We start from the raw sequence: 243,793 nt of genomic DNA, 5'->3' as shown, positions 1-243,793 counted from the left end.
GTAGTGTCAAGAGAATGAGGAGACAAGCCACAGACTGGGAGAAAAAGTATTTGCAAAAGACACATCTCATAAAGGATTGTTATCCAAAATATACAAAGAACTCTTAAAACTCAATAAGAAAACAAACAAAACAATTAAAAAATAGGCCAAAGATCTTCACAGACAGCTCGCCAAAGAAGTTATATAGTGATAAATAGGCATGTGAAAAGATGCTCTACATCACATGTCATCAGGGAAGCGCAAATTAAAACAACAATGAGACACCACTGTATACCTATGAGAATGGCCAAAATCTGGAACACTGAGAACACCAAACGTTAGTGAGGATACGGAGCAATAGGAACTCTCATTCACTGATGGTGGGAAGGCAAAATGGTATAGGCACTTTGGAACATAGTTTGGCAGTTTCTTATAAAGCTAAACATAGTTTTACAATACGATCCAGTAATCCCATTCTTCCCAAAGAAGTTAAAAACTCATGTCCACACAAAAACCTGCACACGGATGTTTATAACAGCTTTATTCATAATTGCCAAGAGTTAGAAGCACCAAGATGTCCTTCAGTAGGTGAATAAATAAATAAACTGTGTTACATCCAGACACTAGAATATTATTCAGTGCTAAAAAGAAATGAGCCATCAAGCCATGAAAACATGGAGGAAACTTAAATACATGTTACTAAGTGAAAGAAGCCAATTTGAAAAAGCTACATATTGTATGATCCAACTATATGACATTCTGGAAAAGGCAAACTATGAAGGCAGTATAAAGATCAGGGGTTGCCAGGGGTTGGGGGAGGAGGAGAGATGAATAGGCAGAACACTGTTGTTGGGGCAGTGAAAAGACTCTGGATGACACTGTAATAAAGGATACACATCAAACATTTGTCCAAACCCATAGAATGTCCAACACCAAGAGTGAACCCTAAGGTAAACTATGGACATTGAGTGATGATGATGTGTCAATGTACATTCATCAATTGTAACAAAGAGACCACTCTGGTTAGTGATGTTGATAACAGGCTATGCATGCGTGGAGGCAGGGGGCATATGGGAAATCTCTGTACCTTCCTCTCAATTTTGCTGTGAACCTAAAACTGCTCTTTAAAAAAGTCTTTTATTCAAAATGGAGGAAAAAAATGTCAGGAAAGAGATTAGATTAAGATGGCAGATGAAGTACCTATTTTCTCTCCCAACCCAAGTCCTGAAAATAGAGGCTCAGGAATGTTGAGGAGTTCTTGAGGATAGAAAGGAGGTGCGATTTTACTCATGGAAAGGAAACTAAGCAAATGAAACTGCCATTTAAAACATACACAGGAGAAAGTGTTATCAAGAGTATGAGCCATTTCCCCCTACATGGCTCCAGAGAAACTCCCCACCAAAATGAAAACATAAAGGGGCAGCGCTGACAACGCTCACGAATCCAAACAGCCGGGTAGGACGAAGGCAGGCAGTTGTGGCACGTGCCCCTAGGGTTAAATGCTAGAATGCTTGCTAACCAAAGGGATTAACCTGCCTGGGAAGAGCTGTATTTGTTTGCGATGGTGAGGGGAGCAGAACTAGGATGAGATAACTCTGGGCCCCCTCAACCCAGTAGAGGTGAAGAAGAAAAAGGAAAGATGCAGCTGATTCTGGCACACGGTGATTATTTCCCGAAGGGGAAGTCATGACACAAGAGACCCTCCAAGTGGGCCAGGGAGAGACCCCACACACAGAAGGCAGTCTATCCACACACCCCACCCAACTATAATTCCCCTCAATGAAATGAGTCAGGATACTGACTAAAACATAAATTAGCAGTGATGAGTATGAACAGATAGACTACAAGATTCACCGAGCATTTAAGCAAAACCAACACTACGAATGAAGCTATTAAACACAGAAGTCAGCGGTACTACAATCTGAGGAAAAAGAGTAAATTAATGAACATAAGACTTTAAAATAAGGTATGATTAATATTTTCAGAGGATTGTATAAAACAAGAACAGGTTACTCAGTCACTGGATCCAGCCTTCAGCTCTGGGACTCAACTCTAAATATCAGCTCTCATAACTGGGTCTAGGTCCTTGAAACAGATGGTGACTGCATCCCAATATCACGAAAGTTTGGTGTTGTGTCACTGCTGATGTCAGCACGTAGATGCTTCGGTGTAGAGGGAAGATTTGCATGGCAGAAGTACTTCAGTAAGAGAAAAAATACATTAACTCGTCAAGTCCTTCTTCTCAGGTACCAGGAATGCAGTCAGTTCTTGAATTACAAAATACCTTTTTCCCAGGAGTGGCAAGCCCCCATTTGTGTTCCAATTCATGGTTCTGAAGATACTCACAAATTAGTATGATATTCATAACAGTTGCACTTGGTGAATAAAGAATATTTTCAATGTTAAGCAATTCATAATATTCAAAGGTGTATGCATAGTGGTCTAGATTTAACATGAATGAAATATGGTACAACTTGTTAAATTGACAACCAGATAAACTTTGTACATTAAACTTGCAAACACTATATTTTTTATTAAAAAATTTAAATTTTCAGAAAATTAAATAAAAATTCAACTCTCTTTTAATAATGATTTATTGTTTCATAGCCATTGATTATCATTTATTTTGCCTTTTAAATTTTAATAGATAAGTTTGAATATTTTAGAATAACCATACTGTGAATGTATGTAAAAACAATTTTAATTTTTCAATTCTTTACATTGACTTCAATTTACATTTTTTATGAATGCATATTCAAATTTTGTGTACTTTGAATACAGCTACATTTACTTTTTAATTCTTTTAGATCTGTACACAAATTATGTGAAAATCTTTATTTAGCATCATAATTTTGCTGAAATGAAGCCAAGAAAAATGCATTTTGTAGAATAAATATATACTTTTGTATAAATTATTTAATTAATCAAATATTGTGGGTCCATTGCTATGGTCTGAATGTATCCATCTAAAATTCGTATGTTGAAATTCTAACCCCTTCGGACGTGGGGCCTTTGGGAGGCGATTAGGTTCTGAGGGTGGAGCCCTCATGAATGGGATTCGTCAGTTCTCTTATAACAGAGATCCCACAGGTGGCAATACAAGGAGCAGTCTATTACCCCGAAGGGAACCCTCATCTGACCACGCTGGCACCCTGATCTCGGACTGCCAGCCTCCATAATGGCAAGAGAAAATTTTTATAGTTTAGAAGCTACCCAGTCTGTGCTATCTTGTTACAGCAGCACGCATAGACTAAGACATCCATCAATATGACACCCAGTATGGAATAATTTAATTCAGCTGTCTTTGACATTTTGGCAACTTGTAGTCATACAAAGATCATACTTATAAACATACTTTTAAATGTCGCCATTACAAAGGTACATTTATCGGGATAAAGAATGGAACCTATTAATTTTAGCTTGATTCGTAACTTTCAAATACTAAGTCTATGGAACATGGGCTCCCATTTGCTCCAGATTACTAGAAAGAGGCTTGGATAGCCTGGAATAATTTGAAACATATTTGTAATCCTTGTAAATGAAAATAGGTTACAATCACCCATTTAAAAACAAAGATTCTCAGATAAGATTTTTTAAATGTCACTATACGCTGTATATAATAGGTAAAACTAAAATGAAACGACAGAAAAAAAGGTTGAAAATAAAAGACTGAGAAAAGATATACTGAAGAAATGCTACAAAAAAGAAAGTAGATGAGGTCATACTAATACCAGATAATATAATAAAATTCAAGGCCAGAAATATTAAGTGAGTAAATAGGGACTTTATATTGATGGAATATATAATCCTAACAAATAGCTGTGAGCTATTCTAACTGTTAGAAATATAAAAAGAGAAACAAATACATAATTTTAGTGACATATTTAATATGCCTCTCTCAGTAATCAACAAATAATAACAACAACAACAACAAATGTATGGGTTTTGAGTGAATAAGACAAGCTTAGCTGTATAGATGGATGGATGGATATGGAGAGACAGATACATAGATACATAGATATAGTAGATGGATTGATTTACCCAGCAGAGACTATAAATATTACAAACATCCATGGATTAATTTGACATCTTAAATCAATGGGGAAAGAATGGAATATTCAAAATTGGTATTGAGATCATCAAAGGAGGTGGGAGCAGGTTTCCATTTAAATAGGGACATTTGGGTAGACCTAGGTGAGCAATGACTTGGAGGAGGAGAGGTGGTTGGGGGAAAACATTGCAGGCAGAGGGGCCCCAGGGACCAGCAAGTACAAAGGCTCTAAAGTGGGGAAGTGCTTAGTGAGTTTGAAGAGCAGTAAGGCAACCTATATGTCCCCGTGACAGTACCACGTCCCTTTGTGCACGTGGGTCTCTGAAATGCCTCCTTTCCCATCATATTTGGGAAACGTCCTCTCATCCTTTAAGGTGAGCTCAAAGTTCACTTCCTCAGGGAAGGTCCCTGGCTCCCCCAGGAAGAATGTGTTACTCTGTCTTCTACGTTCATAGCGCTTGGCCCATAGCTCAGTATTAATATATGCTACATTGTGGCTTTTGGTTTTCATGTCTGACTCCCCTCACCAGATCATGCACAAATCTAAGGCAAGGACTGGGTTTCACTTAGCTCTGCTTTCCACTACTTCAGGCTTGGTACCTAAGACACTCTGCAAGTGTTTGCAGATCAAATGAGAGAGATTCTGTATTAAGTAAAGCAATTCCGTTTCAACATGTGTTTCCTGTCTTTCATGCAGGTGTTTCCTAAGTGTCTTCCACATGCAGTTATAAGGTAGTCTGTATTAATAATTATCAACCCCCTGCCCTACATAGAGTTGAGGGGACCAAACGTACAGATGTGAAATAAATGGACAGGGTTAATTACAAGCATGTTTTACCGCCTACAAATACAAAAGCTGTTAGGCAAGGACAAAATGAACGTGGCCTCCTGTCACCGAAGTCTTCTGGAAGGATATTGGTGGGCTAAGTCTGGCAGGGTGTATGAGTTTGGCTGCTGAGCAGGGAGAAGGGCATCAAGGCAACGCAGAGATAAGAACTAGTATAGATGTGGGAATGAGTGGGTGGACACGTGGGTCAGGAGGGGACCTGACTGAGAGAGCAGGGAGGAATCAGCATGGTCAGGAAAGGCTGGAGTCAGATTACGGAGACCCCAGAGAGCAAGACTGAGAAATCAAATAGCTGTTCATTGTTGTTCTTGAGGAACGGGGAACATGATGAAAGCAGCACTTGCGAAGGCTTCGTCTGCCCGTGTAGGGCAGGATGGATGGGAGGGAAAGGACCTGGAACTTGGACGACACAGAATCCATCATACATGGCCTGAGGGAGTGGGGGGCTTGGCAACAACTTCAGGCCGGGACTCTGTCTGGATCACCATAGTGGCCCCATACCGGTGGTAGGGACTGAATAGATGTCTGTTAAACATGTGAATGAAAGGGTCAGAATTTAGAAGAAAAGAGTTAAGCGCTGTTTTCAATCCAGGAACAGTAGGCTCCAGTGACAGAGGCCTACGATCCCCTCCGCCCCAGACCCCCATCCCATAGCCTATGTTTCAACCATAGTCAGTCATTTACAGTTTATAAGAGACTTGCTCTGCCCCAACTCTGGATATTTGTATTACTGTTTGCTCTGTCCAGAAGGTTCTTCCCTCCCATAGGGTACAGTTTAGAGAGCATAACCCTTTGTTAAGATCTGACTTGGAGTTTCCACTCTGCCCCACACTTAATGTGTGTCTTAGACAACTTAAACTCTCGAAACCTGTCATCTCTAACTGTGCTGTCCAATATGGTCGCTGTTAGCCACATGTGGCCACTGAGCACTTGAAATGTGTTAGTCCAAACTAAGATGTGTTTTAAGTTAAAATACACACTGGATTTAGAAGACTTAGTATGGAAAAAAAAGAAATATTAATATTTTAGGTTGATTACAGGATGAAATGATAATATTTTAAATATATTGGGTTAAAGGAAATATATTATTACAATTAATTTCACCTGTTTCTATTTTACTTTTTTTAAATGTAGTTACTAGAAAATTTAAAACTACGTATGTGGCTTACCTTATATTTCTATTGGATAATGCAGCTCTGTAAAATGGGAATAATAGGGTGCTTACCTCAATGGGTTGTTCTAAAGAGTAAATGAGATCGTAGGTATAAAATGTTTAGCCCAGTGCCTGACAAAGAGCAAATACTCAGAAAAGGAAAATAGTGTGGTTATTACTGCAGTATTTCATTGACTCTAACACCTCCATTTTTGTTCCCACATTTTCACATGTGAGACACTAGGATGGTGTCTAACAGTCGTGTTGCCCAGAAGCTAACCACAACATAGTTATCACTGCCTGTGTGTGCTTACACATCAAAAGGACAAGCATCCAAACTTGCAGAGTGTCAGCTGCCTAGACGAAAATCTAGGAGATCAGAAGGGGGCACTCTTAACCTCTTGGAATCAAAGCAGTAAGGGAAGGGCTGGAGGAGAGGGTAAGCGTGTTTAGCAACGTGCCTGGAATACAGATGCTTACCTAATTGCAAAGTTGGCTGAACTGCTCAGCACCAATGGCTTTTAGCTCTTCTGCGCATCCTAAAAGACAAGACAAGAGGAGGGGAGGAGGGGAGAAGATAAGAAGACTGGCTCAAAGTGCTTAATGGCATAGATGATAAGATTGATGGAAAAAGACATTGGTGACTGAATCCTAAGACTAGAACTCCAAATATAAGAAGTTTTAGGCATACTTTAATCAATTTCTGCTTTTATTTTCCTTCTTATGTATGTATAAGTGTGACATGATTTAAAAAATTTCATGCCTAAATATGTCTAAATAGGTTTTAATAAGTTTAAGATAGGAATCCTGGGTAATAAAAAAGCATTGTGCTATAGTTTAATTGGCAGTGCTTTTTCCTTTCCTACTGGTACATAAAATAAAGGTGAAAATTATAATTACTGCATCTTAGATTTGATGAAACATAGTATTATTCTCTTTAAAGAATTTCTCTCCCTTTAAGTCCAAGATCAAGTGATCTCTAAAATATAGTAGTATTAATAACTAGCACTTATCTTGTTCTTTTTCCTATAACACTTATCTAATCTACTATACATAGAAGTTATTTTTTTATGTTTGTGGCTATTGTCTCCCTGCTAGAATGCACGTTCCATGAGGGCAGGAATGTTCACCTACATACACTGTTCTCTAACGTCTCCCAAGTCCTTAAAACAGTGCCTGGCACATAGTAAGTTCTCAATAAATATTTGTTGAATGAATGAAATCTTTCTGTATGCTAGGCACTGGTCTAAGTGCTTTGCATGGATTATTTCGTTTAACTTGCACAAGAAACCTGATGTAGATATTACTCTCCTCCACATTCTCAGTTGAGGAAACCAATGTGCGCAAAGGTTTAGTAAGCTGCCCAAGGTCACACAGCTTGACCCTGGAGGAGGTAGGATTCCAGCCCAGTCTGGTTCCAGAACGTATACACTGCTGTCTCTAATGCTGCCTGTGTTTCCCTTCCTGATTTCTCTGGGCAAGCTCCCCTCCGAGTTCCCACTGTGCTGGTGCACACCTCTGTCATGCTCCGACTACCCTTTATTAGAGCATAATATGGCCTACATCCCCTGCTAGACTGAGCTTCTCAAGGGCCGAGACCTATCCCTATTTGTCTTTCTATCCCTAAGGCCTAGAGCAGGGCCTGGCCCTGGGCAGGTGCTTGATGTCTATGAAGTAGATTGGCTGTGTAAGCACACAGCAAGAAGCACGGAAGAGGATTCAAGGGTTCCTAACTGGCAGACAAAGGAGTTGTAGAACCGATGAAAAGAAACAGCTTAGAGAGAGGAGCTTCCTGGAGAGAATGCTATGAGATTTTGATGGAAGGACAGACGAGTAGAGACGTCCATTAGGGAGCTGCAAAGAGAAAACTGGCACAAAGGTTCTTTTAGGACTAAAATACAGACCTGCAAGTCTTTCTGATGGAAGTGATAACTGAAGCTATGCAAGTGAATCAGCTCACCGAGGAAAACAGAACGCAGAGAAAAGAGGGAAAAAAAAAAGGACAGCATCTTGGAGCATAAAGACAGGAGCCAGGGCAGAGCTCGAAAAGTAATTCAGAAGGATCTCTGCAGCAACACTGAAGTCACAGGACTTGCGCCTGTTTGTGTCCCTGAGTAGGTGTCTGTGATAACTGCTATGTAAAACAGTACAGATTATAAATAAAAGTCTGTGGGCAGCAACAGAAAAACAACACATACGTTTTCAGTGCTACTGGGTCTGTCTGGCCCTGCCTACCAGTGGTTTGGGGTTCTACTTAGATCAGACTAGAGAACACCCACAGGAAATTTCTTCTGGATGGAACAGCCAGCACATGTCTTCCACCTCTTCACACTGACTTCTCTTCGCCTCCTCTCTCCTCCAAACATAGGCTGGGAGATTTCACTCCCTTTGTGTCAAAACAGCACATCTGAAATCATCTTATGGCACCTACATTCTTTTATTTGTCCATAGTCAATATTTTATAAGGTGAATTTGGTTTTTGAAACTTTTATCCTGCATTAATTTTTTTCTTTTTTTTTCTTTTTTTTTGCCTTATCAACATCTCAAAAGTTCTTTTCTAGATGTTTTTACTCTGTTGGCTAAACCAGTGTTTCTCAAGTGGAGAACCACAGACCTCCTTGGGGGTAAGGGTTGGACCATTATTACAGTTCATTGAATCCCTTTGGTAATACTTCCTCTGTCTGTGCCTTAGGCCCACCACTGCCCAGTAGGAATTGCCCAGCTGCACAGGTGGCAGTTAGCGTTAAGACTACCAACTTTGGACCTAGAAGAGCACATAAGACGTTAAATCCATTAACAATTTAGTAATCACACTATAAATGTTCTATATGACCATTATTTTTACCTTTCTGTGTACTAAAGATAACCTTTCTCAGGCCAAACAATTACTCTATTTTCTTTCTTTGTTTAAAAATTGTGACATATATCATTCATCCAGAAGAGTGACTAAGACATACTTGTACAGTTTATTTAAAGAATAATTATAAAACAAACATGCAGGTCCAGAAATAGAATATTGTCAGCATCTCAGAATCCCCCCGTGTATCCCTCCCTGATCATAACCCATTTCTCTTTTCCTAATGGTTTTACTACTTATGTATATATCCTAAAGTGTAGTTGAATTTTACCAGTTTTTGAACCTTATGTAAGTGGAAACACACAGTGTCTATTCTTTGTTCGACTTGCTTCCTTCACTCAATATTGAGATTCATCATGTTATTGTAAATGGTTGGCTACAATTTGCTCCTTTTCATTGCTGCATCATATTTCACAGTGTGACTATGCCGTAATTTATTCATTCTGTTGTTGACCTAAGTTTGGGTTGTATGCTGTTTTTAGCTATTACAAAGATGCACATACAAGAGATTCTGTAGAACAGAATTGCTGAGTCATAGTGACTGTGTATCTTCAATTTTAGTAGATAATGCCACACAGTTTTCAAAGGATTGTATCCATAATACTACCTTCAGTGTACGAGGATTCTTTTCGCTTCATCCTTGTTAAAATTTGTTAATGTCAGACTTTTTAATTATTATTTGGACGGGTGGGTGTCTACGTGGGTTTTTAATAGTATTGCATTGTGATTTTCATGTTCATTTCTGTGGTTACTAATAAGGACGTGCATATTTTCTTACACTGGTCATTTCTATTTCATCTTTGGTACTGTGCCTATTTAAGCCTTTTACCTATTTAAAAAATTATGTTGTCTATTGATTTGTAGTTGTTCTTTATATATTCTAGGTACTAATTCTTTGTTATAAGTCTTGCAAACTTCTCTCACATTGTGGCTTTGTCTTTTCCACTCCCTTTATAGCGTTGTTTGGTAAATAAAAGTCCTTAATTTTAATGTAGTTGAATTTATTGATCTTTTCCTTTACAGCTAAAACAAATTCTTCTCAATCTTAAATTCATAAAAACGTTACTCCATACAGGTTCACATAATTTATCTGAAATCCTTGGAGCCATATGTGTTTTGAAATGCAGACTTTTTTGGATATTGGAAAGCTATTATGGAACATACAACATATACTATGTAATACTCTCAGCAAGAACTCTGACAACATCTATAATCAAACATATTGGTATTTTTACAGCAAAACATATATATAGTCACCTAAGTGATATATAAATAATAAGTGATATATATAATGACAAATAAATAATGAATAAAGAGCCTCATGTCACATTTTTCACCAAATGAGTTCTAAAGAGTCTGGTGTTTCAGAGGTTTGGGGATTTTGTAATTAGTACAAAAGTTATGGCAGCCTCATACAATAAGAACGGAATTATTTCAACGTTTGGAGGGATTTACTGGTGGAGCCATGCACCTGGAATTTGCATGTGAAGACTCTTGACTACTGACTCAAATTATTTAATGGTTTAGGATTATTCATATTTTTTACGTCTTGAGTCAGCTAGTTGTGTTTTTCTTGAAATTTGTACATTCATCTAAATTTTATTTGCATTAAATTGTTTATAGGTTGTTCTAACTTTGATGTCCAAAGTATGGTTTTCTTTACTGATATTGGTTGTGTACATTTCTCCTTTCATTGCTCCATACTATCAGATATTTGTCAATTTTATTAGTCTTTTCCAAAAAAATCAACTTCTGGATTTTTTGAATCTACTATATGCAGTGGGGTGATAATGAATTGGCTCTGAACACAACAAAACACTAGCTTATTTGCTGATTTCCAGTCTGTGAATACGCCTATCATGGGCAATTTCAAGCTACCAATTTGATGTTATTGACCATGGAGTTAGAAAGAGGTGTGCACAATTGGCTCTCTTGAGCCAGTACAGGTTGTCTCTGGTACACCACTACTTTTGTTTCCCATTTCACTAGTTTCTGCTCTTAACATTATTTCCCTCTTTCTACTTCCTTTAATTTTTCTCTCCTTTTTCTAACTTCTTGAAAAGGGATGTTTAGCTAAAGACTTTTCAGCCTCTTTTCTAATATACTTACTTAAGGCTATCAATTTCCCTCCAAATATTGCTTTAGCTTCATTCCACAGGTCTTGCTATTGTATTTTATTCAGCTCAAAATATTTTCTCATTACCATTACGACTCTGACTAAGGGTTATATGGACTTGTTTTTATAGTTCTTTATTGAGTTCTAGCTTAATTGCATTTTGGTAAAAAAAACGTGCTGGGTGATTTCAATCTTAAAAATTTGTTGAGAGTTGCGTTACAGCTAAGGATGTGGTCAGTTTTGGTAATGCGTCATGTTTGCTTTCAAAAAAACGTACATTCTGATTTTGGTTGTGTTATTCCATGTACATTCATTAGGTCAAGTTTGTAAATCATGTTATTCAAACTTTCTGTATCCTCATTGATTTTTCTTTTGCTCATCTTAACAATCACTGAGAAAGGCTTGTTAAAAATCACCCAACATGACCATCTGTTTTTTTCTTTGTAATTCTGTCAGGTTTCACTTTATATACTTATCATTAAATACATATAAACTTAAATTTAAAAAGTATTCCTTTTTTTGACTCAGAAGTAATCCAAGACTCCTTTCCTCTGTTTTATATCTCATCAGTCATATTTAAAAAATACTATCTTTCTATAAGCCGCCCTTGATAGACACAGTGTAAAAGAAATGAGCGGCTCTGGTAAAGCTAAAGCAGTCCACTATTAGAATGCCTTAACTATTACAGAAATACTTCCCATACTGTAGAACATATGTTTGGTGGGAGTTAGCTTCACAAGGCCACCTTGAAAACCCGCCTTTGTTGAATGTGGACAAGATCAAACACCGGCATTGAGTGCAGAGCTGTAAACTGCTTATGAGGTTTATAAGCACTGAGAACTTCAACAGGATGAGATGCTGGAGCAGATGGAATCCGTGACGGGAACCAGACGCCAGACAACTGACTCAACTTTATCGTAAACGTGCTTTTAAATAAAGATTCTGCTGAGAGATACTAACTCACTTATGTATTAAAAATAGCATCCTTTCGAAACCTCTGCAGCAGCTCTTTTCACTCTTTTAAAAATGCCTTGGCGTTGGGGAGTAAAGAAGCCACAAGTGAGATTAAAACAATAACACGAATATTTATTTTCCCCGCTCTCCTGACCAACTGCACTGCCCTCCGCCAATTTCAATGCACGTCCACAGATCCGAGCTGTGAACTCGCATCGGGCTCACATTTTCACGCCAGCTACCACCTCTCACCGACGGGAACTCTGCTCTCCTATTCTTTCACTAGGCGTCTCCGAACGGCAATAAGAGGACCTTCTCCATCCACAGCTGACAGCCGCCCAGGCTGAAGAGAAGGGGCTGACGCTGGGCGCTGCACCAGATGAAGTCTCAGCCAGGGGAGGGGGCTCAGGGCCCTGGGGTCTCAGCTCGGTCACTCACTTGCCACGTCCCGGGGGCGCCCCCTGCCTCTTCGTGGGGCCGTTCCGTTCTTTTCTTTTAATCTCAGAGCGAGGAGTTAGACCCTCACCGCTCTCCCGCGTCGCCCGCCCCATCCCTCAGGCGCAGACTCCCACAAGGCGCCTCCTCGACCCGAAGGGCTCGCACCTTGAGCCTTCCGGGCGGCGCCGGGCGAGACATACATAGAAATGTCCACTCACGCAAGGGGCACCGCTGGTCAAAGCTGTGAAAAAGGGCGGGTAAACAGGCACCAGAACGTTAGCAATTAGCAAGCTCCAGGCCGCTCTAAGGAGGGACCAGATCCTACTCGAATTGCACCTGCACAGCCCCAGGCACCGCCTCCTTCGCCGCGAGGGCCCGGAAGTTACCCCGACCGGCGGAGAGCGAAGCCGGAAGTCCCGCCCCCCAGAACAGTAACCGGAGGCCGGACAGGTCATTGCAAGGCCAGGGAGCTCGCCGCGTGAGTTGTGTTCTCCGAGTCTGGCGTTCTCCGCCTCTTAAGCCCGCGCCCGTGCACGAGCACTCTCACCGCGCCCTTCTCCCCCGGTCGTAGGGCTGCGTGACCGTTTCCTCCCGCCAGCGCCGAAGGGACCGGCCTCTGGGCGCGCGGAGAGGTCGGCTTGCCGGTGGGTCCTGGCGGTGCCCGCAAACCTCGGGTTCTTCTTCTGCAAAATGGGGAGCGCTCCTCGTCCTACTTGGCAGCTTTGCTCCCGTGCGTTTATTTGTACCGCAGTTTCGTTCGAACAGCAGCCTTATAAAATGGGCACTGCCACGGCCGTTTTAGCGATGGGGAAACGGGCTCGAGAGAATAAATGAGCTGCCCTGAGTGACAGACTACGTGCAAGAGTCGTAACTCTAACGCGGGCTTCCTGAGACTACGCTGCCGCCCCAGCGACGGATCAGATTACATAGTATGGGAGATAAGCTTCAAAAGCGAGTGCTCCTATGGCATCGTTAATTTAGAACTGATTAGTTTCAGTTGCATCACTAACTTTAAAAAGAGGGGGTTGGAGGGAAAGAGTGTTTTCCTTGCTTTGCTTTCTCTAAAATTACAAGTTCCTTGTTAATGTCCAATGTTATCTTGGCCAACAGCTTGAGCCCACTGGGAATGGCAGCCCCATCTATGAAGGAAAGGCAGGCTTGCTGGGGAGCCCGGGACGAGTACTGGAAGTGTTTAGATGAGAACACAGAGGACGTTTCTAAATGCAAGAAGTTACGGAGCTCATTTGAATCAAGTTGTCCCCAACAGTGGGTAAGTCACATTTGGACGTGTTTCTGTTCACTGTTAAAATACACAGCTTACAGTGAAGTGAAGAGCTGTCTAAGGCATGTCACATCAACAGTTCTGTGAGCAGCAGAGAAAACCTTGTCTGGTGATCCAGGCTTGTTTTATGTACTTATATCCGGCAGACCTTTGGAAAATGTCACCTGACACTTTAAAGATCATTGAAAATCAAAACAAACATATGAACAATAATCCAAAAATTCCAACCTACTGAATCGGTAGACTTCTCTGGGATCTTCTGAAGGGATAAATTTAATCTTGGGCAAGAGTTGGCAAATTCAGTGGCCTAGAGCTACTAACAGAAATAAAGGTGCCCACCCAAAATCATATAGTCACATATACCCAAAATATAAAGAAAGGAGTTTAGGAAGTGGAAGAAAATGTTCATATGGTGGATTCTGCCACCAGCTGCCCCAAATGCCTCCCTGACAGTTCGTGCTCCGTATTGCCTGTCCTTAGTGTGGGAGGGGGTTGGGAAAGGGAGCTAGCATCATTGAGCTTAGTCAGTGGTCCTGCGTACTTAAGTGCTCCACGCTCCTTCATCAGTACCCGTTGAGATGAGTGGTGGTGGTCTCAATTTCCAGAGGAGGCAGCTGAAGCTGAGTATTGGAATAATTTGCTCAGTATTGGTAAGTGGCAGAACTGTAATTCGAAGTCAGGCCCAGCTGGCTGATGGGAGATTTCAACCTGGATTTATCTGTGCTTTTTCACTGTTTCATGCTGCTCCAAAGTATGACAAGTAGTGTGAGAACAGATCCTTTTAGAAATGACATGGATTTAGGGTCTTCAGCCTCTCAAACCTCAAATTTTAGATGAGCCTGTGGCTTGAAGGAGGTCACAAGAAAGGTGTAGGCCATATTGAAGGAGTGAGCTGGGAATGAATGCAGTGAATAGAAACTGCTGTCGATGAACTCTTCGTCTGTAAAACTGGCATGATGCAACCATCTCACGGGATTACTATGAAGATCAAATGTCTAACTTGACCTCTAAACTGAAAACTGATAAACGTGGGGCTTTATGATTGGATTAGATAATGATTTAGGCAAAAAATGTTATGCATCCCTGGTTTTCCCATTAGATAGACGCATTGAGAGTAATTCCTGGTTTAAGAAGATAGAAAACATGGGAGTCTGGGCTGACATCATGCCTGATTCCCTTAAGGCCTTGATAACTGCTACTGCCTCTGCCGTCCCCTTCTCCCCCTCTGCTCTCTGGCCCATGTCACTGAGAGCAAGGTGGGGCTGAGAACAGGGAAGGACTTGGGACTCTGAGGGTGGCAGAGGGTGATGAAGACGAAGAGCCACACCTTTGAGGTAAGTCACGGCCAGAGTGTTGGCGGGTTCCACTCCTACATTTTCCCAGGAGAACTCTGCCACTATGAGACCTTGTCTTTTGACAGCTTAGCCATGATTTTTCACTCAGGCTGCACGTCAGAATCATATGAAGAGTGGCTGGCTCCATGGCTGAGAGTGGTTAAGTTTGCGCGCTCCTCTGCGGCTGCCCAGGGTTCGGATGCTGGGCGCGGACATGGCACTGCTCGTCAGGCCGCATTGAGGCGGCATCCCACGTCCCACAACTACAAGGACCTGCAACTAAGATATACAACTGTGTACGGGGGGGTTTGGGGAGAGAAAAAAGCAGGAAAAAAAAAAAAAGATTGACAACAGTTGTTAGCCCAGGTGCCAATCTTTAAAAAAAAAAAAAAAACCATATGAAGAGTTTTTAAAAAATAGCTATGTCCTAGACCTCACCTCAGATCTGCTGAATTTCTGGAAATGGAACCCAAGCTTCTTTTAAAGGGCTCTGGCTCTACAGGTGATCCTGGGGATAACCACAGTTGGGAGTCACTGTCTTAGCCCCTTTGGTAAGTCACACTTCAGTCCTATTTTTTATCCTCTCTCTTTCCCCAAAACCCCTGCTGCTTTTTATCCAACCTAGTGGCTAATAGACCTTCCCACTCCGCTAACTTCAGGGCAACTTCTGTTGTCTGCATCATAAAGGGTTTTTTACAGCCAGCCAGTTGCTGGTTTATTGTACATCTCTTCTATTCCTACACAGGCTGAGTGCCATGCCATGAGGACTCACCCTCTCTCCAGGTCACTGTGTCCTAATCACAGCTAACATTTATTGACATGTTCCAAGCACTTCAAATGCATCATCTACCTCATCTCTTCCTCACAATAACTTTGTTACCCAGTTTTACAGACGAGGACACACGCACATTGACGTGAAGTCACCCGTAAGTGCAGAGCCTGGATTTGAGCTCAGTGGTCTGAGTCCAGACCCATGCTCTTCCCTGCTCCACGATCCATGAAAACAGCCTGCATGTTTCATGTTGTTTTAGAAGCTTAGTCATGATTCGAGTCTATTTCAGTACAAAAGCCCTATCTCCTTGGGTCCCTTTACAATTCACTCCCCTAATTTTCCTCCTCCATCTCAGCAGCTGCTGCTTTCTTGGAATGCTTTCCTGCATGTCTCTTAAGCCAATGCTCTTTAGAGTTCCCTTCTCTGCTACTCACTCTCCCGAGGCAATCTTGTCTATAGCCATGGCTTAAAGTATCATTTATGTGTTGATGCCCAAATTTGCATCTCCAGCCTGGCTTTCTCTCCAACTCCAGAAGCACCCCTCAGGCTTTCTAGTTAGCTGTTCACAAGGACCAACCTTGACCTCTGCATCTACAAGACTGAACTATTCCCCATCCTGTACCCAGCAGGCCTCTCCTCTGTGCTCCCAACCTCAGTGAAAGACACCAACACTCCGAGGCCAGGGCCCCAACCTTCACTGCAGGAATTACTGAAGGAGTGTTCTCAGGAGGGAAGCGGGATAACACAAACAGCAGCCCTGCAGTGGGGACAGGCCCAGTGTGTTTAACAAACAGCAAGGGGAGAATAGCAGAAGTTAGGGTCAGAGAGGTGATAGGAGGCCAGGGACGGTGACTTTTACTCTGAGTGATAGAGGAAGCCATTGGAGAGCTTTGAGTTCAGGAGTAAGGAGATGAGTGAGGATATGAGAAGAATGACTGTCAATGCAAACGTGGTGGGATCAATGGGTTGTTGGCATCAGCATCCTACACGGCAAGTGAAGAGGTGGTATTTGGAGAATGGGATGCTTAGAATTGGGATTATGGAAGGGCTGTATTTGTTGGTAAGGACAAGGTCTAGGTTTTCCTCCTGGGAGTAGGACAGTTTGGAAGACAAGATCATTGGAGAGGTCAAGGAACTGAGAGTCCAGGTTATTAGAGGGTCAACCACATGGATACTAAAATCACCCAAGAGTTATGAGTGCTGTTGGAGAAAATGAGAGCGACCTGCAGTTATAGATGACTCCAACAAAGAAGGGAAGTCCGTAGTATAGCCAAATATTCTAATTGACTTCTGGAGCATTTGGCAGTGATAGCCACTGTCCCGTGTAAAACTGTTTTCTTCTGCAGTACTCTGCTAAGTTGGTAATTGAGTTCCGTTTCTTAGCCTGCTCCCTCAGTCCTTTGCTGCCTGTTCACCTGTGCTCTCTACTCAAGTATTACCTTTTTGAAGTCTTACCCAATAGCCATAGACTAAAAATTTAAAGATTTTTCCAGAGATATGTGTGAGAAGGTAGGGAGGTAGAGAGGAGGGGAGAGAATGGAAATATCATTTGAATGCATCGAATGTGAGATGTTTTGTTCATTAGCTTTAATTTTCATTCACTCTTGTGAGGTACTGTTGTATCTGTTTTACACAGTAGGAACTAAGGCTCACAAAGGTGAAATAATTTGTTCGAGATCAGCTAACCAGTAAAGCAGTAGAGAGGGAATTTGAATGTAGGTCTCTGTGATCTGAAAGTTTGTGTTCTTTTACTTAGCTGAAGTCACAGCCAAAGAATAAAGATAAAAATAAACCCATCAGATGGAAATTTACAATGATACTTCTATCATAAAACACTAAAAATACAATTTGTTACATAATAAATATGCCATACAACTAATATGCTAGCTGTCACAAAAACAAATTACTCTTCTCTAGCATCTTGCTTATCTTTTATAGCACTCATCAATCTAACTTGTATAATGGTCCTATTTAAAGTCTCTTGTTGTTTCATAACTTAGGAAGCAGGGATCAGGTCTAACATTCTAGCATCATCCAGAAGTCTTCCACAAATAGAGCAACCAGACATCTAAGATATTTGATCCCAATATCAATTTCAGATATTGTCTTTTTCCTATAAACCTTTGAAATGTTTCAGAAATTCCAGTATTTTGGCCTTCACACTACTATCTTGAATCCCCTTTAATGGCTTAGGGGACACTCATGTTATATGTACACAATGCTTCTCAATAAACCTTTGTTGATTCATTAGCTTTTTAGACATTCATTAGACTTTTAGAGAGTGCACCATATGAGGATCCTCTACTGTTCATTGAATGAGGAGGTGAAGGCTGAGGAGGAGAGCTTTTCAGGCAGAGTATGGTATATGCAAAGGCATGGAGGCAGGATGCACATGAAATAAGCACATTCAGGAAATGGAGGAGCTCTGTACAGCTAGCATTTTAGAAACGTGGTAAATTCAGAGAGGAGAGACATGGGCAGAGATTAAGCCATGACTGGCCTTGTTTGTCTTACCGAGGAGTTTAGATGTTGACCTTGAAGCAAGAAAGATCTTTAAACAAGCAAGTGACTTGATCAGATTTGGGTTTCAAAAAGGTTATACTTGGCAGCAGTGTGAGAGATGGATTAAGAATGGTAGAGAAACCAGTTAAAGACCTATTACAGCAGTCCGAGCGAGAAATGATGAGGGCCTGTTCTGTAGTGAGGAAGAGGGTGAAAGAGATCTAAGTGTTTGGGTGGATAGTGATGCACTCATTGAAACAGGCACTAGACGAGGAGAAACAAGTTTGGAGAAGAGCTAAGTTCTGGACAAACTGGGGCTGAAGTGTCAAGAGGATTTCTAAATAGAATTGTCCGTTAGGCAGTTGGAGACATGGCAGCAGATGCAAAGATCTGTTAATTTGCCACAAAAATGTAAAGGACATTGTCTACTTCTTCATCTGATATCCTTTATAAATAACACCTGCCCCAGCCCAGTCAGCTAAGACAACCAGGAGGAAGTCTGTAGTCTGACAGTCAGATTTATGAATGTGCTGTAACCAGGGACACCGCACTCCAGAGGAACTGTGGGCATCTCACCAACCAAAAGAAAGGAGTTGTCCGAGGATTTGGGGGAAGGGTGGAGTTTAGGTAAAATTGAAGGGAAGTGGTGCTTTGATAGGCTCAGAGCAAAGCAGGGCTGCGTCTAAACAGGTCATCATCAGCTCCGGCCTGAGAAGTGGGTCCAGGGTCCTATTCTCTACAGAGATAAATGCTGAATGTCATGTTGAGAAATCCCTCATTTGAAGTCCTGCACCTGGGTTGGAAATCCTGGCTGCTTCTCTGTGTCCAAGTGCCTTAGATCCTCCAGGCAAAAGGAGGGTGTTTCATTCTTACTGACCTAACTTCAAAGAGCAAATTTCTGATAGTCTGTGATTCCAGAGAATAAGGTTTCTTGGTTCATAAGGAAGCAGTAGGCACTCAGAGGGGTCTGGTAGGACACCCCGTGGCTGTGGTGTGTCCTCAGGAGAGGTGTTCCCTATGCAGCTGGCCTTGTCTGTGTCTCACTCCAGCTTGAGACCCGGCAGGGCAGGTTTTCATATTCTCGGTCTACTCTAATTTTCACTTACTCAGGCTCCTCTGAATAATTTAAGAATTAAATCCTAAGAAAAGCTTTTCACAAGAGAACTAGTGTTTTCTATTCTGACAGTGAACGTGTGTGGTGTTCTGCCTTTGCCTTGTCTGCAGAGCAGCTCAGATACAGATACTGTGACAGTTTTGCGTTGACCTTGATTTTCTGCTGTGATTTTACTGTTTCAGAGTATGGGGCTTTAAGATACTTCAGATTTTCTATGGCAAGAGGAGGACATAAATAGAAATAATAAAATGAAGTCTTTAATTTACTGAAGTTTTACCATCAATTTACTTCCTGATAGTTCATAAATATAATTTTTAACTATGTGTCTATCTCCTTAAATGTATGTTTCTGGATGAGATAAACTTGATAAAAATATCACAGCTAATGAATTACAAAATTTAATAAACTTTCATTTGATAAGAAGAACTTGTATAGTGTCTTTAAATCATGAAGTCTTAGGACCTGGGAGCTCTAGAACTGTCTGAACTTGCAAGGCAAGTTTCACACGTCTGAGAACATGTACGTTTCCTAAGGAGAAGACTCATGGGTTACTCCAGTTCTCAACAGGAGCTGTAACCCAAAGAGGATTAGGACTCACTGGTCTGCACCCTCTTTAGAGACTCTTATACATCAAATGCATTGATTCAAAGTGGTTCTAGAATATAAATCACTTATGCCACTTATACAACTTATATTGAAGCATTTGTTACATTTAAATCTGTGCTTTTGTTTATGTAAGCTGCATAACTTGCCCTTATTTCAAACCCTTTTCTCTCCACAGATAAAATATTTTGATAAAAGAAGAGACTACTTAAAATTCAAAGAAAAATTTGAAGCAGGAGAATTCCAGCCTTCAAAAACAAGTGCAGAGTCCTAAGCTGTCCTGAACTTTTCAGGAAGGTTGAATCTGTTCTTTGTGGACATTCACAAATGCTCCGTTGACTAGGGGCCAACAGCGGTTTGAATCATGGTGAACATCAATACTTACTCCATATGTACAACTCTCAGTAATTAAAGTGATCAAGAAACGGAAGATCCCATCATTCAAACTGAAGAATTGAAATAAAATGGGATGAAATATGCTTAGTTTTCATTTTGTAAGAATTCTATATTTTAAGAAAAAGCCCATTAAAAAACACATTTTTTTCTTTTAGTGGAGGATGGGTGGTAGGCAAATATTATTATCGAACTAGATACTGAAAAAAGTAGGTTGTCATTGTGTGTCCTGGGACTTAGCATTTTTATACAGGCACAAAAAAGGAGGACTGGAAGAAGCTTGAACTTAAAATATACAGGTAAAATAATAAAGACCATCTACAAAAAACCTACAGTTAATATCATACTTAATAATGAGACAATGAATGCTTTTTCCCTAAATCAGTAACACAGTAAAGATGTTGTCTCTCACTTCTCCTATTCAACATTGTGCTGGGTTCCTAGCTACTTCATTAAGACAAAACAGAAACAGAAAGCAGAAGATTGAGAAGGATGAAATAAAACTAGCTCTGTTCACAGATAATATTACTATTCCATGTAGAAAATCCCAAAGAATTGACAAAAAAGCTCCTAGAACCAATAAGTGAATCTTACGTGGCAGGAAACAAATCAATATACAAAGGAAAATCATATTCCTGTATACTAGCAATGAATAATTGGAATTTAAAATGAAATTTTTAAATATACCATTTACAATAGCACTAAAAAAATAAAAAATAAAGGGAATACTTAGGTATAAATCTAACAATACGTGCAATTGGCTATATGCTGAGAACTACAAAACACTTGAAATCAGAGAAGATCTAATTAATTGGAGAGATATACTGTATTCATGGATTGGACTACTAAATATTGTTAAGGTATTGTTAAAAGTCTCCCCAGTTTGTTCTATGGGTTCAACACAATCCCAATCAAAATTCCAACAAGATTTTTTGTAGATAGTCACTATTGACAAGCTGATTCTAAAATTTGTAGGGAAAGACAAAGGACCTAAAAGCTAAAACAATTCTGAAAAGAATAAAGTTGGAGGATTCATATTACGTGATTTCAAGGCTTACTATAAAGCTACAGTAATCAAAACAGTATAGTATTGGCAGAAGGACAGACACACAGTTCAGTGGAACAGAAGAGAGAGTCCACAAATATACTGACACTAATAGAGTCAAGTGAGTTTGGACACAGGTGCAAAGGCAATTCAATGGAGAAAGAATAATCTGCAACAAATGGTGCTGGAAAAATTGTGCACCCACACACACAAAATGAACATGGATGTATACATCATACCTTATTAAAAACCCAACTCAAAATGCATCCTAGACCTAAATGTAAAATATAAAACTATAAAACTTCTACAAGAAAATGAGAAATTCTGCATGATTTGGGGTTTGGAAATGAATTTTTAGATAACATCAAAAGCACAATCCATAAAAGGAAAAAATATGCTAAGTTGGACTTTATCAAAATTAAAATTTTTTGCTCTGTAAAAGCTACAATAAGAGACTGAAAAGATAAATTACAGACTGGGAGACAGTATTTGCAAATTACATATCTCATAAAGAACTTGTATCCAGAATAAAGAACTTACAACTTAAAAATCACCCAAGTTTAAAAAGTAGGCAAATTATGTGAATAGATATTTTCTCATATCTACTTATAGTGTTATGAATAATATTATAAAAAGAAGCTCCATCTTAGTAGAATAATGCAAATTAAAACCATGATGATCTATCACTACATATCTATTAGAATGGCTTAAAAAAAAGTTGACAGTACCAAGTGCTGATGAGGATGCAGAGCAACAGAAACTCACAGCCACTGCTGGTGGGAATGCAAAATGGTAAAACCCCTTTGGAAAACAGTTTGGAGTTTCTTATAAACATGCTTACCTTATGACCCAACAACCCCATTCCTACATAGTTCACCAAATAAACTGAAAACAAAACCTATATGAATGTTTATAGCAGCTTCATTCATAATTGCCAAAAACTGGAAAACACCCAGATGCCTGAAATAAAGGAATGCATAAACAAGCTGTGGTCTGTCTATACACTGGAATACCGCTCAGCAATAGGAAGAAGTGAACTTCTGACTCAGGCAACAACTTGGATGAACCTTATACACATTGTGCTACATGAAAGAAACTGGACCCAAAAGGCTATAAATTATATGCTGCTATTTATTTGATTGTGGAAAAGGCAAAATTAGTATAGAGAACAGATCAGTGGTTGGGAATGGAGAAGTGGTTGACTGTGAAGGAGTTACACAAAGGAATTTTTAGGTACTGAAGCTGTTTTCTGTGGTACTGCAGGGGTGGATCTGTGAGTATGTACTTGTCAAAACCCACAAAACTGTACACTGCAAAGAGTGACTCTGATGGTATGCACATTAAAATCAGGTCAGCCAAAATTTTGGAGGGATTCCAGTTTGGAATGCAGATTGTCATAAATGAGTCTAACCATATTATAAATATATGACATAAACTCACTTTTCAGTGGGGTAGGTAAGACGGGGGCTAACCTCAATAAATGAAAAATGCTCTTCTGACTGGATACTGTAAGGCTAAAGAGGAAAAGAGTTATACAAATTGCTGAGTTTCACAGGGGTATGGTTTAGCAATTCTGAAACCACAATAATGAGCACGAGGTTTATGTCAGAAAAAAGCAGGTAAAAATAAGCAAGAGGTCAATGTTAGAATGAATCCTGTGGTGTTCGATTGGTGTCAGAGATGTTTATGTTAACAGCTAGACATTCTATTTATATACATACACGTGGGTTGGAAGACACCTAGATTCCCTAGCTCTGCCTCCTGACAGGGCCTGCAGTGATACCCCACTAGCAACAAGCACATCTAGCACCCAGATCTTGGTTTCTAATGCCATTCTCCAATAAACGGAACCAATGCTCCTTGGAGAAATGTCTGATTCTAGAACTGGGGTAGAGAAAACCAAAGAGCCTGGAGCATTCTGTAGTGCTAGAAAGTAAGGAAGTGCTCAGAAAAAAAAGCATGTCAAAAGGACATGAGAGCCAACCATCCACACTGATATAAACAGATGACTAAATAAGGGACAAGTCTTCCTCACAGAAGAATTCCAAGTAATGAATGTAGAAGAAACGAGGGAAATACAGAATATCACCACTAGAACACTACAGTAAGGGCCGGCACAGTGGTGCAGTGGTTAAATTCACACGTTCTGCTTCGGCGGCCCGGGGTTTGCCGGTTTGGATCCCGGGTGCCGACATTGCACTGCTAGGCAAGCCATGCTGTGGTAGGCATCCCATATATAAAGTAAAGGAAGATGGGCACGGATGTTAGCTCAGGGCCAGTCTTCCTCAGAAAAAAGAGGAGGATTGGCAGCATTTAGCTCAGGGCTAATCTTCCTAAAAAAAAAAAAGGAACACTACAATAATAACTGGTACAGGCAATGTCCACTGATGAATGCTAAAATCAGTGGGCAAAACGTTCAGGAGAAACAGTATATTGGCACAGCCTCCAAGCATCTCTCCCAAAATATTTATTAATTACTGTAGTAGTTTTAACAGTTGCCCCCAAATTCTTTGATACTCCTCCCCCCAAGAGATGAAGCTTATTTTCCCACCCTTGATTGTAGGCGGGGCTTAGTGACTCACTCCTAACACACAGACTGTGGAAGCTGAAAAATAGCAACTTTACAGAGAAGAACATAGCAAACGTTGCCTTCAACAAATGGTTGAGGCAGTAAGTCATGCTGAGACGTGATGACAAGGGCACTCCACTGCAGTATCCTTCCTTAAGACCCATAACCTCAGTCTGATCATGAGAAAAGACCAGACAAACCACAACTGGACATAGTTATGACTAGTACTCTTCAAAAGTGTCAAGGTCATGAAAGACAAGGAAAGACTGAGGATCTATCAGGGATTGGAGGAGACTAAGGAGACGTGATAACTAAATGCAATGTAGTGGCCTGGACTGGCTCCTGGAACAGAAAAGAGATTAGTGGGATAACAGGAAATATGACTATAGACCAGATCTGTAGTTTAGTGAACAGCACCATTATCAATGTTGGTTTCTTAGTTTGGTAAATGTCCATAGTTATGTAAGATCCTATTAGAGGCATCTGGGTGCAGTGCATGGAAACTACTATCTTTGCAACTCTTCTGCAAAACAAAAATTATTTTAATAAAGCTACAGAAGAAAAAAATACAGGTAATGGACCCTGAAATTTAAATGTTATTAAAAAGGACTCAGACGTAATTGAAGTTCATTGCCAGACGGTGATAAATGGTTACCGCTAGGTAATGAAGTGGCCCAGTCAAACAAACAAACAAGAAACCTCAGAACAACAGAAACAGTAAATCAACCTTCGGGGTCCCCTTCTCACTTTTGGTAGTGATGTGCAAGAGTAATTCACCTCCTTTGGGTCCATGTGACAGTTTTCAAAATATAGACTATTTCTGATCACTATTTGAACTCTGAGCAAAGGTATTATATGAAAAACTTCCTAAAAGCTTCACAGGAATGATTATGGCCTAGCTCATGGCTTTAAAAATAAACTAAAACCTATTACCTGAGCATTATGAACTTTATAGGGAAGCTGGCTCAGCATCTTGCAAGCCTGTTTCCTCGGGAATAAGCAGATACAAAGCACAAAAAGAGGCTAACGGCTCCTCTTCTTTGTGCAGAACCTTTGCTTCCTCCCCACGTGGCTCCTTATGACTTAGCGGGTGGTATTCATAGATACTAGCTGCCTTCATTCTGCCTTATTCCAATCATAGTGCACATTTCTGACAATACTAGTTTCTAGAAAAGAAAGTATCTTTTTAAAATACATTGTTTTATTTCCACAATTGCTTAACATATTTTATTAAAAGAGCCATACAATTTAGCTAAAAAATTTATTAAAGGGAACAACATATAGTAAAATACTTAAGGCACGTGAAGTAGTTTTGGCATTAATTGCAAGAAAAAGAAATACAAATTACCCCAGTAAATTTCAGAATCTATTAGTCCAAATAGTTTTTAAAAATGTTTCCATAGCACCGACAACTCATCTCAGATAAGGCACAAACGTCATGACTCGGTGTCCCCATGCTTAAGCAGCTGCTGTCTGGTATATTCCCAAATCAGCAGGGCTCCACTCACATGGACGTTAAGTGAGCGGATGATACCCTGCTGAGGAATTTCCACACAAACATCCAATTGCTGGATCAGATTTGCTGGAATTCCTTCACGTTCATTTCTGATGAAGAAAAACGGGAGAAGAAAGGTGAGTTTTCCTGTACCAAACAATATTTTTCTCAAATACTCTGAATGTTACTGGAAGAGACAGAGTAACAAAATGAAACAAGTCTCTGGTACTAGGAAAATAAATAAGTGTAACAAAAAGATTTATGAGTCAATTCTGTGTTCACCTGACCATCCCAAACAAGTGAAATTAAATGAAAACTAGGGGGGCTTTCCACAAACATTACAAATCAGAGGTCAAATGCAGGTGTAATATCAGGAGTCCAGGGAAACTGTGAAATTTCTGAAACATTTTCTAGACTGAGACTCAAGAGAATTTTCTTACCCCAACAGGAGGAGAGATTTCTCAGGAAAGCAGTACTGGGTTAGGTCTAAACTTTTGGCAGTTTGTTCCACACCAATGATGGTATAACCTTCTGCTTTTTTCTGTTGCAGATAATCGATTAACTGAGGTGGTTTTACCTTAATATGAGTTTAAAAAGAGCAGAATATTAAATCATTCACTTATAGCCCTGCTTGGAGTAAAATCAGAGTTTTAAAAATTTTTTATGAAACTCAGCTTGTTAAAAGTCTTTTTAAAAGGACAGAATTATATGCTATAAAAAAGAACTCCCCTAACATCATATAAATTTATAAAAAGTATTCCTAAATCAAGAGTGAGTTGCAACAGGATACACTTTACTGAAAAGAATTCTACATTATTGATGATTTCTAAAAAGACAACAATGTGAAAGATAACAAAAGGAAGAGAAGTGGGCTGTATTTTACTTTAAATATTATTTTCAACTATTAAATGCTGGAGTACTATAAATTACTGCGAAGGACTAATACAGAAAATAGAGTACTGCAAAGGATTTCAGTAAATAAAAATTTTAACAATAAATAACTTTCCACCCACCTCCACCAAAGGAAGCCATTGTTCTGCGGAAACACTGAGGTGCTGAAACTGTTTGTCTTTGACACAGTGAAGACTGCCAACAACGAGCACCAAGGCCCCAAATACCTCACAGGTCCGGCACAGTCCTATACAGAACAAGCTGAAATTACTGTTTGCAGCAGAATACTAAGCTCATCATGTCCCATATGTTCCTCTGAAGCTCCCCAAGAGGGTTACATGTGGAAAGGACAGCCAAAAATGGTATTGGATTGATTAAACATCTTCAGGATCAAAAGATTTTAAGCAATTCTCTAGAAAACTGCAATATTACCTCCTAAGTTGGTTGGTTTATCAATGAGTGAGGCCACTACAATCAGTCTACTAATTGACTTTCCAAGTTTGGCAGCACGATCCTGAAATGCGAGCTCCAGGTCCAAATCTGGAACATTGTTTTTCCATGGGATGATCTTCTTCTGAACATCAGTCCACTCAGACTGGTCGTCTGCCTCACCTGAATTAAAACCTGGGAAGGAAAAAGAAAATATTCCCACATGTATAAATTTCCCTATTTATTTAATTGCACACACACACATATTTTTAAGAGTTTAAAATGATAGTTTAGAATGAGTTTCATTAAAGAACTTTACTTCAATTCAGACACAATTGCCATTTTCAAGAGTAATTTTAAATTTTCAAATTCAACTCTACTATCCAGTATACCTTTCATGAAAATATAAGATGCATATTTTTTTACATTTTAGCACGTCCAAAATTGGGAAGCATCTTAGAATCCATAGGGTATCATAGTTTGGTAGCATTTTTTCTTAGTGGTTCATAAAATAACACTGTGTCTTACAAACTATTGTTAGTATTGGATTGGAATTATCTGTAGAAATATTATTTTCCTGAAAAAATAGAAATAGTCTTTATTTTAAATTATTTTACAAGTACTTGGGAGAACTTCTCTAAAATGAAGGATACTCTCTGAAGCAACTGTCTTCTAACTACCCTGATGGGCACACAGAATGGTATTGACCAGTCTCCCTGCAGTGTTTTGATCTCTAGTACAGGACTGAGACTCTCCTTCCAGGCTCTTCCTCAGCTCTGCCCCGCTCCAAACTTGACTGAGCAATCAAGGAGCACTTAGCTTCCTGGGGATGGAGGAGACATGCAAATAACCCTAATGCAGTACTCTAGTGAGGGGATGCTCCCACAGAAAGGAGTTATTAACGTCTGGGGACGGAGGGCAAAGAGTAAGACCCAGAAGGCTCAAGGGAAGGGAAGTAACAGTTTGCAAAGCAGAGTGTGTGGGAAGGGCAGTGCAGACTGTAGACACAGCATGTGCACATGCACGGGATGTGGAAGGAAATGGCTCGGGCAGCAGCAGGACTGGCGTTGTGCACAGCATGCAATGGATGGAGGGTGATGGCTCAGATAAGATCACAAGGACTTTGTATATAATGATAAAGAATTATTCTAGAGATGGGAGCCATTAAAGGGTTTTAAGAATGGGGATAACAGTACTGGTTTTGTGTTTTAGAAAAATCCCTCCTAAAAGTGACATGGGGATTAAGTTGGGGCTGGAAAACCATGTAGAGGCTTTTGCACTAGTCCAGGCAAAGATAAAGACAGTCTAAATTAAGTCAGTGCAAGAGGGGCTAACCAGGAGAAGCCAGATTTGGGAGGCAGAATCACCAAGATCTGGTATTGGATGGGTGTGGCAAGAGACAGAACAGGGAAAGGATGACTTCTATGATGACGGAGTGACGCCATTAATAGAAAGGGTACATCGAGGAGCCTAGTTTGGACAGACAGGCAAATTCAATTTGGATATGTTGAGTTTAAAGAATGTCCAGTACTCTCAGGAAAGAGGCTAGGCAGAGACAAAGATTCGAAAGTTACAGTTCTATAGGTGGTTGTCTCAAGTTGTGGAAATTAATAAAAAGGTTCAGGGAGAGCTTGCAGCACAGAAAACCAGGCCAATGAAAACATTTGGAGGATACTAACATTTAAGTCTCAGCACAAAACCCTATTGCAATATCCCTCTCTTTACCAAAAATAAACAAACTAAATAGACCTCTCCAGCTTTGTCCCCATCCAGGTAACACCTCATTCCTCTGCTCTACTCTGCGGCAGAACTCCAATCAGTTGTCTCTACACCTTTCCTCCCTCCCAGTCTCTGCTCAGCCCACCCCCGTCAGGCTGTTTCCACAACACTGATGAAACAGCTCTGTCCCCATCTTTTGTCCCCAAATCTTCACATTTGCTGTTCTCTGTTTTGGGAAAGCTCTTCCCCCAGATCACTGCTTGCCTTGCTCTCACTTCACTTAGGTCTCTGCTCAATGTCAACTCCTTAGAAAGCTCTTTTTAAGCCTTTGTCTCTCTCTTCACTCTGTTTTTTTTTTTTTTGCACAGTACTTTTTACTAACTGACATTATATTACATATCTGCTTAGGGCTGTCTCCCCTGTAGGAATGTAAGCGCCATGAGGACAGGGACTTTGTCTTATATCTACTGCATAAGATGCAGTCAATAAATCTCTTGTTGAATGAATAAATAAATTTAAGGTGATATGTCTTAAAATGCATTAGTGAACCACCTAGAGTGTTTGATAAAAATGTTCTTTTTCAGAACTCTCTTCCAGACATACTGAATTAAAATCTCAGGGCAGAACCCGAGTTGTCCAAGGAATTCTTGAAAACATTAAAATTTTGGAGAACTACAAATATAAAGGACAAGTAGGGGAGCTCATAAAGGAGAGTGAGGAGTCGGATTGAGGAGGAAAATCAGGACAGCAAGAAACTAGCAAATAAAGGCTACACAAAGGTCAGGGATGATAAGAGAAGAGCTTCTATTTAGGTTTTGTAATGAAGGAGACAAAGAAAATTTCTGATTTTCTGCAAGAAGTTTCAATGGTAGTTATGGGTTAGCAAAGAGTCAGAACGAGGACAAAATGTGAGTGACAGAAATGATGAGACTGTAGACTACTAATACACAACTATTAACATTAGTTGTGATTTCTAAAATGGGTGGGAGACTTGATGCTTGGCTTCCTTAGGGCAGCAGGACTGTGAAGGGAGGGAGGAGGAGCGGGGAAGAGGAGTGAGCAACAGAAGGAAATGCGCGTCCTAAAGAAACCCAAAGGGAAGAAGTAGATGTAAAAAAAGGTGAAGGCACAGGAGAAAGATGGTAACAGATGACATGATGTCCAACCAGACAGAGAAGGGACTAGAATCAAGAGCTCTGTTTTATCCCTAAATGAGACAAGAAATTTCATAATTTAGCCCTTTTTGAAAGCTATATTTTTACAGAAATATATTGTGGAAGAGCAGTGAATATTAATTAACAATAGTATTTCAAAGAAAAGAGAAGCCACTAGCTTTATATAATAAAGTATATCAGGCTGTTTTTGGCTTTCTATAGCAAAGCTAACTTTCAGCTGAAAGTACTAGTCAAAGTTTTACCACCTTTTTTCACTGGCTTTTCTCTAAGTGGAGGAGCAGAGCTCACCACGTCAATGAAAAGTCAACTACCTGTCCTAAGTAACTTAAATCAATAAGCCTAACCGAGTCAACAAGGGAACCAGAGCGATTCTCTTTACCTCTGTCCTGCTGAGCCCAGTCCCCTGGTTCTAGGTCACAAAGTTGAGTGGAAGAAAGGTACCACTGAAATCCTGCATCTAAAGGAATGTCAGTGAAGCTGGTAAATTTACCAATGGCAATCCACTCATCTTCAACAAGGCCTGAAAGGCGTGGAAGGATGTAAAATATGGTCTGAAAAGAAAATTGCAAAGTCTTAATTTTTTGCCCTTAAAGATAACAAAGCAATACATGATAACATGTTTAAAGTACAACTTATTGTTACTAATGTATTCTCCCAAACTATCATATCTGATCAAATTACACACTTTCATTTACGTCTTGTAGCAATTTTCTAGATGTATTTCTCATTTTCTAAGAAATGAGGGGATTAATTTAGGAAATCCTGGAGATCAGGCAGATCTTCTACTTTGGTATTCGTAACTGCATGTAATAAACCTCCGTGCTCTTAACAAAAGCAGAAAGTGTTTTGGAATTAATCAGCATTAATGTTGGAGAACATTTGGATAAATGCCATTTATTGATAACCACTACCTTCATAAGCAATCAAGTTCAAGCTCTTCTGATGCCAAATCTCTACTCCCACTAACATTAGACAAATGTAGAATCTAAATTTGGCCTTGACTATATATTAGCTGTGCGATGTTAGACAAGCCATTTAGCCTTTCTTGGCTTCAACTTCCTCATTTTTAAAATGTGGATAAAATCAGGTTACAACAGCATAGGAAAGTGTTTTGTAAATGGCACAGCGTGACACAACTGTAAATTGTAATTATTTAGTTATTACATCAACAATCCTCATTTCTTTTTCTTACCTACTAAAAGAAAACTGAGAACCAGACTATCATCAAAGGTGAAAAGGCACATAAGAAGCAGAAGCACAAGCAACAGGCAACTTAAAAATGAAATAAATTTACAACAATGTGCAAGTCTTCATAAAAGTTTTTAGAATAAATATGATTTTCTTCATGCTAGCAACATTTGTGGAACTTTAAACTGCATAATGATTGCAACTAAATATTTATTAAGGAGGTACTAAATACAGCTTCAAATACATAGAGAGACAGGGTTCTTGCAAGCCATTATTTTATTTACACTGATGGTTATGACTCCTATCATTAATGGAGAGTAAGATATATAAATACGTGAGAGTGAGGCAGTCGCAGGCAGGATGAGGGAAAGAGGGAAGCAAGGGACTTACTCCTGCTGGAGACTGAATAGAAAGGCTGGTTAGCACTAGAGAGTTATTAAAGGTCCTTCAGAAAGATGGCAAACAAAGCATTCTGGGCACTAAAGAACACAGAACAGAGCATGTTAAAATCCTAAATAATATTTGCAACGAAGCAACAGAAAGCACACATTATTGTTCTATGATGAATATCTCACAATATATATATATTTTTTAAAAAGTTAGCTTATTAGTAATCAAAAAAAACTGCTTATGCACAGTAGCTAAATTTACTGATACTTCCAAGTTCTCTAGAGGAAAAGTCCTGGGTCAAAGGTTTTAAATTCAAAGCCAAAACATTATAATTATAGTTGAAAAAGGGAAAAAGTAATATGATCTATACAAATTTTAATTTACATATTAAGTTAATTAACTTACATGCTAATTGTAATAAATATGTTTATGGTTCTTAAAATTATGTAAACACAGTTACAATCATGAGGTGGTGTGTCATTTGCTATACAATTTTAGTCACCCAGAACCTAAAAAATGCAATTAACGAAAGAGATCTTTTTTTTTTTTCATTAACAATTGGCTTCATTACGACAAAATCTCACCTGCACCAATGTTCTCACTCATTTCCTTTTACTGTCAGAACAGATTTCTGTTTAGAGTTAAATACTCCCCCTTCCAGTGTTTACAAGCAGACACTGCCTGAGAAACAGAAAGTGAAAATGACTAGCCAATTTTCACTGCCTAAGAGGGACATGCAAGCAAGTCATCTGCATACGGGACAACATTAAACTCAGAACTTTACAATGTTAAGGTGAAGTTCGCAAGCAAGGGGAAAAAATTAACCTAATCATAACCCTTCCACAACTATGGCAGAAAGGAAGCATGAGGGTGAAAGACACAGTACAGAATTTACAAACGATGTTCTCTGCTCACCTCCAGACAATAATCCTTAAGAGGGTGAAATGTTGCAAAAAAGAAATGCTCTTGGATGCGTTGCCAATTCTTCTTGGCATTCCTAAGGATTAAAGATACAGCATGAGGTACAAACAAGTGCAACAATTCTGGTAAGGGGGGGAAATCAATTAGATATCTTAAAGAGGTGCTGCAGAATTTAGAATGAATGAACATTCTGTGAATTTTATCCTAAGATTTATACACCCATATCTCCAAGATCAACATACTTTAAACACTGGCTGTAAATCCGACCTTTTCAAATGAAACTCAAAGACAGACACAGAAATTAAATAACTCTCTCAAAGTCATACAACAATGATCAACAAGAATGAAACCCAGCTCTCCGCACTTAAAGGATGGGATCAATCTAGCGGAGCGTGCAGAGCCTGAGCTCCATCAAACGTGACGGGAGGCAGAGATGGTCGTCAACTGGCAGTGATGGGAAGACCTCATAGGAACAGCCTGCCAGAGACACAGCTTGAACCCTTGGGGGAAAAGAATCTAAAAGAGAACTACATAAGTCTCTGGCAGCAAATGCTTTTTTTTTTTTTTCCAGGAGAGAAAACCATTACATAAATCACTTTTTCTACTCTCAAGATTCACAACACATAGCCAAACTGTTCCAACTTCCATAACCAAACAAATTTAATATGAGCAGGCTTTAAATTCTTAACACATTTGTCAAGTTTAAAAAGACAAAAGAGGTAGGGATAAAAATCATACAATGTGACCAGCAGGTTTCAGTTTAAATTCATGACCCACAACCCAAAAGCTGAGTAGCAATTTCAAGCTATTTTCCTGGCAAGATGGCTCTCCTGTTATGGCCAGTGTATCCTCTTCACACCCCAAACTTCCCAGCTGTCTTCTCACCTCTCTCACCATCAGCAGATGGCCGTGCCTCACACGTCACTGGGGTGAGAAACAGAAGACTCAGATGACAGATCTTCCATCTCCTGCCACCTCCTTATGCACCTGTCCTCTTTCCCTTCCCTTTCAAGAGATTCTCTTCCAAGGACAATACCCCACTATGTGCTCAAGATCCCAGTCCCTTGGATTTTCCTCCACCTCCCCCCTTCTGAGTCTTCCCCTCTTCTCTCTTCTGGCCTTTCCTTCAGCCTATTCAAAACTGCTTTATGTCTAATCTTAAAAAACAAAAACCTTACTAAAGTCTCCATGAGCAGGGGACTCAGCAACTCAATGGAACAGAAGGTAGCTGTTAAAAGATCACCCATTTAGGAGATATCACCTTTGGTAGAGACGAGAGGAAAGAAGAGAGGAGAGGAGACTGTCTTGTTTTTATTGGATACCTTTCTGCACTGTTCAGTTTCCTAACCACGAATTCCTATTTAAAAACAACTAATGTGGGGGCTGGCCCGGTGGCCAAGTGGTTAAGTTCGCGCGCTCCACTTTGATGGCCTGGAGTTCGCCAGTTCGGATCCTAAGCGCAGACCTACACACCACTCGTCAAGCCAAGCTGTCGCGGCGCCCCACAAAGAAGAACTGGAAAGATTTACAACTAGGATTTATACCTATGTACTGGGGCTTTGGGGGGAAAAAAAAAACTGATGTTACCAAAAATACTATAAAAGCCCTCTTTGACAGCACATCCACCATTAACTATTCTTCCCACCCCACTTTACAGAGAAGTCTTTAGAGAGAATTATTTGCACAACTTGGCTGTGTTTTATCTTCCTCATTGCCCATTTTTTAATAATTAAAGATATGAAATATTTTAAATATTCAAGTAAAGAAAATAACAGACACCAATGAACTTATCACCTGGATTTCACAAACATAAATATACTGTCCCATCCACTCTTCAACCCATTTTAATGGGTTTCTACTCCACCAACTATGGCACTGAAATTGCTCTTGCTAAATCCAGTGGGTGCTTTTAGGCTCTTGCTTTCCTTACCTCAAATCTGTACATTTCTCTATCCCTCTACTAATCTCAAGAGAATCTGACTCACCATTTTCCTCCCATTCGCTCTTACGGGCCTCTGATCTGCTCTTCACACTTTTAAAAATGCAAAAGCAAACAGGTGATGACATTCTGGAGTCTAAACTCTTCACTGGCTTCACAATTCTTGAAATAGAAACTGGCTTCCGCCCGGCTCGGCCTGGCCGTCGCGTCTCAGCCGCTGCTGCGCGCCGTCCTCATGCGCTGCTCCTCTGTCAGACCTGCCTTCTGCAGCGCTCTGAGCATATCAGCACATCTCCCCCTCTGCGCTTTTCCAAACACGGTCTCTTTTGCCCAGAAATCATTTTCCTCCACTCTTCATTTGCCTGATTCCTATTCATTCTTTAAATTGTAATTTAGACACTACATTACTCACAAAAGCCTTCTCTAAACCACCCGGACTAAACAGTCTGTTTCTCTCATCACACTCTTCACTCTTCCACTAGAGTACTCACCGTGATTTAAATCTCTTTTTATTCATATGGTTATTTATTTGATGTCCATCTGCACCTGACAGTGAGCTCCACGATGCTGGAAACTTCCTCTATCTGGCCTGCAGCTGGTCCCCAGCACTAGCCTTACCTGCCACAAAGCTGACTCTTAGTAGGTGTGCATTCAAAGCAGAGATGGCTTACCACCCAGGGGTCCTTATTTTTCTTAGTTATATCTCCTAGCTGCTACTAGGACTTTTAAAAGAATAAGTTATTTCTTAAAAGGGTGTTTTATTGCTTAGTGAAAAATATGAGCTGAGCCAATTGTTTTTAGAAATCAAAATACAGCTACCAAGAATCTTGAATAGCATCACCAACCAACTAAAACATGTCAACACCAAACAATAAATCATGATTTGCTCATAGAGAACACAATAAACTGACCCACAAATGCCTGTCTGCATGTTAAAAATTAGGTCAATTTCCTCAGACTTCCTTCTGCTACGGACAGGCTAAAAGTCCTGGGATTAACTGTAAGCTATGGCCCCTGGTTACTTATCTCCAGCTGTCAAACACAAGGAGCACACTGCACAGAGGCAGGAGTGCGTTCTGTTAATATGGTTTCATTAAATTGTACATTCAAGTATGATTAGGAAAAACTTCTGCAGTTTGAGTTGGCTTTCTACATGATAACACAAGTGTTATCCTGAAAAATATTTACGTCCACATCTACTCACGTAAATAAACTCAGCCAAATATTCACCAAATACAAGAAACGATAAATATACGCATACCCACACACCATGAAGAAACGAGACTTTCATGATCACTTGAAAAAGATCAAAGATTCTAGTTGCTGGGATACACCTGGAAAGTCAGGAATTCTAGACAACGCTGTGGTGAATTACTAATTGTAGTGACTAGGCTCTTGGCACCAGCATCTGAGGCAGTTTTCCAGGACACAGCACTGTGTACGACATGCCAGAGGCATTCACCAGCTCGCTCTGCTCCCTTGTCCCTCATCTATGACCCATCCTATCTCCCCACCTAACTCTTGCCTCCTTCTATTCTCTCTTCCCTTTTCTCTCTCATGTAACTATATTTTAGTATTTACATTTGCTGAATTAAATATCTTTCTCCTGAGCCCCCAAAACCTCCTTTACCTACTTAGTCACACAAATTCCTCTTTTAACAAAGGTATCAAAAGTTAAGGTAGGGAGCAGGGTCATAAGGCAGTTTTTGGCCACAGAAGTAGCTCAGGCCCAGCACCACATCAAGCTTCGTAACGGCTCATAAACAGTCTTATCTGTACCATGTGCTAACTTGATGGTCAAGGCAAAGACCCTACATGTTATTGGTTTTCCACACACTGTTTCATATGCCTAATATGCTGCTTCCAACCTTTATCTGTTTGTTTATGTAAATTAGTGAGTGTTTTTGAGCCTCTGAAGAAAAGCTTTTTATGTTGATATTGCCTGGGTCTCTGAAATTTATAAAACTCCCAGCCTTCCAGGATGGTGACAATCTATGATGATAATGACAAAGTAAAACAACAACAACTTAGGGATGAGGCAGTACATTCGGATACCAGGAGGTGCTGAGGATACTTCTGCTGCTTTTGTGGGTCACCTTCAACCAGCGATGGGTGTGGGAGAAAGGGGGCCTCACAAAATCTGGGCCATGCCCCACTCCCCACCTCTATCCACAGCAGCAGTGTTCTATCTGTTTGATATTGAGCTTCTGTATAGGATTTTGTTTGAGGAATAGAGTTCTCTTAGGAAAGAAAAAGAAAAAAGCTTCCAGCTTTAACTAGTACAACTGAGGCATTAGGAGTATGTCTTTAAAGTCAGATCATGCTGTTTCTCACCAGCTCCTTGACAACAAGGGTGACGGCATTTGGCTATACCGAAGAGAAACATCTAACAGGATGGAAAAGATTATTTATAAAATAAATATTTTTTATAATCAAGGATGAAAAAGCAGTGAAAGGTCAAGATGGAGCTGGCTACAATGAGAAGTGTATTAAACTGTACATCAAACAGTGAACTGCTTAAACTTGGCCTTCCGGGCTCTATGGGCTCCAGCATGACGGAAGATGAGATGCTAATAAAACTGGGGCGCCTTCGACATCTTCTCTGTGCGCTCTAGTGGAAGTACAGTGGAGGGTCCAAGGTTTACTCACCCTGCGCCGTGCATGTTTTCCACTTGATTCAGACTGGATTCAATAACAGAAGTGAGAGCATCAAATTCTTCAACATGCATCGTTTTACACATGTTCCAGATTTTCTTAAGAGCAACTAATGCATACAGTCGAATACTAAAATTGTGATTGAAACACCACTGCAGTACGATAATAAGGGCTTGCTTCAGAATTAGTTTCTGAAAAGAAAAGGGAAAATTCTTCAAATGTAAACATGGACCATTTTACCCTTGACTGTATAAACAAAAACAGGGTATACAAATGATAAAAAGACTACACAGTAAATCTTATTTCACTGGTTTTGCATTAGCACAGTGGCTTCTCATTTATCCTTCTCAGATAAATCAGGTACACTGGCATTAGAAATTTCCTTAAGGGCCAGCCCGGTGGCGCAGTGGTTAAGTGCGCATGTTCCACTTCTTGGCGGCCCAGGGTTCGACGGTTCGGATCTCGGGTGAGGACATGGCAGCGCTTGGCACGCCATGCTGTGGTAGGTGTCCCACATAGAAAGCAGAGGAAGATGGGCACGGATATTAGCTCAGGGCCAGTCTTCCTCAGCAAAAAGAGGAGGATTGGCAGCAGTTAGGTCAGGGTTAATCTTCCTCAAAAAAAAAAAGAAAGAAAAGAAATTTCCTCAAGAAAGAAAATATTCTCCCAGCTCTTTGGCTTCATTTCTAATGCTGCAGTACATTTTTTCCCCATGCTCCAGTGCCTAGGTTAACTTGGACAGAGTGCTTTCATGCTCACCAATATACAACCAGAATGTTTTGGAAACAGCCTCCATCACTTATCACGTTACCTTCGGTTGAAAAAGTTAGAAATATTCTTTAAGAGCCCCACTTTTGGTGAACTTGGAAGTGCTTCTAAAGCAAAGCACCTCATAAAGTGCTGTCTTTGATTCTGAACTACTGTTTTCCCTAATGGTGATCTTGGACCCACATAGCAGTGAGTGGTGGCAGGAAAATTAAGAAATGGGGAGAAAAGTAGTAAAACAGTTTAAACTTCCCTGTAGTCTTTTCCTGTGAACTCACAGACTGTTCCATCTTCATAGCCTGGAGATTTCATGCAATGATCGTCCCTGTTTTTTAAAACCACACAGTCTAACAACTGTTGAAAGGCAAAGGAAGTGACATATATCAACGTGGAAACCAGATAGACTCAAACTTTTAATAAAACATCAGGAGCTACCTTGATGCTCCCACAAAATGGGTCATCTGTAAATAAATGTTCACTGGGCTGCCAAGAGTCCTACTGTTGGTTTCTCTGACTGATTAAAAACAACCTTATTTACAGAAGTGTTTACCAATACGTCAGTATGGTTAACAGCTCACTTCAATTTCCCAAAGCTTCTCTGAGAAGGACAAAATATAAATAACTCTCTTTATCTCATTCCTTTATTCAACATGTCATCGACATTTATCAAAGGTCACTGTATGGCCAGCTGTACAAGGATGCTATTGGGAGATAAATAAATATATACACACACACAAATGTATAACATACATACTACCAGCCTACATGATGAACGTTAACAAATACTGTCCGTTACTGGGGCACGGTAAAGTGAAGTGACTAGTCAGGGAAGGCCCAGCTAAAAAGGTGACATGGGGGAAGAGCAGTTTTTAAGAAGAGGCACAAAGAAGGCTGATAGCATATTAGATGTATATCTAAGAAAAATCAGTAAATGAAATGTATGGAAGAGCAAATATATTTACTTGGCTACAAGGAAGATCAAAGAGAAATGTCATAGGTAGCACAGGAAAATGGCAACCTCTGAATGATACACGATTAAGTATTTAGTTCTAATCTGGAAGTTGAAAACCAGGCAGGTTAACCAAGGCAACCAAAATATCATTGGAAAGTAATTTAAAAATTTTTAAAAAGAGAATGTGAATAATTAACTACCAATATTCTATAGTCCTTTATGACCTTATGAAGCACATGTGATAATATCTAAACATATACTACCTACACCATTAATTATGTACTACAGTGCTATGCATAGCATTTTATGTATGTTGTTTTTAATGTGTACACCTCAACAAGGTAGGTTTTATCATCCCCCATTTACATATTAGATAACTAACGTGAAGAAGAGGCAAACCTGAATAGTATTAGTGAAAGGATGGTCACCCCAAACATGACCTGCCCCAAACACGACTCTTGATTTTTCCCCAAAACCTACGTGGGGCCTGACTGCCCCTGTGCCCCATCCCTTACTCTGTGCCAATCGCTCTGACCTCCTTTGGAACGACAAGGCCGTTCTCACCTAGGCCTGCATTGCTGATCCCTCCGCCTGGAAAGTCCCCTGACCCTCACGTGGCTTGCTCACCCACTTCTTTCAGGTACTTGTTAGAACCAGCTCCTTGGAAAGGTCTCCCCTGAACCCACTTTCTGAAATAGCTGTCCCACCCCAGGCACCCAACCTCTAGCCCCTTATCCTGCTTTCTTTTTCTTCAAAGCCTGTGTCAATAATCTTTATTTATTGTCTCTCTCCCCCACCAGAATGAAGGTACTTTGTTCTGTTCACTGCAGAATCCACAGGGCCTAGAATAACATATGCAGAGACATAAGATGCACAGAACAGATGTTAAAGTGAGGGAGAACGAGGGAGGGAGGCAAAAACTCAAAATGACTTCTTCCAAAATACCTTAGCCAACAGATGGCTTGTGGCCAACTAAATTCACTGCACATCCCATCTCTATGGTCTTTGCTCATTATCCAAACGTAAACTCCACCGGTTCTCTCCTTTCTCTTCTAGCCTTCTCCGGAAAGAATATCTGCTTCCTCTCGTCTGACCTGATGTCACGCTGCTCTCCCTTCCCTTCTAAATCTTTCCAACTGTACCTTTCAGAGCTCTCATCGCACGGGAAGTTCTTTAACCTCTCCCTAAGCTTTCGTTCCCAGCTTCCTAAGCCAGCAGAGGGTCTGGAGCCTTTTCAGTAGTCGGTGTGACTTCCAGACCATTACATCCCCACCATCACGTAAAAAACCATGACCTGCCTTTCTGTGCCCTAGTCATACCCTAGACCTTGTCATAAAACCTCTGTTCTTTTTTCTAAAATCTTAAAATCAGGTATTCCAATTTCTGACCCAAAGCATTTATCTACAGTCTATCTTCTGGTTACCCCACCTCCTTCCCTTGTGTACCCCTCATGTATCACTGCAGTGGAATTCATCAGTCACAACCTCCGTGTTGCTAAACACTATGGATTAAGCCCTTATCTTTCCCGACCTCTCCAGGGCACTCGACTCTCTTGGCAAAGGTCTCTTCCTACGACGTGAGAACACCACGTAAGGTTGTCCTCCCACCCTCTTGCTGTTCCTTCTTGATCTCTTCTTCTCCTATCCCTTACCTGCCGGTGTTCCCCTGGGTTCTGTCCTTGGCTTCCTTATTTTATTAGGCTGCATACACTCTGTGAGTGACCTCATTCATTCCCATGGCTTCCATCCATTCAAAGTTCCCAAGCTTGTGGACCACAGCTGCTTTTCTTCTTTTTTTTTTTTTTGGTGAGGATGATTGGCCCTGAGCTAACTTCTGTGCCAAACTTCCTCTATTTTGTATGTGGGACACTGCCACAGCACAGCTTGACAAGTAGTGTGTAGGTCTGTGCCTGGGACGTGAACCCATGAACCCTGGGCCGCCAAAGAGGAGCACACTAACTTAACCACTATGCCACTGGGCCGGCTCCTGCTTTTCTTCTTTTAACTGAAATTGTTACTGAGATAACTGTAGACTCATGTGCAGCTTTAAGAAATAATACAGAGATCCCTGTGCCCCTTGTACACTTTGTCCAGTTTCCCCAAAGGCAACATCTGGCAAATTTTAGCACAATATTAAACCAGGATGTTGACACTGATTCAATCCACTGATATAATCCTGATTCCCCACTTTTACTTGTACTTGTGTGTGTGTGTGTGTGGGGGGGGGTTGTATTAAGTCTTATACAATTTTATCACACTTGTAGGTTCACAGATCTATCCACCATCACAGTCAAGACACTGAACAGTCCCAAGGCCTAAGGATCCTTCCTGTTGTCCTTCCATGACCACACCCACCTCCTTCCTATGCTCCTCTCCCCCATGGCCAGTTTTTGTATTACTGGCACAGTATTTTGAAAAATATCTGAATTTTAGTCTGTCAGAGTTTAGCTGCAGAAACAGAACCTGGGTAGTCAGGCAGAAATGGATCTTCATTACAGAATCACTGGAAATGCTAAAGGAACAGACTCTCAGCTCTCAGTTGAGCTGTCAGGAGCTACACCACTGAACCAGGCTACCCTGCCTCTCTTCTATGACCAAGCAACCTCAATCAGGAAGCTTCAGCTGCTGCCGCAAGATCCTGCACCATGTCAGGCCTACCATAATTCATAGCAGCAAAGCGACACGTTGCATCCTGCTTCTGAGTGTTCACGAAGCTAAACACTGGGACCTCGGCTAACAGCACCTCAGAAAAAACAAGCACCTCCATGACTTGACTTGTCAGCAGAGGCTCACTTCTGCCTTCCAAATCCTGTGCAAATGCACTTTACCTGAAGCCCTAGGTGCAAGAATGCTTTAAAAATAGAGGTTTTAGTTTGCTGGGCTTTGCAGCCCAAGGCTCACTAGAGAGAGGGTGTGATGAAGGCTGAACACAGCTCCAGCGTATCTTCCCAGCAGTACTAGAGCTCCCCAGGTCACCTCCCTCCCACCACGCCCTCTGGGGTACACCAACTGGCAGCACTCACTGATGCCATGAGCCTGGCCCCTTAAGACACTGAGTTGTGATTCCTAAAATGAGGACAACTCCTGAATCGTATTTCCTATCAGACCTCCTTCCTGAGCTCCAGACCTCTATACCCAACTGCTCCCTCACAAGTCCATGTGGATATCACACAGGTAACAAATTCAAAATTCTATCCTTAGTCATCATCACCTCCCCCAGTCTGTTCCTTTTCCTATGTTCCCTAATTCAGTGCCCCAAGGCACCCCAACCCTGGCGGCCCAAGTCACTTTCCTGTTTTGCATCTGTCCCATCTAATCCATCACCAAGTCCTGGTGTTTCTCTCTACCGCGTACCTGTCATATCTCCCTGCCACCGCACAGGGCAGGTCACCATGAAAGCACTCGCAAATCACCACAACAGGTTCCTAACTGGTCTACCCATTTCCAGTTTTGCTCCTAGATGACCAGTTCTACACACTGCATTCACAATACACAGATCTGATTGTGTCACGTTTCCGCTTAAAGTTCCACAGCATCATCCCAATGCCCCTTGGATAAAGTCCAAATTCCTCATACACTGAGCACTTACTGTATGTCACACACCATCGTTGAGCGTGGAAAAGTGGAGTTTTAAAAATATTAAATCACTTGACCAAGTTTATGCACGAAGTAAGAGGTAAAGCCAAGATTTGAACCCAGGTCTGTTTGGCTCTAAGGCTCATTCTCCCAAGCACTGTGCGAACCTCCTTGACATGCTTTACAAAGACCCGTCATGAGATGGACCCCGCTCTCGCTCCAGACTCACACTCTGTTCTCCACCTCCAACCAAACTAATGTCTTCTGCATCCGTGATGGTGCCAAGCATCCTTCCACTCAGCCTGCTAACTCTTCCCCATTGTGTAGGTCTTTGTACTGAACTGGAAGTCTTCCCTGCAGACCCAAGACTGAGAGGTCTCTGCTAGGTGCTCCCACAACCTCTGCACTTCCCCCACCAGAGCACACATCACGTTTGTCAGCACGCTCCTCTAGACAGATCTGTGTCTTGCTTTCCCCTGTATCTCCATAGCCTAGTGTAATGCTTAGTAACAGTAAGCACTAAAAAATATTTTGAATGAATGAAATGGAAGCCTTGATCCCAAACTCTGACAGGTATAAAGAAGGACCAAAGATGATTCAGAGAGGAGAGAAACTAACATTCCATGAGTACCTGATACTTCGGTGTTATTTAATCCTTACAATAATCTTTTGAAGTAGGCAGTGTTATGTCCACTTTATATAACGGGAAAACTGAAGGAATAAAGTCCAATGCCCTGCCCTGGGCTACAGGGCCCAAGCTTCCCCTTTGAATTTCTCACCACACCTCTACAGCCTTAATCCTTAGTGCATGCTTTATTTAGATGTCCTTAGTTTCTGCTAACGCCCTTTTCCTGTTCTGGGATCCCACTCAGGATACCACGTTACATTTAGGTGTCGGTCCCCCTAGCCTCCTCTGGGCTGGGACAGTTTCTCAAACTTTGTGTTTGATGACCTGGACAGCTTTGAGGAGCAGTGGTCAGGTATTTTGTAGAATGTCCCTCAGCTGGGATTCGGGTGATGTTTTTCTCATGATTAGACTGGGGTTGTGGTGTTCTGGGAGGAGACTGCAGAAGTAAAGAGTCATTTCCATCACATCAGGTCAAGGGTACATAGTATCAATATGACATCGCTATCACCACTTTCCCCACTGTAAAGTTACTCTTTCCCCCTTTCGAAACTCTACTCTTTGGAAGGATGTCCCACACTTAAGGAGTGAGGGGTTATGCTCCCTCTCCTTGAGGGTGGAGTATCTATACAAATCATTTGCAATTCTTCCCAGGAGATTTGTCATCTCTCCCATTTATTTATTCAATCATGTGTTTATATCATTATGGACACATGGATATTTATTTTATACTTTGGGTTGCAATTCACTATTACTTTATTTATTTCGTTGCTCAAATTGTTTCAGCTTTAGCCATTGGGAGCTCTTTCAGTTGGCGCTTGTGTCCCTTTGCATACCCATCCCACATCAGAGTGTGTGTGTGTGTAGAGCATTTCCTTACTTTCTGATATTACAAGATGCTCCAGACTTAGCTTGTATATTTTCTGCCCCAGTCCTAGAATGATCCATTTCTCCACAGAGCCCTGGTTCTTTGCATTAGAGAATGATATTAGAGATCTGGGAGCTAGGTATATAGTACTTGTAAGTGAAAAAAAAAATCCATTATAATTTTCAACAAGAAATACAATTCTTCTGTGAATTGTACATGAAATCTGTGGTATTACCTGTGATCATCTGCCTGGCCAAGATTGGGGTACAGCACCTGTTAGTTCTTGAACAACGCTGACACTTACATCAGTGTAACAAGTTCTGCTGCTGAATAATAGGAATACTACTGCACTGTATTTGCTGACAAGGTTTGTATACACTCACAAGCTGACAGGGCAATACATGACTGAGCACAGTTCAGAAAGGGATTTTTCCCCGTTTCCTTTTAATTTCCATAGAACATTTAGTGCTCTCACCTCTGTCCTGTTTGACAGTTTTGAATCTTATCTATTTAACACATCTCATATACAGGTTAAGTACCAAAGCACAGTAATCCTCGCTTAATCCGGCGTTTCACTTCCCACAGTCCAAAAATATTAAATGGAAAATTCCAGAAATAAACAATTCCTAAGTTTTAAATTGCACACCATTCTGAATAGCATGATAAAATCTTGCTGTGTCCTGCCCAGGACGTGAATCATCCCTTTGTCCAGCAGATCCCGCAGTATATGCTCCCCGCCCATGAGTCACTTCGTCGCTGTCTCAGTGATCAGATCGACTGTCGTGGTATCGCAGTGCTTGTGTTCAAGCCACTCTTATTTCACCTAATAACGACGCCAAAGTGTAAGAATAGTGACGCTGGCAATTTGGATATGCCAAAGAGAAGCCACAAAGTGCTTCCTTTAAGTGAAAATGTGAAAATTCTCAGCTTAATAAGGAAAGAAAAAAAATTGTATGCTGACGTTGCTAAGATTTATGGTAACTTTTGTTATAATTGTTCTATTTTATTATTAGTTGTTGTTAATCTCTTACTGTGCCTAATTTATAAATTAAACTTTGTCATGAGTATGTATGTATAGGAAAAAAACATAATACATACAGGGTTTGGTATGATCCCGGTTTCAGGGATCCATGGGAGGTCTCGGAACATGTCTCCCAAGGTAGGGAAGAGGGGTGACTACTATAACACACTTTGATGAGAAAGAGAAGTCTTAAAGGACTGTTTCCAAGAAGTCTCTGAACAAAAACACATTTATCAAGTAACAATGGAGTTTACAAATTGGAAATGAAGAGAGTAACAAAGTAAACCAGTTTGGTCTTTACTTAGGTAACTCAGTTTACATTTTTTTCCCCCAGAAGATGCTGAAATTGAGATTATTCTATCCCACTAATCAGCATTCCTTTATCTGGATGTTTTGAAAATAAAAAACAAACCTAAATTGTGTAATAAACAGCAAGTACAATACAGGCTTAATGAAAAAAACATGTTATTTATACCAGCTCTAACAAGAACATCTTCTAAGACGAATTCATTTTCAAAATTTGTCTAAACTGTTGAGCCGTTTCGTCCACTTTGCAATGGTACAGTTTCCTGTCTATCTTACCTTTGTGGAGAGATTGTAGGCAAATCTCTTGCCTGCACACATTTAAAATAGAAAGATAACATTTGCTGTTATCTGATGCTAGAGCTTTCTTGATCTTACCAGAGGGTGTTAGCACAAGTTTTCACATAACTTTAACTAACACACTGCCATCTGGCTGACAGACACTGGAAGGCACCATCAATTTTAAGATACTGTCGTGATTTTAGAGGTTAAATGTGGTGGGGAGAAAGGTCTATCTAAGGACTGATGCAATAGGTTAACTACCAAATTTGATTGTTACCACTATTTAAAGACAAAAACACAGAAAATTTCTAGGAAAACTTTTTTCCTCCTATATTTTTATTTCACTCTCAACACTAAACAACACTTCTTATTTCCTATATTAGGTCTTCTCCTAGAGTTTACAACATATCAGTACGTTCTTCTCTGCAGATTCAATAAGACAGAAGCTTGCTCTAAATCTTACTGACAGGTTTTCCTAAATGCTTCACAGTTGCCATAGTGAGTAACCAGAATTAGCTAAGATCTCTACTTATCTGTGTGGTAAACCACCAGCGAAATTTCTCTAAACCTGAGAAAGAACTGCCCTTCACAGTCCAGATGATGACAGTCATTTCATATCAACCTTCAATCACCCATAGCTTTTAATACTTCAACCATAAGTTTCTTCGCACGAGCATTTGTTGAATAACTATGGCAGTCAAGGAAGAGTTAAATGCAATCAGGGAAGTCCTATTTAAATAATCTTATGGAAATGCTTGTATAAAATCAAGAATCATATCACTAAACATTGCTCATTAATTAGTCTACAGATTCAGCACGTACTCAGCCACACCCCAGTGTGTCCATGTGCAAGTGGGTAATATCCTACAGTGTACTTGTGTCTGAGTAGGTGTGCACATTGCGGGGGCAGTGGAAGAAAATGTAAAAAAATACAAGGGGTACTCTACATCTTAAAAAAATTAGTACAAATATCTAAAATTCTATCTTGACAGTCAAGTTCAAACTCTTCTTTTTTTTTGTTTTTGAAGAAGATTAGCCCTGAGCTAACCACTGCCAATCTTCCTCTTTTTGCCGAGGAAGACTGGCCCTGAGCTAACATCCATGCCCATCTTCCTCCACTTTATACACGGGATGCCTACCACAGCATGGCTTTTGCCGAGCAGGGCCATGTCCGCACCCAGGATCCGAACCGGTGAACCCCGGGCCGCCGAGAAGCAGAATGCGTGAACTTAACCACTGTGCAACCAGGCCGGCCCCTAAACTCTTCTTACAGACGATCTAAACTCACCTTTTCTGGAATATTTTGAGTAATAATGTCCAAATGAGACAAAACTGATAAAAATGTACAAATGCTAGTTTTAAGGTTTTCTTCACCCTGAAAAAAAATCAGATAAAACAGTCACTCAGGGCTTACTGTGAGCCTGGGTACGTGCAAGGCACAGTGCTGGACACTGTGGGGCCCAGAATGTGAAGTAGACATGGCCTGGGTGGGGATATGGGATTAAAAGCAAAGAAAGGAAAGGAAATTTCCTAGAGCCAAATGCCAACATGCACTACAGTCAGCAGACACTTACAAAGTACTAAGTTAATTGTAAAGCAAGTGGCAGAGCCAAGGGCACACCCGCTCCAAAAAAGGTGAGGGCTCTAGGATGGAGATGACTGGAGTAGAGAAGGGGAGAGCACAGGGGAAAAATGAGTAAGACAAACAAAGACACAGAGGCAAAGGCAGTAAGACATGAAGAGACCGGCATGGCAGGGGAGTGGCAGAGACAAGGCTCAAAATTTCAGTGGGACCGTGTGGACCACTTTAAAAAGCCATGACTAGCCATGTAAGAGTGTTAAACTGGAATTTAGAAACCTTCCTACTAATAGTGATTTGGAATAACACGTTATTTTTGTGATAATAAACTGATGGGTGCTAGATAGAATGGAAAGAGACAACAGACACTACAGTTCAGTAACTGCTCCAAAAGGCAAATCAGATGATTAGTTCCTTATATAACCAGTAGTTGCTGAGTCTCCTATTTGCCAGGTACTGGGCTGGAAACAGGGCTAATAGAAACAGATAAGGTCCTGCCTTCATGGAGCTTAGAGTCTAGTGGGGAGCAAAGACATAATCAAATCAGACAATAAATTAAAATTCCAATTATAACAAGTACTATTTATGTGCTATGAAAATCCATAAGGGGATCCAAACTACTCAGGGAGGTAACTTCCTTTAAGAAATGACACAAATGACAAGTGAACTGAGATCTGAAGAAAGAGAAGCAGTTACGTAGATGAAGAGGAGAAAGAAGACCATTTCAGGTGGAGGGCACGGCTTGTGCAATAGCCTGAGAGCAAAAGGACTTGTGATGAGCACAAAAGGTCAGAAAAGGTCAGGTGGTATGCAGTCACACCAGTGGTACCCAACAAACCAAGCTTCCCGGGATCCAGGCCCTAATGCAGGCCCCTCCCACACTGGGAGGCTTGGTCGTGCCATCTACTTTGGCCAGTAGGTAAAAGAGGCTGGGTAAGCACATACACATGGAGACGTATCCTCCTGGAATGCTCACTCTTGGAACCCTGAGCCACCAAGGAAAGACATCCAGCTACCCTGCTGGAGACATGCAGAGAGAACAATGCCCGGCCACCACAGCTGTTCCCACTGCTGCAGCTGAGTGACGAATGTGAGTGAAGAAGCCATTTGAAGTCCCACCCCCAGTGGACCCACATGAACTGCCCAGCCAGGCCCAGTCAACCCAGAATCATGAAAACTAATAAAACGTAGTTCACATCACTGGGCTCTGGAGTGTTCTAGCATTAGAAAACTGAGACAATCAGTATGACTAAAGTGCAGAAGTGGGAATGTGGTACACAGGGACTGGAGAGGGAAGAAGGCATAAGATCACATGAGACCTGCAGGCCACTCTGAAGACTTCTGGTCTTCATTCTGACAGCAACGTTTCAAGCAAGTGGATAACCTGATCAAATTTTTTATTTTGAAAGACCTGCTCTGGCTTCAGTGTGGGGAAGAGACTGAAAGGGAGGCAAGGAACAATGTAGGTGGCTCAGTAAGGGAAGCACTGCAATGGCTGACAGTAGCTTGGACCAAGATATAACAGTAGGGATAGAAGGCAGATAACTGAGAAATAGTTAGGAGGTAAGATCAACAGGATCTGGTCACGAATCAGACATGGAACACGAAAAGTGTTAAGATTTCTGGTGTGTGCAACTGTATAGATGGCGGTGCTGTCCACAATAGGAAGGAGATCAAGTCTGGGGAAAAGATAAGGCACTTGGTGTTAGACATCCAAGTTTTAGATGATTTACAAACATTCAAGGAGAATATCTAGAGTGGCGGTTAGCAAACTCTGTAAAGGACCAAATAATAAATAATAATACGTCTGCTGCCACATAGTCTCTGCTGCTCAACTCTGTCATTTCAGCACGCACCCATAGACAGACAATACGTAGATAAATGGGCGTGGCCGTGTCCCAGTAAAACTTTGCCAGGCTGAATTTGGCTGTAGTTTACCAACCCCTGATTTAGCACTTAGGAGAAGATGTCTGGAATACAAACATAAATTACTGAGTCATTCACATCAGACAACAAGTGAATACATGACTTAGGACAAAACTGACTATAAAACAAGGAGAAATTAAGGAAAAAAGTCCTAGCCTTGGGAAGCACTGACATGCTTCTCAAGAAAAGAAAGCTGGGTAGAGAGGGAAAAGCCTGGAAAGGACACAGACAAGAGGGAACAGAGGGGCAGGAAGACCAGGAAAGCGTGTCACTGAACCAAGAACTAAGTCGTCGTCAGCAGCATGGATGGAGCTGGGAGAAGAAGAGGAGGCTGACAACTGACTCTGGAAATAGTGTCTTCTGAGAAGTGACTGAGCTGGAGCTGGTCTACTGAATTGAAGGGTGGGCGGGGAGGATGTGGAAAAAAAATGGAACAATGGAACACAGACGCCTCTTTCAGGAAGTCTGACTATGACAAAGTAGTGAGATAGGGTGATTATAGGAGAGGGATGAGAAGTTCAGTATAAACATCCATAAACGATGAGACTTGAGCACATTTAAAAGCCAATGGAAACCATTTGGTTAAGAAGAAGAGATTGAGTATAGGAGAAAGACTGATAGCAAAAGGTGCCTAGGAAGGCAGAAAGGAGGAACCCAAGGGCACACAGAAGAATTATCTTGAACAGAAGATTCAGGTCCTTTACGGTAAAAGGAAGGAAGAAGTCTGGGATGGATAGGGAGGTAAGTAGATTTGTACGACCGCTGGTGAGAAGATAAAGGTATTCCTTTTATTTTCTCTAAAAAGTAAAAGTTAAGGTCATCTGTTTCCAATAAAGGAAAAAAAGAGTGTAGTGGATATTTGCCTTTTTTTGGATATCTATCCTGAATCCTCTTCCAAGTTTAGGGAATGCTCCCACCTCACAGGTCTTGTGGGAAGCTGAAAATGTCAGATATTCATTTTCCCCGCCTCCTTGCAGCTAAAGAGAAGGCACCTGACCTGGGTTGAGAACTCGTATCCCACAGAGGTGGAGCGCATCACCACGCAGGTGGCAGAAGCAGCTGGCGGACAGCCGCCTCCAGCTACAGCGCTGCTGCGACGGCCCCACACGTCCAGTGGAGTGAAGCAAGGGCCCCAGTGGACCAGGCCTCTGGCTGCGGTTCTGGAAACCGTGGAGCCCCCCTTGTTCCTGCCTCTTTTCCAAGCGGGATTCTGTGGTTTTCTGGGCATTCTGTAAGCTAGCGAACTCCCTCCTCTCCACTGCCTGTTTTAAGTCCCTTTTTCACTCAACCGGCAAAAGTTATTTTATTTGATTACAATAAAAAACCCTGATTGGTGTCCACAGGAAAAGATTTGAAGAGAATATACCAAATCTGAAAGCTCTTTATGAAAAGTGAGAGACTGAGCTAAGTAGAAAACCTTAACAGACCTGCCAGCATTCCAGAGGATACTTGAGTCAGGAAGTCTCCGAAGACACCAGAGCCAACCTGTCTTCTGTGAGAACTTCTCAGGCAGTGCTGACCCACGAGAGAGCAGACAAAATGAACCAGGCTAATGGAGCCACAGATCTGAGAAGCAATTCAAGGAAAAATGACGGAATTTTTTCTTAATTACATGGACATGAAGAGGAGAACGAAGAGGCAGAAGAGGAACCTTGGAATAGTGAGAAAAAGAAAGTGGCTTTTGAAATTAAACAGACATCTGAATTAAAGCTTTGTCATTTCTTAGTCGTGTGATGAGTTCCCTAAGCTCTCTGAACTTCAGTTTCTTCAGAAGTAAAGTGCAAGAACTCCAACCTATCTTTCAGGATGATTGTGAGGATGACATTGCTACCGCTTATTGTGACGGCCAGGTTTCCAGCTAGGAGACTGGAGAATGAAGGACAACAGAAAGGGGAGCCAATTTTAGGGACAGGTACTACCATCGACTTAGTTTTATACAGGATGAAATTTGAAGTGATCATGTGAGCATACCTAGGAGGTGGCCGGAGAGGCAGTGAACCAGCAGAAACAGGGTTTACAAAGCAAAGAGGCATAGAAAGAGAAGCAGAAGGGTTAAATAAGGATTCTTAAGACAAAACCAAGCATAAGGGTTGGGAGAAAGAAAGGAAAGACAAGAAAGAAACAGAGATGTAATCGGCTTAAGAGGAAGGGAGCTATGACGTACACGGCAGCATACTAACAGCTGTAGAGAGCAACAACCACTGTGAAGGAGAAGGAAGACGAAGACAAGGAAAACGAAGACAGGCTGTCTGTAGCTGCAGATGGAGTCCTCAATGTGTGATTTCTGAAAATGCGGTGGGCCACAGCGGTTTAATAGAACAAGAGAGGAAGGCAAGGATCACTCATGCTCAAAGTTTAACAGTAAAGATGACACTAGGACGATGGCCAGATGGAGGAAAAGTGAAGAGAATAAGACTGAAGAATTCAGAGTCAAGTCCCAGAAGGAAATACAAACAAGGACACAGGAATAGATGTGAAAAAGAGAACAGATATTTCTTCCCCTGAAATAGAAAGGAAGAAACAGAAAGATACTTTGAGGAAGGCATCCTCATTTCACACAAGGTAGACGGCAAGGTCATTCATTAAGAAAGGGAAGGGAGAATTTGGGAACCAACAGAGCTGATGTTTACAAACAATCTGTCATTTGTCAAGAAGCCTGCAACTGTAAACTCTACCACTAATCTCAGTATCAATTCCTTAAAAATTATTTTTAAGATGTAAAAAAGGTTGGGGAGGGGCAGTGAGGGGTATGCACGAGGGTACAGAGGAAATAAGAACAGAAATGAATTGATATTTGTTTTCAGCTGGGTAATAAGGGTTCCCTTCTAGTCTCTCTACTTTGGTTATGTTTGAAATGTCCCCACTAAAAAATTCTTTAACATGTGAGGAATGCATTTAATTCCTCATTCTTATTTCTAAGATCAAACAAAGATATCGCCTGGTAAATAAGAATATAGAAGGCACCTATTTCTCTTACTTCTTAATAACAAAAGCCTTTTCCACCTTTATTTTGTTGGAATAGAAGAGCTCTCAAATAAAAACTTTGATATACTCAAGATAAATGCCAGGGATTTCTGTCTCCTAAATTAATTCAAATCTTGCAAAACACAACTTAGGATGTCAATACATTGTGGAGAGGGCAATTGACAGTCAAAAAACAACTATTCTAGTGAAACAAATCTCCCAGCATAGCCAAAATCTTTTCTTAATTTAAAAAAATATTAAAAAAATCTTCTTTACTTACATAAGAAAAACAATCCCAGAACTTCGGAAGAAACTGAGGGAATTTATGAAGAATCAATATAATAATCCATTCTATAAAATATTTTATGGACGCTTGATTATTGATGAAACCAGCCTGGAAAATCTTGTCAATAATTCTATTCAAGAAATTCTGAGAAAAATAAAGTTCACAAATTAAACTGTTATGTTACGGTTATTAGTTTAAAATTTATTTTTATTAAGATATAATTGACATATAACATTGTATAAATTTAAGGTGTACAACATGTCAATTTGACACATTTATATATCGCAGTATGATGACCACCACAGTATCAGCTACCCCCTCTATCACTGCACATAATTATCATTTCTTTTTTGTGGTGGGAACAATTAAGATGTAGTTTCTAATGCAAACGGTTATTAATTTTAATTAAAAAAATATAGTCACCATTAAAAAAAAAGCTTAAAATTTTATTGTAAGTAATTATTGCATCCATAACTTTCCAACCAACAATCCTAAAAACTGTTGACTGAAAGATAATGACGAGGTACTTTTACTGAGTACTTTACATTTTACTTGGACATCAATTCTGTGAGGAAGGTTATTATTCTCTGTATTTTTAGAGGGAAAGGAAAAGATTCAGAAAGTTAACTAACTTCCTCAAAGCCACTTATCTGGTAAGTGGCAGAATTCAGATTCAAATCAAGACCTACCAAGATGCCATGGGCTTAAAATTTGGACCCAGGACAACAGATGCCAAAGTCAGCGGAGGTAAACAAAACCCAGGAGAGCAGGCCTGGGGGCCCTCGCCTTCTCTTCCGGGACTGCTCATCCTGCCTCTACAGCCTCCCCAGTCCTTCTTGCCAAGACCCTGAACTCCAAAATCATCCTCCCTTGCCCCACCCTTCTCTCCAAAATCACACTTTTATCTGGGTAACCGGGCATACTCAAGCAGCAGGTAAAAAACATCTCCTCATATAAGCATATAAAAAATTAGATTTATTGTGCATATTGCTTTATTTTAAAGATCTATTTTAAGAGAACTGCTAATTGGTAGAAGGGGAGCAGAAAAGCTCATTTTAAGCCCCCAAGACAGTGTTGTAAAGTAGAGCACGAATTTAAGTCAGACTTGGTTTTGAATTCCAGCTCCACCTTTCGCTAGCTGTGTTACCTTACAGGCAGGTCACCCTCCTCTCTGAACTGCAGTGCCCCTATGTAAAATGGGAATATTTATGGCCTGCCTTGAAAGACTGTTACGAAGGTTAAATAAAACTGTAAGATAGAATAATTTAACATCTTAGCAGTGACTGTTCCATAACAAATATGCTAAGTTTTCTTCTTCGTTACAGACCCTGCCCACTCTGACACTTCCCCCCACCCTCCAACATTATCCATCTCTCTGGGGAGCCTTCCCATTCCTAAAAAAAAAAAAAATAATGCATTTTTCTGCTTAGTGAAGTATAATATACACAGTATTTTAAAAGGCCTATGATGAAAATCAGCAGCCCCCGTTACAAAGCCACTACTACTACTCCCCAAAAGGAACTCTTTTAGCTATTTCCTCTTACAATTATCCAGTTTATTTGGATATACTTAGAGTTATTGAAATATTTATCTCTCACAGATATAACGCTTCATAAAATGGTATTTTTTAAAAAGAGTTTTGATATGTTTTAAAAATTCTCTCAAACATTTAAAAGAGTGAGGACAACAGTAGGAAACTAAAGTCTGAGGGAAATTTTGCATTCAAAAATGCTTTAAAAAAATTCATGAGATATACCATCACTTTCTCATGATGATGATCCATTTTCTTAACAGGAATATTAAGCAAAGATGATTAGAGAAATCGGCTCTCCAGGCCACTCACCTGCTTCTTGCCTCCTCAGGGAAGAGAACAGGTAACTTTGGACAGAGAGGTTTAACAGAGAGAGGTCTCGGCCTTTGCTTAGCTGGTTTGTATGGCTACACTATTCATGAAATTAGGGGCAAGAAAATCAACCCTGAGAAATGACAATCCCATCCTAAATGATGCAATTTGCCTGGTTTCTAGAGTACACAGATAATCCAAACAATAACACTGCAAAATAACTCAGCTGTGGGAAATTCGGAGTTAACCTATTTTCTAATCAAATGGCATATAAAACTTTAAATAGTTAAAATATTACATTTATAGAAGAAAAAATATTCAATAGGGCCATGTAAACCAATTTCCAATTTATTTCTACAATAGCTAATGGCCTTGGTATTCTTTCTGTTAAAAAAACTTCTGAATTAACTTCAATTTTAAGAACCGAAGCACAAATTTTAAGCAGATTACTTTCTCAATTTTAAAATAGCACATGACAGTTTCTACTAAATAGTTTATTCATATGAAAACATTATGCTAAAATATATGTACAATATGTGTCATACCTGATCAAATCTGGGGAAAAGTACAAGCAGAGTCTGCCATATTCGGTTTTTCACTCTGTGTTGTTGAGAATTCACATAATATCGAGTTCTGGACTTGGACACCACTTCATCCTGCAGAGGTGGGGGGATTGATATTAAATTATCAACTGAACTTGTGATTAATAAAAATAAAATCAATGACAACTTCAAATTTAAAAGGTTTAAACTGGGCATAGGAGCCCATTATCCTCCACAAGGCAAAAAGAGGATAAGACAGACACTTTCTTATTACAGTTTTTTTGGTTTCCTTTTAAAACAATGAGTTCAGTTGCTCTTGTTTAACTTATGTGCTTTTAAAACTAGAAAAGGAACCATACAACTGTATTCAGTATAAAAAGTATTTGGAAATATCCTTTTATCTCTTTGTGGCCAGTGAAGGGGGAGACAGGGAGTCACGGGGGTGAGTAGAGACTGAGGTATTTGACATGTATTACCATGCACCAATATAGGCACTGCTCATTTTATGGCCCTTTGTCTTGTGTGAATATGGAACAACGGTATCTGCAATTTGATATAAACACCTAAGACAGGAGCACCACAGTACAATGCCAGCACTAGACACAGGAAAATGACAGCACCAAGCCTTTCTCCATTAGCAGAGCTCAACCCTGCTTGTCATGGTCGTGCTGTCTAAATTGAGCCAACTGCCGGGATGACTTCTGTTACATAACTACTTGGGCTTCAGCTGCTAAGATGGCACTAAAAAGCGTATTTACATTTTCAAATATCTTAAAGTCAGAAAAGTTATCCACCACCTCTGAAACCATTTTTTCATCTAATGTAGACAACTCTCATCTATTTTGTAAATTCTGAGATCTTTATTCTTCCATAATCCCATATTATGCATTTCAGTGTGTACAAAATTTTATGACAGCCAAGTTAACATAGATTTTAATGACACCTAACAATGATTAAAATCTCATAACCTCCTCTATTATCATTATTTCTTTTGGGAAGTTTTCTTTTGATATAGGCATGTTTCGGGTTTCATGTAGTGCTCAGCCTCAATGCAGCTAAAAATGGAATCATCGCTAGGGCAGATCACACATGAGTTCAGGAGATGCGTCCTCGCTCCAAGAAACCTGACAGCAGGGCCTCACTCGAGTCACTGTCCTCACTCACAAGTGCTCAAATGCCCTTTTCAGCTCAAAATCTGTCCTTTTACTCATTTCACTCAATGAGCTCTTTATTCAGAAAGATCTTTCTTTTCTCTACTAGTCTATCAACTCTCTCTAGTTTCATGTGCCTCCTGACCCAACCTGGACCCCAAGAATAATCTCTACAGTATCTTCAAGAGCACATCCAATTCTTTTCACTATGACCTCAAACCCATTTGCAAATTCCCTACTTCTGAATCAACCCAGGGGTCTTACATTCTCTGATCCTACTTTCAAGCCGCCAGGCACTGCTAAAGAAAAGAAAAATCGCCTGTCCCAACTGACTTCATTAAAAATATGTATTCTAGCTCCAGCTAGGGCCAGGGCCCTAGCTGCTGCTAGAGCAGTGGTTCTCAAACCTGGTAGTGCTTCAGAACCACCTTGAGGGCTCCTTAAAACACAGATTGCTGGGCCCCACCCCAGAGCTTCTGACTCAGTAGACTGGAGATGGGGCCTAGGAATTTGCATTTCTAACAAGTTCCTGGTGATGCTGATGCTGCTGCTGGTCCAGAGAAGACACTTTAAGAATTACTGTGCTGGATAATCATTTTGCTTTTTTCAAGTCTCTTCCCATTCCTATTTCCACAAGGAGAATTAAAAATCTTTACTACTTCCCTCAAGGCTTTAACCCAACCCTTTGTTCTACTTGGACCATATGATCTTTCTTCCTACTTCAACAAGGCCCTACACCAACACGCTTCTGAAAACACCCAGAAATTCCCAACAGCTTCTTCTCCATTGACTTCCTCCTACTTGCTCTCTTCAACACCACTGAGAAGTCTCCTGCCAATGGCCACCTGAGAGGCAGCCTGTGGTGGAAAATAGGCTCTGAGTTTGAATTTGCATTCTGAGATTAAAATTTATAATCCTGGACAATTAACAGAGGTCTGTATGACAAATTTTCTATAGACAAGATTATTCAATGAAACAAATTAAGGCAACTACCAACACCAGACATTTCTTCTCTATTCACATCTAATTTTGGTTCTACCCTACTTCTCTGACCTCTCTTTTCCACGGCCTTTTTCTGGTTCTTTTTCCTACCAATATACTTCAAATGTTGGTGATTCCTAAATTCCCATTCTTGGCCTCCTCCTAGAGTCTTGTCTACATTTGTAGTTTCAACCATCACTGGGTATGGTGGCTTCTGTTTCTTCCTGAATACCATATTCCTAACTGTGGGTAATTTAACATGGATGCCTGAAAGCAACTCAAATTTAATACATCCAAAGCTAAATTATGGTCTCAAATTTTCTCTTTCACCTGGCCAAAATTGGGGCAACTTGAGCATTAATAATGATAACTACAATGGATTGAAACACATTAATTATGTTAAGATAAAAGATAAAAAACAAAAAAAACCTCACTGATCACTTTTAGAAGATACTATGAAGCCAATGAATTATTTTGAATACTGACAAATAATAGGAAAAAATCAAGCATTTATCCTGCCTTTCCTATAGGAAATACACCTCAGGGTATCTAAATATTTTATATTTGGATACAGAAGTATTTCAGCTGATAAATGAAAAAGCAATAATAGGATTAGAGTATCACCATTTTGCAAGTCCTAAATAATTAATGGAGCTAGGCAATCCATCAATGATTAACACCACAAAAGGAGACAACCAAATATTATATACCTCCTAATGGATGTACACTCTTCCCCATTCCCTCCCCCATATCAAACCTAAATCTGATCAAGGCTCTAGATCTAAATACCATCTTACAGAAAATATGGGGTCAGAGGAACATATTAAAGGACACTGTGAAAATTCAAACAGCAAAATCCAGACTGTGGAAGTCTTTATAAGATAAAAACAACCTGCTTTCTTCAAAATATACGTTTCAAGTTAAAAAAAACAAAAGAAGAGGAGGGGAATCTATAGATTAAGAGACGTTAGAGAGATCTCAACCAACTGCAGTATATGGACCTTATCTGAGTCATATTTCAAACAAAAAAACTACAAAAAAAACGTAAAACTATCAGGTAAATTTAAACATTGATTGGGTATTTGATAATACTAAGGAATTATGGATTTAGGTATGAAAATGGTATTGTACTTATGGCTAAAAAGAATTCTTTTTGAGACATACTGAAATAGTTACAGGTGAAACCGATGTCTGAGATATGCTTCAAAATAATGTGTGTTGGGGGCAATGTCAAGGATAGACAATGAGAGTGTCCGTTAGTTGATAACTGTGGAGGCTGGGCCATGAATTGACAAGTTTTAAATCTACTTTTATAAAATGTTTGAAACTTTTCAATAAAAAGTAAACAAAAAAACTCCCCGCATGGACCTCAATAAAGCCTAAAGAACTGGAAGAAAAATGAAAAGAAGAAAACAAAGGGCAAGTGCTCAGGTAGCTGCTCACCCACTAGGCGACCAGGCCACCACAAACCCTTAGCCAGGCACTGGTGGCCCTACACATTCACAGTATCTCTTTCCAAAGCAGAACTTCCACAGTGCCAGGCAATCCTTTAAGATCTCCCCAATTAGCAACCTCTTCACTTCCTCTAGGTTCACTGTGTATTCATCCATACATCCAAAGCTGAGTATCTAACATGGGCACTGGTGACACACCAGTGAGTAACTCCCACCCTCTGTGGTTTCTGCACTTGAGTGGGAAAGATCAAGTTTAAACATTACCATATATTAATTCTAACTGAGATAATTGCTGTAAATTTAACCTTTACCTCGGTTTTCAAACCCCAACCACATTTCTGCCTCTTTACTCTCTAGAAATGACCGTGCTTCCTGGCTCAGAAAAAATACAGTGTCTCAGGCAAGAACTTCAGGCATGCCCTCCTTTTATACAAACTCACCACCACCCTCCCTCCCTCCTTCTTTTCTCCATATCAGAAGACGAGGGGTCACTCCTAACTATTGTTATCCTACCCACTCTGCTCTGGATATGATCCTTTTCCACTTTCTCTAGGATTATTCTTTCATTTTTCTTTATTTTAAAATTCCCTTTTTTAATTTATTACTTACCCTGCTCAAATTTTCCACACCAAAAAACAAATCCTTGGCCTAAGCAAGTTTCTACTATGTAACTTGTCTGTCTGCTTTCTCATCTGTTAAATAAAGCTTATCCTTCTAATGGACATTAGAACCAATCTAGCCTATTCAGGGATTTAAAAAAAATACAATTCAAGTACCATAAAAATCACCATTTTAAACTGTCCAATTCAGTGGGTTTTGGTATACTTACAGAGTCATGCAACTAATACCATTACATAATTCCAGAACATTTTTATAAGCCCAAAAAGACACCCTGTGCTCATTAGCTTGCCAATCTCTTTTACCCCCAACCCCCAGCAACCACTAATCTATTTCTGTCTCTGTAGATTGACCTATTCCAGACATTCCATATAAATGAGATCTTACAATATGTGGTCCTTTCTGACTGGCTTCTTTCACTTAGCCTAATGTGTTCAAGTTTCGCCAATACTTGCTATTTTCAGCTTGTTTTCAATAGCTATACTAGTGGATCTGAGGTGGCTATTCAAGGATTTTGCCTGTGTGACTACTGCTGGCCTCTCCATAGTTAACATTTTCTCCTCTCTATTAGATAATTTCCTTCGGCACATAAACAAGCTCTAATTATCCCCCACCTTTAAAAAGCTTCTGGCCCGTGCCCCCTCCAGGCACCATCCCATGTTTTCCTTCTCTTTCAGAGCAAACTCCTTAAGAGTGCCTATACTCACTGTCTCCACTACCTCAACAACAGTCTTCTTCCCAGCTCCTTCTATTTAGGTTCTCATTCTCACCATTCCACTTCTGCAGAGGTGAGTAACGACAGACTTCTTGCTGAATCTAATGGCCAGTTGGCAGCCTTCTTTTCCTCCACACCTGCAGGAAGCACTTGCCTCATTTGGCATCTAAACACCATCCTCTCCTGGTAGCCCGCCACCATACTGATGGTTCACCCAGAGTTCAGCCCAGTGTCACCTACTGGGGAGGTCCTCTCTGACCCTCTATCTAAACAGCTACCCCTCCTCCTTATTCTGCTTTATTTTTCTTCTAAACACCCATATATTTATACGTCAGTATACATCATAATACGTTATTTGTGTCCTATCTGATGGAGTATCCTGCTACTTAAAATTCTACTCATCCTTAAGGAAGCCAGTAAAACACTATTTCCTCTGACACATCTCCCCTGACTCCCACAGTGCAAAGGAGGGAATTTTTGCATAACAAATACTTCCTAGGTTTTATAGGGCTAAGGTTGATCTGCTACCTTCAGAAAACAAACGTATGATGAAGACTGCAATTTCAGTACAAGCGACTGAAGTGGGTTCTGTGGTCATCGGTTACATCCCAGAGTACAAGCCAGTTGGTGGAAGCAGCCCAAGCACTCCATCTATCTCAGCTTCAAATGCAGAGTGAGCACTATGTTTGACTCTACGTCCTCCTGTCTTCTCCCCAGATGTTAGCCCATTCTGCAGACAGTGTGATGTTCATTTATAAATGATTTTGCAGACTCAAAAAAATCAGTTCTTCACATTATGCCACTTTCTAAATTTTCACCTTTTTATTCCATTTCTTACATAAAACAATGTATGGATCTATCACTCTAAACATAACTGGTTTTGAGTAGTACTGGGGAAAACACAGAGTGAAGTTTAGATAGTACAGGGAAAACATTATTATTCTCTAAAACCAAATTTGAATTGGACAATTACTAACCAAGATTTAACTAAAAATATGGACCATAAATCTCATGTTTCTTTCTTGATAAAGAATATTTAAAAATACTGATTCTATCAACATAAAGAGCAAATGTTGGATTTTGACTTGTTAATATACAAAACCAAAGATAATTTAAAGTAAAATAAAGCATATTTACTTTATCTAATAACTTGATTGCAAGATCTTCCATAAACAACTTATGAGACATATTTGAGCCATCTAATAAACACAGGAATTTGACAGCACAAATTCTCACATAATGGTCCTCTCTTTTAGTACTAAAAAATATAAAATGATACACCATGTTAACACATTTTCAAGACAGAAACATGTCAAATATTAGTTCCAAAATATCAAAACCATCAACGTTTTCTAAAATTAGGTACCATTCATACTTAATGATGATGCTTTTTAATTCAGGATAGACAGAAGATAAGAAACGAATATTTCAAAAGGAGAGCGTGTACAGAAAGTCTGAATGAGCACAAATTCACGCAGACTTCCGGAAAAACAATGCACACACTACTGAGGCTGGATCAATAATATCTTATCTGTAGACAAAACAGATCACAGCTCAAGAAACTATTCCTGAAAGAGGACCACAGGCCTCTCTGTGCACGAAGGTGAGACCACGCATCAAACACCTCAGCGGCTCGTCTTTACCACGTGTGTAAGAGCACTGTTTCTAAGCGACAGGCAAACTCAGCAAGCATCACATGCTCTAAGCACCCCAGCGTTTTCAGTGTCCACACATGGAAAGATAAATTAAGTGAAACTGTTAATTAGTATTTCCAAAGTTCATTAAAACTGTTATAATGTGATAAAAGGCGTTTTAATTTAACATTTGTCTAGTAGAAATTAAAGTATTTTGGAATTATCAACTAAAAAATTTTACTTTCATTGCTACACTAAACCAGCTAAGAAACAAAAAAATCAATGAAAATAATTAACAATGAAAAATGTATGTATTTAATGAAAAGTGACAGATGATTCAAAACATAGCTGTGACTCACAGAATAATAAAATAACTACACATTATTATTTGTTGTCCTAAACTCTAAAGTGAATAATACAGCACTATTTATTATCTTCTTTAAACACACAAGCACATACAAATTTTTGAAAACTATGTGAAAAAATAAAACTAAAAAAAGCTATTTGACAAGCTCCCAAAAAACTAATTCAGAGGTTAGATAAGAATAGTCTTATCCCAGATATCAAAATGTTAGGGCCTGTTCTAAGAATGATTTTATTTTTGTGTATAGCAGACTGACATGCTAAATGGTCAATTTTAGCCAAAAAGGGAGTGAAATGTATGTGCCGGTGATCACCTCTTCTGCCTAAAAAAAGAAGAGGGAGAGGGCTTTTATGTTCCCTGTGGTCATTTCCTTATTTATGCTGGATTAGACACCAAAATTTTTTTAAAGTTTATCAAATTTTAGTAAATAGTGACAGATCTGAAGAAAATATTTTAGCAAGGGAATATAATTTCCAACATACTTTTGAAGACATTCAATATCTTATAAAATGTTAGATATCACTAGTAAACATTTATTAAATTTAACCAATACAGAATGACTCTCATATGATGTTAAATTTCGAATATTCCACTGACATCAAGACATGGAAACCCCACCATACTCACTTTTCAATAACAACATTTGCTGCACAGTCACGTCCAAGATTTTCTACGAAGGTCTGCACATCCTGAATAAGTCTTTCCATAAAAACATTTGATAAAAAAAACCGGTTTTAGACAGAAAAAAATTAAAGCCCCAAATTTAAAGTTAACTAATCCTTTATATTCTTCTAATTGAAAGCCTCAAAATAAAGACATAATTCTTCCCACATAGGTACTTAATACTGTAAGTTATGACAGGTTGAAGTAATGGCATCTTTTACCTTTGATCACGCCTAAATACAGTTCCAAATATGCAAGCCTCAAGGACAAGCTCGCTATAATTTTTAGCACTTGATAAAGATTCTTGGGACACATTTGAAGGAGAAACTATCCAAGATTGGCAGCAATAACTTATCAGCGTATTGAAGACTCCAGTTTTTAAAGCAGACATTTCAATTATCTTGTACATAATCTGAAATGAAATACAATGATAATTTAATCTTTGACCAATTTAATTAAAAAAAATTAATGTTTTTAAAAACTGTTCCTTGAATGGTTTCAAATGAGTTTCAACATAGTCATGAGTCTAAAAAATTAAAAATTCATTATTGTTAGAATTTTGCAAGATGATCAAGAATCACAGAAAGCTAATTTTTCATTTCTTTATAAAAATAAATCCAATTTTACTGATAGTGATATTCACCCAAAACTCTCCAAGAGAAACAAGTGCCCAAAGTAATTGAGTGAAAGGGAAAAAACACCTCTCCCTTTACACTTTCAGTTTTCTTTCACCAACGTCCTCCCTTTCCCCAAGGCAGCAGAGACCACTGTCTAAGCATGTGCTGTGGGCAGAAGAGGACTGGGAGGCAGTGCCGGACAGCAGGGTAATAAAGGACTGGACTTCCACTTTCCCCTCCGGATGAGGAGGCGCACGGGAACTGCTAGGCATGACCTCATTCCATCGTGTCACATTCCCTACTGTGCATCAGTGGTTGTAAACGCAATGCCTCCAGAAACCAGAGAGACCTTTTGACAGGTTATATTCAAGGAAAAGTAACAGCATAAGTGCAACGACAGATGGCGCCTGATGTTTGCCTGCAGTATCCAGAAGAAAGCGAGGAATGGTTGTGCAGGGGAGAATGGGAAGGGGCACGCCCTATCTGGACAGGCCAGGCGACTGCTGTCCTGGAGGAATGACCAGTGTTGCCAAATCATCCAGTTTCCCAAGATTCCAAGAGAAGAGGAAATACAGATTTTCATGCCAATCTCCCACTTCTTAAAAGTTGGCAACTAATTCAAAATTTTAAACATTATATGAACCAAATAAAACATGTTTGTGAGGCAGAAGTGGTTCATGGGCTACCGTATTGCACATACTCTTTCAATCTAAGATTTTCTTGTTCTTACTCATGACACTGAAGAAGGTTCAAAATACTCATTGACTGAATGAATAAATAACAACAAATCTAATATGTGGTTACCAATAGGACTCTCTTCTTTCTCACGTGCTACAGGTCACACAAGTTAAAAAGAAAACAAAAAGTTATCCCATTTTTATCTAAAGGAGTCAAATTCATAGAAACAGAGAGTAGAATGGTGGTTAGCTGGGGCCGAGAGGGAGGGAGAGAAAGGGAGTTGTTTCATGGGTATAGTTTCAGTCCCCCAAGATAAAAGAAGTTCTGGAGATCTGTCACAACAATGTGAATACACTTAACACTACTGAACCGTATGCTTAAAAGTAGTTAAGAAGGTAAATTCTATGTTATATCTGTTTTATTTCAATTCAAAAAAAATTACCTCTTTTATTTTGAAATATGCTTGGCCCTTTATTTTTGCGGCAATGGTAAGAACTTTGGTATCAAAAACAAACTGAACAAAAGCTTTCAAATTAGACCAGAATATCAACTGAGTGTTGCTTAAAGAAGATATAATTTTCCAAGCCATGTCAAAAGACTCTATGCAGAGTGATTCAGAAGAGGTCAGAAGCTGGTAGAAAAAAAAAGAAAGAAATATGTAATTATTATTTAATTTCAGAAACTGATTTCCGTTTCTATATTCTTTAATTCATCTCTCACTATATCTTACCTTGGGAACCAAAATTTTCATGCACTGGAACACAGGTAAGACCTGGTCAGAAGGAAGAACTGTGAGGGCTTCTAGTGCAGACTGCAAAGTCCTTATTGGCATTTGAACAGCAGGAAGAACGGGTTCCAGAACTTCACCCTCTGAGGGTGGTATCAGGCTGTGATACTTTTTCAACAGGAAAGAGAGGCAGACCCACTGATCATGAATATATTGTGCAACTATTTTCCCCCATCCTTGGGAAGATGATGATTCTTCAAAAAAACTGAAACAAAAAATAAAGTCACTACTCCATCCTTCCTTAAGTCTGTCTCAATCTCTTTTGCGTGTAGTACACTATCCTTCTAAAGAGAGACATTAAACATCATTATTAAATTTCCTCCCTACCAAAAGACAAGGAAACTACATAAACCTCAACTTTCTAACTTGCCTGAAAGTAAACATTTTCACCCATTTTAAATGATTCACTGAAAACTAAATGCAGAAAAGTTAATGGGTTTCCAGTAATAGAGATGAATAATGTGATAATGCATTATTATTCTGAATGAGCTCTTATCTCCAAATTTCCAAAACCCTGTAAGTAATGTTGAGTAATCACTAATCATCTCAATGACTGAAACAAAAGTGGATTTTTAAACATCAGCAATAAAGATGCCTTTCATGTACACGCTGCACTCCGAGGGGGAACACACCTGCTTGGCTCCTCTGTGTGGGGCTTCTGTAGTGTCTGATTGGGCTGAAGAGAGGAAAGGAACCTCTCCGTGGGTCCAGCATCCAGCGAGTCCAGCTGTAGTTCCGGCTTCTGGTCAATGGCCTCACACACCATGGCCAAAGCAGCCATACTAACGACTCTCTGAACTTGTCTACCAAGTGTTGGCTCCTAAGGAGAAAACAAACAATCTTTACTTACCATAAGCAAGTCTTAACGAGGACCTGAGTTGCCAGTCTATGGAAACCTCATGCCTCCTTTCCCTCTTCCTGTCTGCTACTAAACATCAGAGGGAATCAATACACGCCATTCAGTTTTACCACTTCTGTACAGATTGGAGGAAACAAAGTTAAAGTGGCAACAAAAATTCAGCACTTCAGAAATAAGACATTTGATCTCTTCATTTGACAGGTGGGATCCCAGAAGTAGTATATGACAGACTAGATATATACAGAACCCAAAACAGTATGTGAATTAGTACTTCTCAAACTTTTTCATACTTGAATATACATTTGGATACAACACTTCCATGGTGAGTTTTATTTTAACTGTTTGGCTGAAGAATATTAAAAAGAAAACAAAGGCTCCAGGCATATATATAAAAACTCCTTAGATCAGCTGTATACTGCTTTTGGAGAGGTGGCACAGCATAGCAGTGAAGAGCTGGACTCATGAACCACACGGCCTGGGCCTGAATCCTGGCTCTGCACTCAGGAGCAGTCTGACTGTGAACATACTGCACCTTAGTTTTCTCATCTGTAAAATGGGGACAGTAATAAAATCTACTTCACAGGGTTATTGTGAAGATTAAATAAATGGGTTATTTCATGTAAAGCATGAGCTTAGAACTCTATTATGTAGAAGCACAAAGGAAGGAAATCAAGACAGCCTGGTTTCATACTCAGAGAGAGACAATCAACCATCTCTAACCAAGAAGCCAGGAGCGCAGACGAGAACCTAGTCATAGAAAATAGCTGCACCCCAAGACCAACGCAGTTCCAATGCTGCCAACCAGTAACCTCTCTACCAGAAAGGAACTTCCTACCACTTATTCCACACCTTCCCTCACCCCCAAAAATAAGTCAAGTATCTCTACAGATAAATTTTACACGGCAACACTGCCAACATATGAAATAAAATGCAGTGTTACTTTCGAGCCAGTACAATCCCTGCTAACCTTAATGTAATCAGTGAGTTACTAAAGAAAGCAAGCCAATCTTTAAGAACTACTGCAGGACGGTTCACGATTTTGTCTACACTCAAAACTCACAATGTCCTTTCATGACACTAATGTACTAATATGACTAGATGTGATGCTGGAATATTAATCAATCCGCCTTATCATTTTCTTTTAGGACAGTTCTTGAGAACTATTTTAAAAATTAGATTATTAAAGCAATCAAGTAGTTTGTTTCAATTAGCAGCCCACACTAGACTATGATTCAGCTCAACTTTACTAAACATTTACCATGTGTTAAGGGAAAATAGCTAACATTTATTGAGGACTTTCTATGTGTGAGGGACTGTTCTAAAGTTTTAACGTGTATGAGCTTAACTTTTATTCTCACACCAATCCTATAGCCTTCATTTTGCAGGGGCAATAAAAGAGGCACAGAGAGGTTAAGTAATTTCTCCAAGGTCATATGCCTAGCAAGGATAAAGCCAGGATTCACACCCAGGAAGTCTAACTCCAAAGCCTGTGTTCTTACCCACTACACTTCATTGTGTCATGTTTAAGAAATGCCTCCTCCACAACCACAAGGACCCACAACCAAAATATACAACTGTGCACTGGGGGGATTTGGGGAGAAAAAGCAGGAAAAGAAAAAAAAAAAGAAAAGAAATGCCTCCAGGTGCTAAAATCTAGTGGAGAAGACATAAACTACTCCAAAAACAAGTAAGATGAAAATAAATTCTATAATGGAGGCATAAAGAGCCACAGGGAAATGAAGGAAAGAATGAGACACTGATCCGAGAAGGTCTCTAAGAGAAAATGCGATTTGAATTGGGCCATGAAGCACAGGTGGATACTGACAAGGGTACACTGGAAGGGAGGGCATTCTTAGCGGAAGGACCAGACAGAATGAAAGCCTAGGGAGGAAGGTGATGACATGTGGTTGTGATCTGTGAAACGCTATACGGTAGCCTCGAGTGACTGCAGCATCGGGGGCACTGTGGGCAGGAAGAGAAAAGGCAGTGGACGACCAGGCTAGAAAACGAAACAGAAATGATGAAACTGAACACATTAAAGAGTCCCTTACTAGCATAAGGCAAGAGGGCAAGTCCACCTTCTGTATCTAAACGATGTGAAGACTGAGGTCACCACACCTTTGTTACATACCTAATATTATGATAGGAGTCCCAATCTTCATCAAATATTATGAACAAAGGATACTATCTTAAAAATTAAATTTCAGCAGATGCTTTTTATGAAATCAAAATATTGTATACTAATCAACTATGCATTCCACGTATGCCTTACTCAACATAACCACAAACCTTGAATCAAAGAGGATTACCTGTCCACTGTCCATCTCTTGAAGATGCCGAATGGAAGCATTTTTCAGAGGAGAAATAACTCTCCAAATGGGGTTACCTCTTTTCCATCCCACCTTCACATGCAGATTTATAAGCTCAGTTAACACCATCAGGTATAAATGGCAACGATCCAGATCTGAAACCTGAGACAAACAATAAAACACTTAAGCAGGGTCCATGATTTTCATAAAACTATGAGTTCAGACAGGAAATAAGTTTATTTAGAAGCAGTAAAACAAGACATTGATGAGGAAAAAAAACACTTCCTCCAAGAAGCCTTCCATGATCTTCCATACAGAGCTAAGGACTCTCTTCTCTGTGCCGACACAGTGACTCTGCCTTCAGCACAATTATAGGACTTTTCACAATTTACTCATCTGTCTCCCCACCTTAATAATGAGACCCTGGAAGGCAGAAACTATGTTCTACCAATTCTTGCATCCCAGGGCTAATACTACATCATAAATAGTAATAACAATCACCACTTCCTTTGTTTCGGGCAGTTTACAATACGCCATTCTCACAAGCAAGACTACGCCCCACTTTCCTAAGACTCAGTCTCAGAGGTTAAACAGCTTCCCCAGCGTCCTAGAGCCAGTAACGGAGGGACAGGACTGAATGCAGGTCTTTCAGACCAGGCTCAGTCCAGTTCTGCCAGCCACCAGCTCTGTGACCCTCGGCAAGTGACCTCACCTCTTCCGACCTCAGACTCCTTAGTCAGAAAATTGGGAGGGTAATAGCTATCCACCACAGAGTTTGTGAAAGACTTAAGTGAGACAAAGTATGCTAAGTGGACTGGCGGCCTTAATTTTTATTACTATACCAATTACTACACCCTCAGAGGCCTCCTGTGGCACACAGGAAGCACATACTTCATTAATGTAAGCAGTTTTTACTGAGTGACCACTACATGCAGGCACCTTGCCAAGTGCTAGGATTCAGTGCAGACAGAAGGTAACGATTACAGGACCTGGTGCTAGACTGATCATAGCGGGGAAGAGTGAGGGATAAAGGTGCCAGGGAGGAGTCCTAAGTTTGGGGCTTGAGAAACTGGTTGGATGGTGGTACATTCACTGCGAAGGGACCCTGGAGGGGAATCTGGAGAATCTCTGGGAGGAATGATAAGGGATTCAGTTTTGAAAAGCCTAAGTGTGAGAATTTCAACTTGAGTTGTCAAATAGCAGTTGGTTGAATGGGCGTTAAGCTCAGAAGAGCAGTCTGAGGTAGAGACAGATGTGAGGGTGTCTGGCACAATGGAAGCTGGGGATGTGGGTGAGAGCATCGAGACAGAGGAGAGAACAAGGAAAGAAGGGGCCAGGGCCAGCCTATGGAGAGCGCTGATGTCCAAGGCTATGGTAGAGAATGGATATTCAAAGGGAAGTGGGAGTGATGGCCAGGGAGATGGGGGACAACCAGGAGACAATGATTGTCACAGAAGCTATGGAGGGCTAGTGTTTCATGGGGGAAGTGGTCAAGAGTGTCCAACGGGGCCGAGGAGTCAAGAAAAATGTGGTTTGAAAAGTGTCCATTAGGTTGATGACAAAGGAGTCACTGACAACTTTCCAGAGAGCACTTTCCATTACATGAAAAGAGGTAGAAACCAGATTAGAATGGAGTCAAGGAGTCTGTTCATAGAACAGCTTACAAAGAGAAGGAAAGAGGGTGCCAGGGGAACATGGAATTGAGAGGGTTCTTTTAAGGTGAGGGACTCTTAAAGCTTGTTTCAATCTCATGAAAAGAACCCAGGAGAAAAGGAGAGGTTGAAATACAAGAGAGAGAGAGGACAATCTCTCCCTGCAGAGGGCAGGCAGGGAGCATGGACTCAGTGTGGGTGGGTGTCGAGACATCTGACAGAATGAAAGTGAGGCGATTCCAGTCTCACGGCTACTGTCTCCTCTGGGAAGCAGAGGTGAGGCAGCGGCGAGCTGCAGCCAGCCTGTGCTGCAAGTTCATCTCTCTCTCAGATTCAGCAGCCTGAAATCAGCCATGGAAGTTGATAAATACTACAATTCGGGGCTTTTCCTCCCTGAAATCCAGTTGTTAAACATGGACCCTCACACTGCTGAGGTGGGAAAGTAGGGGAAGAGATTTTTATTCAGCTGTAAGCTACCAAACAAATGTACTTACTTGGGAATTCTAATACCTAATTTATTAAAGGGTGAATTTTTCCAAATAATTTTAAACTATCACATACTGAGTTTACTTCTTAAAATCTTTGCACCTAAAAGATAAAAATCACATTACCCTTTCCAATTTTAAAGTTATTTTCAACTTCAAATTCCAAACAAACAAAAACTTTTACGTTATATAATAGGGTACACAAAGGCTCATTATAGTTCTTTTGTAGAGCTATGAAAATTTCCACAATAAAAAGGTAAAATAATACTCATGATAATTAAGTGATATTGGAGCTAGACAAACAAAGTTACTTCTTTATCAAATGCCTTCTTGGAAATTTATGCGTAACAAAACTACTATTAACAATTGCTTAATACAAAGAAAGCTAAAGATAAACACTTCCCTTTTTTCTTTATATACATTTTTAATAGAGTTTTTTATTTATATTTTTGCCTTCCTATCATAACATCTCAAGTCTTTCAGTATAAAATTTGTCTTTTTATATTTTCACACCTGCGGACCAGCTATCAAACAAAAGTACTTAATTAAGGATTGTTAAAATAAGTGTATGTTCTCAATTTATTGACAATCTAATAATTCTAATTGCTTCAATATTTTCCCTAGAGATTTCAACCACAAAAAAATTGACTGAGAGGCATTTTTGTAAGAATTAGTATTTTATAAATATTCTTGAAGAAAGTGGAAAATATGAATTTTTGTCAGAAGTCCCAGAAAGAACAAGTTATGTGGAGAGCAGAGACAGAGAGGACAGCTACATTCACAGAGCATCCCTTTTACCTCAGACCTATTGTTCTCAACTCTAACTGCATTTCAGAGCTTTAAAAATACACAAGTACTGATACCTGGTCCCATCCCAAACCTGCCAAATCGCTGGATTCTGGGACAAAATATGCATTAAAATGCTAAGTACTTCAAATGTTATACCGTCTGAAACTCTCTAAACCCTAGGAAGTAGACGTATTATCTCCATCTTGCAGATGAGGAAATTGAGGCTCAGAGAATCTACAGAACTTTCCCAAGGTCACAGGTATCACACAGATGGAACCAGAAGTAGGAGACTCCAAATCTTAAATCTATTCTGCTTCCTAAGGTTGCTTCTCAAGAAACTATCATGATAAAGTAATATTCTTTTCAATTTAATACAGTGCCTGCCAGTCAGTAATCACTCAAATTTCATGAAAACAATGAAAAGTTACTCCAATGAATACTTACACTGCTTAGTTCATTCATAGTTAGTCTTCTGAGAATAAATTCAGATATGCTCTCTGTGGTCGACATGACAAAGTTCTGAAGAAGAGTACATACCTCATCTGTATGGGAAAAAAGTGCACAACTAAAATGATAGAAATAAGTTATTTGGTAAAAAATACTCTAGATACTCTAGTAAAAGTACAACTATGTTAAGCATATGGGTGAACTGCCAAAAATGAATTTCAGTAAAATAATAGTCATCTGTACATGGGGAAATCTGTACTTCAATCTAAAAAATCATTTAGAAGCTCTCGTTCTGGCTAAGACGGAACAGGGACACACCACCCGCTGCCGCTGAATGCAGCTATCAAACCCGGACGGCATTTTTGAAGCAGCTATTGGGAGACTCTGAAAGGTAAAACATAGCAGACGGATTCCGGAGGAAGTCCTACTGAACAGTGGTGGGTTTACGGTGGCCCTCCTGCAGACCAGAACCAGAGGCAGGAGCAGTCAAGAAGGGGAGCAGCAGAATGCACCCCAACTTTCTGGTCAGAGAAGGAAAGAAGGAAACCCCAGGAAAGCAGCCAGTGAGTCCACAGGAGATTCCAGAGAGGGAGGCACTCAGGAGAAGGCCCCCAGAAAGTGGTTTATGAACTTGGCTCCCCAGCGAGCTGCTACACCTGGATCTGATACCAATCAGAAGACCACAGACTTTGAGAACTGAACTAACAGAGAGACAACTGCCCAGGCCCCAGACTGATGGAACACAGGGGCACAGGTCGAGAGAGAAGTGAAAAGGATTTGAAAAAACAACTGACAGTGGAACCAACATCCACAGAAACCGGTCAGAGTTAAGGCCTGAACTTAACCAGGCTGACTGACTGCTCTACAAAAATACTAACATTCTCCACAGGATTTAAACAAGATCCAGAGTCTCACAATATTTAAAGTATCTAGGGTACAATCCAAAATAATTGGGCAACGAAGCATCAGGAAATTCCTAGGAAAAGACAATCTACAAACGACAATACTGAGATGATGTTGATGTTAGAATAACCTCACCAAGACTTTAAAGCAGCTACTATAAAAATGCTTCAACAATCAATCAAGAACACTCTTGAAACAAGTAAAAACACAGAAAGTCTCAGCAAAGAAACAGAAGATATATACAAAAGCCAAATCGAAATTTTATAACTGAAAAGTACGATAACTGAAATAAAAAAACCCTCACTGGATGGGATCAGTAAGAGAAAGGAGATGCAAGAGAAAAGAGTCAGTGAACTTGAAAATAGATCAATAAAATATACAATCTGAACAACAAAGGGAAAAAAGTGATTAAAAAAATAAATAGAGGGGCCAGCCCAGTGGCACAGTGGTTAAGTTCACATGTTCCGCTTCTTGGCGGCCCAGGGTTCACCAGTTTGGATCCCAGGTGCAGACATGGCACTGCTTGGCAAACCATGCTGTGGTAGGCATCCCACATATAAAGTAGAGGAAGATGGGCACGGATGTTAGCTCAGGGCCAGTCTTCCTCAGCAAAAAGAGAAGGATTGGCAGCAGATGTTAGCTCAGGGCTAACCTTCCTCAAAAAAAAAAAAAGACTGTTAGAATGGACAAAAAAATCATGAACCAACTATATGCTGTCTATAAGAAATTCAATATATAATATCTCCAAATAAATCTTCAAGTATAATGAGCTAAACAGAATAAAAGTAAAAGGCCAGGAAAAAATATACTATGCAAATTATAATCAAAAGAAAGTAGGAGTAGTTATATTACTATCAGACAAACTAGACTCCAGAGTAAAGAAAATAAGCAGGAATAAAAAGAGACATTATATAATGATAAAAGAGCCAACTTACTGGAAAAACACACAATCTTAAACACATATGCATCTAACAAGAGCACTTCATGAAGAAAAATTGACATAACTAAAAGGAGAAAGAGATAAATCCAAAATTATATTTGATGTCAACATTCCTCTATCAGTAATAGGAAGAGTAAACAGAGAATTAGCAACGATATAAAACTGAAAAATGCCGTGAAGCTCTTAGAAATAAATGACATTTATAGAACACTCAACAAAAGCAGAACACACATTCTTTCACGTTTACATGGCACATTCACCACAACCTAGACCATAAACCAAACCTTAACAAACTGTAAAAAAAACTGAAATTGTACAAACTATACCCTCTGACCATAATGGAATTAAATTAAAAAGCAATAACAGAAAGATAACTGGAAAATCTCCAGATACGTTTCTAAATGAGACTTTCAAAGAGAAAGTCTCAAGAAAAGCTAGAACATATTTTGAACGGAAAATACAACAGACCAAAAAGTATGGGATGCAATTAAAGCAAAATGGAAGGGGAAAATTTACAGCATTAGATGTCATTTTAAAAAAGAAGATGTAAAATCAATAATCTAGGCTTCCATTTTAATTTTAAAAAGGCAAAATAAACCAAAACAAGCAGAGAGACACAAACAAAAAATAGAAATAATGAAATTGATAAAAGAAAAAATAGGGAACATCAATGAAACCAAAATCTGGTTCTTTGAAAAGGTCAATAAAATTGATAAAGCACTTAGACAGACAGGAGGAGGACACAGATTACCACCATCCCTATCAGGAATAAAAGAGGATACTACTACAGACCCCAGACCCTGTAGGCATTAAAAGTATAAAGGAATACCACAAGCAATTCTAGAAATACAACTGTCCCCATTCACAAATGGCATGATCGTCTACAAAGAAAATCCCAAGGAATCTATTAAAAAAACTCCAACTAATAAATGCTTTGGCAAGGTCACAGGATACAAGGTCAACAAACAAAAATTAATCATTTTTCTGTATACTAGCAATGTACAACTGAAAACCAAAAATTTTAAAAACGTATCCTTTACAATAGCTTCCCCCCAAAAGAAATACTTAGGTATAAACCTAACAAACCCTGTGCAGGATCTATATGCTGAAAACCATAAAACTCTGATGAAAGAAATCAAAGACAATCTAAATAAGCCAAGAGACATACTGTATTCATAGATTAAAAAGTCAATATAATAAAGAAGGCAATTCTCCACAAATTGATCTGTAGACTTAATGCAGTTCCAATCAACATTCTAGCAGGATTGTTCTGTAAATACATACCAACTGATTATAAAGTTTATACAGAAAGGCAAAGGAACTAGAACGGCTAGAAATATTTTTGACAAAGCAGAAGAAATCTGAAAGAATCACACCATCTATTTTAGGACTTACTGTAAATCTATAGTAACCAAAAGAGTATGGCACTGGCAAAGGATAAACATACAGATCAATAAAACAGAACAGAGTCTAGAAACAGATCCTCACAAATATGGCCAATTAATTGTTTTTAAACCACTTTATTGAGATACAGTTTCCATAACATACAATTCACCCATTAAAAGTGTATAATTCAATGATGTCTAGTATAGTCACAGAATTGTGAAACCATCACCATAGTCAATTTTAGAACATTTTCATCCCCACAAAGAGAAACTTCATATCCTTTAGTCATCAACCCCATAATGCCCGTCCCCTCCCAGGCCTAAGCAACCACTAATCTACTTTCTGTCTCTATAGATTTACCTATTCTGGACATTTCTTATAAATGGAATCATATAATATGTAGTTTTCTGTGACTGGTTTCTTTCACTTAACATAATGTTTTCAAAGTTCATCCACGTGGTAGCATATATTAGTACTTCATTCCTTTTTAAGGTCAAATATGGATATACCACATATTGTTTACCCATTCATTCATCTATCTACTTTGGATTGTTTCCACCATGACCAATTAATTTTTGACAAAAGTACAAAACACTTGAACAAGGAAAGGATAGTCTTGTCAACAAATGCTGCTGGAGCAACTGGATATCCATAGGCAAAAGAATGCACCTCAACCGAAACCTTACACCTTAAAAAATGAACTCAAAATGTATCATAGATGTAAAAATAAAAACCAATAAAATATTTAGGAGAAAATCCTGTGTAACCTGGGGTTAAGGCAAGGATTTCTTAAGCACGATGCCTAATGCACAATCCATAAAACAAAACAAAAAAATAAATAAAATGCAATTCATCAAAATTAAAACTTTTGCTCTGCAAAAGACACCGTTACAATGAAAATACAAGCTAGAAGAGAGGGAGAAAATATCTGTAAATCACATACCCAACAGGGGACTTGTATCCAGAACGTATAATGAAATCTCATTACATACATTTTATACAAGAATATGAAAACAAATAACCCAATTCAAAAATAGGCAAAAGATTTGAACCAACACTTCACAAAATGCTGTACCTATCACTCTTAGAAATGTTCACTTTTTAAAAGATTACCTACTGCATTAAAAATCACAGCATGAATTTTAAAGTTTCGAGTTACCTATTATAAAGGAGAGTACCATATGGCTTCTGAAGTGTCTCACGAGTCACTTGCCAGGTCAAGAAGCCACCAGCAAATGGTTGGAGAGTAAAGCTGTTTACTAAAAAAGTAAAAAACTATAACCAATGAATATGGTAAGAACAGAATACCCCTCTCTTCCATATTCTCTGCCTTTTCTTTCTCCTATAATATACTCAACTCCTTAAATCTCAAACTTACATTAATAGCACAAAGAAATATTTACTTTTCTCAGATACATTTAAACCCAACAGATTAAAATAAATTTAATTTTCCAGGATTACAAGGGAAAGTTTAGGGCTTGAAGAACAAAGTGATTTGAAAAAAAAGTAGCTACTGTTAATGTTTCCAAGATTATTATCACTACCATGGTGGTTCCTATTAATTACCACAATACAGAAGAACCTCTCTTTCACTCTCAAGTCAAACCCCCAGTCACCGCCACATCTCTAAATTTAACACTCCATCACAACAATATACAAACTGTGTGCAAAGTTCAACCAGGATGGTGTTTACAGTTTTGTTGCCTAGTCTGTGCCTCATATAATTGAGAGTGGTCAACTGAATCCCAAAAGAAGTGGTAGCAGAATTGGTGAAAAAGCTATCTCGGTCAAAATCATGATGAGATACCACTTCATAGTCATTAGGATGGTCGTTATCAAAAAAATACAAAAAAGAACAAGTGTTAGTGAGGATATGGAGAAATTGGAACCCTTGTACACTACTGATTGGAATGTAAAATTGTGCAGGGACTATGGCAAACAGAATGGCAGTTTCTCAAAAACTAAACATAGAATTACCATATGATCTAGCAATTCCACTTCTAGGTATATACCCAAAAGAAATGAAGGCAGGGACTCAAACAGATGTTTGTACACCAATGTTCACAGCAGCATTATCTGCATAACCAAAAGGTGGAAAAACCCACATGTCCATCAACAGATGAATGGATAAACAAAATGTAGCATATATATTCACTGGAGTATTATTCAGCCTTAAAAAGAAATGAAATGCTGACACACACCACAACATGGATGAACCTTGAAGACATCACGCTAAGTGAAATAAGCCCAACACAAAAGGACAAATACTTATGATTCCACTTATATGAGGTACATAGAGTAGTCACATCCACAGAGACAGAAAGCAGAATAGTGGTTCACAGGGGCTAGGGAGGGAGAGGAATGGAGGGTTATTGTCCAGTAGTACAGAGATTCGGTTTGGCATGATGAAAAAGTTCTGGAGATGGATGGTGGTGATGGTTGCACAACAATGTGAATGTACTTCACGTCACTGCACTGTACACTTAAAAATGGTTAAAGCGTAAATTTTATGTTACATACATGTTACCACAATTTAAAAAAATAAAAGATATCTCAGGAAGAAAAGTACAAATAGACACAAGAGACTAATCAAGGCCAGAAAATAGAAGCAACCCAGGAAAAAGGTGAGACTCAGCAAAAAGCATCAAATCCATTATTGTGACAAATTCAGCAAGTAGTTGGGACAGAAGTGTGTCTGCTTAAGGCCAGTTACTTTGGCCCATATAATCCAATGTAACTAAAGGGAGAGCTATAATGTAACTAAAAGTATATTTCCTCAAATATAAAAATAAACATTGTATAGGTATTCTGAATTTAAAAAAAATAACCACTGGAACATCATTTAAAAAAAATTCTTCATTTATGTATATATGGATGCACAATCCATGAACTGATCTCATTAGATGCAGTCTAAGACGGTGTTTCATATCACAGACTGCATTGTATTTACAGATTGAAGTCTTCACTTCAAATGCACGATCACTAGCAGCAATGCACGCCCGGAGCTTCCCAGCAAGCCTACGACATTTCCCTAGTCCATTACTAACCTCTTTCCTAAATACTCAAATCTCCTCAAACTTCCAACACTTCTCCTCCACCCTCATCCTGTTTCCTCTTTCACTCAGAAAACAGAACAAATCAGAAAAGAACTCCTACAACACAATGTCCTACAGCTCCCCGCCTACCTGCACTTGCCTCCCTAGCGGTGCTCCCGTCTAAGACCAGCCTCTCCACTTGCAACCTGCATCCTGTGCACTTTCACCTCCTCCTGGACACCAATAAGCAAATAGCCCCTCCTCACATCTGCAAAATTTCCCTCTGCTGAATCACTTCCATCTGCACACAAACATTTTTTCCTTCTTTAGGGAATAAAACTTCTCTTATTCCACCAGCAGCAACTGCCCCATTTCTCTGCTCCTCTATACACAAACCCCTTGAAAGAGCTCTCTGTCCTCAGTATCCCCATTCCTCTCCATGAGCTGTCCCTACCACCGCCCCAAAATTGCTTCTGTCAAGGTCACCTAAAACCCATGGTCAACTGTCGGTCCTTATTTTAGTTGATCAGCAGCGTATGATGCAGTTATCAGTCCTTCCTCCTGGAAACACTTTCTTCACTGGCTTCCAGGATTTCACATTCTCCTGGTTTTTCTCTTCTCTTGCAGCAGTAAATTTATCCTAAGTATCTTTGCTGTTTCCTCTTTGTCTCCCCAACCTCTAGACAATTAATTCCTAGACTATTTACTCATTTATAAAACAGAAATAACTATTTTCCTCTTCCCTAATCAAAGAAATCCTGTCAGGATTAAGATCTATTTACAGCTAATTAAACTTGATATGGTTTACCAGTTGTATTGGAAGTCAACTACTATCTATATTAAACAGATTTCTTTTGATCTCACTTGGTAATATTAAAAGAGATATGCATGAGGAGCAATGGGAACGCCTACATTCTGCTGGAAGGACATAAAATGTGTACGCAACTACTTGGAAAAACAATTTCTCTTTATCTTTTAAAGCTGAATATGCACAGATCCTAAGAACCAGTACACACCCTGGAGAGACTCACACAGGCCCAGAAGACATGCAGACAGTGTTCATGGCAGCACTGTACATAACAGTAATAAACTAAATACAATCCAATGTCCAGCAACAGGAAAATGCAGAAAGTGTGGTGGCACCATACAATGAAGATTATACAAAAGAATGAAGAAAGGACACGGATGAATCCTAGAAATGTGTTAAGTGAAAAAAGTTACAGCAGACTTCTTACAGTAAAGTAACATTTCTATAAAGCTCAAAAGCAGGAAAACTAGACAATATATTGTTGAGGGATATCTACATATGTGGCAAAACCATTTTTTAAAGTGCATAACAGTGATAAAGATAAGTCAAAATAAGAAGGCAAAAGGAGAGGACGGAGGAGTAACAGGTAAATGAGTTCTCAGGTTGGGTGATGAGTGCATAGGTGCTTAATTAGTTTGCATCATAACTCTATGCATCATACACATCATAACTCCACCACACACTCTATGTTTGTATCAAATATCACGACAATTTCCCAAAGGCATCCATGACCCAGTCCTGCACCTGAAAGCACCGAGTCTAGTAAAAACAGTCAAGACATGTCAAATGAACCCAAATTTATACTCTTAAGGAGTTGAAAATTTTATAAAGTTACTGTTATGTGTACAGCATTTGGTTCTGCTACCATTATCAAAAATATCAGAACTTGAAACCTAGCTTTAATATTTTTTTTAAAATTTTTTGGAGGAAGATTAGCCCTGAGCTAACTACTGCCAGTCCTCCTCTTTTTTGCTGAGGAAGACTGGCCCTGAGCTAACATCCATGCCCATCTTCCTCTACTTTATACGTGGGATGCCTACCACAGCATGGCTTTTGCCAAGCGGTGCCATGTCCGCACACAGGATCCGAACCGGCAAAAACCAGAGCTGCCGAGAAGCGGAACGTGCGAACTTAACCGCTGTGCCACCAGGCCGGCTCAAGCTTTAATATTTTATAAGCATATATTAAAATCTAACCTATCAATGTTATCCTCAGGTTTAACCTAATACCAGCAACTCTCTAGAATTTTTAAATAGCAAATTTCTAAAATTCCAAGTGAAATTGATCAGAAAGGATTGGGAATCAAGGTTTACCCATCAATATTGTCATCTGTAATGTCCACGGGTTTTCAAATACTGTTTTACATAGATCTTAGCTTAAGGGGAGAAGAAAGAGCTTAATGTTTCTATCTACTACCACTATACTTTTTACATGAAGTATACATAAAAGGTGCTCAGAGATGAATATATTTCAAAACAAGTAATTATAAAATTACTGCCATTCTCATCGGTTAGGTTACTTTCTTCATACTGGCAATTAGAAATGGATCTGGCTTAAACATATACGAAATAGTGATCATTTCTGATGGTCTGGAAATCAATGATCAAGCATACATTAAAAAAAAAAAAGCAAATGACATCACATTCTAAAATCAACAGTAACCAAGAATGTAAACACTAGGAAGTCAGCTCCATGAGGGCAGACACTCAGTGCTGGTCCTTCACGGCTGCATCCCCGGCATCACCAGGAGACCCTCAGTAAATATCTGTTGAATGCATGAAGTGGTCCTGTTATTTTAAAAGGTCAGGAATTTCCTCTCATTCTCAATACCAACAATAGACCAAGCAAGACACCAACAGAAACTAGTTATCCTCACCATCTTGGGTACTGGAACCTTTCAACAAGCAAGTGTGCAATAACTTCAACAGCAACTGGAGGCATCTGTCAGTTTTCAGCAAGGGCATGTAGGCATTTGTACCAAACTTCATAAGGGCATCCAGAAGAGGATCTAAGAATATCCTTAATACATTCTGTGTTCTCCGCTTTTCACTAGGTATTAAAAGACATGCCCAAATCAAGCATTTCAAAAGCATATAGAAATTATTTCCCATCTATAATTTATGGAATTGGTTAGCTAACGGATTCAATTAGACAGAATTAATCTTACGGATGATCCAAACATCCAGCCCCTATTAGGACCGATCTTTCCACCTGCGCCTTCTCACTGAGGGCAGCGATTCACCAGGGAGGAAAGCACAGGGAAGAACATACTGCACCAGCTCTAGGCACAGCATGAAGGAAATCCTATATCCACCTGATTTCCAAACTAAAACGCAGAGACTCTGCTTCAATAATTCAAAAAAAACCAGACGCTAGTCAAGGAAACAAGGCATGTTAAAAAAAAAAAAATACAAGGAATTAAGGATATATGAAAAACTACTGTAACCAACTTTAGTACTAAAACTTTGTCTAGACAAGAAATTTGATGTTAATCAAATTAACTGCATGTCATGCAAATACACAACCTAATGAGGCTGCTTTTGTAACAACTGTAATCTAGCGAGAACTGATCTGCTCACTTTCTCAAAATACAAATGAGATTGTTTTATCTTTATCTTATTTATAATTACACATTTTACAAAGAGGCCAAATCCAGCAAATTACCTAATCTTATGCTAGGACCTTACAACCTGTTCTTGTAACATTCTCATATAAAACCAGTGATTACTGCATGCAGTTTTTTTGACCTTCTCTAACAGTTTGACTTACTAACCTAAAAGGACTAATAAGCCCCTATTCCTATTAATTTATTGTTTTGGGGGGTTTTTTAGGGGTTATTGTGTGAGGAAGATTGGCCCTGAGCTAACATCTGTTGCCAATCTTCCTCTTTTTGTCTGAGGAAGATGGGCCCTGAGCCAACATCTGTGCCAATCTTCCTCTACTTTGTATATGGGACACCTCCACAGCCTGGCTTGATGATCGGTGTGTAGGTTCACAACCAGGATCCAAACCTGGGAATCCTGGGCCACTGAAGTGGAGCATGTGAACTTAACCACTGCCCCACTGGGCTGGCCCCAATTTATTGTTAATTCTAAACATTTCTTTAGTATATTACCAATGTTCTAGTTCCTTCCTTTAATACACTGTAATTAATCCCATACTAAGCATGGAAAAGTCTGAATAGGCACCATAAACCTGATTAGCCCTTTTTTTTAAGCTTTCTTTTCAAGATTAGAAACACTTACCTATATTGAATCTTCATTCCTTCCACATCTACAGCCAGCAAGACCATCATAGCAACAAGCCTGGCCTCAAACCAATCAGGCATAAAGCAGTTTTCCCCTGCTTAAATAACAAAAGGTTTGCAAAGCATTAACAAAATCCTTCAAAGATGATGTTTCAAAAACAAAACAGCTAAATGATTATACCTTATCAATATTAAACTATTAGAGAAATAGAGCTGAGATGAAATACAATGGGACACCCTACATAGCTCATTGTTATACACAATTAAATATGAATTAAAAACAAATCTTTGCACACTTACTAGACCCCATTCACTGACCTAGGTGTTGCAGACACAATAGTTCCTATGCTCATGAAATTTACAGGGCAGTAGAGGAGAAAAGCATTCATCAAAGAATATACAAAGAAATGTAAAATGACAATTGTGGTGAGGGCTACCAATGGTGCTAGCAGAGTACACTAGGAGGATAGGCCCTCATCTGGGGAGAAACAGGAAGTTGCTCTGAAGAAACGACAATTGGGCTGAGTGTGAAGGCTGAGAAAGAAAGAGAAGGTGAAGGGAGACAAGACCTTTCCAGACAGAAGGAAGAGTACGTCAAAGGTGCTCTGGCAGAGAGAGCACGGCACACTCCAGGAGATGGCAGGAGGCCCATGTGGCTGGGGTACACAAGTGTGAGGGGGTACCAAAGATGAGGTTACAGAAACAGGAAGGGTAGAGAGGGGGACTCTGTTGGCCATGTAAAGGATTTCTGTCTTTATCCTAAAGGCAAGAGGAAGCCACTGAACGTTAAGCCGAATATATACAAAGAGGAAGAAAAATTTGTAGAATGAAATTTGTATTTTAAAAAGATTTCTCTAGGTACTATGTAGAAAAGAGACTGTGGGAGAAGCAAGAGTAGATGCAAGGTGACTGGTTAAGAGACAATTCCAGTATTTCAGCTGAGAGAAGAGAGTTCCCTAAAATGTAACCAGAAGGTGGATGGAATGGATACAGACACAAAGGCTTTGGGGTCTCAGACCTGCGTTTGAACCCCAGTCCTATGGCTTATTAGCTGTGGGACCTTGGGACAGTGGTTACCCTCTCAGAAAGCTTACGTCATCTTCCATGAAGTCTAATAAAACCTATGACTTTTCTTAGGTCCATTATAAAAATTAAATAATATATGCAAATTTCCTAGAACATGTTTTGGAAGAGACAATTTGGTTACAGATAAAATTAATATTTTCCTCCCTCTGAAAGCCAGTTAAATTAAAATAAGTCATGGATAGAAGATTTCTTTTTCATTCATGATATACTACTCTAGTAAGATTATACTTTTCAACTCAACTCCTAAGAAAAATTTAGGTAAGAGATCTGATTTTCCAGCCCAATGGTTCAAATACTTAAAATCATTAAGAATGTTTTTTCAAACATTCTAATATATTTTGGGGGTAATTTAATATATTTTGATACAAATTTATTAGAATAGTACAGAAGATAGACAATACTAAAAACATACTTGCATGTAGGACAACTCAGTTTAGAAATACAACAGAAGAATAAACTTTACTATATATTATTTTTAAAAATGCTATAAATGCCATTTAGTTATCAATAAAAAATCTAAATCTATATAGAAAAACTTAGGTTACATTCATAAATTTTACAAAGGTGAATTAAAATTTTTTCTCTGAAACATTTTTACTCACATTAATACTTTACATCCTACATTTACATTAAAAATTCATTCATAAATGAAGACTGAATGAAATCAAATGCCAATACACTATTCAGTTCCCTATATTTTCATTAGCAATCATATAATCAGATACCTTCTGATCTCATAGGAGGTGGGTGGGTGGGGATGGTGGGGGTGCTTTTTTGAGAATGAAATATTTCCAATCACAGTGGCACTTAAGCATGTGAGCTGGAAGCCTTTGGGTGTAAACACCACACATTTTAGTATGGACAGCACACATGTTGGGAGTCTTCAACGTGGCTAACCAGATAGTTCTCACTTGCCTCCAGTGAAATACCAATAGCAGAGTTCTAGAAACACAGATCCTTTTTGAAATCCTAAGGAATTTTTCACCTTGGATACAGACAGAGAAGGTTAAAAATCAGAAACTCAGGGGGGCCAGCCCCATGGCCTAGTGATTAAGCTCAGCACACCCTGCTTCAGTGGCCCAGGTTCGGTTCCCAGGCACAGACCTGCACCACTCATAGTCAGCCATGCTGTGGCAGTGACCCACATACAAAATAGAGAAAGACTGGCACAGATGTTAGCTCAGGACAAATCTTCCTCAGCAAAAAAATCCAAAATCCAAAATCAGAAATGTAGTGGACTTTTAAGGATTTCTGATTTCAAGGAGTGCCACCGAACCAGGCCAATAACAATAGAGCGTCTGACCCCTCCAAAGAGGACACACTCTCGCACGCTGCTTCCTGAGAACTTCACCACCATACTAAACAAGTCCACGCTACAGAGCAGTGGGTCTCAAACTTCCGCTTGTGTCAGAATCAGCTGGAGGGCTTGTTAAAACACAGAGGGTGAGCCCCACACCCAGAGTTCCTGATTCAATAGGTTTGGGATAAAGCTCAAGAATTCACATTTCTAAAAAGTTTCCAGGTGATGCTGATGTTACTGGTTTGGAAACCACACACTGAATCACTGGCAGAGAATTCCTTACTTACTCTCCCTTTTCTCTCATTGAAGCTAGAAAAGTAGAGGCAACAATGGTTTTAAAGAAACAAAAGAATCACGGCTATCTTTAATCATCTTAATGCAATTTGACCCTGAATCATCAGTCAAATCTTGCTAGCACAAATTTTAAAAATTTAGCGTAACTCTTTAAAATGCAAACTGATCTACAGTGTCAGAAAGTGTATCAGGACTTGTCTGGGGATGGAGGAGAGGCAGGTAGAAATGGGAGACGGGGATCACAAAGAGGCAGAAACACACTTTTGAGGGTGATGGCTATGTTCCTTATTTTGTTACGCTGACAGTTTCACGAGCGTACACATAGGTCAAAACCCATCACATTGTACAGTTTAAATATGTGCAGTTTAATATACGTCAATTAGACTTCAATAAAGCTGTCTTTAAAATCTGTTGTACAGCTGCAATATATTACTTTGGGATCATTCCAAATTTCCAAATTTCTTGGTTACACTTTAAGCAGGCACATCATTTAACTACAAAATCTATATACAACAACACCCTTTATGATGGATTGTCCGACTTAAGTATAAATTTCTCCAAATATATTTTACTCTATGGTTGATCTTGGCACTTCTAAGCTTTGACAAGCCTTTTCTGCTGTTTCCAAATGATGTCTCACTTTCTCCATTTCAGAAAGCCTGCTCTGAAAGCTCTTCAACATTTTTGTTTGTTGATGATGTTGGTTTTGTGTGGTTTTTGTTATTGCTTTGTTTTGTTGTTTCACATACCATACACATGATATATACACGCACATATATACACACACATCCAGTGCTACATCATGCTCTCTCTGAGGGCAGACGTCTACCTTTTATCTCTGTAACTCCGATACCTGGCACTCAGAAAATATTTGATATATGTTTGCTTAATAAATAGTGTAAAAACTATCTGTTCCATGTCAAAACCCAAAGAAAAAGCTACTTTAGATGCAGAATCTGATTGAAAATAGTGTTTTGGCTGATGAGTCTTTATATAAAAACAAATTTGAATATTTTATGTATTTTATGCTCAAAAACTCACGCTAAATAATGCTTGGTTTGGAATTTATTAACTTGTTCTGAAAACTGACCAGTAATTTTATAAAGGCACTTAGTCAAGGGCATTAAAAGTCAAAACAAAAATCTTAAGTGCGCACACACAAATGTCTCCTTTGTACTTGAAATCAGTTTTTTAAAAACTTAAAATAGCATATTACATTAAATTGTATATTTTAAGTCCTAGAAGTGTTAAAGGAGAAACTCCAAAAATCTTGTTTCAACCAATTTCGAGTAATTTAATCAGATCTGATGCTGTTACATACTCTGAATTATACAACAAGTTCTATGATATTTTAGGGAGTCTAATCTATGTTTACTCTAGTAATGACTACATTTTATTTACTTCTATAGGCCTAACAAAACAATCTCCCAAGTAACAGCACATAAAACTCACTAGACAGCAGAGGGAATAAAATACAAAAGAGAAATGCTCGAAGAAGGAAGAACAGAGAAACTCAAGTCTTCTGGAAGGATAATTATCTGATCATTTAAGACTTATTCCATGATCAGACTAGAGAAATCAGTCACGGGAAATGACTTGGTCTGAGACAAAGCCAGGAGATTTAAGGCACATTAAATTCAAAGATGCAATTTACCCAAATTATCACTAATGCCTGTAATGAAGAGGAAGCATTAGAAATGTAAAAAGAATCCTAATTAATGAATCTGCTGATAGTTCTTCCCTCACGCAGTCTTACATAGTTCCCCAAAGAAGGCGCAAAATTGCTCTTTGCTAAGTATCTGGTAAAAAGAAAAAACTAACAAAATCATCCTTACAAATATAATTTTTCTCTAAAATTCCTTTTCAAAATCAGTTCACACTAAATGCAATGCTTTGAAAACAAAAGATAAACACATTTATTTATCAATATTTCCACTACAGAGGCTCCAAAACCACACCTGCAACATCCAGCCCACAAAGACTCAGTAACTGTGGAATAATCAATTTATGTGTCTAATTCCTACTCCGGCAACTTGCGAGTTTCTTAAAACATGTAAAATAGTTTAAAATTTCAAGTCCTGGAACAGATAAAGTACAAATTAGGAAACACTATTTTTACATTCCGTTATTCACATCATTCACATTCACAGCAAATAGGCACACATTTGGTTAAACCTATATCTTGATCTGAAAAACTAGCCAAAAGTTCTTTGAAAATATTTTGGTTATATCAATCTATAAGAATGATTTCAGACTTACTTTCCCAAGCAGGCGACTTAACATACTCTTGAACGAGGTTCCTGACGTAAGCATTTAAAGAGGCTGTTTCACTGAGTCCAGTGGAGCTACAAGTTGAGAGTCGCCTAAAACAGCCTTCATTAACACGCAACCAATCACAGAGCTAGAAAAGAAAGTAGTTATTACTTTATTTTAAAAACCTAACTGAACAAAGGGTTTCTAATTTCTCTAACCTAATATTCTTTCTTCCACAATAAACTGAATTTAAATGATTGAATACAACAAAGTGATAAAACATTTATTGTCATGACTGAGTTCCACAGACAGCGCAGACAGAAAAAAATATGTGTATGTAATACATATATGTCTACGTGTGTCTATGTACGTATGTATACATGAGTGTCTTCTAATCTCCCTCAAGGAATTTGTAAACTTCATTAACAGGCAAGAATTTTTAAAGTAGGTAATATAAAATGCACATTTTTTTTTCTTCTTAAAGATTGGCCCCCGAGCTAACAATTGTTGCCAATCTTCTTTTCTTTTTTGATTTTTCTCCCCAAATACCCTGGGTACATAGTTGTATTATTTTAGTTGTGGGTCCTTCCAGTTGTGTCATGTGGGACGCCGCCTCAGCGTGGCCTGATGAGTGATGCCACCAAAGCAGAGCTCGAGAACTTAACTACTCAGCCATGGGGCTGGCCCCTAAAATGCACATTTTTGATAAGGTATTCTAAAGAACATCTCTATGAAAAATAACATTATGCAAAACAAATTACTATCTTAAGTTAAAATTCATTCCAGTTTCATATACTAAAACAAGGATATATTTATTTTGAAGATAATTTGAAATAGGTTATAATTAAAGTTCCTATCCTCCTCACAAGTTTATTTCCTATTATATATGCATTTTAAAATATATTAATTTAAAAGAGAAATACTGTCCTCGTCCTTCTTCACTACATCTTATAGAAGATTTACAAAACTAAAAGCCACAGACTTTTACAGAATTGATCTTTGATCACATGCAACTGTAAATTTTGTTTGGAAATCTAACTATGTTCTCAAATTGTTTTTACAATATATCTCTTAATGTGTAAATTCAATACATAAATTTAAATATGAAGTTATTATGAAGTGAGTCTTTCTAAAAAGTAAGAATTTTTTCAAAAATATTTTTTACATCCATTAACATCATCCAAAATTACATATAAGGAACAAAATAATAATATATCGCTTGACCAAAGACAGAATTGATGAATGGATGATGAATGAATGAATGAGTCAGGACTAAAACTGACATCCCATAGGTACCAATGAATGAGCAGTTCAATAACACTAAAGGGAGTTGTTTGTACAGGTCTTTATCAAGTCGGATAATCTTAAAATACACAATTTGCCTAATAGTGAGGTCGGCCAGTATTTATCTTTCAACATTTTATATTTTTTCTTTATATTCCTCTCAAACTGGCCAAACTAAACTTCTTAATTATTACTACAAAATAAGTGAGGTTTCCAAATCCTTTATTTCCATAACCACAATCCTATTATACCAAACAACTGACAAATGAACTGCAATTCATATGATTTTTTCCCTCTATCAAATCTGTCACAATATTCAAAATGTTTTCCCATCAGACATTTCATATCAGACTTATGAATAAAAATGGGACCTAACTCTAACTAGCAGTCTCTGGTAGACAGTTCCCTCAATTTCTCATTGAAATTCAAATCTCAAAAGTCTATTTGGACATTGTCAAGAGAGTGAAAAGACAAGCCACAGACTGGAAGAAAATATTTGCAAAAGATATCTGATAAAGGACTGATTATTCCAGCAAAGAACTCTTAAAACTTAACAGTAAGAAAATAAACAATCAAATTAAAAGACGGGCAAAAGGTCTTTACAGATACCTCCCCAAAGAAGATATACAGATGGCAAATAAGCACCTGAAAAGATGCTTTACATCATATGTCATCAGGGAAATGCAAATTAAAACAACAATGAGATACCACTACACACCTATGACAAAGGCCAAAGTCTGGAACACTGACAACACCAAAGGCTGGAGAGCATGCGGAGCAAGAGGAACTCCATTCATTGCTGGTGGGACCACAAAATGGTACAACCACTTTGGAAGACAATTTGGCAGTTTCTTAAAAAACTAAACATACTCTTACCATACAACCTAGCAACTGTGCTCCTTGATATTTACTAAAATGAGTTGAAGAGTTATTTCCACATAAAAACCTGTATGTGAATGTTTATAGCAGCTTTATAATTGCCAGGACTTAAAAGCAACCAAGATGTCCTTCAGCAGGTGAATGGATAAACAATGGTACATCTAGACAATGGAACGTTACTCAGTGATAAAAAGAAACGAGCTATCAAGCCATGAAAGACATGGAGGAACCTTAAATGCATATTACTAAGTGAAAGAAACCAGTCTGAAAAGGCCACATACTGTATGATTCCAACTATATGACATTTTGGAAAAGGGAAAACTATGGAGGCAGTGAAAATATCCGTGGTTGCCAGGAGTTTGGGAAGAGCAAGAGAAGAGAGAGACGAATACGTGGAACCCAGGGATTTTTAGGGCAGTGAAACTATTCTGTACAATACTGTAATGGTGGATACATGTCACTATACATTTGTCAAAGCCCATATACCATACAAGGCAAAGAGTGAACCCTAATGTAAACTATGGACGTTAGTTAATAATAATGTATGAATATTGGCTCTTCAACTGTAACAAATGTAACACAGTTAATGCAAGATGTTCATAACAGGGGCAACTGTGGGGAGAGGAGGGGTGTGGTGAGGGGTATATATGAGCTCTGTGCTTTCTGTTCAATTGTTCTACAAACATAAAACTGCTCTAAAACATAAAGTCTATTAATTTAAAAAATTATTTATGTTGAGCTATATGAAATTGCCATTTCTATAGCTTAACAAATGACTGAATATCAACAATTTTATATGATTCAGCATCATACATAGGGATTTACACAATAATAAGGAGAATATTACTGCATAGCAAAAGCTGTAGAATATAGCCAAATCTACACTAAGATACATATACATATATATAAGTGCTTTTATTATTAAACAAACAAAAAGAATCAAAGTTTGGGTTCAACTCCAAACCACCAGACCACAGAAGCATCCTGAGGACAGCGGCCATGGTTATTTTGCTGACTATTGTATTCCCAACTCTTAGCACAGAGCCTGGTGTGTGGAAGCTGTACAACAATTTTCAATAAATGAATCCAAGACCTTAAGAGATAAGCAAAACATAGCATAAGAAAGTAAAAGAAAAAAGAGATGAAAACAGATATTAACGAATTAACTGAAAAATTAAGTGGAACAAATAAAGAAACATAAGGGCTGGCTCCTTAAAAACAAGTAAACAATAAAACAAACGTCTGGCTCATTAAACCTAGGCAGAAAGAGAAGACTAGGAGTAGATAGTTACATTTGATATGGGCTATGCATAGTCTGAAACATTTTTACATGCATGTTTTCATTTAAACCACACAGCTCATACCATATACCAAAATAAATTCCAGATGGATTAACCATAACTTACAAACTATACATATCAATGCAATGAACAGACCTTATTTGGATACTTGAACAAAACTAGCTATTTGAACAAACAAAATGCAAAGAACAAGCAGAAAAACATTTACTGGACATCTGGAGAAATTTAAACACCGAATATCTGAAATCAAGAAATTATTGTTAACATTCTTAGGTGTGATAAGGGCCTTTTTTTGGTGAGGAAGATTGGCATTGAGTTAACATCTGTTGCCAATCTTCCTCTCTTTGCTTGAGGAAGATTTTTGCTGAGCTAACATTTGTCAGTCTTCATCTACTTTATGTGGGATGCTGCCACAGCGTGGCTTGACAAGCAGTGCTAGGTCCATGCCCGGGATCTGAACCTGCAAACCCTGAGCCAATGAAACAGAGCGCAACTTTAACCACTATGCCACCAGGGCAGCCCCAGGGCCTACTTTTTAGACTCTTTAAAGTCCTTATATTTTAGCAGTACATAGAGATGAAATAAGATTTGAAACAAAAGTCCAACAAAAGGAACTGATTAAACAAATTATAAAATATTTAATCAACTGAATTTTTAAATATCACATATTAGAGAATTATTTAGCAACATGCTAAAATGCTCAAATGTATATGAAGATGAAAAATAAATTCAAAACACTATGATCTTTATTTTGTTTAGAAACATCATATATATTAATGTATGATTTTAAATATACATACATATAGTGAGAAAGAGTGAGAACATCTATATATTCAAAAAATTAAAAATTAAACCAAAAAGTACAGATTTGACGGTAGGCATTACAGGTGATTTTCATTTTCTTTATATGGTTCTGTATTTTTCAGATTCCACATAATTAGATGCATTACGATCAAGAAAATAAAACGAAAATCTAATTTTGAGAGGCCCAAATGTGCCCGTTCTTACTCCCTCTGCCATTACTCTACTCTAAGCTCTCATTATTTTATGCCTGAATTATTTTAACACAGGCCAGTCTGATTTCTCTCTTGCATATATAGCCAGCATGGCCTTCTAAAAGAAATAATCACATCCCTAGCCACAGAGATCTCTTAGATACTGGAGAAATGCAAAGTAAAAGAAAAAGGGTTTCCGTCCTCAAAAAATATATAACCTATAGAGGACACAGATTAGAATTCAACCAAGTTTATAATGGATAAGAGTGAAAATCAGTAGAATGAATTGAGTTGCACGGTTTAAAACAAAACAAAAAAGGAGAAGTGGACCATGGAAGAGCCCCACGGAGCACAGCAGCATCGCTAGCCCATAATCGGACTTTAAGGCCCTGACGTGGGGGTGAGGCAGAGGCAGCGAGCTCAGAGACAGGTATCAACAAGGAAGAAGTCATCGCAGTGGAAGGAGCACTAGCAGAGGGTCTCCACTAGAGCAATGGCTGGAGAAAAGAAAGACATTTAGGATTTTATGGTGAATTAGATGCATAAAGTCAGGAAGAATTACAAATTATCGAAATGTCAGGCATGGGCAATTGGGTAGATGAAAGTGCCGTTAAGTGACAGGAAAAAAGAGAAAGAGGAGGACTGTGTTACTGTTTTTGAGTCTAACATCATTATTCCTAATATATCTCATCCATAATCGAGATCTGCCCACCAGCAGTATCTTCTCTTCTAAATAGGTCTCTCTCTATCCCAAACATTTCCTCTCTCCCACTTCTTCATGAGAATCTTAGCAGCATTATTAGTTAGGTGCACTCAAAGCACAAACACAATTTTAAAAAATCTATGTTGATAGATAACAAAGCAATCACTATATTTTACATAAATCACTAGTAATGAATTCAAGTAGAAAACAATTTTTTATAAAGTTTTCAAAGATCTTATCATTAAATTATTTTCAATCTCACCTCTGTCCACAATGAAGTTCCTCGTCCCAAGGACTCCTCTTGTCTCAGAGACATGAGAAAAGTTGAGATGTCAGAAAGTGACACTTTCTCCTGGGGGAGGGGGGCAGGGCAGTTTCAAAAAATTACTCATTTTAAAATTTTTAACTGAATAAAATAAAATCACTGTAAAATCAATCTAGTATACTATTTAAAGTAGGAAATTAGATAAAAGGAAAGCTACTTTTTAAAAAGAAAATATTATTCAACTTTTAAAATGAAGATATTGATTACAAACAACCAACATATTGTATAAAATGATGATTATTTTATAAACCTATTTTCCTTAAAATCAAGGTTACTATCTTAAAGAGAAGCTGGTCACAATCTAAAAGAAGGACAAAAATATTCCATAAGAAATTACTTACTACTTAAACCAAAAGTGATTCTTTCTTTTCAACACCACAAAAATGACCCCTGCCTTAAGAAAAGCACCTGAGTCTTTTCATTCCCTTAAGTTGTACCTCTTGAATTATCTTGCTCTAGGCCAGGGGTTGGCAAAACCACGCACAGCTTGTTTTGTAAATCAAGTTTATTTGAACACAGCCATGCCCATTTATTTATAAACTGCCTATGGCTGCTTTTGAGTAGTTGTGACAGAGACCACATGACTCAAAAAGCCTAAAATATATAGTAATGCGGCCTTCACAGAAAAAGTTTGCTGACCCCTGTTCTCAGCAATAGCATTACTGGGGCTCTGGAAAAAACACAGAATAAAGATAGTATATACTCCTTGATGTCAGCTTACTGGAGATGTGTGGAAAAAGTAAAGGAAACCAGGCAAAGCTTCCGAGAGTGCCCTCCCAGTGGAGTCACCCAGGATGCGCTCAGTTCCCCAGCAGCATGCAAAGCGCTGTCCACCGGGGAAGCTCATTAGGGACTCAGCACGCTGGGGTTTTTCTCTTGGGAGCTGGTCACACAGCCACCCTCTGCAGGGCACCTACCAAAACTGCAACCTCCCAGAGGAAAGCAGGCGTTCAGCATAAACCACGCTGTTTCTATACACACTTCAGGCTCAGTGAGTCTGTAGTCAGGACAGTGGGAACCCACCCAAACTCCAAGTTCCCAGATGCCAGCCAAGTGCTAACCTTCTAAGCAGGGCTTTCTAACGACAACATCACTAACCTGCTATGTTGACTCCTTTTTGTACACCCACTCACTAAGATAGACTTGCAAATTGAACTACCATGAGTAAAAAAGATAAACTTACCACATCTACCAAATTCATTGCTGTCTGAAGAAGGTAGCACTGAGCCGCCCCTCTCAACAGAATCTGGTGCGTGATCATAGTACACTGAAGGACATCCCTGACATCGAAAAATGAAAAATGTATTTCCATGTTCCCAAAGACAATGCTGCTAATTTGCAATTACTGACAGGCTGATGTGTATCTACAATTTCTAATGCAGGAAGTCACTGTCAGTAGAATTTCAAAGTTATTATTCTCCATTAAGGTCTCCAGTAAAGCTCAATTTTAATATGAAACAAATCTCTTTTAAAAATGAAAAGACTATAAATGAAGATAATTTTAAAGTAAGAATTTTATCTTTTTGGAACTACTTTATAATGAATATTACTGTTTGATATTTTATCTCTAATTTTCTACATATCAATGTAATAAAAAAACTTATTGGCCTTAAAGTGGTCAAAATCCAATAGCATGTATTATGGCACATATTTAAATTACTAATTCATAAAAGAAAGTAAGTTCAATATATGAATAATACACTTTTTAAAATTTACATTTTTTATATAAAATTAAGAGCTCAAAAATCCTAATGCTAATGTTAACAAAAACCACTCACTATAAATTAAAGCAGAAGGGAAAACAAAATTTACTGATGGAAAGCTGTAGCAAATAACCACACAAACACACACAGAGTAAATTACCTGAGAGCAAGAAGCCCTTCGATTCCCAGGGCTTTACATCTTGGCACACTTGCCAAAGCCTTAGACAGAAACAAAATGGGGATGGCACACCAATGTCTACTTGTCATCTTCTGAATAAACCTCAATAGGAAACTACCTGAAAGAAAAAGTTTTAAAATATCATTGTTGCCAATAAGCACAGGAAAAGATACTCAATGTCATTAGTCATTAGGTAGGGAGACACAAATCAAAAACCATGAGATATAACTTCACACCCACTAAGATGGCTATAATCAAAAGGACAGACAATAACAAGTGTTGACAAGGATGGGAAGAAATCAGGACCCTCATACATTGATGGCGGGAATGTAAAATGGTGTGGCCAGTGTGGAAAACCGTTGGGTAGCTCCTCTAAAAGTGAAACAGAGAGTTACCATATGAGCCAAGAATTGCACTCCTAGGTGCGTACTCAAGAGAACCAAAAGCATATGTTCACACAAAACCTTGTACGTGAATATTCATAGCAGCATCATTCATAACAGTCAAAAGTGGAAATAATCCAAAGGTCTACAATGGAAGAATGGATAAATAAAATGTGAAATATCTATACAGTGAAATATTATTCAGCCATAAAAAGGACTGAAATATTGATTCATGCCACAACATGGACAAATCCTAAAAACACCATCCTAAGTGAAAAAATCCAGATATAAAATAAAAGCCCACATAAAATTCCATTTACATGAAATGTCTAAAATAGGCAAATCTAAAGAGACAGACAGTAGCTTAGTGGCTGACAGGAGCTAGTGGGAAGGAGAATGAGAAATGATTACTAATGGGCATGGAGTTTCCTTTTGGGATGACGAAAATATTCTGGAATTAGACAGTGGTGATGGTTGTACAACTTTATGAATATACTAAGAACCAATGATGAACACTTTAAAAGCATAAATTTTGCAGTATGTGAATTATATCTCAACAAAGCTGTTGAAAAAAATCAACGTTATTTCAACTTAATTCCGATTTAGTAAGATAAGTATTCTACTACATTTTAGAGATTCTGATAACCAGGAAGCTATATCAAAAAGAAAGAAGATAAGGCAAAAAGTAAATTTTTACTCTTAGAAGCCATTCTTCTGTTGGAGATGTTAAAGAAAAACAGGATAAGACATACTGATGGTAACTGGCCTCTGGTATCTGCTTAAATTAATATTAGATCTTTCTTGTAGGCTATTTCTTATCTATTCTGGATCTAACCACTATAACTTATTTTTCTATTTTGAGATTCAAAGAGATGGGGCTCTGTTCTGCCTTCTCTGCTAATGGGATTTCTTAAGGACCCTCAAATCATGCAGTTAGTGAAAATGTCTGTTTCCTCAGATTATAACTGTAGAATGACTTTTAGGCAATCCTTGCAAGCCCCTGAAAGGGTATTAAATGTATTTTATATCTTCCAAAGCACCTAGCACAAACCTAGATACATTAAGATATTCACTGGAAATTGTTGACTGAAAGAACCACTAAGTAAAAACTGAGTAAACATTTTACCTGCCCTCTCTTCTGTTGCTCTAATTAAGTTCCCATCTTTCTCCTAACACCTCACTCATGACACAAGGAAGATGGCAACAGCCAAGCATCCATTTCACATTTATTCAGCACATTTACAAGCGTCTACTAGGTGTCGTGCCCTGGGCCACAAACACCAGGTACTCACCTGTAGGGGGCGCTACACTACATCTCACTCACACTGCTGGGCCAACCAACTGGGACCAGCCAACATGGTCGGCAAACAATCCCCACACTGCTTAAACTCAGAATTCTACCAAACTGAAGAACAGCTCTGACAGTTATCGTCTCCATTAACTAATTTCCTTTTTTTTTTAAAGATTGGCACCTGAGCTAACAACTGTTGCCAATCTTTTTTTTTTTTCTCCCTAAGTCCCCCCAGTACATAGTTGTATATTTTAGTTGTGGGTCCTTCTAGTTGTGGCATGTGGAACGCTGCCTCAGCATAACCTGACGAGCAGTGCCGCGTCCATGCCCAGGATCCAAACCAGTGAAACCCTAGGCCACCCAGAAGCAGAGCAGGCGAACTTAACTACTCCGCCACGGTGGCCAGCCCCCTAATTTTCTAAAGGAATCAAAACAATCAATATTCTATAAATCTAAAGTCATGATACACTGACCATCTTTTTGCTTTCTTTCCTGACTTTTGAATAAATATTGCCATTGGTCATCATTTCACCCTATTTGCAGATTAAACGCAAAAGAAAAAAATACATATTTTATACCCACGCTCACTTTATAAGTCACATAAGTAAAAAAAGGACTTAGAAAGTAGAGTAGTTCTTTCTGCTGCTCAGCAAACCAAACAACACTGGTTTTGTGCTTTGCTTACCAACTTAAGAGAAAAAAAACAAAGACCCAATCTGAAAAAGTGGATACTTTTAGGACACAAGGTCTTACATAAGGCAAGTATATTTTTCTTTTTATCTTTCTAAGTCAATATCTATAAAGGCACAACTTTGCCACAATGGATATTCTGTTTACAACTTTTTCCTAAACCCAGGTTTTCTTTTTTTAACCCATTTTTATTAATTTCTGAAAGTGAATAGAGATAATTAGAAAAGATGGCAAACTATAGCACACATTCTAAAACTGTTTCCATGCTACCCATGCCAATACTGGTAATACGTTATATACAAAGGCAAAAGTGTGTACTTAATCACAGTGGACATTTGTATAACTCTGACAAAACTTGCACATCATGGAAAAAGGAAACTACTTTGATAATATTGATTATAATAGTCATAGGATGGTGCTTATAACCAATATACTAAAAATAAAAAAATTTTTTAAGCAAATAAATTTCTTAAATAAACCCTTTACTGACACCTACTCTTTATTTCTTCTGGAAGAAGGGAAATAAACGTGACTAAAAACTTCTGTAATTTCAATCCCAATGGAGAACCACTTCCTATCAGCTGGCCTGGGGACCTACAGACAAAGAGGGGAGAAAAATAGTTAAAATCTACTTGTAAATAATTAAACTGAAACTAAATGGACAACGGCCCAAAAGTCTGTCAACAACAAAACAATAAGATCATCATGTTTTTCTGAACCTGCATTTTCTTCTTCAGTAAAATTCTGAGGATCCTTCTGATTACAAAAATCAGGATCTTCTAGAAAAACAGACATGTGTAAGTATCGTGCTACACGAAGGAGGCCTGGATTTCCTTTTTATGATACTATCCGTGACACACATACATGAATCTTGCTAAATAGTATCATGAAAAAAAGTCTATAAACGATCGTTTTAAATTATATTTCATTGTTTCCAACATATAATGCAATGGTTTTAAATCTTTAGGTATTAAATAAAAGAAATAACATTCATAGGAAGACATATATTCATAATAAATTACTTTTCCAAGAGCATTTAACTGTTAACATCTACTAAAGTCACTTTTTTTCTGCTATACGCTTCTGCCAGGAACATTATCTGTTAATTGAGCACGTTAGAGAGCTGGAAAACTGAAGGCATGTCATAATAAATGTGTTTGTCAACTCTTTTAGAAAGCACCAAGTTGGTTTTACTGCTCTCCAGCTGTCTAATTGCTTCAGAAAACTACTCAATAGTAATGAGTTATTGGAAAACTAAAATAATTGGCAAATAAGCACCGCTATGCCCTTTTGGATTAAACATGACTAAATAGTAATAAAACTTTGCACAGACTAATTTAAAAATTTTAAAGAAACTGGCGGTGGGAGGTTCTTTTTCTGCTTAGAGATATACCAAACAGAAGACTTGCAAGCATAAATTTAATCAATACTAGAAAGACAATTTCATAAGGAGAGGAAACTTTTGAAGATATAATTCAAGAGTACAGATAATGCTCCCAAAAAATGAGGCTAAGGCCCAATACTGACACTCTTCTCACTGTCAACTTTTTCAAAGGTTACAGGCTGCAAGTAGGCAATGCGCTATGGAGAATGGCAGCCCCGTCAGGTATGGAAAGGGGAAAATCAGAACGAACCGCATGGTACAGGACTGGAGCTGGAGGTACTGGTGTGAACTCATGGTTTTTAATATGGATGGATGGATGGACGGACAGACACTAAAACAGGTACAGATTGGTAAGTCTGCTCAGCAGACAGAGCTAAGAAACAGATGTACACACACACACAGGGAAGGAGACAATGATTAAGCAAATGTGGTAAAACATTAACATTTGGGGAATGTGGACAAAAGGTAAATAGGAATTCTTTGTATTATTCTCACAACTTTTCTGTCAGTCAAAATTAACAGTCAAAAGAAAAAGGAAAACAAAGTTTAAAGTGTTGGTTAGCCAAAGTCACTACAATTTCCAAGAGGGCAGAAATCAGGAGTAAGAAGAAAGTAAGCTATGTGAGAGAGACTCTCTAAAGCCCAAGAACGGGAGAGTTCAAGGCAGGAAGGAAAACAAGAAGAGGAAAAAAGAAGGAATTCTTGATACAACTAAGGCAAGAAAGGCAAGAAGAATAACAAACACAGAAAGGACTACACGGCAAGAAAAAGTTGAATGTCTATTAGGCAGCATCTATTATGTACCAAATTCATTAAACAACCTGGTAATATTTCATACACATGTTAAATTTATACATCAAATACATATTACTGCATTGCTGCTAAATAACACATTTGTTTACCTGCTATAGAGAGAGCTCTCTGAAAGGGCATCCATTAACGGTCCAATAATAAACTAAAAAAAAAAAAAGAAGTATTTCATATTAAGTTGTAACTGCAATTTTGAAAAGTCAGCTTGGCCTAACTGCACATCCTACACAGGGCTGCAGCAGAGCTATCATAAGCAAAGGTGATCTCTCACGCTGTACCTTAATTTATGATAGTCCTGGAGGGTACCTTAATTCCACCAGAATGACAAAATAAGTATAGAATTTTCCCATCTGATAAAAACTTGTGGAATACTAAGAAGAGAGTTCATGTTGGGTCAAGAAGGAAGAAAGGACCCAAAGAAGGAACACAGAGTGAAAAATAAAGCTAGTAACAAAGGAAAAATAAAAATACACTCAAGAGAAAATTTAAGTCCCTATGCCTGGAAGATAAAGGGGTAAAAAATATATCTTCAAAAAATAGACAGTGGTCAAAAAAGCAAGCTTAAAGGAAGTGCAGGAAGGATAGGAGAATGTAGAAAAATGATGCATATCAAAATAGATAGCACAGGGCTAGCCCGGTGGCTCAGCCATTAAGTTCACACGTTGCACTTTAGTGGCCCAGGGTTCATCAGTTCAGATACCGGGTGCAGACATGGCACCACTTGTCAGGCCATGCTGTGGCAGGTGTCCCACATATAAAGCAGAGGAAGATGGGCACGAATGTTAGCTCAGGGCCAATCTTCCTCAGCAAAAAGAGGAGGATTGGCAGATGTTAGCTCAGGGCTAATCTTCCTCAAAAAAAAAAAAAAAGAAAGAAAAGAAAAAGAAAATAAATAGTACGTAGTCAGACAACTAGGGAAGTTTACTTAGGTTACCTCTAAACGAGAGATGAATTACTACACCTAAGTGATCGTGGCACAATATAAAACTTAAAATCACTGCTATAATTCTCAATCTCTTTGCCTGGTGTGATTTACGACGAATGGAAACAGAGATGCTAATAAATATAGTTCAAAAGGCAACCTTGCTTAATATAGTAGGTAACAATTCACTGACTCAGAACCAGGGGAGGAGCATCACTAATCAAGCAGGAATAATTCAGTGACGCACAGCTGTGGAAACAGCATCACTAACAAGCTTCTACATCAGTTTCCACGCTCTTGACTCACATCATTTAGAATACCGATATCCAAGAACTACTTTTTCATAATGGTAGCGATGCAGGCAGCTTGTCAACAAACTACAGTTACAGGAAGCTTTTTCCAAATACCACAGCTAGGTCTAGAGAAGTAGGGTCTATTGTATCCAAATCTATAAAATGTTACTGCTATTATGATGGAGTCCCAGTGTATTTTTTTTGAAGATCACACACGATACAACAAATGCCTTTACCTCTCATCTTTTGACAAAGGGAGCAAGGGAAAAGAGAGGCTGTCCTTACCTCAGAAAGTTCTGGTGAAAATGGAAGAACCTTTGTTTCATACAGCTCCAAAAAATGGATAACACCTTCTTTAGTCAGGATTTTATTTTCACTTTCAAACATTCTTTTATAAATACACATATGCCAAGATGGGTGAAAGAGCCAACATCCTGTGGAAATAAACATGTAATGCTGACATTTGATTCTCACATTACGGTTGCTACATATAGACTATATATTCACAAACAAATACATATACACCAGACACCTTAAGGTCATTATAACACTACAAAAATGAGTTTGTTTTGGGGGCCTGGTGGTGTAGTGGTTAAGTTCGTGCACTCCACTTTGGTGGCCCAGGGTTCACAGGTTTGGCTACCAGGCATGGACCTACACATCACTCATCAAGCCATGCTGTGGCAGCACCCCACATACGAAAAAACAGAGGAAGATTGGCACAGATGTTAGCTCAGGGCCAATCTTCCTCACAAAAAAAAATAGTGAGTTTGTTTTTAATCACACCCAAGGGTGTTTAATTACTGAACAACCAAAACAACTTCAGTATTCAGTATTCCATATTCAGAGAGTTTCGTTTAGAAAGACTGCAAGCAAATATTATAGCTGCTACAGTGTACGAAAATTAAATACTACCCCACGAACACAGGTTGGAACTTTAGATTGGGGGTGATTTCAACCAATTCTTTTCTGATGCTACTTCAGTCCATTTTTCATACAGAAATCTGAAACTGTCACTCCTCTGCTTAAAACCCTTGAATGGCTTCTCACAGCTCTTCGAATAAAATCCAAACAAGGTATGAACCGACCCTGACAACTACTGTGACCTTACCCACCCTCCCACACCCACTACGCTGTGCCACACTGGTCCTCCTGGTCCTCCACCTCACAGAGTGTGCCCACCTCAGGCGTCTGCACACGGTGCTGACTGCTCAGCCCTGAGCTCTGCTGTCACTCCCAAGAAGCCCTCGCCTGACCACCCTCTCTAAGGCATGGCGCCACTCACTGTCTACTCCACTTCAGCCCCTTGTTTGTTGCCCTCATAGAACTTATAGTCAAAACTATTTTTTCACAGAATACAGACAAAAATCAAGTGAAAAACAGTACATGTGTCTCACCACTTCATTCCCAGTGCTTAGAATATATTGGACATTAAGTAAATATCTATTAAGTAAATATACAAATGAGTGACAAAACAATAAATGAAATAAATATGTACCTTAGAGATTTTTTAATCTTTTGAAATATCCTTTAATTCTATTAGAAAAAAATATATTCAGCATTGTTAACTCACGGCATTCTATAAATAAATTGGTCCATTATTTGTAATTTATACCAACATGCTTGTTCAGTTCTTTGGCAATGGTAATTTTTCGAAATCTGTCACTGCTATTTGATTTGGTTTGTCAAGAGCTGTGGGCAAAATGTGGTAGTAAGAGAATGATTTTAAGACTAAATGCGTAAGTGAAGTCACAACAGGATTCAATTAAATTCTAGCCCCAGGTAGGACTATAGATTCTTACTGTATGTGAAAAATCCCAGTGTATCAGAAAACCAGAGCAATCAGCTGAACACAGCTCAAATCCTAAGGGATCAAACTATTAAAGTTGTAATTATCTGCAGTAAGCACTAAAACCCATTTACCTAGGTTACCTCTCATCCGTAAGCATGATAATACAGCATTTTATCACTCATATGAATACAAAACACTGTTAGCCTGTGTTTAGCTGTTTCATTGATCTAAACTTAATTTCATAAAGCAACTTTAGGAAGCTCCAGTTCCATTTTATTTCTCTTAAAAAGCTCTCATAATATGGTACTGATTAAAGGCTTAAAAACTATATTTAAAACTATGTCTTGGAATTGTCTCTTCCAAGACACAGAACAACAAGTGAAACCCAAAAACAAGTAACTTTAACAATGAAACAGATATATTAAGAGAATAAAAGTGGAAAGCAGTTAAAATATATATTCACACCAACGTGCTGTTACTAAAAATGTAGACTACACCATTATTAAAACATTACCAAAGAGTCCTTATCTTTTGAGATATTTCTATCCTGAACTAATTACAGATGAAAGGATATGCTGTCTAGGGATGTGCTTCTAAATCATTTAGTGGGGAGGCAGCGGGAGTGGATGCGTATGATATAAGAAACAGGCTGGCCACGAGCTGGTCACTGCTGAAGCTGACTGACGGGGTTTGTCATACACGCTCTTCTTCTGTCGAAGTTTGGAATGTCCCACAATCAAAAACTTAGAAAATTAACCCTACCTCTGAATTATAGAAAACTCTGTAGCCATTTAAAATTATGTTCTCAATGAGTTTTTAAGGATATAGGTAAATGCATTTGAACAATCAATCTAGAAGGTATGTATCCGGAATATTAGCAGCTGTTCTCTTGCTGGCAACAGATTTATATTTTCTTCTTTATATTTTTATGGTTTTTCCAAGTTTTCTACAATGAACAAGAGTTAGTTATGAAATCAAGGGGATAAACCTATAAATGTCATTAAAAAAATAGAAGCAATCATTACCGTTTCCCTCTGACACTGCACATTCAAACAGACTGTTCAGCTTTGGTAAAACCGGCTTTATAACATGTATCTGAAAACAAAAGCAAAAAACCTTATGAAATTAAAATTCACTTTTAAAAACTCAAGGGAATTTTCATCTATTTATGTAACAGTCACCTTTCTGTTCCCCACTCATGAAAAATATGCAGAAGGTGCCTGATTCTTCCAGTTTTTAAATCATATAAATTCAGGTATGTAAGACTGAGTGTGGCAAAGCTAATGAACATAACCTTGAATACAGTTATAGTAACGTTACATTTATATAGTAAATATCATAAATTACATCACGTAATCCTCAATCGTCCTGGAAAGTAGATAGAGTTGATAATACTAATATATTACAAGGAGGAAAAAATACTGAAATATTTTCTCTAGTTACTCAAGTTGTACAAGGTCACACATTCAGACGGAGAGCCAGTTCAGAGTTCAATGTTCTTCACACTACTTAGACTACGTTGCAGATACCTCTGCTACAGAGTCTAATTTATATATCCTTCAAATATAGGCAAATCAGAGTTTCTAAATAAATACTGGAAGTCTTACGGATCTATTGATTAGGGAAAATCATAAAAGCTTATTTGAGTTTAGAAATGCTTTTTATTTACTCCTCATCCTTGCATGACATACATTTAACACATATGAGCAATTCTTTATTTCAGTGCCCAAACAGCACTCGGTGCACATGTGGACTGACACCTCACAATGACTCCACAGACTGCCCGCCTCTTAGTGGTCTGCAGCTTACAGACCGGGATCCCATACACCAGGGGTCCTCCTAGCGTGGTCCTAGAACAGCAGCTTAAGCATCACCTGGGAACTTGTAAAATACCTGAATTCTCAGGCCCCACCTCAGACCTACTCACTCAGGAACTGTGGGGCCCAGACCCAGCAATTTATACTCTAACGAGCAACCTGGGTGATTCTAACGAATGCTCAAGTTTGAGAACAACTGAACTAGGTTAGGTAATCTTAAGAGATTCCTCTCAACTTAAAAATTCCATCATTCTATAAAAAAAAATTCAAAGTCAACTGAAAACGATTTTTCAAGTGTCCATTCTCAGGACCAGGTATGCACAGATGTAAAAACTAAAAAAAGGCAAGAAAATCTACAAAATTAAAGGGCAACTATGTACTTAATTTACCTCAGAATTGCTTTAAGTAAAATTTTCCTAAAAGTGCGTATTTCTGTAGAAATTAATCATAACGGCGAGAAACTAAAAACTAAGACTTTAGAAGTAAATGGGGAAGGGAAAATCAAGTAAGAACAAATTCTTTGAAAGATAATTTAAGTCAATTGAAGGTATTCTTTAATTTCCTGAGTTGACATTCAATTTTAAATTGCATTTATGGCAGAAAACAAAGTACACTTGTGTTCTCTTATGCTATATCCAAGTTGGTCTTTTTGCATTGCTTTCACGGAACGTTTGGAAAAAAACTGCATGCAGGTAGGATGTGTTAAAATATGAAAACACTTACCTGATTTCCTTCTAGAGTTTCCATAATTAAAATATAGTTTTCCCAAAACTTTAGAAGCTCATCTTTTTTCTTGTCGGACCACCAAAACAGACTTGGGCCTGATATGGTTTAAAATGGAAAATTAGTACTTCCTTTTGAAAATTTCATAAATTTGTTAACAATAGTAGTTCTTAAATTATGCCACTATTACCAAATGCTGTAATCTCTAATAATGGACGGCGCCCTGCATCAAAGCTGGACAGGAGGCTTGGGCTAACAAGAATCTCAAAGGGGATTTTTTTTTTTTTTAATTAAGATTACTGCTTTGGAGTTCTGGGTAAGAATGACAGATATGAACATATAAACTCGACTTTCTCTCCCTAAGAACCTTACTCTATCTGTAAAGGATTTTTTAAAAGGCAAAAGCCCACAAGAATGGCGAAAACTGGGGAGTGGACAGCAGCAATGAAATTTAGAATCTGAAAATCAGATGAAAACCAAGCAGACTCAAGAAAGTGAATATTAGTAAGGGGGCACAAGAAAAAATTTGATTTACACTGCAAAGTCCCCCCAACCTCAGGAACTGGCAGCAGAGGTTACTTCTGTAAGCAGAGGGGAAAAGTGAGGCTAAAGAGAATTTGTTCAGTGTGTTTAAGAAACAGATCCCCAGATGCCCCTTCCTGGGCTCTGAACAGGAAAGACTGGAATGTACTCTCTGGAGAAGGTAAAATAGTGGGTCTCTGGACTGAGATGCGTTGGATCCAGCTGAAGTCAGGGGAGAGCACCATATGAAAATGGGGATTAAGTGAGCATGTATGCACCTTGGGTGCTGAGACCCCCTTCTCCCTGCCTCCACCACCATCTTAGCCCCTCACATCTCAGAACGCTGACCAGGCCTTCACTATCCAGCAGAAGATTGGAAGATCTCTGTGGAATCTGGCCAGCCCAGAAGGAAAGACCTGAAAATACTTACATCAGAGATTACCCAATGAAATGGCTTGGCCAGATCACCTTACAGTGAAGTTCACAGTCGACGAGCACAGAGCTTTAAACCTGACTTTTGGTTCCATATTCTCAAATATAAACAGGTGTCTAAGGATCACCAGACACCTGGGAAACCTCTATATTAAAGATGAAGACCAAAATAACAACAACAGAAAAGGAAATTTGGAGAAAACAAAACTAGGCAGGAAGAAGAAAATCTAAAAAAGAAAAAAAAAAAACTTTCACTTATATCTCAAAGGGAGATACGAAAAGATAGTGCAGTTATGATATAAGAACAGGATACTATTAAAAAGGGGACACTCCAAGAACAAAAAAGATCTCATGAGAATAAAAATTTGATAGCAAAAACAAGAAACTCAAAGAAAGGACTGGGAAAACAGTTGAGGAAATCACTCAAGAAATAGAGCAAAAACACAAAGTCGTAGAAAATGGGAGAGAAAAGATGCTTTGATGACCAGTCCGGGAGGTTCAATATCCTAAAAGAGAACAGAAAGCAAAAAGGAAGGGAGGAAACCAAAGGAATTCAAGAAAAGTTCCCAGAACCAAAGAACATGATTTCCAGATTGAATAGGTCCATCAAGTGCCCAGCACAAGGATGAAAACAGAGCCGTGCCAAAACTGTGAACTTCCAGAACGCTCAGGACACAGACCCCACAAACCTTCATGAAGAAACAGATCACATAGAAACAAACACAACTCGGAACGGTTTCAGACTTCTCAACAGCAACAACGGAAGCTCTAGCTTCTAAGACAACAGTTCGATGCCTTCAAAATTTTGAATGGAAATGTTTCCCAAGCTAGAATCCCCAATCAAACCATCCATCAAATGTGAGGGCAGGGTGCTAGGCCCATGGCTGAGCGGTTAAGTTTGATCACTTGGCTTTGGTGGCCAGGGGTTCACTGGTTTGGATCCTGGACACAGACCTACACACTGCTCATCAAGCCATGCTGTGGCAGCATCCCACATAGAAGAACTAGAATGACTTACAACTAGGACATACACCTACGTACCGGGGCTTTGGGGAGGAAAAAAAAGAAGATCGGCAACAGATATTAGCTCAGGGCCACTCTTCCTCACCAAAAAGCACACCTTTAAAAAAAAAAAAAACATGAGGGCAAAATAAAGGCATTTAGACCTGCTTGGTCTCGGCTTCGTCTTGGGGTGTAGAAAGCCACAAGAAAACATTACTGCCATACTACCAAAGAGAAAAAGCTGGATAATCTACAAAATTCTAACCTTTTTTGGGCTAAGGTCACTATGCAACCAGGTGATCTGAATTCCAAGGGCAGAAAGCCTCTGCAAGAATAGATGGGACACACAAACTGTTCCAGCACTGGCCGAGCACAGGAGGAAGAGGTGGTCACCAAAAAAGCTGTTAAAAAAAGCAACGAAATTTTGACAGGTTTTTTGTTTGTTTTTGTTTTTTTTTGAGGAAGATTAGCCCTGAGCTAACTACTGCCAGTCCTCCACTTTTTTGCTGAGGAAGCCTGGCCCTGAGCTAACATCCATGCCCATCTTCCTCTACTTTATATGTAGGACGCCTACTGCAGCATGGCGTGCCAAGTGGTGCCATGTCCGCACCCGGGATCCGAACCAGCGAACCCGGGGCCACCGAGAAGCGGAACGTGCACACTTAACTGCCGCACCACCGGGCCAGCCCCTTGACAAGTTTTTGAAGGGCAAGTGTGGGCCAGTTTGACAGCTTAGTAACCCAGGGAACCCCAAGGGAGTCCACACTCACTCACCAGATCTTTTCCTCAGGCCTCCCCAGGCGCTGTCAAGAAAGACTGTGGGCAGGGCAGAGATCACCTAGGTTGGAGGGCCCACCTAGGTTCAAGAAGGCAGTAGGACTAACTGGAGAAGCCCATCCATGCCCCACAGGAGTACAAGGTGGTGACCAACTGCCAAGCCTGCCTACACCCTGGACCCTTCTCTGACAGGAGGCCAAAGCTGTCTGCCCCCAGCTAGAGGAAACCCTCCCACACCCGTACCCTTGTCCCCACCCTGATACCAGCAAAAGGTGGCTGCCTCTAGGGGATGGACAGAAAACCTGCTGCCCCCATCCCACACTGACATGAGGAACCCCTCTCATGACCAGTTCCCTTCCCTGATACCAAGCAGGTCTGCCGCTGCTGGGGGAGGGCAGGAAACCAGCTCCCAAGACCTACAAGCAAATGCAGCCACCAGAGGAGAGGGTGAGAAAACTCCAAATCCTTCCCTAAGTAGGAGGCAGATGTTATGTGGCACTGGAGAGAGAGAAGAGATGGAAAAAGCTTGAATGAATCCTGAGGGTCAGGCACACGGGCCCTAAGCAGAGGGTGGAGTAGAAGAAATGAAAAAGGCCCCCTCCTCCCTCCACCTCTGTCTCAAGCCTGGCACCAAGTCAAAACATCAGCAGTCCACCCCAGAGAGAAGGATAACGGCATGTTCTTCTGAGGAAGAAGCCCCCTGTGGCACTGGCATCAACAGCTTGAGAAAAATTACAACACTGAGAAAAAGCTTTAGGTACTCCACGCTTCACACTAAACATAAGGCAGCAACAACCAATAACTACAGCAACCACAAAATCCAAATCTAGCTCAACTGTAGAGTCACTTAACCCCCAACACTAATAGTCTAACAGAAGAGGAGGAGTGCCTATCTCTAGGCATAAATATTTACTTTAGACTCTACTGGAAAAAATGACCCCACTGCCAAGAGATAAAACAGAAAACAAAACCAAACTTAGAGATGGTCCAGGTATAGACTTGTACATAACTATGATTAATATGTTAAAGGACCTAATGGAAAAGGTAGACAACATGTATGAACAGATGGGGATTTTCAGGAGATGGAAATTATTAAAAAATGTCAAATGGCAACGATAGAAATAAAAACATATCAGATATAAAGGATCCTTTGATGGAATCATCAGACACGCAGCATCTTAAAAAACTTTATCTCAGGAAACTATTAGAAAGTGTACTACACCAAAACAAGTGAGTAAACCAAAAAAGAGGAAGATATGAACTCCAGGAAACAAGAGCTCCAACGCAGGACCCAGGTGAAGGAAACCTGCAGGATGATGGTGAAGGCAGATCTAAGAATGTTAGCTTTGCACCAGGCTGAGCTTGTAAAAGGACCCCAGGAGAGACTTCTTCAGGAAAATTTACAAAATACCTGATGATCTGACTCCGTACAGTAAATATTTAGACAACTAGCTCAGAATTTGGGACTGAATTAGCGATAAGTATACAGAGAACCAAACAAATATTAAAATAACATAATTCTAGGAAAAACTGGCAGGAAGAAAAAAATAATCATAGTTTACTACATTGATCACCTGTGAACAGTATTTTCATAGTCATAACTTTGTAAACACTGAACTCATATTTAACCAAAATTCTAACTAGGACAATGGATTTTGTGTAATAACTAGATTATTTCAAGACACAGGGGTAAATATCAAAATAATCACCTAAAAGAAGTAAAAGTGTTTGTTCTCTGAAAAGGAGGAAATGAGGGGGCAACCATGGAAAGACTATTGCTTATCTTTAAAACTCTGCAGAATGACTGACCCTAAAACAAATGAGTTTAACTTCAGTAATTTTTAAAGTGTTCTCCAGTGAAAACTCTCATTGGATGATCACCCATTGTGAACTGTTAAAAATATTTACTATGTAATGTTTTAAAGTTATACGAAAATCTCATCTACTCACAACTTCACCCAAACAAAAATCCTTTCCCGGTAATAAAGAGACAGACACGGTTGAGAGAGTAAAAATTTTCTACCTATTGAGATAATTTTGAATCAATCCATTTTGGACTTTGATAGCTCAAAAATGAATTTAAGATGACTGAAGTGTACTTTCACCAATCAATAGTAACACCAAATTGAAGGAAGGCCTTGCTATTTCATCTACTCTTGTTCTGTAGGAGGAAGCACAAACTCAAAATGTAAAATATATATATATTATTTAAAATTTGACGCTATCAAATCAATGGCAAAAACATCCTCAAAAGTTCAACTTAAGGACCATTTGTTTAACAAGTATTAGAAAATTCTGCTCCTAAGAGAATTACCAAGGGAAATTTCAAAAGAACGTGATGGGTTCTATGACAGAATTCTAACACTCAAGACTCACTTCACTGGTCAGTACAGGAAAATAATTTTTTCTTCTAATTTGATGGAAGTTAACTCTTCTTTTCTATTAGAATGGACCTAACACGACAGAGTGCACATTTGGTCTGGAGAATCCTGCGTGGGCTCAGGCATGTTCCTAAATTACCCCATGGATGCAGCATTTCACCCCGTCCCGGGTCAGAAAGGTTAGGAAACGCAGACTGTTCTCAGCTGCGGTGATTTGTGTCACTCCCTCGAGAAGGTTTTCAGGCTTTATGGGGACCAGGGGAAGAACCAAACTGGGTACGGATCGCGGAGACGACCCCAGGAGCTGGTTTTCGGAAGCAGCCCTCCCTTTCGGAAAGCCAAGTAAGGTCACGCTGGGGGGCAAAGAGGCAAGTACCGTTTCCTTCCTGGGGGGCGCAGGCGCAGGCGCAGTCGGCCCCCAGCTCCGCCGACACCTCCACCGCCCGCTGCAGCAGGTAGCGCGCCCGCTTGCGCGTCAGAGCATCCTCGGCGCGGCCCAGCCCCGCCTGCACCGTCCTCCAGAAGCGCCCGCAGCGCCGCGCGTCCGGGCCCGCCTCGCGCGCGCCCGGGCCGCCGTCCGCACCGGGCTCGGGCAGCAGCTTCTCGGCCAGGGCGCTCAGCACCAGCAGCTTCGGCCCGACGCGACCCGGCCCCGAGGGCATCCCGGGCGCCACCAGCCCGCCCCACACGGCCCTCAGCGCCGCCCCGCCGCACTGACCCAGCGCCGGCAGCAGCCGCCCGGCCACCAGCGCCGCCGCGTCCTCGGCGGGCCCGGCCTCGTCCCCGTCCCCGTGCCCACCCAGCGCCACGGCCAGGGCGGCCTCCGCTACCCGCTGCAGCAGCGGCCCGTCCTCACACGGCCGCAGGCAGGGCCCGACGGCCGCCAGCACCTCCACGGCCCCCTCGAGGCCGGACGCCGGCCACACGGCGAGCAGGTCGCGCAGCGCCTCCTCCGCCAGCGCGGCAGCCAGCTGAGGGCCCCCGGCCAGGCGGGCGCACGAGCGCAGGGCCGCGCCCGCCGCCCTCAGCACGCGCCGGCGCTGGCGGCCCGGCGGGCCAGGTTCGGAGCCGCCCGCGGGGCGCCCGCGCAGGCCCCGCAACAGCGGCACCAGGTACCCGGCGGCGACCTCGCGCGCCGCCTCCGGGAGCGCGCCCGCGTCCCCGCCGCGCGCTGCCTCATCCTCTAGTCGCTGCAGAAGAAAGCGCAGCGTCTCCACGCGCTCCGCGGACGCCTCCCCGCGGCACAGCGCGCCGAGCAGGACCCTGGGGTCCCGGCTCTGCGAGAGCAGCGCTTCTGCGAGCACCCACTCCATTTGTCGCGCGCGCGCCGCCGCCACCACGCGCCCACAGGAAGGCGCCGGCGTGCGCGAGTGCGTGCGCGTGCGCGGCTGGCCCGGTCGCGCGCCCGCTGGGAGGGGGCGCTCGGCCTGGTCCAGCGCCCAGTTCTGCGTGCTTTGGCCCCATTCCAGCAGCTGTACCTGGAACCTGATGTCCCTCGCCCTGTCCGTTACTGATTTTTAGAAGGAAGGAGGCCCTCCTTAAATGTTAATGTAGTACCTACACCAACTCCATCTATTCCTGATTGGAGATTGGCCTGCCCTGGGGCCCTAAATTAGTCAGGAGAGCCTGTGAGCATGGGCCAGAGGTACAAGTAGCAGGCGTACTTCACAATCTCGTAGAAACTTATTTTCGAAAAGGCCCAGGTTGGCCCCACTCACAAAGAGACTGACACAGTGGGTCTGAAGTGTGTTCTGGACATCTGCATAAAAAAATAAATAAGAAAAACACGAGGAATAGGGCTGAAAAGAACATGCCCCCACTAGCGCTTGTAGACAAATGTCCAAGCTGATTCTAGCGCGCAGATCTTGCCACACACTGCTTGTCCTGCCACATGCAATCTCAGAAATAGTCCATGTGTCTGTATTTTCTGAATTTCTGGCAGCATCTACTGCCAAATACAGAAACAGGAAAGCTCAGGTTAGCACGCACCGTACTGGTTTGGTTCCTGGCTCAGTGCCAGGCAAAATGAATCAGTGCCATGAATTTCCTTTGCCTCTAACCATAAAAATCTCTCCCTTAGTCAGTAGAGAAGACACAATCCCACCCATAAAGAGCTTGATGTGTAGTGAACATAATGGATAAAGTATAATGTTAAATTATTTAAGATTATGTTTATATAATTTAAAGTTAATTTTTACTTTTTTGGGTTTATATGATTTAAAGTTATCTGACATCATATATGTAAAATTTTTTCTCATATTTCAGTCATTCAGTTTTCCACTGACAGAATGTATAAATGGTTCTGTTGTAAGCCCATTTAGAATGTGTCACTAAATATCAACTGCCTTCAACATGTAATGTGCCAATAAATATCAGTTTTTCTCAACCTATATTCTTCATATATCTATTAAACAAAAATGGGCAAGTCTTGAGCAGACACTTAAGAAGTGAAGATATGCAAATATAAGCATCTGAAAAGGTTCAATGTCATTAGTCATTAGAGAAATGCAAATTAAACCTTCAAAGGGATACTATTTCACATTCATTAGAATGACTAAAATTGAGAAGACTGAAAACACCAGATGACAAGGACTAAGGATATGGAAAAATTGGAACTCCCTTACATTACTGGGGGCTGTGTAAGTGGTACAATCACTTTGGAAAACTGTTTCTAATAAAGTTAAAATACACCTACTTTATGGTTTGGCAGTTCTGCTCCTAGATATTTGCCTAAAATAAGTGAAAATTCATTCTAGAAAAAATGCTTGTCCAAGAATGTTTTTGGCAACATTAGTCGTTATAATCAAAAGCTCATAACAACCCAAATGCCCATCAATAGAAGAATGGATAAACCAGTTGTGATCTATTCATATAATAATGTGATTCAGCAATAAAAGAGAATGAATTGCTAATCCATGCAATAACGTGGATAAATCTCAAAAACATTATTTTGAACAAAAGAAGCCAGAGACACAAAGTTTACATACTGAATGATTCCATTTATATCAAATTCAAGAATAGACAGAAGTAATGCGTTGGATAGAAATGGGAAGAGTAGTTGCCTGTAAGGGAGTGGAGATCGACTAAAACAGGGCACAAGGGAACTTTCTGAGGTGAAGGAAATATTTTATCTTGATTAGGGTGATGATTACACAGGTTTCACATTTGTCAAAACTCCTTGAATTGAACCTCGTAACCGAATTCCCCTCCTCTACCCTGCCTTTCAGCCCCATGGATCTCTTCTCTATTCCCACAATGTGTTTGCACTAGTTATTTTCACTGCCTGAATATTTCCCACATCGCCACTTTCCTGACTCACCAAGGTGGGCAGTGCTCCCCTAATTGCAAAATTGCCCTTTTTTGTCCTTGTCCTACTTGATTCTGTTGAGAGTTTCCTCTTCTTAAAACACTGTCATCGTCTGTTTTCATCATGTAGCTTCTTCCCGTTTTTTCTTTTCCCTACTTCCGCAATTGTTTCTTCTCCATGTCTTTGGAGGAAGACTTCTCTTCCTCTTCCTGACCTGTTCCTGTTGATGTTTCCGGAGCTGTATCTTCAGACCTCTATTCTTTTCACTCTATAAATTTTCCCTGAGTAACTTCTTTAAAATTATAGATTCGACTATCATTCATACACTAATAATGTAACAAATCTCCAGCCCAGATCTCTCTCGAGCTCCAAACCTGTTCCTCCAGCTGCCTACCAGATGTCTCCATTCGAATGTCACTCAGGGCATCTTTCTCAGTCTCCATCTTTACAAGTTTAACTTCATTATCCTCATTCCCCATCCCTTCCCCCATTGTCATTACTCCCCAGCCATGTGCTTCATTCCAAGTATTTCCTATTTAGGAGAATGGCCATCACTCACTCAATTGCCCAGGTCAAAAAACCTGGGAGCCAATAGACTTCCCACTCTCTTCTTTGATTCCCGCATACAATCACTCCTCAAATCAATCTGTGAAACTTTCTAGATCTCTTAGTGTCCCCTCCTCTCTTTCCCCCACTAATACCTTCGTTTTAGACTCTTCTCATTTCTTAGTAAGACAGCAGCAAGAACCTCCTGCCCGAATCACTCTCCATTCCGGTACACACCCCATATCGCTACCAGGATGATCTTCCTAAAATTAACTCATCCTACCCACAGCCCTCGGAATAATGTTTCAATTTCTTAGCATGACATCCAAGATGTCTCGTGAGGTGACCCTGCCTACTTCTCTAGCCCCATCCTCCTCATGCTCCATATACTCCTGGATTTTGGAGTCCCTAAAACATGCCATGTGTTCTCACTTTGTCTTTCAAAAGCTGTTCCATCTTCTGGCAAGCCCTTACCTCTACTCCACCTAACTAGTTCTTTTCCTCTCAGCACAGTTCAAATGTCATCTTTCCAGAAAGTCATTTCCTTTTTTTTTTTTTTTTTGAGGAAGACTGGCCCTGAGCTAGCATCCATGCCCATCTTCCTCTACTTTATATGTGGGATGCCTACCACAGCATGGAGTGCCAAACGGTGCCATGTCTGCACCCGGGATCTGAACCGGCGAACCCTGAGCCTCAGAGAAGTGGAACGTGCAAACTTAACTGCTGCACTACCGGGCTGGCCCCCAGAAAGTCATTTCTTAATACCTCACTCCCACCACTAACACTCACCCCCCTAAGCTGGGTGGCCCTCTTCCAAGTTCCCAAAACATTCCAGCATATCACTGACACTGCGTTTGTCACACTGTGCTGTAACTGCAGGTTCGCTTCTCTACCCCTCCCTTCCCCATGAGCAATTTGAGGCTGGGGCGGGGGTTGTGGAGCTATGTCTTTTATCACACTGATCCCAGTACCTGCACCATTAGCTATATCATGCTCAAGAAATGCTTGTTGTGGGGCTGGCCTGGTGGTGTAGTGGTTAAGTTCACACACTCTGCTTCAGCGGCCCAGGATTCGCTGGTTCGGATCCCAGGTGCAGACCTACACACCGCTCATCAAGCCATGCAGTGGTGGGTCCCACATACAAAAAAAAAACAACAACAACAAAGAGGCAGATTGGAACAGATGTTAGCCCAGCAACAATCTTCCTCAAGCAAAAAAAAGAAAAAAAAGAGGAAGATTTGCTACAGATCTTAGCTCATAGCAACAGATGTTAGCTCAGGTCCAATCTTCCTCACCAAAAGAAAAAGAAATGCTTACTGAGTGAATAGCCATCTCCTATTCCTCAATGAGGACCCAAATTACAGGACATCTCTAAGAAGCCATTCCCAACGTCCCTAACCATACTTCTGTATTCTCCAGACTTTTAATTATAGCAGCAATAATGGCTGACAGCTACTTATCAGACTTATTATAAATAAAACATGGTAATATCTTTATATATATTATTGCGTTTAATCCTCAAAACAACTCATAAATGAAGTGCTGTTATTTTTCTCATTTTACAGATGAGGAAACTGAGAATGGGAGGGGTTAAGTAACTTACCCCAGTGTCACTCGGCAAAAATGTAACAGAGCTGACTAGAAGCTGTGCGGTCTGCTACATTACTTTTGAAACATTAAGAATTTATTTTGTATCCTACACACCAAACATAATGCCAGAAACATGGTAGCTACTCAAGGAGTACGCAAAACTGAATGAATAAGAATTCAGTATTTTATGTGATAGTGTTATAAGTTGATCAGTCTGAAAATTCCCAGTGACATAATCACTCTTGAAACATGAGCATTTGAAAGCTGGAGTCCTTGTCGCCTGGTTCGACATGTGCTGCTTTGGATGGACAGAGTGGACCTGGTATGAGAACAGCCAGCTGCCCCCCTAGTCCTCACGAAGACAAATGGTTGTGTTGGAAGTGATATGTTAATAGCGTTTGGAATAGTCCGCTTCCCCTACTCCTTGGAATTTTCCTACTTCATCCATAAATGAATTAGGGTTTATAACTCTTTGTTATTTTAACATCAAAAACAAGTGCCAGTGGGGGCCAGCCTGGTGGCAGACTGGTGAAGTTTGTGCCTTCTGCTTCGCCGGCCCAGGGTTTGCTGGTTTGGATCCTGGGTGCAGACCTATGCACCACTTATCAAGCCATGCTGTGGCAGGTGTCCCACATATAAAATAGAGGAAGATGGGCACGAATATTAGCTCAGGGCCAATCTTCCTCAGCAAAAAGAGGAGGATTAGCAGCAGATGTTAGCTCAGGGCTGATCTTCCTCATTAAAAAAAAAAAAAAAAAAAACAGGTTGCCAGTGAGCTGGGCCTGATGGCCTAGAGGTTAAAGTTCAGTGCTCTCACTGCTTTGGCAGCAGTTCAGTTCCCAGTCTCAGAACTACACCACTCATCTGTCAGTAGCCATGCTGTGGTGGCGGCTCACACAGAAGAACTAGAAGAACTGACAACCGAAATATATAACTATTAACTGGGGCTTTAGGGAGGAAAAAAAAAAAGAGAGAGAAAGATTGGCAACAGATGGTAGCTCAGGGCCAATCTTTCCCAGCAAAAAAAAAAAAAAAAAGGAAAAAAAGTAGAACTTTAAAAAAAAAAGCAGGTGCCAGTATGGACAAGTGTTAGAGTCTTCCCTACCTCCTGGTGAGCTACTTAACTCTAGCTCATGTATTCAACACTTTCTCTTGCATCCCTCACACCCAAAACCTGCATGTGCTGTTTCCTTGAGTGACAGATATGTCTGGTTCTGAGAAAGAAACTCCGCCTGTGCTTTGATTGTGGATGTATCAGCAGTGGCCTCAGAGGAGCCTTTTCCCGAGCTGCACTCCCTCCTCTGCCTGTGGTTCTCACAGCTAAATGACCATCATGCCTGGGCTTTCGTCACACTGGTTCCAACATCCAAATAATTCAAATTTATGGGTGTTAGTTGTCTGCACCATATATTTTAAGTCTTTCCATGAGATCTCTAAAGATGGATATCCTTGATTCCTTTCTGATCCGAAATAGTGCACCTATAAATATGATTGCACGGCAGCATGTCTGAATTTTAATCCTGCTTTTTCTTACTTGCCCAACTTAAAATGGATACTCCTTCCATATTAGTCAGGGGAATGGAGAGAAGAACAAGAGTAAATGGGAAAGAAGAAGTGTAAGTTAGAGAAGGTGATCCAGGTAAACGTTCTCTCTGATGTTTCCCTCCTGTGGGAGAGTTTGCAGGAAGGAGCTCACTGTTTGCTATTGTTCAGCTGCCTGGATGTACTTAATTTGGTCTTTCATGATGCTGCCAGGGAAGCAGTGGGCAGGAGAAGCACCACAATACTGTGAGCGCTAGAGAACTCATGGATGCCCACAGGAAATAAAGAATGATAGACATGATGCCCTGAGATAGGTACACAGGGCTCAAAAGCCACTGAAAAGGTTCTTAAATGCAAGCACCTTGTATGCACTCATGCTCTGCAACGAATGGGCAGTTGAATAACCAAAAACTCCAGTCTGTTTAGAAGCTGACATTTCTCTGGACAGAAGATGGTGCTATTGTCAGCGCAGTATGCTTTTTCCATCCTTGCAACTTAATGTTCACTCTTGCAAAGTGGAAGACACGTATAGAAAGAAAGAAAGTAGCCATTACATAGTAAGATTTCAGCTGGAGTCTTCAGCTGTTTACCTCTGAGCATCTAAGAAGAGGAGGCAGCTGCTTGATATGCTGTATCTGAGATTTCTCCCTTGTGATGTCTCCCACGAAAGCCCTCACAATCTCTGTGGAGATAATTGCTGTCGCCATAGGCTTCTGTTCAGGGCGACATCAGGAAAACTCAAATTCTCTGTGGGGATCTGTGGCAGACACCATTAGTTATTAACCCCATATCTCCTTGCTCACAAGACCCTGATTCAGATGGCAATACGTGAAGCCCCGGGGCAATGGCTCATGGTTAGGCAGCCGACAGAACAATCCCGGTCTCTACTTTCCCAACCTTCCTGACAGTTTGGGAACGGGGTTGCCTATGTGTCCCAGTCCTAGACAAAGAGACTTAAGCAGAAGTCTTCCAGGTATCTATCTGGGAAAGCCTTGCTTTCTGATAAAAGGAGAGAGACCATCACTGCCACACCCTTCTGTAGTCCTACAGCCCTGCCTGAACACAGCTTGCCCTTGGGACCTGTAGCAGCTGTCTCGAACCCACGACAGAACAAGCACGAGATGACAAACTCTGCATTAAAAGCCGCAAGGAAGAAAGCATAGAAAGAAGGTCGGTTCCTTGGAGCTGCTCAACCAATGCTAGTGAGTATCTATTTCTGGACTCACTGTTACATGAGAACAATAAGCCCCTCTTTGCTTAAGCTTCTCTTGTTGAGTTTTCCATACTTGCAGCCACAAATTCCTGCCTAACACATACAGAACTCCTGCCCAGTTATTTAGTATCAATTATTTAGTATCATTAGCTCAGTTAGTTCTGAGCAGCTCACTCTTTCCAGGCTGACAGCCTCCTGATGACCAATCGCCACCATCATTTCTACCTTGAAACCCACATGCACTGTTGCCGACCCCAGCTCATGGCCCGCCCAGCACAGAGGGAGGAGGCAAGGCAACTGATCCTCGGCGTGGGTTTCTCCTTTCTCTTTTCCTCAACTCATCCTCAAGTGGCTGATCAAGGTGAAGTGTATTAGGGACTGCCATTACCATCTGATGAATATGTACATTTTTAACTCTGCCTTTCTAGGAAGTAAGATCTTCATTCATGTTGACCTAACCCAGTGTTTCTCTACTTGGTACCAAGTAGAATCGCCAGGGATCTTTAATCCTCCGGAGCAGCATGTTCATACAGAACGCCAGGGCCTCACTCCGGACCAACTAAACCAGAAACTTCCCCATGTGGGGCACAAGCATCTGTGTTTTTTTGAAAGCTCCACAAGCAGGTGGAGAACTGCTGGGCTTACTTATGCATTCCCCACTCTCATGGTGGATGTTCACGGTAAATTAGGGGAGGAAGGGAGAAAAATGGAACTTAAATATTTGGGAACAAGTCATCTTTTCAAGACTCAGGAAATCACCCTTTTATAGGTAGATACTATGTCGCCTCTGCTGGGGGGGAAGAGGAGGGAACTGCCTTGCTTCTTTGAAGATGCACAGAAAGAAAAGCTTGGGGCATGGAGAGATTCACTGGCCTAAGGCAAGGGAAGGGATATGACAGTGCTCACTGTAGTCCCCAGGAGACACATACTCATTCTCAGTGCACAGTGTGCGTGTCTCCCCTGAGATCCCAGTGAAACTGCTATGAAAGCCACCGAACTTTCCATCAGTTTATCTTTTAAAGTCAGTCTAAGAGCTTTTGAAAAGAAAACTGATTCACCACTAGCTCCTTTCCTATACTCTTGTTTTTCTGCAAGCAAAAAGCATTCTGTGCAAGTGTGCTTCACTGTTCCAGTGAGTGTCGACCGGCCCACGGAAGCTGCTTCAATCCACGCGCCTGGTTTCTCTGACCTCGCGTCAGATCCCGGAGGGTTTGGTGGGCAGAGCGCAGGACCACGCCTGCTCACCCAGTCTGTTCCTAAGGCAAAAGCAGAATTCTCAGGCTTTCCCTGTCAGTCTCTCACTCCGCTGCTTCTGGCCCTGGGAGGAGATGGCAGTGTATTCAGTCGCACGAGGATTCCTGTTAAATGATGAATTGTGATTCCATAGCAGGCAGCCCTTCACTGCAGGGAGCAGCTGAAGCCCAGAGAGTTTTGCCAGTGTGAGAGCGCTGGAGGGGACTGTAATGGCTGCATTTGCAATCAAGAAGGAGGTGAAATCCATTACTGGCTGTCTTTATTTTGCCAGCCCACTGATAAGCGACTGAACTGCTTCCTGTAGCCAGACTTGGACGTAGGCAAATCAAATTCTCACCACTAATAGCAGCTCCCCAAGTAGCTTTTCCTGGAATACTGAGAATTTCCTTTCCCCACTAGGTAAGTGGGTGTCCTTAGAGAGGGTTCGCAATATGGATTTAAATTTTTGTCCCTGGGCTCCGAGCCGTAGGACATTAAGTAGATATTGCTTATTCCTCATTGAGGGGTGTGACAAGGCTCTTAAGGTGAACTATTGAGGCAATTTTCAAGGTTTTGTGTAGAAATATTGTGTGGTTTAATTTTTTCCTGCTTAGTTAGGGTAGAAGTGGTTTATACCCCACCAAGCAGATGCCATTGTTGTCACTCACCTCTGCAAGGCACTTTTCAGGCTTGGTCCTAGCTCTTGGGCAGTGTGGCACCTCCTTTTTTCATTCTCACTTAAATTTGTTCTCTACTGGGTTCTCTTGGTTTGCAAATGTGTACATGCAAGATGTGTTGGTTAATGTTATGTGTAAACTTGGAGAGTGTTTTGGGTTGAGTTTTTTTTTTTAAAGATTGACACCTGAGCTAACAACTGTTACCAATCTTCTTCTTTTTTTTTTTTTTATTGCTTTTTCTCCCCAAATTCCCCTGGTACATAGTGTATATTTTACTTGTGGGTCCTTCTAGTTGTGGCATGTGGGATGCCACCTCAACATGGCCTGACGAGCAGTGCCATGTCCACGCCTAGGATCCAAACCAGCGAAACCCTGGGCCACTGCAGCGGAGCACAGGAACTTAACCAGTCAGCCATGGGGCCGACCCCTTTGGTTGAGATTAATATTATATCTGCGACTTTTGCATAAAGCACATAGCTTGCCATAATGTGGGTGGGCCTCATCCAATCAGTTGATGGCCTGAATAGAACAAAAACACTGGCCTCCCTAAGCAGGATGAAACAGTGTGGCAGGTGGCCGTCAGACTTCATCTGCACTATTGACTGTCTTGGGTCTCCAGCCTGCTGGCCCACACTGCAGACTCAGACTTGCCAGCCTCTACAATTGCATGAGCCAATTCCTTATAGTAAACCTCTCTCTCTAAACACACACACACACACACACACACACACACGTCCCATTGGTTCTGATTCTCTGGAGAACCCTGATTAATACACAAGTGTTCCCAAACACTTAAGTACTTCTGAAAACATTGTTACTAAATGCAACTTTAAATAGAGTAAACAGGAAAAGACATATTTGCTGAATGTTTCAAGAAGTTCCTTTTGAAGATTGTTGCATTTAGGGGCTGGTAATCTCATGTCTTTCTAAGGACGGTAGTTTTATTTTTAGGTTCAGTATTGCTCTCACTCGCTAAGAAATACTTCAATGTTTCTGAGTCTATAGGAAATAGGTGTTATTTAACTATTTAACTTTTCTCAACCAAGTAATGAGTGGATCAAGATGAATTTATTCAGCGTGCATCCACTGCATACTTCCTATACAGTTTATAAAAATCTTCATGCCAGGGCAGGGTTATCTCCCTCTCCCTGTGCCAGCACCTGCCCAGGCTAAGATAAAAGAAGGGTGCCTTTGTGTTGTAAGGCACAGGTGGAAGGAGACAGGCAGCCATTTAGCATAAGAACATACAGGAGATTTGCTAGCAGGAGGTTGATCTTTTCGAGGTGAAAGTTTAAATTGTTTTTTAGATACTCTACCCAGAGATCAGACTTTGGAAAAACTTTTTCTGCTCCTTTCTCCATCCTCAAAAATTGAAGACCACCCCACCCCTTCACACACACACACGCGCGCGTGCGTGCCCGCACACACACACACACACACACACACACACAGAGCATTCCACCCCTTATCCAGAAGCAGATGGTGAGAACAAAAAAGCCCTGAACACTCTAACCTCAGGAGGCCTGATCCGAGAGGAAGAAGACTTTGGAGCAGGTGGAATGGGTGGTAGGGGAGGAGAGGCGTGAGCAACCGTGTTAAAAAGTACAAAGAAACAGTGGAAGAATGACAACAGTGAATTGTTGCAAAATGTACCATCCCCCCTCCTACACCCAGTTCCTCTTGCAAGGGGGAGCAAAGAGCAGGCGTTGCCTGTAGAAGAAGTAAAAGATATGGTCCTTGATCTTGTTGACGTTCCATCTGGAAACCTAGGTGTCAGTAAACTAGCATTAGATCTAGTATTGGGGCAATTTCTTTTTATATCTAGAGCTGATATTATGGAAAATGTTGACGTCCATGTGAATGAGCCGGGCCATGAGGTTGGCACCTAACCACAGTTCTGTGTAAATATTGATTCCCATTGCTTAGGAACTATGGCAGAGCTTGTTATTGCTTGCAACATTGCCCTTTTTTACATCAGGGACAAGTGATGGCTATACACACAATGAGTTTACTTTGCCTGGGGTCTTAGCACTTGTCATGCCCCTGAAGATGGGACTGGCAGACAATCCAGATCAGGAAAGACAACATGAAACCAGGCTTGTTCATTCAGGGGCAGTCAGTTTCCCTGTCCTCATGGCGCTTACAGTCTGAATAATTTTATGAATAATTAATAAATGTTACTATAACTACATTGCAGGAGAAGCAAAGAGCATGCTGAGGGCTTACAACCAGAGGCTCCAACATGGTCTGGGTCGTCCAACTGGCTTCCAGGATAAACGGTATGTCATCTGATACCCGAAGAATGAGGAATTAACCAGACAAGAGCTTCTTGAAAAGCTGACCCCAGGGGAAACTACAAGGAATCCCCGGGACAGGAGGGAGCAGGAGGAAGCCATGTGGAAGGGCAAAAGAATGAGGGGGTAGAGGACAGTGAGAGGTGAGGCGGGCCAGGTAGGCCAGGCCAGGCCAGGCAGGCCAATAAATAGGCTATGTTAAGAATTTCAGACTTGATTCTAGGTGGGAAGCCCCTATAAGGTTTTGGGGGGTGGGGAGAATGTTGAATGATGTGATTTGCATGTTTTAAAAGCATAATTATTATGTCTAAAGAGTGGGACAGCAGAGGTACAGCAGAAATCATCTGCAAACTCCTTCATTCAACAGTTAACATTCAAAGGCTATTTCTTTTTCGAAAAAATTGTGATAAAGCACACATAACATAAAATTCACCCTCTTAACCATTTTTAAGTTCAGTGGTGTTAAATACACTCATATTGTTGTGCAACCATCCTGCAAAACCGAAGCCCTGTACCCATTAAACACTAATTTCCCCTTTCCCCTACTCCAGCCCCTAGAAACCACAGTCCTACTTTCTGTCTCTATGAATTTGACTTTGCTAGGTACCCCATATAAGTGGAATCATACAGTATTTGTCCTTTGGTGACTGGCTTATTTAATTTAGCACAGTGTGCTCCAGGTTCATCCATGTTGTAGCATTTGTTAGAATTTTCTTCTTTTTTAAGGCTGAATAATATTCCATTGTATGGATATACTACATTTTGTGAATCCATTAATCAATTGATGGACGCTTGGGTTGCTTCCACCCCTTGGTTATTGTGAATAGTGCTGCTATGAACATGGATGTACAAATATGTCTTTGAGTTCCTGCTTTCAATTCTTTTGAGTATATACCCTCACAGGCTATTTCCTGAACCTCATTCTAGGAATAACACGACACTAAATACTGTGGGGGTTTAGAAAAGTGAATATGATACTGTCTGTTCCATCCCAGCATAAACAAGAAAATGCCTCCTCTCTGTCTGTAGGTTTTGGTGGAGTAGATGAATGAGAGGTGGCTCATAGAGTTGGAAAGACAAGCAAGAATGGTTAACAGCACTGGTTACAGAGCTTGGATTAATTCAATAAAAGGTGGAGAACTATTGAAAGATTTTTGGTTCTTTTGCTTGCTTGGTTAATTGGTTGTTTAATTTTTTTAAAAGTCAAATTAAATTAAAAATAGGCTTGGGGGCTGGCCTGGTGGTGTAGTGTTTAAGTTTGTGCGCTCCACTTTGGCGGCCTGGGGTTCACACGTTTGAATCCTGGATGCAGACCCAGCACCACTCGCTGAGCCATGCTGTGGGGGCATCCCATATATAATAGAGGAAGATTGGCACAGATGTTAGCTCAGTGACAATCTTCTTCAAACAAAAAGAGGAAGATTGGCAAGAGATATTAGCTCAGGGCCAATATTCCTCACTAAAAAAAAGGAAAAAAAATAGGCAGAATAACCTGAACTGAATTGGGCTACAGTAAAGTGATTTTGGAGTCCCTAAGGAGGATGAAGTAGAAAGGACAAAATTGGAGACAGAGGGCCCAGACCGAAGGCTATGGCAATAGCCCAGGTAAGAAAAAAATCAGAGTCTTAACTGATGTGATATCAGTGGGGATGGAAGGAAAGGCATCTTTCTTTAGAAGTACTGTTAGTCGTGGCCAAAGCCTGCTTGGGATTGGTTGGTTTAAGGATGGTCTGGTCTCCACCCACATCATTCCTCTCCCTTGGGAACCGTCAGCCTCTGTCAGAAGTAGAAAGTCTCTTCCTCCACGTCTCCTTCAGTGCAGGAACATCTCCGTCCTCTGGCCCCTGCTTCCTTGTGACCAGATGAAAGGCAGCCCAGGCGAGCGCCACAGCCCACCCCACCTCTCAGGGCTGTTTGAAGGACAGGCTCTCTGAGCAGGAGCTCCCACGGGGCAACTCAAGAGGCCTCTGGGCAGCTCAGTCCCTTTAGCTATTTTTAGTGTGCCTTTTAGATTTAGAAACAGCGGCATTCTGTAAAAACTCATTTTTTCTGCTTCCCTGAGGCAGAAAATTTCAATCCCAAACCTTCACAGGAAATGACACAGTGTTTGAGAATTTAGCTTACTTTCTTCCTTCATTGTTACCTTGACATTCATATCTCTAAGTATGCTGAAAGCTCCAGATCTTACAGTCCCGACCCAAGCAGCAGACAAATTGCGAATAATGGGCTCCCTAACTGTATTAAGACCATGAGGTCACGTTGAGGGGAGCGTGTGCAATAAGTGTGCAGTAATTGAGAGATCCAAACCTCAGTGCCCCTCCTCCGAGGCAGTGCCCTAAGCTTGAACACGCACATCCTCTAAGTGTCCTTAGATCCTGAGTTTATCTTACACATTCATTTCTTTGAAAGCATCCTTTGGGAATGTGAGAAATCTAGTTAAAAAAAACTCCACCTTCACATCTTGTTCATTTGGTACATTAAGAACTCTAAAAGAAATTGAGCCACATGACAATAGAAACATCAATGTTTCATTTACTTATTCTTATTTGTGGTACCCACTGCAAAGAGTCAGACGGCCAACAAATGTTGGTAATTGGCTGCTCTCCGGAGAAATGTCCGGAAGTATAAGATATGGGGCTGGCTCCATGCTTCGATGGAAATATGACTTGGACTTATCCTTCCAATTTTTTATTTTGAAAGTTGTCAAAGCTACAGAAAAGTTGAATAAGTAGTACTCCATTCAAAGACATCATATGGCTTTCACCGAGATTCACTGGTTGTTAATATTTTACCATATATGCTTTCTCTTTCTCTCTCTCTTCCCCTAAATATATATTATATATGTGTGAGTATGTACACACACATGCATACACACATGTGTGTGTATATATATATATTTATAAATGTGTGTGTGTGTACATATATGTATACATATAAATATGCGGAACCATTTGAAAGTCAATTGTAGGCATCATGGCCCTCCACCCTAAGTGCGTCAGTATGTGTCTTCTAAGAGCAAAAACATTGTCATTCACAATCCCAATGCTATTATCACACCCAAGAATAATGACATTGATATGTTAGAGGAAAATTTTCAGAAAAGTAAAACTATAACTCTTCTCCAGCTATAAAATGAACATGCGTTAAAGATTTTATTTAACTCATGATTAATGAGGGAACTGCAAGATGTCACAACCAGTTCAAAAGAGAATGCAAAGAACGGACACATTTATAGATGAGGAGTGTCCAAAGGAACGAGCAAATGGAGGCAAAACTGGCTTCTTCATGTCTACGGGCAAGGATTATTTTGCATTGCTGTCCATTTTCTACAACTTAACGAGCTGTAAAATAGCTCAAAGGCAATGAAAGGTGGACAGCCCCTATAGAATCAGAATTAGATAACCCTGAACGCTGTGCTCTGGACCAGGGGTTAGCAAAACTTTCTATAAAGGGCCAGATAGTAAATATTTTAGGTTTTGCAAGCCATATGGCATCTGTCACAACTACTCAACTCTACTGTGGAACATGAAAGTAACTACAGACAGTCTGTGAAGGAATGAGTGTAGCTTTGTGCCGATAAAACTTTATTTATAAACGCAGGCAGCAGGCCATATCTAACACACTGGCTGTACTTTGCTGACCCTGCTCTAAAGAACGCAGAGTTTTCCTCTGAAGCACAAATTTTCTCCAACAGATGCAAAAATAAGATGCTCTAATGAATTGAATTGTGTCCCCCTCAAAATGCATATTTTGAAGTCCTGACTCTCAGTACTTCAGAATGTGACGGTATTCGGACACAGGGTCTTTAAAGAGGTAATTAAGTTAAAATGAGGTCGTCAGGGTTGGCCCTAATCCATCACCACTGGTGTCCTTGTAAGAAGAGGAGATGGGACACAGACACACACAGAGGGAGACCGTGTGAACACACAGGGAGAAGACAGCAAGGCAAGGAGAGAGGCTTCAGAAGAAATGGTGAGGAAGTAGATTTCTGTTGTTTGAGCCATCCAGTGTGCAGGATGTTGTATGGCGGCCGGGGAGAAGAACACATGCCTTTCTCTTTTGAAAAGGTGGCTATCTAATCATGAGACAAGTGAGTAGAATGGACCACTTTCTCCCTAAAGTCGCTTTGTCAGATGCAATATCTTCAAGAAGCACTTGAAGGTGGAGAGGGGAGAAATGTTTCATGTCAAATAAGTTTAGAAACTATTGCAAACTATAGTTCCTTCTTAAAAATCCAGTACCATCCTGGTATGTCAAAGGTCTTAAGATGTCCTGAGATAATATCTGTTTTAACTTGATGTAACCCAGAGTTTCCCAAACTTGGAATGCCTTTGTTTATTCCAAAGATACAATTATGAATAACGAAACCAGTATTCTTGGGACATTCTTGGGAACACTAGGGTAAACAAAAAATGAGGCCGATTTTCTGAGAATGCAAAGATGCCGGTGGACTGAGCCTTGGGAAGCGTAGGATTCAGGAGGCTGGAGAAGAGAACATAAGCGTGTTCCAGACAGGGGCAAGAGGGGGACTCCTGTGCCCAGATCTGTGTGATCATGACATGGAAAGGAGGACACGCTGGGCCAGAGTGCTCCGAGCTGAGCACTCCTGGAGCTGTATCAGAGGAAGTCCTAAAGGAAAGATCATTTTCTGTTTCGAGGTGAACCCGAGGCCTCGAGTATCCAGCTGTATTATAAGAAATGGAATTCAGAACACAGGGCCCTGGGAGTCTTCCTGTGGGGCCCCAGTGATCACCTCCAACAGAATTTTAAAGCCACCATGTGCTCCTTCTATGAGTTATATAGCACAGGAATAAAAGCCCGGATGGTGCTCACGATGTCAGCTCCCAGCCACCAGATGGCGCGCGGAATCCACAGTGCACGTGCGCCAGCCTTAGTTTGTCCCGGCGCTGGCCCAGGGCCCATAGGAAATGTGTTACTGTGTCTCCTCTTACCGAGTGCCCTGCAACATTTCTGCACTTTAGAAAGCTCATCTATAGAGGAGCATGTGAAACACCATACTGCACAGCTGTGCTTTTCGTGTCCTTTCCCTCCTAGGGACATGTCAACAACATTTCCCCTTGTCTGGAGAGTTTCAGAGGCCAGTCTCTTCTTGCATATTTGTTCTTACTGGAACTAGGAGTAGGGAGCATTTAGCTTCCATTTTGAAACCCACAATCCTGATGAAATATAATCGTTAGGAAGAAAATATCTCAAGGATTGTTTATGAGGGCAACCACATTTCTGGCATGAAAACAGTCTCTGCAAACACTTTGTTACTCTGGTCTTCTGACTGCTAACACTGTGGGGCGTAAGATTTTTACGTAATCCCAAACCTCAGCCCTGAAGAGTTAATGATGTTACTCATCCCACTGGGGCATGAAAGAAAGGCGTGCATTTTTGGGTGTTTATTGCTTGCCCAGAGTGGTGGAATGAGCCATAAGGCGGAAGGCCAAGGGACTCGGGCCACCCATGCAGTGAAATAATCCCCCAGAAATGCATGGCCTGGAGTGGAAATGAAAGTAAAGACAACAGTCATCGCAGGGCATTTACTAAATATTACTGACGGTCGTTCAGTCTAAAGTTTGCTTGACTCCCAACACTGCAAATCTCAGATTCGGGATATATTACATAGATGCCAGAAATGATCACAATCAAGCAATTGGAACACTATTCTCGTCAAGCTCTGGGTCATAAGTGGGGAGCTCTGTTCTTATTTTCAGTTCCAATAGCAATGAATAATTAATAACCTAGTTTTTGAATGGAAAGTACATTTCAATGGATGAGTGATGCTTTCAGAAGGGCCTCTGAGAGTTACTGTATATTTCCTTCTTTCTTTATGAAGTAGGACCCTGGAAGTGAAGACAGAAGCAATATTCAAATATGTTATGACCTACATTTTTGACCCATCAGAGACTGGTGTGAATAAAGACAAGCAGACTCTAACATCCACCTTGGCACCTACTATATGCCCGGCACTGTGTTTCACGTCTTATAAGTAGTTTATTATTTAATCTTCATGGCATCAATTTGGCAGTTGGCATTGGCCTACATTTTCACTTGAGAGACCCAGGCTCAGGGAAGTTAAGCAGCTTGCCCAAAGTCACACAGCTAGTAAATATGACAACTAGGAGTTGGAGCCAGGTATGTCTGACTTCAAGGCCTGGGTTTGCTCTCCTTCTCCAAGACATTTCAGGGACTCGCAGAACCTCCAAGTTGGGAAGGATCTTGGAGGTCATTTAGATGAACCCTCTAAATAATGCAGAAATCTCTTTTCTAGCATTCTCCATAACTTGAGAGTCAAATGAACGTAAATGTTCCTGAAATCAAAAGCTGAAGCCTAAAAAGAAGTAAGAGGAAGACTTCGGAATGCAGACAGGGGGCCTAAAATAAAAGTAACAGATTTTGTTGCAATTTTCTTTAAAAAATGGAATATATCTATATACACGCATATGTTGGTGTGACTGGGCTGGCTGTAATATTCTCAAGGTGTGTGTGCTGTGATTAAAAGAGAGTCAAAGGAGTGCTGCTCTCCCCCGTCATCTCCCCGCAGGGCCCAGAAAGACAAGCAGTGGTAAACAGCACCCTCCCAACACTGGAGAAAGCTAAGTGGAGGAGGGTAGGTGACCCGCCTCAGGCCACACGACAAGTTGGCAGTAGAGCTGGAAATGGCACTCAGTGCTCTGTGTCTCCGTGCGCCTCGGCGCTGCTTGTCCTTGCTGCCTCACAAGTCTCGGGTCATGACTAGCTCTGTGTGAGTTTGGTAAGGAAACCCAAACTCAGGTTTCAGTTTTCATTACACACCGGAAACTTGGCCTTAGATCACTAAAAAGTTCACCGTGGTTTGTGAACCTTTCAAGCAGATGGAGCCAGGGTTCTGCCATGCGCCCGCCCCACCGATGCCAGGAGGGATTTATGGGGCTGAGCGGGAAGCAGGTACAATTCCATCCTCTGGGCATCGCCGTGCTCCAGGGGCATGCTGGCCTGGAACGACACCAGGACACCAGGAGCCTCCGCAGATCGCCGCTGCTGCGGAGTCTCTCTCAGCACCAGTCAGGGAATAACTCGGGAGAGAGAGAAAAGGAGGGGATGATTTAGGAGGTGTGCATATTCATTTGCAAATGAAGTTATGGAAGTTGCTAGTGAGATTTATATTGGTAATTAAGTGATAATGGCTGTGTAAAGCTGCTGGAGTTGGAATTCTTATAAAATACTGAAGGGACTGAGGCCCTTTTGAGAAATGTCTTATCGCTTAGCATTTTCAGAAACAATTTAGGTTTCTATAGTACTTTATATCCGCTAACTAGTAACTCCTCAAAGCACTCTCGTAAGGCAGGCCACTGGGCTGGCCCATCTGCGCATCCCCCAGAGACTGTCCACTCTGTGCAGGGCATTTATGGTCTCACCTCCACTCCTGCCCCAGGTGGCAGAGGAAGGATAAGAAAATGTCCTGCAGGGGCCGGCCTGGTGGCGCAGTGGTTAAGTTCGCACGTTCCGCTTCTGCGGCCTGGGGTTCGCTGGTTCGGATCCTGGGTGCGGACATGGCACTGCTTGGCGCACCATGCTTTGATAGGTGTCCCACATGTAAAGTAGAGAAAGCTGGGCATGGATGTCAGCTCAGGGCCAGTCTTCCTCAGCAAAAACAGGAGGATTAGCGCCAGATGTTAGCTCAGGGCTGATCTTCCTCAAAAAAAAAAAAAAAAAAAAAAAAGCAAATGGTGTGGCCAGATAGGAGTGTTTTGTTTGATTTTAAATCATTAAGGTCCTCTGAACAATGAGCTTGAAATGATCCAGTTTAATTAAGGGAACTAGGGGAATTATGAAGAAACCAGGTACAAAGACCATCCAAAGATCTTGCAAGACTTCAAGTTCCAACTACTATGTAAAAAAGAAGTAATGGGGATGTCCACAAGGGGAAAAGAAAGGAGGAGAAAAGCGAGAGCCTGGGTCAAGTGCAAACCAGATAATCAGTCTTTGATAAGTTCATAGCTGCCTCCTCTCTCAATATATCGTTTTCTATCTAGAGAGAGACTCAGTTATCTACATCTGTGCACTGTAATGAGGTACGTCTCTTAAAAAATAACAGGCTGTGGTTTTCTTATTTTCTCTTTCCCCTTAGTGGTGGAAGTCTCAATAAATACTCAGTTCTGGGACTAGGAGTGTAAGAAACAAACCTTACGCCAGAATTTACTATTTCGAACATTCAAGGTGCAGCTTGCTTACAGGAAGGACTGAAAGCCCCGCTTCTCTTCAGGTTTGTCTGCTTTCAGGGTCTTAAAATTCTCTTTCAATTCTTCCAGCCATACGAGAGAGGGCTTGAGGGTGTGCACGTCTGGACGCTGAGAGAGGAGGACTACGCAGGACTGATTTTTTAAATTATAGTGACCTTGATTCAGTGAAACAGGGTAAGTGCTGACGATTCCCCTTGCATCTTTGGGATTGGCGCCTGCAGCCAACATCTATAAACAGACCTTGTCGTGCAGGAGATTCAGCAAGGCACAAAAGCATGGCAGTGGCCCAGATCAAGTGCTCCATCAATATCTATCTGATTGGGAGAGAAAAGAAAGCACTAAACAAGAGGCACCATCAGAGGCTCAGAGGAGGCCCCTTCTTTTTCTTTTTTGTTTGCTGAGGAAGATTGGCCCTGAGCTAACATCTGTGCCAATCTTCCTCTTTTGTATGTGGGTTGCCACGACAGCAAGGCTGAAGAGTGTTGTAGGTCCATGCACAGGATCTGAACACATGAACATGGGCCACCAAAGCAGAGTGCACTGAACTTAACCACTATATCATGGAGCTGGCCCCAGGGGGCCTCTTCTGATGCTGTGCAAGTTGAGAAAAGTTCAGAAAGAAGAGAAGGTCGTCTTGCTGGGTACTGAAGCAAACCTATGACTAAGGTCATGTTGGGGCGGGGGCAGGGTCTTGGAATCAAAGCTCAGATGGGCATGCTGATGCCCTGTCAATCAATGTCACCTGCGAGAGGTAGAACAGAGGGCCAATTGGCAAACTAAGGAATTCCAAATGTGCTCATTTACTCAAGAAAATACTTTCCTGTCCTCAAAGTACAAAAAGAAAATAAATTAACAAATATTTAATCAAATGTCTAAAAATGTAACATGCAAACACACCAACCTCAACTGAACTCAGCTCTTATATAGTCATCTATTTATGTGGAAGGTGGGGCATTTGAACATGTCTGATATAATGGGGGAAGGGGTACCTCCAAAAGGAAGAGGATCTGGGGTCCAGGAAGTGGGTAATGCAGCCCGGGCCATGAGGGAGGACAGCTGAGAGAAGGATGACATTAGTGTCAGAAATGTAAAGGGAGAGAAAATTGGGGAACAGAGAAGACGTTTCATTTTAAGAGCCTAATTGTGTTTAATCCAGAAAGCTTTCAACAGACACTTTCTTCTTCTGAGGATCCCTAGATTGTGTCCCCTACAGATATCTTAGATCTCCTAAGCCTGGATGATGTAACAGTCCATGTTCTCGTGGACTTTCCTCCGCCATTTCCTAGTTGTCATATTGTTTTCTTGAGACTAAAGTGATATTGGAGGTCTCGAAGGTGATGGATATTTAACCAAGGCTTCTGAATTAGAATATGAAGTAGGTTTTGGAGATGACTGCTTGCTAGGAGTTTCCAGAGATGAACTGAGTTGTCAGATTATGTTTAGTATAATTGGTTACATTTTTCCTTTACATTTTTCCTTCCCTTGCTTGGCTAATTCCGGTTCTTCCCAAAGGATGTTAGTTTGAAAAATTTATTACTCATGTCTAAAACTCAGGAGCAGGCCAAAATCTTGGCTCTTGAAAGACTGTAAAGCAAAATTATCTTTCAGAATTATCCAAATACATGTAACAGGAGACAGGAGAAAAAAAGGTGAACACACATTTATAATGGTGACCACCCATTGGAGACTTACTGGATGATTGACACTTCATTGTGTACTTTGCACACGTGAATTTGTTTAATAACGGGATAAATGAACAGCCTGTTGGCTCCTCTTTTCCCCTCACTCCTGGCTCACACTGACCTTTTCACTTCTTTAAGTTTTGTTTTAGCGAACTCTTCGAAGACTTAAATATCTGCTTTTTGCTAACCCCTTCCAAATTTACATTCCTTTCTGTGCCCTTTCTCTTGTGCCTACAAGATAGCTTTACCTGTCCCGTCCTGAGATGAAAGAGGTGAGAGAGAGTTCTGAGTGCCAGCTCCCCGGCATGGTAGCCTGGGTAAATCATTCACTCTCTTGGCCTCAGTTTCCTCATCGATCAGATTTCATTCTCTGGAGGAGTGTTATGGACTGACTTGTGTCCCCCAAGGAGATATGTTGAAATCCTAACCCCAGTGCCTGAGACTGCGACCCTATTTGGAAATAAGGTCTTTGCAGATGTAATCAAGTTAAGATGAGGTCATGCTGGGGTAAGGGGTGCCCTTAATCCCATTTGGCTGGTGTCCTTCTTAGAGGAGAAGAACACCAACGAGACGGACACAGGAGGCTGGGGGCCGTGTGATGACAGAGAGAGACTGAAATGCTGCAGCTCTGAGGCAAAGATGGTTGGCGTCCCCACAAGCTTGAGGAGCCAAGGAAGAATTCCCCTCTACAGTTTTCAGAGAGCGAGGCCCCACCCACTCCTTGGTTTCAGAATTCTAGTTTCCAGAACCACGTGACAATAGTTTCTGTTGTTTGAGCCCCTAGTTTGTAGCAGCCCTAGCAAACTATTACAGGGCACGATGGGGGTGAGGTGTGGGCAGCTAAAGACCCTGGGCTTTGAAATTAGACAGATCTGAACTTGAGTCAAGTTCAGTCATTTACTAGCTGATGATTTGGGGCAAACTTCTCACTGAGACTCGTCCTTTCCTGCGACCTGAGTGGTCTGTGAAAGAATTACGAGGCTAATCTTGCAGGATTGTTGGGAGAATTAAATGAGAAACGTACGTGTATTAGGAAAGTTTTCATTGAAACGGATGAAAACTCATCATGATGAAGTAAAAATGGGACTTCAGTATAAGAATTATGGGATGTCTCGCAGAACCCAAGCATGGGAATGTGTGGATCTGGACGCTGCCCAGCTCTTCTCCTCCTACCATCCCTGCTCCCCCGGCTCTGCGCACACTGCCTTCTTCCTCATGCCCCATCTCGCTCCCTCTCTTGAGACCAGCTATCTCCACTTTTCCAGTGTTCCAAACTTTGCCTCTTACAGCTTCAGCCACTCTACTCTGAACCACTCTAGGTTTCCAAATCCAAAAGTCCAGTGGAAGGGGCTGAATGGCTCACTTCAGGTAAGGCACGCCTCCCTCCTCACCCCAATCAGCCAGGGAACAGGGTCATAGCTTCCTAAACACGTCAGGAAAGGGATGGAAATCGCAGGAGACGATACGTAACATTCCTTTGAGGCCCGTGGCAAATGTCAAGTAGCATTGTTTGGCTTTATAAGTCCTCACATCCTAATTGGGACTTTCCATCCTTCTGCCTCTTTCACTCTGTCAGCTCTCCCTAACCCTCCCTGGTTCCTGTTTCTCATCTTCCCGCGTTCCCCCCGAATCCATTTCAGACCTCAAGTCCTTCTTCAGATCTGTCCTCCTCCAGCAGCTGTCTCTGACTGCTCGCGTGGCACAAGTCTCTTCCTTTGTTAATTCCCATGACCCTTGGGATTATTTTCACACTGTTTAGCCCTTAACGGTCTCCTATTTTGTCCCTGAGCTGGACTCCAAGCCAGCTGAGGCCAGAAGCGTCCCTCACTGCACTCTCAGATCCCACTGCTATTCAGCACCTTTCCAGGCGTCAGGAGTGCTGGCAACGACCCTGGCCATGTCACGGCCTCGTCGGCTCTTGGAAGGTGGAGGTGTTCCTGCAGCCTGCCTCGCTGCTCTCCTGGAGCTGCAGAGAAGCCCATGTAAACAGAACAAAAGCCTGACACCCACAGACAAGAAGATTCAAACAGAGTTGCTACTTTTCTAGGCCTGAGTGGTATCTCCCTGCAAATACCTCAGGAAGTAACCCATTCACCTCTCTGCACCCATCAACTCCAGGCTGTTGGCATTTCTGTCTCCAGAGGTACCAGATGCAGGAACGGTACCCCCTGCCTGAGCCGGCTGGGCTGCCTATGGCCTAACTAGAGACAAGCCTTGCCTGGGAAGAAAAGAGCACATCTCAGAGGGAGGATATCAGGACAAAGCTTAGTAGGCGGGGCCGTCAGAGACCTTCAACCGGACAAGACAAGGGGGCCCCTCTGCAAATGTGACTTGAGATGAGAACAACACTAAACATAAAATCCAAGATGTTCAAATATGCTGAAATCACTATAACTTCTTTCTAGATTTTTCTGTCAATGAAATTCTAAATATGTTCATTGAAGCTGGACTTTTGTTTTCTCCAACTCTCCCTCTCTTCTTCCATTTCTTTCTTCTTCCCTCCCTCCCTCCCTCCTTTCTTCATGGTCTTATTTGCTATTTGCCTGAGCAAAAGCATAAGTAACCTACTGGGGCTTTCAACTTATGGAGAATGATGGAAAAGAAATTCCTGCTTTGTTTACAGGGTTCATCTAAATGACCTCCCAGATCCCTCCCAACTTGGGATCTGTGAGTCTAGGAAATGCTTCGGTGAGGGAGAACAAACCCAGGCTTTGAAGTCAGACACACCTGGTTCCAACTCTTAGCGCTCACATTTACTACCTGTGTGACTTCTAGCAAGCTGCCCAGCCTCTCTGAGCCTGGGTTCCTCATGTGAAAACTTGGCCAATGCCAGCCACCAAATCACTGCTGTGAGGATTAGAAATGAGAAATTACTTCTAAAATATACAGCAAGGATGGAAATGGAAGATACATCAGAAAATCTGCTTCTGGGGAAGCTGGGAGGCGCCTGCCTGAAGAGAGAAGACGGCTCCAGGGTGGGGCCTGTCTGAGGCCTGAGAGAGTGAACTGCAAGCTCCCTTGGCTGGTGTCCAGAGGAGGCAGTGCTGTTACTCAGAGGAGCTCCTTGGGCCGGCTCATTTCCCAGGGCCTGGCCCTGCCTCTGTTCTCCCTGCCCTTTTGTGCCCTGCATTCTTGTGAACAACCCAGATCTGTGCCTGGGACTCCTGCCACCATTGTGCTGTCCCTCTGAGCCTGCACGCTCTGCCACACAGTGATTTCTCCTGGGCTTTGCTACCTCTAAAGTGAATGCATTTATCCCACCCCTCTTTGGACTTTCCAACTGTTGTTCCTTTTTATCCACTTACTCATCCATTCCACAAACATTTTGGGGGTCTGCATGGTGCCAGGCCCTGTGCTAGGGCTCCGTGAATCCCCAGTACTTGTGTCCATCTGCCCGGATCCTGCCACTTCCTGTCAGCTCCCAGAGCAAGCCCCCTTGGAACTGTCTCTCCCTCCCTGAGGACGGCTGCGCTGTGGGGCGCCTTAACCCCCTGCTAGGAGAAAATCCTGATGCTCAGTCGATATTTGTTGATTATGAACACACAGAAAAGAATTTTTTTTAATTACCACCCCTTCCAGATCCCCAGCCCCCTTTCAGACTGCTGTAATCCAAATTACCCTGCACAGTGATGAGTTAAAGGCTGGCAGCTCGGTGATTGTGCATAAGCAAGTTTCCCAGCTCTCAGGCAGCCACTACCAGCACCTCTGTGAGGCTGTGATTTTCAAGTATCCCCAGGGCTTAAAAATGCTAATGGCGCCTCTCTCACTATTCCTATAATAATGCTTAGCACTTGTGTCCCGCTACTAAAATCAGTTCAAGTGTACGCACACCCCTGGAAGGTAGGTCCCTTATCAGCACCCTGTTCTAAATGAGCAGCTAAGGGGCAGTGGGGTTTGGTCAAGGCACTCTTGGCTTTGATCTGAAACAGACACTTTGGCTCCTGCCCAGACCCCTGCCAGGTGGATGCTCTCCCCTCTGAGTGTGACCCGGCAGCACCTCCCCAGGATGGCAGCCCAGAGAGGCCAGGCAGGAGGGCGGCTGCTTGCCTTCCTTCCCAGAGAGACGAGATAGACAGTCATATGTACGTGAAATTAGTCATGTAAATTGTGGAACATTAAGTTATAGTTCCATTGACTGTCAAAATAGCAAGTTTTCCAACAAAGTTGAAAAGTTAACAAGCACTGGGAGAGAATAGACAGAATACTCCATTGTCTGAGGTTAGGAGAGGCACCCTGTCCCATGCAGGCATTGGTCCAAATCACCTAGAGCAGTCCAGAGCACAGGCAAAGTGGCAGCCTCTCACCTGGCATGCCCTGGGAGGAAATGAGAAACCCCGCGTGCCCCAAAGCATCCCCCACGGTGTTCCCCTCCCTATCACAGGGGCTGAAACAGACAAAAAATTCTTTCCAGGGAAATAATTCACTAAAACGCACATGCATTGCTTAATGCGCATGTATGAGAAAGGAAGCAGGACTCCATGGACCTCCAGAAATGCGAGTACTACCCCTTCTTTGAGCCGTACAAATGGTTCATTGAATTTGCTCCACATTTCTCAAATATTTTCCTGGAGCTGTAGTCTTACTTATAGGTTGGTTTTCCTGTGTTATGTAAAACAGTATTCTTATAATGAAACAAATTGAGTTATTATGAAGCGGAATGAAAAACTTCCTGAACTTTTAAGATAAAACATAAGTTTTGAAAGAAATTGTGTACTTCTGGTCCGAGAGAGATTTACATCTTCTGGTCTCCGGGATTCCTGGGTGGCAAAGTTTGAAGACCGATGAACTAGTTTCCATCTTGGAAGGCACAGTACCATCCAGCTGGAATGAGGCTCCCTGTTAAGGGGTGGGGGTTGGGGGCAGAGAGAAGAGGTGAGGGTCCAGCTCTGGATGGCTCAGTGGCAGCCCAGAGCTCCTCACCAGGAGGGTGGACTGGACTCCATCCAGTCTCCTCCACGTGGCCTGTGGGTCTGAGCTCTTGGGCTGGGGAAGCAGACCCCTGAAAAGCTAAGAGGTAAGCTCCTAGGGAGAGTCGGAGGAGAGATGGAGAGAGGAGAGGGGAGAAGGCAAAGAAGGGGAGAGGCAGAGGCCCCAGAGAGATAGCAAGGGAGCCCTCAGTTACCTCCCAATCAAACTGTGAACAGTTCTGCCCTGAGCTAACCCAGGAACACTGCAAAACCATACAGTGTTGACGCTGAAAGGAACTGGAAATATTCTAGTCCAGTCCCCTCCTTTTACAGTTGGGGAAACTGAAGTTCAAAGCATTTCAATGAGTTGTAGGAGGTCATACATCTAATTAGTGCCAGAGTTATATTTTTAATATTCATAATATTATCAAGATTATTAACAAACTTGCAACATACGTCAGCACGACAGTTGAATCAGGAAACATTATTCCACTAAAGTAAAACAGAGATGGAAGCATAATTGCAAGAAGAAACAGAATTAGTTTAAACTCAAAAATACGAAAACCACAGTAAGGAAAGACAGGAGCTACAGTCAAGTCAGCATTTTGACCCAAAGAGCAAATGAGCTTATGGTCTCCACACTAGTTTGCAGGCTTCAGACAATTAGATGTAGTGTGAGCTCTAAGTGCTTTTTGAACAAACAGGACTCAGAATTCCTGGTATATTGTCCCTGAAAACCTTTTGCACCATCTTATGTAAAAACAGAAAAAAACCCTTTTGCCATTTCAATTTGCACTGCCTGACTTATTTGCCTAGAAACTGGAAACTTCATCTCATTATTAAGATGCGAGTCTGGGCCACAAAATGGCAAAACGAGTGCACAGATCAGGCGATACTGGGAGGCCGCCTTGAGAATCAGGGAGGGGCTTTTCCCCCGAAGTCTCGGGCAGATTTCCACGGTGTCCTCATGGTGAGGAGGACTGGGGTACCGCTCCGGGAATCCACACGCGGGGTTCTAACTAGAATCATCTCTGTAAGTCGCTCTCAGGCTGCCTCCCTCGCTGTCAAAAATCCTCAAATGGCAAAAACTAGCTGCTCGGTTTGACTGAACAACGAGAAAAATAAAAGTTCCAGTTCTGAAACTGCCTGCTAATTATTCCAAGGACATTCTTCCTGTCAATCTTTTATTAATTATCCAGGGGAAGTGATTCTGTAAAGCAACACACAGTGAAATGATTCATCTGACATAACTTCCTTTGTTTTTCATCCAACTGAAACAATTCCAAAAGCCTCAACCAGCAATAAAGTTGGGAGAAAGCTAAACTCCAAACACACAGCAACGTCCTGAGCTGAATTCTGCAGCAGCAGCTCTGGCTGGAGCACAGGCTCTGGGGAAGTCTGCGTACCTTCCCTTCTCCAGATGTTTATAATGAATAATGGATTCTATGAATAAATTCTAATAAACAACGGAATGCATTTTAATAACCAATGACTGAAATTATGAGTAAGAACACTGCACAGTCTTAAACACATCTTTGAAATATGTAAAATGCTATAAATTATAGAAGTTTAAATCATAAACCTTAAAATTTTATATAGGAAGCTTTTCATAATAAACAAAATTTGCTATCATGTTATTACACAACCACACAATTATTGTCAATTCACGTTATCTTACTATGATCTATCTTTACTATATATTAGATGTTATCTTAACTATATACACAGGTTATCTTACTGTTTCTAATACTTCAGTGGGTTTTTTTCTCGTTCTATGCCTCACTTTCTTTCCTTAAAGATATATACATCCATCCACCCATACACATCTCTTTTTCTAACTGAGTTCAATCAGATGAAACAACTGTGAGGCAGAGACAGAAGGTAACAAAAGTTGTTTTTTTAGCTTTATTGAGATATAATTGACATAAAATTGTAATATATTTAAAGTGTACAACATGACGATTTGATGAACACACACATTGTGAAGGAATTACCACAGTTGTATTCATTAACACATCCATCACCTCACATATTTACTTGGGTTTTTTTTTTGTGTGAGAACACTTAAGCTCTACTCTCTTAGCCAGTTTCAATTTCAGTGATACAATACAGTATTACCAACTATAGTCACCACGTTATACAGAAGACCCTGAGAGCTTATTCATCTTATAACTGAAATGTTATGCCCCTGCCCTTGTTTTTCAGATTTTGCATATAAGCGATCCCATGTTGTATTGTCTTTCTCTGGCTGACTTATTTCACTTAGCACAATGCCCTCCAAGTTCACCCATGTTGTCACAAACGGCAGGATTTCCTTCTTTTTTAAGGCTGAATAATACTCCATTGTGTGTGTGCGCGCGTGTGTATATATATATATATATATATATATATATATACATATATACACATCACATTTTCTTTATTCATTCATCCATCAATGGTCAGTTAGGTTGTTTCCATACCTTGGCTTTTGTGAAAAATGCTGCACTGAACATGGGAGTACAGATACCTCTTTGAGATAATGATTGTGTTTCCTTTGGATATACACCCAGAAGCAAGATTGCTGGATGATGTGGTAGTTCTATTTTTAATTTCTTGAGGAACCTCCATAGTGTTTCCATAGTGTCTGTACCAGTTTACATTCTTACCAACAGGATACAGAGTTCTCTTCACATCTTTGCCAGCATTGGCTATCTCTTGTCTTTTTGATAATAGACATCTTCAGAGGTGTGAGGTGATATCTCACTGTGGTTTTTGCATTTCCCTGATAATTGGTGATGTTGAGCACCTTTTCATGTACCTGTCAGCCATTTGTTATCTACTTTAAAAAAATGTCTATTCAGGGGGCTGGCCCAGTGGTGTAGTGGTTAAGTTCGTACACCCTGCTTTGATGGCCTGGGGTTCGCCAGTTCACATCCCAGGCCCAGACCTACGTACCACCACTTATCAAGCCATGCTGTGGCAGGCATCCCACATATAAAGTAGAGGAAGATAAGCACGAATGTTAGCTCAGGGCCAGTCTTCCTCAGCAAAAAGAGGAGGACTGGCAGCGGATGCTGGCTCAGGGCTAATCTTCCTCACACACACACACACAGAGTCTATTCAGGTCCTTTGTCCATTTTGTAAATTGAGTTGTTTGCTTTTTTGCTATTGAGTTGTATGAGTTTCTTTTATATTTTGGATCTTAACCCCTTATTGGATAAGTGGTTTGCAAATATTTCCTCCAGTTCCATAGATGCCATTTCACTTTGTTGATGGTTTCCTTTGCTATGCAGAAGCTTTTTAGCTGCATGGAGTCCAACTTGTTGATTTTTGCTTTTGTTGCTTTTACTTTTGTTGTCAAATCCAAAATGTCATTGCCAAGACCAATGTCAAAGAGCTTTTTTCCTAAGTTTTCTTCTAGGAGTTTAATGGTTTCGGGCCTTATACTCAAGTCTTTAATCCATTTTGATTTGATTTTTGTGTATGGTGTAAGATATGGGTCCAGTTTCATTCTTTTGCGTGTGGCTGTCCAGTTTTCCCAGCACCGTTTCTTGAAGAGATTGTCTTTTCTTTGTTGTATGTTCTTGGGCCTGCTGTCAAAAATTAATTGACCACACATGCATGGCTTTATTTCTCAGCTGTCTGTTCTGTTCCACTGACCTATGTGTCTGTTTTTATGCCAATACCATACTGTTTTGATTACCACAGCTTTGTAATATAGTTTGAAATCAAGGAATGTGGTGCCTCCAGCGTTGTTCCTCCTTTGGCTATTTGGGGTCTTTTGTGGTTCCCTACAAATTTTAGAATTATTTTTCCTATTTCTGTGAGAAACGCCATTGGAATTTTGATGGGGATTGCATTGAATCTGTAGATAACTTTGGGTATTATGTGCATTTTAACAGTACTATTCTCCCAATCCATATATTTGTTTCTTCTTCACTTTCTTTCATCAATGTCTTACAGTTTTCAGTGCACAGATCTTTCACCTCCTTGGTTAAATTTATTCCTAAGTATTTTATCCTTTTCAATGCTATCGTAAATGGGATTGTTTTCTTAATTTTTCTTTCTGGAGGATTGTTGCTAGTGTATAGAAATGGAACTGATTTTTGTAAATCGATTTTGTATCCTGCAACTTTACTGAATTCCTTTATTAGTTCTAACAGTTTTTTGGCAGAGTCTTTAAGGCTTTCTATATATAATATCATGTCATCTGCAAACAGAGAGTTTTACTTCTCCCTTTCCAACAAAAGTATTCTTTTAAATGTGCAGACTGACTTCAAGGAAAGGACAAGGGTGAAAATCATGAAGCTGTACCCACACTACAAGACTAAAAATATACTGCCCCTTAACCACAGTCGGTTGCTGGGTGCACTGAGTTTCAGTAGCATTTTAAAGAGAAGATTTCATCAGTCATTCAAAGGCATGGATTTTTAAATGCAATTACTGTATATAATTAGCTGTTTCATCTTCAGTGCCAGTGAATTTGGAATTTAATCTCTGATTGCACAAAATAGAATACTAAGCAGCTTCCTCCATAGAAAGGCTGGTGTAGTTGTTTTTTGGTGGCTGGATAACGTGGCCAAATTCCTTACAGCCACCACAGGTGAATGTTGGAGAGAAAAGGATGGAGATAAGGCACCAACTCTTGTGAGATATTTAGGTATCTTTAAAGCCATATTGAAGACACAGTTAAGCGTCCTCTTTTTGAAGACTTTCCCCACGCCCTTGCCTATGCTGGGGGGGGGGGGGAGCCCACCACCCCCACCTCAAGTACAGCACCTACCACAGCTGTCTGATTATGTCCACTTCCACATCTGCTTTTCTTACAGGATTATGAGCTCCTTGAGGGTGTGGGCTGTGTATTATTAAACTTTGTGCTTCAATCACAGAGCACAATGCCTAGCCCACCACAGAATTCAACAGATGGATGAATGAGTAAGCCACCGATTAAAATCAGCAAGGGCCAGAGGCAGGCCAGGGGCCAGCCCCTTGGCCAAGTGGTTAAAGTTCCACACCCTTGGCTTTAGCAGCCCAGTTTCACAGGTTCGGATCCCAGGCATGGACTTACTCCATTCGTCAGCCGTGCTGTTGAGGCATCCCACATAGAAAATAGAGGAAGATTGGCACAGATGTTAGCTCAGGGCTAGTTTTCCTCAAGAGAAAAAAAAACAAAAAACAAAAAATAGAGGAGGATTGGCAATGGATGTTAGCTCAGCGTGAATCTTCCTCACCAAAGAAAAAAATCAGCAAGGGCCAGATTTACCAAAATAAGCAGTTTATTTAAATGGTTGTTTTCTACGTCTCTAAAGAAAAATGAACCATTTAAATTATATTCGCTTATCCTTCTTTTTCCAAGATAAGCCTTCAGCAAAACCCAATTTTTTCATAGGTTGGGTAGTAGCCTATTAGACCTTTGCCAAACTCCTGGCATCACCATAGGAGAATTCAGAAAGTCCTAGATTTTCTGTGACACAGCCTCTATCCATGGGCTGGTTGGTGGACATCTGCGTATAGCAAAGGCCAGCCAAGTCAGGAGGGGAACTCCGGGTTTCTGAAAAGAAAGGAAGCCCCAATCCTCAAATTCAGATCGCCAACGTGACAGCAAATATTGACAGCAATATTTAAAACTCTGTGAATTAAAATAGGCCATCAAGTTCAAGTGAAGCTTCATGTATTACCTTGATTCTAGTTTTGGTTTATAACATATCTATGAAGTTTTTTAAGGCATTACTGGAATATAAGCTTCCCGAGGACAAGACGTCTGTCTGTGTGGTTCACTGCCATATCGTCAGCTCCCTGAACACTGCCTGGACCACAGAAGATGCTCAAAAAAATACTTCCTGAGTACTGAATTCATATGTGTGGTAGCCACTGGATGAAAGTTTGCTATTAAAAAATTATAAGCTACTTTCTTGTTTCCAGGACAAATTTTTCAAGGAGCCAACCATGAAAAAAAGCACAGATATCATAGACATAAAAAGATTTACGGTTTTATTGTAGTGATTTTTATCCCCAAAGGAGTACAAGAAACCCCTAAAATCTATAGAGAACACAAAGAATGAAAAGTCACCCTCAAAACATGTTCCAAGTGTTCCCAGGTGAAGTCTTTCCCTTGGCACCACGGGAAACGCAGAGGAGCCTCTGAGAGCATTGGGGCCGACCCGCGCTCACTCTGGGAGGCAAAGCCGCAACTGAGTGTAGAGAAACTGGGAGAGCAATGGAGAGAAGACATCCCAGGGCCCTCCAGGCTGAGCCTAACGTATAGGTAGGCATGCAGACTAGATCTGCACAGCACGCGTGCAGTAGGTGAATCCCCACGTGACCGCCACGGGGGAATGGAGGAGAAGGGCAAAAACAAAACAGAAACAAGCAAAAACCCCACCTGCTTTCTAAAGACCAGGGCTTCCGCAGGTGACAAGAAACTTTTGTATTCCACCTGAAGCTAATTGCCAGATGACTCATTCCAGAGCTTGAGAGAGAAAGGTTTATTCCCAAATCAGCCCACTCTCTGTTGTCATGATGGCAAAGAATACATTGGGAAACACAAAAGGGGACATTCCAGTTTTTCCTGTGCCGTCTGTCAGCCCCAGTCCCTTTGAGGGGAATGAAAGGCCTGGATCCTGGGCCATTTGTCTGATCCTTGGGCCCGTGAGCCCTGAGCTGGGCCTCTGCAGTCACCTCTCTGTGTGCTAAAGATTCCTGGGGAAGTGGAGCCAGCGAGCACAGACCCGGCACCGGTGAGTGCGACTGCCAAGTCTTCCTGGCATGCATCGTGCCCACACGAAACTCACCCTGTGTGTGTGCATGTGTGCATGCATATGTGTGTATGTGTTTATTAAGGGAAGGACTTTATAAGAAAGGACAGGAGTCAAGGCCTAACTCTTAATATTCACTCTTCAATCTGAGACGAGTCATTTAGCCTAACAATTTGTTTTTTCATCTGTAACAAGGCAACAGAATAAAACACCATGTCATCTATTCTACAGAGCTCAGGCAAGCCCTCTCTAAACTGTAACACACCGTGAACCTCTGACCATTATTGCTTCTGTGCTTAGCTCTTTCCCCAGCCACGTGCAAGGGTTAGACTGCATGATAGAACCAGGTGCCCACAGCCAGGGCTATAGGCCATTAAAAGTAGGCTTTTGGTCTCCCCGGAGAGGACAAGCTGGCTCTAGCCTTTGTCTGGGACTTACAGTGATGTGCAGCTCGGTCGAGGTCTAGGTAATTTGCGTTGTTTCCACCACCCTGTCTCCTTGTCTCGAGCAGCCCTTCCTGCTCACCAAGCTGATGCATTCATTAATGATGTGTTCTCCCTAACTGAAAAGATTTGCATTTATCAATTGCCTTGAGAATTCTCTCCAAAGTTTCTATATGTGACGATGACAGCAGTGACTGGGGGTACTGATCACTTTGTATCAGGAACTTTGCAGAGGACACTGCAGACTTTATCTTGTTTAATCCTTACAATATTTTTTTCTTTCTTTTTTTTTTTTTGAGGAAGATTAGCCCTGAGCTAACATCTGCTGCCAATCCACCTCTTTTTGCTGAGGAAGACTAACCCTGAGCTAACATCTGTGCCCATCCTCCTCTACTTTATACGTGGGATGCCTACCACAGCATGGCTTGCCAAGCGGTGCCATGTCCACACCCAGGATCCGAACCGGCGAACCCCGGGCCCCCAAAGTGGAACATGTGCACTTAACCGCTGTGCCACCCGGCCACCCCTACAGTATTCCTTAAACTAACTAGTGTTATCTCCATTTTCCACATGAGGAAACTGAGGCTTAAGAGAGGATAAAATCTTGCCCAAGATCATACAACTATCGAGTGGTAGAGCCTGGATTGAAACTCAGGTGGTCAGACCCCAAAGTCTTTGCTTTGAACCATAGTTACCAGGCTCAGACGGCTATGCGCCATACTGGTCCATGGGGCATGCATGGCGTTTGGGGAAAGGGAAGAAGAGAAGAACGAGGAAAACTTATTCTGGATATGCAAGCCCTATGTGAGGGTTAAAAGGCCCCTTCACACCTTCTTATGTGTGTCTATGTTATTTTTTCCCCTTAGCTCCCAAAGGAAAGGCATAGAGAGTATAGTTAAATGCTGTCCCCAGCACCATCCAGGTTCTCTGCCTCTGGCCCCTCACCCACTGCTGGGCTGCCCCTTGCTGCTTCTCGAGTCCCATCAGGGGACAAGTGCAGTGTGGGGACAGGGTGCGCTGGCCAGTCTAAGTAGAGTGCAGACACGAAAGTGCCCTTGTGGGCACCCAGCTAAGTGAGGCAAAAGAGAAATGTGTTCAGGCGACACGCCCTGGAGTTGGACCCCATTCTTCCTGCTCACTTCCTGGCTGCACGTGGCCTTAATGGTCCTCGAGCCTCTCCCTCCACTGGACAGGGCCTGAACTGCAACAAAGAGAACCACGGTCAGCTCAAGCCCAGCCCCGCCCTGGAGGTGAGCAGGCTGCTGCTCTGAGAAGGGCAAGTGCCAGTGCAGAGGGACGGGTTCTTGTCCCAGGTCTGACACCGACTGGGCCTCACCTGCGAACTCTTTTAACCTCTCTGGCCCTCGGACATCTCATTCCTAAAATGAATGAGGAGCTTGGGTTTCACTAAATCTCTAAGAATTCCTTTCAATTCTAAACTCCAGTGATTCGAAATCTCTCCCCTTCTGGGCAGCTCCATTGCCACTCTCCTCCAGTGAACCAGTGGGGACCTTCTTCAGTGGGGATGATGGAGGAGCTCCCAGGAGGACGGGCACTGAGAACACAGGAAGTGCGGAACAGAAACGGGATTGTGACATCAGTTGGCGGAAGGAGGAAGTGGCTCCCAGAGACCCAGCCCAGAGGCAGAATCGGTGGCCGCAGACTCTCAGGGCTCTTAGCGTGTTTCCAAAGGCCGAGACCCGCAACCCCCTGCAGCTGGTGGTGAAAGGTGCCCCTCAGAGAGTGGAGTCTGGTGCTCACACAGGGACAAGTGGCTTTTCTCTCAGTTACTCCATCATGGTCACTCATGACTACGTGAATTTAATAACACCCCTGACCCAACCCCCTCAAAACCAAATGACTCCTTTCCAAATTTAAGCTGTTCCAACTATTGACTGTGACTGACCACTATAGCAACTGCACAACAATCTGGAGGTGGTTGCACGGGGGAAAAGGACCCAACTTCAGTGAGTACATTTACTTGCAGAGGGAGCAGGAAAGGATGCTAGTTGAGGCTCCCTTCACCCTCTTGGATACAGTGCTTCTCAATGTAAAATATCCCAAGATGAAAGTGAAGATCAAGTTACTAGGACGGCAAATACAGACGTTGAGCAAATGAGGAAATAGATTTCACGTGGGCAACGTTTGACAAATCTTTCTCATTTGTGGCCCTCAGTAAGAAGGGGATGCTCAAGGTCACTGCCCACGTGTTCTTCTGTCTCGCCGACTGTCTTCGAGCAAGGTCAGAGAGCGAATCATAAATGGGGGCAAATTCCAGCCGGGTCTTTCAACCAGCTGTTCTGTTCTATGAAATGTCACACTGTAACAGGATAATTGGAGGGTCTGGATAAGCTGGTGAGGGAATAAGGGCTTTTCCTAAGGAAGATAAAAGCAGAGAAGCAGCTCTCAGCACTAAGCTGGCTGCCCTGTTTCTTCAAAAATAGGTCCTCTAACATGGAGAAACAGAAATCTAAACCTTCTTAAATCCCCCAGAATGTTTTGAATAGAACAAACACCTTTTTCATGAAAGAAATACATTTTAAAAGATCATAGCAACAGGATGCACCAGATGCTTGGTCACCTAAGTGTTTTTGGAAAAGGAAAAGAGCTATTCAGCATTAAAGATTCAGGAATGTCTGTTGACATATTAAAGAAACAACCTCAGGGGACAGCTGACAAGGCTCCAAGAAGCATTACCAAGGGAACAGTGACGCAAACACATTCCGTTTTTACAGGCTGGCCTGCTGCCAGGCTCCCTCGCCTGACGGCTGATGTAATGTTAAACCCTATCTGGGTTAGCGTTGCTTAGATATCAACTCAAGCAGCTCAGTCCGCTGCAATCAATAGCAGGCTCCTTTTATAGAAGATAGTAAAGGAAAAAAAAATGTGTATATAGAGAGAGAACTCCGGATGCTGGTGTGCTGAAAACCTAAACGTTGTGCCGAAAATGGGAAAGGAAAAGAAAGAAGGGTCCAACATAAACCTTAGAAGCACCTTAGCACCCTCAGCTGTCTTCCTGTGGAGTAAGTCCAGTTGTTCACAAAAGATATTGCTATTTCATAACGATACTAGCTATTTTTTAAAGCATAACTAAGGAATATGCCTAATTCCCAGCTGAGCTAAATGACGATGGAAGAAAACAGAAGACATTAGGTGGGAATGTGAAAATAATGGTATTTTTCATTATTGAATAAATGGGCTGATTCCTTTTAAACCTCTGCGTAAAACGTCATTTCTTAAGAGCTTCTTTCTTCAAGACCACTAGTTTTCAATTATTGTAGAATAAATAATCAGAATAATAATTATGCAAATTTTAATCAGTCTTAGATTGAATGCTTATGTCAAGTGTCCTCTGTAATGTGTTGAGGGGCCACTCTTCATTCTCTCTCTCAGGCATAGCAATTTTAACTATCCAAGAGTGATAAAGAAGAACTCATTTTAAAAACTCACTTCAATTATGCATATCCTTGTTTATTTATTAGATTATACTTAGATGGAAGGAACCTATGTTGTCTTACACAGAAGACCAACAGCAAAAGCATCCTTGGTTCCAAGCCTTAAGAGTATAAATAATCAAATCCAAAAAAGCCCCAGCAAAATTAGGGGATGGGAGCGGAGGAAGGATGAACACAAATAGGGATAGCAGGGTTATTTTTAATAACAATGAAATGAGGATAATGATGAGGATGTAGCACACTGTCATCATGAATAAAGTCCACAAGGATGGCAGCGACATGATAAAAATGATACGTTATTAATCTTTTACATGTTTTTAACACTTCTAAGATAGGTGGTTGTTTTTTTCCCAACCTAAAGGAAGTTTAAGCTTCAGGGAGTCCATAAACCAGGTGAATTTATATGAAAAGCTGATGGGTAGGTACATATTTTTCTGGGAGGATGGCTCCTTGCTTTCATTAGATTCTCAAAGGGGTCCAAGAGATCCCCAAAGCTTAAAACAGACGAATCCTTAGGAGTTAAAAAATCCTTCAGAAATTTGATCTCAATTGTTCTCCACCTCCCAGTGAGATAACTTATTTACAGGTGGAGAACGTGGGAAATTGAGAGGTTAAGTTGCTTGCCCAAGATCAAGGGAGCAGCCCAGTCTATTATCTATGATGCTAGATCAGACAGCTTCCTTGCATGAGTTTCTTTGGCATGTCCATCAGTCAGGAATGTCCAATTAGGGCAATGCTTGTCAGGGAAGGGCCAGAGGAAGCTCGGGATGCCCACTGATGAGTTCCATGGCAACTCAACTGAAGCACCCAGGCTCCGTCAACTCCCACCCTTCCCTTCTCACACTCCTGCTGCCCACGTCTCCCTGCAATAAGGCCAAGGCTGAGCAGAAGACTCAGTGGCAGTGTTTCACCATTTTAACAGTCCCCCATAAGGATGTAATTTTAGTATCACCTTTCTATGATAAGGCAATGTTTGCTTCAGAATCTTAAAAGTTCATATCTGACAGAAAGGATACAGAACAGGAAACTGGGGTGCACAGATATGAAGGAACTTCCCAGCATTGTAGAAAATAGGATGCAAATTCAGCTCTCCAGATTCGCAGGCTGGTCTGTTCTACACTGACTTACACCAGCTCAGCCTATGAATAGAGCTGTGCGTTCTCTGAGTCCAGTTCCTCCGGCCTGCGGGCAGCGGCCCGTAAGGCATGGCAGGAAAAGTCCATTCCAGCTTCAAGGAGGGAGTCGAGAAGAGAGGGTGGACTAGGAGCCCTGAGAGTGGGATTTTGTTCCTTCTTTGAAGCAATCCTATTTAATGTCATTTTTACAGTTACAAAATAGTATCTGTTCATTGTAGAAAATTTGGAAAAAACAAAAGGAAAAAGAAGAAGGAAAAAATATCTTAACCCCATGTCTCTCAGACATCATCCTAAACAAACAAATATCCTGGTTCCTGGTTGTTGGGACCGGCCCCTCCTCTTTCTAACTGTGACCCTGAAGTCACAAATTCTTGGTTTCTTTGTGAAGAAAAGGGGAATAAGACCTTTCTTGCCTGCCTCCCAGAATCTTTACATAGCTCAAAGAAGATTATGGATTTGCAAATGAGAAAATGCATTTGTAAATGACAAACATCCATATTACAAATATAAGGGATTCAGATTATCCTTAGAGGTTGCTTTGCCATCATGTACTCACAGCTGCTAAAACTACCCCCTTAAAAACACTGCTTCTCATGCTAATTCCCTGCTTTAGAAGCTGCCATGGATCCCTATGGCCTATTATTCAATTCCAAGTGTCCCTGGGAAGACCTTTCTCAGTTCAGAACCCAGTCTTGTCTTTGAGGCCACACTATGATCTTTGACACCAATTCTATTCCATCCAAATACATCTGAACGTCTTTGGCACACATATTGCTTGTTTTATATTCTGAAACTTTCTGCATGCTTTCTCTCGTGTATGACATTTTAGCCCACCTTAAAATGCAGATCACTTCTAACGCTTCATTTAATATCATTTCCATCAAAAGGTGGCATGCTGGGGGAAATGGGGTAACCTATTCAGAGCTAGTTTTATACATGATAATTACGTGACATGTCACTGAAATTTACATCCAACTTGTGATTTTTCTTTCACAAACTTTTGTTTTCATTCTCTACATCCTTTCCTAAAATGCTTAAAAAATAGATTTTGCAAACCCTTCCATGGGACATGAATGTCATTTGTTGTATATGAATTTGCTAAGAAATAGGGTGTACCACAGCTGTTATTTTTTCCACATATCCTACTCAATCTGTCATGCATTTACTGTGTTTTATAAATATGTGACATATTTGGAAATATATTGTTCACATATCTCACATGTTTTCCATTCAAGGCTTGCTAAAAATATAGTATCAGTTTGTCAACATGGCTTTCAAAAACAAAAAGATCCCCTCATTTGAAAATTCCGAGGAAGTCTATAGTCCAGACCAGGCAGTCGTGACAGGATATTTCACTTCCTGTCTCTGACTTTGTTGTGTTCGTATATGTCCTTGTGTCATGTGTAAGCTGTGCTTTAAGCATCTCAGATACAAAAATATCTTAGGCGTGTGACTCAAAAGCACGGTGGTTTACTTGGATTGCTTCATGTCCTAGAATGCGTGTTTCACTTGATACTGGAATATGAGAGAAATAACATTCCGCGTTCTCTCATCACAAGGATGTCCTTTCTGACGAGTTGGCAACATCACATCCAGACAGTGCTGTTGGGACTTTTCCATTAACTGAAAGCTCTGAGGTGTGCAAATCACAAACTGAGCTGGCTCCCAGATCATTCGAAATGCTGGTTTTCTTTCCATGTAAATGCCCACAGCCCTGGATTGACGTTTAAATCAAGTAGCTTCCGGAGAATTTAGAACCCATGCATAGCCTTGTGTCTGTAATGGGCAGCTGGGAAGGACCGAGGAGAGGGTGGACGTGGAGGGCAGAATCTACAAAAGACAAAAACAAACTTACTTGTCCTTCCGCAGTCAAAAGAAAAGGGCAGTAGTTAAACAAGGAAAAGGAGTTGGTGTTCTTCAATTCTTTCCTTTCAAAATTATCTTCAGTTTTATAAAGTACATCTGTCAGTTTCTTTTAAATAAGAGCAAAATTAGCCTGAGAAATCCATACTCTAGATCTCATATTTTCAGCAGATATAACCAGTGCAATGACAACCACTATTATTACACTATTATTATTTATTACGTGTTTATTTCCGACATTAATCTGATCTCAACACATTATCAGCGGACTCTTTCCTTCCAAGAGGGAAGCTTGCTCAGCGGGCGGTCGCTCTGCAAAGCTGTCTCCCCAGCCTGGACTGTATCTGCGTTTGTTCTGTGCAGCTGCACGGCCCTGGCTAACTGTAAGGGAATTCTCACGTGACCAAGAATGGCCCCACACTCCCCACTATCTCACTTCCTTTGTGTGCCTCGTAGAGACACACAGGAGACCCTGGAAGCTGGCTGTGGAGGCTGCACAGAGATTTTGACCCAGAACTCAACTTCAGGGTAAAACTTTACAGGAAGTTTGAAAGGGGCTCCTTCTGCCTACACTGCGCACAGAAAATGCATTCACCAGTTTACGGGAGAGACTTGAGCTGCCTCTCAAGAACGTCTGACTGGTTATCACTGGAAAAAAACCCTCTTGGTTATGTGATCACACATCCACCTTTTGAGATAGCAGCATATTATTAACCACCAGCTCCTTAGCAATCCGTGTCAGGACAATAAGACCTTTGTACCCACAGTTTGTTCTTTCAAAGCCCTCTTGGCCCTTCATCTTGTTTTGCCTGTTCAGCAGCCCTGCAAGGGAACGCAGGTACTATTTCCCCACTTTCCAGATGGGGAAAGCTCCCTACAGCTTTGAGCAGAGGAACTGGAATTGGAACCCAAACCTCTCAGCTCATGTTTCTTTCTTTCAGCCCAGGCCCCCTTCTGATTGTTACCTACCCACCCCAACCCGTTAAGATCCATTGGGTGGGAAAAATGACCTTTTTCAGATTCTGCTCTGGAAGAAACTTTGTGTCTTAAAAATACTGATTTATTTCCAATCACTAAATTCTCAGTGTCCATCAATTATTTTTGTATTGCTTGCCTATTGCTCCGCTAAGCATAATGACAGATCAAAAAGTATATGGCAACCTTCCTGTCCACAAGCAGCTATGGTGGCCCGACGCCCCGTGCCCGTGTATAATCTCCCTTCCTCGAGTGTGAGCGGGGCCCAATTTGCTTCTAACCAAGAGAAGATGACAAAGGTGACGGGATATCGCTCCTGTGATATCATTATGTTACGTGGCAAAGGTGAAGGGATTTTGCAGATGTAATTAAGATTTCTAATCAGTTGCCTTTAAGTTAATCAAAAGAGAGATTATCCTGGGTGGATCTGACCTGATCAGATGAGCCCTTTAAAACAAGGTCTAGAGGTCAGAGACTCAAAGCAGCAGGCTCTCTCTCTCCCTTGCTGGCCCCGAAGAGGCAAATTGCCAGGAGATCTATAGCTTCAAGCAAATTAATTCTGCCCTGTGAGCTTGAGAGAGGACCCGGAGCCTGCACGGGACCCTGCTCCAGCTGACACACTGTTTGCAGTGTAGTGAAACCCTGTGCAGAGGACCCAGCTAGCTAGTGCCCAGACTCCTGGCCCATGGAAGCTGTGACGTAATAAGTGTGTTCTTTTTTATCCTGCTAAGTTTGGGGTAATTTGTTTCACAGCAATAAAAAAGGGAATACACTTGTGATCTCAGAAGAAGCTACCTTTCAACCTAATTTAGCAAGTGTCTAAAATCCAGGATTTGTAAAAAAAAAAAAAAAATTTTTTTTAGCTTCTTGGGTTATTACATAAATAAGATGTAAGGTGATATGTAGCACTAATAATTATACCAGGGTAATAAAATAGAAACAGTAGTGACAGTCATATTTGGTCCCTGTTTCTCTCCTTGTCTCATACAAACAGTTGCTCAGCCAATTGCTAACAGGAAGGACTGATTGCTAACATTAGCAGTCACATCTAGAAGCATCAGATAACTATTCCGAGAAGGCATTTTTAATGTCTCTCACAGCTAGAGCTGTCACCTTGGAGAGGAAGAGTTGGGTTCCGTGCAAAATCACAGGAAAAGCTTTCTCTAGAACATTCGGATTTTAAGAGGTACCCATGCCCACTCTACACATGCAGACTCTTCAAGGCAGAGCCTAAAACTGTGCCTGGATTAGTAGGACCGCAGCAAGCACATAGTAGGTCCTCAGCAAATACTGAATACACAAAAGTAGCATCGGCTCTGGAAAAGAATCTTCCCTTTAAAATGTCAGATGAAACGGTTAGTCTATTAAACACTTAGCAGGGAATTTGACCTGAAAGCTTAAATTTTGGTGATCTTTTCTAATATGAACTCTATTAGTAGAAGTGTGGAATTTTCTTGTAGTCGTGATGGCTAGTGAGTAGAATGAGGTGGGAGGAGTGACAGGAGAGAGCATCGGGGAGTGACACAGAAGCCCTGGGTAGGTGAAGGGTGTCTCCTGCCTGCTCTGGAAAGTCACAATACACCTGGGCAGACAAAGCGGGTGACATAACATAGCACCCCACTGAGCTCACAGGTAGGAGGAACAGAGAATAGGCATTTCTGCGTGTGTTCCCATGGGGAACCCATTTTGACATCAACTGAAGAAATAATGTTATTGAAACGGCATGGCGACGAGAAGTCAACAGTCCAAAGCTGTGTGCAGTAGCCATATAGTAACTTCACAAGACACCAAATATGGATCCCACCACGTACTACCAGCTGTGGTCAGGTCACTTCACCTCACTCACCCAAGTTTTGGTTTCCTCAGTTGAGAACTAGGGATCATTATAGTCCCTACCTCACAGGGAAACTGGAATAGGGCTTCCGTGAGAATGAAACAGGATAATTCACACTGATGTGCCGAGAGGTGAAGGGTGCTCAATGACTATTTATGATTATCATTCACAGAGATAAACCTAAAAGGTAAGTGACAGAAGTGACTGGTTGGATGTTACGTCTGGGGAAGGCTTCAGTGTCTTACTCTTATTCCAGAAAATTCCAAGCTTATCCTCGTCACACCACCAACATCAGCACCAACTGGTTTAACAGGGAGAGTACACACAGTCTGCAGTGCTAGGCAGGCAAAGCTACCCTTTGTGCTGTGTGTGAGCTGTTTGCCTATTGTCACTGTCCTTGACTGGGATGGCAGTGGTGGTGGCCAGGCCTTCTTTCCCGTCATTCCCTTTTTCCTCCTTGTCACCCCACCCCCAGGCTCCATTCTCTCCCTCTGCAGTGGCCCAACAGTGGCCTTCTGTGCTCCTTTTTGTTTGTGCTTCCGCTGCGGCTGGACTCACCCTAATTCATAAGCTCCAGATCTGTCCTTGGAGCACAGAAGTCAGAGCGGGGCCAGGCTCATTTGTGGATAGGGCACCGTGCTCACTGGGGAGTCGAGAGGGTGGCTTTCTTCAAACTGAGAAGGGGAAAAGCCCCTTGAATAGTCTGACTTTAAAGTCTCAAAATCACAGCCATCCTGAAGAAAACAATAATAATGCGGGAGAGGAGGCTGGCTGCCGTGGGAATGTGGACGGCCACACGCACACACACGTGGTGTCTGAGGCAGGACCTGAGACCTTCCTGAGAAGGGGGAGAAATTCTTTTTGGCTGACTCCTCTGACTCTGCGTTTCCTACAATTCTACAACAAAGATCCAGGAACATGAGAAAAGGAAACTGAGAAAATGTGTCCTGTGATCCAAATTTAAGCCAAGAACAGGACAGACAATGTGAGCCAAATAGAAATGAGGCCAAGAGTGCTTTCTTGGGGCCCCAGTGTTTTTTTCAAATGCCCAAACCTGTTTAACTGCTTAGTGTGAACTATAGTTCTGGGATACAGTTCACAATGGGAAAGGAAATTTAATTAGGGCTGGCAACCTCACCTTCAATCTTAGGTCAATATAGTCAAATGGCACATTAACAGTTATTGCTACTGATTGATTCCTGAAAGAAAGAAGAGAGAGAGGGAGGCAGGGGGAGAGGGAGAGAGAGAGGAAGCAGGTGACATACTTTAATTAAGAGTTATGCTGAGGAAGGTTGTCCTACATCAGCTGCAGAAAACAGCAACCACTCCTCAGTGCCAAACTCAGTCCATTCCCGGGTGACATGATGCATGGGCGTGTACCGCTGTGACCCACCCTACATATCATTTTCACAGTAATTTAAGCAATCAAATTTCTCCAATTAGGACTTGAAAGGTACTAAGAACAACCCACATTTGTATATTGCTTTGCAGTTTGTAAAGCAGTTGCATAATTATGATTCCATTTGGTTCTTCACGCCTGTGCTGTGAGGAAGATGTGACTGTCCCCATTTTACAAGCGAGGACACTATGCTGAGACTTACAAGATTGCCACCTGAAGGAAGTCACAAAGTTACAAGGATCCAAGCCAGAACCTGACACCACACCTCATGACCTTTGCCATACCCTGGGAGAAGAGTGACAAGCAGACACTGAGAGGGAAACTGAGGCACAGACTAGAGTAGCGACTTGATTGAATGACACAGTTGAGACCATTAGCTCTTAGTTAGGACACCTCAGGGTTTTAACTTACTAAAATTGACATGATTATCTAAGACAAAAAAGACCCCCAGATAATAAAGGGATGGGGGTGTGACCTTACCGTTCTCATGAAAAAGCTGTGTATCGAGAAAGCGTTACACTTAGTGGGAACTGGAACGACCTAGCCGTCCTTTCTGTCTCATAATGCGCTAATACAATTATCTCATACTAGCTATTATATGTGTCCTGTGAATAATGTCATTCCCAGAGCTTCTGGAGAATAGGAGTGGAGCTCCGGGCCCTTCAAAACAGTCCTGAGCAGAGTCTGAGTAATCTAGTACATCTGAATCACAGAAAGAGGCAAGTTTCAATTGGGAATCAGAAAACAAATGATGCAAACATCTCCAAGCCCAGGAAGGGAGGGAGGCCTGGGCAGAACCAGGATCTGACTAGAGGGGCTGGCTGCCTCCCTCTGTTCGCTTTCCCTTTGACCCGCCGTGACGTGCCCTCGTGGGCCCACCCTTCGCTTCGAAAATTGCTTTTGTGGTTGACGGGCAGGCAGGACCGCGAGGCGGAGCCCGACATGATGGAGGGTGCATCCGCGAGCGGGGCTACAGTCTCTGGCACAAGAGAGGCACATTCTGGTCACGGGTTTGTTTTCCAGGCTGATCAAAATCCTTCCGCAAGGCCCCAGTACCAGTTACTGTACATGCCGAATGTGGGATGTATATGTTTTTCCCCTTCCAAGTTCTTTTGTTGCATTTTATTGTTTTCCTACCTAGATATTAGGCTGTCTCCATGATGCGAGACATCCTTCCTTTCTAGAATTTCCAGGAAGCACAGTTGCCTCCCACGTGTTAGATTTAATGTAATTCAAACCAAAGTTTGAGGCTATTTCTCCTAATTCAGGAAAAGTTGTGAGCTTGGCAAGCCAAATGGAAAGACAAAAAAAAAAAAGATAGTGGATTTTTGGGGTGTTTTTCTCATTTTGGTTGTGTGTGTACGTTTCATAAAGTGCATAGGCGAATTAAGCTCAAAAAGCAACTGCTTGGAGAGATAGAAACTCTTGTAATTCATGTTGTGCATAATGGATTTGGCAGGCCCAAGCACAGAAATTTCCAGAAGTGTTTGCGTGGCAGCAGTTCTTAGCCAATTCACATTTTTTAGCTGTCCTGGCTAGCTGCCCAGCCTACAGAAAAAGTCTTGTATCTCCACAAGTTTGGCTGGCCTCTCTGACGAGTTTCCAAACTGCATGGCAACATTGGATGAGCTTATTTTCAAGTGCCAAAAAAACTGCTGCTACTTATACTGTTACTAAATACCAGATGTACTTAATAAAGAGCAAGCAGAGCCAAACCTAGGGTAATCAAATAACCTATCATTAACATTTTCTAAAAACAAAAAATGCAATTGGAACACCAGATTACTGTTTTTCTTTGTTTGCTTTACGCCCTATTACTGGAACCCCTAGGGTGATGGGAACAGGACTCGGGCGGAGAGGCCAGCTCTGGCAGCGAGGAAGACGCTGTTTACAATCACACTCCTGCACATCTGAAACATGTGTGAGAAAGTCAAGGCCCCAGCAGATTTCCTCCAGCCCCGCTGCTCACAAGGACCCCCTCCCCGCCCCTAAGGAGGGACTCTGCCGCTGTGGCTCCCGCCTCCCTGGAAAGCACTGAAAAGTTGAGGTGCACTAGGATTTGACCTTGAAGCAGAGAAATGAGGAGGGAGATGGGAGGGTAGAGTTAGGACTTGGCAAATTAGAGGATATGAAGGGTTGGAAGCTGCAGCTGCTGCTGCTACTGCTGCTGCTGCTGGAAAAATGCAGAGAAATTCTGACAGGCTTGAGGAGACAAGAGGATGCTGTGTGGCTTTGTCAGAGGCCCTGGCTGGGCTTCAACTGGTAGACTTTAAAATACTTCTTAATAACAAAAATCTCCAATTCTATTTCCCCCCTCTCATTGCTATAGTCTTTCTTTCTTTTTCTTTCTTCCTTCCCTCCTTCCTTTCTTTCCCTCTCTCTCTCTCTCTCTTCCTTCCTTTCCTTCCTTCTCTCCTGTAGTTTTCTGGGAATCCAGTGGGAAGAGAAATGTGGCTGGCAGTCTCGCCTCTTGCTCTGTTCAAGGTCATTACTGCTCTCTGGCTGTCTCCTCCCCACCCCCACGCTCTAGGGACTTGATTCTCCGAACCTCTATGCCTTCCACCTTTCTAGTCCTGCCTCCCCAAACTCACAGATCTGAAGAGATGAAAAGAACATCCTTCTCCCCCCTGCAGTTGGTGACCCCTGTAGATGGCAAGCATGAGTGTTAGGGGTGGTGAGAGAGACAGATGGAATATTTCAAAATGAAATTTTATAGATGGAGATGGAATCTTGCCACAAGAAATTTGAGTTAATCACCGTTCTGAAAATATGTGTTATCTGCATTAAGACAAGTATATAGATAAAGGAATAAGTGACTCAACCCTTGGAGAGTTGTTTTAAGAAAACTGTTACTAAAAATGATTATAATCCAACTGTGCCTTGAAGGCCATTGTGGCAAGCCAGACTCAGTAAGAAGATGTGCAGGGTTTCTCCATTGCGTGGAGTCATTAGGGGATAAACCTTGAGCTTGGTCTCATTAGCAATGAAATGCTTTGAAAATATTTGATTTAAGTGGATGTGAACAGTAAAATAATGTAGAGCTGATGTCTACAATACTTTTTGAACTTTCCTTCTAACTATAGTCACATGTGTTTTACACATCAGATGTGTTCCTGAAAAGTCGGGTGTGAATCCATATGCTAAGTGAAATTATGTTTTAAATATTCTAGGGATATTCCTGACTTGGAGGAACCATGTATCAGTAAAGAAGCTACAGAGAAAGTCAATACCCACCACTGATTCGTCTCTGCTCAGTTTGGACGCCCCCTCCGCCCCGGCCCATGCTGAGCCTCTGGGGACACTGTCAGCATCAGCAGTGTCTCACTTTCATTGCTGGGTCATGGCGGGAGGAAAGGGCTGGTCCTGCAGAAGGGTCAAGGGCAGGCTGTTTTGTTCTCCAGCAGCAAAACAGAAAGCTAGAGGAAACCACTCAAGTGACAAGCTCTGCTGAGGGCGAGCGAAGTCTGAGTCTAAAAACAAAGTGGAGAAGCCCATCTCCCTGGAGCTGTTTATATTACATAATGCAAATAAACACAGCAGAGCAAGAACAGTTCCCTTGGCGAGGGCCAGGACCACAGGGCCGAGAGACAGACGAAGGGCGTCTCCTCCAGCCTCTGGTCAGAAATGGCTTCTTTAAAACAATAATAATAATAATACATTGGGACACACCGGTGCAGCTCAGCAGGATATCCTGAATAAATTAAATAGAGAGGAGTCATTCTAATTAGGACTTCTAAAGTGCCTTTCTTTTTCTCTAGCTAGGGAAATAAATCCTAATCAGAGCAAGGAGAAGCAGCAACATTGATGTTGAGAATGGCTATTTTCATTCACAGGGCAGGGAAGTGGGGCCCTGCCGCTGGATCTCTCAGCACTTGAGGCGGCTGTGAAGTCCGGCAGGAGCATAGCGGCTGCGGTCTCGGGCACTGGGGAGGCAGGTGACTTTCTCAGCCTCCAGCTCCTTCTCAGCCCGGGGCGATGCATGGGGCCCCCAGCCTTCTGGAAAGCATAGGGCAGTGTACATGGAGTCTGTGTGAAGAATAAAAAAATACAAGTTAGTGACTCGGTAAATGAGCACAGGCCCGCAGGCCTCCAGTCTGAACGAAATCAGAGAGTGGAAATTGAGAGCAGGCAAGAAGCTCCTGAAACCTTCTTTTTCATCAGTAGCTTGCAGTCTCCTGGGACAGCAACCCCTATCGTATGCCAGGGGACAAGAATAGAAATAAAAATTGAGAACACAGCCCTCAGCACGGGCTGATGGCATTGGTTGCCAACAGTTGCCCCATTAGTAGGCTATGGGGACATGCTTGGGAACATTTTCTCTACGAGGCTTGTGTTTAAAAATATTTCTTGCTTCGAAGCTGGCCCAGGAGTGGCTGGGGAGGAGGAGCCTTCCTTCTCTGTGCCGAGCAGGTGCTGATCACTCTGTGATTTACAGCAGAGACATATTGGTCTGAGCTTGCCCCTCACACGCCACGTGACAGTGACCGAGACCTCAACCCGGCTCCTAGCAAGCTGATGTTTTAGACAATTCCTGGATGAAAGCCATGCTCCAGAATTGCCCTCCCCAGTGTGCTTGCTGGATGCAATGCACACGAGGCCAGGGCTGAAAGAGGACGGTGGCTGATGGAAACGCTTCCCCGCTAAGGGCTCTGACACTTCTCACTCCAAGGACGTGTCCCTGGAGACAGTTCTCTCTCCATTTCCTTATTCTCAAAAGCAGGACAACAGTTCCTACCCACCTCCTAAGGATGTTTAGGAGTAATAGCTAACAGAAGTTACTTAAAGCTCTTGGGAAACACAGAGTTCAAGATCGAATGCTGAATGATCACCTCCCTCACCTTCCCTAGGTAATAATGCATTACCTGTGTGCCCCGTTTCAAATGCTGTGCTGGCAGACTGCCCTGTGGAGTGCGAAGCTGGTCCATACAGAAGTCTCGGGTTCCTCCAGAGAAGTTTGCCCTTGCAGGAACCACTGAAATCCTTACACGTCCAAATGTATGTTGTGGGTACGAAACAGTAGGTGCTGAGCTGTACAGGTTGAGAGGCTGCCAGGATCCACCTGTGGGCACCCAGGGTTGGAACCCCCTTTCCCAAGGGGAGAAGAAAGTGAACAAATCAACATGGCGGGGTCAAGTTCAAGTCCGCCGCAATGAAACCCTGGGGACCTCCTTCTTGAAAAACAACTGGGACAGTGTGACAGCTGTTTAAGGATGCCAAAGAAAAGGGCCCCGGGGGAAACCTCCCCAGGGAAGGCTCTGCTTGCAAGAGGCTGTTATGAGTGACACAAAAGACAGACAGCAGGAGTGGGGACAGCCAGGCCCAGGTGAACTCTCTAATTACCAATGATCAGGAGTGCCACACAGGTGTGAAATCTAGCAATAACGATGATCATGACGGCAAGAATGACAATGACGATTGTTGTTGTTGGGGCCTTTTAAACAATCGATTGCCCTGAAGCTGTGGCCCCTAGAAGAACCTTTACTGTGAACTGTTTACCACATCAGAATCCTCACAGCTCCTTCAGTTTTTAGTTTGGGGTCTTTATAAACAAAACACAAACAGCTTTTATGGTTGCCAGGTATTTGCGGCTTACTTTAAAATCTGTGTTTTAAAATATGTGTGTTGTTCTTCATGGCTAATGGGTGGTGGGACATAAAGACCAGAAAGATGGGAACAGAATGGCCGTCTGGAGATGCTATGCATGGGAGGTGAAAGGACCACACGACACTCCCCATTTGCATGGAACAGCGGCCTCTGAAGCGAGCCGGGTGGATTCCTGTCATGGAAACCACTGGACTTAGATCCCAAAGACCTGGGTTTGACTCCTGACTCAACCACTTTCTCCCAGTGTGAACTGGGGCACATTAGCTAACCTTTCTGAGACTCGATGGCCTCACCTCTAAACTGGACCAATGACGCCTACATGCCAGGGCACTTAGGGGATTCCAGAGAAGCACCCAACTCCTGGGAGCGCGATAAATGTTAGCTGAAACAGCAAAATCTGAATCAGTACACGGGCGTGACCTCTTCCCTCCCAAGGAGTTAAACCTCACAGTAACCTGGCAGGTAGGGTGTCTGGAGGCCTCCTGTCTCACCCCTGGGAGTGACTGCACAGAGCCCAGGAGACACCTGCCACCTCCCCGTGAGAGCTGGCGACAGAGCCCGAACAGGCTGCGCGCCCCTGAACCTAGAGCACTTGCTCCCAGGCTGTTATGCCTCTGATGGCTCGCCAGCTGACAGAGTTGCCTCGGTTTTCTCCTGGGCCCACATGACTCTGCGGCTACAGAGGGGGCCCTCCCTCTTTCAGGCCCCCAGGGTACCACCCGGGGAATCGAAGGCCCAGAAAGAGTACAAATAGGGAGCACTAGGGAGAAGGAATCTCATTATATTCTTTCTAGATGAATCTCTGAGCTGCAGCAGCCCCGGGCGAGTCCCAGGCCTGCAGCAAACCTGTCTGCTGTGGGGCTGTCTCAACACGCTGTTTGGAAAGTCAAGATTTTCAATATAAACTTTGTTCTCCCTTCCGTCTCTTTGGGGATTCACAGATGCGGCTCTCTGCAGCCCTTCCTCGCCACATCTCTTTGGTGCTGAAACCTGAGGGCCCACGAAGTCTCCGTCAGAACAAGCCCGCAATGCCACTGTCCTATTGGAGAGGGCAGAGCCGGGGCGGCGCTGGCTGCTGAGTTTGCCCTGGTGTAGGTTTCTCAGTGGCACTATTTTTGGCAGATTTTTTTATCCTTGCTCTTTATCACAAGCCCGTCGGGCAAACGACAGCGGAATTGCAAGCTTGAATGGGCTTGTCTGACAGGCCAACTTTCATCCTGGGCGCTGCTGCCTGACTTTTAAAAAGGAACTCTGAGCAGAGGATAGTAATTTCACACTGATTCCTTGCTGTAATTTGCTTTTGGGTTTAAAATGTCTCATTTCAATCACCCTAGCTGCATGGCATAAGGGAAAAGATGGGCCATGCGTGTGGTTAATGTATTTGTAATAGACACACACAAAGGCACTGCTTTGCTCTGAAGCAACAGCCCTAGAAACACTGACCAGCACACCAAGGAACCCTCTAGTTCAAACAAGTGCATTCAGAGGAATCCATAATAGAATACCAGCTCTGGCAGAAACACAGAGCCACTTACAACATACAGCCTCGCGCTGGACACCCCTGTCATTCAAGCCTTTGTTAGAATATCTTTAAGCAGATCAGTTGGGGTAGTTTCAGGCAAACGCCAAAAGTGGGAGGGTCTGAAACCCTGGATGGACGTAAACACACTGAGGAGTAGATGAGGTCCTGCTGGGGATACGAAATTCAGCTGGGTAGGGGTAAGTGAATAGGTACAGGCTGAAACGGAGAAACCAGCCTCCACGCTGGTGACAGCTGATGAGGCCGTGCTTGGAGAATTCTCCAAGGAAAGGCCAGGGGCTCGTGGAAAGGGCAGTGGACGTGGTTGTATCCAGTTTGGCAGCAGGAAGCGATGACTGCTCCTGATTTATAAATCTGCCTGGGGAAGTGCCCTAATCCCGTCCCTTCACCACCTCTCGCTGCACGTACTGTGGAGGCTGCGCTCCTGACGCTTAATTATTCTTCCTGCAGATGGCCTCTAGTGTTTCATGCACTTAATCTGGCTCCTCACCTAGCTTGCAAATTCCTTGAGGTCAGGAACCAATATCTAGCCCTGTCTGTATGCCCTAAGGCTCCCTCCCAGGGCTCAGTACAAACCAAGACTCAGTAACTACCTGGAGTGTATCAGAGACCTTCACAGATGGCTCACGAAGCTTCAGAAGTAGTGACAAAATTGCGCAAAGGCCAGGCACGGTATTTCTAGGTGAACAGATCTGAGGTCATTCTTGGTGGGACGTCAGGCTATTGACAATCTATCCCAGCTGCTCTTCGTGCCCTCCTGACCATGGAACCATATGCTGCATACTCCAGCTGAGCAGAACCAAATGCCCCGGGTCTCTGTGCCTTTGCATGTGCTGCTCCCTCTGCCTGGCTGCCCTTCCTTCATTCTTCCATCTGTGGACTTGTCCTTTCAGCTGCAGGTCAACCCTCCCCTCCCTGTGGAGCTGCCAGAATCCCTCGGGCAGAGCTGGGGACATCTCACTCTATGGGTCCAGGGCACTTTCTGGAGGCCTGACAGGGAAGTTGGGCCGGCTGCATTGCCATCAGATTGGCACTGCCTGGTTGGCAGGTCTGCCTCTTCTGTCAGGCTGGGAGTGCCTCGAGGGCAGGTCCTACCTTCCACCTCATCCCTCAGCTCTTGGCCTTCAGCACAGGGCCTGGAACTCAGAAAAGGTTTATGGAATGAATGTGTTTCCCACATTTGCCAGATGCTGGGGAGGGCAGTACCAGGGTATATAATGTGGGGACGGAGCAAAAGGGGACCCCACCATCAGACAAGAAGAATGCTTCAGAGGGAAGCAAGGCCCTGGGGTCCCTCCTGATAAGCTGCGGCACCCGGGCCAATCCTAGATGTGATGTTTAGGTAGTGACGCTTGCTTCCTGGAGGCCCAGCCTCGTTTTGAGAACTTGTTCTGCTTTGGGGGTTTCTCTGTTTTTCGTTTCCAAATCTTTCTGCAAGCCGTTTGTCACAGCCTTCACTCACATGCTCGACAGGGTAATTATTATAGTCTCCAGAGACACACGGTGGGTGTGGGTGTACAGCAGTATGCTGAGGTGGGGGACCAGGAAGAGAGGGTGGCATTAGTCCTGGAGGTGGGGGAGACAGGAGAGAAGGTGATGCGGGTCATGGACTCCAGCCTGGCTTCCCATCCCAGCCCACCCCACGTGATGTGGTGAGAACGCCTCGCTTCCCCCCCTGTTGGACAGGGACAGCAGTAATGGCTCCCTCATCAAGTTGTTCGGAAAATTAAGCAAATTAATGCATGTAAGCATCTAGAGTGGTGCCTGGCATGTAGTAATCGTTCATTGGAAGCCAGCTTCTTTCATTTGGAATCAGAAGATGGAATCAGACTTGGAGAAAACCAAGTCTGGCTTTCTCCACTTGCAAGTTGTCTGACCTGGGTGGGTCAAGCCACCTGTCCACCCGCATTCTCTATTCTCTGACATGAGGACAGAAACACTGACCTGTCAGCCATTGTGAGAATCAAGGAGAAGAGGGAAGTGAAAGTGTTTTGTAAGCTATGAGGTGCTTTCCTGAAGTAGTTGTGAAGTTATCTGGGCGAAGGTGTTGGGAGGTGAGGACACCTCAGAGATCCTGCCACAAGAGAGTTACCGTTTTATGGAGTCAATGACTGTGTATTAACCATACTTTTAATTTCTGTAAAGCGATGCTTCAACAGCTGCCTCAGGGCCTGTTAGCTACCCCTAAGCAGATTGTGACTCTCCCGTCGGGATGGTCAATTCTATGTGTCAACTAGGCTGGGCTGTAGTGCCCAAATATGTGGTCAAACATTATTCTGTATTTCTGGATGTTTCTGGGAGGGTGCTTTTGGATGAGATTAACGTCTAAACCATTGGACTTTGAATAAAGCAGTTTGCCCTCCACTGTATGGGTGGGCCTCGTCCAATTAATCGAAGGGCCAATACAACAGAAGACTGACCTCCCCCAAGCAAGAGGGAATTAGGCCAGTAGACTGCCTACAGACCTGAATTGCAGCATCAGCTCTTCCCTGGGTTTCTAGCCTGCAGGCCTACCCTGCAGATTTTGGAATTGCCGGCCTCTATAATTGCATGATCGCATATTTGCATAATCACATTCCTTAAAATCAATCTCTCTCTCTCAGTATATGTGACACACCTTCTATTGGTTTCCCTGGAGAAGCCTGACTAACACCACCCATATGCATTTGGGGTCCTCAGGTAGCTTTAAACTATATATGCTAACAGTCACAGTGAACATGAATTTCACAGGGCGCCACTTTGAAACACAGCTAGGCAATCCTAAGCCTGATTGTCCTGCTTTGCCTGTCCCTTCGCATGGAAACAGCATAAAGATTCTTGCCCACAGGTTGCCCTCTCTTCCTCTTCCTCCTGGCTGACCTTGGTGCTTCTCCAGGTGGCCTTGTGTGGTGTGCTGTGTTCTCCCAGGAGAACTGTGAGTAAAATAAAGTCTTTAAACTTTCTCAGTCTCTTTCTCTTGACTTGTGTCTGGTCTTACCTTACCCTACCCAAGGTAATATGATAAAACGGACTGCGACTGCAGCCCAGCGGTAGGAAAACCCTGGGCCAGCCTCCGGAGATGGGCAAATGGGTTATTTGCCTCTGTCACACGGCACACTGCTAGACACCACAGTACTATTCTGGGTGAGATCTGGGGCTGATAGAAACAGTAGTCAGCTTCTCAAGCAGCTTGGGCCAAAAGAACTGTTCCTTGCACAAAATAGAAATCTTCATTATCATCATTATAAGCACGATCTGGCCCTGTAGAGAGCCCAAGTGAGCAGTGTTCTCAGTGAGACCAAATGTTCATGTAGAGGAAAGTATTTATTGGCTCTTTCAGGGCCCAGAGAAGTCTCAGTCCCCTATGGCGGGAGTGTTCCAGAAGCATCTGTGACTGTGACAGAGCTCATTCACCTCACCCGGGGGAGAGGAGGCCAGTCACCTCTCAGAAAAGAGTTAATTCACCCTAAGTGACTCATGAAGTCACAGAATCTCACAATCACAGAACCCTAGAATTTCAGAGCCTGGAAAGGAGCTAACGGGTCATCTGCATTCGACAGCCCGCATTTTAAGAATGAGAAAATAATCCTCAATAAAACAAAGACTTTCACTCATCTGCAGTTCCTATTATGGAGCTCCAAATAAATGCTAATTCGAAGATGGAATCAAAGAGCAGCTTTTACCTACAAGCAGCGTTCATTTTGTGAGATTTCTTACTGATTGGAGTCATTGATGTACGAGTTCACCCATCTATTCCTCACCCCAATAAGAAATTGAGGCTGCTACACGAAGAGCACAGGTTTGGTTTGCTGTCAGTCCCTCTTGCTTTTTGTTTTTCTCTCCTACCCAGGATGAAGACGAGTGTTTAGAGCCGGCTCAGAGCATGCGTGGGTGTGGGAGAAAGGCCAGCTACAGCCAGTGTCACTGTGGTGCTTTTGAAACTCTCCAAGTCCCTCACACATCTGTGGTTGTATCACCCAGCCAGGATTGCTCGACGGAGCATATGATAGAAGGGAACTCAATGAAGGAATCCAAGATGATAACGGGCTGACCACAAGCCCTTCTCTTGTCTTCCGGATATCTTCCAGCGTCAGAACAGGGGGCCACTGGACGGAGCGGAGGACCAAGAAATGTGAATAAACCACTCCTGGGAGCTGCTGCTTCCTCATTTCCCGTGGCCAGGAAGTTTATCCACCTGGCTTCTGCTGGAGGTCACGGAGTTAAATGTTACAGCTGGTTGTGAAAGGGACTGGGTGAATCCATGATCAATAATGACGTTGATTTTTACAGGAGCTAAGATAAGGGTAATTAAATGTTGTGCTTTGGGCCATATAAACTGATCTCCACAGGAGGGCAAGAATGAATTTAATTCCACGCGCACAACACCGCCCAACCCCTCCAACAGTCTTGGATAATGGACCAGGCTCATGACAGGGAAGACAGAGGGAAAGCAGAGAGATTTGTTCCAAGCACCAGGTATTAACCACCACACAAATCAGGAGCTTGAATTTGATGGGCCTCAAGGCTGATGCACGGTGGCAAATTCAGAGCCTCTTATAGCTTCTCTCTGTACTTGGTTTATTACACACAATCTGTACAGGGGCTGTTTTCACACTTAATGGCAATCCTGAATCACTATCTATTTCCCATCCTCGCCTGCAAAACAGCAACCCAGAACTAGTGCTGCACCATAAATACTGGGCCCCATAAAGCCACTGCTGTATAGATTTGCCTTTTTGTGCGTGTGTGTCTGATTCACTAGAGCTTTGGCAGCCTTCCAGGCTCTAGGAGAGGAAAAAACCATCCTGTGCATCCCAACAGCCTCATTTTGATCTGTGATACTGAGCAACTCATTTCCACTTCACAGGCTCTGCTGAGCTGTGCCACAGAAAGACAAATCCCAGACGTGGAAGGGGCGGGAGGAGGTGGAGGGAGAGGGACTGGCTGGGAGGAAGGATGGCGGAGGAAAGGGAGGGAGGCAAGATGAAAGCAGAAAAGGGCTGCATTTATTAAGCTGTTTTTCTTTTGGTGAAAAGAAGCATTTATCAGTGATTTCATATATCATGTGAGAGGTGGCTTCCTGCCAATTTCCAAGAATCCAAACAACCCACTGACATCATATGCTAAATATAGCTCAGCCTTTGCTTTAGGTGAATAAATAATGCCGCTGGAAAGGACTAGGTTCTCTTCAGTTACATGTTTATTATGATCGGGCTGTCAGGCTTGTGTAATCAAAAGAATCATGTCCAGTTCCAAGGAGGAATGGTGGGCAAAGAACTCTTCAAACAGTTTCGGCAGATGACTGATGAAGCCCCATTCCTCTTGCCTTCCCACAAGGCCAGCTGAGCCTGGCCCTGAGAGGGGAGGTGAGAGATTCAGTGGCTGCAGGTCTTCAAAGCCCTGATAAGTGTGTGTTGTATTTCCATGTCTGCCCGGCCCTCCAAACCAGTAAGAGACCAGCACCTGATCTCCTGGAGGGAAATGCACAGAGTGAAGACATTCAAATGCACAGATATGGTGCTGAGCTTTGGGTGAGCTAGGGCAGAGGTGTGGAGACTGGAGAAAGAGAGGGGTGGGCTTGCGGTAAAGATGGCCCAGGCGGTCTCTGTTTCTTCTACAGGCTCAGGTAAGAGTGCTCGTCCAATGGTGATTGGAGAGCCGGGCCTTGGGGCCTTTGATTCCACCCCTAGAGCTTTTGTTTTTAGCATATTGTGTGGAAGCCACCTGAAGAATTACCATTGATAATGAGATTTAGAGATTGCTGCCTCCTCTCCAGCACTACGCTCCTCCCTGCTCACCCCCAGGCTCCCCCTGAGGCCAGGGGGAGCCATTTGAATGGGCTTCTAGGTACTTGGAGGACAGGGCAGCTGTAGGGAGACGAAAGGACACGAACATTAGTGCAGGGAGATAAGGAGACTGCGAATCAGAACAGCTACTGGAAGGTGTTGGATCCCTCCTAACATCTGCAAGATTTCTCTTCACAGTCAGGGATACAAGAGAGGTTGTTACTATGGAAACTGGTGTAAAAGCAGCACAGAGAAAGGAGAGGACTGGGTATAAAGAGGAAATAGGAAAAGGCACATAACACTTTTAAATCATCAAAGAGGGGTACTACAGCACTTTCCATCTCCGAGAGGAGAAAAAAAGTTATTGAGCCCAGAGAATGTTGAATGCCACGATCCTGGGAGGGGTCACGGCCCATCAGATGCTATCATCCCCTTCCCCCATAGGCCTGGGGATTGAACCTGCTTCCCCACAGTTAAGATCATTCACCGGAAAAGCATCTCCAGGCTGCTCAGGGTGGTAAACGCTGTGGTAGACTGCATGCTCTGTTTGGTCCGGCCATGGCCTTTGGTAATGACCTTGGAGAGATCAGGTCATTTTTCTGTGTCACAATTTCATCACCTACCTTCCTCCCAGAGAGGAATGACGAAGCACTCTGCTCAAGAAAGAAATGATAGTGCTGTTCAAGGCAGAAATGTTATGGAGTGTCAAGAGCTCTGTGTGCAGCTGGATGAGCTATGAGCTACCTCAGCCAGTGCCCTGAGCGTGTCCGGGTGGGGCCAGGAGGGAGGCAGAGGCCCAAATGGTGTTGGTACCTAACCAACTTCACTTATTTTAATGTGGGTATTAATGGGATGAGAGCGTTTTCTCAGGCTGGGGAGAGTTTGAGCAAGTCATTCATCTTTTATCCAAGACTCCACAAATGCAGTCTGTAGAAATGGAAACATGATGTGAGCTGTATCTGAAACTTAAAATTTTCTAGTAGCCAAATTAAAAAAGTAAAAGAAAAACCCCAGATGGTACATTTTAATATAATTTGTGTGCTCCCAATATATCCAAAATATGATCATTTCAATATAATCAATATAGAAATTATAATGAGATATTTTATTTTCTTTTTTCATACTCAATCTTTGAAAACTGGTGTGTGTTTTACACTGACAATACATCTCATGAGCCTCATTTCAAGGGCTCAATAATAAGTGTGGCTAATGGCTACTGTATTGGACAGCAGAGTTCTAGAGTTTTCCATTCTAGATATGAGGAATACAAAGAAATAAGAATAGAAAATAGGTCTTTTTGGCTCAGGCACTGGTTCTACCCACTTGCCTTGTATCACTACGGAAGCAGTAATTACACACACACACCATACTTTGAACAGATGGTCAGTCTCGAATACCCTTTGCCTTTGAGCAGTGACCACCATCCTGTGGTTAAGATAAAGGAGGATTTCCATCTAACAAGTTCAATCCATGGGTCTGAAATCAGACAAACCCAGTTCAAGCCATGTCTCTGTCGCTTTCTGAGCGCTCCTTTCTGAGACAGTTTCTTAAACTTTCTGAGTTGTCCTCAATTGTAAAATGGGAATACTATTAGTCAGGTCACACAATCGCTTTTAGGATTAAATAAGATAACGCCCAACACCAGCTCTAGCACATAGTAGGTGTTAATAAGGGCAGCTCACTTCCCATCCCTCCCCTCAGCTCTAGTTTTCCCTTCTGCCTTGAATATCTAATCTTCCCAAGGCCTCTGTGAAGAAAGAAACTAGAATTGTACATTTTTCACATGGGAGGAAACCACTGGAGTAAAATCAAGACTTTAAGGACTGGGGTCAGTCTTATTTCACTGATTCAGTTCAAGTCAATAGCTTGGTGTTTTCCAAACACAGAAAGAAGCTAAGCCTCAGCCCTTCAGAAAGACTCCTTCTTGTGATGGCCATGGACTACCTTGTAAGATACTTAGAAAAGATAACTAACATATGTCCTTTATCTTCGGGAGTTATGCTATACAATGTGGTAACCATTAGCCACATGTGGCTATTTAAATTTACATTAATTAAAATTTAAAAATTTATTTTCTCAGTCACTAGCCACAATTCAAGTGCTCAATAGCCACGTGTGGCTAGTGGCTGCTGACTGGACAGTGTAGGTGGAGGACATTTCATCATCACGGAAAGTTCTATCGGATAGTACCACTCTAGAGCTTTTAGTCATTCATTCAATATGCAACCATTATGAAACCATTATGAGAGAGTAGGACTGCATGAATAAGCAGGTCTAAGGTCAGACTGGATGGGTTTGATCCTGACCTCACCACTTTTGAGATATGACAACTTAAGTAAGTTTCCTAACCTCTCTGTGCCTCAGTTTCCTCATCTAGAAAGTGGGGATGACATTAATAGAACTGAATTCAGTGGGTCGTTGTGAGAATTAAGGAAAGGAATGCTCGTGAAGTGCTTACCACAGTGCCTGGCATGTTGTAAGTGCTTAATACATGTTAGATATTATTATTAATTGTGCCGCATTAATTATTTCCAAAAGTAAGAGAGGATTGGGATCATACTGAAAGGCGAAGGTGCCCTTGGTTAACCCAAAAAAGCTTCCTGGGAGAGACAATCCCTTGAGCTGTGATTCACAGGAAAATAGGGAGTCTGCCATTCATTCAAAGCACTCAGTAGGCATTTGTGGAGCATTTATTGTATACTAAGCGCTATTGTAGATACAAAGATGAGGAGACAAGGTCCCTTTCATCTAGAAGTCCCGCGTCTAGAAGAGGAGAAAGATAGACTGTACCGATGTGAGTAGAGGCAAAAGAAAGATTTATGCACAGAGGGCTAGGTGAGCCTAGAGAAGGAGCCCTAACTCAGCGGGGGAGGCCAAGGAGGGCACTGTAGAGGGGGCGGCCCTGAGAAGACCCTTAAAGGATGGGAAATGGGAGGCAGGAGGAGGAAGGCAAGTGAGGGATCAGGGCTTGAGCAGTGACTGAAGACACAGCGTCTCAGCCTCTGAATCCCCAGTGACAGTTAATCAGCCTCTTGTGGATTGGCAAGACTGACTTCAGCCTGTGTGTCAGTCCCCCTTGCACAGGCAGGGCCCCTCAGGAGTAGGGAGCACCACCCAACACCACCATTAGACCAGCAGCCCTGGGGCTTGCCTGACTCCCTACCTCATGGCAGAGGTGGGAAAATGCGGAGAGCATGAAAAATGGTTCCATTCTAAGACGAGTTGAAGCATGAGTGAGGGAGGATCGCTCCACTAGCATTCTAGTCATTGTTCATTCTTTTAAAGTTGAAAGTTTAGCCTGTAACCTGACGTCTGACCTAAGAAGGGCCAGCATGTCCTTGTGAAGGAAGAGCAGGCTGAGGCCGCCTGGGGGTCATGATGGGCCTGTTCGTCTGGTGTCCATAGGCTGATACTCCAGCATGCTGCCCGAGAGGCTGGATCAGTATGCAAATCAGGCACCGCCAGCTAAGTTAGAAAGGAAAACCCAGAAGAGCTTGTTTCTGGTGACTGGGAGACTTTGAGAGGACTTACAGCCCTGGAATATCAATGAGCCTATGCAGGCCTGACAGTCAGGAGGCAGGAGGCCGCACCAGCATTCCCACAGGCCTCTACCAGCATCTGGGGGCTCGGGCCTTCCAAAAGTCCTGGAGATCAGGTGATCGAGTTCCCAAATGGATGAACGACTGAGCTCCAGACCTCTCATTTATGCCTAAGGATGGAAACATACAATTTCTGCTTGGGATTCTGGTTTCTTCCCTGCCTTTTCCTCTTCTTTCCAGCTGTCACCAGAGGAAGAAGAGGCCTTACTAAACAGACATCTTTGTCTTCCAGTTGATCTGCCTTTCCAGACCTCATCCGGTACTGTTCTGAGCCTCACAGAGAACAGTGACAGGAGTTCCCCTGCGGGTGACCAACTGTCCAGGGTTGTCCAGGACCATTCCTGGTTTTAGTACTGGATGTCCCTGTATTCTGGGAAAACCCTCAGTGCTGGGTCAACCGGGACAGTTGGTCACTTGCCCCTTGTCCAGCATCTTTCTTGACCCTCAGAGCCCAGGTTGAGAGAGTGCCTGAGCAGCAACCACATTAGGAGACGTGCATGACAGGAGGGGCCTTCCTCTCCCAATAGGGAGCTCATTTTGTTCTAGTCAGCAGAGGAACAGCTGAGCGTGGGCCTTTGCCCCACAGCCACAGCAGCCTGACTGGGCACAGAGTTGCCCAAAGCCAAGGTGGGACCTTGGCACCCTGGCCTGCTGGTGACCACAGAGCATTTGTACTTCTCTCACTGAGCTTTGAGTCATCAGAGACCCAGGCAGTGAAGAGGCATGGGAGGAGGTGGTGTAAGAGAAGTGGGCGTCATGTCCTGATGCCAGCATGGTACGCTGTGGTGTGCGGGTAAACGTTTAACAACCAGCTCTCTGGGGAGGGATGGAGCCCTGATTTGTATCATTTGCCAATTTCTTTGGTGTAAATGCTTCCTGGATGATTTCCAGCTACCAATATGATGTCACTGAATGAGGAGCAGGGACTGATGCACACAATTGGCTCTCGTGAACCGTGCAAGCTGTGTCCTCACGCTGTGTGGGTGTCTGGCTGTGCCTACTGAGTGAGTCAGCCAGGCTCCACACTGGGCACTTGACATGAGGCTCTTGCTGTGTGCTGAGGTGAGGTAGAGAGTTTTGAGCGCCATTCGTCAGGTCCAGGAACCTAACTTCCTCTCTGTAATCTGGAAAACACGTGAAATGAGACTTATCCAGAAACAGGCATTGTAAGTGATGGGGTCAACGCCGAGGAAAAGGACGGATCTAATTGTGAATGGTGTAGGACCTCTTCTATAGCAAGCTGCGGCAGACTCAGATCTGTATTCTCCTACGCAAACAGTAAGAAACGTGGGAAATTATGACACTTACTGCAAAAATATGTAAGGAGAAAGCAGTTATTTTTCCTCATCATTTGAAAACATTATCTTTGTGGGTATAACCTGGAATCAATTATTAAACTCCCCTTTTGGATAAAGCATAACTTGTAGTAAACTGCAGAGGGCTGTTCATTTCACTTAATGATAAATAAAATGATGTTTGACCAATTTGATGAGGACAGTAAGTCAAACTTAAATGCTCTGGCATTTGATGTTGCTGAAACGACAAATCTTATTAAGAAGCTTCTTACATTTAAAATATGCAAAATGCAAACAAAATTTAGTAGTGAAAGTAAAATTAAATATTTAATGACATAATTAAGTCTTATTAATGGTATGTTCTTTATTTTGCAGATTAAATATTCACAATGATTATCATCTCTTTCATCTTTATTACTTAAGCAATGTGTTTTTCATAATTATTTGTTAGGTATTTTCATTAACATTTGATGAATATTAATAGTTAAAATAAAAAACAGTTTTTATTTCTGTTGTAATGACTTTACGGTGATAATAATATATAACTAAGTGTTTATAATGTGTTCTACTTGTTAATATTTAGATCACTGATTTTATTGCCACAGAATGGAAATGTGGATCTTTATGGGTGATAAATGACAATCATCACATTCTTCCATTATTCTTTATTTATTTATTTAATCTACTACTCTTAATGTAGCTTCACTGTGGGAGAAATATGAATTGCAAACTTACAACTAAAACTAGTAAGTAGTGCTTTAGGTTTAATCCTATTCTTATGTTAATAACAGCAAGCCTATCTTTTTAGACTTCCTCGTCTGTTTCCCATTTTTACCTCATTTACCAAACCATTTTGGTGTATCAGAGTTTGTACAACTCTAGCACATTATCTCTCCATGACATTTAAGGCTTAATATCTGATGGCCTCACAGATATTTTTCGTCTGGGACAAAGGATCAGGGTTTTCCATCTTGGACAATATGAAGCAAAGGCATAGAGATCTCCTAATTTTCCATTCAGACAGTGATTGCAGAGGGCAAACAGGAATGGTTCCAATCAACACGAGGGCATGAAATGCATATGGTGACCATCCCTCCCTGTGCCAAGTGTGGCGGCCACGTTGCCTTCAGCAACACTGGAATGTCACTTCCAGGGCAGCCCAGGAGCTGTGTCTCTCCACCTCCCACCTCTGGCTCCCATCACGGGCTGCTGACCACCGCGAAGGCTTTTTCTGAAACCTTAAGTGCATTTTCCCTGAGGATGACCGTCAAGAAAATGACAGTGATGTATTCTAGTCTCATGGTCAGGTCTGCAATCGCATTTCAAAGCAGTTCTGATCCAGAGCCTGCTCAGCATTCTGTGACCAGCGGGGCAGGCATTAGAGTGCAGACGGAGTCTGCTAATCAGAACAGGATGCCCTTTGGCTTTCCTCAGAAAGCTTTGCATTTTTAAAGCCACAGCCTGTTCGAAAGAGCTCTGAATCACAGAAATGTACAGCAGGAGTAAAGAGAGTTTCTAGCCATCAACAACCTACAGGTAGTTTATCAGTTAAATTTAGAAACCCATCTCTGTTTCAATAGCAACTACGATTTATTGAGAACTACCACATTGGGCCCTTTTTGGAGGGCTATTTCTGAGTCTCATGAAAATCCTGCAAAGCTGGGGAGGTTACCCCGTTTTATGGACAAAAGGAAGCTCAGTGAATTGGTTGGACACCACAGCTGGTGATGGGCACAGCAGTGATTCAAATCCAGGTCTTTCTGACTCAAAATCCTGTGCTCTTCTCACCACAATTTGCTACTACCTCCCTCATGAGCTATTCTTTTATGTGGTTATATAGGACATGAGCTCCAGATAAATCTTATTGTTAAGAAAAGCCGAACACACACAGGCACATAAAAGGAATAGGTCCCACCTGGTTCATGAAGCCAATGCACAAACTTGGTGTGCAGGAAGACACCACCGATGTGTCCCTGGCCCTGCTGTTCTAGTATGCACACCAACAATTTGGCCCCGGATGGGAAAATACTGTGCTCTGCTCTCAGATTTTTATGTGGGAGTGCCAGTCTCTCCAGCCAAGCTGCTGTCAAGTGCTATGAGAAGGGGCCAGCCTAAGACATCTATGTGTTCCCAGCCCCCTCCAAAGAGCGGTCTTGGAACATCTAAAACTCAAATTTTAATAATATGTGCTTAAACCATACATACTAAAAACACTTAACAGTACTGGCTCTTTCCAGTAATAACATCTGCTCTCATTGTCTCCAAGAACCTGGCTGTGTTTGGACAATGCTGCCAAAAACAACTTAAGACCATGAGACAGGAGCTCAATCCATACCACGCCCTTGGAAAGCCTACTGGCCAGGGGCGCGATGCCAAACACACATCTTCAAAATGATGCACGGGCCTTGGTTTCCCCATTCTTGCTTTGAGCACATACATCCAGACAAAAAGCACATGTGGGCTCAACAAGGACAAATATGGAATTCCTGCCCCCTGGGGTGAGCCAGCCTGCTCAGCCAGGAGGTCCGGTGTGGACTGCACACGGTGACGTCAGGCCTGCCCCTTGCTTTCATCTGTAATGTCTCTCCTTGTCGAGCCTGCAATGTGACCATTGTTTATTACCCATTGAGCCCCAGCACCATATTTGGCTCTGCACACAAGATTCATAGATTCTCCTGTCACCAGTCTCGCTCAGGTGGCAGCTCTCCAGGCTTCCTCCTCTCCCTCTCCGCCTCCCTCCACCTTCCAGCAACCCTGGAGGCTCTGAAAAAGCCTGCCCACGCTGCTGCAGACCCTTTTGAAGAAGCCGTTTCCGGGAGAGGAGGGAGCTGATGACAGATACCCAGTTGGCCTCCATGATCAGCAATCAGCCAGGCCCCAGTGAATCATCTCTGCCATGGAAGCTGCTGACAGCACCAGGGGCGTTTCTGGAATCATCTCTTTCCACCTGCCCTTAGCTCTCTTGTCTTCAGAGGAGAGAGGATTTGAGACAGATAGGCCTATGGTTCACAACATTTGGTAGGTGGGGAAAAGCCAAACTGTTAGGGTCAATCATACCGCCCGATAGAAAAAAGTCTAATTTGGTGTGTAGAACGGGGGTGACATAGAGCTGGAAACCATTTTCATTGTGTGTCCTACAGTGAGTCACTAAAGCTTCACGGTGGCTCCACTTTGCATTGGTCCTGTAGAATGGTTGTGGCATCAGATAAGGAAGGATGCTTTGGAAGGAGGTTGAGAGCCTGAAGTTGCAGGTGAAGAGGTGAAATGTGCTGAGCACCTGCTGCGTGCCAGGCACCGTGCTGGCTCCCAATGTTCTTGAGCCTGCGACTCCAGTCCCTCTCCAGACCTACGAAGCTCACGGTTTGGTGGGGTGGTACGGTTCTTCCAATAACAACCAACCAGTTCCCTGATTCTCTGACACCAACTGGATGTCCTACAATTCAATCTAATTCTGACACTAACTGCCCAGAGTTAATGCAGACCCCGTAGGCAAAGGGCTCAGTCCCACATGACTCCCCTCACCTCAGATGCCAGCTGCAAACAGGGTCCCCAGACCACCTGCACTTCTGCCCAGCTGACTACAAATTCATTGGTTCCCACCACCTGCCCTCAGCTTCAATAATTCACTAGAAGAACTCACAGAACTCAGGAAAACAATATCCTTATGATTACAGTCTATTATAAAGGATAGAAATGAACTGCCAGATGAGGAGTTACATAGGGTGAGGTCCGGAAGGATCCCAAGCACGGAGGTCTCTGCCCCCGTGGAGTTGGGGTGCGCCACCCTCCTGGCACATGGATATGTTCGCCAACTCAGAAGCTCCTCAGCCCCCGTACTTTAGGTTTTTTTACGGAGGTCTTGTTAAGTAGGCGTGATTGATTAAATCATTGGCCGATGGTAATTGAACTTACCCTGGAGGTGAGGGTGAGGTGGGGTGGGGCTGCAATTCCAACCTTCTAACCACATGGTTGGTTCCTCTGGGAACCCCCATGAGTCATCTCATAGCATAAGCTCAGGTACAGCCAAAGGGGCTTGTTATGAACAACACTCCTATCACTCAGGAAATTCCAAGGGTTTTAAGAACTCTATACCAGGATCTGGGGACAAAGGCCAAGTGTATATATTTTTTATTATATCACAAGTAGACAGAAAAGTAAATGCATGTGGTGATTGCTACAGTGAGATAAGGAAAGGCGATAGGAAAGCAGAGACCTGAGCACCCCTATCTGCCAACTGGAACCTGTGAACTGGGTTCCACTGAGAGGGAATCATATAGGCAGGGGTTCACTATGGCCTCTGTGTGGTGTCCATCTTGAATCCTAATGTCTGTATGACCTTGGGCAGGTTACCCACACCTCCCAGCCTCAACTGCCCCATCTGTAAATGAGGTTAATAGCAGCAAGACTTCAGGGCTATCATAGGATCTAGTGAGACTCTTTGAGCACAACACTTCACACCATGCCTTGCACATATTAAGCACTCAATAGATTTAAGCTATCAATACTGGGTGATGATGATGATGAAGGAAACTTTCAGGGGAAGAGTGATGAATCGTCTACGGCTGACACACTAGATGTACAAGTGGCTCTGATGACCTTGTGATCTGTGAGGCATCAGTTCGCTCAGGCAGGTACTCGCAGACCACCAGACAACTGGCTCCCAGTCAATTGCTTAATGGTTCATGAGGTGACCTGTCCTTCACACTGCAGGAACCACAGGGCTCCCTTCTCTGTAACAGCTTCCTTGAGGCCGAGAAATCTTGCCTAGTTTGGCTGGCATGGGATCCCAATTTGATGATGCCCCTAACTAGAAAGAGCTAATTTTTGAAACAACAGCTGTAAAATAAACCAAAATATTTTTTAAACAAAGCAAAAGCACTTTGTATCTAATCAAAACAGGAGGGAGAGGGCCAAGTTTTTGTGAGGCGGTCTTGTAGATTCCGGTAGATAAGCTTCAAAATAGGGCGGAGAGAGGCTGATGCTCAGGGTGCCCCAGACGCCTTGAGGACAGGCGATGGGAAGACCATAGGACCAGATGTGGCCTTCTTGTTGGGATACTCATTGATCTAGGAGGGCCCTGGGGAGGTGTTGGGAAGGTGGCCAGCTGAGACCTCTGCACTGAGCCGAGGGTGAGCCCAGCATGGAGGATCCACAGACTGCAAAGTAAGTCTCTGCTCATTGAGCTCCACCTGCCACGCTCTCTGTCCCCCCAGTGGAAGATTTCAGGCTGATTGTTCTTCTTTTGCACCCCCACCCCACCCCCTGGGTGGCCTCTTCCCCTTCTTGCAAAGGAACACCCAACACCCTACTTTGGGCCTCAGGGCTGGATTGGGCCCAACATCTACCGCTTTACAGCATCATGAGTGTGCTCTGCCAGCTAGGGCTGGAGTGCGGGGACATGAGCTCTATCAGGCCTTGGGCACAGCTCCCTGGACATCCGTGACCAACACTCCCAGCACCTGGGGTCAGGACTGGGGTAAGCACTCCTGGCCCAGCTAGCTGCTGCCTTTTGCTCTGGGCCTGATGCAAGTCAGTGCCAGGCTCCTGAATTTTTAGCTCATTTCCTGATGTCACCTCTGTGCTAGAGGAGAGTGGGGAGACAGCTAAGGAAATGCTGGCAGTTTGGGGCCTTGTGGCACCATTTGCAGTCTCCTTGGCCTGCGGCCTGCCTGGAGACTCACATAAGGGCTCTCAACCGCGGAGAAAATGAGATTCTGTCTCACACGCACATCTGCGGAAAGAGCGTCATCCCTCTCTCCTCCTTGAGAAGCTCCTCAGGAAGCCAAGGCACACGCTTAGGGTCTCCCCTAGGGGTTCAGAACAACGGAAGCCAAGGATCCACCACACACCAGCTGACAGCTCCATCTACAAAGTGCCAACCCCACGGGCCACTCTTGGGGGTCCAGGGCCTGCACGGGCTGTGCACAGCCAACGAGGCCATGTGGGGCTGTGTTAACTCTAAAAGAAATAGGAAGGAGGCTGTCAGGACTCAGGAGTCAGCGAGCACAGGTGGGAAGAAGGCAGATGTAAAGTTGGAATAGGTTGGCTCCATCTAACAAATAATCATCAACATCTCGGAAGTGCCGGGCATTGTGCTTGACGTTAAGGAGACAGAGGGACGGAGCACAGACCCTGACAAGGAGCCTGGATGGAGGGGCATTAGTGTACGTGTATAGATCTATCCGTGAGCTTTGCAGATTCCTAGGCCCCACCCCTGAGAGTCAGATTCATTTTAAGAACTGCCCCATGTGCTTATACAGTAGACAGTTGGTGGCTCCTCCTTTGGGAATCGCTGGTCCAAAAGGAGCTCAGAGGAAGAATACCCACCCCAGCGTGGGGACACAGAGTCACAAGAAGGGAAGTCTGGGGAGACTTCTTGGCACAGATCCCTGCGCCTAGTGAATCTTAAAGATTCACTCTTTAAGGGGAGGGAGGATAGTAGAAGCAGAGAATGGGGAGGATAATCCAGGCCAAGCACCACGGGGGCAAGGAAACTGAAACAAAACCTGTGTGGGTCAGAGACACTTCATGGGCATGTCACCCAAGTAGTCACACAGGCCCTGTGCAGGGAGTTCAATGCCCTGTGGTCACTGTTTTGAAAGTCTTAATTTTGTGGGTGAATTTGTGTTTTGAACAAGGGACCCTGCCATTTCATTTTGCACTGAGCCCCGCCACTCATGGACCCAGCCCTGCTGGGGTCCAGGGAGTAACAGGAAGTTGAGGTTGGAGGTGGGAGTAGTAGAGGTGGCTGAAGAGATAAGCAGGGGCTAAAGTGCTGAAGTCCCCTACTGCCACATCAAGGGGATCAGGAAAGGAGGTCTTTTTGTCCCAGAAAGGAGAGCATTTTAAGAGGGAATGACGTAATGAGGTTTGTATTCCACAAGGGCCACTCTGGGACCGGGCCACAGTGGGTCTGCACACAGGTACAGGAGGCCGGCAGGAGGCTACGAGGACCTATAAGGACACCAGTGGCAGCTGGAGAAGGGACCATCGGAGACAAACACGTGGGGAGGGTTGGGAGTTGGACGTGGGGGTGAAGGAGAGAGAGAAGTCAAGGATTACTCCCAGGTTTCTGGCCCGAGCAACTGAGTGGCCTGGGGTGCCACTATCTGAAAGAAATGCACTGCTCTTTCTCTTTGTCATTTCCCATTTTCCTATCTGCGATGGTGTTTATTATAAAAACGTGGTAGCACTGTTCACAATTGTCAATAAGAGCTGCTTTCCAATAAAAAAATAACTCTTACCCTTTAAGAGAAAAAAAGGCAAAAAAAACCCAGTTGTAATCAGGTCCCAAATGCATTCACCTATATGTGTCCAGGGTACCATCCAGTTTGTTGGGGAGAGGGTGGGGTGCACACTGAAGAGGGGCCCGAGAGAGGCGCCCCTAACGTTGTTTGCTGTATAGAGAGCTTTGGCAATACACCTACAACTTTACTTGCTTTTTTCTATCCTGAATATCAATTATTCTTTTCTTTTGCTAGAGACCCAGCATTGACCTTGAAAATATCATTCATATTGGTAAACACATTCTGGTTGTTTTACCAGACACGGAAATCTCTGCTTTCAACGTGACCTCAAGACACCCTTGCTCCAAAAACAGCCGTCTACAGGTCTTAGTCCAGATGGGAGAGCGTCCAGCGGATCTGAGGCCTGGGGAGAAGTAGTCTAAAGTTAATGCATTTATCCGAGGCCCTTTGATCTAGAATCAGGCTGACAATACTGTGAGGCCTGCCTCGCCCAGAAGATCTGCAGGCTTTCCTCAGATTCAGCGGGCTGTGCTTGTGAGCTGTCTTCCCTCCAGCATCTTAGGACTTACGCTTTGAATAACTTGATATTACAAATTAGAATCACCCTGAAATATGAATGGAAGATTTTTAAAAGAAAAGAACTTAGAGTTTGTTCAAATTAGACATCATGAAACTGAGAAACAGAGGATTCCTCTGAGCCAGTTTATTTACTTGCAAAATAAACTAAATTCAGCTAAGAAAAAAGCGCACATCAACCAGCTCTCGCTGAAGGCGTTAAGAAAATGTTACCCTTGCAGATATAGAGACCACATTGGTGGCTACCAAAGGGGAAGGGGGCGAGGGGAGGGCGAAAAGGGTAAAGGCGGACATGTGTACAGTGAGGGATGACAGCTAGACTTTCAGTGGTGAACACGATGTAGACTACACAGAAGTTGAAATATAATGATGTACACGTGAAATGTATATGTCATAAACCAATGTGACCTCAATAAAAAAGTAAAAATTATAAAAAAGAAAATATTACTCGATAAATAATAATTATTCAATAGATATTTTAACAGCATTTTCCTGTTTATAAAAGTAATACATGCAGATGACAGAAATTTTGAAAACGCAGAAAAGTATGAGATAAAAAATAAAATCATCCATCAACTACTACACAGAGATAATATTGTTAAGATTTTGAAGTATTTCCTCCAGCCTCCTTTCTACGCACGCATTTATAATTCTTTTCTAAGAAGTTCTAAAGCATTTTAAAGATTGAGGTCTTCGATTAAACTGTATCGCTCATTTGAAAATCAGATTTGTTTAGTAGCCATATTTTAAAACCATTGTTTTCTAATTAAAGTATAAAAAAATAAAGAAATAAAGTTTACTCAGTAAAAGAAAATAGCTTGAAAAGCACAAAAAAAACCCCAACAAAAATCACTTGGATTCCAACCAAAGAAAACGATCATTAATGTTTTGGTGTGTATTTTCCTGTAGTCTTCTCATGCGTATATGTGCCTTTCTTATTTATTAAAAATATCCAACATTGTATCCCATTTTTCTCTTTGCATTTTTCACTCAATGATACAGAAAGAATATTTCCCACAAGAATAAATGTCCTTCTACAACATGGTTTTTAATGGCTGCCTAGATGGCATCCTCTGTATAGATGTGTAATAATGTCCCTAACCAGTCCCCTATGGTGGGATTTGTAGGTTGGTTGTAATTTTCATATTATAAACAATGTCATGATTAACATCCTTATGAATAAATCTGATTATTTTCTTATAAGAAATTCCTAGAAGTAAAAATGTATTAAAAGATATATAGGTTTTGATAGATAATACTAAATGGCCTCCAGCAAAGTTGTGCTAATTTATACTCTCACGAGTTCAAGCTTTTGAAAACATAATTTTTGTGTCAACTATAGTTATCTCTGTTTTGCCATTTGGGACAATTAAGGTAGAAACCAGGATCGTGGTGAAGGATGCGCAGCAAGGCCATGGAAGGAGTGACTTTCACATAGAGCAGGGATATATTTTCTCACGTGCTTCGCGTACTCTTGTTTATTCTCACAACAACCCAAAGGAGTTCTTTTTTTATCCTCATTTCCAATAAGGAGAGTGAGGCTCAGAAACCTTGACTCCCTGCCTTTTCCGTTCTCTATACCAGATTGTCTCCATGACCACAGACTTCCACATTGACAATCCAGCTGTGATGCAGCTGTGATAGAACCCTAATGTGTAACCCTGTACTGCAAACACCAGACACATCAAACCTCGCAGAAACAAATATTCAATTTTAAGTCAGTCAATGATATAAACATTCCCCTTTTTTGATAAATACAACGTCAAAGACCTTGCCCTTGGATTTATTTTTCAGGTAAAAATAGCTCCATGGTTATGCCTTCTTTTCTTGGGAACTAGGAGTGAGGGGAGGAAGGGAGGTTAAGAAGAGAGAAAACAACTTCCTCAGAGGGCTGAGAAAGGTGTAAGAGCATGTATTCTAAGTCTAGATTGGCAGAGCTCCTGCTTTGACTCAGAAGTAGGGAATTTGCTTTGGTTTCCTGACTGGGTTGCCTTGTTTATCGGCCACAGGGCAAGAGACATGCCACAGCAATGAAATAAAGTTGACATGTCATACTGGGCAAAAGGGAGTTATTCAACAGGCTGAGTCACTGCTCTGCAGCAGGTACAGAATGAGACACCCAGCAGAAATTCAGAGCAGACTGCCAGGCTGGGGTTGAGTAACAGAGAGAAACTGGTCGACGGATGACCTAACACTCTCTTAGTATTTTGAAATTCCTGGATTGTAAAAAACGAGAATGAAAAAGTTTCGAGTAGATCTACGTTCACTCTTCCTTTGTAACAGGAATCAATCCCAAGGTTACAGAAAAGTGGGACATTTAATTAACAATGGCAGCGGTGACAGTCATTTATCTGGGGGGAAGCTGATCTACATAACTTCAAATTCACCTACATTTTGGTGGAATCTGAGTTCTACATTTTTCTGTCTTCTTCTCTACCAAGTGTCATTGTTGACGTCCATCCATTTGTTCTTTGAGAAGACAGTGACAACTGTGACTCCGACAGCCTACCAGGCAAGTACGATGACAAGGGAAGACAGGAGCTCATCCTGTCTAGCCAGAGAGCCAAGAAAACCTGCTTCTCCTGTCAATACACCACCAAGGCCCCTAAATGAGCGGCTCCACTATGTGCTAGCTGTGTGACCTATCTATCAAGTCAGTCCCTCCATGCCTCAGTTTCCTCTTCTGTAAAATAGGGGTGATAATAGCTAAAATAAAGGAGAGGTCATTGGCCACTGGCCTGTGACAAGGATCCAGAATGCCAGCACCTCAATCCTGCTTACTCAACTCCACTGCTGCTGTACCTGCCACCTTCCAGTGTTCAGCCACCCTTCATCTGTGGGGTGGGGGGAAGGGCTCTAGGTTAGGCATCAGAGGGCATTGTTTTAGTTCAGAGTCTATCATTTACTATATACCTGACGTACGATCTTAATACTAGTAGCAGGAGCAGCAGTAACAGTAGTAGCAATGGCCAGCCTTATTTTGTGCTTGACCTTTTATACCAACTTAGTCCTCACGGTAACCTGTTGACATGGGTATTACTATTCTCCTCATTTTACAGATGAAACAAGCGAGGCTTAAAGAGAATATATAATTTGCTCAAAGTCCCACAGCTTATAAGCGTGAAGCTGGAATTCACCCAGGAAAGCTGTTTCCAGACCCCATGATCCTAACCATTATTCCGCCTTAACTTTTCCAAGTCAGTTTTTCTGCCCACGAGTACCTTATTACTTGATCAGTGGGTGTAAAGGACACTATTTTTTGTGTGTGTCTGTCCAGCATATTTTGTGGGGGAAGAACTGCCCTTCTCCTATTCCATGAGATTCTATTGGGGCTGTGGATTAAAGGGCCCTTGGCCAGAATCATCTCATCCCCCAATAATAGAGGGGGGATAGATGTCTACGTGGAGGATGGTCAGTCAGAGTCTTCCCTTGGATTGATGTACACACAATGTGAAAAGAATTTTTCTACCGGAGTAGCTTACCTGGGGCTGCCAGGGACCATAGTTCCCAGAGTGTGGACAAGGCCTTTCTCCAATAGAAGAGAATGAGATCTACAGATAAAGATAAACGGATAATCAGTAATAAAATATGGATGTAGAATGAGATATGGCCACTTAGAAGACCTAGTTCCAGTCCAGAGGCCCTGGTTCTAATAGTAACTGCTTCAACTCTTTGATTAACCCAGTACTTCAACTACATAAACTAATGGAGTCTCGTGTCTGCACGAGTTCACGTTGTGTTTTTCTCTCTTGCAATCGAAGAAGCCTAGCCCGCAGAGCAGGGAAGGGGCATCAAAGTTAGTTGTAGACGAAAGGTACACAAATGTGAAGGGAATACCTACCAGTGAATAAAATAGTATTAAGGGAGACAATACTTTGAAAAACCAAGTTAGTAGGAAATCCTATCAGAACCAGACCATGCTTTAAAAAGCATCTTGTCCAAACCCCTCATTTTACAGATGTGGAAACTGATTTCCAAATAGATGAAGTAACTTGCTTGATGTTAGGCAACTGGCTGGGGATGAGCGGGGGATCCGGCTGAATTCTGGGAGCCTCAGATCTTGCCCAATACTCTTCCTGTCTCCTACTTTACCTACCCAGTAGGTAGGTGGATAGTCAGATGAATGAATAGATAGATGAATGTATAGACAATAAGTGACAGACATATTGGTAGATGGATAGATAGATACTCATTGATACACGGAGAGATAGAAACAGACAGTGAAAGATTTAATTGCATTAGAAAACTAAGCTAAGAGACAACATAGTTGAAAAAACATTGGACTAAGAGAAAAATCTAAATTCTACTTCTGGCCCTGTGCTCAATAGCTGTGTTACCTTGGGCAAGTCCCTGAGCTTTTGTGAATCTCAATTAGATGTCTGAAAGGGGGTCATGAGTATGCAGTGAAAAAGCATACATGAGAGTACTTCGCTAACTGTGAAGGTTTGATGAATGTCAGCTGTTCCCATCCATCTATGAAACTACACCGAAATCATGTGTTTCTCCAGTGAGCTCCTTGAGGACGCAGATTGTCCTTGTTCCTTTTTGTATAGCAGTACCAGACGCTCAATGGGTATTTTTGAGGTAAATGAAAAAATTCATAGCATGATTATTATACAAGTACTCTTCCTCACCACCATCATCCAACCTAGTTCACGGACTCATCCAATCAATACAGATGCTGAATTAAATAAAAAATGATATGTGCCAAGAGGGATGGCGACAGGGGGATGCCCATGCTTACCCCTTGCCCTGAAGAGCTTCATCTTAATAAATTCTGGGCACTGATCTTTTCTTCTTAACCTCCTGTAATCTCTAACCCAGTTCTGTTTGTTTTTTCTTTCTCTCAACACATTCTCATTTCCTATCATCTTGGAAATGTCCTCTGCTTTAAAAAAACACCCATATGGAGAAAAGACATTAGATCCCTACTTGACACAATATATAGAAGTCAATTCTAGTTATATTTCAGATTTAAATGTCGAAAGAGAACCTGTCAAACTTTCTGACCATAAAGGAGGGGGAGACTTTCTAAAACTAGACCAAAAAATGAAACGTATTCCACATTAAAGGAAGATTGATAAATTAAAATTCATTAAACGTTTAGATTTCTGTTCATCAGAAGACCCCACTCTCCAACTCCAATTTAATTGAGAAGTTAAATATGTGTGGGTGTGTGTCACATTTGGCTATCACCACCCCAGAGGTGAGGTGTTTGGCCAAAGGTTGCTGCCACACCCAGCATGGTAATAATTCAGGATGACATAGACCTGACAGGATCTTAATGTCCCCAGGAGGGCTTTACGTAGGTGACTTAGCTCTGGCAGATGGAGTGTGGCTGAACATCTGCAAATCTTTTGCTACCTATGCAAAATGAATTTAAACACACATGACCAAACAGATGTCATGAGCACCTTGAAGGAATGGAGGATATCTTATATTTTTCTAGATCTTAAGGGCCTTGGACAGGGTCTAGCACAAAATTGGCCCTTAATACAGGAAGGAACAAAACACAGTTTTCCATCCTTATGCAGATAGGAAAGCTATTTCTTAGACCATTTTCACAGGGGATTTCTCACTCTTTCAAGTTCACTATCCAGAGGCTATCTTCTCCAACCTCTATTGGTTGTGAATGATATTAAAAAAAAAAAAAGCAATCAGCAGAACAATTCCAATACCCAGCAGATATCTACACTGTGTTTTACAGTTTGGAAACTGCTTCCAACTATAATATCTGAATCTCACAACGACCAAGTGAGATCAGATATTATTCATCTCACTTTGTAGATGAGGAAACTGAAGGTCAGAGAGGTTATGTGACTTTTGAAAGGCCAAACAGGTGGTAGGTGGCAAAGCCAGGACTTGGGATTCAAGATAAAGAAAACTCAGTGGGAAGGATTAATTTGCTGTTAAATGTAACTAAAGGAATAGGGTAAAATGAAGAAGACGGCAACATTCTCACCAGAAATGTGTTTTATTTGACTCTGGGCTCTTTAATGGGGCTGGTTCTGCCATATAGCGTATAGTTGAGAACACACAAGTCAGGCAGCAATAGCCCTCTCTTGGGGATTTGTTGAGACTGCCCCCTGCACAAACACATACCTCTCGCTTCTGCGATTGATCTGATTTCCCTAACTCTTAGGCCTCTTGGCTTAAGACTCTGGCTCCCAACATTTGTCTAAGGCCTTTCTCCAAGTTTGGTGAATCTATTAGCGACAATAATGATACTAGCAGCCACCCTCTATAGAGCCCTACTTATTGTGGGCCAGCGATAAGCCCTTTGTATGCATTATCTCATTTAGTCTCATTACAACTCTATGACGTAAGTACTATTTTTGTCCCTATTAGACAAATAAAGAAACTGAGGGGCAAGGAGATGAAGTAATGTACCCAAGGTCACACTGCCGGTAAGTGGCAGACTGAAGACCACACTGCCTGACTCCAGACCCCTCACCCTTACTGCTCCCCTCAACTCTCTCTCAACAGGTTGTCCCCCTTTGCTTGTCCCTCTTGGATTCACTGGCCTTGTCATCCTACACCCATTCAACTGCTGGCTTTGCACCACCTCTCAGCACTGATGAGCTCAGAGCTCTAGGTGACAACATTCCTTCTCCCAGCCTCTACCCTAAGAGTCTCAAAACAGGCAAGGGAAATCCCCAGAAAGTAGGAAGGGTTGGCTGCTGAGGGCTCACAGCTGAGACTTTCTCCAGGAAACGCCCCTGCTTGATGGGAGTCACCGTGGTCCCCATGCCATTCCTGGGAGTAGCCACATCCAATGATAGGTGGATGTGGGATACAGTGAGCCAGCCTTCTAGCTTCAGTTGGGGCCAACTCCAAAGGGCCATCCTAACTCTGGAGCTCCCTGTAGGATTGGGTGAGGCCTCTGTTGCAGCTGCTTCACAGTTCAACTCCTCTCTTTCCCAAATTCTACTTTCTTCACTTCCCAACAGGTGTTGGTCCCAAGAGCCCTCCCCAATAAATGCCCTGCATGCACCTTGAAGACTCGGATTCCCAGGCCTCTCACCCAGTGCAGAGGTTAACCAAACATCTCTGCACATGGCCTCGCCCGCTGAGGGGCAGAGTGAGGCCTCATGCAGACTGTGTTCTCAAACCTGCCCGGTGCTTCATTCTTCCTGCCTACCTGGGCTTTGGTACCGCCAGGTGCATACTGACTCTCTGTCTTTTATTCTTTCACTAGAATTTCCACTAGAATGTTCTAGTGTTCATTACTGTGTTTATGGGATTCACCTATACCTTCAGCCAACAACAGGGCTGTGTTCTTCCTGCAACACTTCTACTATTTCTGGCAACGCCTCAGAGTGTCTCAACCTGGGACCCAAGTCCTGCCAATCATGTTCTTAACATAGCCCACACCTTGAGACAATAGACAAGCTTGAAATTTAGGTACATAAAACATAAAATAGACACGGACAGGAGTAGAAGTACCATTTGGTCTCGAAGACAGCGTGTATCTCTACAAGTAAATCCAGGAGTCCTTGGCAAGTGTCCTATTTTTTCTCTTACCTCAAATCCTCATTTCTTCCACGCCAAGACGCCATCATAAATTCTGACTGCCCTCTTTACCTTCTACCTCTTCGACTTTAATCTGTCATACACTCTGCTGCCAGATTTATCTTCCTAAATGAAGCTGTCATCTTATCCCCTCCCTGCTTAAAAACCCTCACGCTCCCCACTGCCCGCGACTCCCACCCTAGCATCCTGAACCTACCTGACGTGGCTGGGACGCTCCCCGAGCAGCCAGCATTTCTTGGCCTTTGTGACGTTGCTGGTTCTCTTCTCTTCAGACACTTACCAGGAAACTTTTCCTGATCCATGCAAAGAGCTGCCGCCAGTCTGGACTGTACTTCTCGAATAGTCTTCCTTAATTTACAGTCACTTATGCACTTGGTTTCTCTCCCCTCCTAGATTATAGGCAGCTCGGGAGAAGATATAGTACCAATCCCTGCGCCAGAACGGTGTCAGACACACAGTGGGCTCTCAAGAGATTTTGTTGAAGTGACTTATCATCTCCCAGGGGACCAGAGATTTACTCTCTTCTCTTCTCCTTGCCTTCCCACTAGTCTTTATAATCCCGAAATACACAGATATTGATGTTACAGGATATAATTATTTAGTCATAATAACGTAAAGCAACACACAGCCTATTGAGACACAGCCCTAAAACATGCTTTTGGAGAAGGAGGATTTAAAACCTGAGGTGGAGTGGAGGGAAAATGAGGTCACTGCTTCAGCCTAACAAGACAACAATTACAATTTTGAAATGATATTCAACAGTGGCCTAAACCCAGGGTGGAGAGAGGCCCTATGAAAATACAGAGTAGGCCATTTAGAAACCAAAGATAGGCAAGTGGCATAAACAACTTCTAGAGAAAAAACTGAATATTTTACTGAAAGAATTCAAAGCCAGTTTAGGTCGCTGTCCTACCCCGCCCCAGGGCCCAGCCTCCCAGCTCCACAGACAGTGATCTCACATCTCAGCACCAGCTGCAGAAATACCTGCCTCACATTCAGACACACTTCCCCGTTATTTCCTTGGAGTCTGGCTCCCTGACAAACGGCTGGAAGCTTCTGGTGGGGTGAAGCTCGGTTGAGCTTCAGAGATCATTGAAGAAGGAATGAGATTGAAAGAGTTTCTTAATGAATACAGAGGTGGCTCTGAGTTGCATTTGGACAAGGGACATATTCCTCCTCTTCCCGGCTTTTGTCCCTCAGCTCTATGTCATGGGGACTTCTCTCCATAAAGGTGGCCCTGTTTCTGGGCTGGCTGTCAGATTCTGGAATTGGCCCTGGTGGTGAGAAAGGAAGGGCCTTCTCTCCTCTACTTGCTCTAACAAATTAAAGGCAAAACTGACACAGGCCCAATGTTTAAAAGTCAGGCCATTCAGATGGATAAGGTACTGAGAAACACTCTAGAGTAGATTCAAAGTCAATGAGGGAACAAATGTGGGTAATGGTATCCATGAGAAGGATTTGCACACTGCAGAAAATTTATCCCAATAAATATTTGTCCATATGTCACTCATTTCTTTCTTGCAGAGTTGCCTTTAGCGATGGTCAAGAGAGGCCCTGATCCAGGCCTCACACCTAAAAAGGTCCCACAGACACACACACACACACACACTAAAACACGCACGGGCACCCCATCACTTGAGGTCCAGTGCTCAGTGCAGACACAGCAACCTGTAATCCTAAACATCCACTCTTATGACCAACACTGCTCAGGCCCCAGCGACACCTCTTCACACCTCTTGTCCTTGCAATAAAAGACTCTACATCCAAGAACTGGGAAGATGCGGGACCACTACTGACTTCAGAGACGACCGCTACTTCGGAGTGCAGAGAGGTTTTGAGCAGCAGGAGTGCCGAGATAAGAGAAAAGACAAATTCATTACCTTGTTAAATTCTTCCTCTTGTATAGCAAGGATGTAACAAATTCTCGCATAATGAAGAATTATTTCCCTTGGGGAGAAGGCGAAAGGGATTAAAGGGCGCATATGTATGGTGACGGATGAAAAATAGTCTATTGGTGGTGAACACAACACAGTCTATACAGAAACTGAAATATAATAATGTACACGTGAAATTTACACAATGTTATAAGCTAATAGGACCACAATAAAATTTTTTAAAAAAGACTTATTTCCCAATACGTAGTGCCAAAAGCACATTTTCTTGTTTCTCTTCATATTCCAATTCAGGGTTCTGGGGGTACTAAAAAATTACGCAGTATGTGCAACAGTTGCGCATACATTTTGGCTAGCATTTTGCAATATTACATAACTCATATTTCTCTTACTTTCGTGTATAAACATAGTTCTAGATATAACATATCTGATGTAAAAAACCAGTTCTTGACATTAGCAACTAAATGGACTTTGTAAAACTTGCAATAGTTTTATTTTTAGAAAAATATGCAATAAGATGTAATTGTCTTTAGAAAATGTAAAAACCTTCAGATTTATTTAAATAAATTTATTTTAACTTTTGATATTTACTAAGTAATTTGTATTTTGCATTTTGCTTAAAATGGATAATTTTGAATATTTTAGAAGGAAAAATAACTTTTTTGAAAACATCTAAAATCAGTAAATTTTTACCTTCTTACATTAACATTAATTTACATACTGATGAAAATATATTCAAATTTGCACATTTTAATATAATTACACTTATTTTTAATCTGTTAGATTTTGTTAGCAATAAAACACAGATTATGTGAAAATCTTGATTATAAGGATATAATTAATGATTTTGCTGAAATGAAGGCAAGAAAATGATTTTATTAAATATATAATAATTTATGAATTTCTATGTGTTTATTCTCATCACTTATCCAAACATTGCTAGCCAAACAACATCCCAGACGGGCTTACAAATGATCAGATTCCTCTCTCTTTGATGTTTTGCTAATCTGTAGTCATAGAAAAACCATAGCTCTATAGATATTGTTCTATTTTGTGTTGTGAAGTCTATCAAACTGGAAGGCTAGAACAAGTTTTTTTAAGACTGTTAGGTTGACTTATCACTTTTTAGCCCTGAACTAACATCTGTGCCCATCTTCCTTCACTCTATACGTGGGTCTCCACCACAGCATGGCTGACGAGTAGTGTAGGTCTGCGCCCAGGATCAGAACCCAAGAACCTGGGCCACCAAAGTGGAGCACACCAAACTTAACCACTAAGCCACGAGGCCAGCCCCATGACTTATAACTTTTAAATAACTACACGTTCAGCATATGAGCCCCAGGCCAGGCGAATGATAGGAGTGGCCAACTCCCTCACCTCTCTGGTTGGTGACACCACAGTGTTTTCTAACTTTTATTGAGTGTCACACAGGGACAGGCACCCTCCTAAGTGCTTTGTGTATTTCATTAGCCCTCACTGCAATCCTCTGAGGTAGGCACCATTCCACGTTTGGATGAGGAGGCTGGGATGCAAGAAAGGAAGTCACTCACCATGGTCATAGTGCGATGACCCGGTGAGTGGTCCTCCATCCTGACCTCTGGGACTCCAAATCCCTCTGCAAGCATCCCCTGCTGCTTCCCCCTGTCCTCTCTCCACAGCAGAGGATCACAGGCCATGTGTGCTCCCTGTTCGCTTCCTACAGACCCTTTGTTGAATGCTTTAACTGTGTCACCTGTTATATACCTCTTTAAAAATATCTGGATCAATATATCAGTTATGAATTTCAAGCTCAGTAGACAATCTAAACATACTGTATGCCATGTGCAAATAGATACTTGCTAAATTACATTTTTAGCACAATTATATTTGTGAAACCTTGTAAACAACTTAAATGCCTTATGTATTTAACTGAGTTAATAACTGAGTTAATAAACGTTAGCATAACTATTCAATGGAATATTATGGAGGAAGTGAAAATGAAGGTGATGAAGGCTCTAATAACATGAAAAATACTTCTGACAGATATGATGTTAAGTGAAAGAAGTCCCACATGAAATGACACATATCACAGTCAGAATTATGTAGAAATTAGTATGTACATGAAAACAGGCACACTCACAGAAAAAAGACAGAAAATACAATAAATGCTAATAATAGCTGTGTTTAACAGTGAGTATCAATGTATTCAAGTGATATTTTCCCTTTTTATTGAATTTTTTTCTGTTTTTAAAATGGGATTAGGTTAGTTTCATACTGAAAAAAACATTTACTTAGAATGCATTTTTTCTGAAAACGATGATAAATTTTGGCATAATTTTGTATGATATGTGAACAGGCATACCACCGAATCATTCGCATGGCATGCCTATCTCCCCCAGCATTCTTTGACAAGCCCTTCTGCGCATTCTCTAAGATGAAAGGTACCCTGGGGAGGAGGCTCTCCAAGAGTCTGCTTGCTGTTGGCAAGATGCATGTTAGAAATCATACACTTTAAGATTTGTCTTATAAGTTGGGAGGAGCAGAGCTGAAAACAACTGACAGTCTTCAGGCTTTAGTACAAACTCTGCCAACAGAAAAGTTTGCAGTAAAGGAAATACTGTCCATCAAATGCTCCCCAGGGAGACGGAGCCACACCACTTGGTCAGTGAGACTGAGAAGAAAGCAGCTTATGATCAGAACAGCTCCTTTCTTCAGTGACCTGTGCCTCTGGGCACATCATAGCTCCCAAGCCTTTAAGAGAACTGTGGCATTCTGACAGAGATGTGCCAAATTAGAAGCATACCTTGAGAACATCTGTCAATAGCTAGGAAGAAACTATGAGGAGAAGCTGGGGTGAAACTCTGCTTAAAAAACTCACCACTAGCCTCTGTTACACATCCGCTTCATCTGTGCTTGTCTTGGTTTTTAATATCAAGAACACGGAAGAGTTACTCAATGTAAGTGTCAAGAACAGGAAAGACTTACCCAATGGAAAACTCACAATCTCCTCTCTCTCTTCTCATCTCCCTTCCTCCCTTCCTTCCGGCTGAAAACCCACCGTGTGCCAGCTCCCGTGGCATGTCCTCTTCATGAGGACATGAAGTCGAATTAGATATGCCATGGCCCTCATGGAGCTTGAGATCTATACCTTCCCCCTGAAAAGGTGGTCCTCGGATAGCCGGGAAGCTTGTGGGAAATGCAGACTCTCAGGCCCCACCTTAGACCTACTGACTCAGAATCTGAATTAAAATCCAGGTTCCCCAGGTGATTTGTCAGCTAGCTGAAGGTTGAGGAGCACTGGCCTGTAAGACTCTACAAGGGCAAGCCTAATTTCTTATGAGTGTGCTTATAATAAGACAGAGGGTTGGCATTATTACTTAGCATTCATGAACTGTTTTAGCTTATTTTACAAATACCTTCTGGAAGTATATGTGACTGTCACAGTCACGAGGACAGTGATTGCCTGTGGGAGTGGAAAGTCCCTTCTGGGAGGCTTTGTGGAGGGGACAGACAGGGACGAGGAGTAGAAAGAAGAGGAAGTGGATATGAGCTTCTGAGGAGGAGTGGTCAGGAGGTCAGTAGTGTGGGCTGAGCACGTCCACATGACAGAGGGTGATGTCCTGGGCTTAGCAAACACATTTTCCAGGGATGTCATCCTGGAGGCTGCCTCTGAGCAGGATATACCTTCCCCTCAGGCTCAGAAAACCAAATCGCTTCCTCTGCTTTGTCTCCTCCACCTGCAGATGGTTGGCACAGCCTTCAAGGACACTAGAACGTGCCAGGGGCACGAGGGGCAGGAGATCCAGTGACCTCCACCTCTCCCCTCCAATGCCACTGAAAGAAGGGTTCTTATGGATTGCAGAGTTGTTTTTTCGGTTTTTTAGAGAGGGAAGTTTTATTATTTGCTGGAGTGGGCCTTCCCTCTACCTAAATAAATTAAGTTTAAGACAATATGATGTTTCAGAAAGGATGCTTCAGGAGAAAAAAGGATTTTGGAGTTTTGACCAAGGCTATGCATTCCTTGGGGGTGGCTTCGGACCTTATTGGTATCAAGAAGTGGCAGGAGTGTCCAAATTAGGAATCAGAGGCTTAGGTGTGTGGTCCTGCCTGAGTTTCCAGAATCTCCAGACACAGCCCTGAGCACATCTCCTCATTATGAGGTGTTAGACAGAGTACCTATGATCTTTTCTTCATTTCAGTCCTCTGACTTTCTGTTACACTGAGTGTAAACCAACTCTTGGCATTAGAAATTACTAGGTGGGAGAGGCACAGATGAAGATGTAGAAGTCTTCCTTCCATAGGAAACTGGATATACCCACATCATATTTTATATGTTACAACATTCTTCATGATTTTTTTGGCATGTGCAGAAAGAGTTCAAGTACCCTTATTCTAGATGGGAATAAAAACAGGGAGTTTCTTTTTCTTATAGTCTATGAAGAAACAATTCATGAACTGTGACTCTCTTGTATCTAGGAGTTGTACTCTCCAAACTAGACACAGACCATCGAGAATCAGTCAAAAGAGTCAAGTCCCAGACAAAATTCCTAAGAAAACTGAACAATCTGGAATGCGAGAGAAAATATCCAGGGCAGAGAGACAAAATCCCCTGAAAATTGTGTTGATAGATAATTGCAGGACACTTAGCACCACCATAAAGACAAACCGTGTTGCTTGCTGGAGGCATACGGCCTTCAGTCAACCTATACCACACTGGTGAGCCCACACGATGGTAAGTCCAAACCCATACTTCACATTAGGAAGGCAGAAGAGCATATTACTTTCTGAAAATTGTTGTGGATTAAATTCACATTAATTCATCTTAAGCCCATAACATCTTTTCTAGGGTGTATTGAAAAATATTTGACGATTCTGCACCAGAGACTGTAGATTCCGGCCTCTACTGAAAGTTCTGGAGGCTGACACAAAGAGCCTAAGCAGGGGCCGGCCCCGTGGCTGAGTGGTTAAGTTCACATGCTCGGCTTCGGCAGCCCAGGGTTTCGCTGGTTCGGATCCTGGGTGCGGACATGGCACCGCTCATCAAGCCATGCTGAGGTGATGTCCCACATGCCACAACTAGAAGGACCCAGAACTAAAAACACACAACCATGTACTGGGGGGCTTTGGGGAGAAAAAGGAAAAAATAAAATAAAATCCAAAAAAAAAAAAGAGCCTAAGCAATCTATGAAAGAGAGATAAGAATGGTCCCCTTCAAGAGAATGAGCAACACACGAGTCTTCAGGTCTGTATCCACTCATACTAGGCTTATTTTGATGAGGAATTACATTTTGACAGAAAAATCACTTTTATTTATATTAACACATTTTGGATGGCTTATGTATTAGTCTGTTCAGGCTGCTGTAACAAAATACCACAGGGTAGCTTAAACAACAGACGTTATTTCTCACAGTTCTGGAGGCTGCAAAGTGAAAGATCAAGGCGACAGCAGATTCGTTTTCCCAGTGCGAGCTTAATTCCTGGCTTGCAGAGCGCTGCCTTCTCACTGGGTCCTCACATGGCGGTCTGGGAAAGAGCGAAAGAGGGAGAGAGTGAGCAAGCTCTGGTCTCTCTTCCTCTTCTCACTGGGACACCAGTCCCGTCCCTGGGGCCTCACCCTCATGACCTCATCTAAACCTAATCAGCTCCAAAGGCCCCACCTCCAAATACCATCACGTCGGGGGTTAGAGCTTCAACATAAGAATTTGCGGGGATACAAACATTCAGGCAACAACTTTCAATTGGAAAAATATAACAGGAGCTAACGCTGTAGCGGGAGTTGTCGGAGCATTCCACAATACTTATCTGACAGCAAATATTCATTTACGCACTTATGGGTCACAACATTAACTATATTACTTTGGACACAAGCAACTTAGACTCACCTTTCTACTTAAAATTGCAGCTTACCATTGTCTTTAAATTAAAGTAAACCCTTAATTTGGCTTACAAGAACATCCAGAATTTAGGTTTGTTACTTTTCCAAGCCATCTTTCACCACTTTCTTTCATTTCCTCTCTCCCCATCTAACACTTTTTTCCCCTTTCTAGGATGTGTAACACCATCTCTGGCTCATAACGATTGTTCCCTCTACCTGCACGCTTTCACCAACCATCTTGTTGGTGGGTTGACGACTCCTCACCCAACCAGTCTGGCTCAAACACTGAACGTTCAGAGACGAGACAGTGCCCTCTTTATAGAGGGGCCCATGGAAAGCCGAATGAAGAACGTGACATTTGAAGCAGACTAAAAGACAAATAGAATTTCTATGGGACGAGCAGGTGGGCGTACAGAGGCCCGTGTGGCCAGATGGATTAGAAGCTGTGTTGGAGGCACAAAAACCTGACACTTGTGCCGAGAATAGACAGTCTTATATTTTACAGGCTTCCTAGGCAGTTAAACATTGATTTTCTTACCAAGAGGAATTGAGTCTAAATATTTTAGAGATCTTTTCATCTAGGGTAACTCTGAGGGCACGTGAATAATGCAAGAATAGAGTTTGGGCTTCCTGCCTCTCGCTCCAGCCTATGCTCAGGAAAGTTTATTTAATATGTTTCTTAGTTATTTTCACAGAGAACTGTCACACACATCTCCCTCAAGCTTCCCCAGAATAATTGTCAAATATGTACTAAAGGCCCGTGACACAGCAGATAACCATCTGGCCTCTGAGCCAGGTGTGTGTGTGCTCGCATGTGTGTGCGAAAGTGTGCATGTGCGCATATGTTTGCATGCATGTGCTGTGCGTGCCCTGGGACAGACCGAGTTGGAGGGGAGACCCGGTGGGGCAGGGTGAGTGAGTTGTTTCCAAACATGGGCAGCTGCTCGGTTCTGACGGTGACACACTTCTGTGGGGCTGGAGGAGTGCATTACGGTTGATATCTTAAGCCAGGATTCCCTTTCACCCACTGTGGACAGAGCTTGAAAATATCTCCAGCAGGCTTCTTTCCCAAAACGGGGAGGCAGTTCCCTTTCATGGGAAATACTGCCTATTTAAATAAAAATAAGTCCCCTGGAGGAAGAGGGGGTTTAAACTTGACGAAGGTTCATTTCCAGGGTATTTGCAAGGAAAAGAGCGCCAAGTTGCCTTTTGGAAATGTTGATATCTCACATCCCTCTGAAGGGGAGGGCGGCTGACCCAGGGAAGGTGAAGTTCTTCTCCAGCCAAGTGGCCAGTTCTTCTTGTGAGGCCTGAGGCCAGCCCAGCAGCTGGCCGCCCGGGCTGTCCCTAGGACCCTCTCCTGACAGAGCGCCCCCCCTCCCCACCTCCTGCTTCCTGCCACAGCCACTCGGGCACCTTGTCCACTCCTCAACCAGCCTTATTTTCAAGCCACCCAAAAATAACAACATTTGATACGAGGCCTCTGAAGCCTTTGGCTGGGGTCATGTTTCCAAATTCTTGACTCAAGTATTGTAAATGAGAACTCCCCCCTTTTTTTTTTTCCGGTCAGGCTATTTTTTCCCCTCTTTTTTTTTTTCTCGAGATGTTGGGAGAACCCCAACCAAGGAATCAGTGCTTAATGGGTCACAGGGTATAAATAGTAGTGTTGAGACCGTAACACAAGGCTCTTTGTACTATCATGCAACTGAACCTAAAAAAAAAAGAGAGAAAAAAGCTTCCAAACAGACCAGTGAACATACCAGCATGGGGCTCGGTGGGGGAGAGTGGCATTGCTGAGCACAAGTTACGTTCTATATTTGTCCACTCGAACATTCCACTACTGACATCTATTTACAGTCTTGCCATGTGCACAGGATACCCGATTCATTAAATATGTGTTCAAAAAAATCCCCGTGTATATTTTTGTGCTGCCGATGGTTCATAGACATAAGTTAAGCAAATAAAGTCCATATTGAAGTAGGAATGCCCAGCTCTGGGTTCATATCCCCAGCCCCTGACCCTGCCGTGATCCCTTTACTTGTCAGTTCACAGCAAGCTCTTCTCATCTGTGAAATGGGGACAAACATGCCTGTTCACTACAAGTCGGATCTAAGGGCCATATGGTGCTGCTTTGAAAATTAAGAGAGAAAATCTGTGGACTTTTCTGCTTTGAGGCTCTCTTTAAATATGAGATATTATCCTAATTAAACGAAATTTTTATCATGGGGTCAGCTCTTTGATGAAGTTAAATGGGATGATCCCCAGTATCTATTAATTTGCTATCAGTCATTGTATTTGGAGAGCCTGAGGGATGCTGAAAATTGATTAATTATGACAGGCTGACGGTATATTTCTAGGTGATTATGGCAAGCCTTGGGTGGTATTATAAGAGATGCCAATTTTTGTGTGACAGTGAAATTCATAGGCTCTAACAGAAGTACTGTTACACCAGTAGAAGGAACCCAGCTGAAGGGCATGTGACTGAGCAGCTGACAAGTGCAATAATTCTCAGAATTTTGTGGCTCAGAATGTGTGCTGGCTACTAAGAACTGGGATTTTAGAAAAAGAAAGTTCAGGTTACAAGCCTACTGGGCAGAAACTCTAACTCCTGGTGCTGGCAACATGCCCCGGGCACTCAGGGGTGGGCCAAGGTTCTGGCCATTCAGTGTCCTATGTTTAAATTCTGAGCCTGTAAGCAAAAAAAAAAAATTGTTGGAAGGGTTCCCTTACCTTTTGGAAACTGCAAAATAAAATCTCCTTTGGCAAAGAGCCTCTTTGTTTTGTGAGCTCTCCTACAGGGTTTTCTGGGCAGGATTTACCTCTGGGCTGCCATGACCCCACCTCCCCAGCTGCCTGCATGTCCATCTTCCGGTGGGTGGGATGGGGTGGGGTCGGGGGAGGGTGGGCCGGGATAACGCTCTTGTTCGAATTGTTGGATTAACCAGAAAATTAGCAGGAAAACAAAACAGTGGGGGTCAGATTAGGGTCCATGCTGTGCTGTGGAGGTGCCCCAGAGATGATTCTAGCTACTAATGAGGTTTAGTATTTCAGTAGCTGGCATTTGAATGGGGTTGCCAAGGAAGAGAAGCAAAGAAGGGTTGGGGCAGCACTGTTTGGTCCTCACACTGACACAGAACATGAGTACAGCCACAGTTGATACCAAGGACCTCACATCAAGCACGTACTAGGTAGCAGACGCAGTACTGAGCACTTTACGTGGGGTATCTCATTCAATATGCACAACTCCCTAAGAGACTGGTGCTATTCTTAGGACCAGTCTACATAAGGGAACAGAGCTTTAGACAATAACTTGTCCAAGATTACATAGCTACTTGCATAATACATCTTGGAGGCTGAATTTGAAGCCAGACTTTTTGATGTCAAAAGCCAGGCTATTACTGACTTTGTTAAACTTCCTTCCTTTCCTACACCTCTCACCCTAAGCCTAGCGCAAGGCATCTAGGACACAGGAATATCTCTGGGGAGTAAAATCAAAGAAGCCTCAGGGATGAAAGGTCACAGTCTCATACAGACCTCAAAAGTGGCCCTGGAGGAGAGGGCTGCTGGCTCCTGGCTTCTTTCCATGCTGTAAGTTCCCGGGAACATCTGAACAGCCTATTCAATTCAAGTTTCCACCACAAGGAAAAGGTTTCCATGTGCCGGGCCTTCCTCGCCTTCTCCACACATGCACCAGCCTGCTGTCGGCGGGAAGCAGAATTGCTGCAAGAGCTGGCCTCTATTCCGTGCACGGTACACCAAGAATGCTGCCTGGGCCTGGAGCTCGTGGCCTTGGAGGTGAGATCTGAGCTTACTCTCTATCTCGGCCATAAATTGATGAAAAGAAAATCTGCATTTCATGACATTTGTGCACACCCACGAAACAGTACCTAAAAGTACCCTAATTGGTAAAGATAAAAAGCAAGCCTGTTTTCATTTGCTTAATTTGGTCCTCCGATTTCAAAAGCATGCACTCTGCATCTTGGCCTCCCGGGGGCCACTCTGGCCAACTTCCTCAAGCCACTATGACTCCAGACCTCGACTCTTAGATGTTGAACTTTGAGACACAAACTTCTAACCCTAAATCACGCCGCCCTCTGCTCCTGCCAAGAATTCCTGAAGGAAGAGAAAGAGCTCTGGAATCTCTACCCTCTTCCAGCCCAATTCACCACAGCATCCTTGAGCAAATCCCCTAACTGGCTATTTCAGATGCTTCCCTCTGATTTCTTGCTCCCGTTTCAGTTCTGAAAATCTGTTTATGCCTTCTCTGGTAGACTGAGAGCTTCCTGAAGGCCTGGACAATGTCTTGCTCCTTTTTGCCGTGGCACCTGGCGCAGTGCCTAGTACACGTCACCGAGTCGCACATACCGAATGGGAGTCAGTGAAGGAACGAATGAACAGCGGTACTTGTGCAGCACAAATTCCAAACGTCCTTGGGGTGAACAACCGAGTATGTCTCCTGAGCACCCAGAACACCTTGGCCCCAGTCTGCTCAGCCCTACCTGGCACCTGGGCAGCCTGGCCCATTTCCTGTCTGACGTGATTTTGCATCACCTACTGCCATCCTTGCCTAACCCTGGGGGTTGCAGAGGAGGGCAAAAGTTCTTCTTTTCCCCCTGAGGCGTGTCCCAGCTCAGCAGCTAGTCATTTTTCTTCACTTATCTAGGCATTTATCATCTTCTGACCGGATACATCCTGCTCTCGTTTGCATAAATGAACCATATTGGCAGTCTTGGAGTCTTCTTCCATGTCCCCTTCCCATCCATGCCCTAAATCAGATCAGTCTCCAAGCCTTATCAACTCCTTCTTTGAAACGTCTCGTCTGCTAGCTCCTTCTCTGCAGCCATCCTGGTCCAGTTCCTTGAAACGGGAGTATGTAATCTAATGGGCTGTCAGCAGCCTTAACTCATCGCACCCCCTGTTCCATTTGTTATCAATGCCTCTGCCAGGGCTGGCTTCCTCACACGCCGCTGTCATCACAGACCCCTCCTGGACTCCAGGCGCCTCCCTGTGCATGAGTTTCTGGGCCCGTGGAAGTCCCATCTTACCCTATTTAGTCAAACTTCATTTCCCATTACCACCCAGTAATTATCCTTCAGGTACGGAGTCACAAATTCTTCTTCTTGGTTCCAAAATAGACGACACTAATTTCTGCTCCCCCCGAAGTCGTCCCCTTGTCTCCCCTCTGGTGTGCCTCCTCATAGGCCTCACTCGAGTCCACTTTCTCCATGAAACCTCCCTTTTTCCTTCCTCTCTTGCTTGGCCCACTCCTTTCTTTGAACTAAGCACCCAAAGTGCAGATCAGGCTGCTCTGCAGCTGCTTAAATGCTCTTAGATCTGATCCGTAATCTACTGTGCGCTAGCTTGAAATTTCCAAATAGATTCTGAGTTCTTTGAGAACAAGCTCTAAATCTTATTTACCTCATCATAGAACGTGTTGGAGGGAAGAACTTACAGAAATTGTGTAATATGCTTATGGTTATGATTGACTGGTCTTTGCTAAGGAAAATTAGGAACGTGTTAGTTAAGAAATATTAGACATATTTCATTTGGGAAAAATTAGAGTTTGTAATGGGAATTTTGTTTCCATTGGCTACTGCTGTTTATTCCTCTCCTTTCTGCGTTTTCTTTCTCCTCTTCCTTCGTGGTCATCAAGTCTCTCTCTCTTGTGGTCCAGTCCTTTTTCTGTAGGCTACAAGACTGCTAGACCTTTAAAAAATTCTAACAATCTACAATCCTCAGTGCCTTAATGTATAGGATGCATACAATAAACGTTTGTCAGATGAATTAATTCATGAAACTTCTGGTATCTAGAATCCATAAAATCTCACAGTATTTAAGCCAAATGCCTCCTCCTTTGTTCTTAACGCCTAAACACCCGCCTTTCAATATTTAGTCCCCTCAGCACTTTAGCCATTGCTTTGTTTTTCTCTGTTTTCTCATCTTTCTTCCACCTCTATTCTGCCCTATTCAATCTTCCAGCATCCTCTTAAGAGTGATTATTTGGTTTTGAAAATATCCTCTTATGCAATAAAGTTCCATGATTATTAATTACAATTGTTGGACATTACCGTATTTGCTACAGCAAGAGGCAATCCAGCGAGATGAATCAGTGTGAAATTGCAATGTATGAAATGACCTCTGCATACTCTAAGAAAAAATTTAACCTATTAATAAGAGATGAAATTGTTGGTGCATTTGTTATTAGAATCTCCAAAGGTGATTACACATATTTCTAAAAATCACCTTGCTTTCTGGATTGGAGCTGCAGAGTCAAGGTATGCGCAGTCATTGATACTTCCCCTAAAGCACTCTGTGTTGACTTTGACCACCACCCCACATCTACAATGGGGCTCCGAATGGAAGTTAATAATGTCACACATCAGACACTGCGTGTTGTTTGATCACACTGCTACATGCCACAACAGAGCTAAAGAACCTGCAAGGGGGGGCCAGCCTGGTGGTGTGTAGTTAAGTTCGTGCACTCCACTTCGGTGGCCCAGGGTTCGCAACCCGCAGACCTGCACACTGCTTATGAAGCCATGCTGTGGCAGTGCCCCACATACAAAATAGAGGAAGACTGGCATGGATGTTAGCTTAAGACAATCTTCCTCAAGCAAAAAGAGGAAGACTGGCAACAGATGTTAGCTCAGGGCCTAAAAAGTATCTATAAGAGTGCCCCTTGAGAAAACCTAGTAGAAATCAGGGAGAGAAGATAAGAAATATTCCATAGGATATTCAACTCCATGCATAGACAGTATGTATTTTAAAACTAATAATTTATGTTGTCTTTGTGATAACAATTCCACATCTTATTTGGCATAGCAATCACCACAATTGATTCATAAAAGGAAAATTGCCTAATCAATGGACTAGAAATACAGTCACTGTGAATATAAATTCTTTCCTCTTCTAATGATCCCAAGCTAATCATTTCAGCTCTTCTGGCTCGTTTTCCTGATTACACCGGGAGAATAAAGACAACAGGTGCACGTGACTCCTATATTAGCAAACTAAGCATGAAAAACGAGAAGAAACTGGTGGGTAAATGAAGGGCTGGCAGGATTTGTATGATGGCAAATCCTAATAGTGTCACATCTTAACTAATATTCCCTGTACTGATAGGACCTCCAAAAGTGTTGCTTGTAAATACTGAAAAACAGTGATAAAAAGAAGACAGGATTTAGAGTCAGAAGTCTGGATTTAAATAGAGGCTTCACTTAGGAAGCGTGTAACTTTAAGCAAGTCTCTTGACTTTTCTTTGCCTCAGTTTTCTGTTCTGTAAAAAGGTTTCTAACACTTTTGTTTTGTAGGCCATTATGAGGATTAAATGACTTGAGCGAAGCAAAAGGCTTTGCAAATCAAAGTACTGTGTTAGTATTCTGTAGAGTCATTTCTCGTCTGCATAACTTAGAATGACATGCCTGTTTGTGTAGTAGCACCCTTATTTAATGCCAGCAACGTTTTTTGCCCCAAATGCCTCTCTTCCCAGGCCAGAATGATAATCAGACGATAGAAAAGCTGCTTTTTTCTCCTATAGTCTCAGGTCCAGCATGGTATGCTGGTTCCTTCAGCACAACGTTGACATGTGTCTGCTCAAACAGTGGGAGATCCTGGCCCAGTGACTGATGGGAATGCCAAGCATACGCGGCCAAGCTGGGCTGACCAGCACGTGATCCCCCCACCCTGTATGCAGAGAAAATGTGCAAGAAGATTCAGTGTACTTTTCAGCGAGGGTGTGTTCTCCCTCCCTGGCATTCTGTGTGACATGCCTGTGCCAGTAACTGCAATGGCAGCACGGTGGAGAGGGAGGTGGCACAGACAGAGGGAGGGCTGAGGGAGGCATTTTATAGCGTGTTAAGATAGAAGTCCTGCCACTTCAGTTTTTTTCTTTTTTTAATAAAAACAAATTACAGATCAGAATCTCAGAGACAACCCCCTCACCTGGGTTGTCCCAAGACGTCTTCAAGCCACCTTCCTCCTGCGTTCCTCATCCCTGCCAAGCCATCCCAATCAGAACAGTGTGAGTCACTCTCCTCAGCTTCGAGTGGCTCCCAGTGGCATCCCACAGCCTTCCCGTGCCTTAACAGTTGCAAAGCTGGCTGCTATGAGTTCAGTCCTGGTGATCACGCCCTCCATGGCAGAGGGGCAAACAGATCAGGAACAAGGAAGTCTGAAGCCAGCACACATCTCGCAGGCTGCCAGTCACCACCTCGCCCCTCCTGCTGGCCTGACTCTGCCCTGACATCCAAGTGGGGAGGACTCCTCCTTCCGGATAGCTGTTCTCTCTTGAGATTAGTACTGTTGCCTGTGACCCCCCCAGGCTGGGACTGCTCTGAGGTTATCTCCCAGCATCCAGTCCACCCCTCAGCAACTGTGTAGCAGTCACTCATTTTGCTGGGATCGATCCTACCCCTGACTCCAGGGAAAACCCCTACCTAGATGCCAGTCAGGGCAATGCCATCCTTTTGCCCTGGGGTTGGTTAGGGTATGGGTAGACCTAACCCAGTCGGAGCAGGCTTGTCCCTTGGCCACATGATGATGTCAGGATCGACCAATCAGAGAGAAGCTTGGTGTGCCTTTTCCCCTGTTCCAGAAGGGATGCTCTGCTCTCTTTCCTCTTGGATGCGAATGAGGAAGTGTGTCAGCCATCTTAGAGTCACTAGAGAAGCATGCCTGAAGATAACACCAACACAGGGAAGGTAGAGCCAAGAGAACCAGGGATAGATGAGGCTCTAACCTGAAGTGAGTCAGACCTGAGGCCAGCCTGCCTGTGGATCTCTCAGTTCCAAGAGCCAATAAGTTCCCTTTATAGTTTAAGCCTGTTTGAATAGGATTTTTTTGTGACTTTGCACTTGAAAGCATCATAGCTGCCAGAAGCATCATGGTGGGGAGGCCAGGGGAGGAGGAGAAGGGAACTTAGAAAGTGGCCGTGATGGCTAATTTTATGTGTCAGGTTGGCTAGGCCATCACACCCAGTTGTGTGGTCAAACACCAAACTAGATGTTGCTGTAAAGGTAATTTTTAGATGTGATTAACATTTAAATCAGTAGACTTTGAGTCAAGCAGATTCCCCTCCAAAATGTGGGTGAAACTCATCCAATCCTTTGAAGGCCTTAAGAGCAAAGACTGAGGCTTCCTGAAGAAGGAGGAATTTGCCTCAAGACTGCAACGTAGAAATCCCGCCTGCGTTTCCAGCTTGCAGATTTCAGACTCAAGACTGCAACGTTCGTCTATGAGATTCCAGCCTGCTAGCCTGCTCTAAGATTTTGGACTTGCCAGCCCCCACAATGGCATGAGCCAATTTATTAAAATAAACATGTGTCTATCTACCCATCTATCTGAAGTACATATATATATGTATATCCTATTGCTTCTGTTTCTCTGAAGAACACTGACTAATACAATGGCATAAGACTTGTCTACTAGGCTGGGGCAAACACTGGTTCAACTGATTTCGTGGCAAAGTCTGATTTGGGAGATGATGGTGGGGAGCCCTCAGGCTCTGAGAGTCTCAGGCACCATCTAGCAAGTGGTTGGCACCCTGGAGCCCAAAGAGATGCAGAGACTCAACAGGTGAGCACGGCATGATGACAGGGAACCCAGGACAGAAAGCCATCCCCTAGGAGATGTTGGGACTGAAACCAGGCAAGCAGCAGAGTCCGTAACACTGCACTGGGGCTTAAAGTAGACCTCCAGTCCTAGAGGAGACCCAGGGTGGGGGCAGGGCAACCAAGTAGAACTGAAGGGTGGGACCAAGGCAGAGCCCCGTCCTGTGGAATTGGCCGACATGGGCCAAGAAAGAGAGGGAGTAGTTGAGAGCTGTGACAGAGGGGCCATGGAGCCTTCTAGAAGCCTTCCCTAGGGACAATGGTCCTAGGACCAGGCAGGTAAGGAGACTCAGGGAGTCACATGGAAACTCAGTGGTGCAAGATGCTCCTGGGACTGAGAGAGGCACTCAGAAGTCCTTCTTCATGCCTCGATTGGTCTGGGGACTAGGGTAGACATGACCCTTCATAGTGGGACCCAGGAGCCCAGGGCAGAGGAGTTTTAGCATCTCTTCCTCTAGGCAGCGCCCCCTGCTCCCGCTCTCTCTGTAGAGTGACCCTGTCTTCCCCCAGCCTCCATGGTGACTTATAAATACATCTATTGTGGCTCAAGGGAAACAAAGCAGCAGACAGTTGCTCCCATATTAATAATCCCACATGAAATCTTTAGCACGCACTGAAATAAGACACTCTTACTTTTACAGACCCCCTTTACAACACCTTACATATGTTAGTAGAAGGGACCCAGTCTATTGTCAGATCGGCCCAAAGGAATCATCTTCCTTAGGCAGCTGTATTCAGACTTCTTTGTCTCTGGTGGCCTTCCGAGAGGGACTAGGGTGAAGGGCAGCTTACCTGCAGGTTCTCAGAGCCTCGCTGGGAAGAAGTCTACAGTTTCTCCTGGGGCCTTTGACCTCCTGGCTCCCACCGAGGACCCCATAGCAAACCTCAGCACAGCATTTCTGCAAGGCAGTGACTTGCACCTGCACCAAAGCCTGAGAACCAGCTGCCAGAAAACGCTGCATCCTTGGGATGAGCTTGCGATTTGGGAGAACACTCTTGGAAAAATAGTTTACAGCTGGTCAGAGCAAAGTTAATCAGTGGAGTTGTCCAGAAATTGGTCTCAGTCTTGATATTTTTATAAATTACACGTAAGGGGAAGTAAGGCCCTAACCTCATGACTAAGGTAAAGCTTCTATGGATAGAGAAATCTCAAGTTAAACAGTAAAAGTAGGCATTTTTCTGTTACTTTGGAGTTTACAGTGCATTTTCATGTTTACAATCCTACACTGTAAGTATCAGTATTCCCTCCATACTTGACGTGTGGTGAGTGATACGTACATTTAGCTAATTTAGAATAAAGCTGGCCTTAGCCCTTGCTGCTAGAGAGCGACAGAACCAGAAGTGAAGCATCCTCAGGCTTCTCCAAGCCAACCTCTCTCTGCCTTCTAGAACATGGTGGTCTTCTTTTTCCTCTCTCCCAGGGCCAAGGATGCACCAGAGCTCCCCACAACAGGGCTGACAGAAACTGGGCAGAGGAGAACCATGCAGACTTGCAACTGAAGCCTGCAGGGCAGAGTTCGCAGGGCACAAGAAGGACAAGAGCTGGAAATCCACGCCATGGGGTGGTGGGGGAAGGCTCCATGCAGGAGGGGATTTGGCTAGAGAACTCTGGAGTTGGCGGGGGGAATTGTGGGGGTTAAATAGGCATTTAAAGAAGGACTATCAGAGTCCATCCATAGAGGACCCACAGGGAGACCTGAGGGTGAGATGTCAGGTGCTGTGTGATGGAAGAGGGGATGAGGTGGTCCACCCCCCACCCCGCCCGCTGATGCTTCCAGTTTGGGGATAATTAGACTACGTTTGTTATGTAACCGTGCCAAGGAGACTTGAGACCTCACTTCACCGAGCCCTCACAGTAAACATAAGAAATAGGCACTATTACCATCCCCATTCTGCAGAGGAGGAGGCCGAGGTTTAGAGACATCGGAGAACTCACTCAAGGTCACAGCCAAGCTGCAGGCGAGCTGGGCTCTGAATGAAGCCAGTTGTGCCTTTAACCATTTTAACACTGTTCTTAGCAGAACCTTTCAATAAAAGAACTGTTGCTGCAACCTGCTGTGAACCAGTTTCTACGACCACCTGGGGAGCTGTCAGGTGAGTCAGGCCCCCCTTCCGTTCTCCCCCCAAGCCAGGAGAAGGTGGACAGCCTTCTGAACCCACTTGTGGTTCAGCCATCAGAACCCATTCCCACCACCGCTGTGGGCCAATCTGAGCAAGGCTGTCACCACCCCACCCCCAAGGAGAACCTGCTAGCGCCTGCTTCCTCCTGCTTTATCGGACCTCCCCCAGCCCCCACCCCTGGAAAAGCATCTTGGGATATATCGCCCTTCTGATCCAGACTCTGGTGTGGTTAGTTAGCATATGCTCCTGACCATTTCTTCCTGGCTTTTCTGATCTGAGTCCGTCTGCATGGACCCCCTTGCCTAGCTAAACAGTATCTGTAGGATCCTTGTGCTCGTTTTACATCCCAAGACCCATCCCATCCAGCTGAGCTCTGTGCCTTGCCCCAGTGCCTTCTGGTGGGCCCTGCCCTGTGGCTGGCCCCTCTCAGTTTCCTCCTCCATGCAGCCCTCCTGGGCGCTTTCTCTCCAGATAGACTGACAGTTTTCCACTGTATCTTATAAACACATTTTTATAGCTCTTTTCTTACTGTTTATTATTTTTCACCAGACTACCCTCATTAAAATTAGAGACTAAATTCATTCCTTTAACAAATATTTACTGAGAACATTCAATATGCCACACAATATAGTGACACAGGGGGATGCTTTGCCCTGCCTCACAGAGTTTACCTTCTAGGGCATGCAGGGGTTGGTGGCGGGGGGGGGGACACAAAAAGTTATAAACCAGTACATAGATGCAATGTCTGATGGGGAAAAAGTGCAAGGAGGAAAAATAAAACAGGGATGGGGACTATAGAATGGGGGGTAGGTTGGGATGGTTATTTTATATAGGGTATGTTGTAGGCTGAATAATAGCCCCCCAAAGATGCCCATGTCCCAATACCCTGAACCTGTGTGTATGTGATGTCACTTGGTAAAGGGACTTTGCAGGTTTGATTAAGTTTAGCATTTCCAGATGAAGGGATTTTCCTGAACTACTCAGCTGGTCCCAGTGCAAAGACTAGAGTCCTTATAAGAGGGAGGCAGGGCACCTGCCCTGTGGCCGAGTGGTTAAGTTTGTGAGCTCTGCTTCTTCAGCCTGGGGTTTTGCCAGTTCGGATCCTGGGTGCGGACATGGCACCACTCATCAGGCCATGCTGAGGTGGCGTACCACATGGCACAACCAGAGGCACTCACAACTAGAATATACAACTATATACTGGGGGACTTTGGGGAGAGGAAGAAGAGGGGAAAAAAAGATTGGCAACAGTTGTTAGTTCAGTAGCCAATCTTTTTTTTTTTTTTTAAAAAAAGCATCTAAAAAAGGAGGGAGGAGGGAGGAGATGTGATGATGGAAGCAAGAGGTTGGAGTGATGCAAGGAAGGGGCCACAGGCCAAGGAATGTGGGCAGCCTCTAGAAGCCAGAAAAGGCAAGGAAACAGATTCTCCCCTGAAGCTTCCAGAAGGAACCAGCCGTGTCAACATCTTAATTTTAGACTTCTCACATCCTGAACTGTAAGATAATAATTTTGTATTGTTTTAAGCCACTAAATTTGTGGTAATTGGTTACCACAGCGATAGGAAATAATACAGGGCGTCCAAGGAAGACCTCACTGATATGAGGACATTGGAGCAGAGACCTGAAGGAAACAGGGAGAGAGCTATGCATACCTCTTGGAAGAGCATTCCAAGCAGAGAAGAGCAAATGGAAAGGCCCTGAGGCAGGAGCATGCCTAGCAAGGTCAAGAAATCGCAAGGAAGCCAGTGCAGCTGAGATGCAACGAGCAAGAATACAGGCCAGGCACCAGCAGCCTGAAGCCCCCCTGTGACAGCCCCCACGGCAGAGGGGGGAATCCAAAGGACCACTGTGACTACGAGGAGGGGCCCAGGCCCAGTTAGCAACTGTGGATAGGGTTCCTGGTTGGTGCAGTATAAACAGCTGCTCCCCCACCACAGCAGCAGAAACAAGTGAAAGGAGCAACTAAACTCTATCTCTATGCGGAGGCACAAATCAACAACATCAAGCAATATGAAAAAATACATTAAATCTCCAGAACAGAAGGAAAATAACAAATACACAGAAAACAATCCCAAAGAAAATGAGATATATAACCTAAATGATGATGACTTCAAAACAGCCATCATTAAAATACTCAATGAGTTAAGAGAGAATTCTGACCGACAACTCAACGAGTTCAGGAGCTATGTCACAAAAGAGTTTGATACGATAAAGAAGAACCAAACAGAAATATTGGAAATGAAGAACACAATAGAGGAGATTAAGAAAAATCTAGATGCACTGAACAGTAGGGCTGATAATATGGAGGAAAGAATTAGCAATTTGGAAGATGGCAATATAGAATTGCTGCAGGCAGAGGAGGAGAGAGAAGTAAGACTAAAAAGAAATGAAGAAACTCTCCGAGAATTATCAGACACAATTAGGAGATGCAACGTAAGGATTATAGGTATACCAGAGGGAGAAGAGAAGGAGAAAGGGGCAGAAAGCCTATTCAAAGAAATAATGGCTGAGAACTTCCCAAATCTGGTGAGAGAGATGGATCTTCAGGTGACAGAAGCCAATAGATCTCCAAACTTTATCAATGCAAGAAGACCAACTCCACGGCATATAGTAGTGAAGCTAGCAAAAGTCAACGACAAGGAGAAAATACTAAGGACAGCCAGGCAAAAGAAACTAACCTACAAAGGAACCCCCATCAGGCTATCAGCAGATTTCTCAGCAGAAACTTTACAGGCTAGAAGAGAGTGGAATGATATATTCAAAAATCTGAAGGACAAAAACCTACAGCCGAGAATTCTCTACCCAGCGAAAATATCCTTCAAATACAATGGAGAAATAAAAACTTTCCCAGATAAACAAAAATTAAGGGAGTTCATTGCCACAAAACCTCCTCTTCAGGAAATCCTCAGGAAAACCCTCATTCCTGAAAAATCCAAAAAAGGAAAGGGGCTACAAAACCAAGAGCAGAGGAGATAAGTAGAAGGACAACAACAGAGAGTAGCAGCTCTCCATCAGAACAGATTAAACCATGGGACAAGAAACAAAGGAAATTGAAGAAAACCGGAAAACAAGACACAAAATGGTAGTGGTAGGCCCCCACATCTCAATAATCACTCTAAATGTAAATGGATTGAACTCCCCAATCAAAAGACACAGAGTGGCAGGATGGATCAAAGAACAAGACCCAACAATATGCTGCCTCCAGGAAACACACCTCAGCCCCAAAGACAAACACAGACTCAGAGTGAAGGGATGGAGGACAATACTCCAAGCTAATAATGAACAAAAGAAAGCAGCTGTCGCTATACTAATATCAGACAAGGTAGATTTCAAAGCAAAACAGATAAAGAAAGACAAAGAGGGACAGTATATAATGATAAAAGGGACTCTCCACCAAGAAGACATAACACTTATAAATATACACGCACCCAACACAGGAGCACCAAAATTTGTAAAGCAACTCTTAATAGAACTAAAAGAAGACATCAACAACAATACAATAATAGTAGGGGACCTCAACACCCCATTAACACCAATGGACAGAACATCCAGACAGAAAATCAACAAGGAAATAATAGAATTAAATGAAAAATTAGACCAGATGGACTTAATAGATATATATAGAACACTTCATCCAAAAACAGCAGGTTACACATTCTTCTCAAGTGCACATGGAACATTCTCAAGGATTGACCATATTTTGGGAAACAAAGCAAGCATCAATAAATACAAGAGAGTTGAAATAATATCAAGCATCTTTTCTGATCATAATGCTATGAAACTAGAAATCAACTACAAGAAAAAAGCAGAGAAAGGTGCAAAAATGTGGAGACTAAACAACACGCTCCTGAACAAACAATGGATCATTGAAGAAATTAAAGAAGAAATCAAATATTATCTGGAGACAAATGAAAATGAGAACACGACATACCAAATCATTTGGGATGCAGCAAAAGCAGTCCTAAGAGGGAAATTCATCGCAATACAGGCTCACCTCACTAAACAAGAAAAAGCTCACATAAGCAACCTCAAACGACACCTAACAGAACTAGACAAAGAAGAACAAACAAAGCCCAGAGTCAGTAGAAGGAGGGAAATAATAAAAATAAGAGCAGAAATAAACGATATTGAAACAAAAAAGACAATAGAAAGGATCAATGAAACAAAGAGTTGGTTCTTCGAAAGAATTAACAAAATTGACAAACCTTTAGCCAGACTCACCAAGAAAAGAAGAGCGAAATCGCAAATAAATAAAATTAGGAATGAGAGAGGAGAAATCACAACAGATACCAATGAAATACAAGAGATCATAAGAGAATACTATGAAAAACTATATGCCAACAAATTGAACAACCTGGAAGAAATGGACAAATTCCTAGACTCCTACAATCTCCCCAAACTAAATCAGGAAGAAATGGAGAATCTGAATAGGCCAATCACAATTAAGGAAATAGAAACGGTAATCAAAAACCTCCCCAAAAATAAGAGTCCAGGACCGGATGGCTTCTCTGGAGAATTCTACCAAACATTCAAAGAAGACTTAATACCTATTCTTCTCAAACTGTTCCAGAAAATTGAGAAAGATGGAATACTCCCTAACACATTCTATGAAGCCAACATCACTCTGATCCCCAAACCTGACAAGGACAACACAAAGAAGGAGACCTACAGGCCGATATCACTGATGAACATAGATGCAAAAATCCTCAACAAAATTTTGGCAAACCGAATACAGCAATACATCAAAAAGATTATACACCATGATCAAGTGGGATTTATACCAGGGACACAGGGATGGTTCCACATCCACAAGTCAATCAACGTGATACACTACATCAACAAAATGAAAAACAAAAACCACATGATCATCTCAATAGATGCAGAGAAAGCATTCAACAAGATCCAACACCCATTTATGATAAAAACCCTCAATAAAATGGGTATAGAAGGAAAGTACCTCAACATAATAAAGGCCATATATGACAGACCCACAGCCAACATCATACTCAATGGACAAAAACTGAAAGCCATCCCTCTGAGGACAGGAACAAGACAAGGGTGCCCACTTTCACCACTCCTATTCAACATAGTACTGGAGGTGCTGGCCAGAGCAATTCAGCAGGAAAAAGAAATAAAAGGAATCCAAATAGGTAACGAAGAAGTAAAACTCTCGTTGTTTGCAGACGACATGATCTTATATATAGAAAACCCCAAAGAATCCATAGAAAAACTATTAGAAATAATCAACAACTACAGCAAAGTAGCAGGGTATAAAATTAACGTGCATAAATCAGTAGCATTTCTATACACTAACAATGAACTAACAGAAAAAGAACTCAAGAACTCAATCCCATTCACAATCTCAATGAAAAGAATAAAATACCTTGGGATAAACTTAACCAAGGAAGTGAAGGATCTATACAATGAAAACTACAAGACTTTCTTGAAAGAAATTGACGATGACATAAAGAGATGGAAAGACATTCCATGCACATGGATTGGAAGAATAAACATAGTTAAAATGTCCATACTACCTAAAGCAATCTACAGATTCAACGCTATCCCAATCAGAATCCCAAGAACATTCTTCACAGAAATTGAACAAACAATCCTACAATTCATATGGGGCAACAAAAGACCGCGAATTGCTAAAGCAATCCTGAGCAAGAAAAACAAAGCCGGCGGAATCACAATCCCCGATTTCAAAACATACTACAAAGCTACAGTGATCAAAACAGCATGGTACTGGTACAAAAACAGGTCCACAGATCAATGGAACAGAATTGAAAGCCCAGAGATAAAAACCACACATCTATGGACAGCTAATCTTCGACAAAGGAGCAGAGGGCCTACAATGGAGAAAAGAAAGTCTCTTCAACAAATGGTGCTGGGAAAACTGGACAGCCACATGCAAAAGATTGAAAATTGACCATTCTTTTTCACCACACACCAAAATAAACTCAAAATGGATCGAAGACCTAAAGATTAGGCCTGAGACAATAAGTCTTTTGGAAGAGAATATAGGCAGTACACTCTTTGACATCAGTTTCAAAAGAATCTTTTCGGACACTATAACTCCTCAGTTGAGGGAAACAATAGAAAGAATAAACAAATGGGACTTCATCAGACTAAAGAGCTTCTTTAAGGCAAGGGAAAACAGGATTGAAACAAAAAAACAGCTCACTAATTGGGAAAAAATATTTACAAGCCACTTATCCGACAAAGGGTTAATCTCCATAATATACAAAGAACTCACACTGCTTAACAACAAAAAAACAAACACCCCGATCAAAAAATGGGCAGAGGACATGAACAGACATTTCTCAAAAGAAGATATGAATATGGCCAATAGACACATGAAAAGATGTTTATCATCGCTAATCATCAGGGAAATGCAAATCAAAACTACACTAAGATATCACTTTACACCCGTTAGATTGGCAAAAACATCCAAAACCAAGAGCGACAAATGTTGGAGAGGTTGCGGAGAAAAAGGAACCCTCATACACTGTTGGTGGGAATGCAAACTGGTACAGCCACTATGGAAAACAGTATGGAGATTTCTCAAAAAGTTAAAAGTAGAAATACCCTATGACCCAGCCATCCCATTACTGGGTATCTATCCTAAGTACCTGAAATCAGAAATCTCAAGAGTCCGTTGCACCCCTATGTTCATCACAGCATTATTTACAATAGCCAAGACGTGGAACCAACCTACATGCCCAGAAACTGATGATTGGATAAAGAAGATGTGGTATATATACACAATGGAATACTACTCAGCCATAAAAAAAGACAAAATTGGCCCATTCACAGCAACGTGGATGGACCTCGAGGGTATTATGTTAAGCGAAATAAGCCAGTCAGAGAAAGACGAACTCTATATGACTCCACTCATAGGTGGAAGTTAGTATACTGATAAGGAGATCTGATCGGTGGTTACCAGGGAAAAGGGAGGGGTGGGGGAGGGCACAGAGGGGGAAGTGGTGTACCCACAACATGACTAACAAAAATGTACAACTGAAATCTCACAAGGTTGTAATCTATCATAACATTAATAAAAAAATAAAATAAAATAAAAGTATCTGAAAAAAAAAAAAAAAGAATACAGGCCAGGTCTGAGAGGTAGCATGGCCTTGCATGCCATGTAGGGACCTTGTATTTGACTCTAAATGAGATAAAAAAGCGTCGAAGGGGTTTGAACTAAGGAGAAGCAAGATCAGACCAATATTTATAAGGTTTATTGTGGCTGCTGAATTGAGAATAAACTGCAGAGGACAAGGGCAGAAGCTGGAAGACCAGGTAGGAAGCTTCTGCAATATTTTAGACAAGAGATGTTGGTGGCTTCGACCAGGTTGCAAGAGGTGACCAGGTTCTGAATAGATTTTTGAAAGTAGAGCCAAGAGGATCTGCTGAGAGATTGGATGGAGGGTGTGTGAGAAAAACCGGAGTCAGAGAGCATTCCAGGGGCTGCGGCCCAAGCAACTGGAAGATGGAGCTACCATTTATACGATGAGAAAGACTGAGAGAAGGAGATGTCGAGGTGGCTGGATATACAAGGCTGGCACTTGGGGGAGAAGGTCTAGGCTGGAGATATGGAGTCAGCTTATAAATACCATCTTAAACCCTAATTCTGGATGAGATCACTAGGGTGTACGTAGACAAAGAAAAGAAATTGTCCAAGGTCGGAGCCTAGGGGCGCTCAGACAAGCGAGATGAGTCAGTGAGATGAGAAAGCAGCAAAAAACGACTGAGAATGGGTGGCCAGTGAGGTGGGAGAGTGAAGAAAGGGTTTTCTGGAAGCCACTGTTTTTCCACAACTCCAGCCTTCAGCCCAGCATAACAGGATGGTGAACCTAAATTTAACTCGTACGTATTATGTGCCAGACGTCAGGGTATGCATGTTATAGGCCCCTGTCAATTAATCCCCTCAACAACTCCACAAGGTAAATAATATCCTTACCCCATTTCACAGATAATTAAATCACGATTAGAGGGTTAAATACCAAGGTTAAAAAGAGGCAGAGCTGGAATCAAGCTTAAGCAGTCTGATTCCAGAGCCCACATTCTTTACCATGAGATAGATTTGTGGAGAGGAAGACCAGGCGAATCAAGGAGTCAGTGGCTGAGGGACTGTGGACGGATGTTAGTTCTCCTCATGTAATTTCTCCTCACCCATCTCTCAACTCTTGCACGTGCCATTTTTTTTCCTTCTCAACTGCTTGTGATTCATAGGGTCCATGAAGAGTTCTGACCTGAGTAATTTCATCCAAGTCCCCAACCCCTCGGCAAACACACAGGTGAACCATCTCGGGCTCAGTCAGGTCACGGGCTGACACTTAACTCAGGCAACGTCTGTCGCCAAGACCTTGAATGAGTTCCTTCCAGTGCTGCAAATTTGTGGTGTTGAGGATCTCTGAAGGCTGACTAACGAATCCAAAGGCCCATGCGCAGAGAAGTGTGATTTACAAGAAAATGGAACAATTTTGTACAAATCCAACATTTTTACTGAAGTCAAAACCGAACGAAGGTGTTCTTTTATTTTTCATCATACATCATTTTTATCGATTGATTATTTAAAAAAAATGCAATAAGCTCAAACACAGCCTTCCCCCGTCCCTGGCCATCTGCCACCAGCCACACAAATATCATCTTTGCTTTTAAAGCCATGAATGGAATTAGGTAAATCATAGGTAGGCCGACCTTTCAGTAAAAGATTTGAGCATAGAAGCTTTTAAGAAAAGTATTCCTTTCCTTTATTTGTGTTCTGTATTTTTATTTTATTTCCAACAGAACTATACGTCCCCTAAGGTGATGGTGACTTCAATAATCATCCCCCTGGTGTCCCAGGTACATGACTCCTGCCTGAGACATGATGATGCATCTTCTATGATGACAGCAGGGGGAGCCCCTTCTCTCCAGTGTTTCAAAGCTGTCTGCGATTACCCTCTTTAATAGAATAAGCCAAAGTCTATATTTTTAGTGGGCCACATTCACTGCACCCAAATACCCAACACAGGCATCACACATATCCAGTGCTTTCTCAGGTCTGGTTGATAGATGAAAAACCAAAAAGCCGTCATAGAGATGGCCCAATTTGATTCCTTAACCCCTACGGAGGTAAATACATGGTAATGTTTTTTTAAATAATTGTGGAATAGAAATACAAAAGTTAATTGAATTACCTGAAATGACCACAGAAAGCCCAAGAACATCTGGAGATTTCCTGACCTTTATTCCAGCGTTTTTGTCTATCTGGGACAGAATAAGATAATTTCGAGGTATGTTTTCAGAAAAACTTGAATTTGCATCTCTCAGCATAGTTCCCTCTCAAGGATATTTGTCAAGGTGATTGTCTGGCTGGCGTGTCAAGACAAACAGTCACAGGAAAAGAGCAAGAATGACCTCTTGGGAACCGCATTTCAATCTGAAAAGGCTTCCATGTCCCTGGATAAAATATTTAAGGAGTGGACTGATTTATACGATTTTCATCTCAAACTTCTAAAATGGCTTTTGTGCCTGCTATCTGGAAAGAAAAATATGTTGGTGAAGGAATTCTTTTGGTAGGGTTGTACCTAGGTATTCTCAAGCTTGGAGCAAGGCTTTATTTTTTTAGCTTCTCCTCCCTCTACCACAATCACTTTTTAAACAATGACTAAAACTATTATACAACACTTAGTCCGAGGTGAAGTTCCTAGGCCACCACTTGAAGGCTGGTAATGAACGTCATTTTAACGTCATTTTTTTAAAAGGATGGGGGCCATGCCTGCTAGTTTTCTGGATACTTTGCAGAGTATTAAGTTGAATAACAAAAATTAGAAACTTAACTGGCTGGCACCTCCAGTGCCCAATAGTACTATGATGACAGAAAAACTTTTTTTCTAATTTAAATAAAGGTTTCTCAATAAAAAGGCAACTCCCTTTTAGGCAGTTGTTACAGTACTTTATTTGACTTGGTAAGATCCACGTGGGCACGTCCTGAGGTTTGCTTAATAAATACGTTTTTATGAACATGCACCATGCATTGGAGCACTTTCTGCTAAGACAGATGCCCCTTCAACATGAGTGTTTACTCCACCAGCATGGAACATTTGCCTTATTATAGCCACGGGCTTAAAAAAAAAAAAGGCAGCAGCATGATTTCCAAAAAGGGAGTGACATTTGGGGCAGCTCTTGCCATGCGCCATCTCCAGCTTAGCAAATCCGCCCAGCACAGCCTGGCCCGCGTCAGGGACCCCGGCAGGCGCAGGCCGGGCTGGGACCGCCGCGCGCTGGGTCCTTGCTGGGCGGCCGGGGCTCGCCACGCCCCTGCGCCGGCTGGCTGGCCGGCCTCGCCCCGCGGGCGGCAGCGCTGTGACTTTATTTGGGTCACCACGCGGGACGCGTGCGGAGCGCGCAGCGGCGGCGACGCGCGGGGGCCCTCGCGCGCCCGCACCGGGCTCCGGGCCGCGGGCGGGGGGATCGGGCTCGGCCCGGCTGCAGCCCCTCTAATTATAGCCGCTGCAGCTGGCGCGCGGGCCCGGCCCGGCCGGCGGCGGCCGAGCGTGGCGGGCGGGGCGCCGCCGCCGTTTCCGGGCGCGGCCCCGCCCCCGGCCGCCCGCCGCCCGCGGGCGCGCGGCTCCACGTGCGCGGAGCGGGCCGTGGGGAGAAGCCGCTTCTCCGAGCCGCGCGGCCCGGGAAAAGTTCTAGAATAAATAAATAGGGGCGCGGCGTGAGTCCGGGTGCCGCGCTGGAAACCACAGCAAGGTCTCCTCGTGGGCGAAGGCCTTTACGCAGGCGGCCGGAGAGTGGGGGAGCCTCCTCCCCTTTCCTTCCCCTCGAGTAAACAGGGCTTGGCAGAGCTGGCGGCTGTTTTCTTCCTATTAAAAACGCCATTCTGAGCAACAATAAAAAGGAAAAGAGAAAAGGCTACACTTTGACAATTCTGACCTAGCCCTGATGTTTTCAATCGGCGTCTAGATTTGTCTGAAGATCATGGGGTCCAGCCCCGCCTTTGACGCACGATGGTTGCGCACTGGGCATCGTGAACTTATTGGGTGAAAGCGCTTTGGACGCAGAACTGTGTTCCTATGTCAGAATCCTACCGAGGTACCGATATCCGTTCTAGGAAGAGACTGTGTTCTCCATGTAAGAATTCAGCCCTAGCTATACTTTCCAGACTCTTGGAAGGAAATCACCTCTGGTTCGCTCTTGTCAGTGTGTGCTCTTATTCAGGCAAACTGACGTTCCCTACCTGTGGCGCAGACTTGAAGCGCCAAGAAATCTGGGCCTAGACTCTCAGCTGTTCAAAGCCTGGAATGATGTGCCTACTTAATAGGTGTTAAATAATAACAGCCACAACCCATATGGTGCTTATTAAGAGAACAGTATTCCAAAACTTCTCTAATGACTGTGACCCTCCTGTGAAATTCTGATTTCAATTGTATATGGGGTACAATAAATCTTTATCTTTTCTCACCAAAAAAAGCTAATTGAATTGCTGTTTGCAGGCAGAAATAACAAAATAGGGGTAAGAGGCTTTCAGCCTGAGTCAAGGCACCTAAGAGCCTTGTTTTGCAGCTCATACTTCGTCTCTGAGGCTGCAGAGAACATGGAAGGCCCAAAGCCAAGACTGTCTGTAAAGAAATGCTGATTTATTTGGACCCATAATAGTGAGAGTTGTAGCTAGTTTGGTTAATGTTTTACTTTTATTGTTTTTGTGTGAGGAAGATTGGCCCTGAGCTAACTTCTCTTGCCAATCTTCCTCTCTCTTTTTTTTCTCCCCAAAGCCCCAGTACATAGTTGTATATCCTAGTTGTGGGTCATTCTAGTTCTTCTACGTGAGATGCTTGCCACAGCATGGCCTGATGAGCAAGGGGTAGGTCCACACCGAGGATCTGCCAGGGGGAAGATCCTGGCCGCCAAAGCAGAGCACACCAACTTAACCACTCACCACGGGCCGGGCCCTGGTTAGTATTTTAAAATCATACGGTAAAAGAAGGTAAAGTTCGGTAACTTGAGGCTTACTTTTAATAAACTCTTCCTATACATTAAAATAAATTAGGCCCTTAGTTGTGGTGAAATGTTTCCGGATTTATTTTTCCTGGAGATATAAATAGCCACATTCACATTCAAAATATTCTATTTGAACTGTCATAGGAAAGATGTTTTCTAAATGACAGAGAAATATACAATGACCTAAATATCTGTCTGCTAAAGTTGCTGCCTGAGTACCTATACGTATAAACATGACTCATTTGTTGTACATGATGCCTCTCCCCTCATGGACATTTGAATGTTAACTGATGGACATAAAGAATAAAATAGTAATTGCTAAGTAAAAGTGGTAAGTGATGGGATCTACAGATTATATAACACAGTTCATTTCCCCCAAAATATAAACTATATTTAGAAATATTCAAATGTGACATTACTCTATACAGGATGTCTTATCTCGGCATCAAGGCTTCTGCTGAATTGCTGGAGGAGGCTCTTTAGATTATGCAATCGAACTTCTCAAGCCCATTCAGAAGATGAGATCAACCAGTGCACTGATGCTTGCAATTCAAACCGGGAATCCTGTAGTCTTGCCTCCAGACCTTGTCTGACTTGGAGAAAATCACCTCCCAGAGGACTCTCATGGTTGATTTTGTGATAAATTTCACGTGCACTGACGCCTCGTTATATATGATTTTAAGTTTTAAAGGGCTCTTCTACATTTTTTCAAAGCAATGTTTAGGTTGTATTATAGAAAAAACTATACCATGCTAGTAGGGTGGTTCTATTAAGGAGAGTTTACTCAAGTGCTTTTCAGAATCAAAATGAAAGAACAGCTTTAAGATCCAATGTCGAAATGATTTTAAATAATGATTTGCCTATGGTATACTTTTTGCCCTACAATACCTTTTCTGTGGCTTGTCTGGATTGTTTTATGCTGCTCAGTGCCATGCAGAGATGCACAATATTGTGATAAAGACCAGTGCAGATACAGATTTCATATTCTATAATTTTAAAAAAGTTCTACCTCAAATTAACAAAGAAAAGCCATTTTAAATCAAGCATGTTAAGTTATATTGACAAGGGGAAGGAGCAGGCAACAGACCAATGGGTCAAAACAAAATTCACTGTTAAATTAGGTACAAATTAACTTGTTAATGATAAATAGGGGTAGTGTGGATATCTCTAATTATGGATTTATCTGGGGATTAATAAAGAAATCCATAATTCCAGTCATTTTCCATCTTCCAGCCTCTTAAGTAATTTACAAATTCACTTCTTGTATATTTTTGTGCCTTTTAAATTACTGGGAGGGGTTCATAACTTTTGAGGAAAATGTAGGCTCTCAACAGAAACAGCAACAAGGGATCTAGATAGTTAATAATTTGTGAAGTCACACCCATAATTTTTATTTGATTGTAATCAATTGTATTGTGATCAATACTATTGCTGTCAGAGGCCTAACCAGTGGCACTGAAGGAGTTAAACAGCATCCCCACCCCCCTCCATTTCTAGAACCCCAGATGATGAAGTAGGTAAATAGGTATCCATTCATTGGTGCCTCTGACCTTGGTCTGTGACAGACGAAAGGCAAAAGGCGTGTCTTCTCACACTGTTCCCTATGAAGAATAGGCAAGCAAATGAGGGTGACTCAGGACTTATAGTGGCCTACACACAACTGAACATTTTTCTGAATGATTCCACGTATGCACTTTGGAATCAGGAAGAGAAACATTTCACTCTTCACTAACCAAATAAAACCATCTATAAATCATATGCAAAACAACTTTGAGTAATGAGGGACTTAAAAGTCTAGGAATTAAAAGGAGTTCCATATTTTCCCTTTAACTTTTCCCCTCTTTGGGGAATAAACAAAGACATCTGCCACATCAAGAGTCTGGTTTGTTTGGTTTTTTTAACTGGAAACTGAATGCAATCATTAAAGTTTGCTTTGGGAAGAGCTTTTGAAATTTTAAAAATGACTTCTGCAAGCTGTACTATTTTCAATTTCACCAAAAATAAAATTAACCATTTTTAAGTTAAATAAAACTAATAGTTTATCATTTCTTTTAACCTAATTAATGAAACATCACGTTGTGTACTATAATCTATTATTAACCTATTAAGAATACCGTTTCTTCAAAACTGCCTTAAACGGGCTACTAATAATTAAAAAATTGTAAAATACACATAGCGATGGGTCTCCCAAGTCACTGGACCACCACTAATGAAAATATATTCCACTACACGTTAACTGTTGCCGTTTAATTTAAAACATACAGCAAGTCTATGAATACCCTTATCCTCAAACCCCTGGTAGTTTCACAACTTCCCTTTCATAGAGAAGTTTGCCAAGCCATTGATCAGCAAAGAGTAAAAGCTGCAAACATCTAGGAAATTTCTTACTATGTGATAGTAGACAGTAGTTTGTAACGTATCTTGGGGCTTTCTCCCTTCTATCACTATTTACAAATTTAGGTTTCAGGGTATCAATAAAGCTCACACACCTAGCTTTGGCTCTGACTTTATTCCAAAGGGTAGGCTTTTTTTTTCTTTTGTCTTCAGTGCATTTCATATGGGCCAACATGGCTGTTTTATTCCAAAGCTTTGCAGAGAGCAGCTCCATGCCTTGACAGTCTTTCCAGTGTCGTCACTATCTTCTCTTTCCAATCTACTATTGCAGAAGGGCTGGCCCTACTGCGAGTTGAAAAATAAACAAGTGCTCTCTGGCTGTACTTTGTTCAGCTCTTCTCTTTATCTGTGTCCCCTCTCCAGTTGCCCTTTCCACCGGGCCCTAGCACTTTTTTTTTCTACCATCAGTTGCCTTTTTGTTCCCTGTCTTTTATCTCCTGTTCTTCTCCTGCAGTTCCAGTCAAAACCCCAACCCCAAACCCACACGTCCTTCAGTCACATTGCCATTAGTGATTAAAATAGACATTCTAAGCTTACTTTAAAAAATTAAAAAAGGCCTCAGAAAATGTTCAGTGCTCCCAATTTTATTTTTATTTAATGCTAAAAGTTAAAGGAAAAAAAAGGTACTATAAATCTGACAAATGACAGAATGGTGATTATTTCCATAGCGTGATTTTAAAATATAATAATGTTGATATCTAAGATTACACTCACTTCAGTTGACATGAGTTTCATCGTATATAGAAAAAGTATCACCTTCAACTTAAAAAAAGTAAAGGTTAAAAGGCGGCACACTTTTAAAATACTTGGTGGCCAAGGAAAGGTATATAGTAAAAGTTGTAAACCATGTGTACGTTTCTCCTAACTTTTAATGTGAGGCCACATGAAAGACAGTACATCTGTTAAATTCTATAAATTGTTAAAGCAAAAAAGGGAAAGCTTCAACACCCCATCCCCTAATATTTTGAGTATTAAAAGCACAGCTGAAATATTAGGATTTGAAATCTGATACTGCCCATGTACAGTAAGTAGCTTTCTGACATTTTTATCCAGCTGTGGAGAATCTCTGCACTGTCATCAGGTACAACAGAAGATCAGACCCACGTCCCAGTGTTAACTTTTCAACTTAAGGGATTGCCAGAAAAATAACCCAGACCAGCACTCTCCGGCTTGCAAGCCTTCCACGAAGGCCACCCAAGGGCCAGCCAGACTCCTGCAGATCCTATTTTTAATAGGAGAAACCTCCACACACAGCCCTTAAAGCTGTTCCTATCCTCCCCCTTACATACCAGCGCAGAGAAACCATAGGCTGTCTTTTCCACAGCTGGATAGACTTATTCAAAATAGTAGGATGGTTCTTTATTCATTTTTTTGGAAAGCATATCTGTATTAAGATCGCAAAACATACAGATAGCCACCACGAATCAGGTCAAACGACTGATCAACTTGTAACATCTATGAGGTCAAATTCCAGTTTATAATAAAGTGCCTAGATACACATTTATACAACAAACCATAATAGTTTAATTCTTTACAAATGTCTTTCTGGGCATGTAAAACTGACTCTGTGTTTCTGCATGTGTGCATTTACATAAGAGAAACCAGTCTGAGTCATAGATACTCCAATTAAAAAAAAAAAAAGTTTAACAACATACTGGTTAATCATGCAAGTCTGTTTGGAATATAACAATGACCGGTAACGTGAATTTGCACAGCATTAATAATAGGTGCACTCATTCAAAACACTACAAAAAAATACTGTATTTGGTGCAGTATCTGATTTTCAAGTGTTAATAACTCGACCATTAAAAAATATTTGAGCAATTTAAAAAAGAAAAACAAAAACATACCTAAAAAGAATCCAAAGTGGGTAACAATCTATATTTTCAAATTAAAATAGAAGCTAGGCTGTGAATGAAACACAGAAGTTGTAGTAGACCTTGAAGCCATGATTCAGCCTAATGATACGGCCAAGTTACAAACACCTGAACGTAAAAGGACTTAAAATAGTGTTCCTGTCAATGTTAAATCATAACAGCACAAAAGAAAAACCAGTATCACTGTGAGACAACTATTTCTAATAACTGATGATTTATTGGTTAAAAAAAATCACTTTACTGATGCAAAATAGTGATCAAAAGAAATTAGTTTACAAAAGTCTCCTAAAAATAGTTTGAGAGGTGGGGCCTGTCTATTACGTAAAACTCTTTTAATTTTCACTAGTTTATCATTTTTTTCCAGAAGAACAGTATTATTCACTTGGTATTTCAAACACATGTAAGAAGGAAATTACAGGTTTCCTCCACCCCCATTCGGGCTGTCACTGATATGCCCACGGGCAGTCCTGGCAGCACCAGGCGCTGTTACTGTCATTGTACCATACTGTATTTAGCACTCACTAGAAACGGGTGTAGGTGATAGTATCAACAGCAATAGCACTACAGGTAAATGATAAAAAACAAAACAAAACACAAAACAGAAACGAAACCAATCCCACAATCTCCAAGTTCACCTGGACTGTAACTTCTCTTGAGACTCTTTTCAAAGGAAATGACAACAGCAACAACAAACAGAGCTCTAGGGTGTTTAAAAAGATGAAGAGGCGCTGCAGAGCCAGGCTCTGTTCAAAGATGGCAGTGCCATCTTGTACACACCACCATCCATTGTCACCGCCTTCCGTCACTGAATTGTGTTATTATGTAACCAACTAGCATGCAGCATTGTAATCTTACAACTGATCACGTGGGCAGTGAACAGTGGTCAACTTTGCCTTAAAAAAGAAAAATCCCCCCCACCCCCACCCCAAAACCACACAGTCCTCAAAATCTCTCAGCAGCAACTCTCAGGCAGTCATCAATATCCCAACAACTGAACTTTAAGAAGAAAACAGAGAAAGAGTCAAAATCTATTTTCCTATTACTCTAAAATGACAATGTTTTGGGGTAAACTTGGTGATTTTTCCCAGTGGCACGCCCACTTCACAACAGTGCCCCTTTCACTCATTTCCTTTCCTTCTCCACCAACTGGCCTCCAGCCTGAGAAAGGGGCCAGAATAAGGAATAACAGACAGTAAGGCAATCTTACAATGTCAGAAAATGTATTTGGCTTTTTTTTTTCTTTTTAAAATAAGTGCATACAAATACAGCTAGAAGCATTTCTGATTTGCCAAGTGCTCTAAAAAAGCAGCGCAAGTCACAGCCTACATTGAACGTTAACTGTCACCAGGATAATAAAGCACAAAGATATGCTAATAACGTTAACAAAAGAAGAAAATGCCTTTATAAGTACATACCTTTTGTCGTCAAAAAAAATATAAACACAATGTATTCAAAAAAATCAAAATTATACAGCCATGTTTATGAAGTCTACATTTCCCTTGTCTTGGATATATATATATATGGAGATATATATACAATTCAAGCAGTTTTAGTTAAGGGTAATCATTGGGTTTTTCTGAAACCGGAAAGTCACGAGTCTCTCTCTTTTTTCACTTTCACATCTCCAGCAAGGATGGTTGCAATTTCCCCTTGCATAAAGGCCCAGGGGACATTGGAGCCCACAAGAGGGCATTTTTCCCCACTGGGACAATAGACCTCTCCACTAGCTCCCTGCTGTTTGATGCTTTGTCTGGAGCAAGGGAAGCAGAACTTGTGCGAAGGGACGGACGGGCACTGCACAAAGTGGGTGTCCTCAAGCCGCTCGTGGCAGAGGGTGCAGCACAGGGGGGCACTGGCTGCCAGAGAGGAGTCCGGGAGGCTGGCGGGGTGCACTGGCTCCAGTCCTCCGGTGCTGCCTGCCCCCTGGCTCCCCACCTCTCTGGGGCCTAGCCTTCTTTGGTTCATAGAGGACGGAGAGGGTGGACTGCTGCTATTCCTCCTGGTAGTGGAGTGAACCTGGTTGGCATCTTTCGAGGCATGACTGCCCCCTGCATTGTCTGCTACTAAGATCAGGGCTGCCATGGGGGACTGGCCATTCTGTGCCGCTTCAGGCGGTGTGGTCCGGTTGGAATGAGGTGAGGCAGTGGGTGGTGGTGGAGACACAAAAGAGGATGTAGGAGTAATGGGGATCTTGAGCCCTTCTGTGGACGTGGACAGCCAGGGCTGTGCCTCTCCATTGATCTTGGGAGGCCCAACTTCACCTTCTGGTTCTGGAGAAGGCTTCCTTTTCCTTGCTGTTCTTGCAACTGGAAAAACAAAGAAACGAGAGGGGAAAAAAGAGGAAATGAATAAGCACGCAAGGAAAAGGATCTTTCTTTGACTAACGTCAAACAAAACTCACTAAAGAATTTCAATTCCCTAAAAACTTGTACATAAAAACTCACATGAGTTTCAAGCGCACGTGCAACTTACAACACTTAAGACTTACGGGGCTCTGAGGCAGTATACCAATTTGAAAAAAAAAAAGCTACAGAAAACGGCATGAATGTAATGGCCCGTTTCCACACATGCATGCATGTACCCAGGCTCAACTGTGCATACGACTGCTAACGTCCCCCAACAGGTTAAAAGGTGACTAGTGCCCTCATGCTCCCATCCAAGAATGTGCTGGGAAAGGAAAACCCTGTGTCAGTGCCTATCAGCCTAGTCTGACTCATCTCTGTTATGCTGCTTCAGCACATGAACACGTTGCCACTAAGCACTGGTTCCGCCTCAGGCAGATCAGGAAGTTGGGTGTTTGTTGTTTCTGGGCCGGGACGGAATGGTGAATGGAAAGAGCACCCCCTCCTCGGGCCTGCGCCCCCTCTTCTCCCCTAGAGCCCCTCACTCCACAGCCGCCCCTACCTGCTTTAGACCCGTTGGCCCCGTTGGCCTCGAAACCCAACAACCTGCCTGCAGTCAGGGCCGGCTCCTTCTTAAACTTGCTCTCGAAGGGCCCCGAGTGGCCGTGCTGGTGCAGCGCCAGCAGCGTGTCGCGCACGGTCTTGGGCCTGTTGACCCAGTCTTGCTCTCCGGGCCCGCGGCCTTTGCCGGCGCCCTCGGGGCCCAGCTCGGCGGCCCCGGGCGCGCTGGACAGGCTGTCGGCCGGGCCGCGGTGCGAGGGTGGCGGCGGTGGCGGCTTCTCCTTGGCCGCCGCCTCGCGCGGCTCGTGCTCCGCGGCCGCGCTGCTCGACACGGACGCCGGCCGCTTGTGGGCGCCCAGGTCGGCGGGCGGCGCCGAGCCCAGGCCGGCTGCCGCGGCGCCCGACACGGCGGCCAGCGAGGCGGCGGCGCGGCCGCTGAGCCCCAGCGCGGCGGGCAGCGGCGTGGCCGAGCCGTTCATGAGCGGCACCAGGGTGGGCGGCACGGCGTGGCCGCGCCGCGGGTTCGGGCTCTGGCGGTTCAACTCGGGCGGCTCCTCCAGCTTGGAGAAGCCGTTGGGCACCAGGATGCCGTTCACGGGCGGCGGCTGCGGCGTCGGCGGCTGGGCCAGGCCCGTGCCCGGGCGGCTGCCGCCGAAGTCGGAGCCGAGGCGCGGGGGCCGCTCGGCGGCGGCCGCCAGCGGGTAGCGCTCCAGGGCCTGCGGCGCGCGCGGGGCCGCCTCAGGGCCGCCGTGGCCGAGCTGCTGCTGCTGCTGCAGGATGAGGTCCTTGGCCGAGAGCGGCGGCGGCTTGGCGGCGGCCGGGCCCGCGGCGCCGGGCGGAGAGCGGCCCTCCGGGAAGCAGCCGTGCGCCCGCTTGAGCTGCCGCGCCGTCTCGATGACGAACTCGACGCGGTCGGCGCCCTCGTAGTTGACGCAGCCGCGGCACACGGGCTCGGTGAAGTCCCAGATCATGGCCCAGGGCATGCGGGGCAGGTCACACAGGTAGCACGACTGCCGCCGGGACGCGGCCGCCACCGCCACCGCCGCGGCCATGTCCGAGGAGCCCGCGGCGCTGGCGGCGGAGGAGGAGGAGGAGGAGGGGGCGCCGCCGCCCCCCGCCGGCACCACGCGCGCCCTCCTCCCCCCCCAACCCCGCGGCTCCCCCACGAGCGGCGGCGGCGGCCGCGGCCGCAGGGGCGGCGGCGGCGGCAAAGCCCGCGAAGGCTCGGCGCCCGCGCAGCGCCCCCGGTGCACGAGGGGCGGCGGGCGCGGGGCGAGGGGCTGCAGCCGCGGCAGCACGTCCCCCCGGCCGGCGCGGACGCGGGCGGGCGGCGGCGCGGCGCGGCGCGGCGGGCGCGGCGGCGGAGGCTCGGCCGGGGCCGCGGCGGGCCTCCAGACCGGGGCGAAGACGGGCCGCGCGGGCGCGGGGGAGCGCAGCAGGTCGCGGCGGCGGCCGGCGCGGAGTGCGGGGCGGGGGGCGGGGAGGCCGGGGGGGCGGGGGGCGGGGGGCGGCCGCCGGGGCAGGCTCAGCCCGAGCGGCGGGGCATGCCGCGCCGGGGCGGCGGCGGCGGCCGGGCGGCGTGGAGCTCAGGCGCGGCGCGGGCCCCGGGTCGCTCCGCTGCTCTCTCACAGCTCCTGGCGTCGCCGCTCTCCAGCGCCCGCGTCAGCGCCCAGCCCGCCTCAGCGCTGCCGCCGCCGTCGCTGCTGCTGCTGCCGCCGCGGCCGCTCCACTTCTACAGACTTGATTCTTCGACAGCCTCGCACGGCGCCTGCGCGGGCCCCCTCCCCTCGCGCGCGCGCCCGCCCTCCCCCGCCCCTCCCCCCGCGCGGAGAACGAGCGCTGCCGGGAGAGCCGGCTCCGCGGCGCCCGCCCCGGTCAGCGCCGCCCGGCCGCGCCGCGTCGCGGGCCCGACGGGAGGCCGACGCGAGGGTGGTGTGTCTCCCTCCACCCGCTCGGCGACCTCGCCTTCTCAGTCAGGGTCCCCTGCCCTCCGAGTCCGTTGGGGCAGTCGTCCGAAAAGGCGTGTTTTTAAAAGCAAGGCCACTTTCTAAGTTGGGTCTGTGGATCTCTTGAGGATGGAGATTTTCAATCTAGCATGGCTCACAGTTGGGGGGGGGGGGGTTAGGACTTATACTTGAACTATTCAGTAAGTGCTTTTACACTCGCTTTGGTGTTGGGAAGGACACATGCGCCGCCAGTCCCCTTAAGTTTTACTAACATAGGAGAGTCTGTCCCCGAGCCTAGGACTGCGTCCACACGCCGTTTCACGGAGCCCTTCCGGAAGGGAGCGCGAGTGCTGGCCGGATAAAGCCCTCGCAAACATCGATACTGCCTCCTAGCCCACTCCTCCCCGCTCCGCGACCAACGGCCCGCCCTACGGAGCGGGAACCCTCGGTGCCAGCAGCCCCGACCGCCTTATGTAGGTCCGCTCGGCGTGCGCGTGACGTGGGCGCGGGCCGCGGGCCCGCGTGCGCCGCCGCCGCCGAGTGCGCACGCTCCGCGCGGACGTGACTCGGCGCCGCTGGCACTCCCGGCCTCATTGAACGAATGCACATTCCAGGGATCCGGAGTCTACGGCCAGCGCGGCCGCGTCAGCACGCAGGCTCCGCCCCCGCCGGAGACGCTGCGGCCCCGCCCCCGGGGCCAAACTTGGACTCGAGGTGGCGTGGGGCGCGGGCGCGAGCTGTGGCGGGCTTCGTGCTGGCCGTAGGGGTGGCCGGCGAGGTGTCCTGCGGTGCGCGCGCGCAGTCGCGCAGGAGCGGGTCGTTGGCCGACGTCCCGGGCAGCGTGTGGGGCGGGAGCGGACCGGCGCCCTCCGCGCGGCCCAGCCCGGCCTTAGCCCCCAGTGGGTGCAAACCCGCCTGGCGCGAAAGCGGGGTGCAGCGGCAGAGGCAGCCCGGCCCGCCGCGCGCTGCCACTGTTGGCAGCCGCAGACTCTGCCCAGGCTGAATTGAGCACTTGAGTTTCACACTTTTATCGGGAGGAGGAGCTGGTGTGTGTTGTAGTAAATCACTTTTAGTTGGTCGTTAGTCTTACTAATAGACGCTGCCTTAGTCACCCTCTGTTGGGACTTTTATACTTCAACTCTGTAAGGGCGGCCTCTGGAGCTTCTTTTGTTGGAAAACAGGCCCACATCTCTCCCGGTGACTGGAATGAGCTGGTTAAGTGTGGGAAGAACAGGGTACTAATTATATTATCTTTCCTACAACTGGATTGGTAGGTGGAGAGAGAAAAAAAATCCTGCTGACGTTTCTCTCTAGTTGTTGCTAGTGAAAATGCCAGGTTGCTTCAAAGGATTAACCACAAGGAAGAAGAAAAACACTCTTAGAGATACAGTGGAGGGAGCTGCTTAAAGCACATGAAAAAACCTGTTCGAAAATGGCATAGAAAACGCAATGCCAGACCTAAGTGTTTCTGCAGGCTAGCCCTGAATGTCTTGGGGATTTCCAGAGAAGGTGCGCCTGCCATAAAGGTCTCCCCATCTGTTCCTGGATCTCGCCCCGCAATTGCAATCCTGCCTCACCCTCTCCTAGCTGGGAGAATAGCACCTGCCCAGATCCTTACCGAGAGCAGCTGGTGTCAGTGGGTTTGGTCGCTCTTGGTCCCTGGTGTTACGCACCTCTTTCAAACCTGTTCCTCTCCATGGAGATCCGGTGCCACTTATTCTAGCACGTGACTTTGCCCACCGAGCCACTGCCCAAAGGAGATGAAGCCCAGTCTTTGTGCTACAGAGAGAGCAGCCATCTCAACACCCCCAAGAGATGGCCCCACTGGGCAGTGATCGAAACATATTAAAAGAAAACAACTCGGTTTTTGAGCCATGGCCTAATTATACTCGTTTACCTGCAAACGGGCACTGTAAACCCTCAGGGGAAAGCCTGCCACTCCATCCTGAAGTAGAAATACTGAAATACAAATTCTGCTTGAAAAGTATTAAGTAAGGATTTTTGTAGAACAGAGCTTTTCTTTTCCAAAAGAAGAGCATTTCCTTTTTGTTTCACATTACTAGTTTAATGTTGAAACTGAGTTGTTGTAACTTCCCTAATGAAATGCCTGCTGGAAAATGGAAAGTCTATTTCAGTTCTGGTTCTCCCTGGCTGTAAAAGGATCCGGGATCAAGGGGGTTAAGGCTGGCCCTGGATTCAGGGCAGCAATTCCTTATATTGTATCAAAAGTCTTTCATGCTGCCTGGCCTTTCATGTAGCTCTGAAGCAGCTTTATCGATGTATGCTAAGTAAACATAGCTTTGTTTTTGTCTTCCACCCACCGCCCTCCCTCCCGGCACAGACTGGAGTTGGATCCCTTCCAAAGCGGCTGCTGCAGCAGTTACAGCCGACGCCTCCACACACAGGAGCAGGGTTTCTAGGGTGAGGCAATGCGTCTGCAATTCGCAGAGACAAGGCAGGAATTGTAATTGTAGTTCATCATGTGATGACTTATGAAAGAGGAAGTTGGTATGTTTTAGTCACGTAGACTCTGCCCTCTTGCTGAAGGCTCCAGGTCCTCTCAGAAGAGAATTATGATAATCTTTGCAACTCCAGAGTCAAGGTTACTGGGTTGGCTGCAGTGTGCTCCTGCACATTCGTATGTGGACAAGCAGGCGATGCTGCGTGAAGTGTTGGTGGGGCAGTGGGTTGAGGGTAGCTTTTAACCAGAATGCTGAAATGCTGCAATTGGTCTTAAGAACTAAAGGAAATAGTCTACGGAGAACACTCCCGCTGAGAATAGCCAAAGCAACTCCTTTCTAGCTTGAATTTCTAAGATTTAAAAAATAATAAAAAATCACAGTTTAGGAGCACGAGGAAAGCTATTCAGTGTGATAGGATCAAAAAGCAGGAGTAAGGGAAGTGATTGGAAGGCAAACAAAAGGGAGCAGTTCTTAGCAATAGCTCAATGGGTAGAGCAAATCTGACCTCCCCACACTGAGATTCACATGGGCTTCCACTGGGAGAGCATTAAATATCTAAAATCCGAATGTGATCCCTAGAGCTCACTCCATTTGAGATGCTCTTGTTAACACACCGCAGCCCTGTACTGACAGTCGACAGGGCAGCATAAAGAAATGGTTCCTACATGAGCACCCTGATGGAACTCTGTCCCGAGGACATGCAGCTGCGGGAGGGCTGCAGCCTGGTGCCTCCAGCAGCGTGTGTGTGCTGGCCGCAAGCTGGTATTCCTGGGGACTACTGAGTTCATGCGTTTCACCTATTTCCACATGTGGAGTCACAGCCTTCATTTTTTAGAGCACAGTTTCTATTAATAGCGTGATGTTGCAACCATACTAAAGCTTCTTAAACTCTGACCTTGGCATATCTGAAGAAGAAAAAAATGCAGCCACATGTCATTTGGATTTCTGTGGATACCATCCCTAGGCTGCTTGTACTTGGGCAAAAGTACTATAAGACTGGAAGAGCACATGTGATACTCACGGCTTTTTCACTTTAAAAAAGCTACAAATATATATTTGAACATATTTGTTTATATGAAAGCATCTATGTACACTATGGAGAATCGTGAGATAAAAGAACCTTCTGTAATAGATATGAGAGCCTTTCTTCTAAGTAATGGCACTTTATGAGACAGTTCTACTGTTTTTCAAATTGCAAATATAACTTTTAGAAATTCTTTCCCTCTGTTTGACCTAACCCTGTAGCCTGCCTCCCCTGTGCGCAGAAAGCATTTGGATGTTAAAGAAACTTTTGCATGTGGAGGAGATGAACTCTCTGTGGAGGGTCTAAGAATCAGGCGAAATCACAGGCGCTCTTAATCATCTACTTATACACAGAAGCTGTTAGTCACCAGCCTGTGTGTGAGCATGCGTACAGGTCCCCATTTAGAGTAAAATTTGGGATCTTGATGTAGGTTAACTACTTACTGTGTCAGAATTTAAAGAGCTAAGTGAAAAATACAGACAAAGGAGAGATTGAGGTCACATACTCGCTCAGTCTACAAGGAAATTTGTAGGAGAACTGGAAGGGAGTCAACAGCCATTTGATGACAGAACCCTCCTGTTGACTTGGAAAGATGAAATTCATGATGAAATTCACTTTTCTGAATAATATCTGGGTGCAGGTTTAACTTATATTTAAGACACACACTAAAATCCTTTAAAAGATATCAATAGGAAGACGCTAACAAAATAGTGAACTTCACAGATATTGTTTGAAAATATTAAAATGGTAAATTTCCTCTCATAAGCTTACCTACTTAAAAATGTAACTTTCCTAAATACACATTCAGTAGTAAGGGACCTGAAAAAATAGAAGATGTAAAACAAGTTCTAAAAAGTTAAGAATAATATGATAGCGTTGTATTTATTATATCTTTCATATGGACATTCAAAAAAGGTATTTCAAGAATACATTCTATTATCTTGTCATCCTTTTTCAGAAACTAAAAATTTGAGGTGTTTAAAAGATTAAGTGATTTGCCTACAGTGATATTAAAGGTAAGTGTCAGAGCTGCAATCTAGGTATGAGTCCTGTTGTCTAGTGATATAGTCTAGAACATTCTATTTGCATTTTAAAAAATCATGTAAGTACAGTTTACAGGCCCAGCAAAAGAAATGTTAACATTTGTGACTGTTAACAAAAAGAGTGTTAACATTTGCTTTTATGTGTCTATATTTATAGGGAAAAAGAAAATTCTAGTATATTTCAGAGGACACTCAATCCAAAGACAAGTAAACAATTACAATAGATAAAGGTAGATGACAGAGGTGAGACACAGTTGCCACCACACCATGCCTAGGAGGGGACTCCATCAAGGGCAAGCCATTTTGTGCTGGTCTTTATGAACCTTAGATAAAAACTGATGTTGGTATTAGGATAAAAGTTTCAATTCTGGGATTTAGTTGGGCAAGGAAATGGTGTGGGTACCCACCAAATTGGAATACTGCATCTCCAAATCTTTATGAGCTAGTTCCTTAAAAACAAAGAGGAAAGTCTCATGAAATCATTTAATTCCTATTGTAAGACTCCAATCCTGGCCACTTTGCACTCAGGTAGGTAAATACAGTGGGCTACAGGGCACTGAGAAGAAACATTGTGAAGTCAGATATTTCATGGAATTTCATGTTTATAAGGGGGCTATAGGAAGCAAGATGATCATAACATTTAAATAAGCTTTCATTGTTATTGTTTGTATTTCTTTTTTTTCTTAAAGATTTTCTTTTCCTTTTTCTCCCCAAAGCCCCCCAGTACATAGTTGTATATTCTTCATCGTGGGTCCTTCTAGTTGTGGCATGTGGGACACTGCCTCAGCGTGGTCTGACGAGCAGTGCCATGTCCGCGCCCAGGATTCAAACCAATGAAACACTGGGCCACCTGCAGCGGAACGCGCGAACTTAACCACTCGGCCACGGGGCCAGCCCTGTTGTTTGTATTTCTTATAAAATAGAAGTTGGCCAATATGAACTAGACTGACTTTCTCTTGACAAGATGAAGATATATTTTGTAAAAGAATGTCAATCAGCAGGAAATTTTGGCCTTTACCAATGGGGTTTCAATAATCTGTTCTGTTGGCTTACTTGCTCTAGTCTAATGTGTTTGGCAAAAAAAAAAAAATATATATATATATATATAGTTGTTATTTAAGACAATTATTTTATATGTATAGATGATATTCCAATGATATCCAAAGATCTAAACATTTAACAATAAAATTCTTTCTCCAAACTTTTCTTTTTTTGGTCAGTTTTGTGTATAAAGGAGACACAGGGAGCTCCCTGAAGAAGGAGAAAAGGAAGGAAAGTTAAGACTAAGTGTGGACTGTAATTTATGAATTGGAGTGAATGTCTACATTCATCAGCTCATCGGTTCTGGTGCCCATATGGGAAAACCTCTTTTCCAAGGGGAGTGCACAGCCATCGAGAGAATTAAGATTCACATGCAGAACTGAAGTTCATACAGGGAAGAAGAAAACTAAGGGCATGGGAGCAGACAGCCTAGGTTTGAGTCCTAGCAAAAGACGGAGGGCAGACAGAAATGGAGAAATAAATTTCCTAAAGTGACTGCCTAAATAGAGTGTGTTCACTAAAAAGCTTGTCACAGGCAGCTAAAATGCAAATGCAAATGAACTTTGATGAACTGATGGCAATCCTCAGCCCTTCTAGCAAATTGCTGAGTGAGTGAGGATGTCGGTTCTGAAACATGCCTGGGAACTACACGCATGTGAACTTCCTAAGGGCTGTTATCTCTTAGCATTTAAGAGAGAGCCGGATTTTAAATGACAGATGTCTGTCGGTTGTCATACTTTGGCAGCTGCGTGTTGCTGTCGTGCTGAAAGCTATGCCACCAGTATGTCAGATCCCAGCAGGGTCACTCATGGTAGACAGGTTTCAGTGGAGCTTCTGGACTCAGACAGACTAGGAAGAACGACCTGGCCACCTATTTCCAAAAAAACTGGCCATGAAAACCCTATGAATAGCAGTGGAGCACTGTCTGGTATAGGGCCGGAAAGTGAGAGGATGGCACAAAAAGGCCAGGCAGGGTTCCACTCTGCTGTATGCAGGGTCGCTAGGAGTGGAAATCGACTCAACGGCACTAACAGCAAAAGAGTTTAAACATTTTTTAGACTCTTTTTATTCTATTTATCTATCTATGTTTGTATTATCAGACCAATTCATATTCTTAACAATGACTAAAAACATCCGTTTTAGTTAGTGTCTGTTCACTTTATAAATGTGATAAACTGCAGCACCGCGACAATAAGGAATCTGCCTTGAGACAATGAAAATGTGCAGTTAAACAACAGCTAGAATTCACAACAGCTAGAATTCAGGTTTCCCAAACTGCAGTTCTTTCTTTAGCCCACTGGTGGGCTACCTCCTATTTCTATTTTCTTCGCAGGTTCTTGTTTACATACATGTAAATATCAGCACAGGAGATAGCTGAGGGGCCGTAAAATCTCTTCATGCACCTGGCCGCTCTCTTGGACGCTGTGGGTCCGTGTCTTTCTTGAGTGGAAGAGGGGATGGCGGACTGGATGCCAGTTCAGTTCTGCCCCTTCATGGGCTGGGTGCAGGTAATGGAAATACAGCAGAATTTGACATTCTTCTGACACATATGGTATTACAAAACAGTGCAGAAAAACGACCAGTAAGTGCCTGCCCATTATTCTGGGGCATTGTGCCATCCAAATAAAGTTGTGAGTTTAAATGGCTACCAGATCATCACATCATCTGAGAACATTATGTCTGTTTGGTTTGGGCTCAGATCCCAGGCTAGGAGTGTCTAAACCACGGGCTATACTTAGTTTAGGTTTGCCAGGAAAAAAACATCTGTATCAGCATTAATATGCCTAACTAAAAGGTCTCAAGGCTTATGGAAAATATTTCTTTCCACAAGAAATATTATTTTATTTATTCATATATAACGGGCAAACATTCAATATGCTATCCACAGGCCTTTCAGGTTACTCAGGGGGACCTCAGTTGAGGAAGAAAGCACAACAGTTCCGTACACTGACAAATATTTGGTTGAATAGGTCAGCAGGATGTGGAAACTTGTTTTGAGGTTTTTTGTATTCTCACCCAGTATTCCACTGCTTAATAGGCGTGTGGCTTCTTTGCTGGCTCTATACTGAATTTATAAAGGATGTTATGAGAGTAAGTTCTAGGAATTCTGATGTTTTGCAATTTGTTGTGACTTTGTCACTATAGTGCAATGTTACATTCATAGCCTTCTATCTGACTTTCGTTTATTTGGGTCTGATTATAAAAAAATTTAATGAAGTTTCTTAAATTACATGTTTTTCAAAAATGGTGGTGGTGGCAAGCATTCATGTGTAGATGTTGTTTCATTTCAACTATTCTTCAAAAAACAAAAAAGAGCCATCTCTTTACTTTTCGTATAAAGATTACTCAATATATTTTAAAATGAGTGTTCCAGAATCAGAATTCCAGATTCCTTGAATTCAGAGGGTGGACAAGGATAAGCAGCCTCTTTTAGCTGTAACAGGAGACATTCTTTTAAAGGCCTGGAATGCTGAAGCCCTCTTATACTGAAAACATGTCAGGACATGCCTTTTTAGGATGCTGTCAAGTGGTTTAGGCTCAAAATTCTACATTCCGTATTTTCGAAGTTGTTTTCTGTTGGCAGAAGACCTCTTGATTATTTTCAGGTGGTAGATGTTCAGGCCAACCTCTCCGGTTCCAAGTAATTAAAAAAACAAACCCCACGCTCTGCGAAGTGTCCATATTTTAGCATAAAGTTATGGATTGTGTGAGTGCTGGACTTATACTGGTCAATTCCATGAGCCTTGTCACAATTTATAACAAAAGTCAGTTCCAAATCAGACACACATTACCTAGAATGCTTTATTCTCCAACGCTCATTCCTGCTTCTTAATAGTGTCACCATGTTAAGGAATGACAAATTACAGTTACTGTGAAAAAGTTTTCACCGTCAAGGAGCTGTCATTTCCCTAGTAAAGTTAAACAGTAATTTCCATTCAGCTCCTTTTTGGACAAAGGCTGGGAATGGATTAAGGGACAAATAAAATAATGAATAAGTGGATGGAGTTTCTTCCTCCTGACTTGGGGTGTAGTTTTCCGTCATGCAGGGGATATAAGTTAGATGCAAGCCAGTTCTCCTACTCCGTAGGACCCCTGTTTTTAGGAAGTTCTGATTCATGGAGTGGATAATTGCACTAAATTAGTATACTGTACAGCATGGGCCTGGGTAAATTAAAAGTAAATGCTCTGCTCCCTCCTTCCCCCACCAACAGTTCATTTCACAGGCGCCACTATCTGGGAGTCCCAAACAAAGGTAGGTGACTTAAAACCCCTGTCAACATTCACCTTATTATAGACCACATGTTAGCAGATGTTTTGATATTTCTTGAACACCGGCAGGATTCTCGACATGCCCCAAAACAGAGAGGCATGATCTTGGGTGATGGTTACAAAGAAAAAAAAAGGGAAATTTGTCAGAGACTTCTATGCAATGAGAAACTAGTCTGGAAGACGACAAACAGGACAAGCATAACAGAGTCAGAGTTCTTTTAAAATATTTTGTTTTGCAGACCAAGAATACAACTTGTAAATCTTGTGTATGCTTTTATTATGGTTTATAAATTATGACATTTTAGGTAAAGGCAAGAAAACCAGCCTAGGGAAAAAAATCAGTCTCTTTCTTTAAGCTTTCCATAGGTAGTATAATTTAAATAATTCTATAGTAGAATTTCAACACCTCCGATTGAGCACTGTTGTTTACGAAGTAAGAACAGTAATCCTCATGTAAAAAGGTAGTATTGCTACCCGAGACAGCAGATGGTGTTATTAAATACACAGGCAAAGTCTAAGGTCATAAGGAACTAACAATTAACCAGAAATACGATCTGTCACAGTCGTTTAATGGGTAACCTACCAGATATATGCCACTTGTATTATTGTGAGTGTTGGGAGGTATATGTCAAGCTTCAGAGGAGTTATACAATCCGTTTAAAAATATTGTAATTATATTCTTGTTTAAGCATTTAGTGAAACCAACAAACCAGAAAGAAAGTGGAAATCAGTGTGATTTCCTCATAATACTGCTTTCTGTTGCCTACTTTGAAAAATACGTTACCAATGCAGATTGCACAATTTCACAGCTATCCTTGACTATAATTGGTCTCCCCAGAGGAATACTGTCAAAAGTTTAGATTTTATACTGCTAGTGTGCGTTCTTCTAAGACCTCTTTACATTATCAGAGGCATCATTTTCGCCCCTGCAGATTTTGTGGTGCGAAGGGAATGAGAAAAGATTTGGGCATACACAATGGCAAACGGGGACCGCTGGAAAACAGCGGTGGGGAGGAGGGGCAGTGAGTTAGGGGGCGGGGGAGTGCAGTGGGAAGAGCGCAGAGACTTGCCATTGAGTAATGGGGGCTCAGTTTCTACTGTAAGTCAAATATTTGTATTTGATTTACAAATACATCAATAAAGTAAGAGCTTTACACATACAGCCCAACTCCTTGTGAGCGTTTTCTGAGGAGAGTTTGCCATGGAGAAGGTATGAACAGGTTCCTTGTCAGTTACGGCTTTTGAGGATGAGGCACTGAATTCTAAATTCACCCAAAGGAAAAATGACCGTCAGGGCAGCAACCAAGACTGAAGAACAGACTATCTGGTGAGAATTTGCAGGACTGAAACTTGGCCCATAGGCAAGAACTCTAAAGTCTATCAGAGAGTTGACTCTAGGCATTGTATTAGCCAATCCTAAAAACAGCATCTGGAAAAGCTAAAACATCCCCAGGGCCCCAGGTGAATAGAAGATGAACAATGAAACACAAGGTTCGGAAGTCACTGACTAATCACTAATCGGAGTAAATAAGTGGGTAGATTTCTGTCTTTACAGGACAAAAACTCTTCTTAAATTTGCCTGCTGTTGGATTTGGTGAGGAAGTCTGAATCACAGAAAAATGCATGCTAATAAGAATTTTTTTCTTATACAGTCTCACATATTTAAATATGCTTATTTGCATTTCTCCAAATTTAAATTGAATAGGGAAAGTGCAGTATCTGAAAGGACAGACTCCCAATTTGAAACCTTCACCCCCAGCTCAGGTAGCTTGATTTTCCATGCAGCCAGGACTCCTGCTGAAACTTCCAGCAGTCCTCAGAAAAGCCAGTGCGATACCCTTGGGCTGAATGAATGAGAACTTTCTGGAAAGCAGAAGACTGGTGGAGGTCCAGCTGGAAAAACATATGGCAGCAGAGGCAGAAAGAGTGCTTCATGACCAGGAGCTTTATAAAAAATGTCTGGAGGCTCAAGGCAGCCGTTACAACCTAAGATCTTACTAAGCATGATGGATGTTCTTACTTCTAGGACTGCCTCCAATTTACCTGGACCGCAGCCAGCGCTGCATCCTCAGGCGCCCCTTGGGATGGTGCATGCAGAAGAACAGCATCAAACCACATCCTACCTCCACGGCCAGGATTCCATGCCTGCTCCCTCCCCCTATCCCCAAGGGAACACAAGAGATGGCAGCTTATTGTGTTGTCCTGAAAGAAAACAAAGTTTGCAAATCACTGTAGACAGTTTGTTTTATAATAGATGGGTCAGGAGGGAAAATGACTATGGTAAACTCTCTTCTTAACCACACATGAACTCAGCATTTCTGAGCTATACAGTGGCATTGGCTGAGCTCAAGGAGCAAAATCAGGCTGTCTGAGTTTCAGACTAGGACACCATGAGGAGGTGACTTCGACAGATCAATGCACAGCCTTGAGGTTTTACATCAGTCCCTCCCTGCCCAATGTCATTTCCAAAATAATGGAAAGGAATATTTGATTTTTCCATGTTAATTCTCCATAATAGTCATCTCTTCTTGCTAATAGCCATTTGTATCCGTTCCTGAACTTTAAGAACATTCTATGTGGAATGCTGTATCCCTTAGAAAAGAGATAAATTAGGAGGTGGTTATTCAGAATTATAAAAAAACACTTTATAAAGTCTGTAATTTACCACAGGATTGTAAAAAAAAAAATAGTAACTTCCTCTAGAATACTTAAATAGTGTTAGGTTTTAAAAAGGTAACCTACGGATATGTTTCTAAAGATACACGCAGATTACATTGAAGGGGAAGGCATGGATCCCTCCTTTTATCTTCAGCTGTGGCCTCCATAATGCAGCTGTAGCTGACACTACTATTTTTCTTCAACAGATAATCCTGTCTCCCTTTCAACTTCTCTAATGGATGTTTCACCACCATTTTCCTGAAACTATAGCAATAGTAGAAGCAGCAATTACTGTAGTGACAAAAGTCAGGCCCTAACTTTATTACCCAATTATTATGACAATTATCCTTCCAGTTTTCTCTTTGTCCATGTACACCCATTTCCAAGGCATGTATTTTCATTACTGGACAGAGAAAGGCCAATAGGTCAGTTACACACGCTCAATGCTGATAAAGCAATGTCATTAACTTTTGATTAAAAAAAAAAAAGAAGCAAATTACAGCCCTTTATGCTTGGGTTGTGTTTTTCCTCTTAGGAACTCAAAGCAAAAACCAAGATGATCAATGTGTATGTATATATATGTATATGCATACATTATTATTAGAATGCTATGTTATTATATATAACTATTGTTATTAATATATTATTTAAAATATATGTATACATGTATTTTTAATAATGTCAAGTAGAATGTTATTGGTTCAGAATGAGCTTTTCATCCATCTAGCCAAAGAGAGGCATGTTTACCCAAGACTACCTGGGCCTAATGGGGAAAGGCCTTGAAACTCCAGCATTTTCTAAACGCTCAGAGAGAGAAATCAAAGCCACTTCTTCTCAAGTAAAGCTTTCCTCTTTCAGGGGCATCAGGAATGAAGAGATAGACATGGGCTGGGGACTAGTTAAACGTTCTTTTTAATGGCATCCCTGCTTCCCCTTGGCTGCCTGGCTCTGTTTCACACGTCCTAGGAACCCCAAATCCTTGTCTATGGTCACTCTGAGGTTTAAGTCATGGGAAAGTAGCTCATGCCCTGTGACAGGTGCCAGTTCTGCCTCTGCTGCCATCTTACTGTGTAAACACAGGCAAATCACTTTTCTGTGCTTCACTTGCCTTTGCAAATTGATATAATAACAACAAAACCAAGCGCCAAATAAATGTGAGATTTACAAATATATGCAGAGACCACTTAGTATGGGTGTCACTCAGCTGTCAAGAATGCAAGGCCTGGAGGCAGAGAGCCAGGGTTCTCATTCAGCCACTTTTGCCAGCTGTGTGATCCTAGGCAAGTTACTTAGACTTTCTGTGCCTCAGTTTCCTTATCTGTGAAATGGGTATACACACAGAAGTTGGTAAGAAGATTAAATGACATGTAAGTACCTGGAACAGTATGAGGCACACAACAAGCCGTCAGTTGACATTGGCTTTTGTGATGTTAGGTATTTCCAGACTAGGCTGAAGCAGGCACTTGTTCTAAAACCAACCAGTTTTTCTAGCTCCCATGGCCAGACTTCAGGATCTTACTTTAGGAACAACCTTGCTACTCAACATCCCTCCACACCCACCACTCCAGGAAGTAGTTATCACCAAAGCTGCCAATGACCTCATTTTGACCATCTCCAGGAGACTCTTATCTCTCTAATCCTTTCTGAGTCACCAGCCGCTTGGATATTACTTCTTGGATTCTTTTTCTCACCTTGACTCTTAAAGTAATATCCTATACCTACTAAACTTAAAGCAGTGAAGGATTTAAGGGGTTCCTAGGTATGTGTTTTATCTGCGTGTTCTCTGTCCCCTCGCCCCTTTATTCCAGGCTGGAGGTTTCAGTGCTGAGTACTGAGTCTATCTGGGGCACTGGCATGGACTGCCATGTTGAAGTACTTCCTCCTCGCTGTCCCTTTGTGTTGTTTTCTTCCTATTTGAACCCTTCCTTGCTGCTCTTCCTGCTACAATGAAGTAAACCCTTTAGGGTTGGCTCTGACTTACCGTCCATCCTTTTCTTCGTTTGAGACTTGAAATTTCTCATAGTTACATTTAACCTGTTTCAAGTTTCCAATATTTTTGGAGAGGGTACATTTTTAAGGTCTAAATTTCACCTTATTCAGGAAACAGACTCAGGAATTAAGCCCCCAAAACATCAAAACCACACACAATTATTCTGGAAACGACTCTTGGGATGTACAGGATGCATTTTAACAAGGCAATCGTATTCTCCGAGAGATAGGCTGCAAGAATATGCATTTAAAAACTAAAGTTATTTTCTTAAACACAGTAAAATGCAATAACTTTTGGTTCAACCTCACCCTGAATCACCTCTGCCACACATCTCAGTTCAGAGCTGCTTCAACTGAACTACGATTGTGTACCTATGAGGACCAAGGTTAATTCAAGTTTTAGGTGATAACATTAAAAGTTCGAAAGAGGCACGCTTCCTCTCTCTCGCACACACACACACACATTTTCTAAAGTCAACTGCAATGATTTTTTTAAAATTACCTATTATTTTGGATTATTGATACCATTACGCACAATAGGGCCCATGATACTTTTAAGGATCCATGAAAATGTTTTAATTTTAATATCTTTTAAAATCAGAAGGGAGAAAGTAATACAATAGTGAATATATAATAATTAATTCAGTCGAGATTATATTTGTCGTTATACCACTGCAGTTGTAGGATGTAATTTTTATTTTTATTTTTTTAATGGAGGAAGGGACCCACAAAAGCAGAAACGCCCACAGCATTTCCAGGAACCACGAAAGTCATAATGCAGGCCCAGTAATGACATCTGACTTTGTTTAGGTTCATGTATTCATCCTAAGTATTCCTGGAATATTTTCATCTTTTTAATTTATACGTTGCCCAAGACTTAGTTTTTGGTTTTGTAGTTCTTTCTATTTATACTAATCCCTCTGAGACCTCATCCATTTCATTGCTTTTCTTCACTGTTCACTTCAAACTCCTGACTGCCCGTTGGACATTCCCACCTGTGTAGCTCATCACTGACTCAGAACCAACAGACGCATAACTGAGCGCATCTTCCCCTGCTCTCCGGCTCTCTCTCGGTTTTCCTCTTAGAATTGCTACTAATTTTGTAGTCATTAACGAGCTGACTTTTAGCACGTCTCCTCTTTCGCTCCCTTATTTGAAGATCTGGTTGAGCCTTAGGTCCCATGCCCACTGCTGTCCCTCTTTGAGTGTCATTGCCCAGCCCTTCAGCCTAGCTTTGCTTGGTCCCCGTCAGAGTTCTTGACACAGACTCCTGGCTGACTTCTCCGCATTCCAGCTTCCTCCTACAGCATGATTCCTAACCATCCCCGAACTGACCTTAGCACTGCTTTCATCATTTTCTTCCTCTGCTCCATAATTCCACCACTTCAACCCAAACTGCTCACCCAGTTTTTAAGGCCCGGCATAGGTGGATTCCTCCATTCTGGCTAATATGTCTCCCTACGCGTTAACACCCCGCAAAGGTGACAATTAAGGACTCCCTTCACTCTTTCAGGAACTGGATTTGCTATCTTTGCCTTTGGTTCATATTCTTCCATTTGCTCATTTATTTGGTAGTTTTGGGGGACTATGCTGTCCCAGGCACATCACCTTAAATGTCCCCTCACTACCTAATTCCAACCCTATACAGCTTTCAAAGCTCAGGGCGAGTCCCCACCATGTAGGCCCAGGTCCACTCATAATAACTTATCTCTTTTCCCTGAACCTCCAGGGTACTTGTAGACAGTGTCCCAGAATTTAGCACTTAGTTGTGTATGTGTCTGCTGTTTGTCTGAGCTTTGTGAAAGCAGTGATCTTTACAGACTGTCTACCTTTTCTATCATCCAACTACACCTGACATCAAACCCAAGACTGGGCTAGTGGTGCTAACCTACCCATTATTAATAATAACCACTATTTTTCAAGTGCTTACTATACTTTGATTCAGGCACTGATTGTGCTAGGTGCTTAATATACATTTATCTCTATGAAGTTGATGTTATCATACCTTTTTTACAGATAGGGAAACTGAGGCTCAGAGAGATTAAATGACTTGGCAAAGTTTACAGGGCTGTTAAATAGCTAAACTGAAATTTGAGTCTAGGCCTGACATAAACCAGAAACTCTGCCCTCAACCTCTTTGTTAAATTAACTCTACTTTTTGGGTGATTTGTAAATATTCAGATCTACTCATTCTCTTCTTAGTGTCAATTATGTTTGTTTTCTCTCTCCCTTTATGTTTTTTAAGGCCTGGTATATTATCCTTTCAGGGCTCTACACTTATATCAGACCACTAAACCTGTCTAGAATCTCATCGTAAATGTCCACCAGATATTGGTTATTTGGGCAATATATATATATACATATATGTATGTATATATATAACAGTTGTAAGCGTTGAGCTCACATGTGGATCCACCCAGCCAGTACCTTTCTCTCTTGCAAAATAGTAAATTTTGTAAATTAAACAAGACTCAAGATTAAAAAACAAATTAATAAATTTGCAATGGACTCAGAAATTGGGAACACAAAAGTAGTATCTCAAAATGAACACATCTTATATAAAAGTTCAAATCAGGAATTCTTCAGTTGGGTTTGCAGTAATGTTAAATCATTAATACTATGTTTCTCTGTTGCTCTCTATATACCCAAATATAGTTGAGTTTCTGTAAAGCCTTAACATCAGATTATGGAGCACATCTAGACCATTAAAAAGCCTTCTATAACATTAAGAAAATAATAAAATTAAATTGCTTAATTATAATACAGTAATTTTATTTTAAGAACTTTTTTTTTGGGGGGTGAGGAAGATTGTCCCTGAACTAACATCTGTTGCCAGTCTTCCTCTTTTTGCTTGAGGAAGATTGTCACTGAGTAGTATGTGTACCAGTCTTCCTCTATTTTCTATGTGGGATGCTGCCACAGCATAGCTTGATGAGCAATGTGTAGGTCTGTGCCTGGGATCTGAACCAGTGAACCCCAGGCTGCTGAAACAGAGCATGTGAACTTAACCACTATGCCACTGGGCCAGCCCCTTAAGAATTTTTCTGGGCTGGAAACTCCTTGAGATATTTGTGGCAAGGCACCATTGCAAAACAAAATCTGTGATAGAACTA

At 42.4% G+C, this 243,793-nt stretch overlaps 3 protein-coding genes and 3 long non-coding RNA genes across 17 annotated transcripts; 2 read left to right on the top strand and 4 right to left on the bottom strand.

The window, feature by feature from the left end:
- Positions 1-497: 497 nt before the first annotated feature.
- Positions 498-12,772, bottom strand: LOC102149873 (uncharacterized). Of its 2 annotated transcripts, XR_011437808.1 has the most exons (4): positions 12,614-12,772; positions 6,511-6,569; positions 6,047-6,073; positions 1,840-5,402 (listed from the first exon to the last, which is right to left on the bottom strand). It is a non-coding gene; the product is annotated as an uncharacterized lncRNA (long non-coding RNA). The 2 variants fall into 2 exon arrangements; XR_288907.4 differs by lacking the exon at positions 6,047-6,073 and having other exon boundaries at positions 498-2,177; positions 12,614-12,764.
- Positions 12,773-12,776: 4 nt separating this feature from the next.
- Positions 12,777-20,481, top strand: COA6 (cytochrome c oxidase assembly factor 6). 4 transcript variants are annotated; one of them, XM_003363523.5, is made up of 3 exons: positions 12,777-12,873; positions 13,506-13,665; positions 20,181-20,481. In XM_003363523.5, the coding sequence occupies exons 2-3, from the start codon at positions 13,522-13,524 to the stop codon at positions 20,274-20,276; spliced, it is 240 nt and encodes a 79-aa protein (XP_003363571.1). In that variant the 5' UTR covers positions 12,777-12,873; positions 13,506-13,521; the 3' UTR covers positions 20,277-20,481. The 4 variants fall into 4 exon arrangements, with proteins under 4 accessions (XP_003363571.1, XP_005602751.1, XP_023503136.1 ...); XM_005602694.4 differs by having other exon boundaries at positions 12,805-13,039; XM_023647368.2 differs by having other exon boundaries at positions 12,821-13,324.
- Positions 20,482-25,256: 4,775 nt separating this feature from the next.
- Positions 25,257-109,740, bottom strand: TARBP1 (TAR (HIV-1) RNA binding protein 1). 7 transcript variants are annotated; one of them, XR_011437795.1, is made up of 32 exons: positions 108,761-109,739; positions 103,271-103,368; positions 101,756-101,825; positions 99,224-99,372; positions 97,816-97,868; positions 96,026-96,123; positions 93,148-93,283; positions 92,468-92,564; positions 91,222-91,311; positions 85,804-85,945; positions 80,863-80,962; positions 79,494-79,666; positions 70,543-70,640; positions 67,173-67,334; positions 64,637-64,824; positions 63,948-64,209; positions 63,660-63,848; positions 62,144-62,334; positions 61,887-61,958; positions 60,399-60,519; positions 54,346-54,456; positions 51,952-52,101; positions 46,491-46,577; positions 36,806-37,002; positions 32,212-32,293; positions 31,881-31,977; positions 31,297-31,385; positions 30,098-30,269; positions 26,828-27,019; positions 26,518-26,642; positions 25,945-26,081; positions 25,257-25,614 (listed from the first exon to the last, which is right to left on the bottom strand). XR_011437795.1 is itself a non-coding variant. In XM_023647316.1 (30 exons), the coding sequence occupies exons 1-30, from the start codon at positions 109,695-109,697 to the stop codon at positions 25,446-25,448; spliced, it is 4,845 nt and encodes a 1,614-aa protein (XP_023503084.1). In that variant the 5' UTR covers positions 109,698-109,735; the 3' UTR covers positions 25,257-25,445. The 7 variants fall into 7 exon arrangements, 4 of the variants coding, with proteins under 4 accessions (XP_023503084.1, XP_023503098.1, XP_023503095.1 ...); XR_011437796.1 differs by lacking the exon at positions 31,297-31,385; XR_011437797.1 differs by lacking the exons at positions 31,297-31,385; positions 61,887-61,958 and having other exon boundaries at positions 108,761-109,740.
- Positions 109,741-142,087: 32,347 nt separating this feature from the next.
- LOC138923728 (uncharacterized) lies at positions 142,088-145,997 on the top strand. Its single transcript, XR_011437778.1, has 2 exons — positions 142,088-142,322; positions 143,087-145,997. It is a non-coding gene; the product is annotated as an uncharacterized lncRNA (long non-coding RNA).
- Positions 145,998-193,761: 47,764 nt separating this feature from the next.
- On the bottom strand, positions 193,762-199,150 carry LOC111771161 (uncharacterized). The gene is made up of 2 exons (XR_011437773.1): positions 197,885-199,150; positions 193,762-193,998 (listed from the first exon to the last, which is right to left on the bottom strand). It is a non-coding gene; the product is annotated as an uncharacterized lncRNA (long non-coding RNA).
- Positions 199,151-221,035: 21,885 nt separating this feature from the next.
- Positions 221,036-226,712, bottom strand: IRF2BP2 (interferon regulatory factor 2 binding protein 2). Of its 2 annotated transcripts, none has more exons than XM_014733481.3 (2): positions 225,249-226,712; positions 221,036-224,650 (listed from the first exon to the last, which is right to left on the bottom strand). In XM_014733481.3, the coding sequence occupies exons 1-2, from the start codon at positions 226,297-226,299 to the stop codon at positions 223,935-223,937; spliced, it is 1,767 nt and encodes a 588-aa protein (XP_014588967.2). In that variant the 5' UTR covers positions 226,300-226,712; the 3' UTR covers positions 221,036-223,934. The 2 variants fall into 2 exon arrangements, with proteins under 2 accessions (XP_014588967.2, XP_023503078.1); XM_023647310.2 differs by having other exon boundaries at positions 225,297-226,421.
- Positions 226,713-243,793: the final 17,081 nt, after the last annotated feature.

The sequence above is a fragment of the Equus caballus genome, chromosome 1 (assembly GCF_041296265.1).
Source record: "Equus caballus isolate H_3958 breed thoroughbred chromosome 1, TB-T2T, whole genome shotgun sequence".
Classification (NCBI taxonomy): domain Eukaryota; kingdom Metazoa; phylum Chordata; class Mammalia; order Perissodactyla; family Equidae; genus Equus; species Equus caballus.
This window is presented reverse-complemented; position numbering and strand designations above follow the sequence as displayed.

What these genes read in the sequence shown, in the direction of transcription:
- COA6 (XM_003363523.5), top strand. Translation starts at nt 13,522, where the DNA reads ATGGCAGCCCCATCTATGAAGGAAAGGCAGGCTTGCTGGGGAGCCCGG. An exon ending in CAAGTTGTCCCCAACAGTGG is followed by an intron (nt 13,666 to 20,180) that starts GTAAGTCACATT and finishes TTCTCTCCACAG; the next exon opens with ATAAAATATTTTGATAAAAG.
- TARBP1 (XM_023647330.2), bottom strand. Translation starts at nt 109,697, where the DNA reads ATGGAGTGGGTGCTCGCAGAAGCGCTGCTCTCGCAGAGCCGGGACCCC. An exon ending in CAATCAAGTTATTAGATAAA is followed by an intron (nt 54,457 to 60,398) that starts GTAAATATGCTT and finishes CCACCTCTGCAG; the next exon opens with GATGAAGTGGTGTCCAAGTC. An exon ending in CTGGGCTCAGCAGGACAGAG is followed by an intron (nt 27,020 to 30,097) that starts GTAAAGAGAATC and finishes TTTCCTTCCCAG; the next exon opens with GTTTTAATTCAGGTGAGGCA.
- IRF2BP2 (XM_014733481.3), bottom strand. Translation starts at nt 226,299, where the DNA reads ATGGCCGCGGCGGTGGCGGTGGCGGCCGCGTCCCGGCGGCAGTCGTGC. An exon ending in GGCCAACGGGTCTAAAGCAG is followed by an intron (nt 224,651 to 225,248) that starts GTAGGGGCGGCT and finishes TTGTTTTTCCAG; the next exon opens with TTGCAAGAACAGCAAGGAAA.